General features: G+C 44.0%; 8 protein-coding genes and 2 long non-coding RNA genes across 30 annotated transcripts; 6 read left to right on the top strand and 4 right to left on the bottom strand.

Moving 5' to 3' along the window:
• The first annotated feature begins 31,438 nt into the window (after window positions 1-31,438).
• On the top strand, window positions 31,439-71,887 carry TPP2 (tripeptidyl peptidase 2). Of its 3 annotated transcripts, XM_081002916.1 has the most exons (30): window positions 31,444-31,744; window positions 36,035-36,163; window positions 38,754-38,849; window positions 39,800-39,904; window positions 40,479-40,603; window positions 41,863-42,026; window positions 42,693-42,847; window positions 43,746-43,822; window positions 45,498-45,625; window positions 45,767-45,866; window positions 47,197-47,345; window positions 47,506-47,621; window positions 48,367-48,535; window positions 48,731-48,888; window positions 52,089-52,165; window positions 53,337-53,443; window positions 53,752-53,906; window positions 54,588-54,704; window positions 55,476-55,576; window positions 56,462-56,558; window positions 56,718-56,855; window positions 57,150-57,394; window positions 57,876-57,954; window positions 60,262-60,300; window positions 64,441-64,592; window positions 64,733-64,829; window positions 66,951-67,081; window positions 69,123-69,330; window positions 70,566-70,685; window positions 70,935-71,887. In XM_081002916.1, exons 1-30 carry the CDS (start codon window positions 31,580-31,582, stop codon window positions 71,022-71,024), a joined length of 3,789 nt encoding a protein of 1,262 aa, XP_080859042.1. In that variant the 5' UTR covers window positions 31,444-31,579; the 3' UTR covers window positions 71,025-71,887. The 3 variants fall into 3 exon arrangements, with proteins under 3 accessions (XP_080859044.1, XP_080859042.1, XP_080859043.1); XM_081002917.1 differs by lacking the exon at window positions 60,262-60,300 and having other exon boundaries at window positions 31,445-31,744; XM_081002918.1 differs by lacking the exons at window positions 70,566-70,685; window positions 70,935-71,887 and having other exon boundaries at window positions 31,439-31,744; window positions 66,951-67,092; window positions 69,123-69,302.
• Window positions 71,484-79,551, bottom strand: METTL21C (methyltransferase 21C, AARS1 lysine). Of its 5 annotated transcripts, XM_081003263.1 has the most exons (7): window positions 79,461-79,551; window positions 77,402-77,520; window positions 75,781-75,923; window positions 73,773-73,890; window positions 73,173-73,247; window positions 72,976-73,073; window positions 71,484-71,699 (listed from the first exon to the last, which is right to left on the bottom strand). In XM_081003263.1, the coding sequence occupies exons 2-7, from the start codon at window positions 77,508-77,510 to the stop codon at window positions 71,649-71,651; spliced, it is 594 nt and encodes a 197-aa protein (XP_080859389.1). In that variant the 5' UTR covers window positions 77,511-77,520; window positions 79,461-79,551; the 3' UTR covers window positions 71,484-71,648. The 5 variants fall into 5 exon arrangements, with proteins under 5 accessions (XP_080859389.1, XP_080859386.1, XP_080859390.1 ...); XM_081003260.1 differs by having other exon boundaries at window positions 71,484-73,073; XM_081003264.1 differs by lacking the exon at window positions 73,173-73,247.
• Window positions 79,552-79,649: 98 nt separating this feature from the next.
• TEX30 (testis expressed 30) lies at window positions 79,650-118,744 on the top strand. Of its 8 annotated transcripts, XM_081003307.1 has the most exons (8): window positions 103,849-103,965; window positions 104,231-104,342; window positions 107,876-108,121; window positions 114,709-114,779; window positions 115,619-115,849; window positions 116,240-116,291; window positions 117,456-117,658; window positions 118,371-118,744. In XM_081003307.1, the coding sequence occupies exons 4-8, from the start codon at window positions 114,762-114,764 to the stop codon at window positions 118,530-118,532; spliced, it is 666 nt and encodes a 221-aa protein (XP_080859433.1). In that variant the 5' UTR covers window positions 103,849-103,965; window positions 104,231-104,342; window positions 107,876-108,121; window positions 114,709-114,761; the 3' UTR covers window positions 118,533-118,744. The 8 variants fall into 8 exon arrangements, with proteins under 8 accessions (XP_080859436.1, XP_080859433.1, XP_080859439.1 ...); XM_081003310.1 differs by lacking the exons at window positions 103,849-103,965; window positions 104,231-104,342; window positions 107,876-108,121 and adding an exon at window positions 79,650-79,710; XM_081003313.1 differs by lacking the exons at window positions 103,849-103,965; window positions 104,231-104,342; window positions 107,876-108,121 and adding an exon at window positions 105,770-105,804.
• On the bottom strand, window positions 88,604-92,334 carry LOC308476389. 2 transcript variants are annotated; one of them, XR_013985847.1, is made up of 3 exons: window positions 90,524-92,334; window positions 89,767-89,894; window positions 88,604-88,828 (listed from the first exon to the last, which is right to left on the bottom strand). It is a non-coding gene; the product is annotated as an uncharacterized lncRNA (long non-coding RNA). The 2 variants fall into 2 exon arrangements; XR_013985848.1 differs by having other exon boundaries at window positions 91,481-92,324.
• Window positions 118,745-120,166: 1,422 nt separating the features above from the next.
• POGLUT2 (protein O-glucosyltransferase 2) lies at window positions 120,167-141,013 on the bottom strand. Its single transcript, XM_081003132.1, has 10 exons — window positions 140,397-141,013; window positions 136,350-136,555; window positions 134,926-135,131; window positions 133,323-133,400; window positions 128,944-129,116; window positions 127,145-127,382; window positions 125,161-125,370; window positions 124,108-124,197; window positions 122,322-122,426; window positions 120,167-120,339 (listed from the first exon to the last, which is right to left on the bottom strand). The coding sequence occupies exons 1-10, from the start codon at window positions 140,579-140,581 to the stop codon at window positions 120,322-120,324; spliced, it is 1,509 nt and encodes a 502-aa protein (XP_080859258.1). The 5' UTR covers window positions 140,582-141,013; the 3' UTR covers window positions 120,167-120,321.
• LOC308475963 lies at window positions 123,275-133,299 on the top strand. The gene is made up of 3 exons (XR_013985588.1): window positions 123,275-123,607; window positions 132,772-132,892; window positions 133,220-133,299. It is a non-coding gene; the product is annotated as an uncharacterized lncRNA (long non-coding RNA).
• A 4,225-nt stretch (window positions 141,014-145,238) lies between the features above and the next one.
• BIVM (basic, immunoglobulin-like variable motif containing) lies at window positions 145,239-159,196 on the top strand. 2 transcript variants are annotated; one of them, XM_081003130.1, is made up of 10 exons: window positions 145,244-145,433; window positions 146,975-147,573; window positions 148,535-148,661; window positions 149,650-149,745; window positions 149,903-150,007; window positions 150,897-150,991; window positions 151,865-151,997; window positions 154,112-154,195; window positions 157,404-157,500; window positions 158,467-159,196. In XM_081003130.1, exons 2-10 carry the CDS (start codon window positions 147,093-147,095, stop codon window positions 158,758-158,760), a joined length of 1,512 nt encoding a protein of 503 aa, XP_080859256.1. In that variant the 5' UTR covers window positions 145,244-145,433; window positions 146,975-147,092; the 3' UTR covers window positions 158,761-159,196. The 2 variants fall into 2 exon arrangements, with proteins under 2 accessions (XP_080859257.1, XP_080859256.1); XM_081003131.1 differs by lacking the exon at window positions 149,650-149,745 and having other exon boundaries at window positions 145,239-145,433.
• A 2,134-nt stretch (window positions 159,197-161,330) lies between these two features.
• LOC308475715 (DNA excision repair protein ERCC-5-like) lies at window positions 161,331-181,580 on the top strand. 4 transcript variants are annotated; one of them, XM_081002969.1, is made up of 16 exons: window positions 161,331-161,391; window positions 161,779-161,897; window positions 162,543-162,718; window positions 163,290-163,405; window positions 163,500-163,592; window positions 163,738-163,798; window positions 164,270-164,413; window positions 168,794-169,001; window positions 170,218-171,171; window positions 171,520-171,764; window positions 172,331-172,450; window positions 174,265-174,478; window positions 175,968-176,112; window positions 177,136-177,338; window positions 178,351-178,433; window positions 180,732-181,580. In XM_081002969.1, exons 2-16 carry the CDS (start codon window positions 161,810-161,812, stop codon window positions 181,287-181,289), a joined length of 3,408 nt encoding a protein of 1,135 aa, XP_080859095.1. In that variant the 5' UTR covers window positions 161,331-161,391; window positions 161,779-161,809; the 3' UTR covers window positions 181,290-181,580. The 4 variants fall into 4 exon arrangements, with proteins under 4 accessions (XP_080859095.1, XP_080859098.1, XP_080859097.1 ...); XM_081002972.1 differs by having other exon boundaries at window positions 163,290-163,409; window positions 163,504-163,592; XM_081002971.1 differs by lacking the exon at window positions 161,331-161,391 and adding an exon at window positions 161,520-161,539.
• A 3,655-nt stretch (window positions 181,581-185,235) lies between these two features.
• Window positions 185,236-195,833, top strand: LOC308475835 (protein-lysine methyltransferase METTL21E-like). 3 transcript variants are annotated; one of them, XM_081003279.1, is made up of 6 exons: window positions 185,236-185,455; window positions 185,733-185,835; window positions 187,622-187,707; window positions 192,376-192,533; window positions 192,884-193,001; window positions 194,484-195,833. In XM_081003279.1, the coding sequence occupies exons 3-6, from the start codon at window positions 187,635-187,637 to the stop codon at window positions 194,918-194,920; spliced, it is 786 nt and encodes a 261-aa protein (XP_080859405.1). In that variant the 5' UTR covers window positions 185,236-185,455; window positions 185,733-185,835; window positions 187,622-187,634; the 3' UTR covers window positions 194,921-195,833. The 3 variants fall into 3 exon arrangements, with proteins under 3 accessions (XP_080859405.1, XP_080859406.1, XP_080859404.1); XM_081003280.1 differs by lacking the exon at window positions 185,236-185,455 and having other exon boundaries at window positions 185,477-185,775; XM_081003278.1 differs by lacking the exon at window positions 185,236-185,455 and having other exon boundaries at window positions 185,479-185,835.
• Window positions 195,834-228,487: 32,654 nt separating this feature from the next.
• SLC10A2 (solute carrier family 10 member 2) lies at window positions 228,488-247,796 on the bottom strand (the record flags this gene model as incomplete). Its single annotated transcript, XM_081003434.1, has 6 exons — window positions 228,488-229,044; window positions 230,924-231,081; window positions 233,915-234,090; window positions 234,174-234,262; window positions 238,888-239,006; window positions 247,357-247,796. The coding sequence occupies 6 exons, from the start codon at window positions 247,794-247,796 to the stop codon at window positions 228,875-228,877; spliced, it is 1,152 nt and encodes a 383-aa protein (XP_080859560.1). The 3' UTR covers window positions 228,488-228,874.
• Window positions 247,797-273,693: the final 25,897 nt, after the last annotated feature.

Raw genomic sequence — 273,693 nt, 5'->3', positions numbered from 1 at the left:
GACACTATCCAACCATCTCGTCCTCTGTCGTCCCCTTCTCCTTGTGCCCTCCATCTTTCCCAGCATCAGGGTCTTTTCCAGGGAGTCTTCTCTTCTCATGAGGTGGCCAAAGTATTGGAGCCTCAGCTTCACAATCTGTCCTTCCAGTGAGCACTCAGGGCTGATTTCCTTAAGAATGGATAGGTTTGATCTTCTTGCAGTCTCAAGAGTCTCCTCCAGCACCATAATTCAAAAGCATCAATTCTTCGGTGATCAGCCTTCTTTATGGTCCAGCTCTCACTTCCATACATCACTACTGGGAAAACCATAGCTTTTACTATACGGACCTTTGTTGGCAAGGTGATGTCTCTACTTTTTAAGATGCTGTCTAGGTTGGTCATTGCTTTCCTCCCAAGAAGCAGGCGTCTCTTAATTTCGTGGCTGCTGTCACCATCTGCAGTGATCATGGAGCCCAAGAAAGTAAAATCTCTCACTGCCTCCATTTCTTCCCCTTCTATTTGCCAGGAGGTGATGGGACCAGTGGCCATGATCTTCATTTTTTTGATGTTGAGCTTCAGACCATATTTTGCGCTCTCCTCTTTCACCCTCAATAAAAGGTTCTTTAATTCCTCCTCACTTTCTGCCATCAAGGTTGTGTCATCTGCATATCTGAGGTTGTTGATATTTCTTCCAGCAATCTTAATTCCGGCTAGGGATTCATCCAGCCCAGCCTTTCGCATGATGAATTCTGCATATAAGTTAAATAACCAGGGAGACAATATACAGCCTTGTCGTACTCCTTTCCCAATTTTGAACCAATCAGTTGTTCCATATCCAGTTCTAACTGTAGCTTCTTTTCCCACATAGAGATTTCTCAGGAGACAGATGAGGTGATCAGGCACTCCCATTTCTTTAAGAACTTGCCATAGTTTGCTGTGGTCGACACAGTCAAAGGCTTTTGCATAGTCAATGAAGCAGAAGTAGATGTCTTTCTGGAACTCTCTAGCTTTCTCCATAATCCAGCGCATGTTTGCAATTTGGTCTCTGGTTCCTCTGCCTCTTCTAAATCCAGCTTGCACTTCTGGGAGTTCTCGGTCCACATACTGCTTGAGCCTTCCTTGTAGAATTTTAAGCATAACCTTGCTAGCGTGTGAAATGAGTGCAATTGTGCAGTAGTTGGAGCATTCTTTAGCACTGCCCTTCTTTGGGATTGGGATGTAGACTGATCTTCTCCAATCCTCTGGCCACTGCTGAGTTTTCCAAATTTGCTGGCATATTGAGTGTAGCACCTTAACAGCATCATCTTTTAAAATTTTAAATAGTTCAGCTGGAATACCATCACTTCCACTGGCCTTGTTATTTGCAGTGCTTTCTAAGGCCCATTTGACTTCACTCTCCAGGATGTCTGGCTCAAGGTCAGCAACCCCACTACCTGGGGTGTACGAGACATCCACATCTTTCTGGTATAATTCCTCTGTGTATTCTTGCCACCTCTTCTTGATGTCTTCTGCTTCTGTTAGGTCCTTACCACTTTTGTCCTTTATTATGGCAATCTTTGAACGAAATGTTCCTTTCATATCTCCAATTTTCTTGAACAGATCTCTGGTTCTTCCCATTCTGTTGTTTTCCTCTTTTCTTTGCATTGCTTGTTTAAGAAGGCCTTCTTATCTCTCCTTGCTATTTTTTGGAAATCTGCATTCAATTTCCTGTATCTTTCTCTATCTCCCTCGCATTTTGCTTGCCTTCTCTCCCCCGCTATTTGTAAGGCCTCATTGGACACCCACTTTGCTTTCTTGCATTTCCTTTTCATTGGGATGGTTTTCGTTGCTGCCTCCTGTATAATGTTGCGAGCCTCCATCCATAGTTCTTCAGGCACTCTGTCAAGCAAATCTAAATCCTTAAACCTGTTCCTCACTTCCACTGTGTATTCATAAGGGATTTGATTTAGATTGTATCTTACCGGCCGAGTGGTTTTTCCTACTTTCTTCAGTTTAAGCTTGAATTTTGCTATAAGAAGCTGATGATCTGAGCCACAGTCAGCTCCAGGTCTTGTTTTTGCTGACTGTATTGAGCTTCTCCATCTTTGGCTGCAGAGAATATAATCAATCTGATTTCGATGCTGCCCATCTGGTGATGTCCACGTGTAGAGTCGTCTCTTGTGTTGTTGGAAAAGCGTGTTTGTGATGACCAGCTTGTTCTCTTGACAGAACTCTATTAGCCTTTGCCCTGCTTCATTTTGCTCTCCAAGGCCAAACTTGCCAGTTGTTCCTTTTAATCTCTTGATTCCCTACTTTAGCATTCCAATCCCCTATAATGAGAAGAACATCCTTCTTTGGTGTCACTTCTATAAGGTGTTGTAAGTCTTCATAGAACTGGTCAATTTCAGTTTCTTCAGCACCAGTAGTTGGTGCATAAACTTGGATTACTGTTATGTTAAAAGGTCTGCCTTGGATTCGTATCGAGATCATTCTATCATTTTTGAGATTGCATCCCAGTACTGCTTTCACCACTCTTTTGTTGACTATGAGGGCCACTCCATTTCTTTTGCGGGTTTCTTGCCCACAGTAGTAGATATGATGGTCATCCGAACTGAATTTGCCCATTCCCGTCCATTTTAGTTCACTGATGCCCAGGATGTCAATATTTATTCTTGCCATCTCATTTTTGACCACATCCAACTTACCCAGGTTCATGGTTCTTACATTCCAGGTTCCTATGCAATATTTTTCTTTACAGCATTGGACTTTCCTTTCGTTTCCAGGCATATCCGCAACTGAACGTCCTTTCGGCTTTAGCCCAGCCGCTTCATCAGCTCTGAATCTACTTGTACTTGTCCTCCGCTCTTCCCCAGTAGCATGTTGGACTTTTTGTTACTAAGGGACAAAAGGGAGGAGAAGACACTCGGTTGCTGCGTTCAAGGGGAGCCATTGTATCTACTTCTAGTCCAAAACCTGCTTCACATACTACATTTTTAGAAGACATGTTATTGAACCATGGCATATATGTATGTAAAACTACTAGTGTTTGTAGCTGCGCACCATTCTATTGTGCCTTCCTCAGAAACCATGCATTGGGATCCTCCATAATGATCCCATAATTGGCAAGGCAGCTATGGCAATGGCTCACCTCACCAAAAGGGTATGGGAGAATGTGATGCTAACGTTCAATACCAGGATGAAGGTCTACCTGGCTTGCGTGTTGAGCATGCTGCTTTATGGAAGTGGGTCATGGACAACTTACAACTGCCGGGGATGGAGAACCATTTCAATTCAAGGGCCGTATTCTCCCTGGAAGTCAGCCTTCCAGGGGCCACAAGCCAGAGCTGTTTGGGCCCAAAGACAAAAGGGAACAGAACAATAAACATGGATCTTAGCATTGCAAGGTAGGCTAGTTTCTACACCACCCCCTGTACTGAGGCAAGCAAGAAGGATTATCAGAGTTCAAGGACACATTCCAGGTAGGCAAGAACACCCAAGGAGGGTGCAAAGAAAGGTCGGTGAAGACTGTGTGGATAGGGAGGGTGTGTGACCTCAGGGCAAGTCTTAAAGAGAAGCCTGGAGAGCTGGTTTTGGGCCCCAGGTCTGAGGATCCATATCCCTGCTCTTGACTTCGGGAGGGAGATGATGCATCTTGCCATCATTTGAAACATGGCAGAGAAGATTCCAGGCTAGGAGGTACATACCAGTTCTCAATAGCTTCAAGTTAGTATTAAGGCAATCTGAGTCTCTGTTTCACAAGGTCTGAGTTTTTTATGGGGGAAATGACCTGGTTTATGAATGGAATATTTCCTTATTTGTTTTTCATACGAGATGCACGTTGATCTGCTATTCTTCAGAGCTTGTGGATAAACCGAAAGGAAAAAAGAACATTCAGCTCAAAGCTCTTGCAGAAGATCACTGACTTAGGGGAAATCCATAGGACTGCCTCTTCATGACAAGGCCTGTTGGAACATCATTTAGGGCCGTCTTCACCACACAGGTTTCCTGATCTGTGTTCCAGTGGAAGTATATTTTTCCCCTCTCTCTTTCCATGATCACACAGATGAGCAATGAGGGAAATGTTGCCATGCCAGCCTTTGCTCTAGCCACGGAAGGAGCACCATCTGTTATCAAACCAGAAAGTTTGGCAAAGTCCAAAGAGATTATTCATGCTCTGCTAGGCTCTGGAAGTGGGCTATAGCTTTGGGAAGGGCAATATCTGTAGCAGAGCAGATATGGTTTGTATACATTATATTTGTTTCTTGTTTATTATTTATTAAATTTGTACACTGCCCTTAGTCCAAAAATCACAGGGTGGTTTGCAACATAAAAATACAAAATGGAAACACAAAATATGCAATAAAACAAGACAAAACAATAACCCCCTCCCACAGACACATTTAAAAGGTATAGAATGGGCACCAGGCACCATAGGCTGCTTGTTTGTTTTATGCATGGCTGTGGGTATCTTCAATGGCAGATCGAGGTGCAATGGGGATCAAAAGAAACATCTTGAGTCACTAGGTGCCATATGTAGAGCTATTAAATACCTTTTCTGCAATGGGACCAGTGTTGCCTAATCTACAGAGATGAATTCCAGTTGACATAGGGTAGAGAAATGGGTGCAGCATTTTGCATCCAAGTTCAAACGAGCTCTCAATTTATTAGATTGCTTTCAATATAGATGGAGGAGCGGTGATAATGCTGGATTTAGAGTTGGTTAGGGATCTGAGGCCAGGTAATATGGTGGTTTTAACAGGCTCCTTGTCATAATTGTTGATTGTTCCAAATGGAGGCATGGAATGTAAATGAGATTTGGTGGATGTATTATGGTTCTTGAATTTGGAGCCATCATTAATGGCTCTTTGGGTCCAGTCTCACTGGATTTCAGCCCATGTGGGGATTGACAGTAACATGCTGATAGATTGGCCTGATAAGGATGTTTGGAACATTAAGCAATTGACATTATTTGCCTTATATCGAAGTTCAGTGCCGGACTAAACAGCAACAAAAGAGTGACCAGCAAGAGCCCAGAGAAACGGGTGCCACTGGCAGGAGTTTATTTATTCATTCTGCCCAAATATGGGGGATTTCCAGATTTTTAGTCAGCATGAGTGAATGAGACAAGGTGATCTATTTGGGGTTTCACAGGGCATTGGCCACTTCAGGGTGATTAGTTTAACGCTGGGAGTTCTGACTCTGGTTTCTATTAAGTAAATGAAGTCGAGTAGACGGCCGATCACGACTGAGATGCAGAGATGAGAGAGAGAGAGGCTTAGTTATTTTTAAAAAATATTATTACAAAAGTGCCTAAAATGTATGAGAAACTGGACTGAAATAAAATTAGCAGGTCCCTTCCCACAGTTTTGCAGTCTAAAAACAACAAGATGATACAACTGGGGGGGGGGGGGAGAGAGAAGAAAACTGCATTAGCCGAGTGAGACTTTTAAAAAAATACGTGAGCAGAAAATTGTTGAAGTAAAACCTGTATAATAATTGTCAGGGAACTGCCATCAGTGCCGGAGGGAGAGAGCAAAAGCCAGAGGGATTCCAGAGAGCGTCCAGGGATCGGGAGGAGCAGCCCATCTTCTGGGGAAGAGAATCAGCGTAGCACCAGTGGAGAAGGGGGGCAGATGGGGGAAGCGGCGAGGCGGTCCCATGATTCCTTGCCTGGGACCAGCGGGGAGAGTAGGGGTCCTCCGCTGCCCACGCCCTCCTTGCGCAGAAGGCTTTTGCGCAGAGGGAGTAGGAGGAGACTAGGCATCAAAGAGCTTCTTTGCTGGAAGAAGTTTAAGAAACGCCCACTGACGGATTCTGCCAGTAACTGAGTCAGCCACGGGTGAGTGGCTGTCCGGACAGAAAAGGTTCACTTAGGCAACCCAGCCAGGTGTTTGCACCCAGCCGGGGAGATAAGCACCGGCTTACGCACGAGCAACCCCTAGAACCATTACAATAATCAACCTATATGCAGGATGTGAATCAAAGGAGTCAAATAGGACATAAAGGAGGAAATGAAAAAGAGAACAGATGCATTTTAATAATTTAAATGCTAATGAATTTAAATGCAGTTAATTATGCAGATGGCTGATCTACTAAAATCCTTTAATTGGTTGATAGTTCTGGTTTTACCCTAATACCCCACAGAATGCCAGGACACCAGGACTGAGTTCTCACAAAAAGCAGATGCATTAGGAAACTTATGTCCAGACTGTTAGCATATCAGATTTTCAGGTGGGGGAGGGAGTCTTACAAAACTAAACGAAGCACATTTCTACATTTAGAAATCTAGCATGTTGGAAAGAGGGGCAGGCCAGAACCTTTTCCGATGTTTTCCTCCCAGACATTTTGCATGCATAAAATGGAATGTGGGTGGTGGTAGGGGACAGTGGCAGGTTCTGCCCTCATACTGTGTGAAGGAACCCCTCCTTTCCCACCCTCTGCCAAGGATGACTGTATGTATGGAGACCACTTCTGTGTGCATTCAAGAACTCTACCTCACTTGGCATCCCAAATGCATGCGGCCTCCAACTCTAAATTTGTCCATGCAGACAAACTGAAATGGATGGTTGAAAATAAGGCCATTATCAAGTTTTCTTCTTCTTTAATCCAACAGGTTGCGCCATAGTGTACCATATGGGGGGGTATGTGACAATACCATTTGGCCTCTTCACACATTGGAATAAATAAAACCATCCCAGTTACCCACAAAAATCCATCCTTATAATCTAGCCATCTCAGTGCTTGAGCTTGTTTGGCCAGCTTCGGAGCTTGTGCATTATTCTGGACAGTCATGCCATTCTTGTAATGTACTGTACATCCACCCTCATCCTTTCATATTGACTCATATTGAACTCTACTCTCTGCTTAGTACACAACCATTACAACCAGCACATAACAAATAAAATTAGATGATTAGTGGTGCTTCCCTTCACATTATACTGGGCCTGAGAAAATACTTTTTGTTTTGAGATTGCTGGATTGCCGCAGTTTGGGACTGGGTGGTATGACTAATTCTACTTACAAGCCTGTGCAAAAATTCGCTTAAACTGAACTAAATCTGCTCTCTTTCTTAACCATGCATTTGGTTCTTGAGTGGGGAACTTGTGGCCCAGTGTGTCTTGCTCCCATAGACTGAATCATTTCTGCTTGCCAGACAGAACAATCTCCCTTCTCCTCCCCCCCCCCCACTGTTCTGGGGTTTCTTTTAACCCTCCAGAGCCAATCTGGGAGAGGCATGGTGAGAGGAGAGTGGGGAAAGCCCCATTGTACTAGAGGAAGACCTTCTGCTAGTGTACCAGCTGAATTCAGTCTAGTTCCTGAGTCCAACATTGTGCAAAACAGACCTCACATGAAGAACCCAATGATCGACTGGGAATATAAAGAGGAAGATGATTTTTCAGATAGCCTGGTCTCAAGCTACATAGGGATTTATACACAAAAGACAACCCCTTGAACTTAGTCTGGTAACTAATTGGCAGCCAGCACAATTATTTCAACAGTAGGGTGATATCCTGCACCACCTTCAGGTTCCAGACCATCATCAAGGGCGGCCCCACATAGAGCATATTCCATTAATCCAGCCTGATGTTTACCAATGCATAAACAACAGTGGCTAGATGACCTCAGTCCAGAAATAGCTACTCTTACAGGAAATGAGTACTCACTCAGCACTGGTTTCTTTGTGTCTGCATCTGCGTAAAAGACAAGGGTGTCAACTTCATTAGTTTTTCATTGGCCTTGGATATTGCTTTTCACAGAGAAAATAGATCTGCAGTTTCCACAGGTGTCAAGGTTGACAGTCGGAGTGCTTTAACACTTCCACGAAGTAAGAATTACTTCAAATGCTTCTCCTCGAATCTCATTCTGGCAAATAGTTCCACGTTCTTTTGTGAAGAGAGCACTTTAGTAACAGCTGAGAACAATTTTGCTATTACTCAAACGTACTCTTCACCTAATGTAGTGTTGGCCTTTTGGTGACAATGTTTGACACCATTGTTTTCCAAACCATGCCCAATTAACCTGTGATGGCGTTGAAACACCCTTATATTCTGTATTCTGATGTGTCATCAGATGTGGTTGGCTTATACCAGGGATGGGGAACCTCCAGCCCACAGGTCTAACTAGGCATAGCATGGTCTCAGCCTGTGAGGCCATTTCCTCCAAACCATACCACTTGCTCCTCTCCTGATGTCATATGATCAGCAGACCAGTGCTGATAGCAAGGCCCATTGGGATCCACTGCAGTAATAAATTCCCCACCAGCAATCCAGTTTCCAAACCATCTTCAAAGGTAGCCCCATATGTAACACATTTCTCTAACCTAGAGGGTACCTGGGCACAACAATGAAAGTTGAGACTATCCCTGTTCAGATAGGGGTGCAGCTGAACTATCAACTCTCATTCCTGGGCCTCGAATGACAGTGGTGGAGTGCATTCAGAAGTACCTGTATACTATGCACTACTTCCTCCAGGGGGAATGTAACCCATCCAGAGCAGTCCACACCTCACCCATCTGCTCTAGGGAACCATCCACTAACAGTGTGTCAGTCTTACCTGGATGAAGCTTCAGTTGTTTGGCTCTCATCTAGTCCACCACCAAGGCCAGACACACCTGCCACACCTGCAGGTGTAAAGGAGAGGACTCCCAATTAGGCATTTAGCTATGTGATGTTGAATGTCGTCTCTTAACTCCATCCTGTTTTCCCTTTGTTTTTGTTTAAACCAATTTGTGAGCCAATAGCTTGCACGTTGACCACTAACAAGCAACCATACGTGGTAGATATTACTGCAAATTTCCTATGTTGTTTTTGTGATATATACAAATGACATGAGAAGGTTTGGTCTGTTCATTTGTATCATTTATTATTGCTATGATCCTTGTTTATTAAACCCAATAAAAAGTCATTTAAAAAAGAAAAAAGAAGGGAACATTCTTTTTGTTCTCCAGACTTTTTCATTTGAGCAGTCATTTGGATTCTTGCACCAAATTATTCCCATTCTGATTTTTGTTCTAATTATTATTAGCTGCTACGCCAACCTAGCAGTTCGAAAGCACGTCAAAATGCAAGTAGATAAATAGGTACCGCTCCGGCGGGAAGGTAAATGGCATTTCCGTGTGCTGCTCTGATTCACCAGAAACGGCTTAGTCATGCTGGCCACATGACCCGGAAACTGTACGCCGGCTCCCTCGGCCAATAAAGTGAGATGAGTGCCGCAACCCCAGAGTCGGTCACGACTGGACCTAATGGTCAGGGGTCCCTTTACCTTTACCTTTACACCATTGCTAGATGGTTTTTGCTGCTTGTATTTTTAAGATTTGTATTGCTTTAATTCTGGCCTGGTTTATACTGTTATAGCTGTGGGTAAAATTAATAAATTTTAGGATTTTGATCAATTGGGACAGGGATTAAAGTGTGGGTTTATAAACCACTTAGAGGGTTAATGCTGTATGGGTGGTTTTGTAAATCTAAAAAACATACAAGCAAATAATACTCTGAGCACTCTAAAGCATTTTACAATTACATGTATTATCTCAGTGACTTTCAGTAGAAATTCAGTATTATTTATCATCCTCATAGTACACATGCAGGCGGCATATTGAGTTCATGTCAAAATTTGAACAGCAGACTTATCAGATCAAAATTCAGTCTTTTGGTTCAATGCAAAAATTGAAATTTTAAATACAATATTCTTATGCCTTCTCTGGTGGAATGTTCACACTTTCATTTTTTCTTTCTTTCCTTTTCTCTATGCCTGTGGCTCTCCCTTCTGGTTTTATATTGATGTTGGGTCAGCGAGAGAGAGAAAAAAAGATATTTCATCATTTGTTTAGTGAATTGGAACTTTCTGAAAAGACAGTTAATAAATCATTTTGTCAGCTGGAAAAAAAATACAGCAAAGCAAACAGTGTGCACGTGCACCTGGTAAACTTAACACACACCAAAATATCCCATGCAAACTCTCATGTCATGATGAGACATTTTCACAGCGAAAATGTTTAATCACACTATTCACTCTAGCACTTGTCACAACACTCGAGTGAATAATTGGCAAATGTAGGAAGGTGCAAGAAGCTTTTGTTTACTTCTTACAGGACCACGAAAGCATCGTAATGGGATTTCTGTAAGGCCAGAGGGTTGATTCACAAAGCCCCATCGAGAGGAAGCCTGCATGTGAAAATGTCCAGAAATCTCATCACATAGGGATGGTAAGCAGGGAAGACCCAATACGTTTTGCTTCTTGAGGACAAGATGCCCTGCTCCCATTTCTTCTATAAAAGCAAACCAGATGGGCAGCTGAATGTTGCTTCAGCACTGGCAACAGAACAGCCTTCTCCCTACCACAGCTGAGGGCAGCACTTGTCTCACTTGCCTAAGTTTCTGCAGAGCTTGCTTTCTCATTTGCTTCTATGTCCTTTGAGTGCCAAGTAGGAGATCCAAGAGCCACCCAAGAACCTAATGGCTCCTTAGGGTTCCTAGTGGTGCGATGATCTATTGAAGGGCAGGTGCTCCCCTTCTCTGAGGAGAACCCAGGTTCCAGGTCATCCAGACATGGCTTAATGTTGACACCTAGTAAGCACCAGATGGTGGAGATTGTTTGCGCCTCTCCTGCCAGACACCAATGAAAAACTGCCTGGAAACGTGGAGTGAGACTATAATAATCATTTTGATGTTCAGACCAAGGTCCACCTAGCTCAGCCTTCTGTTTTCCATGGAAGCCAGACAGGTGCCCTGTAAAAAGTCACAAGCAAATCGGAAGGTGACCATCTCCTTTTATTGGTCCTCAGCATCCTGGAGAGTAACATGGTATTTGAGAAAGAGATGTTTTAATATTACACAGAGATTCTTCCTTTAAGATAAACACAAAAAGTCTTTGGAAGGGTTGAGTAGCTGGGGAATATTTTATTCTTTAATCAAGCTGTGCATGTATTGTAGAATTTGCTACCTGTTTAGATTGTAACTTTGCTGTCTGAAACAGCATATACAGTGGTACCTTGGGTTAAGAAGTTAATTCTTTCTGGAGGTCCGTTCTTAACCTGAAACTGTTCTTAACCTGAGGTACCACTTTAGCTAATGGGGCCTCCCGCTGCTGCCGCCGCACCTCCACTGTGCGATTTCTGTTCTCATCCCGAAGCAAAGTTCTTAACCCAAGGTACTATTTCTGGGTTAGCGGAGTCTGTAACCTGAAGCATCTGGAACCTGAAGCGTCTGGAACCCGAGGTACCACTGTATATATTCTGTCACTCCTGCTTCATATAATAAAGCAAGCTTTCTTTATTTCTCTGTGTGAGAGCTTCTTGTGGGCATAAGGTTAAGGGTTAACACATTATCAATAACAAGCACACACCACAACTTCAGCAAAAGATCCTAAACCTCTCAGCAGTGTGTATATAAACATGTGTTGGCTGCACACATGTGAACCCAGGTGCACACTTGTAACAGGGTGTTTGTGTGTGGGTTGGGGTGAGGGTTACAACAGGGAGGGGCAGACAGCTTTCCTAAATATTAAAAAGATTCATGAGGGAGGTCAAGCTGTACAGCATGAACTGTGACAAATGCCCCGCCCCTTGGTCAATCAGTGGGTGACTGGTCCAATCACAATGGCTGAACACACAGGGGTGTGGCCACTGCACATGGTGGGGGAATGGCTAGCTTGTACAACAGCACAGCCCTGCTCACACATTGTTTCAATGTGTGGGTAGATCATCCTATTCAATAGGTGAACCCAGTACTATTTTTCCAGAAGAAGAGGTGCCATAGCTCACCATGAACCAACTCCCTTGCTTTCTTAGAATGGCAATGGCACCCACCTGAGAGGTGCTGGAACTGAGCCCCAGTGAGCTCTGGCTGAAAACAAGCCCTGAGTGAATCCCCTACTGAAACCCCACAATCATAACGTTGTAGTCATGGTCATAAAACAGATGAACCAATAGTGCATTTCTTTGAATATCAGAAGAAATCCTCAATAGGAAATAATGCAATCTTATGTGCTTTCATGTATCTTTTATCACATCAGCCACTTGAAGAGGGCATTGGGATGACGCTGTTGTTAAACTATGAAGATGATACAGTATTTTGTTGACATGTTCATGGCTTGGAAACAAGGAAGAAACCCAATGCTTTTTCACTGGGTGCCTTATTTGTAACAAGAATATGGTGCTACAAATATCAATCGGGTTCAGATTGCTATGGCTGTGCACCACAGCCTAAATATAGCTGGTTTCTGCTTCAATGGAAATTAAGAGTTCCACTGAAGCTGAAAATGGAAGCAAATTTTATAACACTTTGCTATATTTTAAAGCCATTGCATGAATTATTGAACCTTTCCATATAAAATAGAACAGGTTCTAATGGATTTGCTTGCTCTTTAACACCAGTTAAAAGAAGATGCATAAAGAGTTCTTTTGAGACAGAAATGGGGAAAGGCATGTTTTTGCCAATGTCTGCGAAGAATGAGGCAGAAGGCCACCTTCATTTCATATTTAACATGGGTAAAATGGAACGTCAAATGTCAAGGCCAGTTTGCACTGGGCAACTGCAGTGAAGGCTCCCCAAATCCAGCCATGAAACATTCTCAATATTTGCCCCCCAAAATGACGAGCTGGGCACAATCTGAGGGCACATGATGCAATTCTTCTGCTGCAGCTAAATAGGTCTGGTCAGTACCTAGATAGGAAAATGCCTGGGGGTCTCATGTATGCTGCTTTTGAAACCACGGCAACCATATTTCTCTGGACAGTGTAGGGAGAAATGCTTATAAATATGAAATTAAACTTGGATTCACAAGAGATATTCCTCCAAATAGCACATTACAATTCAGTTCTGTGTTGAATGAAGAACTATTGGTCATGGCATTTCAGATTATTTTTTTTAAAAGAAACCTACCAAACATGAGAAATTCCATGGAGGTATACTTCTAGAACTCTTTCTGTATTTGCTAACCTACTTGCAATCAACACAACATGAAATATTCAGAATGCATCAACGCATATTTTTAAGTGTGCTGATTTCCCCACACTTCCAGCGTTGTAGAAACAAGCTTACACTCAGAAGCAATTTAGATCTTTTCTAAAGACCACTCTGCAGAAGATGATTATCTTACACAAATATAAGCACGTAAGACAGCTACACATGGGCCATGCCATTTAATAAATACAGGTGGGGGGAGGCAGTCGCACGAACATTCCCATGCATTGAATGCAGGAGGTAATGGGGATGTGCAACTTAGCCACACCCACTCCTGCAGCATGGGCTCACCAATACTGTTGTTGTTAAGTTGTGGGTGAACATATCATACGACACAGCGATTCTTCAAACAGCTCTTGTTTATTCACAGGCCAGAACAGAACTGAACTGAAGGGTTCAGCCAGCCTGCTTATATAGAGCTCCAGTACAACGTAACTGTAACAACTTTCTGTAAATATCCAATCACTGAACGTCACTTTCGATCCCTTATTTGCATATGTGGACCTGAGTGAAAACTATCTACAGTATCCCCCTGCTGGCCCAGGGTGAGAACTTCAGTACATAACAGTTGTGTGCCACTGTCACTGGATTTCTCCAGGGTCTGCACTTTTTACTGTCAGGGACTGGCTGGACACTGAGGAGTTCTGGCTGGATTATGGCTGGATACTAAGGAGTGGGGACTATGAGAAGGGAGGCTGGAGACTTGGAAGAAGATATCAGGGATCTGTAACAGCCAGGAGACGAGAGTCAGAGGCAGGAGAAGCTGAAGGATTGGACAGGGAAGAACAGGTACAGGAGGAGAGAGGTAGATGTCAGGTTGCTGTAGAATCAATGGCTTACACACCTCCTCCTCTTCCTGCCCCCACCTCTCCTGCTCCACTGTCTCCCAGGACCATGAGAGGAGAGTGAGGGTGTAAATGAAGTTCTCCAGGTAAACAGCCTAAGGCAGGCTAAAGGGGCTGGAATGCAGGCAGTGGAGATTGTGAGAGAGAACTCTCTTTATTAGCTCTCATTGTAAGTTAAAGATATTTCTAAGATGCTGAGCCTGTGATGGACAGCACAAGATATTGCAAGGATATTTTGCATGTATCTTTGATGCTTCGGTTTTGTTTTTGAAGAAGGTTTCTGCAAGTAAAGATTTGAATTAAACTTACGGGCCTTGACAATATTTTTATTCCAAAACGACTCAGTTTTCATGCATCCAATCACTTCAAACTGCACAGTATTCATGCCTGCAATATAAATGACCACAGTGAACATGCAGGTAGGGTGAGGTTTCAGATATGCTGGTCCTGAGGTTTTAAATGGGGCAAGTTAGCTATGCACTAAGGGAGCAAAGTGCAACTTATTCCAGATCCGGTCCCCTATACTTAGAAAAATACCATGCAAGGGAGAGGGCCAAACTGAGTAATACTTCATATTATGCTTGCTTTGTGTTTGCAGGGTTTATTCTCTCTGTGTGTCTCTGGGGAAACATTTAAACATGCAACTTGCAGTGTGAAATGAAATCATCAAGGAAACGCTTTACTGGCTGATTTTGCTGAGTGTACATTCTAGCACAGCACTCCTATGCATGTTTCCTTTGAAGTAAGTAAACTCCACTGCTTTTAATGGTGCTTATTCCCAGGAATAGGGGACGCGGGTGGCACTGTGGGTTAAACCACAGAGCCTAGGACTTGCCGATCAGAAGGTCGGCAGTTCGAATCCCCACAACGGTGTGATCTCCCGTTGCTCGGTCCCTGCTCCTGCCAACCTATCAGTTCGAAAGCATGTCAAAGTGCAAGTAGATAAATAGGTACCGCTCCGGCGGGAAGGTAAACGGCATTTCCGTGCGCTACTCTGGTTCACCAGAAGCGGCTGAGTCATGCTGGCCACATGACCCGGAAGCTGTACGCCGGCTCCCTCAGCCAATAAAGCGAGATGAGCACCTCAACCCCAGAGTCGGCCACGACTGGACCTAATGGTCAGGGGTCCCTTTACCTTTTACCTTTATTCCCAGGAATGTTTTGCAGCCTAAAAGACCTCAAGGCCCAATTTATTAATCAATGTAATTTGGGGAAAATATTACATCATCAGTAGGCACTGCAGAAATTGATGCAGTGATATAAGGGTGAGTCAGATGCACAATATGATCTCCGTTGCCTGGTAGGAAAGTCTCAGAGGAAGAACCATTTTAGCAACATCTTATGGAAGATTATACATGTAAGAACAATGAATAGTTGGTCATAAATGATCACACATGATTAACTATTTACAATCCAAAGTATATGTTTTATTGCCCTAGAAGTTATTTGGGTCCTTAAACAAGTAATTCAGAATTCACGTTGAACTGTGATGGAAGGAAGTTTTACTTAAGTAGTAAAATTCTTGGATCTAAAACACACTACCACTGTGATTTATACTAGTAATTCAATTTCTGCCTACATCTAGATCTTATTTGTCAATCTTGGTTTTCATAGAATGAAACAAATTTGTGTTTATGGTTTTCTTTGGCTATAATTTTCCTTGAGTGAGACTCTGTGAAAATCACTATGCAAGCCTGAGCTGGATCACAAGTTATTATTACCTATTTTCTGTTCGGAAGTAAGAAAGCTGGAGCAGCATAATTCAGTTTGAGGCTGCTTCCAAAAACAAATGCTTTTTGGTGTTTGTGTGTTTTTAAAGCTGATTTGTCATAGCTATTTAAGAAGGCATGCAGCATTTGTCGATTTTTAAGCCTAAGAAAAATGCATAGAGTGGATAATGTTGTATTTTTTCCACACAGTTCCTACAATTCCAAACTTCTTTGCATCAACCCAATCCTATAACTTGATTTATTGCTCTTAAACTGTATAATAATCAGAATTCAATAACAATTATTGGTGTGTTTTTTTAAATGCAACTATATTGACACTTGCTATATAATATGCCACACTCATGTTCTTGTACTGAGAAGTTATTTTTCAAAGAGCCAGCTTAGTTTTGTTTTCCATCATGTATACAAAGTTATATTGATATATTGCAGAAGCAAGTGAAAAGACAGAGCCACTCGGTCCATTTTGGTGAAGGATGTCAGTAGCCAGGAATTTGTGCAGCAAACAATCCATTTTTGAAGTGGGAGAAAAATGTTCTGCTGCAGTCTTTGTTTTAAAGACCCATGTGTTACAGACATCAAATGTCAGTCAACTGAAAGAAGCAAAGATAATCAGTGTCGAAGCAATGATTCTTCAACATCAACTTTGTTGGACTGGCCATGTTGTTCGAATGCCTGACTATTGTCTTCCAAAGCAACTACTCTATTCCCAATTTAAGAATGGAAAATGAAATACCGGTGGACGACAAAAGAGGTTTAAAGACTCTCTCAAGGCAAATCTTTAAAAATGTGGTATAAGCACTGATAACTGGGAAACACTGGCCTGTGAGTGTTCAATTGGAAAACAGCCTTTACCAAAGATTTCATAGACTTTAAAGAAGCATGAACTCAGGGTGAAAAAGAGAAACAAGCTAAGAGGAAGGCACATTTGGCAAACCCTCACCGTAAATGGGATCCTCCTTAATGAGGGTCCTGGTTGCGCGCGGGCCCCTAAGCCACCCCCACAGGGAGAGTTGTTGCCAGGTGTGGCCCAAACCTTAAGTGTTGGGCCCCGGGCTGTTTGGGCCAATTGGGGCAGTTGGCGCGATTCTTGGGGCCTAGCAGTGCGGTGTCACTGAGGGAACTTGCATCACGCTGCCGAACACCTGCCCTCCCTCCCTAATTTTAGGTGCTGCTGCTTTGGCCTTGCTTTGGATTGGGTCGGCTGCTTTGGAGCAGGGGCTGGGTAGGAATTTTTCCATTTGGCAGATTGGATGTAGCCACTTGGTTTTCGCCTACCCCCTTAGCAATCTTCACAACTTTGTAAGGTTTGGCGGTTAGGCATTGGCTTATTGAAGTGTGTGGGAGGGGAGGTGCGGCCATCACCTGCCCCTCCATGAAGAAGGGTATTCCGGTAAAGGAATCTGGGGGTCCTGGATCTCGTCCGAAGTCCGCTTGAGGGGCTAGGGCCATGCCAGGACCACAGGAACCCTGGGGTGAGCTTCGTTGGTCTTCATCGATGTTGCTCCCTCATTTGGTGTTTACCCTTCCAGACTTCCAAACAGAGAGGCAGGAGTCAGTTATAGTCTGCTGCCAATGCCTAAGCCAACACCGCTCACTTTGCTGTAATCAATAAAGTTGTGGCCTAAATTTTGCCCAATAACTTAAACTAAAATTACGTGTCAGTGTGAAGTTATTTCAGGGGAAGGGCTTGGGGGCCTCGGGGCGCAATCAACTCCCACCCAGAAACCTATGTCCCCACGGTGGAAGGACGTGTGGATCCAGAATTGGCCTCCACGGTCACTTAAGGACTCACTGTTAAGACCGTGTTCATGGAAGACAAACTTACTCAGCTATGAGTGATCACCAGAGAATTCCTGTTTTGTTATTTTGCAGATTTCTTGTAGGACGGATGTCCAAAAAGGTTGGATTTGGGGGCATTCCCACCACATGTGTAAGTATGTGCATGTAGAGGTACAACCTCTCCAGCATTTCCTGGGTGTATCACTGTCAGCTTCCATGGTGTTAGATACCATCTAAGTTTCAAAGTGAGTCCTCTTCTTTGGGCTAGATAGATTTAAAGGGTGGTTTTAGACCACTATTTAGACCATTGGGTAGGGTTTATTTCATAACCTATGCCATGCTCCCATTGGGCTCTGATTGCGGTGAGGGATTTGTAGGGTCTTGGAGTAGTATTTTGCATATTGTGGGTACCATCCCCTACATATATTGAGGTCAATAGACCCCAGTACGACTTTTTGTGGCCCTGTCAAGTGGCAGAAGACCCTCACCCACATCATGGAAGGAAGCAATGCCCTGCTTTCTCCTTCTCCACATGCTTCCCTTCAACATGCTTAGCCCAGGCCCAGGGACTAAAAAGCATTTTTATGGAACACTCACAAAATATATTGTTTTAGGAAGATTATCATTTGGATATGTTAATTTTTAAAAAATCAAATTCTGTCCCCTATATCATATCTGTGGAAGTGGACACTATCTTCCTCCAATAGATTGTGCCATTCTGGATTTCAAACCTCCCTCCCCAGCCCAATAATATGGATATGGTGGCCCTTTCATTATTCTTGATGGTCATAAATGATAGCAAAAATATGATACTTTAAAATCTCTTGGATCACATCTATCAGCCCCTCCTCAACTCCATGGTAGGATTCCTCTGCACTTTATCTTGTCTGGAGAGATGGATTCCTCAAAGGCTGGCATTTTTTTAAAGAAAAAACCCACTAATCGCATGTCACTCCGATATGGAATTTGATGCAGAGATGGATGTTTGAAGTCCGCTGTGCTCAGATCCATGCCATGCACAGTCCCAAATTCAAATTTATCTCTTTCACAAATTATCCTGAGCGTAGAAGCAAGCCTGTATTGTGGGTAGATAAGGAGACAAGACAGAGAGAACAGGAAAATTTAGACAAAGAGGTAGTGGGTAGGCTGTCTATATTCTATCCTTAAAAAATTAAAATTATTCACTAAGAAAAACTGGGTTGTTTAATCTCCAGAAATTGTGCAGCCCCATCCAACTCACAGGGAATTCTCTCTGGCTTTGGATCGTTGAGCAAACATTGATCATAGCAGCCCTATGGACTAGAAACATGAGGAGTGTTGTAGAAAAAGACAGCTCACCTTTTCGGAAAATTTATCTCTGAGCCCAGTTCCACACTCCCTTGGTTTTTTGCATGTCTGAAGAATCATGACAGACACATAATCCTACAGGAAAGCAAAACCCGACCTCATAACAGAATAGGAAATAATGCCTAATTTTTAAAACATAGGACTTGGCCAGAGGCAGAAGATGATGGACTCACTTTTAACAGCCATGTAAAAGACAGAAATTCACCAGGAGTTGCTTGCCATGCAAACTGTACAGTGGTACCTCGGGTTGCATACGCTTCAGGTTACAGACTCCGCTAACCCAGAAATAGTGCTTCAGGTTAAGAACTTTGCTTCAGGATGAGAACAGAAATTGTGCTCCGGCGGCACGGCGGCAGCAGGAGGCCTCATTAGCTAAAGTGGTGCTTCAGGTTAAGAACAGTTTCAGGTTAAGTACGGACCTCCGGAATGAATTAAGTACTTAACCTGAGGTACCACTGTACTTGCTGAACTTCTCTCTTTAATAGCAGGGTAGGAGCCTCCTCCTTTGGATCTATCAGGGCCAGCCCTGCCATTGGGCAAAGTGAGATGGCCGCTTTGGGCAGCAAGGTACTGGAGGACAGAGCTGTGGGCGCTATCCAGCCTGCCCCACTAAGCACACTAAGGTGGGACTAGAGCTTGTTTTTGCAATGGGTGGATTGCCCTACTCCATTGTGGAGTGCTCTCCCCAGAGAGGCTTGCCTGGCCCCATCATTACGTGTCTGCGGGCGCCAGGCAAAAACATTCCTCTATACTCAGGCCTGTGAAAGTGTGTAATTTTATTTGCTGGTCAAGACCCCAACTGTTCTTTAATTGGTACAGCTGTTGAAGGGTTTCTATCTACACAATATAAGCAGATACACACACACACACACACACACATATATATATATATATATGACAATGATGCTAAAATTGCATACAGATTGGGCAGGCTTTCTTTATTTTGCTTGCTTCTGTCCCTCCCCACCCACCTCTTTCACTATGTAACAGACACACACATCTGGATCTATATTGAATGCAAATTCTGGCCTCTCCTCTTTTGAAATAAGTTTTCTTTTGTGTTTCAAGCACCTGCACAGTCATGTGCTCAAATATTTATTCAGTTCTATCTCTGCCTTGTCTTACAATGGGGTTTGTGCACTTTATTTTTATTTTTTTAAAGCTACTCTGAAAAACAGGAAAGTGACTTCATGTCGGCCTCTTAGCAGCTTAGAAAGCTGAGAAAGATGGAACAAGTTTCAAAGCAGGCTGTAACCTTGTTTGGGAAGTTGAAAAGGAGGGGATGCTGAATTGTCTTTGGGGGAAAGTCTTAGGTGGAAAGGTATTCCTTTACTATCTCATATAATAACTCTTCACAAATTCAGACTCAGAATCTGAAGTGGTGGCAAACCCCTTCATAGCTTTAAGACGGGGTTTCCAGACAATTGTGTGAAAAGTTAAGCTGCCAATCATACTTTGGCAACACATGAGACATGTCAGAATCAGTTATAGTCAAATTGAGAATGACAAAATACTTGGTTTTATTTTAATCTGTTGGCATGCTTGTGAGATCTTGTTTCTGAAACCGTTTCTCCTGCATTATCATAGAATCATAGAGCTGTGGAATTGGAAGGCACCACAAGGATCATCTAGTACAACCGCCTTTTGCCCAATGTGGGACTCAAACCCACGACCCAGATATTTAGGGTCTCGTGCTGTACTGAATATATGAACTTTTACCAGATAATTTAGGGTGAAAGCACTGCACTGCACGCCACTGCAGGTGGATGATTTTTTTGCATTTGGGAGATTTAGGCATCACAGACTGAGCCCTGAGTTTGAGACTCTCATGCAAGCCAGTTATTGCACAGTTATTATAAGGACTGTGGCCAAAGGAACACCCCATCCAGAATATGTCAGCTTAGTATTCACTAAGTATACATGTTCCTGGAACTGAAGTTTCAGCTCAGTTAAAAGATGGAGCGCCCATTTCCTCAGAAGTGTTCAGGTCCGTAGAAATTTCTAAACTCCTATCTTCATGGCCAAGGCAACCATTTGTTCAACTGACAATTGGCTCTAAGGCAAAAGAAGCTAAACGGGTCTGTTTTTCAAGTCAGCTTGGCCTAGAATTAAAAAATTCTGCTATACACAAGTCTATGTAGAAGGCAGTTCCCCTGGCTATTGGGTCCTTTTGGGGGGCTCCCAAATTCCCACAAGGCAATTGACCTCATTTGAACAATGACCTGTGTCATGGGATTAATCTCCTTGCTGTACAAAATGTTCATAGATGTCTATTTTAGTTCCAGTGAAGACCAAAGGCTCTGATGGGAGTTTAACCAGAATGCCCTGTTGCAGCGCCATAGCTATGGGGCAGCTAGCCAGTAGTTAAATTCTTCCATCGCAGCAGGCTTTCTTTCTTCGTATGCTTTCCCTACACACTTCCCCATCTCACTAACGATGAACAACGATATGGATGAAATGCACAAAAAATAACAAAACACCGAGGCAGCAGTGTATATACTGCCAGTATATCACAGAAACTTTTGCACTTTTTTTCCGCCCTGTATAAGAAATTTGCTGAGGCTTAGAACCCATGAGTGCGCAGACATAAATTCAGGCGTTTGGAGAGGCGATTAAAGCACTGAAGCATATGAAGGTTGCAATCCTCAGTCGCTTTCTCTGGGATGGTCCCCATTTCAAATGAATGCGTTTTCTGAGGGTGTGTTATGGCTCGCTACTTCAGGCTGGAGGCTCAGGTGAGTTATGTAGCCAATTTGACCCGATGTAGTTATGTGGGGACTTTGTGGTTTTTTTGTTTTGTTTTTTGGGTAAGCTTGGTAATAAAAGTTTACTAAGAAGCAGACTGGGGCATCTATTTAAAGGATGCACATTTGAGGCCTGATGCGGCGTTTTCCCATCATTTCAATTATTCTGAAGGGAAAGAAGGGTATGGCTTTTACACAGAATTACATTCTTGCTGGGGACCAACTACACGGGATTAGCAAAAGGTTTAACCAACTGTTTGAAATCCTTATGAATTTTTCAACCCGCAAAAAAAAAAGTCCAACTAGTTTCATTACATCCAAGCAAGGCTTGCATAACCTTAGCAAGGCGATGAATATTTCATCTCGGATGAAGCATTCCGGTGTCGTGTTAGTGATGCACTGAACACAGCGCCAAGATGGAGGTTCCTTGGCTTCCCAGGGTACAGCTTCTTGACGTCAGCAGCTGAAACCCGGGCCATAAATGTCAGCTTAGTATTTATTAGGCAGAAATGAAATTCCTGGGGAAGCTGGTAGATTCACCCCTGCTGGAGCCAAAGCACAATGGACAAGCACATCTTTCTCTCTAGGCATTTCCCATCAAAATTTCCATGTTTCTGGGAAGCTGCCAGGATCTGGTCTACAGTTAATCAGAGTCTGTTTGTAAAGCACTTCCCAAGATTAAAGGGCTGAACATGTACCGGCTTATTAAGTATTATTTAAAGCAATAAAGAAATGTGCTTCCATAACACAATAAGAGGGGTGAGGGGTGGGCGAGTGAAGCTTAGAAGAAAGTGTTCTGGGAGTGAGCAACGTGGCTTTTAAATTTGTAACTATTGATCTGCTGCTACAGTGGGGTTTCTAATTTTTATTTTACTTTCTGCTTCACCAAAGGAAACAGGGAAGGCTATGACCACTGCGTGCCATCATTTATTCACGTATGCATAGTCCAAAGGCAGAATATCCACTAGGTAGAACCAAAGGAGATATTTCTTCTTGGCTAATTCCTTATTTACTTGGGAGATTTAAGCTGTTGCTTTTAAGCACAACTTCCTAACAAGATTTGCAACGAAGTGGACGAAAGCTGGGTGTGTGTGTGCCCATTCCTTACTTCCTGATATAGTAAGCCCTGGGATCCATCAGGCTATAAAATAACCAAAACTGTCTAGGCCACAATCCTGCCTCAGGGAGGTATTGTGGAACATTTGGTGCACTTTCATTTCTGTTCGTGGAACACGGTGCTGAGCGCTTTTTGTGGGGGGCGGGGATGTTTGCATTCGCCAGCGGACAATTAATGGTAACCTCTGTTCCAAATGGGTCTTTTCAGTGTTCAGTATATCATTATTCCCTTTCTGTCAAGGACCATGCTGAGGAGGACTGCACTGAGGAAGAATGGTGGGAGCCCCCCCCCCATCCTGAATCTTCCAAGGAACAGGAAAACAGTATAGATTTGGAGCAGTGGTTTGCACAGGGGCACAGTTCAGAAGGCAGAAGCTGGGAAATACTGGATGGGGAACAGCTAGGAGAAGAAACACTGGAAGAGAGAGGGTTAACAGATTCACAGTCATTGGACAGCATTCCTCCACCGCCCTCCCCAAGGTCAAGAAGAGCTCAGAAAGTCTCAGAACACGAAGCACAGAGGTTACAAGCTCAGATTACAAGGCATAGGAGTGACATTAATCCCTATTAATCTTAGGGACGGAGGGGGGAGTGAGCCTTAATTGGGAGCACCGCCATTTCTCAGGAGACGTGTTCTTGTGTCTCTCACTGTGATTATTAAAGAATCTAACTGGAATGACATTCCTTTTGTGTTTGATCTTCTTATTTACTGCCACAAGGGAGGAAGTCGATTCCCCGAAGCCTGACACTTTCGCTCTGTTGCATTGTGTAGAATGTAGATCACCTACCAGGTACCATGCTGCCCATGAGCTGGTGGAGCTTGTGTGTTTTTTGGATTTAGTTTTTAAAAGGCTTCTCTCTTACCTTAGTGGTGTTTCACATTGAGACTGATGATGGGACTTGTCTTTCGCGGTAAAACACAGTAGGCAGGGGCTTGTCTCCATTCTTAACACTGTGGTCCCACAGAGCTATGATTAGAGATAAGAGAATCCACAGATAAGAGAATCCCAATTTCAAGCTAGGGCTGCAAAGCCAAGGACTGAACTTTGAAGCACCTGGTGGCAGGTGATGGCAGGTGAGTGACAGGTGGGCAGCCCCACCCACTGTGGCCTGTGGAGGGTGGCATGATTTTGGATATGGTTCTTCAGCTGGATCCAGTTCTTAGTCCATAATATCTGGCAGGGCTTTTCCAGGGTTTCAGATTCTTCCATCTCCTTCCTGGAGGTGCCAGGGACTAAGCTTGGAGAACAGCCCTTTTCTGGTGCTGAGGTTGCACGAGTGACCCTGCTACTGGTGGGAAGGGTAAGGAGGATTGTACTCTAGATTTTTAGTGCTGTCTTGGCATTCTGCTGCAGTACATGAGGCCATCAGAGGAAGAGGAAGCAGTATCTATTCAATTGTGCTTAAATCTAGCTCCATAACCAGTTGAAGGACAACCTGCTCAACTCTGTAACTAATAACTATTAAAGAGTTTGCTTTCTTTTCCTCTCCTGCCTCCCTACCCATCTTCCTTTTGTGTTGTTTCCTTGTTAGATTGTCTCATTTCTGATCTTTGTAAGCTGCTCTGGGATTTCTTTTTCAGCTGAGGAGAACACCTTCATTTTCATTATATTATTTCAAACATTTCTTTCCTGCTTTTTGGTAAAAAACCTCTAGGGCAGCTTTAAATAATTAACACAACCATTCAAACCAGACTTCCTCCAACAGATACAGAGATATTAGATCTCCCAAAATAATATTATTTTGAAATATTAATCAGGAAGCGTGACTCTTCCCAGATTTCTAAACTGAATAATGATCAAAATGGTGTAGAATAGTTGATGCTAAAGTCTTTCTGAATGCAGTTTCGAGCACTATGGCCGCTTTTACATATTAGCCACACCATACACTTTCACACACAGGTGGCACTCTGGGTTAAACCACAGAGCCTAGGACTTGCTGATCAGAAGGTCGGTGTCCTCACAACGGGGTGAGCTCCCACTGCTCAGTTCCAGCTCCTGCCAACCTAGGAGTTTGAAAGCACATCAAAGTGCAAGTAGATAAATAGGTACCGCTCTGGCGGGAAGGTAAACGGCGTTTCCATGCGCTGCTCTGGTTCCCCAGAAGTGGCTTGGTCATGCTGGCCACATGACCTGGAAGCTGTATGCCGGCTCCCTCGGCCAGTAAAGCGAGATGAGCGCTGCAACCCCAGAGTCGGCCACGACTTGACCTAATGGTCAAGGGTCCCTTTATCTTTACACTTTCACAAGTTGAGCATATACACTTCAACCCAGATAACTGCAATGAATCAGAAAAGGTTAGCTACTCCTCAGCTTGTGTCTCAGTGTAAAACTATTGAAGAGAAACCACACTGAACATATGAATCTTGGGAAAGGGAGAAGGATCTGGTACGTGATCTCGGCTTGTTCGACTAAACATTGCCCATGTCTTGTGTTTCCCACATTCTAGCACGGTCTGGGCAAGCAGGCAGAGACATTTCTGCCCTTAAAGCAGAAGAAGAAGAAGAAGAGTTTGGATTTGATATCCCGCTTTATCACTACCCAAAGGAGTCTCAAAGTGGCTAACATTCTCCTTTCCCTTCCTCCCCCACAACAAACACTCTGTGAGGTGAGTGGGGCTGAGAGACTTCAGAGAAGTGTGACTAGCCCAAGGTCACCCAGCAGCTGCATGTGGAGGAGCACGGAATCGAACCCGGTTCCCCATATTACGAATCTACCGCTCTTAACCACTACACCACACTGGCTCTCATTCAGGCCTGTTTGAACCCATCAGGCCACCTCTTTTTGTGCATCCCAGTGTTCCCGGTGATCCCTTCACCATTTACGCAGATTTGCCCTCCAAACTGAGTCAGTAACCTCTGGCCTTTGATTCTGCATATATATGACTCGCCCTAGTCTTCTGAACGTAGATCGTTCTAACCAATTTTAATATTACATTTTTCTATTGTTGTAACCCGCCCTGGGACCTTATGGTCAAGGTCAGCGCATAAACCCAATAAATAATAATAAAGTTGCAGCATCTGGAGCTTCAGGGTAATAAGCGCCTCCTTTCAATGCTTAAAAGGTTTCCAGACGTACCTGAATAATTGATAAGGAATTTATTGCTTTTGCCACTCATAACAGAAGTTGTCCCTGGAGGGATGCAGGAAACCATAATTTTGGTATTATTAATTAAATGCAGAGGCACCAGGGACCAGTCTAAGCACTCTCCGTCCTTTTAACAGAATCGTTGGGAACTTTTATTCCTGTGCCAAAACCACCTTGTGGAGGATAAATGGATGCACCTTCACAGGCCAGTTTGCAGAGTGCTCTGCTAGCACAAGTTCTAGCAAGAGTGAAGGAAGCCTGTACAAGCCATGCCACTTTTAATAATAATAATAATAATAATAATAATAATTTATTATTTGTACCCCACCCACCTGGCTGGGTTTCCCTGGCCACACTGGGCGGCTTCCACAAAGACAAAAAATACACTAAGATGTCACACATTAAAAACTTCGCTGAACAGGGCTGCCTTAAGATGTCTTCTGAATGTCAGGTAGTTGTTTATCTCTTTGACATCTGATGGGAGAGCATTTCACAGGGCGGGCGCCACTACCGAGAAGGCCCTCTGCCTGGATCCCTGTAGCTTCGCTTCTCACAATGAGGGAACCGCCAGAAGGCCCTCGGCGCTGGACCTCAGTGTCCGGGCAGAACGATGGGGGTGGAGATGCTCCTTCAAGTATACTGGGCCGAGGCTGTTTAGGGCTTTAAAGGTCAACACCAACACTTTGAATTGTGCTCGGAAACGTACTGGGAACCAATGTAGGTCTTTCAAGACCGGTGTTATGTGGTCTTGGCGGCTGCCCCCAGTCACCAGTATAGCTGCCGCATTCTGGATTAGTTGTAGTTTCCGGGTCACCTTCAAAGGTAGCCCCACGTAGAGCGCATTGCGGTAGTCCAAGCGGGAGATAACTAGAGCATGCACCACTCTGGCGAGACAGTCTGCGGGCAGGTAGGGTCTCAGCCTGCGTACCAGGTGGAGCTGGTAGACAGCTGTCCTGGATACAGAACTGACCTGCACCTCCATAGACAGCTGCGAGTCCAAAATGACTCCCAGGCTGCGCACCTGGTCCTTCAGGGGCACAGTTACCCCATTCAGGACCAGGGAGTCCTCCACACCAGCCCGCCCCCTGGTATGAATATGATTCTAAGGTCATTTTCAGGGATCTGATTTTCTTGCTCAGAGAAGCTTGCAGTACTTGACTGGGAGGGCTGTGAAAACTAGTAGACACATGTGGGTGGGTGATCATCAAATGAAGATTTTAAAATGTGTGTTGGCAGAGGGGGGGGCAGAGATTGTCCTGACAATCTTTGTCTAGAAGCATTTACATAATACATTGATTGACTGGGTTCGTACAAACCCCCTCATCCTCAGATTGATGATGCGAAAGTGCTCGTGGCAATGTGTGGGAACAAAATAAATAAGATAAATTGTTCAGTTGCAGGGTGCCTTTTGGTTTTATTTTCGGTATGGTTTATTTTTCATGTCTACCACTTAGAAAGGCTGGCGATTAAGTGGTATGTAAACGCCACTTAAATAATAGAGAAAATTTAAATGATCCGTAATGGTTAACTAGCTGATGGAAAACAACAACAAAGAACTGAATAAACCCTTGCAAGCACCTACCTGGAGCATACTGGATAACTTTGCAAATGTATTATAGCCTACTTGGCCACCAAAACATGTAGCATTATCTAAATCGTAATTTAATAGATGCCATTAAAATGTCAAAGCAACCATCCAGGCTATGCTAGCCAGATGGAAAACATCTATGAAAGGTTTGAAAGACAGAATAATACAACTCTTTCAAAAAAGAAAAGAAAAGAATATTATACTCTTGATCCAAAACTCTATAGGTCTTGCCTGGAAATGGGGAAAAAAAAACCCTACTATGAAACTCTCTTCAACACATAGAACATGATAGTTCCTCAGTCTTCACATGGAAAGAAATGTTGAGAAAATGAAGACAATTCATATATTGAATCTGAGGGTGGGGTTTGTTAGGAAAACAGAGGAAGCTGGTTGAGCCGAGTTTGGAATGGAAATAGAAAAGGAATTGAATGCTGACAAGAAGCAAACAATGCAACTTATGGGCAATGCTATTGTTATCTATGAACACCAGAGGGAGCCATTGCTTTAGAGTTTAAGAATAGCAGAGAAGGGAGTTTGGAGGGAGAACTTCTGAAAGGGGTGTTAGCCGAGTTTGCCTATGCCTGGACTAGATGATTCTCAAGGTCCCTTCCAGCTCTATAATTCTAAAGCAAAAGTGCTTCCACTGTTTCTTGCATCAATCATGGGAGGGGGACCTCCTAGATGGTGTAGAATTATGGGTATAGTCAGCTGCTCCCCCTAAATCAGGAATAGGCAAATTCGGCCCTCCAGACGTTTTGGGACTACAACTCCCATCATCCCTAGCTAACAGGACCAGTGGTCAGGGATGATGGGAATTGTAGTCTCAAAACATCTGGAGTGCCGAGTTTGCCTATGCCTGCTCTAAATCATAAATAAAAATACTTAACTACAAGTAGAAATTTTTCAAAAGAGATTTCTGAGCACTTGGGGTCAAAGGAAAGTATGGCCATACCTTGGTTTTCCAAAGGAATCCGTTCCGGAAGTCCGTTCAACTTCCAAAAGCATTCAAAAACCAAGGCGCGTCTTCCAATTGGCTGCTGGAGCTTTCTGCACTCAATCGGAAGCTGCAGAAGCCATGCTGAACGTTTGGCTTCCAAAGAACATTCACAAACTGGAACACTCACTTCTGGGTTTGCAGCATTCAGGAGCCGAAACGTTCAAGTTGCAAGGTGTTCACGAACCAAGGTACGACTGTAATTTAAAAGAAAAGTTATCAGGACATTTTATTCTGAATCTGCTGGACAGAGCCAGACAGACAATGACAGTTGGGTGTCCTGCCCCCTCTTCCTATGCCCATGTGTACAATCCTCCCCCCCCCCCAAACATCAGGAATAACTTTCTGACAGCAAGAGCCGTTTCCCTGTGGAACGAACTCCCACAAGAGGTGGTGAGCTCTCCTTCCTTGGAGGTTTCAAAGCAGAGGTTGGATAGCCATCTGTCATGGATGCTTTAGTTTTAAGTGGCAAGTTCAGTCCCCATATAGGACAGCTGCATATTTCTGTATTGCAGGAGGTTGGACTAGATGATCCTCAGGGTCCTTTCCAATGCTACAATTTTATTATTCCATGTTGAGTGTTTGGAAGTACAGCACAAAGCGCTTTAGAAACCCTGAGCTTGGTGCTTCCCAAGCGTTATGTACTGAAGTTCTCACCCTGGGCCAGCAGGGGGATACTGTAGATAGTTTTCACTCAGGTCCACATATGCAAATAAGGGATCGAAAGTGATGTTCAGTGATTGGATAGTTTTAGAAAGTTGTTACAATTATGTTGTACTGTAGCTCTATATAAGCAGGCTGGCTGAACCCTTCAGTTCAGTTCTGTTCTGGCCTGTGAATAAACAAGAGCTGTTTGAAGAATCACTGTGTCGTCTGATATGTTCACCCACAACTTAACACCAAGGACCAAGCTTAGGGCTGGAAAAACTACTTTCTGTGCACTAGTTCTGTACAAATAATGCTGTCTCTATCTGCCCTGCACCTGATAAGGGATGGGCGTGGTTTGGGGAAAATGCAGAGCCAAATGTGGTCTGTGGGCCAGAGGTTTCCCACCCCTGAACTAGGGGAAACTTTGTAAACATCTTTGCTCCTCTGTGCCTCTCAAACCACAAGTCACGTTGATCAGCAACCTGAGTGAGGAACTCTTATCCTCATTATTGTATGCTGCTTCAGATATATTGTAAGCAGACAGGATTTCTGTTAGTAGACAAGGTAAATATGTAAACAAATGCATGCATTCAAATTTTTAAAATGCATCAAGCATGGAACAGGCTTAGCCATTATTACAAAGACCTGTAAAACTACTGGCTCATATGGATCCAAAGGTTTTGCTGCACAAGCAGAAAGCATTTCGCTCAAGTAACACAGGTTCACTCTACACTAATGCTCACTGCACCTCAAAAAGCTGCTTCTGAGGGTTTTGGGTGCTTCCATAACCACACCGGATGCAGTGCAGGTTATGTAGCAAATACAGGGAATTGTGAAAATAGGGAACTCACCTTGTAGGCGTAGAAGTGCTTTCTGCTCATGCAAGACTGCTTTAGATAAAAGCCCTTGTGTTTAATTTTGTCAAATCTACTTTAAAATTAATACGGCTTCCAAAATGCTTTAACTAGCAAACCAGCTTGAGCTTGCTTTCTGCCTAGGCATATTGCATTTAAAAGTGTTTAAGTTTGCATGCTGTTTAATAAATGCAAATAGATTATGCTAACAGGTATTTACGCTGGCAGTCATTAGCACAATGATACGTTGTAACATTCTCAGTTATACTACTACTGTAATTGTGGTTGTTTCCTCAAGAACTCCAGAATAAATAGAAAGCTTAGTATGAAGCCTGTTCTTTTCTTGTTTGTAAACTCAACAAAAGGTGTGAGCTTGCATTTGCCAGGTATCTCATCCATATTTGGTCTAATTTGAGACAAACATACTCTCATTTCATCAACGCAAAGAAGCCTTTCTCTTTTCCGATCCTTTGTCGTGGAGAACTGTAGAATAGCCAACACTCTTGAAGAGGGGCGTAGATACTGTTTCTGGATAGAGAGAACGCCTTATTTCAGCCACAACTTGCTGGAAGAGAGAGGCATGAAGAAGAAAATAGAAGATGCTGTCAGAAACCCTAAACACACAGCATTTTTTCAGCCTGAACTTGCCAGAACTCAGTTCTAGTATCTCTCAGGTGGGTGCCATTGCCATTATACAAGAACAAGGGGGGTGTTCATCGTGAGTTCTGGAATCTCTTTTTCTAGAGAAATAGCACTGTACAGTGGTACCTCGGGTTACAGACCTTCAGGTTACGGACTCCGCTAACCCAGAAACAGTACCTTGGGTTAAGAACTTTGCTTCAGGATGAGAACAGAAATCGTGCTCCGGCGGCGCGGCAGCAGCGGGTGTCCTCATTAGCTAAAGTGGTGCTTCAGGTTAAGAACAGTTTCAGGTTAAGAACAGACCTCCAGAACGAATTAAGTTCTTAACCCAAGGTACCACTGTATGTGTATAGGTTTGTATGTATATATATATATCTCAATATAATATTAAGAAGTAATAATTATAATAATTTATTAATTAAACCCCGGCCATCTGGCTGGGCTTCCCCATATGTGTGTGTGTGTATTCTATATATATAAATTTCTATGCTATGCTATGCTATACTTAGTACTACTATATACTGAATTGGTTAAATGTTTCTTTGATTGTTCTTGAATCTTCCTGCCACACCAGTGTGGCTCATTTTGAGATGCTTTGGAGCATCTGCAGATAACCATACGGTGGCAAAAGAAAAGTTTGGACGGGTAGCTCTTTCAGGGGGGGTAAAAAAAGGTCTAAAAAGGTCTAAAGCTTTAGCTGGAAAAAATAAATGCCAACGCCTTCAAAGAGGTAGCTGTAATAATCCCTTTATTGCATCTTCTCACTGGACAACTTCGGCGGAATGTTTTCCTGCGATGTTTATGCTTTTCCGGGAAGGGTGGGGCTTTAGGGCTGCATGTTTCCTGCGTTTAAAAACCAATTTCAACATAAAACGCCAGAGCCAATAAAAGGGCAAAAGGCGGGAAGGGCGGGCGCTGCTCGGCGCTTTTATCAAGCGCCGGGTTCTCCCTCTTCTATTGGCGCGGCGCGAGGACCAATCGGCTCCGCGAGTTCTCCTCGCGCTGCAACTTGAGTGGCTGCACGCCGGCTCGCAGCTGCCGCCCCGCCCCGGCTCGAAAATCTACATAAGCCTCTGCAGGGCGCATGTAGCACCTGATAGCCACGCTTTCATTGGCCGGAGTGGGGGGCATCGCGCATGCGCCTGACGCGAACAGAAGCCTCACGCCCGGCTCGCGTCGAGTCAGTGACGTCACCCGGTCCGGCGCCGGCGTCGCGTGCGTGACCGGTCACTCTCCTCTCGCCTTCTCCGTCTCTCGCTTTCTCTCTCGCTCTGCTCATCCAACATGGCGGCGGCGGCCGGTGAGGAGCAGTACCCTTTCCAAGGGCTTCTTCCCAAGAAAGAGACCGGCGCTGCCTCCTTCCTGTCCCGGTACCCGGAGTATGACGGGCGGGGAGTGCTCCTGGCCGTCCTAGACACGGGCGTGGACCCCGGAGCGCCAGGCATGCAGGTAAGGCAGCACGGGCGGGGTGGGTAGTGTTGCCTAGCGGTGAGAGAAGGGACCCCCATCTCTTCCTTGGGGGGGGGGGAGATTTGGGAAGAGGAGATTGAGCCACTCCTGTTGTGGGGATTTGGATAGCAGTGGAGGGAAAACAGAAAATATTGGGAAATAGGTATTATTATTTTTTAATCACCCATAATAATAATAATGAAATTTTATTTATATCCCGCCCTCTCCAGCAGAAGCCGGGCTCAGAGCAGCTAACAACAGTAAAATAATAAAATCATTTCATTATAAAATTAATGAGACTTAAGTGACAGAATGGTAGGTGTATTCATCTGGAGAAAGCCTTAAAGGGTATGAGAGGAGTCCTGCTGGGGCAGATGCTTTTTCCCACCCTGGCCAGCCAGATGGTTATGGGAAGCAGGTTGGTGGTGGGAAAATAGAGCCTTATCTTGCTGTATTCAGAGGCACGCTGTCTCCGCGAAGTGCACGTATAACCACTACGGCTTGCAGCTGCTCCTAGGCTCGTGGCAATTATTTTTAAAGCTTGGCAGACTTGTTGTGTTGCGAGTAGCTTGCAAATGTTCGCAGGGAATCCTTTTAAAGGGCAAAGATAAAGGGAGAGCGGTTCTTGTGCATAGAACGTGTTAGCTGAAGCGGGCGAGTGTGTTAAAAAAACGATGGCAAGGCGGTTATGGACCAGGCTTGACAAGAGAGCCTATGCGTGTGGTCTTATATTGTAGGAGAGCATCCTTGTTTTTGCGTTGTACAGAAGATGACAGTGAAACTTGTGGTGCATTGAAAATGTCCAAGCTGAAAGATGTTAGTTCTTTCCGGTGCTTTTGTCTCTGAGCCTTTGTTCCAAATTATGCATCGATTGATGCTTTCACATGTCTCTGCTTACTTACAGGTTTTGTTGTTTTTGGTTAAATAATACTACTATTCTTCAGAACACTCTGCAACTTATTCATACAGAATTGTGGTAGTTCATTATAGAAAGGAGAGATTTTATTAAGATAGAGTTGTACAAAATGTAATGAAGGAATAGCCCTCTTCAAGTTCTGACTGCAATTGGTCAAGGGAAGCCACCTAAGTATAGTTAAATTCAAGGTAGAACAGATTTATGAAAGGTCAGAGGAGTTACATTTCAGAAGCACTTGCCTCATGTGCAGTGTTTAAACTAGAGATGGTTTAAGCAACTTACGGTATGTGGTCCTTCAAACTCACATCATTACTGACGGTTGGTCACACTGACTAGACTGATGGGAATTGAGTCCAACAAGAACTGGAGAGCCACAGGTTTCTGATTTATGGTTTAAAGCAATTACCGGTACATGTTGGAATAATAAAAGTAACACTTATTATTTGTCCAAACGTGTTAATGATAGGTTGCTGGTAGGTTAATGGTAGGTTGCTGTGATAAATTGTTCGCGGTGGAAAAAAGCAAACCAGTTATGCCATACTAGGCATTTGGCTTAGATTTATTGACTTTGATTATATTTACCTAGCAAGTTTTTTGATAATCAGATTTGAATCACAAGGGAGTACCTTGATTTTTAATGGACAGGAGGAGGAAGGAGGCCATTAATTTTGTTTGAAGTGTGGGTGCATCACATGCTAAATGTTTATTACCCTTCTCAAATCAAATTAAAGCTAGTGGCACACTGCTGCCCCATTTTAAGCACAATTAAATCTTATTGATTTAAGTGTGGCTAACTGTGTGCATAATTATGGCTATTGTCTCTTACAGTAGTACTGCAAGTAGAAATGTAGCCTGTCTGCTTAAAAGTAAGCCTTCTAGCAAGCATATGAATTTACATCAACTTCTTTGGTTGGTCTTTCCCCCCCAAGATCCAGGTATATTTTCTTTTGAAGCAAATAGCACTGATAGGCATGTTTCTTGTCCAGCATATATTGAATGCATAACAGTCAACATTCTCCCTAAGGCTTTTGTTCTATAAGTAAGTGTAGGTACTTCACTTCACTAGAGATAATATCCCTTTCTCTAGTAAGTAGTAATTCTATCCTCCTTAAATGGTAAAACATTTTGACACTGTTTGTAAGGATGCACATTTTTTGACAAGAGTTGGACCTGTCATAAAGTTAATGGAACTAAAATGGCTTCTGATTAAATTGACTGGGTTGGCTTTTCTCACAAGACTGGAGAGATGAAAACAGGCTCTGGTAATCTTCTGGAGATGCTATGAAGCATGACATGAATGACTAGGGAGGTTGGGAGGGAATTAAGCTTAACATAATTGTATTGTTAAATTTTGCCTCTGGGAGAACTTGTTCTTCATCAGTTAACTAGTTATTCAAAGTATAGTTGCTGTGTTTGGGGTGTTATAATTGCTCACAGTTCATGAATAAGATCAAGCATCTGAGTTAATTGAGAAAGGTAGTCTTGCATGTTTGCATTCCTTAGTGTAGAAACACTCAGTAGAAACTTTGTTGAAAAACAGTTTCCTGGCGGATTGAAACATGAAGTACAAGCACAACAGTTGCCATCATCAGAACTAAAACTTAGGGGATTCCAGCTGCTTTCTGTTATTTATTTATTTGTCTATTTATTTATTTTGTATACTGCCCTTCCTTGATCTCAGAGCAGTTTACAAGATTAAAATGCAAGATAAAAGCACAAAACACATTATAAAAATGAACTAACACACGTTCACACACACACTAATGGCCCCCACTCTGCCCACCCTTTCCCACAAAGACATTTAAAAGGGTGTAGGATGTTAATCATCCAAAAGGCCTGATTGAAAAGAAACATTTTTGCCTGGCGTTTAAAGGTGTATAATGAAGGTGCCAGCCGAACCTCCCTGGGGAAATGATCACAGGGTCCAGGTAGTATCATATGGAGAGATGTGGCCCATCTTCCATCCAGGCTGGAACATTGCTAGAATTTTGATAGCTGGGTTCTTGATGTTTGGCTTCTTCTATATATTACGGGGGGGAGGGGGGAGATAGCTGCTGGCTGTTGTGTGAATTGTTGGTGCTGCTCCTGACTCTCCATTGTGAATGTAAGCATAGCCAGTCTCACCCTTGCTTCATGTGTACTTATTTCAGTATAGGTGCTGGAGGGTTTTCACATTGGGCTGATCAATTGCAGACTCCGAGAGGTTTGGCACGAAGGCTGAATTATTTCCTGTCCTTCTGAAATAGGGCAATTATATGTTTGCTCCTGCAATGTATTTTGCCTTGTGATCTTATCATTTCCTGTTAAGATCTGCCCCTGTCTTGTCACATCCACCCACATGTCCTTCCATACAGCTGTTGTTTGTGACAGTATCCTGTTTGTCTGCTTCTCCCTGTGTTGTATCACTTCCTATTGCATCCCACACTCCTTATCCTTATCTCTAACCATCTCTTTCTCTCTCTTTTGTTAAAAAAAGAAACACTTTTGAGATGGATGTGCGATTGGACAATCTTAGTGTTCCTAATTGGTATTCCAGGGATAAATACTTTATGGGTGCCATCTTTGAATATTTTTTGGCCAGACATTTATACTATTTTAATCTGTTATATGAACTTGTCTCCTTCCTGAGGTCATCACCGAAGGACATCTTAAGAGTTCCATCTATGACAATCATCCATTCATGTTACCTTCATTCGAATGGCCTCCTTTTTATATAAAAAGGGGCAGGCTTTCTGTTCGCCCGCAGAGCAGTTTCTGTGGCAGAGAAACAACCTCTTCCAAAGCCCTAGCTGACATAAGGTTGGTTGTGCAGGAGAGATTTTCCTTCTCTCTGCCCCTCTTTGAGCCACTGAAGACTTTCCCTCCTGTTGACAACAGTGGGAGGGAAAATAGCTGCACCATCTCCAGGGATGGCGTATTTTTTGTTTGGTTTTGTGGGGATACATTGGGGAAACAACAGGGTAGACACAGTGATCAGCATCCCCTCAGTTGCCCTCTTGGGAGCTTGGGATTGTTCCCTTTGCCTGTTTTTAATCTTCACGCTAATTAAGTTGAAGCTATTACTCTTATTTTGCTGCAGTTATCTGGAAAAACACATTATTGAATATGTGTTTATCATACTGTGTTTGTGCTCTTTTAAATCAAATTTGTACTGTTTGAACGTCGTTATTCTATCCTGCCACAGCTCACAATATAATATATTTTTAAAAAATTAATGCAGATAACTTTGCATTAGGAAACAGTTTGTTCCACACCAAGCAGAAGATGTCCTGCACTGCGTAGGACATACATTTTTTTCAAGAGTTCCTGTGTCTATGGAGCATTTATAGTGCAATTATTTGTATCTCCTAATTCTTTATTATTATTATTTTCAGATTACAACTGATGGGAAACCTAAGATAATTGACATAATAGATACAACAGGCAGTGGTGATGTAAACACTTCAACTGTTGTAGAACCAAAAGATGGAGAAATCATTGGTCTTTCAGGAAGAACTCTGAAGGTAAAGGTTATTTTGAATTAAAGTTGGTGGCCTCTTCTGGGTCATCCTTCGGTTGAAAATTCCAAGATACTCTGTTTAAATATGACAGGAGGTTACAGATTTGAACCACAGGCAAAGTACTCTCCAGCTATATATACAGCAGGACGATCTGTAATCTCAAAACACTTTGAAAGTCCTAGTGGCGCTCCTAACATTTAATTGTACTTAAGTACCGTATTTATAAAAATTGCATTGGGGGAATACAAGGCCTAGTTCTTGTCTGTCTGAAGGAATGCCTTCTATAGTGTACACTGAAATCATCCAGAGAATTTGCTTTACAGCTGCTCCTCTTAGTAGGTGGTCATAGGTCATCACGGTGACAGTCCACCAGTTGGGAAACAAGCCTGCCTAGGGTGCTTGTTTGTCTCCTTACTGGCTTTCAACTAGCAGCTGAAAGCTTTTCTTTTCAAATCGTTTCTTAATTGAATCTAGACTCAAGCCGGACTGTTTGTCTTGTAAATTTTGTTGTTTTTGTATGCTGCATATGTTTTTGTATTCTGTTGTAAACTGCCCATGGAACTTTTCTGTTTATAATAATTCCCGAAAATTAACAGCATACGTAGAGATTGGCTCACTCAGAATGTGGCACACGCAAGTTGATACTTGATATTTATACTGAGGCTTGTGAAAAGATTTCAGAGTCTACATGGGAGCCAGATTCTTAAGACATTGTAGCTGTTCTAAATCCCCACTTCAAGATTTTACAAACCCTGATAGCTTGGCCCTGGTGATTTACTTGTTTATTCAGTGCAGTCCTGTGGCTGCAGTCCAGAGAATGGACTGGCAGGAGTGAACCCTTGTACATTGAGATATTGCTTGCTGTTTTCACTGAACTGTTCCCACTGCCAGAGAAACAAGCTACTTTTTAAAAGAGCAGCTTCCCCCTTTGACACAAGAAACTGCAGTTCATCAAGAAAAGCTAAGACTTTGTGGATTGTTCTCTTTCTCATATTTATTTATTTATTTATTCATTGCATCCCATCTTTACTGTCTTCCATAGTAAAAGGTCAGCCTATTGGGTAATTTGCTGTTATGTTGAGGCCTAGAGTCTTCAAAGGCCTTGTTTGACTGACACCAGAGTAGTAAACTCTTAAGATGAAGAAAATATCCTCATGTTTGCCAGTAACACTCAAGGGTGCTCTGTAGTCATGCGCTTTAGATTTCTCTGGTGGCATTGTCAAGTTTTGCAACCTGATGCTATGCATGTTTACTTGGAAGGTCAATGGGTTGAAGCCAGTGGTGTCACTCAGCTGATGACAAGGCTTCCAACAGGAGAATAGGGTGGGGTTAATTTTAAGTGATTTCCCTTGCCTCCCAGTCTACTGGGGAAGGCTACTCATCCTGCAGCAGATTGGGAAGACTACAGAGGGGAAGGGGAAATAGTTGAAAATTGCTTCTCTCCCCATTTTGTGACGGAACCCTTGCTGTCGGCTGGGTGACACAATTAGATATCACCTTACGAATTAACAACCCGTATCAGTCCTACCCAGAGTAGACCCATTGAAAGTAGCGGACATGAGTAACTTACGTCCATTAATTTCAGTGGGTTTGAGTATAACTTAGTTTGATGCAACCCAAAATCTACAGCTTCAGTCATATTCCTAATGTATTTTTATAACATCATTATTTTTATTATTTATTAAAATTCTATACCACCCCTCATCTGAGGATCACCGAATGATTTACAATATAAAAACGGGAGAAATACCATGGTAACAAACAAAAACTAGCCCCCCCCCCAGTTTAAAAGGCCATAGGTTGTTTAATTAGCCAATGGCCTGCAAGAAAATGAATGTTTTTGCCTGATGCCTAAAGCTACATAATGAAGATGCCAGGCAGGCCTCACTGGGGAGAGCGTTCTCATGTTGCTTTCGTCCAAACCTCATCTGGAGGAGGCACCCAAATAAGGGCCTCAGATGATGATCACAGAGTCCAGGTAGGTTCATATTGAGAGAGGTCATCCTTGAGTTATTGAGCCATTTCGGGCTTTATAGAGCAAAACCAGCACTTTGAATTGGACCCAGAAACTGATTGGCAGCCAGTGCAGTGAGGGCAGGATTGGCATTATATGCTCAAACCGTCTTTCACCAGTGAGCAACCTGATCTCCTAATTCCGCACCAGCTGAAGTTTCCGAACTATCATCAGAGGCAGCCCCACGTACAACATGTTGTAGTAATCTGGCAATGGTCATACAAGGCGACCAAAGCAATGTACCTATAAAAGAGACAAGCATTCCTGTAGCTGTATAACAGAGAATAGAAATTTGATTGTGAAAGAACTGAGAATAGGCTGGGCGTTAATTAATATTCTTTGAATTTTGTTGCACAATACTAATCTTCTTATTTCTTAAGTCCTTTGCATGCATCCCAGGGGTAAGCCCAATTGAACGCATTAGACTTAGTTGGATGTACAGTATATAGGCATATGCATAGGATTTGGCTGTGAACAGGTTTAGCAGTTCACCATTCTTATTGTATATATTTTGTGCATGGTCACTGAGGTGGATAGAACGGACAAAATATGTAGATTCCTAAATTCTACCTTTTTCAGATCCCAACAGACTGGGTAAATCCTTCAGGAACATATCACATTGGCTTAAAAAATGGTTATGACTTCTACCCTAAAGCTCTCAAGGAAAGAATACAGGTAATTCTTTGCATCTTCATTTTTAAAGTCTTTAATTTGTATACAGGCTCTCTTTTTACACCAAATTATGCTGCAAAAGTAGCAACAGTGCATTAGATTTGTTTATTTGTATCTACACACCCAAACATTGTAGATCAAAAGTTTCATAGTACGAAAGTAGCGCATAATAGAAATTATGTTTAGCCTGAAACATAAACATAAAATGCTGAATTTCCCTGGCAGATCTCAACATGCCCATTTAAAAAGTGGGAAAAATTGTTGCTCTTTCAGCAAATATTCAAATAAAATGAAGTAGCTTGGAATAAAACAAATTTATTAAAGTTATGTAAAATTTAAAAATAGCATTAAAACAAATTTAAAAGCCTGAAAACAATGGAATAAGCCTTAGGTTACAATCCAAAGCCCCAGTTTGCTGGGTGATGGTTTCATAGGGCAACGGTCTCCCTCTAACTTGCCCAAAACAACTCTCCTGGCCTCTACCTGTTGATAGATTCCCACTGGAGGTAGCCTGCAGAAAGTCCCAAAACAGATCATTCTGGGGAAGTAGCTGAGCTGGCCTGGGATTCAGTGGATTTTTAGTTGACCTTATTGCCATCACTTTGCTCTGCTAGCCCAAACTAGGGAAGAGTGGTTTTGCTTCTCCCCTTTTTTCTCCAATAGGCATGAGTGGGGGGCATGTAGCACCAGTTGTACCGCTGTGTCATTCCCTGATATTTCCCACCCAGAGTTAGGATTGCTCTGTTAGACTCTCATGCTCCCTCCTGCCCTTCTGTGCTGTGATTTCCCCTATTCCTTCCTGGTTGGCCAATGTTTCAACCCGCAAAGTGCGTTTTATACTTGCCCTATGTGATTTAGCATGGCATGCAAGCCAGCCATTTTGGCACAAACCTTTTTCTCATTTGAGTGTGAAAAGATGTCATTGTTAAAATTCAGTATATCATCTCTTGCAGAAAGAACGCAAGGAAAAGCTTTGGGATCCTGTTCACAGATTGGTGCTCGCGGAAGCCTGCAGGAAGCAAGATGAGTTTGAAGCTGCTCACAGCTCTCCATCGCAGGTTACTATTTTAGAACGAACTCCCCTAAGAAATATTGTTCTGTGTGACAAGCAGATTTCCACTCACACAACAGAACGTCACACAAAGGGAGGGTCCCCCTCAAGCTTCTAGAACAGATTTTGGAGTTTGAGGGGGAGGAAGAAAGGGATGTCTTGTTTCATGGGTGGAAGTCCATTCTGTTTGTGTCCAGCCACCCTTGCATAAGACCTTGTGATCCATTTTGTAATAATATACACACAGGTACCTAACTTCCACCTTTCTCTGCAGGCTTCATCTGCACTGCGTCGTGCAGATGAGGTTTTGCCTTCTGTCTTGGGCTATGACGCTCCGTTGCGCATGGCATATGCTTATGTAGCTGTAATTCGGGTCTAGCTGTACGTAAGCAATCTGTTCAGATATAACTGGTTGCAGAAAAAGGGGAGGGGAGCAAAGATCTCATTCAGTATGAATAGGCTGCATCTTCATTTGTAATTTATGCCCTCAGCTCCCACTGAAGCGAGTGATACGCACATGGCACAGCTGAATCCGGGCATCATTGCGTTAGCATACTTTATGACAAATTCTCATCTTTCAGGAAAGCAAACTGATGAAGGAAGAGCTTCAGAGTCAAGTGGAGTTGCTGAATTCTTTTGAGAAAAAATACAGTGATCCTGGCCCTGTATATGACTGCTTGGTGTGGCATGATGGTGAAACTTGGAGGTAATTTTTTTTTTATGCCCTTAAAATACGTATTGTCCCTAACCTTATCTGATATTTTGAAGCCGAGGGAAACCAAAATGGTTAATGGGATGGAGACACCCTCCAATAAGGAAAGTTTACGGCGTTTGGACAGAGAAGTGTTTTCTTCCTTTCTCATGACACCAGAACTCAAAGCCATCCAGTGAAACTGAATGTTAGAAGATTTAGGGCAAACAAATGAAAGTAGCTTAGAAGCAGGGGTGAAGAACCTGTAGCCCTCAAGGTGTTGTTGGACTACAGTTACCATCAGTGCAGCCAGCTCAGTCAGTGGTTGGGGATGGTAAAGTCTTAATGACATCAGGAGGGCCACAAGTTAGTCACCCCTTCTTTGAAGCCTGACCACTAACTGGGCCAAATGTCACCCTGCCCAGGACTACTGCCACTTACTTGGGTGCCAGTTTTTAAGATTAATCAGCTGGAGTGAAAATAGTTCCATGTAGGAGGTGCCTGATGTTGCTGATCTTTTAGCAGAGGGGATGAAGTGAGCCACCCTCATCTCTTCCACTGAGGTACACAGCTGGAACGGCAGCTACCAAGTGACAGGGGGTATGTTGGATGTTTACTAGGGGCCTGTGCGTTACCAATGTTTATTTTCACAAATAAAGCAGTTTGGGAACTTGCTCTTCAGTCCTGCCTAGAGCTGCTGTACAACCGGTGAGGCACAAAAAACTAAATACCGTATTTTCCGACGTATAAGACGAATGGGTGTATAAGACGACCCCCAACTTTTCCAGTTAAAATATAGTTTGGGATATACTTGCCGTATAAGACTACACCTCTTCCAACACACACCAAATAAAAATTAAAAAACCAGTCTCCAGTCCCGCTCGGAAATCCACTCCACTTCCCAGTGGCCGGGGGGCTTCTGGGGCCAACTTTCAAGCATATTTTGCTGTCGTTTTATCCTTTGGTGGGGAGTTGCTGCAGGAGCTGCTGCTGTAGCTGGCGTATAAGACGACCCCCGACTTTTGATAAGATTTTCCTGGGTTAAAAAGTAGTCTTATACACCAGAAAATACAGTAGTGTGTTTTGGTGCAGGCAGCGTGGCTGATTGGGAAGCCCTAAACTGATGAACTCTTTCATTTGTGGAATCAGGTTCATAAACTTGGGAACCACTGCATGTATTGGAATGGCAGGATATTAATTACCCTTTTTGGATAGTTCAATACAAGAAAAGAAAACTGTTAACTTGCAAGGTGTGTATATGTTCTTTTCTCTAGAGCTTGTATAGATTCAAGTGAAACTGGTGACTTTTCTAACTGCACAGTTTTACGCAACTACAAGGAAGGTCAAGAATTTGGATCGTTTGGCACGTCGGAGATGTTGAATTACTCTGTCAATATCTATGATGAAGGGAACTTGCTCTCGATTGTCACCAGTGGAGGTAAGCTTAATCATCCAGAAACAATTCTTCAGTGTCCTTCATTTTCTTCCTTTTCTAAATGTATAGTTTGCTCTGTTTGGAAGGCTAATGTTTCAGATAAATTAGATAAGATAAAAGGGAGGAGCCGTTGTGTTAACATTCAGTTTCAAAGGTCATTCCATAAGTGGTAAGACGTGCTCACAGGCAGATCTACAAAAAGTCTGAGCCTATTTTAATCACTCCAATGCAATACCTGAGTGAAGAGCTCCACTGATGTGGTTGCAGTTTGTCACATTGCATGGACAACCTTCACAACACAATAACACATGGAACTACACATTCATGATTTTCTGTGCACTGCCGTTAGGCCTCTGGGTATAGGGCAGTATATAAATTCAAAATAAATAAATGAATGAATGAATAATCATGAGCATTTATATAGCTGCACACATGAACCAAAGCAGTCTATGAAAGATGAGCATTGCCACCTTTGGAGCCCGTTTGCAGAACAGCTATCCGGAATGCCTTTCCCAGTGCAATTGTCATGCTGAATGTTACATCAAAGATCACGTTGAAAGGGCTTTGTCAGCATTGCTTTGTAAGTGGTGGTAAGGAAAGCTGTATACCCAAACTTGTATGAAAAAAGTGGTTCTGCTCTTTTGATGTGCATTGTCTTTATTCTTTCAGGAGCACATGGGACACATGTTGCTAGCATAGCTGCTGGGTATTTTCCAGATGAACCAGATCGTAACGGGGTGGCCCCTGGTGCACAAATTCTCGCAATTAAGATTGGTGATACGAGATTAAGCACCATGGAAACTGGCACTGGCCTTATCAGAGCTGTAAGTATTGGCAGAGTTGTTACATGGAAGACTATAGAATCATAGGATTTGCAAGGATCATCTAGGCCAATTCCCTGCAATGCAGGAATCTTGCCCAGCATGGGACTCCAACCTCAGCTATCTCAGACAACGCTAGTACATGTCATGTGTCAATGTGTTTTTGGAGGGGAGTGCAGGTAGAATTTTGTTCATTAAATTTTGTTCCAGTTGTCCATGAAATTCCCCTTTACTTCAAGGGAACAGTAGTTCTTTGGAAATGAAGAAGTGCACACTTGCTTTCAGAGTACCACTGCCAAGTGATTAGCATGAGTGTACATAGCAAGCGGCTAAAAATAATTCTGAGCGGTCACTAGTGGCAAAGAGTGAAAGGTCACACACATTTTAATTTAAACAAGAGATAGCCAGCTGCTTCAATTAAATCCTCCTCAGACAAGCTGCCTGAGGATCACACGCACACACTATTTATATTAAGCATTTTCGCCCCATTCTTCGGTCGAAAGGCTGCTGGAGTAGCTTAGTGAAAAAATATGACCCTGCACATTGACCGAGAAGCAGTCGTTCATCTAATCAGGTCTCCTCTTCCCGCCATCTGCTGAAAGAGCTGTGTCATAACCACCTACCCAAAACTTTAAAGATGCTGTGTCAGACACACCTTTGTAAGAAGGCAGACCCGCCACCAAAAAGACCCTTGCTTGGGTCCCCACACCATGGGAGTAATACCAGCTGATGATGATGATGATTATTTATACCCTGCCCATTAAAAACTTCCCTAAACAGGGATCTGCTTCTTAAAAGTTGTATGTGATCCTAGTAAAAATGCCAGTTAGCAATATCGTGCAAGCACAGTGCCGCAGTATGCATTGTGGTTTAAGCATTGCAATTCTCTTAACTTCAACAGATGATAGAAATAATAAAATATAAGTGTGACCTTGTCAACTACAGCTATGGAGAGGCAACTCACTGGCCAAATGCTGGGTGAGTAGACTACGTTTTTATGACCTTTACTTTGTTCCGTTGTGGGTAGCCAGCTCCAGTATCCTAGTTTTCAGCTTTCATCTACCGGAGTGTCTCTTGATTTGCACGTGGTTCAAGGGAGTCTTGTTGTGCCCCAGATCACTGGCCAGTTAACTCCAACTTGCTAAGAGTGATTTACTGCTGGCTCACTCTTCTTATGGGACTACAACTCCCATCATGCCTAGCTAGCAGAACCAGTGGTCACGGATGATGGCGGTTGTAGTCCAACAACAGCTGGAGACTCAAGTTTGAGAAAGTGTGCTAGCTCATAATTTTTAAGGGAGGCACTACAGGAAGTTATCAGTTGAAGACAGTGTACTCGATTTTCCAGTCAGATATGTTGGCCACCTACGGATACCTGGGGGACGGAGAACTGAGGGCATTGGGTTATTGCGGTCATGCAGGTAAGTATGTGGAAGGGTTGTTGCTTGCAGCAGGGATGGGCAGAACGTAGATTGGGAATTACTGGTTGATTGCTCTCTGGCTGACGTGCAGTAAATTGGCAAATGCTTCTGGTTCCTCTTTTCTTTTTTAAGAATAGCAACCACCAGACAATTTTCCCACCTAAATTAGAAATTGCTGTGCTCAACAAGTGCTCAGAGACACCCTGTTCTTTAATTTGAAGTGCATGTATTTCAAGCTCTGGTTGATAGATTTTTGGGGTTCTAGCAGAAAAACAAAAGTAGGTCTGAAGAGTGCCCATAGGGCTGTTGAAGGAGGACACAGTTGCCCTGTGACTTGGAGGGTTTTAAAAATATTTTTTGCTTTTGCTTTTTTGCGCAGTGAAAAGCGCACACCCAGTGAAAAGCGCACACTAATGCAGAATTTGACATTATAACATTTTCTTGCCAAGTGATTCATAGCTTTAGTTTTGGGTCAACTCCCACACTCTAATCAAGGCATTTTGGGATGGGAGGCACCTTTGTGTGTTTTTTCCGGACAACCTGAGCAGCAGTCTGTTTGACTACATTCCCAAATGCTTCAGATTAAGAAGGCAGGGTGCTCATCCGTTACCGCTTTTCTTGAAACGGCCCTCTTTCTGTTGGAAGCCCTGGCCTTTCTGCATCCATACAGTGATGTCACAGAGCTGCGTAAGTGGCATCCGCTGCCAAGAAGTGGGCAGTATGTTGCAAATAGTAAATGGCTTTAGGCTGCAGCATGCAGAGATCTTTCGTTGACATTTTAAATGGTTTTACTGAAGGAGTTTCATAGATAACAAGGGTACATACAACATCTCTGTTCTCAGTTGATAGAGATCGTTCTAGAGGTCATTTACATTCATTCAGTGTGAGACGCTGCTGTCATAGACATGGGATGGAATGAATCGGGGAGAGATGGGGGGGAAGAAAAATGATTTTTCCATTCTTTGCTTCACATATGTGCAGAATTTTTGTGTCAGCATCATGAGGATAGGTTCTTTATTTGTTACTTTCTTTTGGCGCTGTGAGAAGTTGGAGAGTAAATCACTTAGCGGTTCCATTTATCATAAAGCAGTATAGGAATGTTTTTAAATAAATAGGAATCTGTTCAATGAAAACTGTCCAGCTCTGCCTATGAGCATTTTTCACAGGAGAAGAAGACAAGCAAAAAGGGCACCTGCTCAACCTTTTTCCTTTCTTTCTTGCAACTCTTCTAGGAGAATATGTGAAATTATAAATGAAGCTGTATGGAAACACAATGTAATCTATGTTTCAAGCGCTGGGAACAATGGTCCTTGCCTTTCAACAGTTGGTTGCCCAGGTGGAACTACATCTAGTGTGATTGGCAAGTATTTTTATTACTATATTTCTAATTACATAACAATTCTGAGAATGGAAAGAAACCAATATTTTATTGAGGCTGGGAATAGGTTTGGTGATAAGACCTTGTATTCTCAACCCCTTCATCTTCCAAATAACATTCCAGGTGTTGGTGCTTACGTATCACCTGATATGATGGTTGCTGAGTATTCCTTGCGAGAGAAACTTCCTGCAAATCAGTACACTTGGTCATCTCGAGGTCCTAGGTAAGTGATATATAGATTCATGAGCTCATATGAGGCGTTGCATTATTTGACAAAATCTGCCTGAAAGTAAAGGGAAAATGTGGTTTTAAAAAACCTCGCTGATCTCTGGGCCCTATACTGATGTAATAGGAATGACTCCTGAGATAGTTTTGAAGCTTCCTGCTTATTGTAGTGAAAAATAGATGCTGAGCTTTGAAATATCAAATGCTGCAAGGTGGTCATGAGCAGAATAAGCAACACAGCCCAAGAAACCTTGTGTAATTTATCTATCAGTTACAAGATCAGGCCTTTTTCTTTTTTTCAAATTTCCGATACTTTGCCAAGAGCCTAGTAAGTAAGAAAGAATCAAATCCTAATTGATTTTATTCAGAGAAGTGTTTGAGAAAAGACATTATTCCAGAAGAGACAGGAGTGGGATGAGGAAATAAAGGGTTTCAGTTAGTGAGTAGATGCAGGCAACCATTTAGCAAGTGGTAACTTAGTATAATAAATAATAATAATAAAATATATTTCTTGTATGCCACCCATCAGACTGGGTTGCCCTAGCCACTCTGGGCAGCTTCCAACAAAATACAAAGGGACAAAACAAAACATCAAACATTAAAAGCTTACAACTTGGCAAAGTAGTTGTTTCATCCTGTCAAGTAGTGAGCATCCGTAGCTGAGTAGTATAAGGTTCTGGCTTCAATCTCCAGATAAAGGTTCCCAATAAACAGTGGCTAGGAAAAATCTCAGCCTTGTATGCTAGAGAGCCTCTTGCCAGTCAGTGGACATTTGGACTATGTATGTAAACCAAAAGTAGCTCCATATGCTCAGATGAAGTGTGTGTTGCCAGGTGTACATATCCTTCTGTAAGTGGATTAAAAAACTGAATAAAAAAAATCAAGAGAGAGGAGATAGGTGACCATTTCCCCCCCATTGCTGGACAATATAGATGGTCAGTATCAAGTGATTGTATGCACACCACGGTAAGTCACTGCTTGGTAGGCTGTCATCTATATTAATGCAGCATGTTGATGGATTAGCATTCATGTATTTAGGATTCTCTTATAGGAGTCAGAAGGGGATTTTGCATGGTTTCGTCTGTGTATGACTCTAAAAGAGGAATAATTGAACAGCTTATGACAGGCTTCCTCAAACTCGGCCCTCCAGATGTTTTGAGACTACAGTTCCCATCATCCCTGACCACTGGTCCTGCTAGCTAGGTATCATGGGAGTTGTAGGCCAAAAACATCTGGAGGGCCGAGGCTGAGGAAGCCTGGCTTATGAAGTAACAGGTGGGTTGTTGGTGTATTAACTATATTTTTGCTCTATTTTCTATTAATTTCAGTACCGATGGAGCACTGGGAGTAAGCATCAGCGCACCTGGAGGCGCTATTGCCTCTGTCCCTAACTGGACATTACGAGGGACACAGCTCATGAATGGCACATCGATGTCTTCACCGAACGCATGTGGTGGCATTGCCTTGGTACTATCAGGTAATGTGGAACACCACTGTTTAAAGCAAGGTTCATTTTGGTTAAAGCAAAAGAGTGTTTCATAATGTGCAAGAAATTCATATGATAATGAAGATTCACTTGTGAGGAGCATTTCTCTTATTGCTGTCAATGAATTCCCCACCCCTTTTCTCTGTTACAGGACTTAAAGCTAATGATGTGCGCTACACTGTTCATTCGGTCAGGAGAGCGCTGGAAAATACTGCGGTGAAGGTGGAAAACATACAGGTGTTTGCCCAAGGACATGGTGTTATTCAGGTAATTACAAGCTGGAGCGCAAATAAACATATCCTGTTGTAGTCATCAATACTGTCTCATCAGTCTTTTAGGTCAGCTGAAGAACAAATCTATTTGTTGATCAACAAATGTATCCCTGGTCTTCCACTCCAGTATTTGAGGTTTAGCATAAAAATTTTCCTGTACTACTTCCTATATTTCTTCCTTGTTTTCAGTTGGCTCTCATTCAAACCTAATGGCTTACCAGACAATACTGAAGCTGCAAACTAAGTGCTAAAACAAATGCTTGAAAACAATGCTTGAGGCAAGAGGCGATGCCTGATATACATTTTTTATTTTATTTATTGAATTTAAACCCCCAGGTCTAAGAGCAGTTCACGGAATAAAATGAAGATCTAAAACCATCTTCATCCCTTTTCTGATAGGGTGAAATGAGCTGTCCAGGTGTTCTCGCTGCTGGGTCTCTCTTGGCAAGGGCTTCTCCCAGGGAAGTTGACTTACTGAAAACATTTCCCCTTGCCTTTGAACTGTTGGGCTCTTTTTCTTGTTTAGAAAGGCTGTGGCACATTTTGAAGATGTTTCGTGCTTTCCTGCCAGGCTGGAAAGAGCCTTGCCCCGTGGAAACGCTACGAAGGGCGCTGAATTACCACTTTTAAGCCGACATGGGCATGAAAGTCATAAATTTTTTAAAAATGATGATTTCCATGGGCTTCCACATTTTTAGTAAATTCCCTTTTGATTTCCCTCCCCGCCCCTCTCTCAATAGGTTGATAAAGCCTATGACTACCTCATCCAGAACTCAACATTTGCTGACAACATAGGCTTCACCATTACTGTTGGCAACAACCGTGGAATCTACCTCAGAGATCCTGCCCAGGTAGCGGTGCCTTCTGACCATGGTGTTGGCATAGAGCCCTTCTTCCCTGAAAACACAGGTAGGAAAGGTGCAGCGATATTAAATATTTTCACGGCTGAACAAAGGGGAAAGTACGGGCTTATGTTTAAGTTTGCCATAAAATCACAAGAAAACTTTTAAATTTAAAAATCCCTTGTGTTTATAATTTCTTCCTAATTAAAACAGCTTCAGATGGATGGAGGAGAATCCTTAACTTTGCACATTCTTCTTCCAGACAACGCTGACAGGATATCTCTCCAGCTTCATTTAGCTTTAACTTCAAACGCATCCTGGGTTCAGTGCCCTACTCATCTGGAGCTCATGAACCAATGTAGACATATTAACATTCGCGTGGATCCGCGTGGCCTGCGAGAAGGAGTTCACTATACAGAGGTATTGTCTCTCTTTTTTTGCAAATTATATTTTATTAGTTTTCAAAAAAATTAATGAATTTACATCCAATGAATACAGTTTAATACAAATGTAAAGTTGACTTCCTGCTCTGTTGGTTGGTGGTTTGTTTGTTTTTTACGGTATTTCCCTTTTCCCCACTTCTTACTGCAATTTAAGTAAATTCTTTTTACTTAAAATTGTTTAACATTTTATTTTTTATTATTTTCATTTATCCTTTTCCATCGGCCGTTCATATTTCAGTTAGTGCTCGTAACTATAACATATTTCTGATAAATCCCATATAATTACTCTTCACTGGCCTTTTTAGTCTTGGGATGTAAACTTTCCACCAGTTTGGGTTGGGCTCTTGACAATCATTTGATGGAGCAGGTGTCCTCCACAAACCACCCCCGTAGCACTGGCAAGAGGACAGTAACAAAGTTCAGCTTGAATTGCTCCAAGAGGCTGTTTGCAGAGGTATGGTTTCAGAGAGGCAGAGGGGAAAATTTTAGGAACACGTGTTCAGGAAGCATTGTGAATAAGTTTGAACTAACAAGCCCTAGGCCAGGGGTGATGTCACGGGACTGCCAGGGAATGCCTTTGAGGAGCGGGAACAGTCAGAGGGAGACAGAGGAGGAAGTGACGGATGGGGAAGAGGGAGAGAGCCAGGAGGCGGAAAGGCTCTCTGATGCTGAAGCAGAGCCCCAGCACCGCACAGGAAGTTCAGGAACAGGAGAGGAGAGGGTTAAAACGGAGGGAGGAGAGACATCCCATGAAACTTCCCCGTCTTTTCTGTTGGAGGAGAAGCCGGAGAAGGCCACTCCCCGAATCTGAACCGGACAATTCGGACGCATGATTGTAATGTGCTGCTTGTACATATGTAAATTAAAGAACTGTAAATATCTCATGAGTGAGCAGACGCCTTATTGTGAAGAGCATACACAAGCCATCACAGATAGGCAACCTAAGCCCACACATGCTCTGAGGGACGGTGGACCGGCCCACAGCTGCAAAAGGTTGCTGACCCCTGCCCTAGGCTGTCAAAAATTATGTGCATTTGTTCACAAGGTGAAAGGGAAACAGAATGGCGTGTGTTCATTACAGGACTATATTTACAGTGGTGCCTCGCAAGACGAAATTAATTCGTTCCACAAGTCTCTTCGTCTTGCGGGTTTTTCGTCTTGCGATGCACGGTTTCCCATAGGAATGCATTGAAAATCAATTAATGCGTTCCTAGGGAAACCGCCTTCAGACCCGGTCTGGGGACAGTCTGTCCCCGGACCTCTTCTGAAGGCTGGGGGGGGGGGATAAGGGCTTTTCTTCCCACCCCCAGCATTTTAAAAAACCCCGGGACAGCGGAGGACTTCTCCGCTGTCCGGGCAATCTTAAAATGCTGGCGGGCGGCATTTTAAAATCGCCCCGGGACAGCGGAGGACTTCTCCGCTATCCGGGGCGATTTAAAAGCCCCTGGGAAGGCAGGCAGGGGGGACAAAGACTTTTGCCCCCCGCCAGCCTTCAGAAGGTGTTCCCGCCCCCCGCCCCGCTTCGGAGCACCGGGAGAAGCGATCTCCCCGCAGCCCCTTGCTTCAAAAGAGGTCCGGGGGCAGCGGGGAAGAAGCGCTGCGCTTCGCGCTGTCCCCGGACCTCTTTTGAAGCAAGGGGCTGCGGGGACAGCCCCTTGCTTCAAAAGAGGTCCGGGGGCAGCGCGAAGCGCTTCCCGCTGTCCCCGGACCTCTTTTGAAGCAAGGGGCGATGGGGAGAAGCGATCTCCCCGCAGCCCCTTGCTTCAAAAGAGGTCGGGGACAGTGGGAAGCGCTTCCCGCTGTCCCCAGACCTGGGGCTGCGGGGAGAAGATCGCTTCTTCCCCGCTGTCCCCGGACCTCATTTGAAGCAAGGGGCTGCTGCCCCTTGCTTCAAAAGAGGTCCGGGGACAGCGGGGAAGAAGCGCTGCGCTTCCCACTGTCCCCGACCTCTTTTGAAGCAAGGGGCGGCGGGGAGAAGCGATCTCCCGCAGCCCCTTGCTTCAAAAGAGGTCCGGGAACAGCGGGAAGCGCTTCCCGCTGTCCCCGGACCTGGGGCTGCGGGGAGAAGATCGCTTCTCCCCGCCGCCCCTTGCTTCAAAAGAGGTCGGGGGCAGCGCGAAGCGCCCGCTGTCCCCGGACCTCTTTTGAAGCAAGGGGCGATGGGGAGAAGCGATCTCCCCGCAGCCCCTTGCTTCAAAAGAGGTCGGGGGCAGCGGGAAGCGCTTCCCGCTGTCCCCGGACCTGGGGCTGCGGGGAGAAGATCGCTTCTCCCCGCCGCCCCTTGCTTCAAAAGAGGTCGGGGGCAGCGGAAGCGCTTCCCGCTGCCCCCGGACCTGGGGCTGCGGGGAGAAGATCGCTTCTCCCTGCAGCCCCTTGCTTCAAAAGAGGTCCGGGGGCAGCGCGAAGCGCTTCCCGCTGTTCCCGGACCTGGGGCTGCGGGGAGAAGATCGCTTCTCCCCGCCGCCCCTTGCTTCAAAAGAGGTCCGGGAACAGCGGGAAGCGCTTCCCGCTGTCCCCGGACCTGGGGCTGCGGGGAGAAGATCGCTTCTCCCCGCCGCCCCTTGCTTCCAAAGAGGTCGGGGGCAGCGGGAAGCGCCCGCTGTCCCCGGACCTCTTTTGAAGCAAGGGGCAATGGGGAGAAGCGATCTCCCCACAGCCCCTTGCTTCAAAAGAGGTCGGGGGCAGCGGGAAGCGCTTCCCGCTGCCCCCGGACCTGGGGCTGCGGGGAGAAGATCGCTTCTCCCCGCCGCCCCTTGCTTCAAAAGAGAAGACCCGCAGTTCCCGGGGCAAGCTTCGTTTTGCGAAGCAAGCCCATAGGGAAATTCGTCTTGTGAGGCAACTCGAAAACGAAAAAACCTTTCGTTTTGCGAGTTTTTCGTCTCGCGAGGCGTTCGTCTTGCGGGGCACCACTGTAATGTGTTAGGGCAAAGGTGGCCAACACGATGTCTTCTAGAAGTTTGTGCAGCTCCCATTGACTCTTCTAGCTGGGGCTGAGTGGAGTTGTAGTCCTACAGAATGTGGAGGGCACCCTGTTGGCTATGCCTGCGGTACAGTTCCAGAGTTCCAGGAAGTATAATCGTAAAAGATTAATACATGGCAGCTTATCAGTATCTTCAAAGGACTGGGACTTGTTTTTAAAGGCAATTCCTAATTTTATTGCATTTTCAACTTTTTTAGGTGTGTGGTTATGAAATATCTATGCCTAACGCAGGCCCCCTCTTTAGAATTCCAGTGACTGTTGTTATACCAGCAAGGTAAGTGACTTTTTTTTTTTTACGCCTTGCAATGCTTTATTGAAAACAAACTTGCAACTAATCTTCATGGGAAGATCTGGCTTCTATCTCTACCTTTGTATCTTTCACCACTACCAGTAGGCAGAATGCAAACCTTCCCTTATATAATGCGATAGTTAAAATGGCAAGAGTGAGCACTAGCATAGATCACAGGCTAGAAAGCGGGACAACAAATTTCCAGGCTCTGACATGGACTCATTGTTAGAATTTTGAGAAGTCGCTTACCGTCCCATCTTTTCAATGGGAATCATTTACAACACAGTAAGGAACTCTCTTGGGGACGCGGGTGGCGCTGTGGGTTAAACCACAGAGCCTAGGACTTGCCGATCAGAAGGTTGGCGGTTTGAATCCCTGCAACGGGGTGAGCTCCCATTGCTCGGTCCCTGCTCCTGCCAACCTAGCAGTTCGAAAGCACGTCAAAGTACAAGTAGATAAATAGGCACCACTCCGGCGGGAAGGTAAACGGCATTTCTGTGTGCTGCTCTGGTTCTCCAGAAGTGGCTTAGTCATGCTGGCCACATAACCCGGAAGCTGTGCGCTGGCTCCCTTGGCCAATAAAGCAAGATGAGCGCCGCAACCCGAGTCGGCCACGACTGGACCTAGTGGTCAGGGGTCCCTTTACCCTTTACCTAAGGAACTCTCTATAAATTGGTAGTAGTGACAGTACATAAGAACTCTGCTAAATCAAACTCTCTAGCCCGGCATCCAATTTTCAAAGTAGCTTTTCCTTAGTGTATGTCTGCAGTATCTGATATTCAATAGTAGCAGCAGCAGTGATGTCTCCTGTTTGTGTTATACACATCTAATGCTCAGGAAATGTTTATGTAAACCATGACTTGACATAAGTATAATGATTTGCCACTTTAAAGGAGCCTGAATTAGTTATCATTGAGGGTCCAGTTTCCTGTCAGTGTGGATCTTGATTATTATGGAAGCATTAACAGGTATCTTAAACCAGTTACTCTGATCAGAGCCTCATTTTTCTGAGAGAGAGAGAGAGAGATGCTTTTCCTGCATTTGTGAGCTACGTGAATTGTTGACTCTAGACATCTTTAAAATACCTTGCATATTCCAACCTGTAACCCTCCCCATAAGATTTTTTGCACTTTCTAAACTTTTCCTCTCTTCACAGAACAGATGAAGCTTCACACTATGATCTCAAGTTCACTGACGTGCATTTTAAACCTGGTCAAATCCAAAGACACTTTGTTGAAGTCCCTTCTGGAGCAACGTGGGCTGGTAAGCCAAATTAGGTAGCAAATTGTCCCCCTGAATACTTAGGGAACTTAACCCAAATGTATGCTGCCGAAAAGTTATTGTACGGTTTAAAAACTGAGTGAATCTTTCGGTATTTGCATGTCACTTTGAGTCCAGATTTTAAGTTGTCACTGCTTAATTCTGCACCTGTTTGGAATTTGTGTTATACAGTACATTAAAAGATAATCAGTGTATCCTTTATCAAAGATTTAAGCACACACTCGGCCTGCTAGCTTCAGAGGAGTGAGTTAGAGCACTAGGACTAAAGCTGTGCCTTTTCTCTTGCCTAGAAGTAACAGTATGTTCCTCATCACCTGATGTAACTGCCAAGTTTGTTCTCCATGCGGTTCAACTAGTAAAGCAAAAGGCGTACCGAAGCCATGAGTTCTACAAGTTCTCTTCAATACCAGAAAAGGGATCAGTTACTGAAGCTTTTCCTGTCCTAGTAAGTGGCCTTGAATTCAGAACAGAGTTAAGTGCTGCTGTATAGAGTGCAGTAATAGGCAATGATGACTTGCTGAATATTGTGGTGGTGTGTTTTTTTTATTAAAAAAAATTCTAGCTACTCCTGTGGGCCCCCTGCTCCGATGTCAAAAGGGTTTTGTGACCTCCTGACTCCTCCAATTTTGTCATTAGAAAATAAGAGAATGGAACTTAATGAATAGTGAATGGTTAAATAAAAGATATAAAAAAACTGATCAGAAAGTTGTAAACTGCAATTTTGGCCATGCCGATTTTCATATGCAGCCCCCAAATGGTTGAAGATGGGTCAGTGCTGCTCTCGGCCCAGAAAATGTTCGCCTTTCTGCCCTAGATTAACATTATGGGTTCATTTTATGAATAAAGTGGCTAGCCATTTATAGTTTTCCTAATAGAATCTGTGTGGGCTAATCTGAAGTTGTCTGCCTATGGCAGCCTGTTGTTGCATGACTAAAGCATGCACATAGTAATTAGAGTTGGATAATAATGGATCCTTTAAGGTAGTTTTGCAGCCAAGGTATTGTTGTTTTTGTTTTTAAGTATTCTGAGCTGCACTGGAATTCTAGTTTTTTTTGGGGGGGGGGGGGTGCCTCGTAAAGAATGAAAGTCAGATATACATCTAAATCTTATTTTTCCCCCCATGAAGGGTGGAAGAACAATTGAATTTTGCATTGCCCGTTGGTGGGCAAGCCTCAATGATGTCAGCATTGATTACACCCTTTCCTTCCATGGCATAGTTTGCACTGCTTCTCAATTAAACGTTGTGAGTATCATTCCATGTTGTCTTTATTTTGCTTTATGGTTCATTTAAAGGGTGGGAGAAAATGCTTGGAGAGCTGTGACTTCTTGGTATGAAATTCTGTAGTCGAGGTTTTTTTTTAAAAAAATCATGGAGTGTTATTTTAAAATATGTATAGGTTGCCTTTCTGACTCATCCAAGCCTGGCTGACTCATCGTGGTTGACTTAATTATTTATATGCTCATTCTTTTATCTGAAATGTGTTCAGCATTTTATCGTAACATAAATTATTTGAAAGGTTCATATTCGGAGGCTTTGCCACCTCTCCTGCTTTATTTGGGGGTTTGGTGTTTTTTTGGGTGCTGCTCCCTTTTCTCCCCTTCCTTGCTCTCCTAATACCCCAACTTTCCTGCTGTCTCACTGGCTTCTGGCTTCCTGACTTCAGAATAACTGAATGTATTTTTCATAAATGTGGTGTGCTTGCATGACCGTCTCCTTGTAGAATTTTCAAGCTTACTAACCCTTTATTTTTGGGAAGGGTTGTAGGTCAGTGGTAGAGCAACTGCTTTGTTCAATCCCAGGCAATCTTGATGCCGGGCTAGGAATGTCTCCAGTCTGAAATGCTGGAGGGTCACCATAGAATATACTGAGCTAGATAGATCAATGGTCTGAGTTAGCTTCCTACGTTCCAGTTCATCAAATGCTTCTTCATGTAGACGTTCGCATGCATACCACCTAATTCATAATAACGTCCAGCAGAAAATAAGTCCTAACAAGCACTCCTTATTTTTTTAGCATGCTTCGGAAGGCATCGTGCGCTTTGATGTTCAGACAACATTGAGATATGAAGACATTGCACCTTCCATAAATCTGAAAAGCTGGGTTCAGACACTAAGGTACAGTAGTTTAAATCAAAAACCAGGGAGCTGTGTTGATCCGCAATATGTTTTGGCCTATGTGAAGTGAAGGCCAAACAAGTTTCAAACTAAGCAACTCTTCCAGAGGCTGAATAGGAAAGTACAGTCATACCTTGGATCCCAAACACCTTGGTACTTGGACGTTTTGTCTCCCGAATGCCGCAGACCTGGAAGTGAGTGTTCCGGTTTTTGAACTATTTTTGGAACCCGAACATCCGATGGGGCTTCTGGGGCTTCCAATTGGCTGCAGGAGCTTCCTGCAGCCAATCAGAAGCTGCACTTTGGTTTCTGAACATTTTGGAAGTCGAACAGACTTCCGGAACGGATTCCATTTGACTTCCAAGGTACGACTGTACAGGGATTTTTACAGGAGGGTATGATGTTGATTCCTATCTGCATTTTGTTTCTGTCTTAAAAGTGGCAATGGTAAAAGCTTCCTGCAGGTGTTGGTAGTGATTCTGCCTCAGGATACACAGCAGCAAAGTAGTTAAATTGGAAGTTCATGTGTCTAAAACAATGGGATTATTTCCATTGGTGATATAATGGAAAACCTAAAGCTAGAATCATGAATATTTAGCATGACTTGGGCTAATGAGAGTCACAGTCCTGAGAGCCACTAGCAGAACAGACTATACTGAACTCCATTGCTCTGCCCTCTTTAAAAGGCAAGGTTGGATACCACCCAGGTTTTTTATGATGATAATTTTAGGTTGTTGGAACTTTAATTTTATTGTTTAAATTTTGTACACCACTTTGCATGAGAATTCTTTCAGAAAAGTGGCATATGAAATTTGTGAAATGTCTTTTTAAAAATGCATCATGAACCTAGCTCCTAATGCTTATCATTGTATTGCTGAATTACAGGCCTCTGAGTGCTAAAATAAAGCCATTAGGATCACGGGATGTTTTGCCAAATAATCGGCAATTGTATGAGATGGTTTTGACATACAACTTTCATCAAGTAAGTTCGCATTGTTAAACAAAAAAAATACTGTTCTCATATGTAGGTTGCATTTAATGCATTTAACTGTATGTTAAATATAAGCTATGTCCTAAGCTATGTGTATAAAGATGTGGTTTTTATTATTGAATATCCTCAACATTCTCTGACTTTTTTCAGCCTAAGAGTGGAGAAGTTACTCCGAGTTGTCCTTTGCTCTGTGAGCTCTTGTACGAGTCAGAATATGATAGCCAGTTGTGGATCATCTTTGACCAGAATAAAAAACAGATGGGGTCAGGAGATGCTTATCCTCACCAGGTATGTTTTGTTTTGTTTTGTTTTGTTGTTGTAATGCATTTTGTGTCTTTATCTTTGTATGTTTTTGCTGTGGACCGCTCTGATTGAGGGCGGTATATAAATTCAATTCAATACATATTATTTTTTAGTTGTATTTATCAAAGAAGGGAAATTGATCAAAGGGACAAATGACAGATTGAACTGAAGTGTTAAGCTCTACTGTTTTGTTTTTTTTAATTCAGGGTTTATTGTTCACTTTGCGAAGTATTGATTGTTCTTTGTGCTAAAGAAAAGCTTTATTTCTCTCTTCCTTAGTATTCCATGAAATTGGAGAAAGGCGATTACACTGTTCGGCTACAGATCCGCCACGAGCAGAACAGCGAACTGGATCGTCTCAAAGACCTTCCGTTTATTATCTCTCATAGACTGTCTAGTGCCCTGAATTTAGATATTTACGAAAGCCACGCCCAGGCTCTCTTGGGGAAGAAGAAGGCAAACAGTATGTCTCTGCCACCAAAACATAGCCAGCCCTTCTTTGTTTCCACTTTGCCAGATGACAAGTAAGTAGCTTGCATCCTCTTACTGTGTTCAACACTTTATAAAGGTTGGGAACTGTTCAGACTCGGGTAACGAAAGCAGGTGGTCTGTGTTCCCTACGTATTGCCCTCCAGTGGTCCAGGAACCTCTGTCTCACCCTGTCCCTAGGAAGCAGTTCCTTCAGTGAAAGGCTTGACTAGAGACTGGGCTAGGGGGATACCCTCAGCTCCTCTTTCTCCAATCTCCACCGAGAATAGATGTGGATGTTTAGATCTCTTTTGCTACTCTCCCTACCTAACACAGCAAAGCAAAGAGAGCACATTAGGCTTGGCTTCACAACTTTTGACTCAGTGTGTGTCTTGCCCCAGTCCTTCGCAGCTTGGGGTATGCTTTGCCATATTTCCCAGTCCCCTGTTACACCAAATCTCTTCTGTGACCATTTTACGCGTTGGGCGTTTTATACTATGTACCATTCATTTTGTGCTATGGTTCCCTTTCTGTTAGAGTACCTAAAGGAGCAAGTCCAGGCTGTTACCTTGCAGGATCATTAACCCTTTCAAAGACTGATCTTGGAAAGAAAGCGGTGAGTTGTTTTTGTTTTTTTATAAAAACACCCAAGTTCATAAACTTGCATTTTTCAAAAAGAAAACTGCCGTTTACTGCCATTTTAAATGGCTGATAATTTTCCACGCAGCTCCAATGCCAAATACTAGGATTCTTCTGTTTAAAAATCAGTTTTTAATACTTTTAGCTTCATTTTGAGTGTGTACGTTTGCAATAACTTCCAGTACTTCATATTATCCAACACTTTATATTATGAGAGACACTGTCAAGACATACTTAACATAGTGCTTTTTATCCAGCTATTTTTCCCTTTGATAATGTACTTTTTTGCACCATAGAGCACAAAGTCCTATCTCACTTCCTCTAGATGTTGGAGGTTGTTAGTCTCCAATGCTCCCTCGTTTGATGCTCTATTGGTGTGAGGTTTCACCTGCCTTATATAATACAAAGCTGTAAAAAGTGATCTGGCATCCTTTGTATTTATGCAGAGATCTAGGAAAATAATATTCTCCCTCAAACAGATTTTCATTAAGGATACAAACCAGTAAGCTTTGCCCCTGAGCGAATATGTGTTCATTTCAGTGATTGCAGTAACAATAGTGTTTGCTGGATTGTGCCCGAGTCTGGTTGCAAAAGTTAAGTCATTTTCTTATTTGCTCACTTCACATTTTTAAGGATTACTTTTTAAAAAATCTACGCTGTGTTGAGCAGGCTAGAGGCCACTTTCTAATAGACATAAATTCCTTCATTCTAAAAGGTTAGGTAAGTGAGCTAAATGTAATAGGATTGTGAGAAGGTACGACAAAATCTAAGACATTTCTAGAGGTCAGCATCAATATAATTGTGATCCAGGAACTCTCTCAGCAGCCTTATACTTCATTTTTAAAATTAAATCGCCTTCCAAATAAGCTTCTTGGTCAGAGCTGGCCAATTATGGAAAAGGGTCATTCGTCAGTTTCATATTGGACTTGTAGATTTCTTATGCATCACTATGCCATGTTGGAGTGGGATCGGGGGGCGGGGGAGAATTAGGGAACCACTTGCCAATTGTACCTTCTGGCCACACCGTGGCAGAAAAGAGCGGAGCCATTAGCAGCAGTGGCCAAAAATAGTGGTGTTATTCTCCCTACACGTAGGGTTTTTTTGAGCTGGTTTTACCCATATAGAATATTTTTCTGCCATCCTGGCTCGCTTTTCTGCCTGCTTGCATCAGTACAGGTGGAAGGTGATATTAGCAATTAATTAGTGCTTACAGTGCCTCCAGCTGTTTTTGGACTACAACTTCCATCATCCTTAGCTAGCAGAACCAGAAGTCAGGGATGATGGGGAACACTGCAGTAGAGTATTAACAGTCGATTACTCTACTGCAGTAGATTAACAGTCGATTCTACCCCAGCTCATTTTCTTCTGGGCTGTAAATATTTTATCTACCAATGCTAAAGGATTACCGTTGTAGCACATTTTGGTGAAGTACAGCCAGAAGAAAAATGGGTCAGAACCTGACATATTTTTGAAGATGCTTTCAAGACCAGTGGTCACGATCCGCTTGCCAAAGAGCAGTCACTGAGAAGACAAGTTGGTCTCAAGGGAGCACCTTAGGCTAGGTCATATAGATATTTAAAGAAATTTAACACGGTGGCCATAGGCTTACTTAAGCAGGCCTAAGTGCTTTGCCCTATATCTTCCTGACCTTATTTTTTGTGTGTTTTGATGCTAAAGAAATAACTTTGTTAACGGCGGCAGTGTTGTGTGCAGGAAAAGCTGTTGACCAAGGAAGGCAAGGTATAATGTATGAGCATGTCAATGTGTGCTTAATGATTTCAAGAGAACCAAAGTCTCAAGCTGACTTGAACATTTGGTCAGAATTTCTCCACACAGTCCTGTTGCGGAGTGTTAAAAACAATAGCATCCATCATGTTGCGTTCCTGCTACAACCAGCGGCATATTCAGTGGGAGACAGAAATTGAGATGTTCAATTAGTTAGTGGGTTTTTTTAAAAACTTGGGACGGGGAGCAGCTCCCGTTAACTTGTTGCTAAATAATTGAGATTGCCACATTCACTTTATGGTGGCCATGTCAAAAGCTCAATTTGATTAGCTCTCTTAACATTCACTTGCTTTTTTAAAAACAACAACACCTAAAGTGTAACAGGATACATTAGTTTTATTCTAATATGCTCAAATATTATCTTATAAGCAATATTTAAAGGGAACAAGGCACTGACTTTTAGGTCCCTGAGTAGAGAACAAAAACATGACGGAGGAGGTGGCTCCATTCCACAGAGTTTTGTGCATGTGTTCTTACAGTGTGTTATTCTAACTCCCAGGGGCAGTCTGCAGCAAAGCGACAAGGAAAGTTTAAAAAGGTACTGATCGTCAGTTTTTGAAAGATGTGCTTAAGTCTTTTTGCATATGACTTAAAGTATTATACTGAGTTGACTTCTCTGTATTCGCAGTTGCCTTTAATACAAAATGAACCATGCTTCTTGAGCATTGCCTCTTTTTTGGAATAGTGACTCATTATAATATAGCAGTGGTAATGGGCGTACACGTAAAAATTGGACTTTGCCCTGCAGAATCCATTTGTTTCAAAGGGAATTTTCTCCTACCTAGCTACTCCAACCCGCGAGACTATCCACCAGCCACAAAGATGAGATGAACTATACATACAATGTTCATACAGTGTTGCCATTTGAAAGCCACCATTTGCAGGTCAGGACTATAAGGCCCGCCATGAGATTCTCATAAGGCCTGCCATGGGTTCCAGTTGGGCCTGCAAGGGCATTTTTCCCAAACCACACCCAAATGCCCACATACAACATCAGGCCCAGGACAGGTGGAGTTGCAGCTGCCAGTGCCTTAAAGTGCTTTCCCAATTGTGCATTGGCAAGGGAGGCTTGTGGTTGAGGGAGTTTATAGTCAGTTGCGGCAGAAAGTTAAACCCAAAATTGGTGCCTGTCATTGACTTCAATGCTCTGTGGAGCTCTCCGCTCTTTAAGCTCTATGGAATCAGCTGCGCTGAGTTTCTCTTATTGGAGGAGACTCTGCAGCCAGCCAGTCCTTGAAGGGAGTTGCAAAATGCTGATGGTCAACTCTTTGCAAGCTCTGCATGATGTCCCCATGATTGCAAGCATTTTAAAGCATCCATCACCTGATTAGCCCACCTGTCTAATTTGGCCTGCAAAGGGTATGAGAAATTGAGATTTGGCTCACCATTCATATCTGATTTGCCACCCCGATCTGGCCCAGTGTTGCCAGCTTTTAGAGACCACCTGCTTAGTGGGTCATGGAAGGAGGTCTTTCCCATCACCTGCTATGTGGGGTTGTCAGAGATTGAAGGTGCGACCTTCTCCGCGCAGAGAATTTACTCTGATCATGGAGCTGTGATGGCCCAGTGAGTTTTCTTAACACAGCTCTCCCCTTTACATTATCATTGTCTGGGTTAAATGATTGCAACGACCAGTGCAAATATTATGATAGAGCCATCGTGATCTAGGCAGAGGGAATGTTACTCCTGGTCCCCCTTGCTGAACAGACGCTTCCTGTTCTGCTAGCAACATTTTGTGGAATAGAATTTAAATCTGATTGCATCTGATCTAGATTATTATAACAGTGTGAGATTGTAAAAGAAGAGGGGCCCTGCGCATTCGTGGTCTCAGAATCTCTGTATGTGCTTGGCAAATGAAACTGAGCGAACCCTGTGCTTCCTATGCAGAGGTTTGAGGTTGCTGTGGAGTCTGAGAAATATTTCCAGAAGGTGCCTTCAGTCTTCTCTTGGAACGAACAATATTAGTAGCCTGCTCTGTTTTGTGTTCTTGTGGTGAGAGGGGATGTAGCAAACTGTTCAAGAGCAGTCTACCAGCAGATGGAGACAGCAGGTGAAGATTACAGGGTCATTACCAATGTTGTTTTAAGCATTTCTTCTCACTTGTTGTGGATTAGCACTGTCCTGCTTGATTTGTGCTACTTTTTAATGCCAGGAGATCATTGCTGTTTTTCAAGCTCTGTGTGGTCAGTTCATTTATTGTTCAGGAGACCTCGGTGACCTTTTTGCATTGATCCCATAAACCAGGGGCAGGAAACCTATCCCTTCAGTGAGGAGACACTTACCAGAAAACGCTAACATGTTTTCAACTCTACATACTAATTTAATTTGATCATACTGTGGCTTCTGAATTTGTACTGTGATGGTGGTGGTGCTGCTGCCGCTGCTGAGTTTATAGCCTTTAGAAGACATCGTTCATCTGTTGCTTGATAGCATAATTCCTAAAAGTGATTTCCATTTGCCTGGGTCTGTTGTACCTTGGGGAGACTTCTCATGGATTCTTGCATTTTGAGGGCATTCGTGTTATATAATGCTGCTGGAATTAATATTTTGAAAGAATAATCACATGTACATAACTATGCATTCACATAATTTCCTCTGAAGACGTGCATGCAACATAGCTTCGTGACTTTCCCTTTGAGCACCGCTAATCTCAGCTGATAAGTTTCCTCCTAGTTGCTGTTCCCATTCTTTTTTTTGTTTTGTTTATGAAAGTGTTTATATACAGCCGTCTCATGAAGTATAAGAGCAGGGAAGAAAAAAATATGTACAATAAAACACAATTGAAAGCAGAATCTTTGAGATGACTGGCTAAATTTTAAGCAGCTGCATGGGCGTCCTGGAACAGTTCTAGAGAACTGGGCAGAAAAGCAGTGGTCTGGCTCTGATCCTTGTCTTTTAGGAAAGGGAGAGCAGTTTCCCTTTTACATGAGTCTACTTCACACATTTCACTGATTCACACTGGAGGCTGTGTGTTGGTTGGGGAGAGCTCAGGGATGAAACCTACTCTCTGGGGAGTCAATAGACCCCAACTGAGATGTTCTAAAAAGAGATGGATTTGGCAGGGACTCTGATTTAGTGAAAGCAGGCTGCTGTACGAGAGTTCAACAAACCAAGGATGGTATTCTGTAGTCATACTTCGTGTGTTTTTCCTTCAGCGGAAAATGGTGGTGTGAATAGTTACCTTTTTTCAGAAGCCTAACATGTATCAAGATAAAAGGTTGTATTCAGTGTAGCATCAAGCAGTTTGCTGTGTCAGCATAAGAATTTATTGTTGTGCAGTGGAACAGTCTTCCCCCCATGTTGACCCTTAGCCTGTTCTAGGCTTTCCCCCCAAGCCTCTAGTGTAAATTTGGAGATGGTGCAGGGCATATGCAGGATGGGAAAATCCTGTTGCGCTATTGCTAATCCCTGCACTAGTGCAACTACTTAGTTAAATACTGCGCACAGGTAGTTATTGTTAAATTTGAGGTTTCACCATGTTGGGGTTTGACGCCAATGCCATTGTAATGATCTTTTTTAAAACAAAAAACAAAAAATTAAATACCTACTTGAACTATGTGATCATGAGAATTATGACAGTGCATAACAGGATGGGAAGATTATGATAAATTATTTTTTCCCACAGCTGGACTTTTCTGGTCAGGTTTTTCATCTGAACAAAATTCCACCGTGTTACTGCACCAGACATAATTTGTTTGCTCTGTTGGACAGCCGCATCTGATGCATTTTCCTTTATTGGGGGGAAAAAGTTAGAAAGGGAGTGTGAGGTTTTGGAATCAAATAAGGCACAACACATTTTAAGTCCGTCTGTTGGGGTCTCTGTGATGGAATGAATGTGTAAGTCTGCTGGCTGAAATTACTTTGGATCACAATTTTAAAGGCTTAGGTGAATATACTAAATCATTTGAGCTACTCCTTGATCATTGCATAAGCTTACCTTCTTGTGCGGCTTCAGACATAAGCAACCGCTCCCTTTTACTACTGCATTGCTCTTTCAGAAGTATAGTGTCAATAGATGTGTGAAACAGTCCCTGGATAGGGTTGTACTTCTCTTAGACCAAGTGAGCAGCATACAGGTGCATTCGGACATTGGGGCTGCCTCTGAAGACAGTTGGGCAGTTGCATCGTCTGCCTGGATGCTAGTGGGGGGCCAGAAAGTCACAAAACATAACTCCAGTTTTGTGCCGGTCACACCGGCTTACCAGTCTGTGCCCAGTTCAGAGTGCTTGTCTTTAACCTTTAAAGCCCTAAGGGCCTTGTGAGCAGCTTAACTGAAGGACCATCTTTGCCCATATAATCCTGCCCATATGCTAAGGTCTGCTTCAGGAGTGTTTCTGGGGTGCCTGCCATCACGTTCCATTAGGCTGGGGTGCGCGAGAAATGGGGCCAATTACTTACAGTCCTAGAACTGTGGAACTCCATGTTTTTGACTTGCGTATCTGTAACAGCGTGCAGGCAAACACTGGTGACCTTTCTCTTTAACTGAGATTACAATTCACTTGTGTGTTTACAGAGCAATTTTTTACAAGTACTCTGTATTCTTGCTGATGTGATTATCATTCTTGTATCTTGCTTTGCTCTTGTTTGCATAGCGTAGCCCTAAGAAAAAATACTTGGAAATAAATGCGAGAGAATATGGCTGTGCTTTGAGTACTATGCTTTCCCCCCACTTCTGCAGGATATAATTCCAGTTCACTATCATCTGATCCCATCACCAATAAAAAGTAAGAATGGCAACAAGGAGAAGGAGAAAGAGCCTGAAAAGGAAAAAGACGCAAAGGATGAATTTGCTGAAGCTTTAAGAGACCTGAAGATACAATGGATGACTAAGTAAGTTTCTGTTATTCTCCTAGTGTCAAATTGCATCCTTCAAAGAACGGATTTATTAATGGAGTTTATGTCCCTTTTCCATGGTCTGCTACCCAGGGACTGCTCCGTCAGCAGCTTCATTCATACTTTTTTCTCTTTAGGCTCGAGACCAGTGACATGTATAATGAATTGAAAGAGGCCTTCCCTAATCATCTGCCCTTGTATGTTGCAAGACTTCATCAGCTGGATTCTGAAAAGGTGAGAAGCATTTAAAAGAAACACCAAAATTGCACTTGGCAGTTTTAAGTCTGCTCTCGGCCACTTATTTGTACTTCACGTATCTTAAGCTTTGAATTCAGTTCTCTGGGCAGCCTGGAATAGCGAACCCTCATACCTACAGGACAGCCTCTCCTGGTATGCCCCGTGGAGGACCTTAAGGTCCATAAATAACAACACTTTGGAGGTCCTGAGCCTCGAGGAGGTTAGATTGGTCTCAACTAGGGTCAGGGCCTTTTCAGCACTGGCCCCGACTTGATGGAACGCTCTGTCACAAGAGACCAGGGCCCTGTGGGATTTGACATCTTTCTGCAGGGCCTACAAGATGGAGCTGTTCCACCTGGCCTTTGGCTTAGACTCACTTTGACCCCTTATATGGGATTTGGCATATAAATTTTCCCTTTGCTTTTTTGCTGGCCCATGTAGGACCAGCATGGATAACTGGCCCGGGTGAATATCTGATGTTTCCTCCCTTTATGGTCTTGATTTATGAGATACACTAAAATGAGGCTGCATTTTAAGCTGTATTTTAAAATGTAGTTTAATTAACTGTTTTTGTTTTTTTCTGTTACATTTTATTTCAATTTATATTTGGTGTTAGCTGCCCTGAGCCCAGCCCTGGCCGGAGAGGGCGGGCTATAAACAAAAATTTATTATTATTATAACTTAAATTTTGTTCAGGGGATTAGTACTTATACAGATCAGTGCTTTGGTGAGTTTGACGCATAAGAGCAGGAGTTGGAGATCAGAAATTGGCAGTACTGAGAAACAAGCAGCAGAACGTTTTAGTTTTCCGGAATATTCTGTGACTGGTTTTAAGGTGGTCACCCTTGAATAAAGGTACTCCAAATGAAAATTCCAGTGTGAAGCAACTAAAGCAAAATAGATTGGGCGTTTCAGTTCTGCCACATGTAGCTCAAGCCACAATCATACAATTTTATCATGCTCATGTGTTAAATTAGCTTCTCAATACCTGGATGTTTATAATCGCTAACAGTGCCCTGTTTGCTTCTTGGTAATTATCTGCTTGGTAATCCTCTTGCATTTTCCTCCCCTCAGACTTAGTTCCCCCTAAATTCACCACCATATATATGTACATAACATGGGGCGTAATGGTTGGGCAAGGACCTGGGAGAGCAGGGTTTGAATCTCCACTCGGCTATGAAGCTCCCTGGGTGACCTTGGGCCAGTCACCATCTCTTGGCCTAACCTACCTCACAGGATTGTTGTAAGGACTAAATGAGGAGGGGGAGAATCCTGTACATCACCTTGAGATCCTTGGAAGATAAAGGTTGTATATAAATGTAATAAAATAATAGGTTTCCCAATTTAGGATTGCCTTTCCTTCATTCGATGAAGTTGTCCAGAAAAGCCTATGCCATAGTAAGCCTGTTAGTCTTTAAAGTGCCACAAGATTCTTAAAGAGTGTTGATCTTTAATACAGTGTTACGTAAACCTCTTTGGCCTTTCCCTCCAATACTGCTGAAAACTAGTAACCACCAGCAATATTTTATTATCCCGGTATTACAGCAAGAGGGGGACGCGGGTGGCGCTGTGGGTTAAACCACAGAGCCTTGGGCTTGCCGATCAGAAGGTCGGCGGTTCGAAACCCCACGATGGGGTGAGCTCCTGTTGTTCGGTCCCTGCTCCTGCCAACCTAGCAGTTTGAAAGCACGTCAGAGTGCAAGTAGATAAATAGGTGGCGGGAAGGTAAATGGCGTTTCCGTGCACTCCTCTGGTTCACCAGAAGCGGCTTAGACGTGCTGGCCGCATGACCCAGAAGCTGTACGCTGGCTCCCTCGGCCAATAAAGCGAGATGAGCGCCGCAAACCCAGAATTGGTCACGACTGGACCTAATGGTCAGGGGTCCCTTCACCTATTGCAGCAAGAACTTAAACTGGTAAATGATAGAAACATATTCAAGTTGCTTCTTTTAGGGCTTTATGTTGAATATGTTTTCCCCCAATATTGTGCAGCATGATTCCTGATCTTGTGTTATTGGGTCCATGACAAAGGTATTGAATAGTTATGTTAGCCTATTATTGCATTAATGTCTCTTCATGCATGAGTAATAATGCAATGTGCTTTGTTTGTTTCCACTAGGAAAGAATGAAAAGGTTGAACGACATTATTGAGGCAGCTAATACGGTTATCTCACATATTGATCAAACAGCCCTCGCCATTTATCTCGCTATGAAGACAGATCCCAGACCTGATGCTGCTACTATAAAAAAGTACCTAACCAGTAAATACTTTTTCCTTGCATCTTATTTCTGCAACTTGGCCTAAGGCTGTCCCCACTTTGTAGCTTCAAAGATTAAGTCACTTTAAAGCTGAAATTATTTTAAAGATCAATTCCGTGATCCTGATAGGACAACTGTGACCACCAACCAACATAATGTCCATTTGTTGCAGTGAGCCTTAATGTGTTGAACTTTTTGTGTTGGATTGTGGCCAGTGACAATTAGAAGCAGCTTTGAATTGAAGCTTCTTCTGTCCTAAATTTTAGGATGAAATAGATGGTAGTGGCTGGGATTTTTATTATGGGTGTTGTAAGTGGTTAGAGACCATGATCTGCATGAGCAATCAGGCAAGAGTCTTAAGTTCAGAATTGAAATCCACAGGTTTTCTAAGCAGCAGCTTGTGAACTATTATTATTCAATACAGAACGCTGAAATATTCAAAATAATTACTGGACTGAGTTAAGACCAGAAATCTTGCATTGGGAATACATTATAACTCAGCCTCCCCTACCCCTCCAGATGTTTTAGATCACAACATTTGTTTTGCTAGTAAGAATATTGCATAATGCAACACATCCTTTTATTTAAAGCTTGCGATAGTCCTATATGATTTTATTGAAAACCTTTGACATCAGTTATATTTCACCATCTTTTTAAAACATGTCTTAAGTATCAATTTGTTAAATAACTATATGAATTACCTTTAAAGATTTCAATACCAAACATTTAAATGAATTATGTAAATGGGTAGAAATTCAGTTCCCTTAGAGCAGCAAGCAATCTGACCTTAAATCTGTTGTTCCATATATGAACGAGATTGTCAGGTTCCATTTATTCATTTACTCCCTTATTATTTTATATGTACAAGTCATCCCTGTCAACTGCCAAATTTCCAGCTGTCCCCATATCTTTCTAATTTTTTCCATTCTCAGAACTTGGCTAATTTTTGAAAAGCATGTGTACTTGAAAGCAAACTGCAAGCATTTTCACATGAGCTGTGTACCAAGCAGGCCTTGACCCTCCCCACAAGCAAGGCAGAGAGATTACCAGACTCTGAGATGCTCTCAAGGGACCTTGCGTGGCCATCTGAGTTTCCATGAGATCTCACGAAAGCGTCCCAGAGCCCAGTAAGCCAGTTGGAAAGCTTAAAAGTTCTTCCATGCATTTCATTTGCTCAATTTCAGCTTTGTAAAGCTGAAATCACGCATGCTAGATGCCAACCGGATAAGTAACAATACAACCTTTAGAAGTCATCCGAAGGCAGCCCTGTATAGTGAAGTTTTTTTTAATGTTTGAAGTTTTATTATGGTTTTTGTATATGCTGGAAGCCTCCCAAAGTTGCTGGGACAACCCAGTCAGATGGGCAAGGTACAAATAATAAAATTATTATTATTAGGCTAAATTTGCATAAGTTATGATTGTATTGTAGTAGATTAATTCTGTGCTCATCATGTATGCCCAAACATGGCTACCTACCTGAATCTTGAATAATAATAATAATAATTATTATTATTATTATTATTTAACTATACAGCCTTTAGAAGCCATGTGAAGGGTTTTTTTAATGTTTTATTTTGTTTTCATATATGTTGAAAGTGGCTGGGGCAACAGACGGGTGGGGCACACAAATAATAATAATAATAATAATAATGATAGTAAATAATTGAATTTATATACTGCCCTATACCTGCAGGTCTCAAGAAATAAAATCAAAATATAAAATCACAAAACGCATAATCAAAATAAAATCAACTATTATTTATTTATTTATTTATTTAGGGTGCTTGTGTCTTCCTTGCAACTTAGCAGTTTGTGTTCTTGTTGTCTAAATATAATAGATAGTTAAGTTTTGGCATGTATATAAAATAACCAGTTGTTGAAGTATTTGGGAGTAATGGGGATGGGACCCTGCATATACACCTATTATAAATGATTTATTATTCAGTTTGTGCACCTCAGGACTCTCTTTCTATATAAAAAAGGGCATGCTTCACTGCAAGTGCTGTCATCCTCTTGTGTGCTTCCCATTTAGTGAGATGGACAAGCAGAAATCTACGTTAGTGGATGCTCTCTGTCGGAAAGGAAGTGCGTTGTCCGACCAAATCCTGCAGTTTCAGGCCCAAGAAGGAGCTGTGTCAGGCGTTGCAGAATCTAAAGATGACCACCAGGAGGGTGGCTTGGATGCTCTGGCAGAAACTTTCTGGGAAATAACCAAATGGACTGACCTGTTCGACACCAAGGTATATGGAATTGGGGGAGCAAAATTAGATTCCTATAACTGGAGGAGGGAATCCTTCCAATGCTGCTTATACAGACTGGTTTTCTATGTAGTCTCAACTTTAGCCTTTGGTAAAGCATTGGGGTTTTTATTATTATTTTGGCCGCCTAAACTATGTATTCATACACAGCAGAGAATGCCAACAAAATAACTGAAATCTCTCATTATTGGTTTTTAATGCAAATTTGTAGGATTGCAGCCATTCGCCACAGCCAACTTCGTGGGGTTTGTTTTTTTTTTTTGACAAAAGCCTTACAATTTTTCATACTGTAGATATCAAAAGCATACAATCAAATCTGCAGAAAAATAGTCCAGTTTTTAAAATCGTGAATGTTTTCATAAGTGTAAGCATCGTCTTGCTACATCAGGCCAGAAATGGTTTTGTGCAGCCTTCCACTTGCAAGCCTCGCCATCCAGGCAATGACGATTCCCCTCTTGGCTCTTCCACCTCTGTGTTTGGATTTGATATCCCGCTTTATCATGCCCGAAGGAGTCTCAAAGGGGCTAACATTCTCCTTTCCCTTCCTCCCCCACAACAAGCACTCTGTGAGGTGAGTGGGGCTGAGAGACTTCAGAGAAGTGTGACTGGCCCAAGGTCACCCAGCAGCTGCATGCAGAGGAGTGGGGAATCGAACCCAGTTCACCAGATTACAGTATACCACGCTTAACCACTACACCACACTGGCTGGTCCCCTAGTTCTTTGGGCCTGTTGCAGCCTTCACCAACCCAGTGAATCATGCAGCTGCTGGGAGTTGTAGCCCAAAGTGTCGGGAGAACAAAGTGTTGGAAATGGCTGCTTTCCTGTAACTAAGCTTAAGTTAAGCACATGTAGCTTAAATAGTGTTGCCTTGTTTCCCTGGTGTTGAATTTGAAATGGTAAGCTCTTCAGGGCCTGGGACCTGTCCTCTTGCAAACTCCGCAAAGTGCCTGATGGTACAATGTAAAATAACTTCTGTTCTTACAAATATTTAATTTTGGAGGGATCCTACAGCCTCACAGCTTTTGCTTTAGCAGCTTTAAGGAATGGTTAATGTTAGGGCAGCTTCAGCCACCTAGGTGCGAAATAGTCTTGTGCTTCCCCAAACCTCTTGCACTGCTGGTGTCAAGTCTGAAATAGAACAGGGGCTGGTAAATTTTGGAGACCGAGATGTTTGCCTGGCTTACAAATCTCACCTTTTATTTTGCACCCCGTGTAGGTTTTACCATTTGCCTATAAGCACGCCCTGGTAAATAAAATGTACGGCCGAGGTCTCAAATTTGCAACAAAGCTTGCGGAAGAGAAACCTACCAAAGAAAACTTGAAGAATTGCATACTGGTAAGTAATCTCCAGTATTACCTAGGCTAACTCAGGGCTGCATGCAAGTTTTGTTGGCATTTTTGGAAGTTAATGAAAAGGTTACAGCTCCCCCCAAAAAGGTAGAGAATCAGGTGTGTGCATATGTAATCCCCCCCCCCCTTTTTGGTACTTCATAGAATGCAGTTTTTTAAAAAGTCAACATTTTTTAGTGGACTTTGTTTAATCGTGGAAGGTGTAAAAGTGTACTTTAATTTTTTTCTTCTTTAGCTAATGAAGTTACTTGGATGGACACACTGTGCATCTTTCACTGAAAACTGGCTTCCCGTGATGTATCCACCCGATTATTGTGTGTTTTGAAATTGCTGCCATTGTAAATCTGAGATGTTCTTACGTTGTTTGGATATAAAGATACATTATATTACTGGAATGCATGTTTTCATCCATTATTGAATGCTTATATCGTGTGTTATTAATCAGAGGACAAGGGGGTTGTGTGAGGGTTCGGCTCCTGACATCAAGGAGCCTATTTAGGCTTAGATATTTAATTTCTGGGTGTAACTCTTAGTTGCCCTAGAAATAAAAACGTACGAACAAAATGTTTTGCATACATCGCATTGCTGGCAATGGGTGTTCCGAAATAGCCAGCTCCAAGGATTAGGAAATGAAGATGGGAAGGTTTCTTGCATGTGTATGTGGTTCTTAACTGTTTGTAATTTTAACCACAAGCCTGTACAAGCAGTTCTTTTTACAATGAGCAGGGTTTTAACATTGAAGTTTTCAATTGTATGAAGGCCTTAAAAAAAAAAAAAAAGCTCCTTCGGAGTAGCTAAAACCTTATTTATTAGACTTAACAGTAATGGAACTTAATTACCAGTATCACTTGCAAGAGTTTACATTTTGAATTTTTTTAAAATTAGAAACTTTCACACTCACTGCAAATGTATTTTGAATTGCTGGTGCAAAAGGTGCTCTTGAATATCTTCAACTCGGAGATGCTCTCAAATATCCATGTGTTGCAGAGTATCGGATAAACTGATACATGTATAAACAGTCAGTTAACACTTAAATCAGGTATTGTAAAACTTATACATACAGATATGTTAATAATGTTTTGGGGGAGGGAAATGTAAAACTGCTAAATAAATGTGCAAATTTCAAGATCAAAAACGTGCGCACTCTCATACTTTTAATTTTGTTAATAATAAAAACAATTAAACAAAGCTGAGATCTGTCCTAATTTTTTCAAGAGTACCTAAAGGGAGGCGTTAGGAAATCAATGCTATTTGCAGAGCTGATGGAGGGAGGACACACAATCTAGTCTATATGACTTCATGGAGGCCGAGTAAAAAGTTACATTTCAGCATTGTAGCAAATATTGGTCACAGCGTATATGATATATGCCTGTTATTGAGACAACAATTTGGCACTGCTTATAGAACCAGAGGACTTTTAAAAGGACTCTATAAAGCTATAGCATAGTAGCCTCATTACCTGGAATTGGTTTATCCTTGTAGAAGCACAACCCTACATTTTAATCTGAAATGCTGTGGCTTCATTACACTACAGCTTAGTCATGTTACTGGAGTTGCTTTCTGTAATCACATGGGACTTACGGAGTAAAATGGTCCTCTCTCCTTTCTGTTTCTAGCAACAGGATGTGGGGTTAAGCTTTCAAGTCCAATTAAATCAGTTTTATGGAAAAGCCTAGGGCATAACATCGTGGGTAGCTCCAAAAGGATGCAGTTTGGTGGTGGTTGAACATGTTCTGTTAATCATATGGGGCAACAGCTGCATAAGGAGTAGGAGAGCATTTACTAAAATCCACTTATTTGACCCCCGTTGCATACGGTCCTGCTTTTTAGGATTACCCATTGTTGGGAAATAGAACCCCAAAGCCAACTTGAATGCACCAGGCTGTTGTGAAGAAGAGGCTAATTAACATCTTTTAAAAACTACTGCTTTGTAAACTTTTAGGCTGCATCTGTTCTAGATTCTGGCACTCTTTCGGATCTTAATTTTCCCTTACTGTGCCTTTGAACAACTTGACATTTGATTCTGGAAATTCTGCTAGCTGCGTGATATTGAGAATGTTGCCAACTCTGTCCAAAAAATCGTAATCTGTGCTGAATCTGAATTTGTTTGCCCATAACAAGATTGTCCCAGGCTGACAAAAGTAGCTTATGGTGACTAACAGAGCTTCAAGAGCTGTGTGGTGGTACACCAGATCAGTAGCCACAATAAAATCATAGCGATGGGTTGATTTGGGGAAGTCTGCGTGGAGATTCTCTCCCCAAACCAGCTTTCTCACTTCGGGCTTGTGAACGTTCAGGTTGCGCGTGTTTCTTGAAATATTGAACTCCATATTTTCAAGGACCTCGGGCAAGTCAGTAGCTGTCACAAAAGCACCTGAAAGAGAATAAAAATAGTCTTCCTTGATCATCTGAAGAGAGGCAAGACAGTTCTCTGTTTACATTTTTGCTGTTCAGTGATGTAATCATTACTGACTCGCTAGGCTTTCTGTCCTCTGCAGGAACAAGCAGCCATTGCAGTCTCTGGATAAAACTGCAGGACACCCTCTGGCTAGAACAAATCATAGAAATCCCAAGACTAGCACTGTAATCCATTTACTGCACTGACACATTTTCAAGGAGAATTTACTATAGATGAGGCGAGCTGGAAGTTTTGTGTCTGAAGAACATTTTTGAAAGGTTCTATTTCAGACTATCAAAGTCGTTTGGGCAACACCTACAGGTTAATAAATGGAGCAATTCTCTTTTGGGATATCAAAGCCTGTTTTGGAGTGTTTCCTACTGCACTTGGTTATATTCCTTGCCAGATAAATGAAGTAAGGCATAAAACAAATAGATTTCAGAATGCTTTTTGTAACTAGTTACTCACAAGTTAAGCTGTTAGCCCATTTTAGGCTTCGTATGGCATGCTGTGTCTATAAAGGTTGTGGGTAGACAGCATTGTCAAAATGCTATTCAAATGTTTGGGACTCAAGAGAGTACTGGGTAATGTGAATAGCTAGGAACTGTGTGTAAAATGTGCAGCAAGAAGTAAAAAACACACACACACACAAATACTCTTTAGCAAATTACCAACCTAGTATACTTGCCACAATGGACACCAGGCCTGTCCCAGCTCCCAGTTCAAGTAACTTCTTGTCTTGGAGACTGATTTCCTGTTGATTTGATTCCAAGTACTGACACAGAGCAAGAGCCTAAAAAAAATAAATTTGTCTTCAGAGTTTGGGAGGTGGCGAAAGGGACATGGGTGGCACTGTGGGTTAAACCACAGAGCCTAGGACTTGCCGATAAGAAGGTCGGCAGTTCGAATCCCCGCAACGGGGTGAGCTCCCATTGCTCGGCCCCTGCTCCTGCCAACCTAGCAGTTCGTAAGCATGTCAAAGTGCAAGTAGATAAATAGGTACCGCTCCGGCGCGAAGGTAAACGGCGTTTCCATGCGCTGCTCTGGTTCGCCAGAAGTGGCTTAGTCATGCTGGCCACATGACCCGGAAGCTGTCTGCGGCCAAACGCCAGCTCCCTCGGCCAATAAAGTAAAATGAGCGCCGCAACCCTAGAGTCGGTCATGACTGGACCTAATGGTCAGGGGTCCCTTTACCTTTTTAATGTTTAGAACCTAATCTAGCTGCAATAGTGTGTGTGTATGTGCATCCCATGATTTCAGCATGCGAAATCACCGACGATGCCCTCTGATGCCCTCAATCCAAGCTCAGTCCAAAAGCAAATGATGAAAGGGGGAAGGCTGGGCTGTGATGGATAAATCCCTTCAGCCTCCCCAGTGCTTTTTCCTCCTTACTGCGCTCAGTACTAAGGTTTCAGGCAATGTATCGATACATCACCCTGGCTATTTGAATTTAAAGTCACAAGAGCAGTTTTGGAATTTCCGATCACCCACCCTGGTTTCAGGAATACATGCCAGATCAGCCTCCTCCTCCATAATCAGATCATGGATGAGGGACATCTGCAGGTGAGGCAGTGGAAGTGCTGGACCAGTGTCTTGCCTCGGTAATGGACTGGATGAGAGCCAGCAAACTGAAACTCAATCCAGATAAGTCGGAAGCACTGTTGGTGGTTCCCTAGACCAGTGGGGTGGGAGATCGCCTGCTCTTGATGGGGTTACACATTTACCTGTCAGGGAGATACAAATAGTGGGGGGAAGGAAGTGGCACTTCCGGGAGCTGCATGGCGAGAGATCATCGGGGCAAGCCGTGGCTGGCAGTTCCAGGGAAGCTCTGCGGTGCCCTGCTATGCGGCGACCAGGCTAATGCACGCTGCCCTTCCAGGCCCGACAGAGAGGCAGAAGCTGTGCACAGTGAGACTAATTGTCTCCATGGCCCACAACAGACTTCTCCGCTTCCTTTCTGGCAAGGTAATATACCTCCATATCGCAAAGGTTTTTTAAAAAAGGTAAAGGACCCCTGACAGTTAAGTCCAGTTGCGAACAACTCTGGGGTTGCGGCGCTCATCTCGCTTTACTGGCCGAGGGAGCCAGCATACAGCTTCCAGGTCCTGTGGCCAGCATGACTAAGCCGCTTCTGGCGAACCAGAGCAGCGCACAGAAACGCCGTTTACCTTCCCACCGGAGCGGTACCTATTTATCTACTAGCACTTTGACGTGCTTTCGAACTGCTAGGTTGGCAGGGTTTAGCTGGCGGTATATTATGATTTTGGAAAGCAGATATCGCCCAGCCTTATTCAGTACTAATGTAGCATTGATTAACCATGCAGCGGTATCACAGCTGCAGACGTGTAAAGCCATAGATACAATGAATCCATTTAATCTATCCTGGAGGTTCAGAACACAGTGTTATCTTGCTCAGTGGGTTAACTACATATCCAGTATCGGGTGCACAATGAACTCTCTGCTCTTTATGGGCAGAGGGTTGACTTTTACCCCCATAAATGTGCTGAGACCTTAGGCCATAAGCAACACTAGCAATGGAAAAGCAGTGGCTTGGCTGACATAGCCTTCTGATGACCCTTTCCAGCTCTTAAGATCCTAAAACAAGTTATCAAGGAAAGCGAGACGCTTCATTATCTTACAGAAGCTTACTCGCGAGGTGTTATTTCCCCTGTGTGAAACTTACGCCAGGCCATACTACGGCTCCGAAGTTTTCAATGGACTCTTGAATGGTGATCTGGTGGCCAGCGTAGCAGTAATGTTCTTTGTCAAAATAGGGAGAGGCCTTAGGAACCCATTTCTGTAATATTTTGAACACGCGGGGCAGCCCTGTGGGGAGAGAGGTCAGCAATAGTCATCTGTGAACGTAAGAGGGTTCAGGAATTTAAACAAAATGGGCTGTGCTTTGTTGCGGGTGCTTAGAAAGCCAATCTTTGTAAAAAGTCTCACAAAGAGCTGCAAATCTTGGCGTGCCTATACAGTTCACTGCAATACGCTGACACAAAAATATGTTTATGTAGACTCATCTCAAAGCTGGTATCTTAACGGTAGCCACTTCTGCATTGCCAAATATAATGTCATGCAGGCTTCCCAAAAGAGGGCATGGATTTGCATATGCTAAGCTATATATATAGGTGCAAAATCAGAAAGATTTGCTGTAAATGCAACCTTCCATAAACATCTGAAGGCAGCCCTATATCGGGACATTTTTAATAATAATAATAATAATAATAATAATAACAACAACAAGGGTGGCTTCCAACAAAGTATTAAAATATAGTGGTCTGTTAAACATTAAAAGCTTTCCTAAACAGGGCTGCCTTTAGATGTCTTCTAAAAGTCTGGTAGTTGTTTTTCTCTTTGTCATCTGGTGGGAGGGTGTTCCACAGGGCGGGTGCCACTGCCAAGAAGGCCCTCTGCCTGGTTCCCTGTAACTTGGCTTCTCGCAGCGAGGGAACCGCCAGAAGGCCCTCAGCGCTGGACCTCAGTGTTCGGGCTGAACAATGGGGGTGGAGACGCTCCTTCAGGTATACTGGACCAAGGCCATTTAGGGCTTTAAAGGTAGGCACTAACACTTTGAATTGTGCTTGGTTCCGTTATGATGTTGTTGTGCTATTGTATATCATGTTGGAAGCTGCCCAGAGTAGCTGCGGCAACCCAGTCAGATGGGCAGGGTACAAAAAATTAACAACAACGACAAGTAATTTAAATACATCTGATCACAAATGGAAAGGTTTTGGCTGTAGACCCATCTGCCTATTCATTCTGCAACACAGGAGCTAACAGTTGACAAAGCCCTGCTCTTCCTTCTTGTCTTTTATTTATTTTAAAACTTGGTGTGGACAGTCCTTCAAAGAAAGAACTCCTCCTAGTAGACCACTGTCTGAGATAAACACAGTCATCCTGGCATCACTTGGCAAATTCAGCCCAAAATTTGAGTATCGGCATGCCTGGAAGGGTTCAAGGCAGGCTGCCCTCAAGCCCCCCTGATTTCCCTGAAAACCATTTAAATGATCTTAAATAAATTTGATTCAGCTGTTCCTTACTTTCTAGCAGCATAAAACACTTAATCAGCAATCCTACGCAGAATAACCACTGAATAAATGTGCGGAGGCTGGTGTCGTGAATTGCATTGTGCGTTACCACGTACTCGTTGAAAACATAAAGGACAAGTGTTCCCAAAGACTCATAAATGACAACAGCATTGCTTATTTAATACTTGGGAGCTAATGAGAGCAACTGATTTAGGGGGAAAAAACTTGCGTAGGGTTGAGTGGGCGGAAGCGATACTGTCTTTAAAGGAAAACCTGAGTCAGATGCAAGGGAGCAGCCATTGTCTCCTTCCTCCAGGTGTTCCTCGTCCTCCATTATTCCTTGGTCTGCTTTAAGGAAGAACTGGTGCTGTGTAGAAATCATAGCAGGAATGCTGCAGAAAGAACCACCAAACAAACAAACCATGAGGTTTCTGATGGGGGAGGATAGTTCCCAACTTTTTTTCATTTTACCCTCTGAGGAAAAGAAGACGTTGAGTACCAAAAACATGGCACATGCTACATTAAAACCAGAAACCAGAGTTAAGACCTTTCCGTCAGTGAAAATCTTCAGACACTTACCGTATTTTTTGCTCTATAAGACTCACTTTTTCCCTCCTAAAAAGTAAGGGGAAATGTGTGTGTGTCTTATGAAGCGAATGCAGGCTGTGCAGCTATCCCAGAAGCCAGAACAGCAAGAGGGATTGCTGCTTTCACTGCGCAGCGATGCCTCTTGCTGTTCTGGCTTCTGAGATTCAGAATATTTTTTTTCTTGTTTTCCTGCTCCAAAAACTAGGTGCGTCTTGTGGTCTGGTGCGTCTTATAGAGCGAAAAATATGGTGGTTAGTTTTTGTTTCTGACATTCGTATTTTGCTCCACCACCAAAGAGCTCAAAGAAGTTTGGGACTGCCTCTTACAGTGGAAGCCGTATAGGCAACAGGTGCTGTCCAAAATATTTCACCCGCTCCCTAATAATGGTCCTTGCCACCACTTCTCTTCCCAAAACTAGCTCTGGAGTTTCCAAGGCACATAATTCAGGCAATTATCTGGAATGCCTGGTTTGGGCGTCACCTCTCACAGGCTGTCTACTCAAACCAGCCACTTAACAGCTGAAAGAAGCTTAGCATGTAGTTCACCTGTAAAGCTGACAGAACACGGCCTTCTCTCTGCTCTTATTTATGACACCCAGTCCCCTGAACCTTAGTTTTTTATAGCGACCACTAGGTGTCCTCAAAAGCTTATGTGACAATAGAAACAGATTACGTTGGAATCCTAACAAGGTCTACAGAAAAGTCAGTCCCATTGAAGCCAATGGAGCTTACTCCCAAGTAAGTGAGGCTAGATTACTGCCTTTATTTTTAAGGTGCCACAGAAAACTCTGTGTGTGTGTGTGTGTGTGTGTGTGTGTGAGATAGAGAGAGAGAGAGAGAGAGAGAGAGAGAGAGAGAGAGAGAGAGAGAGTTTTGCTAGAAAAGACTGTAACAAGGCTACCCCTCTGGAATAATCATTCAAAGTTGTTTCCATGCCATCTTATGTTCCATAATTGTTTAATCTCTATCCAGACTCGAACAGGTTTTTTAATTTCATGTGGGAGATGTATTGCCATTTGCAAGTGCAGTTTGTGATCTGTGAGTGCGTGTGGCATTCTGCTCGAGAGAGAACCTCGTGAAGTCAAGTCACTATTTCAGTTAAGGTAGTAACTGAAAAACACTTTGTTAAGGGGGGGAAAAAACCTCCCTAAAGGATAAATGTGCCACTTGAGAAACCATCCTCTCAGGTTCCTGGGTTAGTAGCATGTCTGACAGAAAAGTGATGCTGAGCAAAGTTCACAGGGAGGATATTCTGCAGAAGCCCCGTTGAAATGAATGGGAAATTTCAATGAGATTGACACAGACCGGCTCCTGTTCCATGAACTGTGCCCATAACTCACAGGCTCATCACATAACCCGGTCCTGACTTCACCTCCTCCTTTTTACCTCTCACTTTCTCTCTTGTATGCCTCATGTGTTCATGCGAGCTCTGCTTGCTTTGGAAGCTGTGCTTTCATAGCCCTGGGCCTGCCACAGAGTCCTCCGTTCACCATAAATCTCCTGGTCCGTTCATTAGTCTTTCGGATTCTAAAATCTCCCTCTGAATTTAAGCTTGCCGCTATCGAGCGATATGTTCCTGGTCTCCCGCTACGTATCTTGCTTGATCTAACCACCACCTGTTGTGCCCCTTGTCGAAGATACATCGCACATATTAAAAATAAACATGAAGTTCAAAATGCCCATCCCTTTAAGTCTCAGCTCATTCACTGACCATCCCCACGAAAAGGCTAAGGTTACCATTTTACCTGGAAAGTTGTAATTAATCCGGACTCCGAGGATCCAATTCCTAAGCTGAGAGATTTTTCAGCCAGCTCAGTGCCTTTTATAGTGAAGGTGTGCCAAGTGGGGGGTGGGTACTGGGGAAGGAGGCGGGCCCTAGACCATTTAGGGATAAAAACCTTTGAATGAAGAGAGTCCCTGTCATGGTTTCCATTCTGCACACAGGCAAGTGGAAGTAAACTGAGCCATCTTCATTGTGTTCTCTATGCTGAAGTAGCAAGTGACGATTATGATATGAACTTAGCTGATATGATATGACTTGCTATGTGCATGTTATGGGTATATTAAAATCAGTAGCACGTCTCCCAATAAACATTCCGGCGGAGAAACTACACCTTAATATCTTATCGCAGAGCTGTATATTCCAGCATGCTATCGGCCGCTGATAGATACACCAGCTCCAATTCATAATTTTCAATGTATGGAGAGAAAACAGTTTCTCTCTTCCAAATAACATAAAAAATATCCGAGGACAAGGAAGCAGCTTTAAGTAGATTTGACATTCGCTCATTCTAATAATGCAAGGTCAAATTAAACAGGGCTCTATGTATCATAGATTTTTAGAGTCGGGAGGAACCTCAGATGTTATCTACTCCAACCCCCAGTGGCCTGTGCAGGGATTGGCATGGGATCAATCATTCTCACGTTTCCACTCATCACTTCCCAGCTAGAATACGTTAGCTGCAGAATTAAGTTTTTGACACAATTTGGAATTTTGTTGGGGACAAACCACGTGCTTTTAACCTACTCCCTTTCTCCTCATGTCCTGTTGTGCATCTCTTTTCCCAGCCAAGTCAGACATTTCAGAACCCTCTTGGGAAGTAACATTGAATGTGTCTTGTTGACTGTATCTTTAAACTAAGCTAGCATGCCATGAATTTCTGGCAATCTCTATTCTGGGCCAAAGAGACCGATTCTTCACCAAATTATTTACCAATTTGGGAATATTTTTAAAGGTGTTATCTGCATTAAGATGATTCCTTTTCTGGTTTAACCATTTGTTTCTTGTTGTAATCAGGCTTTTTGTTGTTGTTGAATTGCTTGTTCAGATTTTGGGTATTTGTTGCCAGTGCTTTAAAGAAAGAACATAGTACCTATCAATGGAAGTACGGTATGTAGCGTACTCATTATGTATTACGTTTGCAGTGTGCCATTCTTTTGCAGAATTCAAGGCATGCTGCAGATTGTTCTGAACAGCCTCCTACCTAGGCACAGAGTGGACCTAGACCTCACGCACAGCTCCAGCATTAGGGGTCTTCAGGGTTATCCCCTGATGCCACTGGAACAAGAAATATTTGTACACAGAGAGTGCGCCCTGTTTTCTAGTACAGAGAGTGGCATTCCTAATGGGCTCTGTGTAATTCATTTACCACATCTTTTGAACGCACAGATTTCAGGGTAACTCCACGGGTCTGTCTGCCCATGATGGATCTAGTCAAATTCTCCCAGAGGCAGTTGCCCACCACCAAGCAGTGCAAAGGCACACAGAGGACATGGCGCCACAGCCCAAAGCAGCTGTCCTGGGCACCCCGCAGACATGGACTAGCAAACAAAGGCAAAAGCAAAACTGCTTTGGACCTATGGGGAGGTGGCCGGAGAGCCCAGGCTCATTGTGGATTGGCTGGTGGGCTGAGACCATCAATGGTGCTTCGCCCCAGGCAAAATTCATCGCTAAACGCCTTTAGTTTTGGCACTGTCCCCCGGCAACTGACCTAAGCAAGTGAGCAAGAGGACTATTGATCCACCAACATTTTTGTTCCTTCTATAGTAGCCCAAATAATCTATCAGCATTTTGGACAGTGATGGAGAACTGCACTAAAAAATGTGACATGAACAAATTGTTGATGTGAAGACATATAAATGTTTTACAATGAATACTCGTGGCCATGTGACCACACCGCGAACAATCAGAGCAAACACTCAGCAAATGCTAGATATGGGTGTTGCCATTTTCAGGTGGGATTCAACTTCAGCCATGCAACAGCAAACTCTGGTGGTGTAATTGTGGTTAACTGAGAGGCCCTGTGCAACAAACCTGCTTCCCTAAAAGACCGGACTTTTCGCAATATGAAAAGTGATGAGAAAATGCACTGGAATGTGTGGGATAACATTTCTTTGCGCAATGTCATACAAACTTCCCACAAACAGATTGGCACAGATGCTCGTTAAATACTCCACATTACCTAATCTCCCTGCAAACAAATCGGGATGAATGCTCAATAAACAGGATGTCTGAAATTGCCCACAATTTAACATCTGAGAAGGCTTTGTGTGAAAAAGTAAGAACATCATCTGCTTAACAGGCAACACTTTTGCTGCTACTGCTGCTTCAGCTTCAGCTAAGTGACTCCTTCCTCGGCCCAGCAAGCAGAGACTACTGAATCCCACTTCCCTGCCACAGTGATTGCTCTTGAATTGATATCATAGCCATAGAGTGGGTTTGGTTGCTTTTGCTATCTCATTGGCCGGGTAGGAAAAGTCTGCCTACCATCTGAGTCTTGACTTGTCAATCTTCCTTCCACTTAATCCCCCCTTCTGGTGCTAGTTTCATGATTTTTCATGGCAGGCAGATTCCAAATAGTATCTCCTGTACATTTAAGAAGTAATTTCTGTAATAAATGTAAGCATTGGTTGAGGAAGGGGCAAGTAGGAAGATTTAGCAGGGCAGGTCTCCCAGCTCCTCTCTGCCCAACCTGTCTCTCATGTCCAAACCTGTTGAGTAGAGATTGCTCTTGAATTCATCCAAAAAGTGAAATTCTGAAGAGGCCTCTTCCTTCTGCTCTGAAGAATAGATTGTGTTTGTACCTGCAGCTAGGCAACAGCTCGCAGATCCCTTTTACATTCCATGCAATCAACGTGTATCCTTGAGCAACTCTGTAAGGGCGGTGTTAGTTTTTGGATTCTGCACCAAACTCACAGCTGGAATAATGTAACTCCATACAAAATTCTGCGTTGTCTAGTAGTCTAAGTCCATTGCCATGAGCCTTCCAAAGATCAACACATATAAACCAGATCTCAATGTGCCAAGAGATTAGATGTACCACTAAAAGGTAAATGAGTAGTTCCAGAAATTCATCTAAGGCAGGCATGGCCAAACTTGGCCCTCTAGCTGTTTTGGGACTACAATTCCCATCATACCTGACCACTGGTCCTGTTAGCTAAGATGATGGGAGTTGTAGTCCCAAAACAGCTGGAGGGCCGAGTTTGGCCATGCCTGATCTCAGGGGTGCAGGGCTTGCTTCCTCTGCAACCTAGAAAGGAAGCAAGGCTCCTATCCCACTACTAGCCTGGGGTAATCCATCCATCCCTTACCTAAAGGTAAAGGTAAAGGGACCCCTGACCATTAGGTCCAGTCGTGACTGACTCTGGGGTTGTGTCGCTCACCTCGCTTTACTGGCCGAGGGAGCCGGCGTACAGCTTCCGGGTCATGTGGCCAGCATGACTAAGCTGCTTCTGGCGAACCAGAGCAGCGCACGGAAACGCCGTTTACCTTCCTGCTGGAGCGGTACCTATTTATCTACTTGCACTTTGACATGCTTTCGAATTGCTAGGTTGGCAGGAGCAGGGACCGAGAAACGGGAGCTCACCATGTCACGGGGATTCAAACTGCCGACCTTCTGATCGGCAAGCCCTAGGCTCTGTGGTTTAACCCGCAGCGCCATCCACGTCCCATCCCTTACCTAGGGATGGGCAAATATGCTAATTTTGCTTTCAGGTTTTCTCTCTCTTTTTTATAATCTGAGTTATCTTCTCCACATTTTCACTTCCGTTTGCAATTTTTAGAAAAGCTGTGCAACTTCATCAGTATTTTTGGGAGAATTTCTCTTCCTGTACACATTTTGTATGTGACTTTTGTAATTGCAACGCAATTCCCTGAAACCTGGCGCATTTTTGTATGTTCTTTTCACTAATATATGCTCTTATTTGAACCTTTTAGTATATGCATTTTTATACCACATTTCTTGGTTGGGGAACTGCATTGCTGGATTCCAGGCCTTCCAAGTGTCCCTATTTTCCAGGGACAGTTCCAGATTTACAGAAGCCATCCTGGTTTTCTGATCTGATCTGAGAACGTCCCACTTTTCCTTAGGACTTCCCTATTTTCATCAGAGAAGTGTTGGAGGGTATGGAGTTATGCGACCGCTGAGCCAAAGAGCTGAGTAACTAAACAACCTTTAGATGTTTTCTGAAGGCAGCCCTTTATAGGGAAGCTTTTTAATGTTTAAGGTTTTTATATATGTTGGAAGCCACCCAGAGTGGCTAGGGCAACCCAGTCAGATGAGTGGGGTATTACTATCATTATGTTATTCTTATTCTTATTAAGATGCCCCTGTTTTCCATTGGAGAAATGTTGGAGGATATGAAATTCTAATAAGTGCAAATTCTGAAGGATGGCCGCATTTGCTCTGCATGTTGTTTGGGAAAGTACAAATTAAGTTTGTTTTTAAATGCAAATAGAAGGAGCGTCTCCACCCCCATCGTTCTATCCGGACACTGAGGTCCAGCGCCGAGGGCCTTCTGGCAGTTCCCTCACTGCGAGAAGCCAAGTTACAGGGAACCAGGCAGAGGGCCTTCTCGGTAGTGGCACCCGCCCTGTGGAACACCCTCCCACCAGATGTCAAAGAAATAAACAACTACCAGACTTTTAGAAGACATCTGAAGGCAGCCCTGTTTAGGGAAGCTTTTAATGTTTGATGCATTACTGCAGTGTTTCCCAACCTTGGGCCTCCAGCTGTTTTCGAACTACAATTCCCATCATCCCTGACCACTGGTCTTGCTAGCTGAGGATTATGGGAGTTGTAGTCCAAAAACAGCTGGAGGCCCAAGGTTGGGAAATGCTGCATTACTGTATTTTAATATTTTGTTGGAGGCTGCCCAGAGTGGCTGAGGGAACCCAGGCAGATGAGTGGGGTATAATTTTTTTTTTTTAATTATTCTCATTCATTCACACCTGTATCTAATCAAGGGAGTCACTCAAGCTACAGCGAACCCCACCCACCAAGCCTTCCTAGGGAAAGCACTGGATACGATGCCGTATTTTCCTCCGAGAGCATCTAAACCTAAACAATATGCTTCATTTCATTTCATTGCTGCCTGTAAAAACATTTGCTTTCTGTGAAACGTATTTTTCCAGAGGTGATGAAAGAGAGGGCCCAGCAGAGATGCTCTGGGGATTTAGCTCAGAATTTTGGCAAACCTCATGTCGTCAAGCTATTTGTGCATGATGGGAGTAACACAGCATGAGGATAATATGCTAGGAATGAAACGGGCAACAGTTACATGTTCTGGAAAACACGAGTAATCTTTATGGAGATTGAGGCTGCAACCCAATACTCACCTGGGAACTCGGTGGGACTTAGGAATATAAGGAGAGGCAGCGGGCGGTTTTGACATTCCTAATATTAAATTGATGCTTTTGAATTCTGGTGCTGGAGGAGACTCTTGAGAGTCCCATGGACTGCAAGAAGATCAAACCTCTCCATTCTGAAGGAAATCAGCCCTGAGTGCTCACTGGAAAGACAGATCCTGAACCTGAGGCTCCAATACCTCATGAGAAGAGAAGACTCCCTGGAAAAGACCCTGATGCTGGGAAAGATAGAGGGCACAAGGAGAAGGGGACGACAGAGGACGAGATGGTTGGACAGTGTTCTCGAAGCTACCAACATGAGTTTGACCAAACTGTGGGAGGCAGTGGAAGACAGAAGTGCCTGGCGTGCTCTGGTCCATGGGGTCACGAAGAGTTGGACATGACTAAATGACTAAACAACAACAACAATAATATTAAAGAAGAATGCTTGATATGGTTTCATTGTTAATTATTCTGAAGGTAGCCACTTTAACTGTAATGTTGCATGATCTCTGGAAAGTGAGAAAATGTGGGTACCAAAGATGACTCATCCTCCCAGCTGAGGGGAGGGGGTTGACAGAACTGGGTGTGAATGTCAAGGAATAGCAGAATCGCAGAAAGGGACCAGGAAAGAGCTGGGACTTAGCTCTGGAAGCCCCCAGTTGGAGCTGCTTCTCTGAATTTGTGTGAATTACAAATATCCCCGGTGAAAGGGTTCCTTTAAATCACTACCTTCACCAGTTCTTAATCGCTAAGCTGTTTGGCATCTACTCTTAAGGGTGCCGATTTTTACAAGGCCCGACTCTCATTAAAGCAGCAAAACAATAAAATGAACGAGTAGCACTTCCGTTAGCTGATCTAATACAACATCTACTGGAAAAGTGGTTTGCAAGCTTGGTTGGGAGAAGCCCTTTCCCTTGGGGTTCCCAAGAAGCTGGTTAGGGATTTTTCAGCGAGGTTAGTCATTGCAGACAAGCTTCCCTGAAAGGCAGCTTCCCTGCCACTGCTGATAATTGCCTTGCAAGGCCAGCCCTACCAGTAAGCAAAGTGAGGAAGTCGTATCAGCCATAGATGATGGGAGGTGTTGAGAGAGCAGCAAGATCAGCCCTCTGGTGTATCCTGCACATCTTAAACAAATCTGCTGGTCGCAGGGGTGGTAGAGGACACTGTCCCATTGTCGCTGGAAGTAAGATTCAACTTCAAAATAAATTGGGAGGGCTCTACAATAGGAAGCCACAGGAGAATCACATAATCATGGAATTGTAGAGTTGAAGAAGAAGAAGAAGAAGAAGAAGAAGGAGGAGGAGGAGGAGGAGGAGGAGGAGGAGGAGAGTTTGTATTTGATATCCCGCTTTATCACTACCCGAAGGAGTCTCAAAGTGGCTAACATTCTCCTTTCCCTTCCTCCCCCACAACAAACACTCTGTGAGGTGAGTGGGGCTGAGAGACCTCAGAGAAGTGTGATTAGCCCAAGGTCACCCAGCAGCTGCATGTGGAGGAGCGGGGAATTGAACCCGGTTCCCCAGATTACGAATCTACCGCTCTTAACCACTACACCACACTGGCTCTCAGGATCCTCTAGTCCACCCCCACCCCCCAGGATTGCAGGAATCATGGTGGATGGAGAATGGGTTAAATGTTATATTCCCTAAATTATAATGTTGTGGATTGGTGAGATCCTGACCTATCGGTTGTGCTAAGAAGCTCGCATTTGAACAGGCATTGTGAGAAAATGTGGCTAATTTGAAGGAATGGCATTTAAAACCATGGGTGGGGTTACTTATGAATATGTTTCAGCGGGAAGCCATTTCTGTAGATGGAAATTGCACTGCATATATTTATCCAACTCCTATAACATTACACGCAGTAGTTTTTAGATCTTTAGTCACCCGGATACCACAATGTCAAATTTATGCTGGGGATAAATCAATAAACAAGTCACACTACCAGAGCATTGCTCAAACTCCTATGACCAAAGCCTACATTTTTCCTGAACCAATGCCAGGGTTATGAACTGAGAGATGTGAATAGCCATCTCTTGCCCCTCAAGTGCAATTCCTTATTTAGGCATGTGGCTAGGAATCCAAGTGGATGGCCGAATCCCACATAATTGGCTGTTTGCAGACATCTCTCCGACAGGAAAATATAAAGCCAGTGCAGACTTTGGGTTAATGGCGCTGATACCCCTTTGGGAAACGTGCTGTATGAGTCTAACGTTAATGCAAGGATTTATGTGAGTTCAGCTGTGTGTGTCGCTGTGTTTAAGAAGGTGCGCCATCTTAGGAGTTCCTATGGAGGCAGTGCTAATTGAAAGCATGGAGATCACCGTTGGACAGCTCTTTAACTCTGTGATATATTGAGTGCTTTGACTCACTCTTGTCTTCACTGGTTCACAGAGATGGATGAGGGCTTCTCAGAAAACTTCCCGTGCATCTTGTTACGTGCTATGATGCTAAATTAGGTTCTTACCAGAAGCCAACATCTGGGGGGAAATGCAAATTAAACTTTGCAGAGCTGCCTTGGGAAGAGGAGGATTCATGTTTTCCGACCAACACTTCCCAATCCTCTGTCTTTGTTTCTTTCAAGATTAACTATGCATTAGCAAATAAATAGGTTGGATTCTAAAATAGACCCTTCCTATTTTTGACTTTTGGAAACATTTACATGTCACAGCAGCTTTATTCCGAATGTGTGGGAAATTGGGATGACCGATGTTTAGATAAAAATGGTTCTGCAAAATGTTCGGGGTTGCCAACTTTTGTTCTGGAAGGGCTCCTGCGCCTTTAATGGATGCATTAAAGGGAAGTTCTCTTTCTGCAGTTCTCTTACTGCACATAACTGTGGCATTGTGGGAAGTCTTACTATGAGAACTATTGCTTCTTTTCTCTTGCATGCTGGGAAGTTTTTGCCTCTGCACATGAGTCTGAGAATGTTCTGAACAGTTCCCATTGAGTTCATGAAACAGTGTACCCTGACCTGTTCTTAATGCTTTGCTGACCACATCTACGGAACGTGATTGTTGTATTCTTTCATGTTATGTTCTCTCAATATTAATCTTTAGTTATAATTTAATTAGGAGGATTCATGCCTGTCTAGTTCCAGCTCCGTTTCTCAGCCTTTGATCTATCAGTGATAAATAGTTATATGTAATTCCCGCCTTGTACCCATGTTAACCAATCAGCAACAAGTTGCTTTGTGTTTGTATCAACCAATCAGCCACAAGCACACCTGTGGCAATGTTTGTAATATTCAATAAAAGAGAGTTCCCGGGGCTCGCCCCGGCAGACGCCTCTCATATGACACCTGCCACTCGTCTGTCGTGATTTTCAACCCAACAATGCATGACATACCGTAATTCACTAGTTTGCACTTTTCCTGGCACATGGAGGGGGGGGGGAGAGCCCTGTGATGCCTGCAGCATGCTTTGGGGGCATGGAGGGGGAGGAGGGTTCCCCACATCGAGAAAAGCAGTGCCTGCTGAATTGTTCCCTGTTTTACAAGTATGCAACGCTTGGGAGCCCCAAAAGGAAAAAAAGTTGGCAGTATTTTTTTTTGAATTATTTTTTATTCATTTTACAATACAAAAATATAAAAACACATAACACAATTTTTCACAAATACATTTTTTGGAGTTCCCTCAGCTCTTCTGCAAATCCTCCGTTTTAGTCCTTCTTCCGCATTTCTTAATCTAGTATTGCCTTTTATTAAAAACCTCTTCCCTCTTATTCCCTTTTTTACAATATTTCTAATATTATTTTCACAGAGCCTCTTGCAAACCTACAAACGTTAATTGTTCATCGCAAATACTTTTCAAATAGTCTACAAATTTACTCCAGTCTTCAGTGAATCTGTGGTCTCGTGGGCCTTGGATCCTTCCAGTTAGTTTATCAAGTTCTACGTATTCCATTAACTTCATTCTCCATTCTTCCATTGACGGTAATTCTTCTTGTTTCCATTTTTGGGCTAGCAGTATTCTTGCCACTGTTACTGCGTATGAAAAAAGCTTATAATCTTTTCTGTTTATTTCATTTCCTACCATTCCTAACAAAAATGCCTCTGGTTTCTTAACAAATGTATATTTCAACATTTTTTTCAATTTGTTATATATCATTTCCCAGAAGCCTTTCACCTTCTTACATTCCCACCACATATGATAAAAAGTCCCTTCCTTTTCTTTACATTTCCAACATTCCAATATACATTCTTGCTAAGTTCACTGGTGTTATATACCATCTATATACCATTTTCATAACATTTTCTTTTAACGCAATACAGGCCAAAAGTTGGCAGTCTTACTCTTGATTTGGATGCTGAGTAAAAACGTATTTTACAAAGTCACCCGTTTTGTTGAAAATGCACAGAAAAAGCATCTGAAACGTTTATGTCTGGCAGACCTTGAGAGCTGTTGTTTAAATTGTCTATTAATAGCACTGAAGCGGCAGGTAGAAAGAATGGCTGGCTTTAGCAGAGAACTCTCCCCCTCTCCGATTCTCATGCGATGTCACTGGCCCCACGGGTGAAATATTACCAGCAGAGCTAACAATGAAAACCAACATGCATTTCAGATATGTTGTTCCTTTGATCTCATTATTTCCAATCTGGCAAAGAAGAGTAATATGGTATTTAAGGCTTATGGAAAGTGAGCTGGTTATCCTAACAGCTGTTTAGGCAGATAAAGTGGGGGAAAGCAGAAGTAATTTCATTACAGCATTAGCAGAGAAATCCATAAAGAGAAAGTGAAGAGCCCACCAAGTATCTTTCAAGGTGAAAGCTTTCTGAAGCAGGATGCCAAATATTTTCAGTATTTTTTGTAATGCATGCAGTGCAGATGCAAATTTAGCTGTTTGTGCACTATGAACAACTGGAGGGATGCTCCTAGGCAGGGTTTTGGTTTTTTAAGTTTCATGTGTGCATGTTTAACCTACCTGAACTGTATGCCAGGTCTCTCTCCAAGCCTCTACTTATCTGCCAAAAGATTGTTGGGCAAATCAGCAATATAGATCTTTACTTCTCCAGTTAAATGAAACGTCTGGTATAATAAAAATACAGAAGTCTACAAAAACAACAGAAAGGCTTAATGTGGTATGCAAGGAGGATTCAAATGCATTGCTTTCAGTGGTCCAAGACATATTAATAGAGCTCTCTTAGGGCAGTTTTAGCAAAAACAAGACAGAATTATTTCAGAAATGCATTTGTTTATTCTATGTAAAGTAAGTTAAGTCCAGGCATAGGCCCTCCAGATGTTTTGGGACTACAGTTCCCATCATCCCTGACCACTGGTCCTGTTAGCTAGGGATGATGGGAGTTGTAGTCCCAGAACATCTGGAGGGCCGAGTTTGCCTATGCCTGGTTAAGTCTATCAAACAGTAAGTTTGCTGGGGTGTGTATGGAGGGAATGAAACACATTTCCACATGGAGTGGGATTGCAGGGTAGCAAGTACATATTGTGATGACGTAATGGAAGAGGGTAAAAAAAATGATTCAAAACTATTATCAATATTGGGTGGAGAAAATAAAGATTGCAGGGCAAAGATAATGCCTTTTTTATTGGCAGCTGCTCATCTGGTGGTGGCAGAGACAGAGGAGCAGGTACCAATAGCACTGTGGAAAGAGCAGATCCGAGACACTGCTTAACTAGAAATAATAACCATGCAGATACAGAAGGCTAAAGGAGATACAGACCTTGAGAATACTTGGCATGATCTTACAGTCTTTGTGAACAGGGGAAACATCAGTTGAAGACCAGCAATGAATGACTTCCAGACATCCACTTTACTGAGTATTCATCTTGATTTCTTTAGGGGGGGCGGCGGAATTAGATGGTGCTGAGGAATTATGGAGCACTCGTTCCGATTTGCTGGACAGGAAGTTCGCACCAATAAATTCTATCCCACTCTTTCCAGTTCATTTAGCTAACACATTCAAAAGAAACTAAAAGAATCCCGAGAACTGTAGTTTAGCCCAGACAGATGTATAATCCCCAGTGCCCACAACAAATTACAGTTCCCAGGATTCCTTGGGGGAAGTCATGTGCTTCAGATGTATGGCATATATGCAGCCTGCCACTCTTCTTACCGCAATATGGGAGGGAAGTGGGTTTGTTAAAATAGTGACACTCTGGAAGTGCTGTGGGTAACTATGGAACAACCTTAGAGGATGAGATTTTACTAGTTCTATTTATTTCACGCGGCAAAAAGACAAATGGATATTGAACTTTGGGGAATGCTCTTATGCCATTAAAATCCCTTCTGTAAATCAATCAATTGAAGTAGCAGAAAAGAAAAAGAACTGGTCTGTCTAGTTCAGTATTGTGCAAACCGGAAGGCAATGGTTTCCCAAGGTTTCCAGTATTTCCCTGCCCTACCTGAAGATGCTTCAGACTAAAACTGGGACCTTTTGCATACAATGACCGCTCCCCACATAAAACGGGGGGCGACCTTTGTGTGATGCGCGCAGCCCCTGGATCTTGAGCGGCTCCATCAACACAGGCTTGGCTTTGCCTTCCCTCAGGTGGGATACCTGGAGGTCTCCGCCTACCTCAGTCAGTTGTCCAATCCCACCTGGGGGAAGCGTTGCCAAGGAGACCAGGCCAGGTAGGGGGAGGGATTACCTGCCCACACAATAGAGGGAGGATCTTACCTGGGAATCCTCACTTGGCTCCAGAGCTTCTCCCACCCTATCCACCCTCAGTTAAGTCTTATTTTGCAGGATAACTTTTCTTCACAGGTATGCGGGCGCTGCTACGTCAAGGTCGCTGTTAAAGGGCCGGAAAGGAATTCCCCTGCATTGGCAGGTTTTGCCTTTCCTGTAGCAAAACGTCACAACTTTGGCGGTATCAGGCCTTGGGCGGAATCCTTTAGTCCATCTTCCTCTTTGCGGCGGCAATACCAGGGTTCCCCGTTAAAGGGGTTTCTGAGGGGAGGCTTTGACCGTACGCTGAGAGGTCGTCATTGCTCTCCCCTGCAGCGGCGGCGTAACGGGGGCGGTTATCTCTGCTTGAACATATGTTCTCCAGAGCCGGCCCATCCCCTCCGCACTTGGATAACCCTGAAGCTCCCTAGGTCCCCGGCTGGGGACTGGGGAGGGAGAACGCCCAGTGCCTGAGCCAAGGTCTACCCACATCTGAAATATAATAAAGTTGTGGCCAATTTAATCCCATAGCACGTTGTCTTGAGTCGTTATTCCACATGACGGGGGGACCGCACGGGATCTGGGGACTCCGCCTGTCCACGCAATGCATGTTCTTTGCCCCTGAGCTACAGCCTGCAAGTACCTCCCACATCACACTGCAGAAAGCTTAATTTAAACTGTATGGTAAACATATGTGAACAGGTGCCGCATTTCTTCCTGTTTCTTTTCTGCCCAACTTGCATTCCAGCAGGTTTCTAAACCTATTTCTAAACCAGAAAGGGTATGTATGTATCATATCATCGTATTATATCCACTGTAATAAAAATCTGACCTTAGAGAAGGCTGCATATTCTAGGCCAAAACCTCTCCAGTCACTTACCGGCAACTTGTTGGCTCAACGGCAACAAATTTAAAGACCAGTCCCAAATTGCAATCCCTCCCCCCCTTGCACTTGGAACGTTACATGAATAATATCGAGCCACAAGTTTCCCAGGGCTGCGATCGTTTCCAGAGTATGAACCAGAAACACGAGACGGGTCGTTCTTGGAATGCAGCGTAAAATTTATGATGCTAATAAGGTGTTAGGTTGCCTCGCCCTCGTGTTTGTCAGCTCCCTAACTCCGGTGGAACAGTATTCCATCGTTTCGGCACATCGGCGCATGGCACCCCTGAGCTGCGTTTTGCCAGGGAACCGCTTTTTAAAAATAAGATACTGCTTTGTGGCACGTTGCATATGCAGCAAAATTCTGCAAGGCCAGAGTGCAAAGCCCTTCTCGAGGGAGCCGTAAAGATCTCTCAGGTTAGATCTGCTTCCTCACAGAAAGCAGGAGGCTTAGCGTATGAAAGTCCTGTGGATGCCACTGCAGCCACTATGGCAACGTATCAGGTTTGTCTCATAGTATATAACAAGGCTGCTGAAGTTTGCCTTCCTCCAGAGTTACAAATCATAGAACGGAGCTAACAGTTACGTTCTTGCACATATAAACCTCTGACATTTTATAAACATAGTGGAGTGAACAAAAGCAATCAGTAGTTAATATGGTGGGAAATACTAACCTCCAACATTTCTCTGACGAAAATAGAGACTTATTTTTTATATTTTTATATTTTTATATTTTTATATTTTTATATTTTTATATTTTTATATTTTTATATTTTTATATTTTTATATTTTTATATTTTTATATTTTTATATTTTTATATTTTTATTATTTTACTACCCCACCCATCAGGCTGGGTTGCCCTAAATGAATTAAATAAAATAAATTTAGCCATAAATCGATGGTTAAACTGGACTTTGCAGTTGTTCATTTAAATGCTCACCAATTTGATTAGCCTGTACAGTTTAAGACTGACATATATAATAAACCCAAACTCAGGAATGCAAGCTCGTTCACAACATCTCTCACAATTCCATAGGGCTGCCATATTTCAAAAAGTAAAAAACCAGGACATCCTGAGCTTTTCTTTTCTTTTTTTTATTAGGAAACCCTCCAAAATTGTCGAACTTTTATAAGGAAAACCAAAAAGATATTGAACTTGCCTAACATTGATTCAGTTGTTTAAGATCCAGGACAAAGCGCTGCCTTTCAGAAATCCCCCCTCCCCCCGGTAATGTCTGGACAAATGGCAGAACAGGCTTGTGTGGTTGCACTTCTAGCATGATGCCTGAGGTGATGTTGATACCATTCCCACTGCCCCCGCAGTGCATATACTGTATATGATAGCAACCTCCATTTCAAGTTGAATTGGCAGATTTCACAATCCTAACAGGATATGTTACCATTCTTACTAAAGCTACAAGAGTTAACCGGCAGATAAAAATATTAAAATCACAGGCAGATGGTGGCTGTACATCTAAACAAGTATAAATATACTTTTCCTCGTCCACTTATAAGATGCATCGTTTTCTTAGAAAGAAGTTGGTTGCCAGAGTTTATCAACGATTCTTCCTATTTGTCCTAAATATCCTTGACCACATAACAGACTGTAAGCTAATCTTCAGGTTCAGTGCAAGTGAATACCAGGAAAGAAGAACGGCTTAGACAGTTTATGATCAGCAACTCAAATTACAGTCTTGGGAGTCCTCTGCATCACTGCACCATTTCAAATAAACAGTGTGATAGCATATTTACAAAGTGAGGATTGGTTTTTCATTTCAGCGTAGAGGCCAACTCAGAAATTGCAAGGAAAACTTTGTGGCATCAAATGAGAGACAGCAGACTGAAGTCTGCCTTGCCCAGTAAGCTTCCCATTCTCTTCTACCTGACCAAAATGGAAAATAATTATGTATCTTCATGTGTTCCTACTTCTCAGCTGGATATTGCTTTGGAATACAAGTTCAACCAAATGTCACTTTTGTGTTGGTTGCCAAGTTTTGTTTTATGGGCACCCGTTCTTGTGCTGAAACCAGGAGCCTAACACATTCAACCAGTGTTGAGGTGACTCAAACTACAATTAATCCAGAACACAGCTGCCAGACTAGTGACTGGCAGTGTCCACCAGGACCATATAACACCAATCCTAAAAGATCTACATTGGCTCCCGATACATTTCCAAGGACAATTCAAAGTGTTGGTGCAGATCTTTATAAAGCCCTAAATGGCCTTGGCTCTGTATACCTGAAGGACTGTCTCCACTCCCGTTGTTTAGCTGGGACACTGAGATCTAGCTCCAAGGGCCTTCTGGTGGTTCCCTCACTGCCAGCAGTGAAGTCAGGTTACAGGGAACCAGACAGAGGGTCTTCTTCGCAGTGGGGCCCACCCTTTAAAGGTCAGAACCAACACTTTGAATAATGCTCAGAAATTTACTGGGAGCCAATGCAGATCCAGGTGGAATCTACACACATATGGAAAAACATTCTGAAAATGGTTTTTTTTAAGCATTTTTTTAAAATACGTTGAATTTTCCATAAGGCTCATCATTGATATCTAGTGTCACATTATAATGTTTCATTTGCAACTGTATAGCTGAGTCCCCAGTATTACATGGTCCCAGCAGCCACTCCCAGTCACTGCATTCTAGATTAGTTGTAGTTTCCGGGTCACCTTCAAACGTTGCCCCATGTAGAGCGCAGTGCAGTAGTCCAAACAGGAGATAACTAGAGCATGCACCACTCTGGCAAGACAGTCTGTGGGCTGGGTCTCAGCCAGCAAACCAGGTTGAGCTGGTAGACAGCCACCCTGGATACAGAATTGACCTGCGTCTCCATGGACAGTTGTGAGTCCAAAATGACCCCCAGGCTGCATAGCTGGTCCTTCACAGTTCAGGACCAAGGAGTACCCCACACCTGCCTGCAACCTGGTGTGGAGTTCAGCAACATCTGTGGCTTATTCCTGTTGAGCCAGTCTACAAAGCTGCAAAACGGAAAGTTTTAGTGAGCAAGTAAAAAGGTACGTTTGAAATGAATTCAGTGAGGATAGTTATCAATGGTGCTCTTCAGACCTGCTGATGCAGTGGTGGTTTTGGAATCCGCCGCCCCCTGCCCCCCAGTAGAAAAGTTTAGTATAAACATTTTTTTCTCTTGGAGCCGTGCTTTCCCCATCTGTTGCATTCATGGGAAGAGCAGTTTATTTATTTACCACATTTCTTTCTCACCCTTCCTGCAATGAGCTCATGATGGCAAACCCTGTGAGGCTGGTTAGTCTGAGAGAGAACAGTTTACCCAAGGCCACCCAGCAAAACTCAAGTCTGAAAGTTCAAGAAGCAAGAGTGAATTGCCCGAATTAGTTATCAAGATCTTCCCCTTCCACACCTCAGTCCTGGCATGCCTAGAGGGTCCATCTGACGCCACCTGCATGATGCTGGACACAACACTACAAGGAATTATGGGGCAGTGACTAGGAAAGATAGTAGGAGAAACTCCAAATGTTCTGTTCTGCAAATGCACACAGGCAGGAACTATCTTGTGTAGAAGTCAATAAGACCATCAGTTCAGGGTCAACCATATGTCTGCTATTAGCAGCCTCTCTAGCTCAGTCAACTTCCCATGCTTATTAGCATTTCTCAAAAGCATGTGTTTGAGTTGCAACGGGTCTGAAACACTGCAAATCTGTACTGTACAAGCAAAATATCACTACCAGAGAAGAAGCCAGGCCTACTCGTGGATATCCTCTCCTTTTCCCTGGCAAGGCCTTCATGCACTTCTTGGGGTTAGCAGAGATGACTAGCAGCTGTCTGGAAAATGAAACACCCACCCCTGCCCCTTCTCGGACTAAACAGCTTCTGCAAAAGAACCTGGCTGATCTCTCTCTCCTACTCTATGGCAGCAGCCGCAGAACTCTGGAGTGTTGTCTACCTGTTCTGCACCCCCAATATCATAAGGCTGACTACTCCTCCCTTCTCCCCAGTCGTCAATCACTGCATTGACCATCTACTTAAACCCGGGGAGGATTAGCAAGGTGGATCCCATTTACAGTGCAATATGTAAACCTTGCCCTGGTTCCAATGGAGTTATACTCTCAAGGATAGCAACCCAATGCAAGGCGTTAAAGCAGTCAGCATCCAGAATGGCTCAAACAATCCCTTTTGTTGGTCCTCAATCTGACAGCAATCATTTGGCTGTTGAATTTAAAACCTGAAAATGATCATATTTGCAGAGGGTTAGAGGCATAAGCTGTAGTTGACCTCACGAGTATATATGTGTGTGTGTCTTGGGATAACACTTCAAACATCTGATAGAGCGAACACTAGTTGATGAAAGCTTATAATAAATTTGTTAGTATTTAAGGTCCCCACAAGATTCTTTGTGGTTTTTGCATAAGAGGAAAAGTTCAGCAAAATGCAATACTTCCCATAACTGCAACACAATGTGATAGGATTCCATTAACAAAGACATTTCAGCCTACAACTTATAGAAAATGGTTCAACGGATTGATTTGAAACTTGGCAGTGTAAAAGTTTGAGGATAGTCCCTGTCGAATTTGGGGTAGAAAGAAGAGACCCTCCAAATGTCCCTATTTTCCTGGGCCGTCCCTGATTTAGAGAAGCCGTCCCGGTTTCTGATTTGATTCCAGAATGCCCAGTTTTTCCTTAGGATGCCTCTATTTTCATTGGATAAATGTTGGAAGGTAGGGAGTTATCAGACCCCTGAGCTGTCTGAAGGCAATCCTGTATAGGGAAGTTATGTTTTTATATATGTTGGAAGCTGCCCAGAGTGGCTGGGGCAACCCAGTCAGATGTGTGGGGTATAAATTATTGTTATAGAATGGGATATCCCTTTTTTTCATGGGCGAAACGTTGGAGGGTATGAAAGAAATGATTTTGAACAAGTTACATTTGATGAGTAACACAATGAAGTTAGCAGGAAGTGCACACTTTTCTTGCATCAACTTTGTTGGGGTGGGGTTTGTCATTTCTGCTAAGGGTTTTGGGAAAGGTGTTGTTGAGCTGGGCCTGACGAATCTTAGCTTTAGCAAGGATTTTGAGGTCAGCACCATTGGGCCAGGGAATCAAGTGACAAAGGACTGATCAATGCACATGACTGATTCTCCACACTGTCAGAAACAGGAAAACTCTTTGGCTTGCTGCTTCTGATGGAAACTGAAACCAGGAGCAGAGGTCTGGTTGCGATGCTGCTATGATCCACAATAAGAAATCAGGAGTGATGGTGCCAGAACTTGCATGTATCATAGCATCTATCGCAGCCTCTCAGTAGTTGTTAAAATAAATACTGCAGTCTAAGGAGCAAGTGATCTGGTGGTTGAGTATAATATTTCCCTCTAGTATCTTCTGGTAGCCCTGAGTATTTCAGTAAGGAAGTGGGGAAGTGCAGTTCTTTTCAGTAGTAACATATTTATAGCCCAGGAAAGCATTTACCATTTGTTTGGGGTCTACGGCCGTCTTTTAAACAGTATATATGTTGGTCAATATGTTGGTCATGGTGCTGGAGGAGACTCTTGAGAGTCCCATGGACTGCAAGAAGATCAAACCTCTCAATTCTGAAGGAAATCAGCCCTGAGTGCTCACTGGAAGGACAGATCCTGAAGCTGAGGCTCCAATACTTTGGCCACCTCATGCGAAGAGAAGAATCCCTGGAAAAGACCCTGATGCTGGGAAAGATGGAGGGCACAAGGAGAAGGGGACGGCAGAGGACGAGATGGCTGGACAGTGTTCTCTGGGGGCTGGGAAACCTATATCTTCCCCTAGTATGTTGAACAACAGTTGGGAAAATGGCACAGGCAACCCCCCCCCCCAACAACAACAACCATCAAACCATCCTTCTCAAGTTCTGATGTTCTAATCCAATTTGGAGCAGCTCTGCAACTGTTTTTTACTGAACGTAAATACTCTGTGAGATCTAATCACAGATCTCCATTCTAATGGGTGGCTTGGTCTTGTGTGGAAATGAGTGACAATGCAAAGAGATGTGGACAAAGAAGAAACGGATCATTTCCCCTTCCCCATTTGGTACGCTTAAGGTAAAGGGTAAAGGGACCCCTGACCATTAGGTCCAGTCGTGACCAACTCTGGGGTTGCAGCGCTCATCTCGCTTTATTGGCTGAGGGAGCCGGCATACAGCTTCCGGGTCATGTGGCCAGCATGACTAAGCTGCTTCTGGCGGACCAGAGCAGCACACGGAAACGCCGTTTACCTTCCCACTGGAGCGGTACCTATTTATCTACTTGCACTTTGACATGCTTTTGAACTGCTAGGTTGGCAGGAGCAGGGACCAAGCAACGGGAGCTCACCCCGTCGTGGGGATTCAAACCACCGACTTTCTGATTGGCAAGTCCTAGGCTCTGTGGTTTAACCCACAGCGCCACCCGCGTCCCTAAGCGTTGGTACGCTTAGGCAGTGCTATTTTTCTAGGGGGGAAAGGTGCCAGAACTTACCATGAACACCTCCCTTGTTCTCTTAGAATGGCAATGAGTTCCTGTGAGTTCCCCCTGAAAAAAAATCCCTATGATTAGGGTTTCTGACTGCATTTTCTGTTTTCTCCTCATGAGAGGAGTCACCTGTTTTGAATCTTTCTCCATCCGAGTTCTGCTTGCCTCACCTCAAAAAGCATATTGTAGAGTTGCAAAAGTTTTCAGAATAGGGCAACTGAAATGATCACATGGATAAAGCGAATGCCCTACAAAGAAAGGTTGCAGTGTTTGGGACCGTGTAGTTTAGTTAAAAAGTAAGTAGGAGGCAACATGATAGATGTTTATTAAAAGAAAAGGCTTATTCAAGGGAAAGAAAGGACTGCTTAGCGGGGGGGGGGGGTGTCAGGGAGACAGGTAATGGCTCTTGCAATTTTAAAACCAGCTTCTCAGCAGTAGCCTCAAGGAACGATAAACCGCTCTGTATCTTGGTGGCATTCTGTGCTTCTCCCCTGCTGTGCCAGTAAACTGATCTAGTCTTTGGAAACTTTGCTATGTCCTGCCAGAATTAAAGCAGACCCTCCAAATGTCCCTATTTTCCAGGGATGGTCCCAGATTTACAGAAGCTGTCACGGTTTCTGATCTGCTCCTGGAATGTCCTACTTTTCTTTAGGATGTCCCTATTTTCACTGGAGAAATGTTGGAAGGTAGGAAGTTATGCGATCCCCTGAGCCAAAGAGATACAACCTCTAGAAGATATCTGAAGGCAGCCTTGTATTGGGAAGTTTTCAAAAAAAAAAAGTTTAATGTTTTATTATGTTTTTACGTACGTTGGAAGCCGCCCAGAGTGGCTGGGGAAACCCAGTCAAATGGGTGGGGTAATAATAATAATAATAATAATAATAATAATGGAATAAGACATTTCTCTTTTCATTTGTTGGAGGGTATGTTAAAGAGGTTTCCTCAGTCCAGGATGTGTACAGCATAGGCATCAATCTCTTGGAAGGAAAAGGGACAATCAGCAACCATAGGTAACACTTGACATGTGGTAATACAAAGTTGCTTTCCATTTTAAACGGACAGAGGTCAAAACATGACATCGGGGTAGGAAATCTGTTGCTCTCCAGATTCTGTACTACAGCTCCTATCATCCTTGAACTTTGGCCATGCTGCCCAAGGCTGATGGGAGTTGTAGTCCAAAAACACCTGAAGGGCCACTGGCTCACCATCCCTACATTTCATGTTTGTTGTAGCCCAACAGTAAAGCATAGATGTAAAGCCCACGTGTCCCTGTGTCATTAAACTTCCTTGCACATGGGTCTGGGAAACCTAGCCCAATAGGAGTATTCCTGCGGCAATTGTAACGTATGGAGCTGTTCCGAAAATAATCCATGCACCAGCACTAAGTCTATAAAAGCCAGTGCTGTGCAAGAAGATATGGTCACTGTTGAGAGCATTGCAGGAGGATAGAAATGTGCTAAGTGAATTTAAATACAGTGTTAGGCTTGGGTCAAGGAGATCTAGGTTCAAAATCTCCTACTCAACCAGGAATTTTAGTAGGTGAGCATGGGTCAACCATAACCTCTAACCTTTCACATATTCTTGAGGATAGCACATATTAATGCAAACACACCCAACTACACTGTCCTGAAGCATCTGGAGGAAGAATAAGTTTAAAAGAAATAGAGAGAGATACCTGTTCAACACAGTAATTTGCAAACAAATAAAAAGATGCAAAAAATATTGTGTGATATTTGAAAATATGGTACTAAGAGTTAATCAATGAAAATGCCAAGTTTTTAGAAATATTATAGAGGTTCCCAAACTTGCACCATTTTGAGCCATCCACCAAGATAAAAATAAAAAAATCACTGTGAAAGATATTCCCTTTGAGCTTCATTAAAAGAAAAAAACCTTGTACAGCAAACGAGAGAACACAATAGTGATGAAATCATCCCTTTGCAAAGAACAACTTTTCCCAGAAGGCACCAGGGACCTCCCCAATACCGTTCCTGTTCATCATACATAAAGTACCAGCCAAAACCTTATTGCTTAAAGCCAAAGAAAGCCTGGGGGATGAGAAAGTTAGCCAAATATCTTTCTCGCTGACATTGAAACCAAGCTGAGGTCAGCTTTGCTAATATGTTTCTTGGTCAGAATTGCAGCTATGAAGGTTGACAGGGTGGACTTCCTCTGTTTTGTGGGTGAGAGTTAAGATGGAGATGGCTCGGCAAAGCAAAGTGTAGTTCTTGAGGCTTCGAGCCGAATTACTTCAGAGGTCAACGAAAGACATGTGAGCTACTCTCCGAAATCCCAAGAATGCCCCAGTGCTTTGCACATAAGATCAACCAGGTGATCTGGGAAAGACCACGGCTATTCAAGATAAGTCAGAGGTTAAAAATGGACATGTTTTATCCCCCATAAATAAAATGTGGTTTGATCGGGTGCCCTGTGGAGTTGCGTACCACTTTGGAGAAGGACCTGCTTCAACTTTCTTATGAACTTGTGCTTGTCATGAACTTCTGATTTATAATGACTAGAAATGGCGTGCCAAACACGTCGTGTGCTCCAGCTTGTCATGTGGATTCCAGAAATCTGCTGTGCACGCAGCATCTCGTAGCAAGCAGGTTGTCGACTTGGCACAAAACAAACCCTTGTAAATAGGGGAGAGATTTTGTGACACGCAGGCCCTAATTTAAGATGGAGGCCTTAGCCACCCGACACGGTTTGCCTCACATAGCAACCACGCTCAGTAACGAAACTTAGCAGGCAGCGTTCAGAACGAGCCAGAGTTATAGAAACAAGGGAGGCGCAGGGAAATGAGCTAAACCTGAAATGGTGTAAACAAAGTTGGAGAGACTAAAGGAGAGCAATGAAATTGTAACCATACATTTAAAGCACATAACTTGCCCCCAAAGAATCCTGGGTATTGTGGTTTGTTGAAGGTGCTTGAGACTGTAGCTCTGTGAGGGGCAAATTACAGTTCCCAGGGTTGTATAAATGTGCTTTAAATGTATGGTTTGTTTTAAGAAAGAAGTTAAGACAAATGGGGGGGGGGGACTTCCACTTATTCAGATACTGTGTAAGTTAAGTAGATATAAGGTCTGGGCTACGCCAAGACATTTTGCCCCCCAGGCATATGATGTCTTTGGTAACTGCCTCATTCTGCCACAAATAGCTACCAATATGGGGCTGTTGTTCTTGTAAGTGTTGGGATGCAACACAGCTTGCACTGAAGGCTGATGTGTCTGCATCAAGTAGATCAAGAACCTCCTTGTTTTTTTTGCCTGGCCTGCCTGGCTTAACCTTTGACCTTCCATCAGGCGCTAGACTGATACCTTTAGGGTTGCTGACGTAACTTCCTGCTTCCTTCTTCTCCACACCTCCCTCATGAGTGGAGACATCTACCGTATTTTGAACCTCATACCTTCCAACATTTCTCCAATTAAAATAGGGACATCCTATTCCATAACAACAACAACAACAATTTTATTATTTATACCCCAGCCTTCTGATTGGGTTGTCCAAGCCACTCTGGGAGGCTTTCAATATACGGTATATAAAAACAGGGGAAATAGGGGAAAAACTTCCCTATACAGGGCTGCCTTCAGAGGTGTCTTCTAAAGTTGTATAGTTACTTATCTCCTTGGCTTGGGAATCACATACCCTCCATACCCTCCAACATTTCTCTGATGAAAATAGGGGCATCATAAGGAAAAGCAGGATATTCTGGTATCAAATCTAAAACCGGGATGGCATCTGTAAATCTGGGACTGTCCCTGGAAAATAGGGACACTTGGAGGGTCTGGAATCTCCTTCCATTCCAAGCATAGCTTGTTACATGTCTTCTTTAGTTAGTTAGAACTAGGATTTTCCCTAGCAGATTTGTATTTCCTGCAACAAAACGCAGTGATTACATTCAGGGTAATGTGCGCTCTTGCAGCAGGAATTTGGTGTTCAGCTGAGCTTTCGTCAGCCAAAGGCCAACAGTGGCTTGGAGAAATTTTTAATAAAAGAGAGGGGAAGAGACAGAGCTACCAAGAATCAGTTGTTAGGTTGCAGGTGTGAAGAGGTCTTGTGCCAACAGGGAGTGTGCATGATACCTGTGTTGGGTGCAAATAATGTAAATGACAGTGTGAGACACAGACAAGATATGACAAACATATATTCAACAATATGAAGAGTGGATAGAACAAAAACAAATGCCATAGAGGCTCATGTGCCTGCAGTTTTATGCTCTATCTCTGGAAGAAAGACTCATTGAGCTGAATGGGACTTACGGTACTTTTGGGTAGAGATGTGTAGAATCACACTGCAAATATGTCTTTGTGTGTGTGTATATGTCCGAGGTGGGGTGTATCTTATTAAGTCCAAGGTGAAACTGACAGTGCTTTAAGTGAAGGATTCAAGCTTCTGAATTCATTACACTGAAAAGGCAAATCCATGGGAATTACGAGTAAAACTCGTCTGAGTAAAACTTAGTTGAATACCATCCCATGCCTTCTGCTGCATTATAGCCTGAAGACACAGTTAATTTGAACAAAGGCTAACCAAGGAATCACTACCCCTACGCATAACACACTCTTGAATTCTTAGCCTGGAAACTCTCTATTTCCTATTATAAATAGCAATAATCTCTTGCACCTACTATGAGTAGCTGCATAGCTATGGGGGACATCATGTTAAAGGTCCAACAGTTAAATGTTAAAGGTTTTGTATTTTGGGATCATGAGGTATTGAATTCAAGTAAGAACAATAATGGTAGCATCTCTGCAGCAGGCCAGCTTAGCATGCAGAGAGGAACAAATTTCCACAGTACATGGAGTGAGGCAACAAAGGGAAATGCTTATGGGATAGGCATTCTGTGTTGCAAGTGTGTGGAAGTGCCCGAGACATTGCTGCTTGCCTCGCAGAGGCAGAGGCTCAGAGAGGTTTGTTTACTGGCATTTACTCTGATTAGCTCAATGAGAGGACAAGAGGGAACAGCCATAAAATGTCACACGCTGCCAACCACTCCTGCGTCTTCCCCACTTCAAGGTATCAGCGAATTGTAGCAGCTGCTGCAGCAGACACACCAGTGACCGCATCATGTCACCTAATACCGTTGCAGGAATGAAGTGCCCTTAAATAGGGGGCTGACAAATTTATAGCCAAAGAAGAATCTCTCTCGCAGCACACAGCATAAAGGTACATCTATCATCCGGCCTAATGAAACAAAAATGCAATTCTGGCTCCCTTCTGCAGTGTAAAGGCAGTGAATAAGATCAAGTTTGCACTGCTCATTTTCCTTGGCGTGCCTCCTTATAACATGCTCACTGAGAAATTGTATCATGTCTTCTTCTCCTTCCCATGCTTGTGTTTCACAAGTACCTGCTCTTTTCCTCTTTTTTTAGCCAGAACCACCTCCACCTTTAGGCAGGTAATGCTTTATTTTATCCTTGCAAATATGTAGGTGAGGATCATGAATGCTGATCTGTTGAAAGAACATCTTGCTGAGAGTTACCAAATTCTGGAACGCAGAACAAAGATCTCCCTGGCCTAAATAAGAACAAAACAGCATGCATGTAAGTATGTATGTATGAAACAGAGGAAATCATTTGGGACAATAGAATAAGGCATCCTAGCTACAGCTCTAGATGTAGATCTAGATGCAGAACACTTTAGATATGAAATAGACCAGTTGGTTATTTTGTTCCAGGCAACATCCTCAGTAGTGTGAGAGTTCCAGTCCAAACAGTGGGGTCGAGACAACAGTTTGGGTTCCAGCAGAGCAAGGGGAGTAAAGAATTGATATTTCAGAGAGCACCCTGGACAGCTCCATGTGGAGTTCACAAGTTGCCCTCCATATATATGTTGCTTCAGCATCAAACAATCTCAGATTGAAACTTGCTTTAAAAGATTTATAAACCACTCACATTGTGATATATCAAAGGGGTATACAGAAAACCCCAAAAGCAACACAGTTAAAATAGCAGTACAATGCTGTGAGATGAGGAGTGGGCAATAGTTTTAAAATTCATTCAGAAATTTAGCTCAAATGGTAATGAATCCTATGCCACTTTGCCACTAATGGTGGACATAAGGCCAATAGCAGGAAGTCCTCAGACTTGGAATGTAATGGCCAGGCAGGGGTGTAAGGAGCCGTCTCGTAAGTGTCCTGGTCCTAATTTATGCAGAGCTTTGAAACAAGTAACAACACCTTGAACCTGTCCTGGTAACATACAGAAAGTCATTGCAACTGCTTCAACAGAGGTTTAATGTGTTGACAACAGTTAGCTACAGAACAACAGCCTTGCAGCAGCATGCTGCACAAGCTGCAGTTTCTGGATCACACTCAAGGGCAGCCCCACATAGTGGTTACCAACGTATGGATCACTGGGGCCAGATTATCCAGGAATGGCTATAGCGAGCATATCAACCGAAGGTCATTGAAGGCACTCATAGCCACTGAAGTGAGAAGGATGAATCAATTAAGGTCCCCAGATTACAAACCTGCTTCTTCAAAGGGAGTCCGACTCTGCCTGGAATAGGCAAATGGCCAGTTTCCCGGACTCAGAAACCACCCACCCACAGGGACACTGTCTTACCAGGCTCAGTTTCAGATCACTGGCCCTCATCCAGCCCACCACTGCATCCAGTTACCGTCTCATGACTTACACGTCCAGTCCTGATTCGGATGAGAAATAGAGCCAAGTTTCAACAGCATACTGAAGACCTCGTGCTCTAAATCTCTTAGGACTACTATTGGTGACTTCGTGAAATGTTAAGTAGTACAGGGGGGAAATAGTACCCTTTGACACCCCACGGCGTAAGTGCCAGGGGCTGGCACATAACTACGAAGTGGTTCTCTCTGGAATCGACCCTGCAGGTAAGAGCAGAACCACTGAGGAACCCCAATCCCAACAGAGAAGGTCTAGGAAGGTGCCATAGTCAATGGTATCAAATGCCATTGGTAGATCAAGCTAGAGTAAGAGATCCATGGGAAACTTCAGAAGCCAAGTTACGGACTGGTTACAATATCATCAGGTATATGACATGTTCAAATTAGACCATTTTTTGGGGGGGGGGGTTGACCAAAGCTCACAATTTGAAAATAAACTATTACAAAATAAGGATAAACTTTTGTCTAGAATGTATAACCTTTCATTAGAATGGGAAACAAAAGACGAGCTAGATAAAGCTTCAATGACACACAGGGCAATGGATACAGGACACAATAAAGACCTAAACCTCTGGGAGAAACTTTGAGGAAGTGATTTGAAATTTACTTCATGTTACTCGCTGAGAGAGAACTATTTGAAAATGATTCACAGATGGTATCTAACTCTGAGTAGGTTGGCTAAGAGGTGTAAAGTACAATCTGATACGTGTTGGAAATGTAAAGAAAGGGAGAGGACCTTTTTCTATATGTGGTGGACATGTAAAAAGGCAAAAGAATATTGGGAAATGATGTATAATGAGTTGAAAAAAAGGTTTAAAGACCAGAGTCCTTTTTGTTGGGAATAATCCAGACAGAAATTCCTAGGTGAGGACAACTTGTCAAATGCATTACTTCAAGGACCCTGTTCATGTTATTAGGCTGCAGTAACTGGAAATGATCCCCTAATCTTTATTCGGACAGTGCCTTGACAGATTCTGCAACAACAACAGAATGGATATCAGTACAGAGGCAAACTAGACCCCCAAAGTGTCTCATAAACAATTCATGATGGGATCCAGAAAGCTGTATAGCTCCACCCACAGGTGCAGATGCCAACAGCCCCTTGACCACTCTGAGAAGCTCTGCAGGACTTCTGCTTGAGGATGCAAGAGGCCTTTTTGTTTACCTCATTGCCACTCAGTAGGCCCAACGATGCACCCCAACTTGTGTTTGCTTTGGAAGGTACCTTGTGTTTTGAATTTAGTTGGCATCTGGATCATTTTATCATCCAGAGCTCTCAGAATACCATGTTCCCACTTTTAATGTTTAATAGGTTATTGTATTTTAGTGTTTTGTTGGAAGCCGCCCAGAGTGGCTGGGGAAACCCAGCCAGATGGGCGGGGTATAAATAAATTATTATTATTATTATTATTATTATTATTATTATTATTATTATTATACCAGAGAGGGGAGGGACGCAGGTGGCGCTGTGGGTTAAACCACAGAGCCTAGGACTTGCCGATCAGAAGGTCGGCAGTTCGAATCTGGCGGTTCGAATCCCCGCAACGGGGTGAGCTCCTGTTGCTCGGCCCCTGCTCCTGCCAACCTAGCAGTTCGAAAGCACATCAAAGTGCAAGTAGATCAATAGGTACCGCTCCGGCAGGAAGGTAAATGGTGTTTCCGTGTGCTTCACTGGTTCGCCAGAAGCGGCTTAGTCATGCTGGCCACATGACCTGGAAGCTGTACGCCGGCTCCCTTGGCCAATAAAGCAAGATGAGCGCCACAACCCCAGAGTCGGTCACGACTGGAGCTAATGGTCAGGTGTCCCTTTACCTTTACCTTCACCAGAGAGGGGAACTCAGGAGTGATGACATCATATATTGTATACAACACTAAAGTCTCACATCGAATGTAACTGATCTGTAGAAAAGACTATATGCCCCGTAAAAAAGAGACAATGCATGTACTTTTGTAATCAAAGAAAATCTATAATAAAAATTATTATTATTATTTTTTAATGAGTGAGTGCATCAATGGCCAAAGATTCTTCTTTCTTTCTTTTTAAATTGGCAGCAGTGCGTTTCCAAAAGATAACAGAAAACTTTACCAGGAGCTGTGCAATAGCTAGCACAAAGTTAATGTAGAACTCAGTGAATAATGTTATTATTTCCTAAAGAGGCACATGTTTTTCATGCAGGTAAATGAGGGCTCTTTCCCTTGGTGTGTTGTGATGGTTATAAAATCATACTATAATATCTTTCCCAGAGAGCAGCGGGCGGGGGAATGAAGAATCGGACACAACTCCTTCAGATCTCACCTTTAGTGTGCATGTCTTTGGGTGTGATTCTTTTTTCTCAACAAGACTAACTTTAGTCTTTATTTCACTTTACTCTTTAGAAAGAACCAGAAGAAGAAGAAGAAGAAGAAGAAGAAGAAGAAGAAGAGGAGGAGGAGGAGGAGGAGGAGGAGGAGGAGGAGGAGGAGGAGGAGGCCGGATGATTCTACTGCCTTCATCTCTGTTTTCCCCCTCTATTTGTATTCCTTAAGACGAGAATGCATATTATTCTATGACTACATCCTGGAACCTCTTTGGGAATTTTATAATGATCTGAACTAAATATAACTGGAGGCAGTCTACACACATCTGTGATCAAAATAGATGGTGTGCATTCTGCTTAAGGTTTCTAGGGGCTGCGCTGAAAGGTGATGCAATACAAGGAGGAGAAAGAGATTTGCTAACGTTTCTATTCCATCCTTCTACAAGAGGTCTAAAACTTACGACTGTCAGATTGCTGATGGGCAGATGCTCAGTAATAACTAAAGCTAAAGAAGATGCAAGATCACTGTTCCTTGCTTTCCCCCTCAGAGCTTTATATGTATAGTGCCATGCCGAGGCAAACGCAATATAGGACGTTTGTATACAAAGCTTGCACTGGATTGTACAGCGAATGTAAATTTCAGGCTACATGTGCCATAGTTTCTGATGGCGGAAACTGATGGGAACTGTAGGCACATCATCTGGAATCTATCAGTTTGGGTACCCAATGCAGGCTTTGAAAAATGCAAGGGCGCTCCCCTTCAGCATAGACGCTCACACATCCTAAAATGTGAAAAAGAAACAAACAGGATCTTCTTGCAGCAAGACTGCTCCCGCTGTTTCACGGTTCCTAGTTCCATCCATTAGACCAAGGTGTGTGTGTGTGTGTGTCTTTCAGTGTGCACGTGAGGGTTTCAGTAAGGATCAAGGTGTGTTGCTGCAGTGTGGGGAGGGGTTGCAGGGCAGGATGGGGTTGATAGTGGGGTTTTAGTGGAGTGTGCATGGGGTTTCAGTGTGGGTCAGTGTGCGTGAGTTTGGATCAGTAGAAGATGCAGTGTTGTGAAAGGGCTGTTTGTGTGGGTGTTTCACTTTGGGGTGTGGTTTCAGTTTTGGGCAGGGTGTGTGTGGAGGTTCGGTGTGGAGCAAGGTGTGGGTGGGTGTGTTTGTCACTGTGGGGTTAGTTGTGGGTGGGCTCTCGTAGACTTCAATGGGGCAAGAGAACCTTAATAACTTTTGAACCACTGCTCAGAGCTTTGGATAGGGTTAAGAATTCAACACACTTTGCATTTAAAGGAAAATATATCAAATGTGCATTTTCTGAAACAATACAGCCATCCTTCCCTATTTGAACTTATTCAATTTCTGCAAAGCAATCCTCCAAGCAAATCTTTTTAAATGTCTACGTTAGGGGGAGATGCATATAAAAATGAATAAGGTTAGTGAAAATAACGTACACAAATGCATTATATTAGGATAAATTGCTTGTAAAAATGTGTATGTTAATCCAAACTGCATACAAAAGTGTGTTCATTGGGATAAATCTGTGCTAAAATGCTCAATAATTTTCATTTTAAAAATAGCAAATTGCAGTAGAAACGTGGAGAGCTGAATTCAAGGTTGACAAGAAGAGGAGAAACTGAGATAATTGAGAAGTCCTTCCATCCCTTACTCAGAACATCATCAAAGCAATGAAAGATTGCCTTATAACAGCAGTAATTTTATTGGCTCCATCTTAACTAGATGGAGGCATTCCTTTGCCCTTTTGATTCCAAAACAACTTCTTTGCTGAATCTGAAGAAAGCAGTTCCTGACTAGGTTCAGGCCTTTTACCCTGTGTTATGTTTTCCTAATAATTATTTTTAACTTGGCAAGCGGTCTCTCTTTGATACTTCTCTGCCCTGGCTAATTTAGAAAGGAATGTCTAGAAGATACACATAGCAGCCAAGTCGATCTCTTGGATGAGCTTATCACAGGGCTTGTGGATTTTGACTTTTGGTCTTAACAAATTCCACTAGTATGAAGTCAGTTGACACGAAGATCTTTGGCACATTTATTTCCCAGCAGGCATTAAACCATGATGCAAGCAGATTTCCAACTGGTGAACACAGCCCAAAATAGCAGCCGGGTCAGCAGGCCTATTGACTTTTAAATGTTGACAAAGGAAACTTCCTGAAGTGTCTGCTTAGAAACTGTGCATTCAATAGTACCTGCACTGACTCCTTTGCATGTGCTGTTTGCAGGTCTTAGATATATAAATAGCAAACACAGAAATCTTTGCTATCACTGCAAATAATTGTTTCTCTCCTAAACCCATAAAATTATAAAGGTTGCTGGTGTGGAATTAGTTTTTTTTAAAAACCTAGATATTTTTTGGCACACCATTAGAAAGCAGTTCTTAGATGACAATAAAATCCACCCTTCACTTTGTGAATAATAAAGGTAAAGGGACCCCTGACCATTAGGTCCAGTCGTGACCGACTCTGGGGTTGCGGCGCTCATCTCGCTTTATTGGCCGAGGGAGCCAGTGTACAGCTTCCGGGTCATGAGGCCAGCATGACTAAGCCGCTTCTGGCGAACCAGAGCAGCGCACGGAAATGCCGTTTACCTTCCCGCCGGAGTGGTACCTATTTATCTACTTGCACTTTGACATGCTTTCAAACTGCTAGGTTGGCAGGAGCAGGGGCCGAGCAACAGGAGCTCACCCCGTTGCGTGGATTCGAACCGCCAGATTCAAACTGCCGACCTTCTGATTGGCAAGTCCTAGGCTCTGTGGTTTAACCCACAGCACCACCTGCGTCCCTTTGAGAGTAATATGCTCCCTTATAAGCACAGGGTGGTGAACAGGAAGCAAATTTAGGGATTATCCACACTTTTGTCTTGTCCTGTTTCCTGCCCTCCCAAACCTCCAGCAATTTGGGGTTTCCCCAATTCCCATTTGCTCTGATCTATCGCTAAATAGAACTACAGTTCCGGGTCTACTCTATGGAAGGGCAATGTGTTCTAAATGTCCAGCGTGCATGCAGCCTTAAATATTATTCCTGGTGGGAAGGGAGGGGAGAGGAGGGAGAATCTTAATTTTCACTCTCACAATCTGCACCCGATTTCTCAGCCCTCGGTGGTTGCTTCCAAAGCTTTCATTTATTGAACGGCTCTGGTGGTTCGCAATCCCAGCAGAGTGCATTCACAGATGTCTTCTTGCAAACAGTGCACTTTATTCCACTTTTTCCCATAAAGTCTCTCTCTCAACAGTTTTCTGCTCTGAAAACAGAAAGTGAAGCTAGTTACAAAGACAGCACACACAACGGTTTGTTCAAAGCCCTTCTCTGCCCAAGAATCCTGGGAACTGTAGTTTGATGTTTGACTATGTTTTTATACAGCGGTACCTCGGTTCACGAACTCAATCCGTTCCCGAAGTCCGTTCTTAAACCAAAACCGTTCTTAAACCAAGGCGCGCTTTCCCTAATGAGGCCTCCCGCTGCTGGTGCCCTTCCACTGTTCAGTTTCCATTCATAAGCTGAGGCAAAGTTCGCAAACCAGGACACTACTTCCGGTTTTTCGGAGTTCGCAAACCGAATACAGTCTTACTTCGGATTAAATGTGCTTCAGGTTGAGCGTTTTCAGGTTGCGCTCCGCGGCACCCCGGAAGTAATGGAGTGTGTTACTTCTGGGTTTCGCCACTTGCACATGCGCAGACGCTCAAAATGACGTCATGTGCATGTGCGGAAGCTGCAAATTGCAACTCGCGCAGACGCGGGTTGCATTCGCTTCAGGATGCGAAAGGGGCTCCGGAATGGATCCCGTTCGCATCCAGAGATACCACTGTAGTTCGTAAACAGGGCTGTTCTTAAAATGAGGTATCACTGTATATGCTGTAAGTGGCTGGGGAAACCCAGCCAGATGGACAGGAACAACAACAACAACAACAACAACAACAACAACAACAACAACATAGGAGCTTTTATTGGGGGTTTGTTGCTCTTACTGATGTTAATTCTTTGTTTTAGCTCTTGGTATAATTCAAAATATGGTTTGAAGCTCAACATCCAAAAAATGAAGATCATGGCCACTGGTCCCATCACCTCCTGGCAAATAGAAGGGGAAGAAAGGGAGGCAGTGAGAGATTTTACTTTCTTGGGCTCCATGATCACTGCAGATGGTGACAGCAGTCACGAAATTAAAAGACGCCTGCTTCTTGGGAGAAAAGCAATGACAAACCTAGACAGCATCTTAAAAAGCAGAGCCATCACCTTGCCGACAAAGTCCATATAGTTAAAGCCATGGTTTTCCCAGTAGTGATGTATGGAAGTGAGAGCTGGAGCATAAAGAAGGCTGATCGCCGAAGAATTGATGCTTTTGAATTCTGGTGCTGGAGGAGACTCTTGAGAGTTCCATGGACTGCAAGAAGATCAAACCTCTCCATTCTAAGGAAATCAGCCCTGAGTGCTCACTGGAAGGACAGATCGTGAAGCTGAGGCTCCAATACTTTGGCCACCTCATGAGAAGAGAAGATTCCCTGGAAAAGGCCCTGATGCTGGGAAAGATGGAGGGCACAAGGAGAAGGGGACGACAGAGGACGAGATGGTTGGATAGTGTTCTTGAAGCTACCAGCATGAGTTTGACCAAACTGCGGGAGGCAGTGGAAGACAGGAGTGCCTGGCGTGCTCTGGTCCATGGGGTCACGAAGAGTCGGACACGACTAAACGACTAAACAACAACAACATAATTCACGCAGCCACTGTTCTATTTGACTGCGTGTGCGCGCGACTTAAAGGCACCGGGTGTACGTCGGGTGGGGGGGGGGGAGGCAAGGCGTTATGTAGGCGTGTCCCTCTTTTTCTTCGACTTCCTCCCTCCGCATTAGGAGCCGCTGGCTGGGCTTTCGCTTCGGCGCGCGTACTACAACTCCCAGCATGCAATTGCGTAGCGCGCAATTGCTGGCACTCTTGCGGGAAGGGGAAAGAAGGAGCCGTGATCCCGGGCGCGCATGACTTCGGGAGCAAGTTTCTCCTCCTGCCGGATCCAGTGGGACTTACTCCCGAGTAAACGAGCCATAAGGGATGCTGCAGCTTCAGGAGCGCCGGGTTGGAGTTTCCTTAGAAGGAGGGGAAAGAAAGAATCGGGGTTTTCTTTTTTTGAAAGGGAAATCTCTCTTAGAATCCTAGAGTTGGAAGGGATCGCGAGGGCGATCTAGTCCAACCCCGTGCAATGCAGGAATCAAAACACGCAGTCCCGCCCATCCAGTGTGAAACCACGCCGGATCCTGCTTTGCTTTTGTGCTTGTTCCGGCACTTTTATTGCTGCGTCGTAGCCCCTCTTACGAATCTGCCAGCAGCGTTTCTGTGAGTGCGTAAGCTCGTAGGTGGGGTCCTTTGCAGCCCCCCCCCCCGAAAAAGAAATGTCTTGCTGCACCTTCAAAACTAACCATTTTATTGCAGCTTGCAGTTTTTGCCAGTTTGGACAAAATGCCTTATCCTCAGCAGAGATTCCTGCATTGCAGGGGGTTCGACTGGATGACCCTCGGGGTCCCTTCCAAGCCCCAAATCCTATGATTCTATACATTAATACAAAGGGGACATCTCGAAACGGGGAGCACAGAAAGGCAGGCAAAGAACTATGTGTGTATAGGGGCTACAATATGTGCAGCCAGAAGGCTGCTCTCCTTGTCTTTCACAGTCCCTGATACTTGAAGCAGAAAACCCCAATAGTGCCAAGTTCCTTCACCTTTCTTGTAGACCATGGAATGGCTTGGTCACTAAAGCATGATACTCTTAACCTCATATTTGTGGGTTCAAGCCCCACTTTGGGCAAAAGATTCCTGCATCATTGTGTGACCCTGTGGTCCCTTCCAGTTCTATGATTCTGTTGTGGGATAGCTATAGCAACAAGCTAAGTAAGTGTCAAGTTTGTTGCCCTTTAAAACTAACCCACCCCCCATTTCGGTCCTCGTGCCCCTTAGTCATTATTATGTATTTTGTTATTTTTAAAATTTATCTACCGCCCGCCATCCAATGATCACAAGTCAGTGTGCTTTCTCTTTGCTACTTACTGAGATATTTTTCTACTGAGAGGGTGAGCAGGTGTGCTTAGTTGCCCATGTCTGGTTGCACTAGTAATTTGGGTTGCCTGTTTTGAATTTTTTGGGCCTAGAAACTGATAAATCTTGATAAACGTATGGACAGATTTTTTTTGTTCCACAAAGAGAAACCCCTGGGGTAGGTGGGTGTGTCTATTAACATGGAGCAGGAGGAAGGCATTACAGTGGTACCTCGGGTTACATATGCTTCAGGTTACAGACGCTTCAGGTTACAGACTCCGCTAACCCAGAAATAGTACCTCGGATTAAGAACTTTGCTTCAGGATGAGAACAGAAATTGTGCTCCATTGGCTCAGCAGCAGCGGGAGGCCCCATTAGCTAAAGTGGTGCTTCAGGTTAAGAACAGTTTCAGGTTAAGAACGGACCTCCAGAATGAATTAAGTTCTTAACCTGAGGTACCACTGTAGTTTAACCTCCATGGACCTTGAGTAGTTTGTGAAGCTGTGTACAAAACTGGAAGGAAGTTCTGTAGGAGTCAAATATGTCTGGCAGTACAGTGGTACCTTGGGTTAAGTACTTAATTCATTTCGGGGGTCCGTTCTTAACCTGAAACTGTTCTTAACCCAAAGCACCACTTTAGCTAATGGGGCCTCCTGCTGCCACCGTGCCACCGGAGCCCGATTTCTGTTCTTATCCTGAAGCAAAGTTCTTAACCTGAAGCACTATTTTTGGGTTAGTGGAGTCTGTAACCTGAAGCGTATGTAACCTGAAGCATATTTAACCTGAGGTACCACTGTATATCTTTGAATACCAGAGGCTGTGGGATGTCCAGTAAGGGCGTTTTTACCTGCCCATAACAAGCAATAGACCATACTCCTATGGTTGTACGTGTTGAGCTGCTGGGTGGCAGCCTTTCATGTTTGTTTAATTTTATTACAGTGACTTGCAGTCAAGCGTTCTGAGACATGAACTTGTGAGATCGCAACAGGAAAATGGGTGGCTGTTCAGAGGTATGTCGCCGCAAATTTATCTTTGCTCTGTATACAGTTTTTATTTTAAAGATCCTATTCTAATCCTAAACAAGCTTAATAAATTCACAGAAGCCACTAGCACACACACACACACAAACCCCCACTCTTCATGTGTGCCCATGTAAGTCTATACCTTTTACCAAAAAGGGAAAAAAAACTTTTGTAAAAACGTTTTACTTGGTGTTTACACGTCCAGCTCTACATTGTTAATTATATGGATAGTTTAAACATTGTTTGAACACTTCCAAACAAACTAGCATTTTATTTTTCACACACAGGAAAATTAAAGCAACCGAATGATTAGTGTGACTTGGCTTTGGAGATGTTGAATTAGGTCGTTGACAAGAACAGAGAAAACTGTATCTTCCTATGTCTCTCAGGATGCCTCCAGATGACTTGTTTATTGACGATTTATCCTGATTTGTTTTACAGGGAGATTATCTGACATTGGCTATGTAATGAGCATTCATTTTGATTTTTTTAGATAGATGGCAGTGCCTCACAGCAAGTGTCATTCCACACTTTCCAGTGTGGTTCCCCACCACTTTCCTTACAGCAAAAAGTCTGAAATTTTTAGGAAGCGGGGTTATTGAGCAATCAGCTATAATTGTGCAACCCGAATTTGCCAGTATGCGACTGGATGAGACTTGAAAATTGTGAGAATCTGGAAATGTCCTTTGTCACAAGAACAATTTCCATTTCCTTTTGGAGTGTCCTGTGTCAAAGGGCAGGACCAACATGGCAGCTAGTCTGATACACCGTGTTTTATGCATGTGTGCTAAAGACATATTCGCTGATTTCAGTGTTTTTCTTTCTAGACCAGTGTGAAAATACCATTTGGAAGCAAATATCTAGACGCAGTTTTCTCCATCCCCGAGAAGAAGCTGCCATATGCTGTGATTCTCACGCATGGAGCATCTGGTGATATGAATTTCTCTCACCTTGTATCTTTGGCAAACTACCTGGCCTCTCATGGATTTCTGTGTCTGCGATTTACCTGCAAAAGCCTCAATATCATCTATAGAACTAAAGCATATAAAGCTGTTGTGGTATGAAAGACCAAGTTTGCTTTTTAGTTCAAGGGGAATGAAACATTGTGCTAATTCTTGTACCCTAAAATGTTGTAATCCTTTACTTCTTTATCCAGGATTAAGCCCCATTTAGCTCATTTGGGTTTCTGAATAAATGTGTATCGGATTGCAGTCTAAACTAGATCGCCCATATGTAGCTTACTCCAATCAACATGTAGACTTCATAATATAAAATTTATATGTATGTAGACGTGGGTCTTTTTCATGTGGTTTCTTTATTTTGCACTATGTAAGAAACTGAGTGTATTGAAAGCAATTCCTGTTCTCGGTGCATCTTTTAGCAAGTTACTTTTTAGATGTTTCTATTGATTATCCAAAAAATATTAATCTCTAACCGTTTTTTAAAAGGAATATTTAAGATCATCAGGCAACTACACACTTTCTGGCATTTTTCTTGGAGGTAAGAAAATTTGATGGCGTATATATGTAACACGGCTTCTTATTTCCCTCCTGCAAAACAGGGTGCTGACAAATATTTTTGAATGAGGCAGGCATTTCACATACCAGGTTTTTGTTGTTGTTGACAGCATATGTATATTTTAAAGATACGGATTTAAGCTACAGTGGTACCTCGGGTTACAGACGCTTCAGGTTACAGACATTTCAGGCTACAGACTCCGGTAACCCAGAAATAGTACCTCGGGTTAAGAACTTTACCTCAGGATGAGAACAGAAATTGTGCGGCGGCTGCGGGAGGCCCCATTAGCTAAAGTGGAACCTCAGGTTAAGAACGGTTTCACGTTAAGAACGGACCTCCGGAACGATTTAAGTTCTTAACCTGAGGTACCACTGTATTTCTGCGTAGCATTTCTGAACAGCACAGACCTTTGTCCTCACCGAAAGAGTCAAAGGCCAACATAAACAGTTGATTTTGCCTCCAAATGAGGCTAGGACCCAAACCAATGGATTCAAGTTACAAGAAAGGAGATTCTGACTAAACATCAGGAAGAACTGTGTGAGGTGGTGGCCTCTCCTTCCTTGGAGGTTTTGAAGCAGAGGTTGGAAGGCCATCTGTCATGTATAATCTAGTTGAGATTCCTGCTTTGCAGGGGGTTGGACTAGATGATCTTCAAGGTCCCTTCCAACTCTACTTCTATGATCCAAACCTTTAATTATGGAACTCCATGCATCGATTCACTAAATACCTATTTGATAAGGAATTCAGTGTTGCACTCGGATCTTTTCACCTGCACAAGTATTTCAGCTTGCCAGACAGAATGGTCTGTCCTCTCCCCCCCCCCACACACTTAAAGGCATCCAGTTGGTCAGAGCTGGACTTGATCTGATCCAACAGAACTTTTCCTAAAACTGTTATGGACCTTGACAGCTTCTTGGCTGTGATTTAAGCCTATTTCCTCCAGCAGCACTGAGGTAGCTGCAAAAGTTCATGTTATCTCCATGTAAATTGATCCCTAGATAATGTGCACCAACTGTAGCAGGTTCCCCAGTTTTGAGTGCTTTCAGCAGAGAAATACGGAGGATTAGAAAATGGTTGTTATACAGAATGCGTAGCTCGAATCACAAAAAAATGTATCCCCCCCCCCCGATTCTTGATGGGATGTAGGCCGTTCAATGGGCTCGCGTGCTGCCGCTTCTGTGATACGACAAGCGGACCAAGATAATGACAGCTTCATTCAAGGTCTGATATGCTTGTCTTACCCGCTGCATCGACCAAAGCTTCACTCTAAACTTCGGGATGAAGATTTATTGTCCATTAAGTCCCCTGTGCTATTCGTGTCTGGAGATACAGATGAGATGTGTGATAAAGTGAGTACCTAGATGCGCTGGAAAGTGGAGCAAATAACACTCTTGCTTAAAATGTGCAATACCGATGAGATAAGCCCATGTTTTCTAACAGGGTAATGAAAGGAGCTTTTGGAGGTTTGTCTTGCTGGGTTGCCACGTTCAAATTAATGGCAGGTGAGAAGCTTTGTTTCGTGAACAGAAACTTCACCTCCTCTCCCTTTCTCCACACTTAGTTATTTATTTCTTAGTCAGTACTAACAAATAAGTCAAACCCATAAAAAAACACATTTCCCCCTTTGGAATTGCCCAGTTTGTATCAAAAGCAAACAATACTTCATTTTAGAACTTTTGTTTACGTAGTATATGATTTTACATCTTTTCTACTGCTGCTTCTGTTAGCAATGAGCTTTGTATATTTTCCCAGAGCAAGGCAGATTTTCTGGAAAAAAATTCATCTATCTTACCCACTAAAGTGTGTGTGCATGAAGTTAAGGGCAGCACTCGTTAATAATCTTGCTAGCACTATTAAACACCACCATTTTTTTCTTGCATCCCACATGATGCTCTGCTTAGAGAACCATGCAAAGTCAACACAGACAAAATATATTCCTGTGCCATGCTGACAGTTATTGACTGCCGCACCCAAGTAATGCTGGCTTCTGTGGGAAATGAACTCTTTTAAGAGTTAGATACCTCTTTCTGATCTATTTTGTCCTTCCATTTGTTTCAATAGCAACTGCTGGATGGCGTTGCAGTCAAAATGCAAGCGCCCAAGAAAATCCATTGGGTTGAAAAAGCAAACCACAGCATGGCAGCTAGAGGACGAAATGCAGATGACATCTTGATGGAAATAAACAGGCAGGTTTTGTCTTGGATCAAAGAAATCATTGAGTAGCGACAGTAATCAGCTGTGTGCTAAAGCACTGGCAAAAACAACTGCGTGTTTTTGTAACTTCATCATAGTGTAAAATATGTTCTATTTGGTTTTGTGTATATATAGTTAATGTTCAGAGATAATGGAAATAAATAAATCTGTTTTTTACTTTCTAAAAAAAGCATTGTATCTCACACATCTACTTTTATACATGGTATTTTTTCCAAAGCAAATATGTTACCAGACAATTCTTTACTGGATTGCATGAAATGGGTAGCCTAGCCATACCATGCCAAGCGGAGCAGTTTGGAGACCAGTTTCCTCCAACGTACCAGATTATATCTGCATTGGGTAAACCTGAATTTACAGTGGGAAAACATTGAGATTGGTATTGTTTGGTGTCACATTATCTGGACTATGCAGACTAAAAGGGAATGCAAACAGTAAAGGCAAAGGGACCCCTGACCATTAAGTCCTGTCGCAGACAACTCTGGGGTTGCGGTGCTCATCTCGCTTTATTGGCCGAGGGCGCCCGCGTCCAGCTTCCGGGTCACGTGGCCAGCTGCTTCTGGCGAACCAGAACAGTGCACAGAAACGCCGTTTACCTTCCTGCTGGAGCGGTACCTATTTATCTACTTGCACTTTGATGTGCTTTTGAACTGGTAGGTTAGCAAGAGCAGGGACCGAGAACGGGAGCTCACCCCATCGCGGAGATTCGAACCACCGACCTGATCGGCAAGCCCTAGGCTCTGTGGTTTAGACCACAGCACCACCCGCAAACAGTAGTAAACAGTAAACTTTGCATCATAGAGTCTGCACCATCATATAGGCTCTTCAAGAAAATTCCAGAACACAAGGGAGGGTGTCTGGGTGGTTATATGGGGGACAAGTGAGGGATTAGACCCAATGAGCCATATTTTGAGAAAGAAGTTTGTTCAGTTCTTTGTGACTACAACATGCCTGTGGAAACCTGGTAGACAAGGGCAAAGGCTTTCCCCCAATGTGCTAACTTTCTGCATATCGGGAGGAAGCACCCAAACATGCGATTCTGCATCTTCAAAATGATTTTGTAGATAAGTTGGCATCCTGAGAGCCAATACGCTATCCCTGGAGGGGCAGCTTCGTACAGGGTAAACATGAATGATACACTATTAGTTTCAAAACAAGTCTGTGAAACAGCATGCTTTTGCCACAGGTCCCTTAAATGGCTTGGAATAATTTTTATTTAACCATCCTTCCTAGTTAGGGCTTCAGTGTAGTTTGGCAATGAGAAGCTCAACTCCTTGTCTGAAATCCGTATGAGAGGGGGTCTCTTTGGACAGCTGTTATAAACAAAAGTTTTTTAAAAGACCACTGAATTAAACAAGCTTATTATAAACCCTGCTAACGAAGCTTGAACACACCCTAGCCAGTTATTTTAACAATTATTTGAAAGGTTCCCAATTGTATTTTTTTTCTTGTTAGCTTCAGCTATGTAGATTTCTAGTCCACATTTTCCTCTCCTTCTCACACATATTATTTTGGTGTGTCGCGTGTAATCTGCTTAAGTGAGCGGCAGTAATCCACAGGCTGCAGCAAAAGCCCTCTGTAGTAGGGGTATATAATATAGTCCCAAAATCAAAGCTGTTTTTTAAAACAAAAAAAATGCTCTCAACTTTATGGAAATAGCATTTATTTTTAAAAATAATAAAAAATCATAAAAGCAAAGGTGTAGTAATACTGCATGCACAACAGAAGGCATTCGGACTCGTCTTTTTTGTTCTCATCTGAAGACACTGAAATCCAAATACTGTAAACACCAGTTTTCTTGTTAAAGTTCCTCTTTGACCTGTAAGTAAGAAGAAAATATTTCACGGTTGAAAGTCCTGAACAACTTTGCTTTACGTTATAGTATTTTGAGCAGACTCTTATGTTCCAGAAAAAGTTCCTTCTCTCTATAGATTATTTTTGCAGAGCTGTCCATAATAGTGAAAAATTAAGCCCCTGGTTAATGAGCTATGATGGTCTGTACTTAATTAGAAGTTCCTGGGCTGTATCATGCCCACTTCCCTAGATGGGTGTGGAGAGGATTTATTTACACATTATAATTTCATTGGAAAAAGCAAGTGAGAGCAATGTTCTAGATTTCAGGGGTCTCTGAAAGGAACCCTAGGGTTTATGTTGGTGTGCAAGACTGGTGGTATTTCAGAATTACCACTGCCTGCCTTCTACCTGCTCAGCTTTATATTTGTAAATTTAAATAACAACAACAGTCAGATTCACAATAAACCCATAAGCACTCTATGCTGCATCTTGACTTCTGTTTTCTGGTCATGTCAGAATGGGATGGAATGTTTGGAATACAACTCCCATTTTGAAACATTTTTTTCCACGAGTTCCAAAATACTCATCTTCCTACTACAAAATGGATTCAGAGGAAGTCACAGCAAACCCCTCTTTCTTCATTGATTTGACCCATGATGACTTGCAATATTGTTTCATTTTTTAAAAAATTGCAACTCTTTCTGGCTCACGTCGGCAACACAACTTCATTGACAGAACGGTAAGATGGCCTTTTGAAAGGAAGACATTTTCTCTGCGATAGAGAGGCCCTGCGTTTTTTGTGTGTGAGCGAGAACTGCATCGTGCATGTCTTATAGCATATAGAAAAAGCACAATGTCCTGGGTTCATTGTTCATTCAGCTTCCTTAAAATACCTTTTTTTTTTTTACTTTTATCTTTTTCGAAAAAGTTGCTGGTTCTTATGGTTGCGAACATATGCTAGAAAGCGTGTGGGTAATTCCTGCTGAAATCTCGAGAACCAAGAGAGGTGGCCGACTTAAGATTTCTACGTGTTTGGGCAAGGCTTTTGCGATTCAAATTTCTCCTTGCCACGACTGCCAAAACTTGAGTACAGTGGTACCTCTGAATGCGAACGGGATCCATTCCGGAGCCCCGTTTGCATCCTGAGCAGAACGCAACCCACGTCTGTGCATGCGCGGGTTGCGATTTGCAGCATCTGCGCATGGCATCATCTTGAGTCTCTGCGCATGTGCAAGTGGCGAAACCTGGAAATAACCCGTTCCGTTACTTCCGGGTCGCCGCGGAATGCAACCTGAAAACGCTCAACCTGAAGCTTCTTTAACCTGAGGTATGACTGTATGTTCTGTGAAACAGGAAAAAGCAAACTTGAGAACTGCACATTGTAAGATAAATTACGCAGATCTGCTGCATGATTTTTGCATCCAGAAAAACCCAAACTTCCTTGGCTAAACACATAATTTCCTTCGGAACAAAAAACTAGGTGAAATACTCACAGCTGGCTTCTGTGAACTTGCAACTCCTGCTCTCATGCTACCTCCATGACTTAGCAGGATTTAACCCACTCCAAAACATCCTCAGTGGTTTTCTGTTAAACCACTGGCATTAGTTGTGAAAATCTCTGCCTCCCTCAATACAGTCATACCTCGGGTTACAGACGCTTCAGGTTGTGTTTTTTTTGGGTTACGGACCGCTGAAATCCGAAAGTACCGGAACAGGTTACTTCCGGGTTTCGGCAGTCGCACATGCACAGAAGAGCTAAATCATGCTTTGTGCATGCGCAGAAGCGCCGAATCGCAATCTGCGTGTGTGCAGACGTGCCGCTGCGGGTTGCGAATGTGCACTGTATATGGAAAAGCAGCAAGGGATTCTGTTGGCACCCATAACAAATTCTGTTTTCCCCAACTTAGAATCCGAACATGTGAGGCATAAGATGTTCCCAGTTAAATAAGTGGTAGGTCAGGCCCCTGAACAAAGAGTTCCTAAAATGTTAACTTGTACATACTGTACCTTTTTCCGGTGGCAACTACAGGGGAAAAGGTCGTCATCTGGCTGTTCCACTTTCTCCATGCCATCTCTCACTTTTGGTTCAGTCACTTGTAGTTTGGCATATTCCTAATTGAAAAATGAAAAAAGGGGGGGCACCTCTTATACTTGCGCACTCAGTGTTGGGAAAGCTGTAACCAATCAATCGCCCATTGCTCCAGCAAACCTCGTGGGGAAGAACCCGAGATTCGGTATCACAGAAACTGTAAGCTGACACGGGCTGCACCTGGTGACTTGCTGAAATATCAGTACCTCCGTGTTAATGCACAGACATTTTCAGCTGTGTTTCGGGAGGGGCTTTCTAAAGCTGGGCTCTTTGATCTTTGCTGATTGCTGCTTTGAGGAACAGATCCCTCCACATTAGAATGGGATTTGTGGAAGTCGGGATGCTTCTTTAACAAAATGCCAGCTTAATTTTCAGGGCATACCTTTCACACGGTGCTTACTTGCAGATCTTGGTTATTAAACACCACGGGTAATGTTTTAAAAGGATGCCCATCAATTTGAATGGACGGCTTGAAGGGATGTTAAATCAGAGAACTATTGTGTTAGAAGGGACTACGAGGGTCTTCTTTTGGGCAGGAATCTTGCCCGACGTGGAGCTTGAAGCCACGACTAATGCACACATAACAGATTTGATATACCACAATAGCACCAGTGTGATTATATGTAACAAAGGCGGAATTAAAGATTGTGAAGGTGCTTCTATACAGTCATACCTCGGGTTACAGACGTTTTGGGTTGTGTGTTTTCAGGTTGTGCACCACGCCGAACCTGGAAGTACTGGAACAGGGTACTTCCGGGTATCAGTGCTTGTGCATGCGCAGAAGCACTAAACTGCACTTTGCACATGCGCAGAAGTGCCAAATCCCAACCCACACGTGCGCAGAGGTGGCGCTGTGGGTTGTGAACGCTGTGGGTTGCGAACATGCTTCCCGCACGGATCACATTCGCAACCCGAGCGTCCACTGTACTTTGGGACTGGGGTGGTGGTGAATTCACCCAGCTGCTTGCTACCTGATCAGCGAGTTTCGTTTTTGGATATATATGTAATACAGGCATACCTTGGTTCTCAAACGTTTTGGCTCCCGAACACCACAAACCCAGAAGTGACTGTTCCAGTTTGCGACCTATTTTTGGATGCCAAACATCCGACATGGCTTCAGACGCTTCCTGCAGCCAATCAGAAGCCACACTTAGGTTTGGGAAGTCGAACCGACTTCCGGACCGGATTCCGTTCGACTTCCAAGGTAAGACTGTATGTTTATTGTTCTTGGAAATGTAACTGTATTATATTAATGTAGCTGATAAAGAAATTAATAAAGCGTTTGTTTAAACAAACCTTAACATTTAACTCATGCTGCCAACCTAGCAGTCAAAAGCACACCAGTGCAAGTAGATAAATAGGTACCGCTGCAGTGGGAAGGTAAATGGCATTTCCATGCACTCTGGCTTCCATCACGGTGTCCCGTTTTAGAAGCGGTTTAGTCATGCTGGCTACATGACCTGGAAAGCTGTCTGTGGACAAACGCTGGCTCCCTCGGCCTGAAAGCGGAGATGAGCGTTGCACCCCATAGTAAAATTTGACTGGACTTAACCATTCAGGGGTCCTTTACCTTTACCTCATGTATGGCAATAAATATAGGAACAGTCATGTGTTTGTCCCTCCACAGAACTGGAAAGTCACTTTAGTTCTTTATATTTAAGGCATTCTTACATTTCCATTTCCGTAATTGAAGAGAGAACTGACCTGAAAAAGTTTGAAGTAATAACAAAATATATGGTCTCCCATGAGGTTGTTTCTTGCAAATTCTTGTCCCGCTTTTGCAATATTCTTTGCCTGTCAGGGATAACAGGTGGGGGAGAGGTAAGGTATCTTCATGTTAAAACTTTAATTTTCTTAGAATGCCCATTTCCCTTCTTCTTGCTCAGTCCCACCCAACCCAAATCAATTAAATTCCAGTTTTCACATGTGTCAAACTTTATCAGATTGAATGAGTCCATTATAGGCAAACTGCCCCACCCCAAGTCTCAAACAGACTAACATTCCATTAGCTGGGAGAAGTGATTCTTAAGGGCATAAATCCATCAGGGATTTTGTGCAATGAATCCAGACAGGGGCTGTGAATCTATACCTTTTATTAGCACCAACCAAAAGTCCCAATGTGGTGCCAGAACATTTGAGTTTAACAGGACTGATTCCAAAAGGGGGGAATTGGAGAGGGAGAAGGAAAAACAACTGCATTCCTAGTTGTGCACTAGCTTTTTCCTCGCCTCCCACTTTTTACCTGCAAATCTACCTTCTTTAAGATTTACTGCAAGCACTGTGGGTTAAACCACAGAGCCTAGGACTTGCCGATCAGAAGGTTGGCGGTTCGAATCCCCGCGATGGGGTGAGCTCCCGTCGCTCTGTCCCTGCTTCTGCCAACCTAGCAGTTCGAAAGCACATCAAAGTGCAAGTAGATAAATAGGTACCGCTCTGGCGGGAAGGTAAACGGCGTTTCCGTGCGCTGCTCTGGTTCGCCAGAAGCGGCTTAGTCATGCTGGCCACATGATCCGGATGCTGGCTCCCTCGGCCAATAAAGCGAGATGAGTGCCGCAACCCCAGAGCCGGTCACGACTGGACCTAATGGTCAGGGGTCCCTTTACCTTGACCTTCTTGCCAGTTTACTGCAAGCCAAAACTCCACACCCAGCTTTCCACTGCATGCTTAGATTCAGGAATCCCCCCCCCCCAACAAGAAACTGCTAAGAGCTGTGGGAACATAATTTTGCAACATCTGTGCGGGCCCATGTATTTTCACCTCTTCGTCGTGGTCTTTGGCCCACTGCAGCTTCTCCAGGAGATCGCTTAGGTCGCTTTTGAAAGGAAGATAATGTTTCCATGGTTGTAGCTCGTTGTAAAAATGTTCGTAGTAGATGGAGTCCTGCTTTAGCACTACGCTACTTCCTGCTAGCAGATAAGGCAGTCGGTACGCGGCCACTGTGCCGTCGATATTAATTTGGTATTTATACTGCAAAACACACAACACAAAATTCATAAGCAGGCGGCCTGTAGATTTGTTGTGGGGTTTTCTCCACTACAGGATTTCAGAGAACATTTAGGATATTTTTATACATTTACTTAGCAGCAAACCTGGGTTTGCCACCAGATATACCCTTAATAGTGAGCTCCAGCCAATACTGGATTTCTCACATAGAATCATAGAGTTGGAAGAGACCACAAGGGCCATCGAGTCCAACTCCCTGCCAAGCAGGAAACACCATCAGAGCACTCCTGACATATGGTTGTCAAGCCTCTGCTTAAAGACCTCCAAAGAAGGAGACTCCACCACACTCCTTGGCAGCAAATTCCACTGTCGAACAGCTCTTACTGTCAGGAAGTTCTTCCTAATGTTTAGGTGGAATCTTCTTTCTTGTAGTTTGGATCCATTGCTCCACGTCCGCTCACGAGTCTGTTGCTTTCACAACTATGCTATGCTTTTAACCCATAAACATAATGTGTGAGCTCTTAATCAGGTTTAGCTGGGTTCGTTTTCGTATTCTCCTGTTCCTTTGAAGTTCTATAATAATTTTTATTATTATTAAATTTTCTGTTTCACAATGTCAAATAAAACATTTTACGAACTTTAAAATATCCAATGTCTTCCCTTCATCTCTTTCCATGGTTCATTTTACATATCACACATCGCTGTATATCTTACTAACCATTCACAAAATTAATCAAAGCTTAATTATTACTAAGGCAGTCTCATTCTTTTAAGCTTTCCAAAAGTTGTAAAGCAATCTGAGGTTTTTATTTTGAAAATATATATACAGTGCTTTTTTTCTATTAAAAAATGTTTAGGGGTACTTTCATTTTGACTCAAGAATATCACCATTTTATAGTTCAAATCGGGAAAAATAAATAGAGTAAATGGACATTCACAAAATGTTATGGGGTGTACGTATGGGGTGTGTCTTCTGATGATTATGGTCTGTGCAGGCAGAGAAACATGTCTAGAGCAGTAATGTGCATCGCACAGCTTCGCTGAAGTCTGCTTGAGACATTTAAGCCCCACATGGAGACCATGAAAACTACTTTCGCCTTGCAATACTTCATGTTATAACATTACCGAGCTTACAACATGAGCCAAGTGAATAGCGTGAAATATCTGTGCATCGGCACCGGCAACCACTAGGAACTGGCAGAACTGGCATAGAAATACGACATTTAATTGGGCAAACGAAAACTGTAAGCCCAAGACCAATGTTACCTCTCATCTCAGAGGACCAACAAGTGGAAGTTGCTTGTTATATGATCTCCACATTAGAGGGATAATTTTAATAACGTTAAAACCAGCCCAAGCCTTTGAAAAATTCAGTTATAAAAGGCTCGGGGCGGTTTTGGATCATACCTCTGGTCACAGAAAAACCATCTTCCATTTACTGGCTTAAATTAGAATTTAAGGTCTCATTTTGCCTCACCAAAACATGCAGGGAAATAATGTGGGGGTGGGGGGTGGGGGAACCACCTGCACAGATTGTCTTAAGAGGCATCTAGAACCGCAGCAATTTGGACAAAGTGAACATGTTTATCCCAAGCAACAATGGCTATAGTAACACTTTAAGGTGTCTGAAAAATTATAATCAAGATACAGCCTCCATAGAACTGGGTGATAGCGCTACAAAAACTTATAAGATAAGCTTTTTAATCTCTGGGAGCTGGGCAGCTGTCAACATCTCAATATAATTTTAAAAAAAGGGGAAACCTCTCTAAAGGCTTTTCTAATCACCTTTGTATCGTACCTTGAAGAAATCGAAAAAGGAAATATGCTTCACAATGGGGCCATAGAGATTTTCATCATGCTTGAAAAAGAAGAAGTTCGTAAATGCTGCATCGATGATTTCTGGGTACTTTCTACTCATTTTCACAAGTTCAAGCCTTTCTTTGCGGCTGTCTCGGCCCCGCCATATCGCCGTGGCGTTCTTCTCTTCCCAAGGCGGCCCGGTGTTTGCTTGGACAGACATCATGTCCAGGCTGACTCTGTTGAGAGGAAATGGGATATTTGTCCACAGTTGTTGGAGCTTCCAGGCAGGAGCGTGTGGCACCTCCGTATTAATATGTCCCTGAGGAACCTCCACCGATTCTGGCTGAAAGGCAGGTGACATGGCCCAGCGAGAGACTCCGGAGGGCCAAGTCTTCTCTTCTTGTAAGGGATGTGGGGTTTGTACCTTTTGCCATTTCACCAGAAGTGAGAAGATAGCATGAAAACCAGTATGCTCAGAGAGACCTGTGAGGAAACTTTGTGTTTCTATTCCTGACTGGGATGGGTGGAGGCAAATGCACCCATAACCAGGCGCTCTCACTTTCCTGACTTTTCAACCATGCCCTACAAGATTTCTCTGATGAAACTAGGGACGCCTTATTCAATACAGTGGTGCCCCACAAGACGAATGCCTCGCAAGACGGAAAACCCGCTAGACGAAAGGGTTTTCCGTTTTGGAGGTGCTTCGCAAAACGAATTTCCTATGTGCTTGCTTCGCAAGACGAAAATGTCTTGCGAGTTCCTGCGGGGTTTTTTTCCTTTCCCCCCCCTTTTTCCCAAGCCGCTAAACCGCTTATCAGCTGATCCGCTAAGCCCGCTAAGCCGCTAATACTGTAGCACTAATCCGCTAAACCGCTAATGGGCTTGCTTCGCAAGACGAAAAAACCCGCAAGACGAAGAGACTCGCGGAACGGATTCTTTTCGTCTTGCGAGGCACCACTGTAATAATAAATAATAATAATAATAATAATAATAATAATAATACCCCACCCATCTGACTGGGTTGCCTATCTCCTTCTTTCCCCCTCTTGTCTGTATCCCATAGCTGTCAACTTACAGATTTGAAAATAAGGGACCAGCAGCCTTGAAAATAAGGGATCAGCAGCCAAAATAAGGGATTTTGCTTAGGTTATGCACGTCGGGGCTGCCGTCGTCCTGGTGCGAGGAGTTCCATCGGCCCTTCCCCGCCCGAGAGAGAGGGAGGAAGATAGACTCTCGCCCGCGAGCCCGGTATGAGGCGGTTGCGGTGCCGCAGTGGCCGCTGAAGTGCCGCCCTTCTGCGTTCCTCCCCATCCCCTCCTCTTCCTCCTCCCTCAGGCCACCTCCTCAGCTGCCTCTGGCTTCCTCTGGCAGCGCGGCGGAAGTCTCGCAAGAGAGGGGCTGCCTGCCTGCCCGCCGCCCACTGCCTCCTCACAACGCACCCCTGAGGGGTAAAAGGGAGAGACGGAGACGCGGCAGCTCATGCGCACGCTCTCTCTCGCAGCGGTGGACCCCGAGCAGCTGCTTCCCTCCCGAGCCGGGCGAGCATGAAACCCGGGAAATTTAAGGGACATCATCAATCCGGGACAGCAGTGGGACACGGTGCTGGGATAAGGGAGTTTTCCGCCAAATAAGGGACGGTTGACAGCTATGCTGTATCCCCCTTGCATCTGGCTTCCCATTTTCCATGCATAAGGTAATGGCTTGTACCCACTGCTAACTGCAGCACCAATGAACACCGTCAACAAGAAACATTGTAAGATGTGGGACAACTTCCAGAACCTTGGTAGGAACTCTTACCGGCCCATTGTTTCTAAAACAGAGTCTGTCAGGTCATAGGTTGGCATCACAATGTCTTTTGAATCGTTGGATCCGCACCAGGAAAATATGGGGTGGATGTCCTGAGAGGATTTCTTTTTCTCCAGAGGCCAGTCTCCCAAATTGACAAAAAACTCGACATCTGGCATTTTTACCTGAGAGACAGTAAAGCAAAACATTCACTATCTACGACTGCATCAGGCCACTCTTTGACCACCCCAAAATTGACATGTGTTTCTTATTTATAATTTTGTGATCCCTACAGTTCACTTGTAACGCACACAAAGCAAACATTCCTCCTGACTTGTATTTTTTTTTAATATAATATTTATTAATTTTCCAACAATTTAAACACAACACTACAAAAGAAAAAACATAAAAAAGAAGACAATGCAATACAATACAATACAAAAACACTACAAAACACTAACACATAAAACTAATAAAACAAAAACAAAACCCATTTAAAACACATCAAACCATTTCATTATCTTATCTTTCGTTCACTTGTTTCCACGACCTCCTCACACCTCCCTTTTTGTATTCCACTTCTGCTAGTTGTTTCAGCAATTCCTTTCCATCTTCCTCTGTTTTCTATCCTATAATTATCTTAACATTCCTCCCGACTTGTAGACTTGATTATTGAAATAGGGCCTAGGCCTTTATGAGTGACTGGAGAGTAACTGGGACAGCAAGTCCTAAAAGTATATATTACATCAGTACTCCAGGGTCTTCACTGACTTTCTATAGTCTTCTGGGTACAATTTAAGGTTATTTTGTCCTCGAAAACCGCCACAACACAAAACTATGAATTATGCTTTGTATTTATATGACATTTGCTTAAGTGCTGCACATATATTACACTTATCGTAACCCTGCAAGGTAGACCAGTTTTATTGTCATCTCCTCACATTTAAAAAAGGGAGCCTGAAATGGAGTGGTTTGTTCATAGCTCATTTTCTTGACCCACTACAACCAAGATAAGTGAGTTTCTCTGAGAAGCAACTCTGGACAGGCTTTTGGAAGGCAGGGATAAGCCAACATGTTGCATTTGTCTTCTGCCTTCTTAGGGTAAAAGGAAACATGTACACCGAAATCTTTAGGAGCGCAATGCCACCTGCTGGTTTATAATCCCAATGTGAATTGCAAGCCATTCTATTTCTTGAACTAAGTTCAGGCTACATCTATTCACATATTTTCCAACAGACTTCTTGAAGCACATTTTCCCTTAATGTTCGTGGCGACATCTTTCGAATGAAGGTGCAATCCATACTGGGTTCTAGGGAATCCCGTGTTTCCTTGCAAGTTTTGAAGGGGGACTTCAGTTAGAATATCAGTAATGGCAGATAGCTCAGAGAGCTTGCCCTCCGCTATCAATCTCCCCCTGCAATGCGCAGACAGATCTGGGTGTTGAGTTGTTGTTTACAGTCATGGTTTCAATTCACATGGTGAGGGCCAAAGGCCCTAACTGGCACCCAGTGCGAATTGAGTGGGCACCCTTACAATCCTCTTGAATACTCAGGAGTCCTGTGGCAGCCATGAGGCAGTTCAGGATAACAGTTCCCTCAAAGCAGAAAACGAGAGAAAATAGCTGATCTACGAAGTACAAAATAATGTACATTTAAGCATGGGACACAGAACAGATTGGACCAAGGTTTCGTTCCTTTTTTCCTAATGAAAAGGTTGAGCAGATTGTTCTTTAATTTTTGCCATTTAATTTAATTTTTTTTTATAAAAAAAAACCAGCTGTGTGGGGGAAGGAAGAGAAAACTAAGTCTCGTTTTGATCAGAAGCATGGTGCAGGGAGAAGGCAGGTTAACATGTTCAAAATTATACCCTCCCCTTTTCATCAACAACTGTAAATATTACCAGCGGGTGTAAATAGCAACTTGCAGGTGGTGGTAGTCAAGTGTTTGAAACTCCCGTTGTTCTAGGCACATTTTGCGACTGGGAATTTCAATCGTGTGAGCCGTTTCTGAGCTTTGGGCACTGTACTGCACCTAAGATTTCAGATTAAAACTGCAGAGTGGAAGGAAAGGAAGACCTTTTTCTGCCTCCCCTACTTCCAGCTACTCTCTGAAGACTGGAAAAGAGACTCTCTTAAGAGTATTAGGGGGTGGGCAGGGGACGGACTAAACCATGTGAAAAATCAACATAATATTTTAGCTGGCATTATATTTCAGCTTTGTATAAAAAAAGTGTGCCTAAACATTCTGTTGTTGCGCCCATAAGCTAGGTTTAAGGTGCTGTTTAGCTCCTAGCTTTCATAACTCAGTTTCTAACGCTGGTGGTAGTGGGCGATTTTCAGCAGGGGAAACAGCAGGGGGAAAGTCAATCCCACCACTCAGTTCTGACCCAGATTAGGTTCAGTGCAGTTAACTTTTGTTTATAGGATTTGATTGACATCCTATGCCCTTTTAAAATGTGGTTCTTTTGGGGGGGGGGTTATTGGGTTGCTGTTTTTGGTTTGATTATATATTTTGTGGTTTTATATTTTGATTTTGTTCTGTGAACCGCCCCGAGGCCTCCGAGTATAGGGCAGGATATAAATTCAATAAAGGAGGAGGAGGAGGAGGAGGAGGAGGAGGAGGAGGAGGAGGAGAAGGAGAAGGGGAGTTAATTTCATTCATTCATTCCATTGTTTCCTGCCTTTCTCCCAAGGAATTTGAGGTGAAGTAGCCAGGGGATACACTGCGAATGGGAATTTGAACACTGGTCTCTGTAGCAGTACAGTGGTCCCTCAGGTTACATACTCCGCTAACCCAGAAATAGTACCTCGGGTTAAGTACTTTGCTTCAGGATGAGAACAGAAATTGTGTGGCGGTGGCGTGGTGGCAGCGGGAGGCCCCATTAGCTAAAGTGGTGCCTCAGGTTAAGAACAGTTTCAGGTTAAGAAGGGACCTCCAGAACGAATTAAGTTCTTAACCCGAGGTACCACTGTAGTCCAAAACCCTAACCATTACACAATACTGTCTCCGACCACAGAGTTCTCATGTCACATCTAGTTCGGCACCGACTGTATGCCAGTTGAGCTGACTGTAAATTTTCTCATCAGTGCAGCGCTGCCGTCAGAGAAGCTGTCCCTGCAGCGATAGAAACTTCTCTTTTTGTTCTGGAGTAAGGAAAACTCATTAGGGACCCTGGAATATTTGCTCTGCCTAATAGCACGAACGGAACTAACTTGCCTAAGTCATCTGGTTTTGGTTTTTGCAATTCTTGCGGCACACCCTTCAGGCATCTACTACTTTCAAATAGGCTGCAATTCCAGTGATGAGACGACTCCAGGGACTCTTCGACAATAGATTTTCCAGAGCAGGATTTAAGACAGTGTGGTTTTCAGCATAAACGATGGTGACATAGGAAGAATAAGGTTAATCCCAGCGCCCAGTTCTGATCCAATTTAAGCCTTCCCTTCTAGGACTCTTAGAAAGGACCCTGTCTAGCACCAGCACCAGGAAGACCAGCATTTGAAACTGTATATTAAGAAAACTTTCCTGGGCTGCTGCAGACTGATGGGAATCGGAAAGTCTGCTTGACAATAATGTTACTCCTAGCTGAAAGCAGCATTTGGGAATGGCTAGTTTGCCACACGGGACACAAGCTACAGGGGACTGCAGGCTCCAATCTTGTCCCCAGTTGTCTGTTAGCTCAAATTCAGACAGTCACATCTTCGTTGGCCTTTCAGTATTTAGTTAAAATTATGCTTTTCTAAATAACCATTCCAGCTGGCTAGTGGCGGGTGACTCTGTTTCTTTTGCTCACAGCACCATTTTCCACCTGTGTCTTATGGAGGCTGTCATTTGTTTTCAGGGATGCGGGTGGTGCTGTGGTCTAAACCACTGAGCCTCTTGCTGATCAGAAGGTCAGCGGTTCGAATCCTCGTTGCTCTGTCCCAGCTCCTGCCACCCTAGCAGTTCGAAAGCATACCAGAGTGAGTAGATAAATAGGTACCGCTGCGGTGGGAAGGTAAACAGCGTTTCCATGCACTCTGGTTTCCGTCAGAGTGTTCCGTTGCACCAGAAGCAGTTTATTCATGCTGGCAACGTGACCCAGAAAGCTGTCTGTGGACAAACACTGGCTCACTTGGCCTGAAAGCAAGATGAGCGCTGCAGCCCCATAGTTGCTTTTCACTGGACTTAACTGTCCAGGGGTCCTTTACGTTTTATTTTAATGTTTATTTCAAGGTTGCCATTTTTTATTGTTAACTCGTTTTTACCTTTTATTGTGTTTATTTTATTTTTTTTACCATTTACTACAGCACTTCAGGTGCCATATTCATGGCAGAGGACACAGCACATAGACTTAAAAGCAAAACAGAATTAAAATCTGTAACGACAATGTTCTTTAAGACGTCTACTCACTTTCCGGGTCAAAGAAAGAAGGATGGCATCCATGAATATCCTGAAACCTACATGTTCCCCGTGGGTCTTTATGTAAACCTAAAAACAAACAAACCAGACTGAGCATATTTGAATTAGGTTCCCCTCTCAAAAGAATAGAAAAGAATAGGAAAGGAAAGGAAAGGAAAGGAAAGGAAAGGAAAGGAAAGGAAAGGAAAGGAAAGGAAAAGCTTAAACTCTTCAGATCATCCCCATTTTCTAATGTACCTTTAAGACTGCAGAACCAACAACACAGAATATATGACAGCAAACAACCTTGCTCTTACAGCTGCTATTGCTAATGTCCAACAAATTGGCCAGGCCAACAGTAACAGTTTTAGCAAGTCCTAATTAGGAGCACCCTGTAAGGACTTGCAACACAGCATTAGATGGAAGTCATGGAAAGAGCAACCCTTCCTAACAAGAGTGCCAGCCGTTTCACCAGAAAGGGACCCAGTCTTCAGGGAATAAATCCAGCCCCAAGATGCCTGCCTGCCAACGCCATCTACTTTGAAATATTATCATCGCCCTCCTTTGGAGAAAAATCTCTTGTGGGTATTTTCTTCACAATGCATTATCAACGTTTACTGCCACAAGATGTTGCAAGAACTGCTCCGTTAAGAATTTTTTAAAAACATTATATAAATTCATGGTCCATCAACAGCTAGTAACCACATTCAGAGGCAGTTTCTCTCTGAATATCAGATGCTGCAGACCATATAAGCAAGGATGGGAATTGCCCCCGCATAAACTACTACACACTTGCAACTGGTTTTCTCATGCCAGACTAGGTGGAACTTGGTCTGATTTAGCAAAATAATTCTTTTGGTTTTTCCTTGGCTCTTCCTGAGTTCTTGTGTTCTCTTTAGCCTCAGGTTACCTATTAGTAAAAGGGTGGCGCTGTGGGTTAAACCACAGAGCCTAGGACTTGCCGATCAGAAGGTCGGCGGTTTGAATCCCCGCAACGGAGTGAGCTCCCATTGCTCGGTCCCTGCTCCTGCCAACCTAGCAGTCTGAAAGCACATCAAAGTGTAAGTAGATAAATAGGTACCGCTCCAGGGGGAAGGTAATCGGCGTTTCCGTGCGCTGCTTTCTGTTCGCCAGAAGTAGCTTAGTCATGCTGGCCACATGACCCGGAAGCTGTACGCCGGCTCCCTTGGCCAATAAAGCGAGATGAGCACCGCAACCCCAGAGTCGGTCACGACTGGACCTAATGGTCAGGGGTCCCTTTACCTTTACCTATTAGTAGTATGGCCAGATAAATGGATTTATTTTATTTTTTTATTTATTGAATGAACATGCTGCCCTGTACCCAGAGGATGGTTTCACTGATGTATGCACTACGTGTAGGAATTTAGGAAGCTTGCCTTACAACAAGGCAGACCCTTGCTCCATCTACCTCAGTAGGGTTTACTGTGACTGGCAGGTACATGCATATGCCAGGTACTTGCATAAGGACATCAGCTGATTTCTGTCAGCTGAACAGCAGGCTCCAGAGGAGCAATGACTACCCTCCATTGATCTCCAGGGATTGTATCATACGTTTATTTGCAAAAACAGCCACTTCCGTGGCTGGAGTGCGTACCTTGTTGTCTTTTATGGTGTAATGGCACAAGCTCTGCCTCTGCCCAAACCGCTGTGGGATTTCTTTGGCAATTTTGTCAGGGTCGACGGTGGGGAAATGCGCCAGATCTCTTTGAATCTGCAAAATGGATGGAGGGCAGCTCATTTCTTCCAGCCACACATTTCCATCTTCCTGGGGGCAATCGCAGTTCTCATGATAGACGGGTCCTGTATGCAATAAATTTGTTTTAAGGTGTGTGTTTGCAGTCACATATTGTACACATTTGATGAGTTACAATTAATTTGAAGCACCTCGTTATATCTAGTAAGACACCTGGTTTTCTAGAGCACTGTCCAAAACACATATTTTTCAAGACTTTTGATGATGGAGGGCACAGGCTTTTTTTCTGGATCAAAATTTGACAGTGGTTTTATTCTTAACCCTCAGAACGATACGTCTATATTTTCTCCACCAATTCCCAGAACAATGGACAGGCATTCTTCTTGCAGCTGTGGGACAGCCTAGCTGATATCGCCTCCCGGAGTCGCACCAGGGCCTGTGCTCATTCTGTAAAACAGGGCTGAGGGAACTATGGCTCTTACAGGTGTCATATCCCTGCAGTAAATGCTCAGAGATGAGTCCATGCATCTCTGAATCTAGTTATCTCTCACTTGGACTACTGCAATGTGCTCTACGTGGGGCTACCTTTGAAGGTGACCCGGAAACTGCAATTAATCCAGAATGCGGCAGCTAGACTGGTGACTGGGAGTAGCCCTATAACACCGGTCCTGAGAGATCTGCATTGGCTCCCAGTACGTTTCCGAGCACAATTCAAAGTGTTGGTGCTGACCTTTAAAGCCCTAAATGGCCTCAGTCCTGTATACCTGAAGGAGCGTCTCCACCTCCATCGTTAAGCCCGGACACTGAGATCCAGCACTGAGGGCCTTCTGGCGGTTCCCTCATTGCGAGAAGTGAGGTTAGAGGGAACCAGACAGAGGGCCTTCTCGGAAGTGGCGCCCACCCTGTGGAACACCCTCCCTTCAGATGTGAAGGAAATAAGCAGCTATCCTATCTTTAAAAGACATCTGAAGGCAGCCCTGTTTAGGGAAGTTTTTAATATTTAATGCTGTATTGTTTTTAACACTTGATTGGGAGCCGCCCAGAGTGGCTGGGGAAACTCAGCCAGATGGGTGGGGTATAAATAATAACTTATTATTATTATTATTAGTCACACAATTCCGGTAAATCTTTTCTCCTTCCTTGCATTGAGATCATTGCCCATATTGTGGAAGACAAAAAGGGGGATTAATGGTCCACTGGGAGGAGTGGGTACATCCAATAAGTTGGTTTCACTTTTGCAAGGGAAACTTCAGTCCCAATTACAACGCATAAGAGTCTCTCAACAGTGTGGATTAATGCTACTACATGAGATGCCATTTTTGTACCTTTCAGGCTATATGGAGATTTGGCAACGTGCACGCCTTGGGCCTGAATCTCGATTCTCAGGTTTTTGTAGCTTGCATACATCCTGTACCTGACGATGAAGGAGCCATCTTTCCTGTCTAATATTTGCACTCCTACCCGCGTAAATTGCTCCTCGGGAGCCGTGATCTTTACTTGAAATGCATTTTCACCCGGAGAGACGGTAAACCTATGCAGGGAAACAAAGATGGTGACGATGAAATCAAACTTTTTTCCCCCCTTCGGCTTAGAATTCTAGACCCGAGTTGAAAATTTTAAGGATAAACTTTGGGGATTGTAAAGTTAAACCAACAAGGGAATGGGTCTCACCGACAGCTGAAATATTTCATATTATCTGATACTCTGCTTTTCAATTTATTTACAGTGGTACCTCGGGTTAAGTCCTTAATTCGTTCCAGAGGTCCGTTCTTAACTTGAAACTGTTCTTAACCTGAAGCACCACTTTAGCTAATGGGGCCTCCTGCTGCTGCTGCGCCACTGGAGCATGATTTCTGTTCGCATCCTGAAGCAAAGTTCTTAACCCGAGGTACTATTTCTGGGTTAGCGGAGTCTGTAACCTGAAGCATATGTAACCTGAAGCGTATGTAACCAAGGTACCACTGTACTTTTTATTTCTAGGGAAGTCTTTCCACAGCAGCTCATCTGCCAAGAAACCCCCTGTATACTGCAACGTATTCTGGGGTCGGTTGTGTCTATTCAGTTAATCTGAAGTGCTGACCCGGCCTGCTGAGCATCACTGTCACCCCACATTAGGTACATATTGCATGCATCAGTAATAGCGGATGAGCTGTCTCTCAGGAATTAAACTTCTGCTGAACACCAAGGTTTTCCAGAACTTTTCTACCAATACCCAGAGCTGGATAAGCTAACTTGCAAACATGCCTACTGAGCTAAATGTTTTCAGTAACATTTCCCCCCCAGATGTGAATGCAAGAAAAGGTAGTGTTTTAACACCCCTCCCTATCTAAAATACCTGCATGGTTCCTCCCCACACTAGCATAGCTCATGAAGATACTATAATGTCATATATTATACTGAAACTGAAATATGTGTTTAAGTGCTTTGTAGGTTCCTTGGCAGAAGGGACGCGGGTGGCGCTGTGGTCTAAACCACTGAGCCTCTTGGGCTTGCTGATCAGAAGGTCGGTGGTTCAAATCTGCGTGACAGGGTGAGCTCCAGTTGCTCTGTCCCAACTCCTGCCAACCTAGCAATTTGAAAGCATGGCAGCGCAAGCAGATAAATGGGTACTGCTGCAACGGGAAGGTAAATGGTGTTTCCATGCACTCTGGCACTCGTCACGATGTCCTGTTGCACCAGAAGCAGTTTAGTCTGTGGACAAATGCCGGCTCCCTTGACCCGAAAGCGAGATGAGCGTCACAAGCCCATAGTTGCCTTTGACTGGACTTAACCGTCCAGGGATCCTTTACCTTTAGGTTCCTTGGTTTCAGTCTCAGGCTGAATTTTTTCAGGCTCAGTTTCAGGCTGAATTTTCCCCCGTTTATAAAGAAGGAAAAAAAATAAGTTGTATCTTCGTGGATCAGCCCAAAGGTCAAATCTAGAATCCTTTTTCTCATAGGAGCAAACAAGAATGCCTCAGTTAAGTCCACAGTCGCCCTGTCCTCCGGTTGTTCCCCAGCTTACTGCCTCTGAAACTTGGAGGCTGCTTGTAGCCATTGTGACTAGTAGCCACTGATCAGACCTTTGACTAATCCTCTGACTAAGCCATCTAACCAACTGCCCATCCCCACATCTAGTGGCAGTGAATTCCACAAGTTCATTTTGCGCCATGTGAAAAAACACACTTCCTTTTGAAGGTCTGGAAGCTCCGAAAAGACCAGTGGAGTTAAACTCAACCACTGATGAACTGCTCAGTTTCTTTGCTTCCATTATAACACGTTTTCCCACCCAAACTCACGTAAATTCATGCCTCATTCTCTTTCTATTTCCAATCATTTCTATATAGTGGAAAAACATCAGGGATTCAAATTCAAGAACAAAGTTGGAATGAACTTGAAGTGCAGTAGACTTTGCAAGTTTTTTTTCTTTTTAATGCTACATTGGTTAAATTACAACCTTATTTAAATTATAGCAGGTCCAGCGCTGCAAACCATTAAGCAGCTGAAGTCAATTTAATCAGTCTGACTGTGTTTAGGACCATAGCCAAAAAGGGCGGGAATTGCAACTATTTTCCCCAAAGAAGGACCTCGGTTGTCCAAGACAATATGAAATCCAACACAGACCTATATGTAGGATCCAAAGGCATTTTAAAAGTCACAAAAATAAGTTGTTTTTTTTAAGAGAACAAAAAAGACACTGGAAGAAATTCTGTATTCCTGAAATTCTATGTAGAAATTTGCATTAAATGCATTAGCTTCGCATTACATGCCTGCAGATGTGGCCTAACTATGGCTCAGGGCAGCTGTGCAGGCTCCCAGGGACAAGATTGCACCATTGAAAGGGGACTTGATATTAAGCTCACTCCTCCGTAACCATCTATTGTCAGAGATTTTTCCTGGCTGCAGCTCATGATTAAGGAGGAAAGAGCTTAACCACAAGCCTGAGTACAGATAACACTCTTGGCTTGCTATAGTATGCAAACCAATGCACACACATGCAAAATTATGCCCATCCAAATCACACGTCTAGATGCATGTGTATTCAGCCTGAGGGACAGCAAGCTACAGGGCAGTGGTTCTCTAAATGTTTTCTCTGTGCCCCACTTTCCGATTAAAAATTTGCTTGCACTACATCAGGTTTTTTTTATTGATAAGAAATGCATTGGAGAACACAACTAGGATTCTCTTCAGTCTCCTTTGAGGCTCTCGTTTTGAAAAGATATCTTATCCGCATTCTGCAAAAAAATAATATTTCACTACTATACTACACTGAAACATTTAAATGTTTCTTTGATCGTCCTTGTAGCTCCCTGCCACACTTGCCATCCTCTCTTGCCACACCCTTTGAGAACCACTGATCTGGGGCATTCACAATTTGCCCCTTTCCTCCCAGCAACATTGCGGAGTTTGCTGGTGCCCGGCGCGTGGAGGGTGTACAGAACTCTGCCGCTGGGGACATGGAGGCAAGGCCAGGCCAGGCTCTGGGGCCCAGAGACCCCCTGATGGCAGGCAGGGTGGGAAAGGCATCTCTGCTTGGGGGCGCCCTTGAAAACTGTGCACCTGGGCCCCCCTGACCCCCCACCACACTACGCCTGTGTTTGCTCCCAAATGAGCGCACCTTTCTGGGCCAAACATCACACACTGCACTTTTAAGCAGCGTTCAAAACTCCCATTGTTCTAGGCGCATTTTGTGACCGGGAATTTCAATAGCATGAGCAGTTTCTGAGCTCTGGGTGCAGTACTGTGCCTAAGATTTCAGATTAAACTGCAGAGTGGAAGGAAAGGAGGACCTTTTTCTGCTTCCCCACTTCCAGTTACTCTCTGAAGACTGGAGAAGAGATATTAGGAGGGTGGGCAGGAGAAGGACTAGACCATGTGAAAAATGAACACAAGGCTTTAGCTGCTGTTTCTTCATTTTCAGCTTTGTATTCTTGTTATTGAAAAAAAGACATTCCGTTGTTGTGCCCATAACCTCGGTTTAAGGAGCCCTTGAGTTCCTAGCTTTCATATCTCAGTTTCTAACACTGTTTTGAAGCATACACATAAAGCGGATAAGTGTGAGTTTTCTAAGGACGTTTCCAAAAGCACAGATTTACTCGCAGCTCCTTACTGAAGAGTGCCCTGGGGCAACCAATCAAAGTTTGCTAAATCGCCTCTCTCCACAGAGCTGTATACCGAGGGCAGAGCGGATCACGCACACACATAAACACGCGCAAAAGTTGGTTTTCTTTCCAAAACGCAGCGCCTCTTCCGGATTCCTGCGACGGGCATGCAAATCCGTTTCCAGATCCGCCAAGCCAGGCTCTCGCATCGCTTCGCATCCACCTTAACTCCTCCCCAGCCCCATTCCCACCCGCTTAAAAACAAAACAAAAAAAGCGTTACACCGAATTACCTTTTCCCTTCCGTGTCCACAGCCTGGATGTAAAAATACCGGGCGGGGAGGACCACCTCTGCTCTCAGGCCGGGTCCCCATGCCCCAGTCTTCTCGGGGCTCAGCTGGCTCCCCGCAGCCGACTCGCAAAGGGCCAGGATCACCGTCCCCAAAGGCCAGTAGCAAGTCAGCCCCAGGCGGAACATTTACAGAGCTTCCCGTCGAAGGAGCAAAGGGCAAAGCGGGGGAGGGAGGCGAGCGTCTCTCTCGCGCTTAGAGACGGCACTTTTGCAGGACGGAAGGCAGCGCGGTGCGATCGGGTGTCTCCTCCGCTTCCTGCCCTCGTCCGAAAGCTGCAAGGGAGAGGCGGCCTTTGTCTGGGCGATGCATGAGCGGGGAGAGGCTCCGGGACGGCAGCCGCATGCCAGTTCCTTTGTCTTGCGACGGCAGCCCCTGCTAACAACGCCCGGAACCTTTGCGCTCCTCCGGCGCGGGGAAAAGAGAGGGGCGGAGTGGGGGGGGGGAGAGAGAAGGGGAGCGGGCGGGCTCGTCGGTCCCACGAAAACTTCTTCTTCCGAAGGGGAAAACCACACGGGAGCCGCTTCCCACGCTCAACAGTCATGCCGGGAAATGTAGTCCAGCAAGGAGATGTTGTGGGGCGACGAGGTGGCGAAACAGCGGTGGGCAGCCGGGGAGATCAGGGCGCGGATAAAGTTGGGAAGGGACCCCGAGGGTCATCCAGCCCATTCCCCCCCCCTCCGATGCAGGAATCGTAGCATCTTGAAGATTTCACAGATTTATTGCGGCGTAATTTATTGCGGCCTGGATAGCTCAGTTGGTTACACCTCGGTGCCGAGGTCCCTGTATGGGACAGCTGCGTGTTCCTGCATTGCAGGGGGGTGGACTAGACCTCAGGGTCCCTTCCAACTCTACGATTTTATGGGGCTTGAACCCACGACCCTAAGATTAAGAGTCTCACAGTCAACCAGCTGAGCTATCCCTCAAATATACATGACAGGCGGCCATCCAACCATCCAGGGTAGGAGAGCCGAACACCTCCAGAAAGAGACCTTTCCACTGTCTAACAACTCCTACTGACAGGGAGTCAGAATCTCCTTTCTTGTAACTTGAAGCCTTTGGTTTATATGTCCTACCCTCCAGAGCTGGAGAAAACAACCTTGCTCCATCTTCCATGTGACTGCCATTAAAATATCATACCTCCTCTCAATCTCCTCTTTTCCAGGCTAAACATCCCCAGCTCCTTCAACCATTCCTCATAAGGCTTGGTTTCTAGACCCTCGGTCGTCTTGGTCTCCCTGCTCTGCACACCTTCCAGCTTGACAATACAGTGGTACCTCGGGTTACATACGTTTCAGGTTACAGACTCCACTAACCCAGAAATAGTGCTTCAGGTTAAGAACTTTGCTTCAGGATGAGAACAGAAATCATGCTCCGGCAGCGCAGCAGCAGCAGGAGGCCCCATTAGCTAAAGTGGTGCTTCAGGTTAAGAACAGTTTGAGGTTAAGTACGGACCTCTGGAACGAATTAAGTACTTAACCCGAGGTACCACTGTAACCTTTTAAAACTGGACACAGAACTCCAGGTGTGGTCTGACCAAGGTATAATAAAGTGGGACTAGTGGGACTCTAGTGGAAAACTCTCCTTTTGCATAAAGGTAAATGGACCCCTGACCATTAGGTCCAGTCGTGTCCGACTCTGGGGTTGCGGCGCTCATCTCGCTTTATTGGCCGAGGGAGCCGGCGTACAGCTTCCAGGTCATGTGGCCAGCATGACTAAGCCGCTTCTGGTGAAGCATGGAAACGCCGTTTACCTTCTCGCTGGAGTGGTACCTATTTATCTACTTGCACTTTGACGTGCTTTCAAACTGCTAGGTGGGCAGGAGCTGGGACCGAGCAACGGGAGCTCACTCCGTCGCAGGGATTCGAACCGCCGACCTTCCAATTGGTGCAGCAAGAGGTCCCAACCCTGCACTCAGCCTTCACCTGTGGCTCCTAGAAGCTGTCAGGATGCAGCAGCAGCCACACCCTGGGAAATGGCCATGACTGGCCAACTAAGGGTAATTGAGGGTAGCAGGTGGATCTCAAACCTGGCAAGATAGGCAAACACAGTCTCTGGCAGATGGAGCGGATGAGACCAATAGTGGAACCAATGGACAAGAAGGCAGTTTCTGCACATACTGTAGAGGGAACTGAGGGGCCAATGAACTACCTGGGAAGGTAGCCCATCTACGAGAAGGAAAACTGATCCTTAACCTCTGCTGCCAGGGGTGCCAACTTGAATAAAATATTGGGGAGGCCCAGGCAAGCCCCACCATGCATAATGAATCACAAGACACAGTGCATGCACACCATTTGAATGAGGATGCCCATCAGCTTAGGAAGGGGCCCGCCAATATTTTATTGGGGGGCCCAAAGGAAACTCAGCCCTTAGGAGTTAGCTCCTATGTCTGTTGCCTTGTGGGACATCTTTCGGAGAAGAAACAGCTAAGGAGTATGCAAATCTGGAGTGGAGTCCCTAAAATGGTTGGGTGGTGCCTTGTACGCCTCCTGCTAACTCCTGCAGCCAAGCTGGTGCCAAGCGTGTTGCTGTGCTTTCCTTCAAGCCGCATCAGCAAGGCCAAGAGGGGGTCTTGTCTGGGCATCCCAGGCTTGTGCCCTGGGAGGTCACTTCAGTGCTGTGAACATGCTATTTGGCTTTGCCCCTGGAGGTGTACTCCATTGCCTCTCGAGACAAGATGGATGCCAAGAAACATGCGGAAAACCCCAGGTTGAATCCCTGGCGTCTCCAGGTAGGGCTGAGAGGGAACCCTGCTGGAAATCTTGCAGAGCCAACTGCAAGTCAAGTGAGCTAGATGGACCAATTCAGTATACGGCAGTTTCCTACGTTCCTGTCATGAGCGTAGGCAAGGGAGGCAGCTGCCCCTCCCAGAACAAGTAAAACAACAGAAATACTTAACTAACTGACCCATCATTTCGGTTGTGCCCCTCCTAACAAAAAACCCTGGCTACGCCCATGGTTCCTGGTGAGCTGTACCTGGGGGCTGGACTAGATGCCCCTTGGGGGTCCCTTCCAACTCTAGAATTCTACGCTTCCCTCGTTATTAACATTCAGGAGGATTTTTTCAAAAAACCATAACCTAATCACCTAGGCGTTTGATGGCTGAAATATGCCATTGCTGGCAACCATGAAATGATTAGCTGTGAGGATATTTGTTTGTTTAAATTAAAAAAGAAAAAGAATAATACAGTGGTACCTCAGGTTAAGTACTTTATTCGTTCCGGAGGTCCATTCTTAACCTGAAACTGTTCTTAACCTGAAGCACCACTTTAGCTAATGGGGCCTCCTGCTGCCGCCGCGCTGCCGGAGCACGATTTCTGTTCTCATCCTGAAGCAAAGTTCTTAACCTGAAGCACTATTTCTGGGTCTGTAACCTGAAGCGTATGTAAATTGAAGCATATGTAACCTGAGGTACCACTGTATTCTTTGTATTTTTTAAAAAAATTGTTAAAGATTTTCATCGTTTACAAAAGCACACGCATTGTCTCTTTCTTCAGGTTGGCGTTTTCTACAGATCAGTTACATTTGTCGTGAGACATTGGTGTTATATGCAGTGTAGGGTTGGGAAGAAAAGAGGGGACGGGAGAGGGGGGGTGCTATGGGAAAGCATATGTTCTTTTACTTAGTGTACGCTTGGGATTTTGTGTCAGCGTCACTTGGGCACTTGTTACATTTCCTTGGTGGTCGACACATTCGCAACACATTTGGGCCTACAAGTAAACTTTGCAAAATCTGAGGCTATGTGCTTCAACACCCCATATCCAAAAACAGGCTTCCTCAACCTTGGCCCTCCAGATGTTTTTGGCCTACAACTCCCATGATCCCTAGCTAGCAGGACCAGTGGTCAGGGATGATGGGAATTGTAGTCTCAAAACATCTGGAGGTTGAGGTTGAGGAAGCCTGTCCAAAAAGAATTCGCCAACATCACCGAGATAAAACTCTGCCTCACCAAGTTCGGATACCTAGGGGTGCAAATAAACAAAAAACTGCAACAAATTCTTCTTCTTCTTTTTTGGTGATCATTCATAGCCAAGTAAGATTGTCTTCCATAAACACGGTTTTAACAATGAGTCTGTAAGTGACTGTGGAGGCCAGTTCTGGATCCACATGTCCTTCCACAGTGGGGACATAGGTTTCTGGGCGGGAGCTGATCACAGTGTGGATTTGCCAAGGTTGCCTTCCTCTTAGCACGTTTCTCCCTTGCATCCTGAGTTCGAGTGTCTTCAAACCCCATGACACCTTCGATAAAGGCTCCAACTGGAGCGCTCGCAGGCCAGTGTTTCCCAGTTGTCAGTGTTTATACTACATTTTTCAAGATTTGCCTTGAGAGTCTCTTTAAACCTCTTTTGTTGACCACCAGCATTACGCTTTCCATTTTTAAGTACGGAATTGAGTACAGTGGTACCGCAGGTTACATACTCTGCTAACCCAGAAATACTGCTTCAGGTTAAGAACAGTTTCAGGTTAAGAACAAACCTCCGGAACAAATTAAGTTCTTAACCCGAGGTACCACTGTAGTTGCTTTGGAAGACGATCATCAGGCATCCGCACAACATGACCAGGGACGACAAATTAACAAAGACCTGGACAGAGTGGAGCAAAGCTATCTCGGATAAAATAGCCATGATCAAAATGATCAACTCCCCCCTCCCAAGTTAGCCTACCTATTCCAAACCCTTCCCAAGCTGTTTGTAGGCTGATGCTGTTGCTTTCCCGGGGCCTCTTTCCGGAGGAGGAGCGAGGCGGGGCTGCAAGGCAGCTTTCGCCTCTCCGGCTGCGCGCCCTCCTCCTCCTCCTCCTCGCGTGGGTCCCGTAGGATTGCAGGGCGGAGGCGGGGCTTGCGCGCGAGCTGGGTATATGTGTGCGTGCCCGCTGGCGCGCGCGCTCTCAGGTGAGCTCGGAGGGGGCGGCGCGAGAGTGAGAGAGCGCGCGCTGTTGGTGATGCTGGTGCTGATGCGAGTCATGGCCGCCGCCAAGCAGGTAAAGAGGAGAGGCAGCGGGGAGGAGAACACTCACCCCCCCCCGGAGGTTGGGGTTGGTGAGCGGGCAGTGAGGGTCTCTGCTCGAGAAAAGCGGGGAAAGTCCGGGGGGCGGGGCGTGTGCTGCGAGTGCTGGTTTAGTACAGGCTCTGTTGTTGCGCCTTATTCAGGGGTGGACTCACAATGGAGCCAGGAAAAAGGGGAAATTTTTTTTTGGGGGGGGAGAAGCAAACAAGGCAACCGACCCCCTATTCTTATTTTTTGCCACGTTGGGGAAAGCAGTTGGGTGGAGGACACTAGGCCTGCCAATGTCTTTCATTCATATATATATAAAATTTTAATATATATATAATTTTCCAATATTTACCCAATATTACCACAGTGTTGCCAATTACATACAGATTCCAATTGATATCAAAATAATTATCATTTCCAAAATTTATGCAATTTAATCAAAGTGGTTTCCTGTGCTCCTTGATCCATGTTTTCCGTCCAGTTCTTACAATTCATATTTTTTTTTATGAACATCTAATTGCGTTTTAGTTGGTATATGAACCATTAAGAGAACAGCGGCGTTCTTAGCGATTGCTGTTCGTGTCAATGCCTCACCTAACTTTCCGTAGGATTTCAAATGAGGTGCTCTAATTATTTTCCTTTTCCCTGCGTGTGTCAGCCTGAATATGCCCAGTTATGAAGTCATTTATGATTGCCAATGGCTTTCTCGTTAGCCATGGTAAGCGAGTTAGAGCCTCCATGTTCAGAGGCAGTTGAGCCTTGGACGTCTAGGTGCTGTGGGGGACTATGCACTCTGTTGCAAGCCTTTGCCTTTGGCCCCCTGGAAGTGAGCATCCTTTGGCTTCAGGGATTGTGTTCACTTACTGTCTGGGAACCTTTGTCTAGTTCTAATAATTTCACACGCATGCACAACACAAACCCTCCTGACACGCTCAGGGAGTGTAGGTGCGCAGCATTACGTGGATTTGTTGTAATAGTTTCCTAAATGTAGGTCTCCCCCTTCAAGTTGTGGTTTCTTGCCTCAAAGGAGGATATAATAAGGTGGCTTGGGCAGGTAAGGTAAAGGGACCCCTGACCATTAGGTCCAGTCGTGACCGACTCTGGGGTTGCAGCGCTCATCTCGCTTTATTGGCCGAGGGAGCCGGCATACAGCTTCCGGGTCATGTGGCCAGCATGACTAAGCTGCTTCTGGCGAACCAGAGCAGCGCACAGAAACGCCGTTTACCTTCCCGCCAGAGTGGTACCTATTTATCTACTTGGACTTTGACGTGCTTTCAAACTGCTAGGTTGGCAGGAGCAGGGACCGAGCAACAGGAGCTCACCCCGTCATGGGGATTCGAACTGCTGACCTTCTGATCGGCAAGTCCTAGGCACTGTGGTTTAACCCACAGCGCCACCCGCGTCCCATGCTTGGGCAGGTACATGGAGAAAATAAATTGTGTACCAGCCCCAAGTTTTGCTGCGAAGAATTCTGGCATACTTATTATTATTATCTGAAAACATAACATGCTCTCTTCTTTATTTCAGACAATTTGAAATTATCTCGTAAATCTGGAGGAAGCGATGTAGGCAGCGTCTGAGTTGGAAAGGAGCCCCCGGCTCACTGTCCGTTTATTACCTTGGAAAAGCTTTGTATATTCATTCAATGCCTAACATTGCAGACTCTCAGCTAGAGAGTGGTTCTGGAGAAAACGAGCATGGACCTGGAAGAACAGCTTCAGAAGTGAATCTTCATGGTACTGTAAAACCGTTCTGTGCTGCCGGTGCCTCTGTTGCCTCTCTTGGATCTAGTGGGGACAGGCATTATCCGTGGGGATGCCCCGTCACTCACACCCGAGAAAAGTTTTACACTATCTGTTCAGACTATGCTTTCTTAAACCAGGTAACATCCGCTCACAAAAGCCCAAGTGCTACAGTTAGTGCCTGCCTACAAGACAACACTGCCTTAAATGTTAGGAACAATTCACCTGGCTTCATTGGCATTCGGACTGGCGCATCAGACATAGTTTACAATGAAGATACTCACTTGGAAAGTTTGTCCAGTAGCCTTGGAAAGCTCCCATTGGCGTGGGAAATTGATAAGTCTGAATTCAGTGATACATCCCCAGAGCTGAAGAATCGAGCAGGTATATACAATTATTTTGATGGAACGTTCGGTGGTGGTGGTGTTTTTATCTTAATAAATGGAAAGCAACTCCTGAAAAATATACTTAGGTTGTAATATAAACTCCTGGCTGGCACTGGTTGGAGTGCTGTAGTCCCAGCTGTATTCACAGCCCTGGTACTCCCACTGGTGAGAATTGAAGATGGGGCAGGGGAAGATTCCCCTTCACTGCACCAGATTCCAGGCAATGCTAAAAATTAGCCAGGCACATTTTGTACCTGGCTATCGGCCCGCTTGCGACCAAGTGAAGATGCCTGGGCGCCAGGATAGCTCACCTGACACTTCCACCCTCTGGAGGTGCATGCCTGGGGATCATTGGATCGGGACTCTTTTCACACACTAATCCTGTAGAATTCCATCAGTTATATTTTATCTGCGTAATTGGAATGAATTTCAGGAACCAAAATGCTTTTCCTGAGCAGCCTGTCTTCCAATTCATGTTTTGCTTTCTGTGTATGTCTCCTATACCCTAAACCAGGCATCCCCAAACTTGGACCTCCAGCTGTTTTGGGACTACAATTCCCACCATCCCTGACCACTGGTCCTGTTAGCTAGGGATGATGGGAGTTGTAGTCCCAAAACAGCTGGAGGGCCAAGTTTGGCCATGCCTGCGCCAAAACCATATCTCTTTCCCTTGTCAAAATAGTCCAAATCTAACTTGTGCACAGTGTAAATTAAGCAAATGAAACCAAGCTATGTACACTTACACAGTCCACACTTCATATTTTGGTTTCAATTTGGAGTTCAGCATGACCACATAGAAAAATTTCCCAATTGTAGATTGCTTTTTTTCTTTTTGCAATTCTCTTGGAAAACTGACTTTTAAAGTTTATTATTAAATTTATATCCTTACCTGCCTTCTGAATAAGCTCATGTATAATGTTTTGTCTAACTGAAGAATAATGATTAAACTTATTTGACAGGCAACATAAAGAAGCAAGGAACCAAGAAGATGTCTGTAGAAAAGAAGAGTAAACAATACAGAGAATGTCCGCAACATTATGCTCTTGAAGAAATAAAACAACGGAAAGTGTTAGATCTCCGAAGATGGTAGTTTTCAAAAGCTGTTTTTTAATTTTTTAATTTTGAATGTGTAAAGATGAATATTTTAAAAATCCATGTTGGGTACAGCTCTGTTTATGGTGAGATTATTCAAATCACAGGAGTTTTTTGTTTCCGGAAGCATTAAACCAACATAACCCTCATGGTCCCTTCCCACCTTACATTTCTAGGAATCTATGATTATAAGGCTACTTTGTTGTGGCTCCATTACAAGTTTGTGTGTAGCTCTGCACTCTGTCATAGACAGGTGTCTTGCCTCCTCAAAGGAGCAAGAATAACAACAGCCCTGAATGTTTTAAGTGTGAAATGCTGGCTGAGAATATTTCAGATTACTTCTTTGGATCTGGAGCATATGTGTTGACAGTAAAAGCCCCAGGTTTTCCCCCAACCTCTAAAATGGATGAAGTTTCCATCAGTATTTCAACGTGATAGGTCTGTCTCCAGCAATAATAAAAATAAAAATACAGCAATACATCTGCCTTGAAATAATAAGTGGAATCCTGTTCGGGAACCTATATATCTGTTTCCTAAAGAGGTCTCTCTTTAGTCAAACTTTTTTGCTGTCCTGTTGGCTATTAAGCTCTAGTGAAGCACTTCTAGGTACATCTCTGCATTACTTAAGATAACTATAAGGGCGTTTTCCAACCAAACAGTTCTTCTGGTGCGATCACCTCTGGCTCCCAGTACATCCTCTACATAAATTTTGGGGGTTCCCCCATCCCTCCAGAACAGATTTAGGGGTGTGCGGGTAGAGGGAGGGGATTGTGTATGCTTGTGGAACTATTTAGGTGGATGCAACGCATGGAGTGAGAGAGTGCTGAGATAATGGTTTTCTTGAGCGGAGCCAGCTATTCAGTTGCGAAGCAAATTCTGTGACTGAATATATGTATCTATTAATTTGTCAAAAGTGAAATACATTGTTTTCCTTTACGTCTTGACATGGCTGCCTAAACTTAAGCAATGTGTTCTTTTAAAGGTATTGTATAAGTCGCCCTCAATATAAGACTTCATGTGGGATTTCCTCATTAGTCTCTTGCTGGAATTTCCTCTATAGCACAATGGGAGCTGGAAAGTAAGTCACTCGATGGAGCTATTTAACTATTTTCATTTCGGGGTAAGTCCTACTGGATTTAGTGGGACTTACATCCTAGTCAGTGTTCTAAAGAACTAGCCTAATCCTTGCTTTTTAAAGTGATAATTCCTTACATTTTCATCTTATTTTTAACCAGCTTACCTCCTATTACTCAAGAAGAGGCTTTGCATATATTGGGATTTCAACCTCCTTTCGAAGAAATTAGATTTGGGCCATTTACTGGAAATACAACATTAATGAGGTAAAGCTGTTCTTGCTATACCTTGCGCTATTCTACAGGGTTATACGTGCATCTTTTTTAAAAAAAGTATCTTAAATGGCATTCAGTTATTATTAATCTATAGAACTTCGCTAGGGCTGCAATCTACTCACTTCCCTTGGTGTAAACACCATTGAGTTCAGTGGGGCTTGCTTCCAAGGAGACCCGAACAGTGGATAAAGTCTTAATTGACAAATTGTGGTCCATAAATATGTACAAAGCTTTAAAAACGTGCAGGTAACATTTATGCAGAAATGCACTAACGTGCTTTGTTGTGTTAATGATGCTTCTGGCATGTGACTGACCAGCCCTTAGGTTCAGAGGAGAAGGGCATGTGAAGCAACTTAGCCTGTAAGACCTGCTTTTACAGTGCAGTGAAGTGAAATAAGCAGAAAGCACTGGGGAAGGAGAGGCTGCAATCCTGTGCACACTTATTTGACAATGCATAGAATCATTTTGCTACATGCTTAATCGGGGCATGTTGTGAACACATAGCCATTTCGTATGATGTTCATAGCATTTAAAGGAGAAATAAAGTGGGGCAGAGGGAATCGTGTTCTGGGGCTATGATGGACCAGAGGTGTTGTCTTTTAAGAGTACAGTGGTACCTCAGGTTACATACGCTTCAGGTTACATACGCTTCAGGTTACAGACTCTGCTAACCCAGAAATAGTGCTTCAGGTTAAGAACTTTGCTTCAGGATGAGAACAGAAATCGTGCTCCGGCGGCGCGGCAGCAGCAGGAGGCCCCATTAGCTAAAGTGGTGCTTCAGGTTAAGAACAGTTTCAGGTTAAGAACGGACCTCCGGAACGAATTAAGTACTTAACCCAAGGTACCACTGTACTATGTTTTTCCACTTTGTGCTCTTCAGGTGGTTCAGACAAATTAACGACCATTTCCATGTAAAAGGATGCTCATATTTTCTCTATAAACCTCACGGGAAGTATAAGACGGCTGGGGAGACTGGTAAGTAACTAATTTTATTAAGGTGAGTTGTCAAACAGACGGAACAATAGAAAATGACAGAAGGGAAAAGAGAACCAGAATATATAGCCACTATGTTTATTAAAACATTTCTTAGCAGTTGCATTATTTATTAAAACATTTCTGTATAACATCTACATTGAACTCAGTGCAGATTTTTGTTTAATTTTAAAAAAGAATGATGCTATTTTGTAACATGCATTCTTGAACTTTGCCAGAAAACTTCCTTGTGGAGTTGTCCTTGTGGAGGGGGCTTGGATAGCATGCCAGTTGAAAACAAAATAGAGCAGGAGAGAGCCTCAGTTGAATCTCCTTCTAGAATAATAATAATTATTTATATGCCACCTGCCCATCTGACTGGTAGTGCCCCATTTTGTTCATAACCCTGGGTTCCTACAGGAGAAAGGGTGGCTTAAAAATGAAATGAAATTGCAGTTGAAATAAAACTTCAGTTCACCTCAGCTGCTTCTGGAGGCAACACAGAACCTTTCTGGCAGGACACAAATTTAATACAACCTTCCAAATGTTGTTGGATTCCAGCTCTAGCTAGCATGACCAAAGGTCAGGAATGATTGGAGTTGTAGTCCAAAGTATGTGGAGACCACCATGTTAGGGGAGGCTGGTTTCATTTATTTATTTATGTAATAAAATTTATACACCACTCGATTGCAAAAACAAAACCCAAAGAAATGTTGAAGCGGGTTTATGTTTTTTAAAAAACGTATTTTGATACAGTTGCATTGCCTTTTTTTGACTAATGCATTTCAATATGTTTTAATAAACAGAGAGTATTTAGAAGCTCATTGCAGACTAAATCCAAATTACCAGTGACTTTTATCTTGTTTTAATTTGTAGCTTCGGGGGCTTTGACCAAACTAACAGAAGGACTGCGAGATGAATCTGTGGCCTACATTTATCATTGCCAAAATCATTATTTTTGCCCCATTGGATTTGAAGCTACCCCAATAAAACCTAGCAAGGCATACAAGTAAGACTTTGATGACCTACTGATGCTATGGGCATTCTTTGAATGATATGTTGTTAAATCCAGGCTACTCTATGTTTCTGTATCCTGGGTATATTAAAGCCTTTGGAGAATCAGAGACAGGGTTGTCAGAAGTAGGTGATAGGAAGAACACACGACAGGATGCTTGCTATATGAGAGTCAGTGAGTAGCATCCAACATGCTTGCTTTGTGAGCAGAAGGAACTTATGTTCATGCAAAAGGTTCTCCTCTTTGCAGAATAACATCAAATGCTGCCCAGTGACTTTTTGAATCAGTGAGTAGAATGAAACTTCCCATCCAGATGTTTATGGATGAAGGTTTTTTGAAATCTATACCCTATGCAAAACATCAGAAACAGAACTTGAACAGTTGCTGGTCACCCTTTGGAAAAAGCGAGCCCTAAGTCATTCATACTAATAAAGGTAAAGGGACCCCTGACCATTAGGTCCAGTTGTGGCCGACTCTGGGGTTGTGGCGCTCATCCCGCTTTATTGGCTGAGGGAGCTGGCATACAGCTTGCGGGTCATGTGGCCAGCATGACTAAGCCGCTTCTGGCGAACCAGAGCAGCGCACGGAAATGCCGTTTACCTTCCCGCCACAGCAGTACCTATTTATCTACTTGCACTTTGACGTGCTTTTGAACTGCTAGGTTGGCAGGAGCAGGGACCGAGCAATGGGAGCTCACCCCATTGTGGGGATTCGAACCACCAACCTTCTGATTGGCAAGTCCTAGGCTTTGTGGTTTAACCCACAGCGCCACCCGTGTTCATATTAATAGTGCACATATAAAGATACGTTAACACAGTGACACCTGATAAGTAAGTCCTAATGGAATAATGAAAGGGATGCATAGGTAGGTAAAAGATAAAGGACCCCTGGACGGTTAAGTCCAGTTAAAGGTGACTGGGGTTGTTGCACTCATCTCGCTTTCAGGCTGAGGGAGCCAGCGTTTGTCCACAGACAGTTTTCTGGGTCGTGTGGCCAGCATGATTAAACTTCTACTGGCGCACAGAGGACCGTGACAAGTGCCAGAGCGCACGGAAATGCTGTTTACCTTCCCGCCGCAGCGGTACCTATTTATCTACTTGCACTGCTATGCTTTCAAACTGCTAGGTTGGCAAGAGCTGGGACAGAGCAATGGGAGCTCACCCCGTCGCGGGGATTGAAGCGCCGACCTTCTGATTGGCAAGCCAAAGAGGCTCAGTGGTTTAGACCACAGAGCCACCTACATCCCTAAGGGGTGCACACCTACTTATAAAAAACGTTTATAGACTTGAATGGCCTTGAAAACTTCACACAGCATGAAGATGGCTTGCTTTCAATTTTTTCAAATATTTTGTAATTTTCTTATTTAAAAAACCAACAAAACGAAAACCACACACATCTTTACCAAGAGCAGCAATAGTGTGAGCTGATCTCAGTTTAGCCATCAACTCAACAGCTGTATTCACATTTCATGGTAAGTCATGGCTAATGGTTTGCCATGAACGTTCAGGCTGTCGCCGCCATGGACTCCTTGCTATGAAGAGGGAGTAACAAAACGCAAATGTTGGCTTGGTGTTGCATCTGAAAATAACTTAAGAATTCTAGAGCAAATTTATTTCTGCTTGTGCAAGTTGTTAAATATGCCGAAATCGGTACAGAGGTGATGCAGTGTAATTGTGGAGCCAGTATTTCAAGATTAATTGGTGCCTGTACTTTAATTAAGACTGGAGTACATATTTTATGTGTTTAAGTCTGAAGCAATGTCTCTGAACCACAGTCACGGAAAACATTTAAAGTTCTTTTAGTCATCCTTAACAGAAGTTATATTGTTACGTAGAAGCAAAACAGCTAAGTGGTAATATTGAGACACACATGCTGACTGTTCAGAATACCTTAGGAAGCGTAGCTCTTTCAGTGGAACATGAGACTCTTAATCTCAGGGTTGTGGGTTTGAGCCCCCATGTTGGGCAAAAAGATTCCTGCATTGCAGGGGGTTGGACTAGATGACCCTCGTGGTCCCTTCCAACTCTACAGTTCTATGATTCTAAGCTTTTTCATAAGCTGTATGTCTTATTGTGGTAAATGAGTGGATATGATTTTGTGTACACTAGAGGGCGCCTGTTGCAGCAAGATGTGGAACATTGGATACTCATCGGAGAGCCAAGCAGGAAACACCCAACTATTCACTGCAAAAAGTAAGTTAGCACACTCTAGTGGGATTAATCAGATATAGATTTAGGTTTTATGAACTTCACATGCTTGTAGAGCTGCTGTTAATGGCAAGTGCAAAAACTGGACAGGAGAGATGTTTCCAAGGGTATTTTGACTTTTCATTTACAACTTCCGTGAAGGCTTTTGTGGTACAGTACTGTGCTTCTTTACAAAATGTAGGTAGGTAGCTTGTATCTGATCGACATCCCGTTTCACATAGGTATCTGGTGTATTACTAGTGTAGAACCCATGGGGAGGGGGTGGGAATTTGTCTTGAAGAGACATAAATTTTAAAACAGCAGTTCCAAATAGGAAGTGGTAAGACTTTAGCTGAGAGCTTTCTCTGCAGAGGTACCATTTTGTTGAGAAACAAATTTCTAAGAGAAACATCATCTCTTGTGAGCTCACAATTTTTCCTTGGCATTGACTATACTAAGAGTGGTGTCAAGACTGTGGAAGGAGAAAATTGTGGTGTCTATAAAATACTACATCCCCTCCTTTCTGTCACTCCCTCCCCCTCTCTCTCTCTCTCTGCAAAACAGACTTTGCCATCTTAAAAGAAAATACCAAGGAAAGTAAATACTTTTTCCCCGACTTACTGATTAATGAAAATAGTTTTTCAGTTCATTTTGCCAAAGAGGAGCTGAGAAATTACCGTATTTTTCGCACCATAGGACGCACTTTTTCCCTCCTAAAAAGCAAGGGAAAATGTGTGTGCGTCCTATGGAGCGAATGCAGGGGGGAGGCAGGCGGTAAAAGCCCTCAAGAGCCGCACACAAGCTTCGTGCGCTCTTGCGGACTTTTCTCTAGGAGGGAGAAGGGACTGACTGGCTGCAGCAGTCCCTTCTCCCTCCTGGGGGAAAAGCCCCCAAGAGCGGCACCCTCTTTAAAGGCTGCGCGGCTCCTGCGGGCTTTTCTACGAGGTGGGGGAATCCCCCCACCTCCCAGAAAAGCCAGGAGAAGCCGCACAGCCCCTTTAAAGAGCGCGCGGCTTCTGCGGGAGTTGGGGGAAGCTGCAGCAGATTCCCTCCTCCCGGGCTCCCTTTGAAGCGGTAATGTGGGAGGGGAGCAGCTTACACTCGTGTAAGCAGCTCCTCTGCCACTTTCCTGCTTCAAAGCAACCACGGAGGAGGGAAAGAGGGGACCCATGGATCCTCTTCGCTGCTCGAGGCTGCAGCAGATTCCCTCCTCCCGGGCTCCTTTGAAGCAGCAAAGTGGGAGGGGAGCAGCTTACACTCGTGTAAGCAGCTCCTCTCCCACTTTCCTCCTTCAAAGCAACTACGGAGGAGGGAAGGAAGGGGACCATGGATCCTCCGCTGCTGGAGGCTTCAGCGGATTCCTCCTCCGTAATTGCTTTGAAGCAGGAAAGTGGGAGGGGGGCAGTTTACACTCGTGTAAGCAGCTCCTCTCCCACTTTCCTGCTTCAAAGCAACCACGGATGAGGGAAAGAGGGGACCCATGGATCCTCTTCGCTGCTCGAGGCTGCAGCAGATTCCCTCCTCCCGGGCTCCCTTTGAAGCAGCAAAGTGGGAGGGGAGCAGCTTACACTCGTGTAAGCAGCTCCTCTCCCACTTTCCTCCTTCAAAGCAACTACGGAGGAGGGAAGGAAGGGGACCATGGATCCTCCGCTGCTGGAGGCTTCAGCGGATTCCTCCTCCGTAATTGCTTTGAAGCAGGAAAGTGGGAGGGGGGCAGTTTACACTCGTGTAAGCAGCTCCTCTCCCACTTTCCTGCTTCAAAGCAACCACGGAGGAGGGAAAGAGGGGACCCATGGATCCTCTTCGCTGCTCGAGGCTGCAGCAGATTCCCTCCTCCCGGGCTCCCTTTGAAGCAGCAAAGTGGGAGGGGAGCAGCTTACACTCGTGTAAGCAGCTCCTCTCCCACTTTCCTCCTTCAAAGCAACTACGGAGGAGGGAAGGAAGGGGACCATGGATCCTCCGCTGCTGGAGGCTTCAGCGGATTCCTCCTCCGTAATTGCTTTGAAGCAGCAAAGTGGGAGGGGAGCAGCTTACACTCGTGTAAGCAGCTCCTCTCCCACTTTCCTGCTTCAAAGCAACCACGGAGGAGAGAAGGAAGGGGACCATGGATCCTCCGCTGCTCACGGCTGCAGCGGATTCCTCCTCCTTGATTGCTGGGAGTTTCTCTGGGCAGGAATTCCCTCAGCTTAAGTGGGGTGGGGGAAGTGTGGCAGGTAGGGGGGTACTGAGAGACACATGTCTCTCAGATGAAAATTGGGAGTGGGCATTGTGTGAAGTGGCTGTGGATCTCCTGCCGCAGAACTGTAGGACTGTATAGAGTTGGGAGGGCCACCCAAGCGTCATCTAGCCCAGCCCCCTCACAATGTAGGAATCACAGCTAAAGAACGCCAGGCAGATGGTCCCCCAACCGCTGCTTAAAAGCCTCCAGTGGTGGAGACCCAAACACCTTCCGAGGTCATAGAATTGCAGGGTTGGAAGGGAACCCCAGGAGTCATCTAGTCCAGCCCCGGTGGACAGCAGGCGCAATCCATCCCGTTGCGCAGGACTAAAGATGCTGTGCAAGGCTAAAGAAGAAGCCAAGGCAGTGAGCGGGATGGATCGCGCTTGCTGCCTTGTCTTCTTTAGCTGCACTGGAGAGGTTTAGCTCCTGGCTGGAGAGGTTGCGCGGCTATAGATCCCGCGCACTGTCTTGGCTTCTTTGCTCTTTGGGGCTGGGGGGGGGAACCCGGGCTTCCCCCGCAGCCCCGAGAAGCTCTGGGAGAAGTGGACAGGCTGCATGCAGCCTGTCCGTTGCTCTTTGGGGCTGGGGGGGGGATAATATTTTTTTCCTTGATTTCCCCCTCTAAAAACTAGGTGCGTCCTGTGGTCCGGTGCGTCCAATAGAGCGAAAAATACGGTAATGAGGGAAATACTTGGGTAATACAGAAGCACAGTGCAGGGATACAAAATACCCCATGTTCTCATGGGCTGTAGTCATTTCTGAGTGGTTAATTTTGTGTGTGTTCATTTTTAAAAGGTACATCAAGGAAAGCAAAGTTTCTGTCACGTGCTGTGCAGGATGCTCCTAATTAAGATTGTATTGTGATCTGAATCCCAAATAGTTTTAAAACCATAAAAACTGCTTGTGCAATTTTATTGCATGACATGTTCTACACTGAATTTGTGATCTCTCTGCCACCCTCCCACCACACCTTGATTTTTATTTTTTGCACAGGTGGGCAGATATTGTAACTGACTTGAACACACAAAATCCTGAGTATCTAGATATCCGGCACTTGGAAAGGGGCCTTCAGTATCGGAAGACAAAGAAGGTAAAATTGCTTCATCTTGATAACGAGATTATCTTGCTTCTTGAGCATTTGCGCCTCATTAGGTTGGCTTGCCTTTAAGACTCTAGCTGTGAGAGATGATTGCTGCGTGAGTGATGTAAAATTTACAACTGCTGAAGAAACATGGAAAAATTAATCCCTGAGTGAAAATGTTAGGAAAACATAAGGAAGGAGGTCAGGGAGATCTAGTAGTTCTGCATATCCATCTAGTGTGATTCCCGCTGCTCATGTGAACTAAGAAAAGCTGGTGAAATAAATGACTAAAACTTGTTCTCTGCAAAAAGTAACTTTCTCAGTACATGCTGCCAAATAAAAGATTGTTTGGCTAAGCATCAGAACTCTGTGGTAACTCCATGTTTTCTTTCACTGGCCCTCTGAGGAACCTGCCTCAGTATTCCAGTACAACAAAAAAATTAAAAGACTTTTGATAGCCCCTCTTAAGCAACCTCTTCCTGATCTGTTTGCTCTTTCTAGGGAAAAGGCTGACTGCAAAGTATCTGCTGCAGACCAGCTCTTTCCACCCAATAGTTTATATTCTTGCTCACGGCTCTTATTAGGTCACTGCCCTGTAAAAAATTAGCCAGATAGGAAGTAGCATGACGGCTAAAAATGCATTGCTGAAATGTGTTCATTCACATGTTTTCACCAGCTTTTTGGATACTTGTTCACCTGTTCACCAGCTTTTTAAATATTCTGTTGGGAGCCCTCAAGAGTGGTTGGGGAAACCCAGCCAGATTGGTGGTGTATAAATAATAAATTATTATTATTATTTTTATAAGCAGAGCCAGTGCTGTGAGGGGTTGGCAGAGATGAAGAGCAGCGTCTCTCCTGCGCAGGCTCAAAAAAGTTTAAATTCTTAAAATGGAGGGTGAGGAAAGCATGAAATCGTAGGAAAGGAACTTAGTACGAAATCTAGAATTTGGTTTTCTGTTTCTTCTTGATTTTTAGGTAGGAGGAAATCTGCATTGCATCATTTCTCTCCAGAGGCTTAGCTGGCAAAGGTTTGGCCCTTGGAACTTCCCATTTGGAAACGCTAGACAAGACTTGCAGCCCCCGTCACAGATGCCGGGTATCGCCAAGTCTGAGAGCGAAGACAATATTTCTAAGAAGCAGCATGGGCGCCTGGGAAGATCTTTCAGTGCTAGCTTCCACCAGGAATCTGTCTGGAAGAAGCTGTCTCATCTTCAAGAAAGGCGGAATAGCGGCTTTCAGAGTTACACAGATTATGACGGGAATGACTAAAAAGACCTGCTTGTGCAACTGATGTACTGTAAAGTATTCCTTAAAATAGGTTTAAAGTACATTATGCACAGAGTAGAGAGAGGGTTGAAATTTCAGTACAACATGCAACCTTAGCAATGTTTGCTGCTTTAAACCTGTGAATGTTGGGGATGCTGAGAAACACTAGCTCAAAGATAAGCACAGAATATTGTACACTTTACAATCCAGTATAATCAGCAATTGACCTGCGTTTCTGACCATGAAATCAGAAGGGGAAATAATCAAGATCAAAGCCATTGTGGGGAGGGTGGGGGCCTGGGGAATCTATTATTAGAAGAAATAGATAATACTCAAAAGCATGAGATTTGTTAACTTCCAAAATGATTTATTAAACACACATTGTATAATGGTTTACCTTTACCTGTATAATGGTATTAAATGTATACTGTGTATTTAGTTCTAAAAAAAGAAAATAAAAAATGCAATAAGGACACCACTGTCCAGTTCTAAATTTACCAAACACCAAACGTTAAATTTGTATTGTTATTGGGTGATCTCAGTTTGGTGACCATTGGGACATCATTCTGTATGGATTAAGCTCGTTGCATTAATTGACGACTTTAGTTGGCAGTCACAGGCGATGAGCCTGTGAAAAATCCAGGAAAGAGGAGGTCATTGCATGCTCCTTTTTGAGGAGGGGGTCAGAAAAATCTTTCACTGCCAGTTGTGCGCTCCTCCAACACCTTTTTGTGTGATTGCTTCACAATTTGATAGGCTGCTTGTAAACGCATCTCCCCCCCCCCATCTTAAATGGCTACCGAACTGAGCACCTGAGCTTGCAATATTGTGCTGTTCTTACCTTACCTTTTTTCTTGTGCTTTCTGTATCATTTTCACTCCACTCCTTTAATTGCTTTATTGTTAATATGGGAGGTGCTTTTAAGTGCCGAAACACACTAGCAGCCACAGTGATATACCTCTTTGGCCAGAACACTGTTTGTATCTTTTCAAATGATCATGTCAAGTAGCTTTATTTGGAAATATAATATTTTGTTCTCATTATGGAAAAAAAGTTTAATAAAAAATATCAGTGGGATCAAGGACCATCTTTGTTCTGGTTTTGTAATTTTGTAGGTTTGCAGCACTGGCAAACTTTAAAAAGACCTTTCCTTTTAATAAACATAATTTTCTAGTTTTGTCACTTGTTTATGTTCTACGTTTGGTGCTCAAAGATCAATCGGTTGCTCACAAACTTGCTCCAAGTGTATTTGATTCACAGAGGAAAATTACAGTACATCAACTGTACAGTTCTATGATTCTTTGAAATTTAGTCTCCATCAAACATTTCTCTACTCTGCTCAGACAAGGAAATCCCCAAGATGCTTCTGAAGTATGACAGGAAAGCCGTCCTGGCTAGGCCATGGCCCCATGGCTGGCTCCTGGTGTCCCTATTTTCCAGGGACCATCCTGAATTTATAAAAGCTGTTTCTGATTTGATCCCGGAACATCCTGCTTTTCCTTGACATCCTTATTTCCATCAGAGTAATGTTGAAGGATATGGTAAAATGTCGCTAATTCCATTGGATAAATGTTGGGGGGTATGGCGTTACATAAAACACACACACCCCTAGCCGTATGACGTTTAGGAGACATCTGACAGCAGCCATGTATGTTGGAAGTTTTAAAAGTGTTTAATATTTTATTTTTGTTTTTGTGTATGTTGGAAGCCAGCCAGAGAGGCTGCGACAGCCTGGTTGGATGTGCGGGATATAATAATAATAATAATGGAATAGGACATACCTATTCCAGTGTTGAAGGGCATGTGTATAGAATGCCACACAGCCACGTTCTATTATTTTTTCCAATAATATGTTGGGCTAGCAAACATCCACTGAAGTGGGATGGCTTGTGGGAAAGGCATCAAACCAAAGAACGGTGGCAGTGTGACATAAGCAGTGCCGGATTAAAGTATAAGCTAAACAAGCCCCACTCTTGGAGGCCCCCCCCCAAAAAAAAAATTAAAGAAAAAAAACCTCTGGATGTAAAATATAAGATAAAAAACAAATAGAATAAAACCTACATACAGCAACAGTGTTTTGTGTTGTGTAGGCTTCTATGATGTAAGTAATGGCCTCCACCTGCCAGCCTGCTCCCTAAAATATCACTGGTTTGCTCATTTCTATATATAGGGTGCCTACATTCTGCATGGACTGGTTGCATGGCAACACGTGCAAATAGCTTTAGATACCTATTAGGTCCATAAGTTACCATATAGCATATATTCAACACAAAAAACGGAGACAAATTGTTGTTGACAAAGGACAACTGCACATATAAAGGGCCCCATTACCTTCAGTAGCTTAGGGCCTCATCAAACCTAAATCCGGCCCTGGGCATAAGCCATGGTTTTCTTTATTAAAACAAACAAAAAAGACTATACCACAGTGATAGAGACCATTAAAAAAACATGAAGAGAAAACTGAGGATGTGCGGGAACTGGGCTGCGCGGGGAAGGGGTGATGGGCGCCCAATCACAAGTGGCGTTGCAGCTCCAGCCGAAACTACATCTCCCAGCAGGCTGTGCGCCTCAGTCATGCCGGCGACGAGCGGAGGACGCTAAGGAAGCGCGACGAGGCAAGATGGCGGAGTTTGGGTAAGAGGATGCATAGAAATAGCATCGCTGGACCCGTGTCCTCTCCCCTCCTCACGCTTATTCCTGCCCCGCGTCTTTTTAAGGGGTTGAAAATAATTTCTGCGCATTTCTTCAGGGAAAGGGGGAGGTCTTAAAAATACGTTTTGGAGTATGTGGAATGCAAACTCGCTATTGTATCTTTGTGTTTCACTTGGTAGGTCTGGATTAAAACATTCTAACCTTTTACATGCTGACTTGTTTACTAGGGAACCACTGCATATCTCTCGCACCATTCCCGGGGCAGTACCGAAGTAAAATAATAATTAAACCTCCATCAATAGTATGTGTATGTGTGTTTTATAAAAAAAGTTGTCTTTGACCCACCAATATTTTTATTGTTTCCAACAGATTCATCTTCCATTTAATTACCTAATAAAAGATGGGAGTTCAAGGACTTTGGAAGCTGCTGGAGTGCTCTGGAAGACCCATAAACCCAGAAACGTTGGAAGGAAAAATCCTTGCTGTTGGTATCCTTAAAAAAAGAAAAGGAAGAAGAAAAGGGGAGGGGGGATATTGTAGTGAAATCACACAAAATTTGACAAGAAGCAGACTGGGGATGTTGCAAAGCTCCCAAAACAACAAAGAGTTAAATACTATTTTAGCTTCAAAACTAGAGCAGCAGCTAAGTTAGAAAGCACAAGCCAAAACAGAGACAAAATGCATAGCTGTCAACTTTTCCCTTTTCTTGCGAGGAATCCTGTTCGGAATAAGGGAATTTCCCTTTAAAAAAGGGAAACGTTGACAGCTACGAAAATAGTACCAAGTCAGCACAAAAGGGAGGTGGTGATGAAGAAAGCTATACAGTTTATTACAAACCACAATTGCACAGCTTAAAATGATTTAAAATGCACGAACGAATAAGCTAATAAGGAATGTAAAAAAACCAGTTTCTTTCAAACCTCTTCTGATGTTTGACAGGATGTATGTGTCTCTCAGAGAGTCCTGTGGCATCCTAAACTCTTAAGAAAAATAATATGTTGCAGGCTTTTGTGGGCTAGAGCTCACTTTGTTGGCTGCAATGTCAGGATCTGACATAAGCAGCTTCTTGAGATGTTCTTGTTGTTTGTATGTATCTGCTTCCCCAGTTTTCTTCCTATGAATCCTCCTCTAAGATATCAGCATTTGGCTAAATCAAGCTGTGAAAGGGGCAAGGGACCGCCATGGAAATTCCACCCACAATGCCCACCTTCTCACTTTGTTTCACCGACTTTGCAAGCTGCTGTTCTTTCGAATTCGCCCTGTCTTTGTTTTTGATGGTGAAGCACCACTTCTGAAGAGGCAAACTTTGGTACGTGCTTTATGTGACCTTGTCCAGTACTGAAATTTTTGCCAGGTACAGTATAAATTTATTTTCAGGCAAATGAGAATAGAATTGCAACATTAGAGGTGCAGAATTGGAGCCTAGGAATTAGTTTGTTTCTCCCAGCTGCAACAAAATGGAGGCTCTGCTGTGTGCATCTCTAACCGAGGCAGGAATTTAATCCTTTCCCACAATGGTCAAATTTAATAAGGCATTCAGTAAATCTTTGGCTCACTTGTGGAAGTATGTGTCATGAATAGAGTATGCAGTAGCTGGTCATTAATGTAAGGACTTCTAAAAAGACCATTGGAAGGACTGTTATTGTAGCTGACTTTCTACTTCATTTAACTACAAACTGCAGTTTCATAGGAAATGCAGCACAGCACAGTGCAAAAAACATGATACCACCATAACAACATCAGTAAAGATGTTGCATGACGATAAACTAGTTGGTAAAAAAAAGTCAAGTGCTCAGCAGTTTAATCTGAAATGAGAATCAAATTAATGGAGAATCAATTAATCTTAACACAAAACATTATTTCACCGATGTTGTTGGCAGGCTAGGCGAAGACAACGGAAAGAAGTTGCAGCTGCTGACTCCAAGAAAACATCAGAGAAGCTTTTGAAAACTTTTCTGAAAAAACAAGCTATCAAATCTGTTCTGGCAGGCAAGAGGCAAGTACATAGCCCCCCCCCCCCGTCTCTCTGTGGTCCCCCTCCCAACTCTAAATATTAAGGTTTTGCTAATGTTACTATTTTTCCCCTCCAGTGAGGCTGCATTCCCTAGCCTTTCAGAAATACGAAGAGAAGAAATAGATGATATTTATGTATTACCTTCTTTACAAGAAGATGCAAAGAACAGGTGAGTTGAACATGCTTATATTATTTATATTTACAGTACAAATTTTATATGGGCATGCAACCATTAAATAACACTCTGCTCTCTTGCTTTTTATGGAAAATGTGTTGATACCTGACAGCTTACCACCTTTCCTTTTGTAACGTAGTTCTGATGAAGAAGATGAAAAGGAATGGGAGGAGCGAATGACCCAGAAAAAGATACTGCAAGTAACTCTCACTTTATTTAGAGTTCTTATTTATATTATTGTGTGCATTTCTAATGGATAAGGAACATCAGCATAAAATCTAAGTGCTGATGTGGTATCATGGCTGTGGTTAAGTAAACATCAATGCTAAAAACAGTGTCAAGGAAGCAACATCTGGGGAAAGACCTTTGCGTAAGACTTTTGAGAGCTCCATAGAAGGCAGTACTACGCTACCTAGATCAGTGGTATGACTCCACTTAAGGCTTTGCATAATCCTAAATGTTTAAATAAAAGGACCTATAGGGCAGATACTTTTTAAGTGCAGTCCCCAAAAGTAAACTATAGAAAACTAAAACTTTCAATATTTTTGTTAGGCTCAGTAGTATGTGCATGTTTGTTTTCCTTCCTGTACTTTTGCACGGTCAGCGTGTTCCTTTTGAACTACTATCTCACGGCTCTGCATTTTGCATTCTGCCTTTTCCAACCTGCACAGGAAGAATTGTGTGAAAACCCTCATTCTGTAGATGTTGACTCGGAAGATTTCTTGAGCTTGCCCCCTGAAGTAAAGCACGAGATCCTCACCGACATGAAGGAATTCACAAAACGAAGAAGGACGTTGTTTGAGGCCATGCCAGAGGTAATGCACAAGCCTTCCTTTTACCTTTTCAAGTGTGCGGAACAAAATCTTGCTGTGTTTAAAACAGATAAATCCCTGTTAGTAAACCCACTATGATCACGATAAGTACTTATGTAAAAAATGTCAGAGTAATAGTTCTTGGTGTAGAGCAGCTTATTTAAACCATTGCATAAAATGTCAAAAATAGCAACATCACAATTTAAGGTAGACGTAGGGCAGTCAAAATGAATGAATCCATAGCAGGAAGGGAATAGATTGAATGCTTCAAATACAAGATTTGCTCATTTTATTTTACTTAGTTTGCAAAATTTATATACTTCCTGATTGTAATAAACTTTCAAAGTGGTTTTGCTAACATTCAAAGGCCAGCTTATAGGCATGTGTCTTAAGTGCCCATTTATATATGGGAAGAGAAGGATGCTCTCCCAATTCTCTGGGAAACATCACCAAGATTAAACGGTAAGGAATCCGTCCTGTCTGTTAAATGAATTTTGAGGCTCCATACACACTTAACTGGCAGTGAGCCCAAGTGAACTCAGTAAGGCTTAGTTCCCAAGCAGACATGTAGTATACTGTAAATCATAGAAACTGAGCTAAAATCATACACTGTAGAGCAAGGGTGGGGAGCCCCAGGCCTGTTGGTGTCTTGTGGAAGTCAGTCAGTAGTTCACCACAACTCAACCAGTGTAATGTAGCAACAGTACTTAGAGCCCCAGCAGAGTCTTAAGAGAGTTCATGCTCCCAACAGACAGCTTCTTCTAGGGACTCTGGAAAACAGCCACACAGCTCAAAGTCACAAACTGTTTGTTGTCTCCAGACACAAGACAAAGCGAAACCCTAAAATCTACTATATACAGTTCTTCTGGTCTTTGAAGTAAAGATACATACAGTGGTACCTCGCAAGACGAATGCCTCGCAAGACAAAAAACTCGCTAGACGAAAGGGTTTTTTGTTTTTTGAGCTGCTTCGCAAGACGATTTTCGCTATGGGCTTGCTTCGCAAGACGGAAACGTCTTGCAAGTTTGTTTCCTTTTTCTTAACACCGTTAATACAGTTGCGACTTGACTTCGAGGAGCAACTCATAGAACGCGGTGTGGTAGCCTTTTTTGAGGTTTTTAAAGACTTTGGTGATTTTTGAAGCTTTTCCAAAACTTTCCCGACACCGTGCTTCGCAAGACGAAAAAAATCGCAAGACGGCAAAACTCGCGGAACGAATTAATTTTGTCTTGCGAGGCACCACTGTATGTACAGAAAGATCCACCAGCATCATGGATAGCTCAGTTGGTTAGAGTGTGGTGCTGATAACATCAAGGTTTCAGGTTTGATCCCCGTATGGGACAGCTGCATATTGCTGCATTGCAGGGGGCTGGACCAGATGATAGAGTTCTTTCCAGCTCTCAAAAAAGAATTCTATGATACTATCACCATGCTAGCTAACAGTGCTGTGTAAAACCCACAGCCTCTTCCCCTGACTTCTCACAGATCCAGACCCTGACCGCAAACGGGAAAGGGCACAGCAGCCCATAAGGAAAGCAATGCCCTAGAAACTGTTACATCCGTCTCTACACATAGATATATTTTCTGAGCTCCATATTTGGAGGTGAATGGCTCAGCAACACTCAACCTCGCTGGTGTCGCTATGGTAACCCAGTGCACCTTAGCTCAGAACATCCAGGTGTGGGAGGATGTGCTCTACAAGACATGAGACCAAGCACTGTGTAATTTGACTCATTGTTCGCCTGACACCAACGAGGTCTAGGGGCTGAATGCAGTTCTCCACACTTCTCTGTCTGGCCCTCAGAACTCTCTCCAGGCAACACATTCCTCTCCCCAGGCTACACCTTGTTGGGATACTGCCGGGAAGATGGGGGCATCAGGCAGGCCCCCTGCTGGCTCCAGCCACCAGCCGGCAGCCGGTCTCCCTTGGAAAAGCATCAAACAGCGACACGAGCCTCAGATACGTTTAGAGAGCCGTTCACGCTGTGTTAGCAGAATGTGTAAATCATCACACAGCAGATGAGGGAGACAGAGAAATGTGCAAGCATATTTACAGCATTTATTCAGCATAGTTGAGGAACAAAGGACAACATGTCTGCATCCCTTCGTGTCCAGCAAAAACAGCAGTAAGCAAAAGCAACATACAACGGATGTTCCCAGCAACTGTGCTGGACGTAAACAGGCATGTGATACACAACAGTCATGTCTGACCCTTTTAAGGTGGAATCGAACACACCTCTCCGCCCTGACCTCTGCTGCACGCTCTCATTTAGTGTTTGGTTTTTGGTTTTTTTTGCCGGGCTGGAATGTGTCCTTGAACTTTGGTAGTTCAACCTCTGGCTTGCTTGCATGGAGGATGCAGTGAGTGTCTTCACGAACCGGCCTATTGCGTAAAGGTGAAATATTACACAGTTGCACTGCCCACTTTTGCCCCTGACTCTACCTGTCGCAGACCTTTGGCCCCTGGAAGTGAATGTGGCCCTCAAACAGAGAAAAGTTCCTCACCTCTGATGTAGTGGGTAGCCTTACATTGTGTGCTCACAACCAGAAAACTGTAAGTGGAGCTGGCGCTGGTTTCTCATCTTATAAACAGCTGACCCGTAAATAGATGTGTTTAGATATCTTTCACACATGTAACATTGGCCGCAGGGCACCCTGCTGTTTTCAGGCAACTGTTTTAAATCCCCCCCTTGCATAACCCCTTTTTTATATTGCAACTGTTCTTGGCTATTTAAAGCACTGCCAGGCAACCATTTATTGTGTTTCCCTGTTTAGGGTCAATAATGCTGTGATGATAGAATGCTCAGTCCTAACTCTCAGAGACATGCCTGCCGTTAATTTGCCATTTTTATCTTGTTTCCATTGCACACAGTATTCAAAGTGCCCTTATCGGTAGTGGCACCCGCCCTGTGGAACGCCCTCCCACCAGATGTCAAAGAGAAAAATAACTACCAAACTTTTAGAAGACATCTGAAGGCAGCCCTGTTTAGGGAAGCTTTTAATGTTTAATAGGTTATTGTATTTTAGTGTTTTGTTGGAAGCCGCCCAGAGTGGCTGGTGAAACCCAGCCAGATGGGTGGGGTATAAATAATAAATTATTATTATTATTATTATTATTATTATTATTACTACTACTACTACTACTTATAGTTTGTTATTCATGCCCCACTTTTCTTCAAAACTGAACAATCAGAGCATGTTATGATAAAACCATAAAAGTACATCAAAACATGCATAAAATGTTATTTCAAACAACAAATTTTACTATAAGGCCGGTATGATCTAATAATGTTTTATTTTCCCAGCAAGCCTACATTTTGCATACTGGAAAGTAAGATTGCAGTCCTGTATGCACTTACCTGGTCATTGAACGGAATAGGGCTGGCTTCAGAGTAGACATGCATAGGCATGCTCAGTGCCACTTTGAGTTTTTATTACTAAGTGGGGATTTGAAACTAAATCCCCTGGGGCAAAGTCCCTGTGGTCTGCTCATAAGACCCCCTGTTTGAATCCCAGGCTCCATTCTCAGCTGCCAGCTGCCACTTGCACTTCCGGGACCCAAAGATGTAGTGTTTGGTTCTCTTGTCAGGGAAGCTAGTCAATGAGCCACAAATGTTTTTCTTGTTCCCCAAGACACCTTCCGCCAAATGTGCCATTTTTTGTGTGCCATTCTGTTCCTGTTCATCCTCCACTGTGATACCATGAAGACAAAAGATTTTTGCGTGGCCCCTGAAGGCGCTGCAAAGTTGCCCATTTCCTAAAACATATTGCATGTATATAAGCTTTTGATTTTTCCTCCTTTTGCACCCCATTGCGATACTGTGATGCTAAAATGTGTTTTGTGGACCTCCCCCCCATGAACCCTGCCCCTACCTCCTCCAGTTGTTTTTAACTGATCACTCCTGTGGGTCCACTGTTGTGATTCATGACATCGGAAAGTTTTTGTTTTGCAAGGGCCCAAGAATGTGTCTTTAGAAAACAGAAAAAGCAAAGGGCCATACTCGCTTTCACACTTCAGCCGCAACTGCTTTGATAGGTAGTTCCTGAAGGGTTTTCCATAGTTGATCATAGCTCAAAAGAAAGTTAGCCATTTCCTGTGTTATATGAGGAGGAAATTCTGCGTCTTCTATTATATAATTATTCCAAAGTCAGTGGATAATTTACAAAACTTTTTACATGTTAAATGGAACAAGCTATGTGATGGATATAATTGTTGACATTCTAAAAAGAAAAATGTCATTATTTTTTTACAAAACGTTGATGATAATGTCTCCTGATGGTTGAAATACCTCCTCTTCCTCTAACACAGTACATTTATTTGCCCTGGAAATACAGGAAGTTCAATTCAAGTTTATTGAAGTGTTGTTTTTGTTGTTGTTGAAGGAGTCCAGTGACTTCTCCCAGTATCAGCTCAAGGGATTGCTTAAGAAAAGCAGCTTGAATCGGCACATAGAAAAGGTGCAGAAGGAGATGAATGAACAGCACTCGGGCCAAATCCAGAGCCAGTACGAAGACGACGGGGGCTTCTTGAAAGAAGTGGAAACCAGGAGGGTTGTTTCGGAAGACACCTCTCACTATATCCTAATAAAAGGTAGTAGGGAAATAACGTTTCCTTCCATGAGAAAATTAAATGTACAGTGCTAGTAAAATTAAAGCAGTTTCATAACCACAACAAACTTAATTAATTAAACCAGTTTAATAACTGCAGAATAACTTCTGTTGTCTATACTCTGGTAACCATGTTTACACATAGGGATGCCTCTGAAGATGGTTCGGAAGCTTCAGCTGGTACAGAATTCAGTAACCAAGTTGCTGAGCGTATAAGGCTAATCTTGGCCCGACAGCACTGGCTGCCACTTAGCTTCCGGGCCCAATTCAGAGTGCTGTTTTTGACCTATAAAGCCTTAAATGGCTCAGGACCGCAATACCTGAAGGGCCGCCTCTCACCCACATAAACCGCCCCGGAATCTGCATTCACCATCTGAGGTCCTTCTTCCTGTGCTTCCTCCAGCTGAGGTCTGGAGGGTGGCAACACGAGAACGGACCTTTTCTGTGGTGGCTCTGCTTTTGTGGAATGCTCTCCCCAGGAAGCTTTGCCTGGCACCTTCATTATATATTTTTAGGCACCAGATGAAAATGTTCCTCTTCAGCCTTTGGCTGATTCATATTCTACAGCCTTTTAAATGTGTGTGTGAGAAGGGTGGGTGGGTATTGTTTTGCCGTTTTGTATTACTTATTTACTTGTTTTTATTGTGCATTTTATTCTGTGAACCGCCCGGAGATCTTATGATGACAGGTGGTATAAAAAGGTAAAGGGACCCCTGACCATTAGGTCCAGTCGTGGCAGACTCTGGGGTTGTGTCGCTCATCTCGCTTTATTGGCCAAGGGAGCCGGCGTACAGCTTCCGGGTCATGTGGCCAGCATGACTAAGCCGCTTCTGGTGAACCAGAGCAGCGCATGGAAACGCCATTTACCTTCCCGCCGGAGAGGTACCTATTTATCTACTTGCACTTTGACGTGCTTTTGAACTGCTAGGTTGGCAGGAGCAGGGACCGAGCAACGGGAGCTCACCCCGTTGCGGGGATTCGAACCGCCAACCTTCTGATCGGCACGTCCTAGGCTCTGTGGTTTAACCCACAGCGCCACCCGCATCCCATAACAGGTGGTATACAAATCCTATAAATAAAATAAAAGTCATCACTCAGCTTGTATGTGATTTTAATCCCGCAGCCTTTCTGTTAAACCCCTCCACCCCAAACCCTTGTATTAAGATATGAATAAACAGTGATGATCCCTTTTCTCTCAGGTGTCCAATCCAAAGGCGATGCCCCCAGAGATATGAAAACAAAATCAGCCAGCCATTCTTCTGCAGGGTTTCAAGATTCAGAGTCTAGAGGGAATATTAAGGAGTCTCAGTTTAACAGGAAGCCCCCTCTAGAGGATCTCATAAAGGATGAACCAACCAGCAGTTCTTCTCTAGCTCCTCCTTCCCCCAGAACCGTTCTTGCTATCCAAGCTGCCATGCTGGGAAGCAGTTCAGAGGAGGAGCTGGAAGGCGACAACAAAGATCGGCTTGATGCGGATGAAGGCAGGTCCAGCGCTCATTCTGATGCCAGCAACATGTCCCCAAGGACACTGTGGGCTATTCAGAATGCTTTATGTGAGGAGGAGGAGGATGTTGAAGGATCTTTTTGCATCCGCACTGGTGGCAGTCGAGTGGGGAGACCTGCGAAGGATATTCTTGCCAGTAGCTCGGATGAGGAGGGCCAAGTACCTGAAGATCGGCGTGAAAAAGAGCCTCCATTTTTATCTGTCGGGCATTCAGAAGGCAAACTCATTAGCCAAGACAGTGAATTGGGTCAAAGGAAGGATCTCTTGGAGAAGGATCAGAGCGTACCTGAAATCGTATGCACTCCTTTTATGGAAAAAGTACCTTCTGTGGCAGATAAGGAAAAAGGAGGAATGGGAGCCTTGACTTCCACAACAGGCACAACTTCTGGGAAAGATGAAGGTATGGATATTGGCACAGAGCGGCGAGAAAAGCCTTCGGCGCAGACTCCATCAGTTGTCCCAAGCCATTCAAACTTTGCAGAGGTAGCCGAAAACGGCAAAGCTGAACATTTAGTGGAATTGGTTCAGCCGTCAGGGAAACAAGCCTCTGAAGGTCAGCACCATGCACTCCCGTTTACTTCAGAAATGGAAAACCTCAACAGAGAAAGAAAGGAACTTCAATCACAGTCTGAAGAGAGTGATTCTGATGGTATGTAATTGTTAAAATATATGCATATGATAAAGGCAGAACATAGGAACATACATAAACATGACAGAATGTAAGAAGGGTTCTGTGGAATGCCCTGGGCAGGGAAGCTCAGATGCATTCATTTTTGGTGATCTTTCAAGGTCAAATTAAAAACGGTTTTGTTTTGGAAGGAAGGCAACTGTTGAATTCTGCTCTCCCACCCAGATTTTAATTAGACTAATTGATGCTTATGAAGTTGTTTTTAAATATTTTGAACCGCTTGGGTTTTACTTTAAGAAACTTGGCAGAAGAACAGAGGCAAAGAAGCCAATCGTTCTCACTTTTTATTTTCTTTTTAATGTTGATCAGGTAGCTTCATTGAAGTGGATGCCGAAGCGAGTGGTGAACCTCAGGACGAAACATCAGAGGTGTCCCTTGCTTCCGCTGAACAGGAGGAAGAAGCGTTGTCTGCAGAGGATGTGAAAGGGGCGGACGAACATCCCACGGGCAGCCTAACAGAAGACACTGGTGAGGATTCAGAGCTGTCTATGCAACAGGATGCTGAAATCGAAGGCAAGGAGGATGCCGTTAACGAATGGCAGGATATTAGTATGGTAATTATTTTGTTGTCAGTAATGAGGAAAGAGCTGTATTCCCAGGGAATACGACAATTCTGTTCAGTTGTTCCATAACATTTATTTATTTATTTAATGAGAAAGACAGTTATTTGACAGAGTACAAAAAGGATGAATTGGAAGTCAGTAGGAACAGAGACTATGACATCCATGAAACTCCCCTTCTTATGACTGGTTTGCTGCCTGTACTTTTTCAGATTCTGCCTATGACTGAAGATCAGAAATAGTCTATTTTTTGAAAAACCCCTTCTTAAAAACAATGTGTCAGAATTTCAGATTTGACGATGCATGCGTACAGAACTGAACCAACAATGTCTTCTGCTAAATTTCCTTTCTTTGGGTAGGGTTCCTCTGTTTTTGCTCTGCTAAATGCAGAATTTGGACTTGTTTGGTGCAGAATTTTATATTTCTGGGGATTGCTAACAATCCTGAGCATAGGTTTTTGGTGTAATTATGCCTACTACGAACTTAAGCGCAGACAGGTAACTAACATACATCGGTGCCTTGGGGCTTAACAGAACTTGGATCTTCCTTTATGTTTACAGGAGGAGTTGGAAGTCTTGGAAACAAACCTTTCTGCTGAGCAAAATGCTCTAAAGGCTCAGAAGCAACAGCAGGAGCGTATTGCTGCCACTGTGACAGGACAGATGTTCTTAGAAAGTCAGGTAATGTATTTATCATCCCTTCTTGTTCTCAGTAGCCTTTAAAGATTCCCATCTTCCCAAAGGGAAAACTGAGAAATGTTGGCAAGAGTATCCAGTCAAGTCCAAGTTCAGCTCCCTTTGCACTGGGTTACGCTGGCTTGGACTGTGACTGGGAAAGAGGCGAGGGAGGGAGAGTATGATCTTTTGTCTAAACTTGAGGTATTGATATTTTCCTTTCCTTATTGCATTTGAGCAATGCTCACATGATCAGTTTCATTGAATTATTTCACAGCTGCTGCAATATTCTATAGAGCGATAATTTATTGCAAAACCCCACCACCACCACCTACATCAAGAGACAAGCTTGCTTGACTCATTTCAGTGTTGTGTGCCTAATTTGTACAACTGGGATATAAGAAGGAAGAATAAACTGATATTTCTTAAAGTTGAGCACAGCAAAAGAATATCTTTGTCCTTTCCAATTCCACAGTTCTATGATTCTGTGAGATAAAACTGAGAAACATTTGTGAAAATAAATTCCCTCCCATTACATACCAGGCAGGTGCCATCTCTGTTGTCTCCTCATCGCCTTTTGAAGACCTCCCATAAATCTTTAAATTGAGTGTTTTACCCCAGTCTACACCTCTATTGGATTTTACTTTAAAAAATAAATAAATGCTCTTTTAAATACATTTTTACTGTTAAATCACTTTGAGATCTTTCACAATAACTGGATTAAAATAAATGGAACGAAATAAATAAAATAAGAGGAAAATGTCAACATGACATCATATGTTAGAGGCATCCCCCCTGCCCACTCCACAAGCATTCTCATGTTAGTAATTCCTTCACATGTTAACTTTGCATGACTTGGAAGAACAAACAGAAGAGAGAGATGTCAGTGATAAAAGCTACAAATTGCCTTTTCGTTTCTGTTTTCCACTGTGCAACTTAAATGTATCATATTGAGTTAGGCTGTTGGCAGAAAGGGTTAGCAACGGATGTGTACAAACAGATTGAATGTAGCTCTTATACTAACCCCCCTAGAAACTAAAGTAGAGCATTAGCAAAATAAGTGATTATTGATGTATTGCCAAGACACACATTAGGGAAGGAGGGGTGGAAATGGGAAAAGTCCTTATGTATTTTTCTTAGAAAGCTGGAAATAGTGTATCTGTTCCATCCCATGCAAATCCAGGCTTAACTGACATATCACATAGCTGCAGATGCAGCAGATCCAAGCTTGGAACATCTCCATGACAAACAGCTGTTCGCAGAAGATTTATTTGCCCTGCTCACATAGTCAATGGTCTTACCTATTTTTGACCTTTCCCTCCCCAGTAAAACTAACGCTGCACTCAAAACCAGTCACTTACTGTCTTCTAAGGGGAAAAAAAAACAACTACCAGAAAGCACAATCACTGGCATCATTTGTAAGTTGGGTGTGATAGCTTGTATGTGCGACTGACCCATTATACATCTAATAATGCACTTCCATGTTGCCTGATATTGCCTCTGATGCAGAGCTTTCTAGTGGAGCTGGTTCGCACATTCACCTGCCAGTAATTGAGTGATACCTGTGGGAGAGAAGTACAGTGGTACCTCTGGTTATGAACTTAATTCGTTCCGGAGGTCCGTTCTTAAGCTGAAATGGTTCTTATCCTGAGGCGTGCTATTGCTAATGGGGTTTCCTGCTTCGCACGCACCAAAAGCATGTGATTTCCATTTGCAACCTGGGGCAAAGTTCGCAACCTTCCAGGTCAGCGGAGCTCGTAACCTGAAGCGTTCGTAACCAGAGGTACGACTGTATTGAGTTTGTTTCTCCGTTCTCTCAGGAACTTCTGCGCCTCTTTGGCATTCCATACATCGAAGCCCCTATGGAGGCAGAGGCTCAGTGTGCCGTCTTAGACCTCACGGATCAAACCTCAGGGACAATCACGGATGACAGTGACATTTGGTTGTTTGGAGCACGACATGTGTACAAAAACTTTTTCTCTCAAAACAAGTATGTGGAATATTACCAGTACGTGGATTTCCAGAATCAGCTAGGTAAGACCAAAAAAACCCTGCTTATGCAGAAGATTTGAATTGCTTCTTTTTTTTAACCCTCTAATTGAAACTATGCAGTTTTATTATTATGATAGTGTATCAACAATTTCGCTATTATACAGCAGATAATTCAAATATATTTCCTTGTTCCTCTGTTCGTTCTTCTGCTTCGGAGGATTATAGAATTGGTGACAAGCGATTTGAATTCAGGGAGTAACCTGCATAACGCTGCTCTGTTAGTTCCACTGTCTGGAGTTCTGTAACTGGTTGATCCTTGTGGCTGCTGGTGTTGGTCCCTGGATTAACACTCTTCATCTTTCTGATGTTTGGCTTCCCAGATTAGGAATGAGTCATGTCTGCTCAGTAGTTAGAAACAATTAAGACACAGCATTTAGTTGGAGCAGCCTTAAAACTTGTCAGGTTTCTTGAACTAAAAGCAAGTTCTCTCATCAGCCTGCACTTGGAGCTTTTATAGAATTTATTTAAACTAGCTTTTGCTGCCTGTGGATAGGGTAGAATAATTATTACCTGGTCTGAGTGGGGCAGCCTCGGTAAAGTGTGGTACCAATGTTAGCATCCTTTGGGCACCAGGTTGACATACCTTTTCTTGCAGGCATTTGAAGGAATGATTAACATGACACTCTCTCTCTCTCTCTCTCTCTCTCTCTCTCAGTGTAGGAGTGTGTATTGCTATTTTATTGTTAAACTTGATAGCTGTTTTTAGTTGCAAGCCGCAAGACATTTGGTATTAGGAGATGTTGATAATAAATTGAATTAAATCAATTGTTAGCAATAGTTTGTGAATCTTTGCAACTCTCATACATGTTTTCAGTGCCTGCTCTTGCATGAAGATGATTCATGCTAATTCCAACCAGTAGTTTTTTGGGTGCTCTGTTGATTTTGCTGATACGTAGCAGATCTCAAAGGGACACGGCTGGCGCTGTGGGTTAAACCACAGAGCCTAGGACTTGCCGATCAGAAGGTCGGCGGTTCGAATCCCCATGACGGGGTGAGCTCCTGTTGCTTGGTCCCTGCTCCTGCCAACCTAGCAGTTTGAAAGCACGTCAAAGTGCAAGTAGATAAATAGGTACCGCTCCAGCGGGAAGGTAAACGGCATTTCCGTGCGCTGCTCTGGTTCGCCAGAAGCAGCTTAGTCATGCTGGCCACATTACCTGGAAGCTGTACGCCGGCTCCCTTGACCAATAAAGCTAGATGAGCGCCGCAACCCCAGAGTCGGTCACGACTGGACCTAATGGACAGGGGTCCCTTTACCTTTACCTAGCAGATCTCAAACCTGGTTGCCCAAGATTTCTGCTCTTTGTGTGTGGAAAAGGTTCAGGACTGAACTTCGTAGTACACACCATAAAAGCATGCACTGAGCTGTTGCACCCCCCCTTTTTTTTTAACAAAGTTAATGCATATTTTTTTAGTTGAAAGTGTGAACTTGTGAATTCTATCACACATAACTTGCTTATTTCCCTCCCTTCAGGCTTGGATCGAAACAAGTTAATTAATCTAGCCTATCTGCTTGGTAGTGATTACACAGAAGGAATTCCTACTGTTGGCTGTGTAACAGCAATGGAGATCTTGAACGAATTTCCTGGACGAGGAATGGAGCCTCTCTTAAAACTTGTGTAGGTATTTAATTTTTTTTGCAGGCTGTTCTCTCTCTCTCTCTCTCTCTCTCTCTCTCTGTGTGTGTGCGCGCGTGTGTGTTCTGGTCTGAAGCATTATGAGCTAGGATGCCTGGCAAAGGGAAATATTAGTGTAACACAGAAACAATCATGAATCTGTTTATATTTCTTGTAATTACAGTGGTACCTTGGGTTACAGACGCTTTAGGTTACAGACTCTGCTAACCCAGAAATAGCACCTCAGGTTAAGAACTTTGCTTCAGGATGAGAACAGAAGTCATGCTCCGGGGGCGCGGCAGCAGCGGGAGGCCCCATTAGCTAAAGTGGTGCTTCAGGTTAAGAACAGTTTCAGGTTAAGAACGGACCTCCAGAACGAACTAAGTTCTTAACCCAAGGTACCACTGTACTGTGATTCTCTGCATTTATGGCAGAACATGTTCGTTTGCCATGGCAAACCATGGTTTCTGGCTTTCGCATGCTGCCAGGTTGCTCCTGCTTTGCCTCTCTCCTGGTGCAAACAGGAGAAATAAAGCAGAAAGCTGCTGTTAAGCATAGAACCATGGTTTGTTGCTCCCTAACAAGCCATAATCTGAAAATCGACAGCAACCCATGGTTTAAGGCTGTCTATTGATTCATGTATAAATGGGCTTTTGATTTCTCTTTGATGTTCTTTATGCTTTTGTCTTCCACAAACGGAAAACGCATTCAGTGCTCTTCTGCAGATGTAATACCTTTCCCAAACTGATTTCAGCGCATGGTCATACCTGGTCACCACCCTGCTGTGCACTGTGGCAAACTGAGGACCTCCATTTTACATTGCACAGTGCAAGGAAAGGACTTATGTATGGGCTGTGTGCTCATAAAAGCTGTTTTGGTTGCTGTAGTCCCTATACCTGAAGAGGCTGTAGGTTCTTCAAAACTGAAGTTTCCCTTGTCACTTTGACAGGTGACAGTCCTGACCAAACCAACACATTCTCTTCTTGTGTGTGAGAGAGATTTAAACATCTATTTCTGTTATCTCAGGGAATGGTGGGCCGAGGCTCAGAAGTATAATAAAACGCGTCCCAATCCATATGACACCAAAGTGAAGAAAAAATTGCGGCAGTTGCAGCTTGCACCCGGTTTCCCAAATCCTGCAGTAGCAGAGGCTTATCTGCATCCCGTGGTGGATGAGTCGAAAGGATTATTCGTTTGGGGAAGACCTGACGTGGAACAGATAAGAGAATATCCTTTCCCCCCGCTGTTTTCTCTGTACTCTTGATAAGCGCTGCTTAGAAATGCTCCGGCAGAAATGTTTGTGAAACATGCAGCAAATGGGGTGCTGTGTTGCATGAAAGAGCTCACATGGTTTGCTAACATGGTTCTGTGGTGCGGAGGGGATAGAAATCTCTCTCTCAATGCAAGTGTCATCCAGAAGCAGCTAACTGATGTGTCGCCTCTTGTGTGCTTCCTAATGCACAGAGTGTCTTCAAGTACCATAGATTCCGGCGTATAAGACGACTTTTTAACCCCGGAAAAGTGGTTAAAAAGTTGGGGGTCATCTTATACGCCGGGTACTGCTTTCTCCCGGCGCGGAGCTGCTCAGAATATTAGGCTACTGTGCTTATAAGACGAACCCCCAAATTGGCAGCTGCCAATTTGGGGGGTCATCTAATACGCCCAGTTGCCTAATACGCCAGAATCTATGGTAGCTGTCACCAAATGCAGATGTGTGGTGCATGAAAGATACTACTTGAAAAACAGCAAGTCAAAGAACTGCAGTCTTTGCTTGTGAAAAGTGCTGCGATACATGTATAAAATTAACAGGAAAGGGCTTGAGAATATCCCAGATTTGCATCATAAAACGCAGTAATTGTTAGGGGGTTTTCTGCTTTTAAATGCTCATCGTGCTGCTACATAAAACTATTACTTACAGACTTCCAAAATACAAGGTTGTATCCAGGTCTGTGTGATTGGCATATCCCTGTTCACCCCCAAAAATCTGCTGCAAAGTATACCCCAATCCTCTGGATCAGATTTTGAAGGGTGTACAGGGGAGCAGCGGCTGCAAGAGATTGGCGTGGAGGAAGAAGGTCTCTTGCACAAGTTGCAGCTTGTTGTGGAAGCAGAATGGCAGCATTTGACACAATCCACACAATTGCAAATCCTGTTTTCCTGGATGTGTTTGCTGCTTTCAGGAACTTTCATTCATGCTTTCATTTCCTTTGAATTTCTATTGGCCCTTGACTTGAAACACATTTTGCCAAAGTCGTTTTGGCTGGACCAAGTTGAAAACAGACGAAGTCCTGTTGCCTGTCCTCAAGCAGCTGAATGCACAGCAGGTATCAGTAACACACACAAATGTGTGTCTGTGGGGGTGGTGAAACTTGTTTTGCTGCATCATCAAAAGGCTGTCTCCATATGCCCTGGTAAACCCTGGCAAGAACAGTTAGAATGGATGTCTATCCCCCACAAAGGTAGAAAATTAAATCATCACCTACAAATATGTCTATGAAATTCACTGAAAGTCGGATAAAGAAAGCAAATGATGAATTTAAATCCCAGGAATAAATTGCTCAGGGCAGACTCAAAATGCAGACAAGAGTGAGAGCTCAGCGTATTTTTAAGATATCAGAACTGGTGTATTGTAGGTGAAATGAATGGTTCACATTTTAGAACATGTTTATCCCATCTTTTCTCTGGATCAGAATTTGGGTAGGCTGTGTTTCAGGGATGTGGTCTTCCAGAGGTTGCTGAGCTGCAACTCCCTTCATCCCCAACCATTACTGTCTAGGGCTGATAGGAATTGGAGTCCAACAACATCCCTCTTCTATATTAGTGGCCAGTGTTTTTTGCCATTGTGTGTGCTGGTGCTTGCTGCATTACAGATGTGGCTCATTGTATCTTGGTGTAGCTTTGCCCCTACTGTGCCAGGGAACAAGCAGAAGACTTGAAGATATTTTTTCCAGCATCACGCCTATGAACCCTATTTTTCCATTTCATAACTCCCACTAACTTCTGCTGCCTTGTGCAATAGGTTGGCCACCCATGTTTCAGGTGGATGTTGCAAATTTAAGAATCTATGATGTCCTTGTTCTACTCCGGTTAGACTCATCATGGTTTTTTTTGTGGGTAGCCTTCTGAATTGGTTGCAGCACCATAGGTGCTGCTATCAAACAGCTTACTTTGATATTAAGGATTGTTTGGAAACTGAAGGACCAGCACTGACCTCGTATTCAGCTATAAAACACAGGCCATTTAATGGACCTGGCTGATGAATCTTTTAGCTGGCTCAACGAGTTTATTATCTTTGAAGAAGGGGTGCGGGTTTAGGTTTGCAGGTGAACGTTACATAGATCTCAAGCAGTTTAAGTGGTAAGATGCTTTGAGCTGAAAACAGAAGCCAGATAAGTACCAGAAGCCTGGAGACAGATATAAAGGGATTAGCATTTGGTTTGTGCTCAGACCTCTTGATTTCTAAGCCCAGGAGTTGGCAGGAACAGTCTTCCCACAGGTGGCTGGGAAATTTGCCAGGATCAGTGAGGCTCCTCTTCCTTTCCAACATGTATACAAGTTATTTTCAGACCATAACTGGCGACATAAATTTGTAAGCAAACATGTTGATAACAGATGATGAGTCCTAATGTTGAGCAGACAAGAGGGCTCACCCAGATGCTATCCTGTCACATTCTGTGCCACCTGGAATGTGACTAGTTACCTTTTTCTGAAACTCTCCTTTGTTCAGTGATGAAAACCAACCGTGTAGAATGGCAGGGCACTTCCCTAGCTGTGCAGAATCATAATATCTGCACTTAGAGCTGCCTATCTGGAGAGAGTAGTCAACATTCAGTATATCAGCCTGTGTAGAAATTGCATGAGATCCCACAGGCAGAGAACCTGGTTTTTATGCAAATGATATGCAAATATCATCTACACAGAAAATACGCAAATGAACAGCAGTCTTTATGTTTATTAGGAATTCTGGATTACTTAGACACTTTATCTCTTTCAAAACGAAACCATCCAGCCCCAAACCCCATAAAACGCAAAATGCAGTATTTTAAGGATAAACTGTGAACTATGTGAAGCTGTGAACTATATGAACTGATCCATTTACTCACCAAAGGTTAATCTGAATGAACAGATCTTCACCCTCCTACTATGAAAGATATCAGTGGCATGTTCTGGTGGAGACCTGTCAGGAAGGAAGTTTCACAACTGAGATTCCGCTAACTGAAAGGTCTTGAGTAGGAACTTGAATTCTTATCCTGAGCCGGATCATTGGTCCATCTAGTGCTGACTGCCAGCGGTGCTCCAGAATTTCAGACAGTTCTCTTCCACCTCTATGTGGAGATACCTGGGATTGAACCTGGGACCTTCTGCATGCAAAGCAAATGCTCTACCACTGAGCTATGGCCATTTCCTGAGTCTGGTGGATCTTATAGCTTGCTGGGTGGAATCTCAAGAGAGGACTTCCCCATAGATCTTCATTGGTACAGTGGGCCTCAATTGGCTTGATAGGCCCAGGCAATATAGAGGGTTGAACTTAGATGCCCTGTGTCTTTTCCCTATTGCAATTAGCCTATGCCATAATTCCTTAACATCAGTTGTGGGGATGCCCCCTTTTCTCTTCTTTGTAGACTCAGCTCCGTATCGACTCCTTCTTCAGATCAGCCCAACACGAGAAGCAAGCCATCAAGAGTCAGAGGCTTCGCCGGGCTGTGACTTGCATGAGGAGGAAAGAGAAGGAAGAAGAGCAAAACGAAGTCCTGCAAGCTACTGTGGTCATGGAGCAAGAACGTAAGCGGAGGAAAGGGAAGGATCCTCTTCGAGGTGCGAAGCAAGGACTGGCTGGAACACAGGGCCGGCGGGGCAAGAGGAGGAAAACCCCACAGCTGAAAGGGGAGGGTTGTGGAGGGGGAGGCTTCGTAGGGGAGGTTCAGCTCTCGGAGGCTGAATCGTCCAGTGAATCGTCGGCCGAAGAGTCGGAGAAGGAAGCCTCTGAAAGGTGCAAAAAAGGAGGAAATGCCCTGGTGCTTGAAGCGGACACAGCCAGCTTGGAGCTTGAAGCCAGGCTGGATGAAGTGGGGAACAGCAGCTCTAGTGCCGAGGAAGAAAAGCCTCTGGTCACAGCTAGGCCTGTATTTGAGGGCAAGAAGGCAAGGGGCAAGTCTTCCAGGGGAAGACGTAAGAAATAGTGCTAGCTAGCAACAGATAGGGAATTCTGAAAATGCTGTTTGGTATATAGCGCAATGAAATCTTCGCTAGCCAAGAATTGCTCTCCCACCTTCATTATCTTACTTTTGTATATATCGGCACGAACCTCCATGATCTTATTTTTGTATATATTAGCACTATTTATTAAATAAGGGCTTCTCTTTTTCTAACAGCGATTATGAGCTGGAATGTTTAAACCTCTTTTAAGAGGATAATATCAATGTCTGTTTTCTCAAGAATGCTTCCAGGAGAATAAAGAAATTTGCCTCCCTTGAAGGTTCTCAAGGTGATTTTGTGATGGTGTATGTGTTTTTCATCATGGAAATTGAGTCGTTTTATAATGCAGTCAACCTGTCAGTCAGCTTCATGCTTCATGAAATGTGAGCAGCAGCGTACCATACAGGGTTTCTGCATTCTGCCAGAAGAAAATACTTTGGGCAGCTTCGACTCCTCATACCGTGCTGTTCACCTATATTAAAAAATCATTTCAGGCATGTCATCCATTGCAGAGAAATATCTGATGGGACTGGTTATTCTTCAATAAAAGCTACAGATAGCTAGTTGTATCTTAAGAGCATAGCTAATAGAGAATTTAACAAATAAATTCAAAAGGAGAATTGGCTTTGCATAGTGGCTGAGGAACGAACGAGGAAGATCAATGCTACGACCTTGCTATGGACCATGTCAGCTGCTGTATTTGGGGACGGGCAGGAATTTTTCCACTTGGCAAACTGAACCTGGTCATTTGGTTTTGCCTACCTCATAGTAATCGTCACAACTTTGTGAGGTTAGGCATTGGGTAGGCCTTGACTTGGCTGGAGGGGAGGTTGTAGCTTCTCCTTGCCCCTCCTTGGTTAAGGGGATCTGGTTAAAGCGATCTGGGAGGAGTAGCTTCTGTCCGATGCCAAGACGGGGGCTAGAACCATAGCAGCATTCCAACAGGGACCCCTTGAGGGGTCATAGGTCATAGGGCCCCCTCAGTATGTGATTTACCCTTAGATGAGCTACCAGCAGACGGGCTGGAGTGGCATAATTTGACCTCACCCAATGCCAGACCATTTACATTTGTAACTAATAAAGTTCTGGCCTATTTGAACCCGTAAACCTATATTCTGTTGTCTTGTGTGCTTATTCACTCCCTAGGGAACTGCGGGGTCATGGAGTTGGGGCATGCAACTTGCCTCTGCCACGAACTCAAGTAGGCAAGCCACTGTGACTCAGTCTGCCCATAAATGGGATAGGGATGAAGGAGGGTGGAAAGACAACTTAGGGAAAGAAGGAGAGAAAAGCAGAGGCACCACCATTACCTGTTCCAAAGAGATCTAGCTAAGACTAGCTAAGACTGAAGTCTATTCCCACAGGAATCCACAAGATCAAGCAGGCTTGAAAAAGGTATAGAGCAGCTTCCTGGAAAAACTCAAAAAGCTGAACAACAGAGGAATACACAGTTAATGAGAAAGGCTTTGAAGGGAGTTGACCTCTCATAGGATGATTACATCGAGAATGAGGTTGGATAGGAGGGACCTTAAAAGAAAATGGTACTACAGTAAAAGGGTAAAGGTAAAGGACCACTGGACGGTTAAGTCTAGACAAAAGCGACTATGGGGTTGCAACATTCATCTCACTTTTCAGGCCGAGGAAGCTGGCGTTCGTCCACAGACAGCTTTCCGGGTCATGTGACCAGCATGATTCAACTGCTTCTGGTGCAGTGGGACACTGACAAGTGCCAGAGTGCACAGAAATGCTGTTTACCTTCCCGTCGCAGTGGTACCTATTTAATTTCAAGTGTGCTTTCAAACTGCTAGGTTGGCAGGAGCTGGGACAGAGCAATGGGAGCTCATCCCATCGCAGGAACTGCCGACCTTCTGATCAGCAAGCCCAAGAGGCTCAGTGGTTTGGACCACAGTCCCCTTACAGTACTAAGTCAACTGCACCAGAGTTGCAGGTTCATCATTAGGCGTTCTTAAGCCAATTGGCATATTTACAGGTTCATTATTAGGCGTTCTTAAGCCAATTGGCACATTAGCTAGATGGCCAAGGTGTTGTGTGCCAGAAAACAAAAAGGCCAAATCGCCCTTCCACACCAATGCCTGCTCCCATTGAGATAATTATCACTTCCCTTCCCCAGCTAGAGATATTTACATCCCCCCCAAGCAAATTAAATGCAAAGACAATGCCATTGTGTTTAGCTTGGACCTGAGAAGGGTAGATTTCTTTCCTTAGCAGGAACTTTTATTGTTGCCATCGGGCAGAAAGGCCTTTGCTGCATGATATTTTATCACTGGAAAGTTCAAACATGGCATAGATCAAGGTACCCAGAAATTGCATTACCCGTCTTGCAGAGATGAACCCTGAAGGTGACTTTCATAAGATCTGGCTCACCGTTCTGTTGAGTGTAGTGTTGCGTAACTGTAGCAAATTCTTCCTCTGAGGCGTAAGATTTTATAGAACGTGTCCCACCTCACCAGTGTGCCGGCCATTAATCTTTTGCTGCTCAGCACAGTCCCGTCTCACTGGTCGTCTCTCAAGTCCCTAGAAGATGTTATTATTACCGAGTTGAACAACAGTTGCGTCGGTAGCCTGTGCTTGAATTAATCCCAGCAAAATTGCAGAAAATGCCCTTGCTTCGAAGATGATACAGTCTTGACAGGGATGCTGCAAAGGGAGAAGTGCGTGAATAGTGGAACTATTAAAGAAGTACATCCCTACGCTTGTGCAAGAGAGAATATTTGAAGACACAGTAGAATCTGCTGGGGAAAGCTGCAGATAAAATGTGTTACTAGAGGCATTTTGAAATGTGTGTTACTTATATAAATACGATCATGTAAGTGTGTGTCTTAATTCCTCCTGTCAAAGTGAACCTTGTCATTGTGCAAATCTTCCGCTTCCATTTGTTGATAGCAGTGGCATGTTTGTGTTTATAAGTGCTTGTAGCCAGAGTTGCCGGCATGGTTTGAGTGGACAAACCAAAACCCTTTAGGGGAGCGAAGTGTAGCTCAGTGGAATAAATCATGTTGTTTGCATGTCCTGGATTCAGTTCCTGGCATTTCCAGGATCGAGGATCAGGGAGCACATTACGGAAAGGACATCCACTGACAGCAAGATAAGACAATTCTGAGTTAGGAAAACTGTCACACGTTGCACGAGGCAGCTTTTTTGTTGCTGCTGTGGGATGCCAAATTTGGGCCAAAGGTCTTCAGCCAGGGGTAGGCAACCTGAGGCCTGGGAGCTGATGCAGCCCAATCGCCTTCTCAGTCCGGCCCACGGACGGTCCAGGAATCAGCATGTTTTTAAATGAGTAGAAAGTGTCCTTTTATTTAAAATGCATCTCTGGGTTATTTGTGGGGCATAGGAATTCATTCATCCCCCCCCCTCCCAAAAAAATATAGTCTGGCCCACCACATGCTCTGAGGGACGGTGTACTTATTAAAAGAAGTACAGTACATAAAAATAAAACCAACCACTTGCCAAACTGCACAACCAGATTCCCCTACCCTGTTCAAACTGAGCAATCATCCAGATTTGTTTGCAGGGATGTTAGATGAAGTTGCACTAAGCTAGGGTTATACCACATAAAGGTGAAAAGGTAAAGGACCCCTAGATAGTTACGTCCATTCAAAGGCGACCATGGGGTTGTGGTGCTCATCTCTCTTTCAGGCCAAGGGAGCTGGCGTTTGTCCACAGACAGCTTTCCGGGTCATGTGGCCAGCATGACAAAACCGCTTCTGGTGCAATGGGACACTGTGACAAGTGCCAGAGTGCATGGAAACGCCGTTTACCTTCCCGCCGTAGCAATTTTTCTAATTGCAAGCATGCTTTCGAACTGCTAGGTTGGCAGGAGCTAGGACAGAGCAACAGGAGCTCACTCCGTCGTGAGGATTCGAACTGCCAATCTTCCAGTCGGCAAGCCTAAGAGGCTCAGTGGTTTAGACTACAGCGTCACCTGCGTCCCACATTTCCCGCCCCCCCCAGCGTGTTTTCCTGTGAGGTTTGTTGTGCAAGAGTGCCAGCCGTGTATGCTGGGATGTGATCGGATCCTGCTTGGAAACAGCAAGAGCCTAGAGCTGCCCTGAATCGTGCTCCAAAGTCGCAGAGCTAATTTTCCACAGGTCTCCTTGAGGGAAAGGCACATCAACAGTGCGAACAGGTTTGGAAAGAGGAAAGTCACTCTATTTTGGTTGTGTGTGTGAGCACATGCATTCACTCACTACTTTGCTGCTGGGCCAGTGATGAGTGCAGCTTGTATAACTTCTAGGAAATATCCCCCCCCCCTTCTTATGCAAGTGTTCTGAAGAGTTTTTCCCAATGAAATTCAAGGGGTGTGCCCACTTTGTTAATCGTTGCAGCTGTCAGGATTTATAAATTCTTCCCTGGGAAGTGCTGCTGGCAAGTTACGTTTCAGACTTTTCTGCTTTTCTCTATAGTGCTATTTACAGACTGACCAGTATTGGGGGAGAGATTCTGCAGGTGTGAAATTTTGCCTTCGCTTTCTGTGGAAACCTGGAACAATAAAATAAAATAACCTAGGTATGTTGCTTAGTGCATTGCAATAATTGTTGTTGTTTTTTAAAAAAATTAAAGGCACAGTTTTGATGTAGCTTGTGTTTAGATATCTAGTTGTTTTTCATCTGAAATATATCACTCACAGTCAAAAGATATCCATATCTAATCAGCAGGGTGCCAAGTTAACATTTCTGAGCCCTGTAAGGTTGTTCCAGATTACCGATAATAATGTCCTATGGGGGTGACCTTTAGAATAACATTTTGTGCAAAGGCTTTGAAAGGTAAAGCTTGATCAAGAGTGTCTGTCTAAACAATACTGTCAGTCAAAGCGTAGCGAGGTTTTTGGGTCATTTTTCTCGCTGCTTCTCTTCAAAACAAAGGTGCAGATCCTGTGCACTCTGACCTGGGAGTAAGCCCCACTGAACAGAGTGAAACTTACTTCTGAGTAACCATGCATACATAGGATTGCACCACACAAATCACAAACAGCTATGCTCATATTCTATATACAGGGCAATCCTATTCAAGACTCGTTGAATTCCGTGGGGTTTAGTCTCAGGTAAATGGATAGAGGCTTGTCACCGATTTTATTTCCTTCCGGTTGATTGCGTGAGAAACTCTCAAAACAATTATTTCCCCCATCCAGGGAAATTAAAGTGGGCTGGGAGAAAATAGGACTAGTATGTGTTAAAACCTGGGAGTGGGGAAGAGATTGTCCCTAACATTCCTTCACAAGGATGGTTGTGCAGCACAATCCTTAAAACACTGTGAAAATTTATTCTGTGCATTGTGTGTGTATTGTTTTATTTTTTTAAACTTTTCTTAGTTGTTTTTGTTATATTTTGCATATAACCTTGAGATAACTTGTCAGCCTGGATAGCTCAGTTGCTTAGAGCGTGGAGCTAATAACTCCAAGGTTGCAGATTCGATCCCCAGCTGCATTGCAGAGGGTTGGACCAGATGATCCTATGATCTATATCTATTTATATATCTATAATCTATGGAAGGCTATTATTATTATTAATCTACAGGTTCGCTTCGTTAATTCTGCTGTAGGGACTAAATGTCCTTGCTATGGCTTTGGTGCACACTTGAACCAGATCTTCCAAATACTTTACGCACGACCATTAGACCATTACTTGCATAGCCTAACACAGTGGCATAGCGTGGCTGGGGGGGGGGGAGGCACAGAGGCGGTTGCCCTGGGCACAAAATTGTTAGGGGCACAAAATCCCAACACCCAGTGCTGGCTCAATACAGCTGTACACTTCTGTTGCTGGGATCCTTTGAAAACAGTGTCTCCATATAAACCAGGAAGTGACCTCTCCAGACAATGGAACAAGTCTTCTTTTCTTATCTCTGTGGCTGCAATTTCCTGGGTGACGCAGATCCTGTTAGGCAGCTGAATGCACATGTGTACTCTGTACATTTCCCTCCCTCTCACCCACCCCCTCTGCACAGCCCCGGGCTCTGGCAACCCACGGTATGCCACTGGCCTAACAATAACCAGCATGGTTGATTTATTATTGGTTATACTGCCGTAGCATAAGGCCTCTTATTGTCGGGATAGCCAACACGGTGTCGTCCAGATATTGTTGGATGGCAACTCATTCCGGGTCCCTGGCTGTTCTAGCTGGGGCTGATGAAAATTGTAGACCAAAGCATCTGCAGGGTAACACATTGTCCACTCCTGACATGTATGCATTTGAAGCCAAATGCATGACAAATGAGAGAAAATGCCATGTGTTCCAATTTGTTACTAAAGCTGTGCTTGGCTTTTTTTTAAATAGTTCTTCCTTTGTATTGCTAGGCCATTGTATGAAATGGAATCCCATTCATTGCAACCCAAGCATCTTGGATCAGATGAAAAATCCAGAAAACCAGACAACAAAAAAGGTAAATATTTGCTGGCAGGTGATGCATGAGCCTCTGCTTTGTACCTTTGCTACACCTGAGGTCTGTCACGTTTCTAAGCTCATGTCCAATCAGTATTTCCAAGCTGTCTTCAAGGGAAGCCCCACATAAAGTTAAGAACAGTAATCTAGCTGGGAGGCTACCAGAACACGGGTTACTGTGGCAAGGCTCTGATCAAGTATACCTTAAGTGTATACTTAAAATACAAATAGCTGCACACCTAAAATGCTTAACAGGTATGCAGTCCTTGACATTTTCCATTTTTGGTGTGTGTGTGTTTGTGTGTAAGAGAGTTTATATAGGGTTATGATGATCCACGCATGGTTATTGTAAAGACTCATCAACTTCTGCCAGGGAGCCCTAAAATACTTGCTTATCACTTGTAATTACACAATGAACCCAATAATGCTAATGCAGCCTTCAGGTTCTTGTTGCTTCCCTTCAACTTCTCAGAGCCTCCTGTTGGGTCTCCAGTCATACACTCTCCTGAAGGAAGTGGGGACTTAAAAAATAATTCACAGACTTATTTTGAGTCTGGAATAAAGCTACAAAGAGGCAGAGGGAAGAATGTGCAATGGGGAACTACAGCAGGCTCCTGTACAAAAAATATCACGAATAATTTGTGCTGTGAGTTGTAAAAAAAAGAAAGATATACATGTAAGTCCACAGGAAAAATTCCAAAACCCACATTAGGGCAATATTTTTATTGGGCCATCTTACAAAAGAGTGTGGTAGCTTTTGAGCTCTCCAGAACTTGGATGAGGACATCAGGCTTGATGGTGAACATAAGTGGCAGTGGGGGAGAGAGCAGGAATTTTGGCTGTTTCTGAAGACATGATGGAGTTTGCATTGCCTTGTAGTCTTCAGATAGTAAGTAGGCAGCAGACATTAAAATGAAGCTCTAGTCCAGCAGTTCTCAACCTGTGGGTCCCCAGATGTTGTTGGACTACAAGTCCCATCATCCCTAGCTAGCAAGACCAGAGCTCAGGGATGATGGGAGTTGTAGTCCAACAACATCTGGGGACCCACAGGTTGAGAACCGCTGCTCTAGTCCATTAGGTGAGTTGCAGGTTTTTGGCTGTTGGGAAGAAGCAGCAGGCAATAATTGATCCCCATTTGAGAGGGGGGATATAAAATCCAGCTGTTACCCAGACCAGTTTCTACTTGAAAACTTGCACACTATTTTTGGAACATTTTGGTTTGCCCTAAGAAAGAAATTGCTCAGATGTGGATTTTGGAATTTGTACAATAGAGTTGTAGAGAACCGTCAAGCTGAAACATTGACAAGTATTTTTATGTGACCGTGAGAGAAAATCTCTTTGCAACCAGATCCCTGGCATTTTAGGGTCTTGGCAGGACATCGTTTCTCTTGATCCTTTTAAAAGAAATGTGATCTGGTAATCCAGTCTTTTGCCCTCAACTTCAAAGAGAAGCTCTTCCGTGTAGAAATTCTGGTCATTTTACATCTTCATTATGAAGCCATACAGGAACGCAGCTTTCCAGGTGCATTTGCAGAAGTGATTGTGGTGCTATCGCTGTTGATTAGGAAACCTTACATAGGCAAGGGGCAAGAGCCATCCTGAAGGATTATCGATTTAGTGTGAACTCAGCATTTCACGTGTTTTGATTTCCTTAAAATAGAAGCAAGAAAGAGTAGAAGGGGGACCTTTAGCATAGTCTCCAAATCTGCCTGAGTGAGCAGATTAACTAAGATAGCAAGTCAATTTATGGGGCCAATAGGCTGGAATAGAATAAGTGCAACTGTAAACACCCTGATCTGTTAGATGGTTTAGTGTTGCATATATATAATCATGTGTTCCTAGGCTGTATCTATGACTTGGCAAAGTCCTGAGTTGACCTCTTAGAAAGCAGAGGACTTGAACCCACTTGATCTTACACTACTCACAAACTGTAGTTTGTTAAGGATGCAATTCTCAGCACCCTTAATAAGCTACAGCTCCCAGAATTATTCGAGGGAAGCTGTGACAATCTAAAGTTGTATCATAGTGCCTTTGAGCTATTTCATTGCAAGGAACAATAATGGGGCTGCTTTGTTGAGGCTGTTGCTGTCTGCCCCCCTCCCTAGGTTTGGGCTACGTAATCACACACACGGCTAGACTCAAAACAGTATAAATACAGTATATAGATTATGATACTGATGCTGGACTTGGAAAAGAAAGCTATTGCCCCAAACAGGGCACATAGCAGCTCCAGGGGTTATTTTCATTTGGTATGGGGAAAGACTTAACTCTCTCCCTCCCTTACATAGTGCTACAGTCCAGATCTCTTTTTCGTGGGAAATTTCCTTTTTAACGTTGTGCAAATGTTTTTAGCATTAAAAAACCCCCACAACTGCACATGAAACCCTGTTCTGCGGGTCTTCCGTGTTACTTCTAGGTTTGGCCCTTGATGAACGTTTATGAAATCATTCTCCGCATGTGTCCATTCCTGCCTGCTTTCACCACTGCCTCCGTCAAGACAAGAGTTTCTGTCATTTTTCTGTGGCAGAAAGCATGCGCTGTCTGAGGGGCCGAACCCTCTCAGGGCATATGTTGCATCGCCATGCTGCCACAGTATAGGGTTTCCATAAAAGTGCCAGCTGGAGTTGCTTGGCAGCATTTCAGCAGGACACTTGAGGGCAGAGCAGATTCCTTGTCCCAAAGCCCTGCCCATCTTGACCTCCTCTGGCCCCTTACAGTTTGAGATAAACTCACCATGTTACCACTTTACTTTGAGAATGGACAGCATGATGTCAGGGCACTGAAGAGTGGTGGCTAGATATTGAGGATTAGGGACCAGGAGAAGGCGGGCTGGAGACTTGGAAGAAGGGATCCGTGAACTGGAGGAACCTGTAACATCCGGGAGATGAGAGTCAGAGGCAGGAGAAGCTTCAAGGCTGGAGAGTGGAGAACAAGTGCGGGAGGGAGAGAGAGAATTCTCTTGCTTCACTGCCTCCCAGGACCAGAGGAGGATTGAAGAGGGAGGAGAAGAGGGTTTCAGGCGGAGTCTTCAGCTGCTTGCATACAGTTCGGATAAGGGAGATACATAAGCCAAGATCAAGGCCTTTCTGTGTTGTCAACTGCCTCCTCATTGCAAGACCAAGCAGGAACCAAGGAACTGTGGCTTAGGCTGGAAGAGAACCTGTGAGCCTGTAGGAAGTGGCTTCCTTTAGCCTTCGGGCGATTTTAAATATGAACCTATGATGAGCCTCCGGCAGTGGAGGTAGAACTTAAGGAGTATGCCTTGTAGCCATTGATTGTCTAGTTCTGCATGAATTGGGCTAAGCCTCTTCTGAAGACATCCGAGCTAGAGGCAACCACTGCCTCCTTTGAGAGCGAGTTCCATAGTTTAGCTATGCAAATAAATTCCTTCCTGAATCTGTTGGAAAATTCCATTCCACCTTTAGTTGCAGACATGGAATTGTTGCATGTCACATGTCTGTTTACATGCCAACGCAGCTTGCTAGGAACTTCCATTGTGTGTATAGCTTTTGCTTTTCTCTGTCTCTTGGAGAAGACAAAGACAGAGACTACATGTTTCTTTGTCCTGATTTATGATTAATAAATACGTAGTTGTAGTATGCTTCCACAAGCCTCACGCCTATTCTGTGTGCGCAGTTTGCTCTGCTGACATAGTGTGCCCTGGCTTTGAAGCCTGGGTCGCTGATTTATGTTGGAGCAGAGGCTGATGGGTCTTCACAGTGGGACGGCTGGAAGGAGATGACCCAGCTGGGGCGAGTCAGCTGGCGTTGCGACCCTCTTCATCCTGACAGAATCTTCCATCATTCAGTCTTCTATTCAGGAGGTTTCAGCCCATGGCAAGAATGCTATAACTCTTCTTTTTCTTTTAAATACATTTTTATGAAAGATTTATTAGTTTACAAAAAAATAAAAAAATACATGCGTTGTCTCTTTTTTCAAGTTGTGTTTTCTACAGATCAACTTCATTTGTTGTGAGACATTAGTGTTACATACAGTGTTAGGTTAGGAAGAAAAGAGGGGGAAAGTACACACAGGAAATACAAGACAAACTAGGGGATACCCAGATGCCCTGGCTAACACACCACCAATTACATGCCCTCCTAAACAACCCAGGAGTAAAATCAGCAGCAACTAGGTCCTTGACAACCTTCGAAAAACCTCCACAATATACAAAATACTGCTCCAAAATCCCACAACCCCCCTTGACATAATCAAAAAAGAATGGGAGGACAAAAAAGGCTGTGAGATTAACCCCCCAATGGACTAGAATGTGGTCTAAACCTCCCTTTAAATCCATATCAGCAAAAAGGAAAGAACTCAGTCTGAAACTCACTTACAGATTGTACCTAACTCTATAACTTTTTTGACCGACTTCTATGTCTCATTGGTGCTGAGTAAAGGTGGGATTCCGTTCTATTATTATGGCTTTATAAATAGCAAGCGTGATGGATGGCAGCTCCCCGAGGCCACATATATCACACTAAACAATTATTGTTAGGGACTTTTTGTGGGCAGGGACATAACTCAGATGGCTTCATGCTCAGCAGGGCTGCCTGGCCATATAGAGGTTAGTGGATTTTGCGATTAGGTCACTGCACTATCGTTAGCTGAGCTGGGCTACCTCTCGCTGTTATTATGACACATGACCTTTCCATTGTTTTATTACTAGGACCAAACGGAGATGAACAGATAGTCGCAGAGATCATGGGAAGGTGTTTCTCCCCTTCGCTGATAACCACCCAAGCCTGGGAAGGGTTCCATTTTGTTGGTCACAAGATAAAGATCACGGAATCCACCGACTGCTATGGAGCTGTCGTCTGGCCTTCGGTATTGCAGGCAAACAAGACTGTTGGCTCTGATACATGAAGCAGAGCACCACACAGGGCTCAGTGTGAAACGTAAGGGGTGGTTGTTTAAAGCCTGGGGAAACTAAAGTTCTGTAAAGATGAGGCTCTAAATACAGACAGCTGGCGTATTTTGGAATCAGAGTTGCTACCCAAAAGGAGCAATTCACTGCAAGATCAACAAGCTCTATTATCCGTACAAGAAAAGCCATGCTGCTATTAATAATAATAATCAAGGCATATGCTTTTATTTGTTTGTTTGTTTGTTTGTTTGTAATGCTATTTCCCCTGTCAATCTGCTCTTGTCCTGTTTTTGTTTTCTTCAATCCACAGGCTCTCGTTATCTGCCACTTTTTGGAAACTAACATGAAATCTTATAACCTGGTTGACAAAAATGTCATTGAAATCGGAGCTGGGACAGGCCTGGTCTCGATAGTAGCCAGTTTCCTTGGTGAGTATGGGTAGTGTCCTCTAGATCAGAAAGTGGTATTCCAAGGTGTGTGTGGGATTTTAGTGCACCTGTGACCAAGGAGTAGCATGTCAGCTCAAAAACAAACGTAGCAACAGAGACAGGGGCTCATTATCTTTTAAACACAGGTCTCCCCCCGCCCCCCATATAAAAAATGTGGTTTTGCAGGAAGAGGGCATGGTAGATAGACCGTGTAAGGATGGATTTAGACACTAGGAGAGGAAATGTTGTTTACCGTATTTTTTGCACCATAACACTCACCTTTTTCCTCCTAGAAAGTAAGGGGAAATGTCTGTGCGTGTTATGGAGCGAATGCCTACGGATGACGGGGATCTGCTGCAGTCGTGAGCAGAGGATCCATGGTTACAGCCTGTACCAAAAAAATCACGCACCCACTGTTGCCTGGGGCCACAATGGTGCAAAAACATGGTTACAAACCATGGATCCACATGGATCCTCAGGATTTTTGCATTGGGCTACCCCAAACTCACCGTCAGATCACATGTCTGTGGCTGCAGCATGAACCACAAAAATCATACATCCACTGTTTCGTTTAGAATATTTCTTTTCTTGTTTTCCTCCTCTCAAAACTATGTGAGTGTTATGGTCGGGTGCGTGTTATAGAGCGAAAAATATGGTAGTTATTATCCTTCCTTGCCCATGTGAGTGAGATCAGCAGAGTACCATCCATTGTGGCCAGAACTTGGAAGACAAGGTTGATTTAACCTTCTAGAAACAATAATCCAGGATTCTTTAAGGCAGGCTGGATTTTTCTTGGTATTATCCCTTTTCCCCGCCTTGAAAACAGCAATCGCACACACATTGTTTTGTGAAGAAATAATAGTAGCATTTACTTACATATTCTAGATTTTGAATTAGCAAAACAAAGGCAGGTTTATAACTACTATCTAAGTTACAAAAGTACAAAATGTAAGTTCAGAAATGGTGTCTGAGCTGCACGTATGGTCAGCTTGGAGGCATGATGAAGAAAGAGAAATATGCCTTGGCAGGAAGGAAGCTTGTAGTATTACAGCTTCCTGCCAAGGCAGACAAAGGAAGTGATCTCACAGAGTTCTCTCTAGCAAAGTTTACAGGGAAGCTCTGTGAGCCTCAGCCCTTTCATGTGCCCATCTGGCAAAATATGAATTGTTGGTTTGGCGGTAGTAATGACCCACAGACCGAAGGGTTGTAACTCAGTGATAGAGTGTCTGCTTTCTGTGCCGAAGGTCTCGGATTCAATCCCTGGCATCTCCACACAAGGCTGGGAGAGACTTCCTGTCTGAAATTTGGGAGAACTTTTACCAGTCAGTGTAGATGGTACTGAGTTATCGAGGAACCAATGGTCTGACTTTGGTCTAAACAGCTGCCCATGTTCCTAACTGTCTTTAATGATGCCAGAGAGCATTCCTGCAAAACTGTCTTAGATTTGCTAAGCATTCATTCTGTGGCCCCTTCCTGCCACAGGTGCACGTGTGGTTGCCACCGATTTGCCTGAATTGCTGGGGAACCTTCGATACAACCTTGTCAAAAACACAAAGGCCAAATGCAAGCATGAACCCCAGGCAAAGGAACTGTTTTGGGGGGTCGACCTGGAGAAGAATTTCCCCAGGGCTTCGTGCCAGTTTGACTACATCCTGGCGGCCGACGTTGTGTACCACCACCCTTACCTGAACGAGCTGCTCCTTACCTTCGACCACTTGTGCAAGGACAACACCGTCATCATCTGGGCCATGAGGTTCCGACTGGAGAAGGAAAACCAGTTTGTGGACAGATTCAAGAAACTGTTTGACCTGGAGGTTATAACTGATCTCCCCAGCTTAAATATAACCCTGTTTAAGGCAAAGAGAAGGCATAAAGCAAAAAGGCCTTCCCTTTTCCCATCCAGACTGCTGATTAGGTGATTGTCAATGCATGGTCTCTTTTCTTAGCCAGGATTAGACCATTTCTCATTGGATTGCTAGGTTTGAATGTTTGATACTGGTAGAGCACTCAAATGTTTGGTCCTCGCTTGCAGTCCGAAATAATACAACACATCAACAGATTCACGATGGTCCATGCACACCTTTGTTTGCACTGATAATGAGCCACAATACATACCTTTACAGTGGTACCTTGGGTTACGTACTTAATTCGTTCCGGAGGTCCTTTCTTAACCTGAAACTGTTCTTAACCTGAAGCACCACTTTAGCTAATGGGGCCTCCTGCTGCCGCCGTGCCGCCAGAGCACGATTTCTGTTCTCATCCTGAAGCAAAGTTCTTAACCTGAGGTAGTATTTCTGGGTTAGCGGAGTCTGTAACCTGAAGCATCTGTAACCTGAAGCGTATGTAACCTGAAGCGTATGTAACCTGAAGTACCACTGTATAACTATATGCAGATACTAAAGTGGGAGGAGGCAGATTCCCCCGTAATTCCTTATTTAGTAAATGGTAGAATTTCGCTAACGTTTGGAGTATTAAGAGAAGATGTAAAAATACAGTGTAAAAAAACACAGGCTGAGCTAGTTCTCTTGTTCAAGAGATTGGCTGACAGAGGTGCCAACAAAGACAGGCGATGGCAGAGTTCATTACCCGGACAAACGGTGGCACGTTTAGCGTCAGACAAGAAATGGGGTGGCGTCCCTCCTGCAACTGGGTATTAGTAGCAAAAGACAATAGCAGAGGTGGAAGGGGGAAGTTTCCAGCTTGACTGGCTTCTGTTCTGGACCCAATCTTCCTGAAGCTATGAGGAGATCAACAAGAGACACTCTTGGCATGTAATGTTCTGCACTCCCTCCATGTAAACTCAGGTGTAAATAAATCGTATTTCTTAAAGATGCTACAGTCTCCAACATGTTTCATTCCGAAGGAACATAAACCCTGGTGAAGTATCAAGACCCCTTGCTACCTCTTGGCAGAGATTGGGAGCGCGCCCCTTTAAGCAAAACAAATTACTTTAGTGGTATAGGCATAGATTTGTGGAGGAGCACATCATTAGTACCAAAACAAACATTTGTACTAGAAAACTAACTTGTCAGATAGGAAGTGAGGGCCAGACCCCCCTCACATGCTAGTTTTCTATGTGCAGGGATTTTTAGTTTACTTTAGTTTTTGTATCAAGGTCCATTGAATCATATGAGTGCATTCAAGGGAAATTTGAGCTGAAAATTGCCAAACATAACCTCTTTTAAAATCACTCTGGAGAGCAGAGGGAAAAGGCAGCTGATTTTGGTGACTGTTGCCACAAACCGCTGACAATGTCCAATTCTGCCCTAAAAAGACTCTGTCTCCACCTTCCAAGGGAGACCATTCTCGCCGCCTGGTGTTTAGTCAGAACCTCCTTTCTCGTATTTTCCTCTGTTGCTTTTTATTACTCATTAACAACACACTTTCTGAAATGCTCCCAGTGCCATTTTCCATAAATGGGTCGGAAGGCATCTGGAATTCTGACTTAGTAGGAACTTGACATTATCCAAGAAAAAGCAATTGAATTTGGACACTAATATATTCCTTGCAGTGAAGGGACGCGGGTGGCGCTCTGGGTTAAACCACAGAGCCTAGGACTTGCTGATAAGAAGGTCTGCGGCTTGAATCCCCACGACGGGGTGAGCTCCCGTTGCTTGGTCCCTGCTCCTGCCAACCTAGCAGTTTGAAAGCACCTCAAAGTGCAAGTAGATAACTAGGTACCGCTCCGGCGGGAAGGTAAACAGCGTTTCTGTGCGCTGCTCTGGTTCGCCAGAAGTGGCTTAGTCATGCTGGCCACATGACCTGGAAGCTGTACGCCGGCTCCCTCAGCCAATAAAGCGAGCGCCGCAACCCCAGAGTCGGACACAACTGGACCTAATGGTCAGGGGTCCCTTTACCTTTACCTATGCCTTGCAGTGGACTGCAGCGCAGCAGGTGCCAAAGACAGAAAGTCTGTATTTGAGTAGCTTTGGCAAATCCATATGAAAATGAGAAATGTTTCACGTGGTCCAGTAATTTTCCCCACTGTTGTTCCTTTGAAAATATATCTTGCTGCACAGAATATGTGTTTCAACTCAGCAGTAGAGCATCTGCTTTGTATTCACAAGACCCCAGATTCAGTCCCTGCAAAGGGTTCCTGTCTGAAACCCTGGAGTTCACTACCAGTCAGTGTAGACAATACTGAGTTGGATGGACGAATGATTTGACTCCGCGTGACAGCAGCACCGCGTGTGAGGTTTCAGTGAGCAAATACAATGTTAGCACTCTGTGCTAGAAACATTTTGCTGTGCTGCCACCTAGTGGAAACCTGGGATCAACGTGAGCCCACATAAACCACATAAATACCCCGTGAAATAATTCAAAGCAGAATTAGGTGCGAAACCCCCAGCACCGTGACTTGGCAGTACTGTACATCAGATGCTCACCAATGTGCAATTTACTTGTGGGTCCTGTATCATGGAGCGTTGTTTTCACTTTGGAGGTGTACCAGGGCAACAATCCAATCTGCTGCCATGAATGGTGTACCAAATTTTTTTACACATCACTTGGGAAGACAGGTGAACTAATGCTAGTGTACTGGAAGAAGCAAAGATCACCAGTGTCAAAGTGATGATTCTTCAACATCAACTTCGATGGACTGGTCATGCTGTTCGGATGCCTGATTATCGTCTTCCAAAGTGACTATTCTGAACTTAAAAATGGAAAGCGTAATGCTGGTTAATTTTATTTGTATTTAGATATTTTTTAAAGTTTTATTTAAGCATACTTACAAACAAACAAAAGAAACAGACAGACAGATAGACAAAACAATAAAGTACACAAACGCTGAATACACACACCAGCGTAATGTTGGTTTAAAGAGGTTTAAAGACTCTCTCAAGGCAAATTTAAAAAAATGTAGTATAAACACCGGCAACTGGGAAACACTGGCTGCGAGCTCTTCAATTGGAGAACAGCCTTTACCAAAGGTGTCATGGACTTTGAAGACACTCGAAGTGAGGACGAAAGGAAGAAACATGCTAAGAGGAAGGCATGCTTGGCAAACCCTCACTGTGATCAACTCCCGCCCAGAAACTAATGTCTCCACTGTGGAAGGAGGTGTGGATCCAGAACTGGCCTCCACAGTCAATTAAGGACTCACTGTTAAGACCGTCTTCATGGAATCTTACAATCTTACTCGGCTACGAGTGGTCGCCAAAGAAGAAGAAAACCAAGCAATGCATGCATTTGGCTTTGTGTCATTCATTGCGCCATCACATCGCTGCATGCCTCATTTGCGAGTCTTCTCACTGTGCCCTGGAAGGACTATACCGAAATAGGCTGGATGGCTTCAAACATGCACTCTGAAGCGGTATAGCCCTTCAAGAGTTGCGCCACACGCTGCATCTCTTTGACTGAATTGGGCATTATAGGCAGCATTTATTTCAGTTGGGGAAGAGATTTATTAAGACAGTGATATGAGCGAGTAGAGAGGACAGGAAGAGTCTGCTCTTCATGCTGTTTCCTCCCAATTAGAGAAAGTCCTTCATCATCAGTGGAAAGGAAAAGATGGAAAAGTCAGAAGAGCTAAAACAGCTGCAGACAAGTTGTGCTCCTACCCAACATAGTTTAGGCATCTGTGCAGAGCTCATTTAATCAATGAGAATTTCATTGCTGATCAGTGCCAAAAGGACTGTAGCGTGGATTATTAGAAAAGATAGATGAAAGAAAAGAAGCCCTTCTTTCCCCAGTAGTATATGGCTTAATAGTTGCATGAAAGATCTTTCGCTCTAAAGTAGTTTTAAAGTAACCAGCTTCACGAAAAAAGGAAAGTTGAATTATGTAGCCTGCATAGAGAAGACAAAGACATAGGCGAAGCAACGGGAAGCAATGCTTCAGCTCCATTAACATCAAAAACAAAATGAAATCAAACTACCACACGCATACACAAGTTTCTAGAGACATTTTATTACCCCCAGCCAGCTTTCAATGGAGCTCAGGAGCATAAAATGTTCCCAAACAAAACCATGGGTCTGAAGAAGGGCAATTCATGCAGCTTCCCTGGATCAGACTCAAATGCTAACCTAATTCCACTGAATTCAGTGGGGCTTACTTCAGCATTAGGGACGTGGGTGGCGCTGTGGGTTAAACCACTGAGCCTAGGGCTTGCTGATCAGAAGGGCGGCAGTTCGAATCCCCGCGACGGGGTGAGCTCCCGTTGCTCAGTCCCTGCTCCTGCCAACCTAGCAGGTCGAAAGCACGTCACAGTGCAAGTAGATAAATAGGTACCACTCTGGCGGGAAGGTAAACGGTGTTTCTATGCGCTGCTCTGGTTCACCAGAAGCGGCTTAGTCATGCTGGCCACATGATCCAGAAGGAAAACTGGACTGGTTATAAGTGGCTGAAATTTGCAGACATTGTCAGCTGCGCTGTAGCGACCGTTGTCCCAAAGGACTATTTCTGTGCAAATTCTGCAAACTGTGCAAGGATTTCCCCCTTCCTGCTTGGAGGAGGCTTTAAATGAAGACTTTAGTCTGAGATACTCAAGTCAGGGTCCAGTTCCAATGTATTGGTTTTACCATTTGCAAGCACTAACTGCATGTCTGTTTCACTGTTTGTCATGCAAATTTTTGTTCAGCAGGCTTCCTGGTAGGGATGGCTTATATGTGTTGAACAGAAAGCACAGACAGTGTGAACGTTTCTTAACACAGTGGCTGAAATGAGATGTTACCCTATAGATCAGTTTCATGGAGAGCAGAGGAAAAGCTTCCAAAACATGGAAGGAAGCACTAGGACCCAGTATTTTTCCAAGCACAATTCAAAGCATTGGTGTTGACCTTTAAAGCCCTAAATCGCCTTGGCCCTATATACCAGAAGGAGCATCTCCACCCCCATCATTCAGCCCAGACACTGAGGTCCAGCTCCGAGGGTCTTCTGGCAGTTCCCTCATTGCAAGAAGTGAGGTTACAGGGAACCAGGCAGAGGGCCTTCTTGGCAGTGGCGCCTGCCCTGTGGAACGCCCTCCCAGCGGATGTCAAGGAGATAAATGAACTACACAAGTTTTAGAAGACATCTGAAGGCAGTACTATATTGGGAAGTTTTTAATGTTTGATGTTTTATTATGTTTTTATACATGCTGTAAGCCGGCCAGAGTAGCTGGGGCAACCCAGCCAGATGGGTGGGGTATAAATAATAATGTTGTTGTTGTTGTTGCTAATATCTGCAGATCAAGCTGTTCTCAAGAGTCACAGGAGCAGGTGCAGGAAGGGGGAGTTGTCGGGCAGGAGGCAATAATAATAATAATAATAATAATAATAATAATAATAATTTATTATTTATACCCTGCCCATCTGGCTGGGTTTCCCCAGCCACTCTGGGCGGCTTCCAAGTGAATATTAAAAACAATACAGCGTCAGACATTTAAAACTTCCCTAAAAAGGGTCGCCTTCAGTTGTCTTTTAAAAGTAAAATAGTTGTTTATTGCCTTGACATCTGCTGGGAGGGCGTTCCACAGGGCAGGCGCCACTACCGAGAATGCCCTCTGCCTGGTTCCCTGTAACCTCACTTCTCAGAGCGAGGGAACCGCCAGAAGGCCCTCGGCACTGGACCTCAGTGTCCGGGCTGGATGATGGGTGTGGAGACGCTCCTTCAGGTATACAGGACCGAGGCCGTTTAGGGCTTTAATGGTCAGCACCAAGCCTGTTTACAATGCAAGGGAGGCTGCAAGCACGTTTGCTACAGAGCAGTGACCAGTCTTTTCTTTGATCCTGCCATAGAACTTCAGACACACCTCTAATGGGATTCTCCAGTGCAGCCAGTAGGCATTGCAAAATATAATGGACCTGTCCAGGTAATTCAATTTTCTGGCAGCCAAAGCAGAGTGGGAAAGGCAGGTGAATAGAGGATGATTGTGTGTGTGTGTGTGTGTGTGTGTGTGTGGTGCAAACAGAGGGACCGGACATGTAAGGCTCAAAAGAACAAAGGATGAGATACACCAAACCTTAGAAAGGGGATGGGATGATAAAGGTTATTCTCCCAGGAGGATCAGCAGTCGCTAGACATGGAACAGTTAGCAGCTGGAATCTTGACCTCAACTCTTATCCCCTCTTCAATCCGTCCCTTTCTTATACCACTTGAAGTGTTTGCCTCCCCCACCCCCCCCCCCATAGTGGTTAAGCAAACTTTCTCAAACTATTAATATTTAACAGTTGGGTAAATTATTAACATGTACGTAAAATAAAACCAACAATCGGAAAAAAGAGAATGTTTTGCATTCTGGTGGCTGGGAACGCAAATGTTGAGACCCTTCCCCTCCCTCCGATGAATGGGTTTTATTAAGAAGATTTATAGACAGGTGCATTGTTAGCTGTATTTTAATTAAGACATAACTGCTAAAGGAGCTGTTCAATAACGAGCGCTTTAAAGTCAGGTTTCCCTAGTTCGGAGATAATGCAGCTAACATTTCAGCTTTGATGTAAATCCAAGATACCGTGGACGCATCTCCCGTCTCTGCTTCCCATCCAGTATGTCACACTTGAGATAATGATCGGGGTTCGGTTACCGCTCTAAAAAGAGCTTTTACGATCCATCAAGGAGCTGCCGTTACAAGGAGCCGCCACCGGGCGTCAGCATGGCTCTTTCCCCCCACAAAACTGGGCTATTTACTTCGTCAATTAAAAAAATGGATCGGGGTGAGAAGGGCGGGTACGAACACCAGTAAGCATAAATTGTGCAGAATTTAAAATAGCAAATCCAACAATGGGATCTGTATTGTCAGCTCAATGCAATGCATAAAAAAATATATTGTCAGGAGGGATTATTTCAAGGGGTGTTAGATTTCTCTCGAGTTACTGAATTTGTTGTGTATAAGAGGCCGAAGCAAAGAAATAGTCTGGTTTATTTTTGAATGGGATGAGTATGGATCGGAGGGGGTGGGGGCTCTAGATATTGTCAGAACAGCCCCAGCCAGCGATAGTTGGGTCTGATCAGTGCCCGATTTATGTATAAGCTAAACAAGCTATCGCTGAGGGTCCCCCTCTCTTGCCCCCCCAATATACTTCTTCTTAATTGTATTTCACTATTAATATAAAGGTAAAAGGTAAAGGGACCCCTGACCATTAGGTCCAGTCATGACTGACTCTGGGGTTGCGGCGCTCATCTTGCCTTATTGGCCGAGGGAGCTGGCGTACAGCTTCCGGGTCATGTGGCTAGCATGACTAAGCCACTTCTGGCAAACCAGAGCAGCGCACGGAAATGCCATTTACCTTCCCGCCAGAGCGGTACCTATTTATCTACTTGCACTTTGACATGCTTTCGAACTGCTAGGTTGGCAGGAGCAGGGACCGAGCAATGGGAGCTCACCCCGTTGCTGGGATTCGAACCGCCGACCTTCTGATCAGCAAGTGCTAGGCTCCGTGGTTTAACCCACAGCGCCACCCACGTCCCCACTATTAATATACTTCTTCTTAATTGTATTTCAGTTCAAAAATTGATAAAATACATATTTTGTTATGTGCAAATGGCTTTAGATACCTATTAGGTCCATAAATTACCATATAGCATATATAACAGTGACGATTCATTGTTGACAAAGGACAACTGGACATATAAAGGGCCCCCATTACTTTTAGTAGCTTAGGGCCTCATCAAACTTAAATCTGGCCCTGGGTCTGATGTGAGTTGTAAGGCTACATGCTTCCTACCCCTGTTTTAAGCATCCTGGAGGCCAGAGGACCAACATTTATCCACACTTCTTCTAGAGTAGCCTTTCCCAACCTGCTGCCCTCTAGATGTTTTGACTGCACCAGTGCTGGCTGGGTTTGATGGGGATGCGGTGCAAAGCATCTGGAGGGCAGCAGCTTGTGGAAGTCCGTTCCTGAGCCTGGAAATCCATTGCACAAACAACCGGCTTCCATTAACCCAGCAAGCTGAATGCCCCCGATGGTTACAACACTTGCCCTTCCCTTTGACAGGCGGTCAGTTGAGTCGCCTCTTGTTCACTCCTCCTTTTGGTGAACAGGAAAATGGCAGGGAGCACTAAGGAACTTTGGGGCTTGCTGCTCTTGAAGGAACATACAACACAGAGAGGCACACATCTCCCTGTCTCTAGAGCAAGAAGCCCTCTGCATGACATACAGTGCTGCTGTAGGAGTAACAGGAAATTGGGATGCCATGTTTGGAGTGGTAAAACTATACTATACATTTAAGTGGTATCAGACCGCTTTAAACAGTCATGGCTTCCCCCAAAGAGTTGTGGGAAGTGCATCATAGAATCATAGAATTATAAAGTTGGAATAGATCTGAAGGGTCTTTAGTTCAACCTCATGCAATGCAGGAATCTCAACTAAAGCATCCATGACAGCTGGCCATCCAACCTCTGCTTAAAAACATCCAAAGAAGGAGAGTCCATCACCTCTCATGGGAGTCTGTTCCACTGTTGAGCAGCTCTTACTGTCAGAAAGATCTTCCTGATGTTGAGTTTGAATATCCCTTCTTGTGACTTGAAAAAGCCTGCGTGATGTCTGTAGAGCACAATCTGCCGCTTCACAAGCGGGGATGTTCATCTTGAACTATTGATCACATGCTCCAGAGGCTAAGTATAGTAATTTAATTCGCTGAAATTGTAAATGCTTGTATGCATTAGTATGTGTTTAAATTAGATTTGGCCGGCAACTGAATTCTAGAGAGTTCTCTAGTAGTTCCCATGTGATTGGCTTACGTTGGTCACAAGGGCTATATCTAGTGAAGGAGAGACTCCATTTTATGTGAAGCAAGATGACTGTGTTTGGGAATCCACTGTGAACACTGCTAAGTTGAATAGAGCGTTGGAGCACTTCTTCGCTGCTTGAGAGAAAGAAAGCAAAGCTGCAGAAGAAGGTAAAAGTGAAAACCTCTCATAATAGTCGGCTGAGCTCTGGAAAGAGAGGAAAAGACAGTTGTTTCGAAGTTAGAAGAAGAGACTGTAAGCCCATGCTTGGATGAGCATGTGACTGTAATTAATATGTTTTAATTCATCTATAACTATAAGTTTCTGCAAGTAAAGGTTTTGAACGTTAAAGTCTGGACGTTGGTTTAAATTCCAAGGAAAGGTGTCAGTCATATATCTGATTTGAGCTTCTTAGCTTGTTTCTTCAGCCCTGAGTGCTCACTGGAAGGACAGATCCTGAAGCTGAGGCTCCAATACTTTGGCCACCTCATGAGAAGAGAAGACTCCCTGGAAAAGACCCTGATGTTGGGAAAGATTGGGGGCATAAGGAGAAGGGGATGACAGAGGACGAGATGGTTGGACAGTGTTCTTGAAGCTACCAGCATGAGTTTGACCAAACTGCGGGAGGCAGTGGAAGACAGAAGTGCCTGGCGTGCTCTGGTCCATGGGGTCACGAAGAGTCGGACACGACTAAACGACTAAACAACAACAACAAAAGCTTGTTTCTGCTACCCTTACTTCAACACTGGAGCCATTCTGTTTTGCTAGCACATCTTTTAAAAACTCTGTAGATTGCAGAATAATGCAATGCAGTCTCTAATAGGTGGAGAAAAAACCTTTGGAAAATATACAATAACAGAGTGGTGGCGTTAGACTAGGGCTGCCAGATGTACACAGATATGTCCCTGTTGCCGTGTCAGACTGTTGTTGGAGAGTGTTGTTGGAGACAGCCACAGGACAACAAGCAAGGGTTCAAAGGCCGTTGATGCCAGCAGCTGCAATTCAAAGCTACCTAAAGAGGTGAGAGCGGCTTCTGAAGGCAGCACGGCCCGCAACAACGAATTGAGACACTCTGGATGTCTGTCATAATGGTGAACTTCCATATTGTGGCTCAAACACATCACACACAGACACAGAGAGGGGAGAAGAGAGAGGGAGAGAGACCCCTCCTCTGCCTTTCCCATACTGATTTAAATGATTAGGAGAAGAGTCACTGACGTGATGCATTCAGTAAGGTTGAAAACTTGAGCCACATCAGTTTGGTTTTTTTTTTTGTTTAAACGTGATTGGGAGGATTAAGCAGCATCAGCGATGTCCAGGGGGCGGCAATCAGAGAAACAGAGCTCAGCAAACAAGTGCCATTTTGTGATCCATACATTATAATCAGCCTTCTGCTTGCTGATTATAATGCGGATAACTTTACTCTTTTAAAAGGCCTGACAGTAAGAGGTACCATTGCGACCTCTTTAAGCCTGGCCTGACCCAGTAGTTGATCTCTGCCTGTGGCATAAAGTGGACCGGACTCCATAGGTCAGGGGGTGCCAACTACTCTGGGGCCTATGGGCACATTTGCAAACTGGGGAAACTTTCATGGACACTGCATTTGCATCTTAACTGAGGGTGTCACAAAGCCTCTTCCACTGACTACAATATAATGCTTTTTCCAAGCCTAATTTCAGTGGAGGGGACCTTGGGGTACCAGCGATGGCCTTCTGAGGATGCCATGTTGGTGATACCTGACAAAGGCTACCTCACTGATGGATTGCCAGGGCAAGCTGTGATGGATAGATCCTCCCCACATAGCAGGGGGTTGGGCTAGGACTCAGCGTTTCTCAACCTGTGGGTCCCCAGATGTTGTTGGACTACAACTCCCATCTTCCCTGACCACTGGTCATGCTGGCTAGGAATGATGGGAGTTGTAGTCCAACAACATCTGGGGACCTACAGGTTGAGAAACACTGGGCTAGGTGATCTTTTAGTTATTTTTTCTGTGTCTGGTCTCCAATATTGAATCGCAGCAAGTCCAGAACAAGTTGTTTTCCACCTCCACCTTCTTAAAAAATAAACAAGCGCCAGGCTTCATGTGTACTATACTTTATAGCACATTTGGGAAAGGGATAGCCTGACTTCTGTGACCTACGCTCTGGTAACCTCGAGGTTATTCATGGGGGTGCCTCTGGTGACGGTTTGGAAACTTCAGCCGGTGCAAAAATGCAATGGCCAGATTGCTCACCAGAACTAGATTATTTGAGCATATAACTAGGGCTGCCATATTCCCCAAAGTGAACATCTGGACAAAGTTGCTGAGCTTTTTTATTGGGATTCTGGGAGATTTTTAAAGGGTTTTTTTTCAAAATTAAAAAAATCCCCCTACTTGCCAAACGTCCGGGTTTTCCTGGGCATTTTGCTGATTCAGCAAAAATCTGCCCGGCCGCCATTTTTGTGGCCCGATTCCCGGATGTGTCTAGGAAAACCCGGACGTATGGCAGCCCTAATATAACACCAATCCTGCCACAACTGCACTGGCTGCCGATTAGTTTGGGGGCCAATTCAAAGTGCTGGTGTTGATCTATAAAGCCTTTCACAGCTCAGGACCTCAATATCTTAAAGCAGGCACAGGCAAACTCCGCCCTCCAGATGTTTTGGGACTACAACTCCCATCATCCCTAGCTAACAGGACCAGTGGTCAGGGATGATGGGACTTGTAGTCCCAAAATATCTGGAGGGCTGAGTTTGCCTATGCCATGCCTCAAAGATTCCATCTCCCCGTATGAACCCTGCACTTGTCATCTGAGAGCTTCCCCATTGCTAACATAATAATTATATTAATTCTTTGCTATGCCAGACCTCTCAAGCGTCCAGAATTATTCGGGACATCCTGAATTAGTAGAAGACGCCCCTGCTTCTCCTCCTGATCCCAAATGCCCCAATTTTGCTCCCCTGTGCTGGTTGCACCAGAGCAAGGGAGCAAAAGACCGGTGTTTTTTAGTTCTGCTATGGCACAAGTCCAGAAACAGGACCGAAAAATGGAAGAAAAACTTATTGACCTCCTCGTCTGGAAGTTTGTCTGTGGTGATGGAGGAGATGGAGGCAGGTCCAATCTGCACTGCATCAGGAGGTGTGGTGCAGGCTGGTGCAACCTTCCCCAGGCTGCTCAGATCTATGCCACGTCAGGAGATGTAGTGCAGGCCGGGCTGGCCTTACAGCAAGCTGCACCAGGTGTATCCCGATGGGGCACCATTTTCCCCAACACTCCCAGGATGTTGCAGAGGCCGACGACTGGAGAACGGTGGGTGGTGGTGTTAAGTTGTGGGTGAACATATCAGACGACACAGCGATTCTTCGAACAGCTCTTGTTTATTCACAGGCCAGAACAGAACTGAACTGAAGGGTCCAGTCAGCCTGCTTATATAGAGCTCCAGTACAACGTAACTGTAACAATTTTCTAAAACTATCCAATCACTGAACGTCACTTTCGATCTCTTATTTGCATAACTATCTACAATATCCCCCTGCTGGCCCAGGGTGAGAACTTCAGTACATAACAGGTGGCGAGTGAGGAAGTGTCAGTGGAAGGGAGCCCGCGGGGGACGGTGTCAGCAGGGGCAGCTGGTGTCCCTGAATTGCCCCCCAAAAAACATAGGGCGGGGTACGGTGTGCTGTAAAACAAAGACATATCTCAGAAGCAAAATACAGCAATAGTGTAGTCCAGCTTGGCTACCGAGAAGATGCACAAATGAATTCTCATGGTCAGAAGCACGAGGAAATTATTTGATTGTTGTGGGGCTTCTCTTGAAGCAGCCTGCCAAAGGTTCGCTGGGCAGGGCCAGGGATTGTCACCGAAAGAATGCTTTATCTGTTTGCTTGCTGTATTCAATTAGATATTTTACACCTATTGCCTCCAGTGAATCAGCCAGGCAGGAAATCAGCCTGACCTTTCAAAAGTAACTGACAAGGTTTTGTGAAACACAATTAATTAAAGAGACAGGGCAAAAGTTTCCACTCAGATGATCTCTCTCTCTTCCCCCTTCCCAACATGCAATGCTTTCTGCTAGAGATCAGCCTAATGCATCACACCCGATTTGGTGCTGGTTCATTACGTATTCAGGAAGGAGCAACCCCTCTCTCCAAGTATGGCCTAAAAGCTATAAAATATTCTATTTGAGAAGGATCGGCTCAATTATACCTTTCTCTCCAACGACTCTACTCATTCCCTAGGTGATAATTGAAGCAATCAGTTTCTCATTATCCAACTGATCCAGCTACAGCATTTTAATTTTAGAAATTTCATAATTTCTGGTTTAATAGCTGATGACGTTAGCGTAAACATCTGTTTATAAAATACACAAGTGATTTCCTTACCTGGCTCGACACCCTGAGAGCGTAAGCTTCATCGTTAGCAGAGTCACGGGGCATAAAACTTAACATGGCTATCTTGGTTTCCGACATTCCCGGGTCAACAAGGGCATCATTGTGTACAGACTAGCAATGTTCACATCACTGTGGTTGGCCATGTTTGCTTTAACACATAGTAGTCAATGGGAACAATTAAGGTCTGTGGAAGAAAAGGGGCTATAATCAGGAACGTGGCTAAGCTGGACAAAATCAGGGCCGGCTCTGCCATTTGGAGACTGAGGCAGACAACTGCCTCAGGCAGCAGATCTTCAAGGGTGGCAGGGGTAGCTCTCAGCTATTCCCACCAAACCCACCAGTCACTCTCCTCTCTCGGTGTGTGTGCATGCCACACAACCTGCCCAACACCCACTAAACTTGCCTGGTTTGCTCAGGTGTGATAGCAGATAGCATGAACATAAGAACATGCTGGATCCATGGCCTGGGTGGCCTAGCATCATGTTCCCACAATGACCATCCAGATGCCTATTTAAGGCTGCTCACGTACCGTACATTTAAAGCACCCCTCCACAATCCTGGGGACTGTAGCTTGTTAAAAGCGCTGGGAATTATAGCTCTGTGGGTTATAGCTCCCGGGAGTCTTGAAAAGGTGCTTGAAATGCTGTCCCAGGAAGGTATCCCTTGCACCTCTGTAGGGAGCGAATTCCAGAATTTAGGGCTGTCACAGAGAATGTCCTCTCTGGGCCATGATTCCCACAAACCTCTGACGGTGGCAGAGCAGTCAAGAGGGCAGCCTTTGTTGCTCTTACCACCAGAGGGAGCCTATAATGTATATTCCTTTCCTGCATGGGCAGGTGGATGGAAGTTCATGTTTGGATCTGAGCCTTGGGGAATGAAGCAAAGATCTTGAGCAGTTTTATAGGTAAGAGTACCAGCCAATGATGAGTCCATGGAACACAGATTTGTCCTGTTGCCACATATCCAAAATGAAAATCCTCTCCCCGCTTCCAAGACATAGCAGAGTAATGCAGTAACATTCAACATCAATCAAGGGGCAGACACCCCCAGAAAAAAAGCTAATTTCATATATTATTCGGAAGTGGAGATGACTGAAACGATTAGGTTTGAGGGTACTCAAAACACAAAAATAAAAATAGCCATATTGCAAGGGGTGAAAGCAGACACTGTTCTGAAAAGTTAAGAAGGTGCGTCATTAAAGGGATTGCCTCTAAGTGCTTAGGCCTTGAGCAATTTGTAGGATGACCTTCTAAATTCCAATAAACAGTAGCACTTGGGAGTGGTTTATTGTATGCCGTGTTGCTCACAATCATCATTGATTCTCTTGAACTTTGGTCCCATTGGTGGTTTTAGTAGATAATAGGAGTTGATGAACTCAGAAGGATAGACACTCTCAGGAATATTGTGGCAACATGGTCATGAAGTCATTGCCTTCACATCATTTCCTTGAATTCAGCAGCGGAACACCCCCCACCACAACCCACCTTATGGATATTCCTGATTTCTGGGATCAGCAAAGAGAAGCAATTCCCCCTCCATCTGGTTTTAAAACATTAGGCAACAAAATCTTCTTAACCGATAATTGCTGTGGATATTTCAAGAGCTGGATAGGATTGCTTAAATTTTTGCATTTCGCTTTTGTACACTCATTATTCAAAGCAGGTTGGATCCGGGCCCCAAAACAAAATTGTCTGGCCTCCAGGTTTGGTACAACATTTTGTTCCCAACTTCACTTGCAAGGAAAAGAAGCCATTGCGTTTCATGTATTTAGTGCCTTTATCGTATTGAAGGACACGTAGTTAGTGACAGAATAAGGAAGAGAAACAGCTGGGAGATAGTTCATTGTTCATCTGTGTTAGAAATGGATGGTGAGTGGACATGCATGTCTCCTTGCTTTGAGCATGTTAAGGAAAGAGCCATGGGTACCTGTAATTGCTTCAGGTACAGATAATTGCTACAATATTCATGTAGATAAGAGTTGTTGTTCAAAATACAGTGGTACCTCTGGTTGCGAATGGGATTCATTCCGGAGGCCTGTTCGCAACATGAAAAGCCCGCAACCCGAAGCACCGTATCTGTGCAGGCGCATGGCACGATTTAGCGCTTCTGCGCATGCGCGAGCAGCTAAAACTGGACGTAACCCTTTCCGGTACTTCTGGGTCGCTGCGGACACAACCTGAAAAAACGTATCATGAAGCAAACGTAACATGAGGTATGACTGTAGAGTTTGGCCTGGTGGATGCAAGCTACTACACTCCTGGGTGTTTAAAAGATGCTTCCCTTGTTAAAATAGATTTTATTGCATTAGCCGTGTGGCCATAGCATGATATACATTGAAATAACAACATGAAATGGGGGTGGGGAGGTAAAGGTAGATATCTTCCTGGGCGAATACTTAAAGAAAGAGGGGGGGGGAAAGGGGGGGTTACTAAAGTGACAGGGGATTTAAAACATTGAGCGACAGATAGTACAGAAACAAACAAACAAACAAACAAAAACCTGCTGAAGCTGGAGGAGGACCGTTAAAGGGTCCTTCAGCTCCTCAGATTTATCCTAACTCCATTGTCCTTGTACAATAAGACTACTTGGAACTTCGTTCGATTGTGCGGCGTATCGACTGCAGCTGTGGTGTTAAGGAAGAAGTTAGTGCCGCTTTCCTCTTCATCACACTAAGCAGGAAGTTAGCTGTCATCTCGGTAATCCAACAATCAGAATCCTGCAAAAGGAGGGACACTATCCAAGGCTGGATTGGGAGATGAAGCTTATTCACGAGGGGAGTTAAAAACCGAGATCTTTCATCTGTCCAGTTAGGACAGAAGAGCATTACATGTTCCATAGTCTCCAGGGCCGTGTCGTTACAGGTGCATGTTCTATTTGCGATGGGAACTCTGGAATAACGACCCGACAGAACTGCTGTAGGAAAACAGTTGAGACGGGCACAGGTAAAGGCCCTTCGCTTAGCCTCCGAAGAAATTGTGAAGCAGTATAGAGGAATCCCTTCAGGGGGTGGAATAGCTAGGGCTAGGTCTGAACACGGCCCTCTTGCATAGGAAGCTGTGTTAGAGAAGTCAAGTTGCTGTAGTTTCTTTTTAATTGGAGGTAGGGCCGCCGGGCTGATACACTCTAAGTTAAGAACAGTTTTACAATTCAAATTGAGAAGAGAGCGGAATTTGAGGTTAATTGTAGTTTTCCAAGGGGAATTATGAATATCTCTTAGGATCAGATTGGAAAAACCACCTCTAATTCGAGCATCCGATGCTAATAGGTGGAAGCTGTAGGAAATGGCTCGACTCCATGCTCGTTTAACAATTGAGGGCTGGGCGAACTCGAGTCGTAGGGCTGCACCTGAGACACATCTCGGGACGCCGGAAAGAGATCTCAGAAACATATGAAGTGGGCGGTCCAAGTTACCTGATATTGCTGTAGTCCATACTTCACATCCATATAATAATTTAGGGACAACTTTGGCATTAAATATTTGAATTGCTGCTGGAAGGTGTTTGCCGCCCTTCTGGTGGTAAAATCGGACAATGGCGTTAGAGGTCGTGGTTGCAGCGAGAAAGGCAGATTGTAGATGGGTGGTCCAGGAGAGATTATAAGTGAAAATTAAGCCTAGATATTTAAAGGCTTTTACCTTTTCTAAGTAGCCACCTGTGATCTTAAGCGGCTCCAACTTGAGTTTGCGGGAACGAGTGAAGTGGAGGACTTTCGATTTTTTATAATTAATATTAAGAGCTTCCGCCTTACAATAGGCGATAAATGCATTAACTGCATTTGCTAGGTCCGCAGCTGTTCTGGATAAGATGACGGCATCATCAGCATAGAAAAGGGAAGCAACGGGGTGGCCTGCTAAGTGAGGAGGATACTTAGATGCTAGCTTGAAAGTGGAAATTGCATCATGAAGATAGAGATTAAACAGTAGAGGGGCCAAGAGACAACCTTGTCGGACGCCCTTGGCCGTTGGAAATGGAGTAGTGAGGGAGCCGTTGGGCCCACTTCGGACGCGAGCTGTGGTGTTTGAATAAAGGGAAATAATTAGGGAGAGGAGGTGCGGATCAATTCCCAGATGGGCAAGTTTGGACCATAATCTCTGCCTAGGAATGGAATCAAAGGCGGCCTCCAGGTCCATGAAAGCGGCAAATAGGTGGCCTTGCCTTGGTGCAGTGTATTTACTGGCAAGGTGATAGAGAGTTAGACAGTGGTCCATGGTTGATGCTGACTTTCGGAAACCAATCTGTTCTAGCGGTAGAATGTTCCTCTCCTGGACCCATGAGAGAAGTTCCTCCAGTAAAACAGCGGCAAATATTTTCCCCGGGATGGATAATAAACTGATGGGGCGATAGTTCCTAGGGATGTTTGGCTGGCCGCCTTTGAAGATCGGAACTATTATAGCTTCTCTCCAGGAGTCGGGGATGTCTAGGGCGGAGGAGATGGCGGTGAATACAGGAGTCAGGTGTTCGCTCCACCAAAGAGGATCAGACAGGAAAAGGTCCAACGGGACCATGTCTGGGCCAGGGGCCTTATTCCTTCGCATTGACATTATGATGTTGAAAATGCGAATTGAAGTAAAGTTTATTGATGAAGTGGGACTAAGAGAGCAGGAACAGAGGTCCGACGGGGGTTGAAGGAGATCTGTAAGATGATTTGGAGAAGCGAAACTGGTTGAATAGTAGGCAATCCATTCATCAGCGGAAATCTGGGTAGCTGGATTGAATGGTGCCGAAGGTCTAACTAAGCGCCAGAAGGAGCGGGAGTCATGCCTCTCTACAGCCGAACGAAGAGTGGACCAAGCCTCAAGGATGTGCTGCTGTTTCTTGCAATGAATCATGTTTCTGTATGTCCTTTTAATATCTATGAGCTTTGCACGGGTTTGGGGGTCGTTGGAAAATTTGATGATTCTGACCATTTTCCTAATTCGCCTTCTTAGGGCTTTACATTCCTTGTCAAACCAAGGCGATTCAGAGAAGAGGCGTTGGTGAGTAGGCGAGGCGGTGGTTATGTAAGTTGCTTCCCTTATATTTTTACATATTGAAACCATTGTGTTTAAAATGCTTCTAAGACTCTGGCACTGTTGTTGTTATCCATATCTGCCTTGCAGGCCAGTTTGTACCTTAGCATGCATTGCGGCATATCATCAATCATCTGTATTTGATGTCTTGTGGAAATAGGTTTCCTCCTGAATTGCTGCTATGCTTTAGGGGCAAAGAAGCTGTCTCCCAACCAATCTGTTAGACAATTAATCCCCTTGCCCCACAAAGCATATGTTTCAGTTGGAGGCTGAGGCGCCATGTTCTGCCCAACATGCATTCTGAAGCCCCGGAGAGCCAGTCAGTGTAGATAAAAGTGCAGTAGATGGTCTGACTCTGTATTGAGAAGCTTTAGATGCTGCTGCACAGTCATCCAACCTCTGAACTTGTAAGGGCAAAGTGTTGGTGGGCAAAGTATCCTTAGGATGTCCCAGCTGCAATTGCTGATCTTCCTACTGATACTTTTCCAGGGTCCCTTGGAGTGCAGTTTGAAAACCATCACTCTATAAAGTTTCACATAACCAGCATTGGCACGAGACTGAACATTGGGCTGCATCCAGACCAAGTCAGTTAAATGTAGTTTAATTTAACGAGATGTAATTTAAGTCACTGCTCATTTGTCACATTGATTTCAATAGGATCCAGCCCTTTAGAAAGAATTTAATGTCTCTGGTGTTTTATTGCAGGTGTCTCCCGCAACATGTTCCTGGCATTAGTGGTGCATTTACTCTTCTTCCTCTCAGTGCTACTACGTGTTGTGTAATAACAACAGCAACAAATGAAATAGGCTTAAATGCAGTGTGATTCAATAGAGAAAAGGCCAATTGGATGGGATGGTACCTTTGTGTAAAAAGCAATGCAGAACTTTGTAAACCTCAAACTTTTCATGATTCGGCCTATTTTATTTCCTGAAGGTCAGCTCGGAAAGGTAAATTTCACTTCCACGGCACCTTCTGAAACAAATTCCAAGGATCAAAAGATGGCAGGCAAACTCTGCTAATGCTGTCTCCCTGTACAATTCAAAATATCAAGTGCCACAACATATAAAATGCAACAGCAATTCGATTTTTAAAAGTAATACTAACAGAATTTTTGGGAAAGGCCTTGCAAGGTTTGAGCGCCATTTCTGGTGATGGTAATAATAATAATAAAACTAACAATTTGTTGTCACGTGAATGACAGTGCATTTAACAGTGTTCATAACGCCAGCATTTCTTAAGCTTTTAGTGCTGTGTAAATCTCCTGGAAATGTCAGGCGCTCCTGCCGTAGCCACCTTGTGGTGGGAAACTATTGCCACTTGCAGAACTGAGTGCAGAGATAATTCTGCATGTTTGGTTTGGACTGCTTTACATGTTTAGCTGTAGAGGGTTTTCCTGTTCTGTAGGGAGTGGCACAGGAAAATGTAGATCTCTGCCTGTAACATTGTGGTGGAGGAGCAGGTTCAGGAAGCTGTTGTCAATGGAATCCCGCCATTGTGACAAGATCCTGTAAATACAGGATTAAAGGTAAAGTAAAGGGATCCCTGACCATTAGGTCCAGTCATGACCGACTCTGGGGTTGCGGCGCTCATCTCGCTTTACTGGCCGAGGGAGCTGGCGTACAGCTTCCGGGTCATGTGGCCAGCATGACTAAGCCTCTTCTGGCGACCCAGAGCAGCGCACGGAAACACCGTTTACCTTCCTCCCAGAGCGGTACCTATTTATCTACTTGCACTTTGACGTGCTTTTGAACTGCTAGGTTGGCAGGAGCAGGGACCGAGCAACGGGAGCTCACCCCATTGAGGGGATTCAAACTGCCAACCTTCTGATCAGCAAGTCCTAGGCTCTGTGGTTTAACCCACAGTGCCACCAACTTTCAAATCAGAAGAGTGTGCAGTGTGCATTTAGCATCATGTGGAGAAATCGTGGAGTCACTCTCTCCTCTTCTGTCTTTGTCTCCCTCCATCAGTTGCAGGGCAACTCTCTGCAGACATTTTAGAATCTTGATGTTCCAGGGTTTGTGTGGAGAAATCCCAGGAAAGTAAAATTGGGGTGGGGTGAGGAGACAGAGGGAAAACAAGCCATTGCATCTGAAACAAGTGAGCCAAGGCCAACAAGTCTTCATCAGCGGCAGAACATTCAAGAAAGGAGGACTACATCTGACCATATTAAGCTTTTCTTGCTCACTTTACGCCGCTTGCTTTTATCAGCTTCATCGTGCATGGAAGTCAGAAAAGTGAAGTTTTGCCTGGCTGATAGGAAGCATCCTTTATTCAGAGTCAGCTTTCCCTATGTTCAGAACAAGATGGAAACCTAAATGTAGAAGAGATGCCCACTTCTGTAATATTTGCCTTAATATAAGCAGGCACTCCGTGTCTATATAAAGGACAAGATGAACTCACGTGCACCAGAAAAATGTTTCTTCTTATTTGGAGAAAAGTGCTTAGATTGGTAAACAAGATTATATTACTTCTGGGAAGAAAGAGTCAAATGAGTGTGTTTGTGCCTCTCAAATCAGCTTATGGAAAGAAGATTCAAGAATATTTATTTTCGGAGAAATTGACTTGCTAATAGATGTGCACAAATCATAGGAACTATAATCAGGCAGCTTCAGCAGCTGATATTACCATAATGCTGAAGACAGATGGAGCAAGATTATGACTTGATCAGTGATAGCAATGGGAGATCTTGCTAATTCTGAAAAGACACAATGTGCCTATTAATATTTAGGTAGCATGTCTCATGCCTCTCATACTACTGATTAAGGACTGTATGATTCATTTTGATATATATATATATTTAAACCCAGTAGATTCACAGTACACAATTTTATGGAACAGTTTTATAAAAGAAAATGTTCTTTTATAAGGTTTCAAAAAACAACAAGGGGGTTCTTCTTGGTCTGCTTTGACTGTTGATGGTTGATGATGATGATTGATGATGATGATGGCTTGTTACTCAGTGGTTACCCAAAGGTCTTCCAGTGATTTACAATGCATTTAAAACATAAACCTAAATACATTATGTGTTTGTTTTTACCCATATCCACCAGAATCTGTGTTTTCAGTATTGTGGGTCCAAATTTATGGTTTTCACTTCAGGTTGAGGCCAAACAGACCTTCCATGTTGAACTTCTGATGCTTACTGAATATTTTCCTTTTTTAAAAAAAAATTCAGTAGACATTTTAGCTAAATTCAGATTTTATAGATTTACCGTCTAACTTAAGATACTTGTGCATCGCTTAGGGACAATCGTTATCAAACAATACATACAATGCCAAAATAATAAATTTTAAAAGGACAAATTGGAAATAATTTGTGCTATAAATATTATATAGGCCAATCAGTATACAGTAAGGTGTGCTGTACTGGGAGCTGGCTTCAGACCCCAGGCCCATTGGCAGTCCAACTTCAGACCCTCCAAGTGTCTGGTTTCTGATCCCAGAATATCCTGCTTTTCCTTCGGACATCCCTATTTTAATCAGAGAAATGTTGGAGTGTATGAACTCTGTGTTACAAAGATGCCTGTAAATGTGACATGAAGGTTGTCAACATCAACCCCACCGTGTGGCCGATGACCAGGCTGATAACCTGGAGGCAGGCAGTCAGGCCATACATCCATAGTAGTGACCAGAAGAGGAATGACCACTGGGAGGAGTGCAGAGAGAAGAAACGCCATGGTGCAACTGCCCCAGCTGCAACAAAACATCGCTCTCCTATATCGGTCTCTACAGCCACAGCAGATGTAACCTTCCAACAATTTGACTCCCCTCTCCCAAAAGGGCACTTGTCCATTGTCTCTCGAGACAGACGGATGCCAACAAATGCAGTAAGTTTAAACAATGCACTAAATTCATGCCAAGCCCTATCAAAGTACAAAACCACACAGCATCGACAATGCTCCCAACACTCCCTTGTGCGGGAACTCCCCCCTGGTGCTAAATTTTGACTTGTTCCTTGTAGACGTTTGCCCATCTGGTGTTTAAAAACGATCACAACTTAATTCACGAATGCACTGACTAAAGTCAAAAAGAATGCAAACACCTCCTACTCTGGTCCAATTACTTTTTATGCCAACATATTATGTCCCTTTGGCAGTCTTCTTTACATCTTTACACTAATTGGCTCAATGGACATAAATTAATATCTGATTTGCTCCACCCTGCAAATAACTGCCACGCTAAAGAACTGGCAAAGCCGGGAGATGTTTCTTGGCCCCTGTTAGAGGTGTGATCTCTGCAACAAGAGCCAAGTTACTAAAGGGCAAAACATATGCATGTCCAAGTTAAACAAAGACACTATTGGTGCTAACTTGCTTCTAGGAACTCCCAAATGTAGACTTAAGTGTGCCTTGAGGAACGACAAGTTATCCTCAACGGCATCTTATTTGACTTGGACACTTAAACACCCAGCAATTTTCTCTCTTGGCTGCTGCTGTAGACATCACACCTTTATGTAGTTGAACGCAAGGCTTTGTCTTATTTTTTTGGACACGTGCAATGTTTTCAACCAGAGATTACCATGTCTGTGTTTGGGTGTATGCTGTCCATTCATGGCATAATTATGTGTGATGCAGTATCCTCATAACCATTTGTATCAATGGCGACAAATTAGTCCAGAGGACTAATTGGTAGATTAAAAAATTCACATACAATATATGTGTGAAGGATAGCTCAGTTGGTGGAGCATGAGACTCTTAATCTCAGGGTCATGTTCGGGCCCCATGTCGGGCAAAAAGATTCCTGCACTGCTCTGTGATATCTTTGATTTCATGTATCACAATAATTAAAATAATGGAGCAAAATGGAAGCAAATAACCCCATCAGGAAGAAATAAAGAGCAGAGGAGGCAGAGACGTAACATGGACCTGATGAAGTTTCAACAAAGACAGAAAAAAACAGAGACCAAGACCAATCTATGGAATTAAAAATGCTAGACAAGCAGATGACAGACTAAATTAAAATAGTGCTGCTAATGCCATATCCCTTGCAGTACACATCAAGAAGTATCTGCCAAGAGGTTGCTTACATGGCAACGAGGGCAGGGTAGGGAAAAAACCAACCTAAATTCCTACACCTTTAATAGAGCCAGTGTGGCATAGTGGTTAGAGTCTTGGACTAGGACCCGGGAGAACAGGGTTCAATCCCCACTCAGTCATGAAGCTCCCTGGGTGACCTTGGGCCAGTCACAGCCTCTCAGCCTAAGCCTCCTCACAGGGTTGTTGTGAGGATTAAATGGGTAAGGTAAGATTCACATACTCCACCTTGAGCTACTGGGAAGGGAGTTGAGATATAAATGCTATAAAATAATAATATCCTTAAAAATATATAGGTACAGATTGTTATAGTTTGGAAATTAAGGTAAAGGGACCCCTGACCATTAGGTCCAGTCGTGGCTGACTCTGGGGTTGCGACGCTCATCTCGCTTTACTGGCCGAGGCAGCTGGCGTACAGCTTCCGGGTCATGTGGCCAGCATGACTAAGCCTCTTCTGGCGACCCAGAGCAGCACACGAAAACGCCGTTTACCTTCCCGCCAGAGTGGTACCTATTTATCTACCTGCATTTTGACGTGCTTTCGAACTGATAGGGGGGCAGGAGCTGGGACCGAACAATGGAAGCTCACCCCATCATGGGGATTCTGACTGGCAAGTCCTAGGCTCTGTGGTTTAACCCACAGAGCCACCCGTGTCCCTGAGTTTGGAAATTAGTTACTTAGTTACGTCTAAAATGGACATTCAAGACGATATAAAGCGGGGAGATACCATAGCTAAAGTTTATTTCTCCTGGTTATCATCTAGTTTCAAGAATCCACCTTGTTGTGAAGATGAAACGAGTAGGAGAACCATGTAATAAACAAATAGTTGCACAGAAGAAGAATTTTCAGCAGATGTAGCTTGCCAGATGACTATTAAAGGTACAGGAGCCCTGTTCTTGTTTTTTCACCTGACCACCGTAATGGCAAGCAGATTAACACAACCTCATTGCACATTCCTTGATGTAACAATCTTAATGAATGGAAAACGAACTGAGTTGCAGGGCTGCAATTAACAGGAAGGTGGGAGGTTTTATTTTTTTTTATATAAATTTTTTATTGCGTTTCTTTCCATAATTTTATAGATTCCACACAACACAGAAACAGTAAATACAAGAAACAATTTATTTTTTTTAACAAAAAAGAAGAAAAGAGAAGTTATAGATCCACTTTCAATAAATCCCTGTTTGGACTTCCCCACACCTTCCGGCTCTGCGTTCTTTAAATTAACAATGTCAGCAATTTGTTACCTTATTTCATACCTTATTGTAACTTTCAGTTGTTATGTATCCAAATTCAGTGTATTATATCTCAATTTTAAAACCATTAAAATAAACATAACATGTTTGATTCAAATTGTCTCATTTTCTCTTTTATCACTTATTTTACCATTTACTTAACCATATTTGCTAAAGCATAACATTTCCTAATCGTGCACTATCTTAAGATTCATACAGCTTATAATATTTTTGCAAATAGTCAGGAAGGTGGGAGGTTTTAGAGTATTTCCCCCAGGATCGTTTCCATAACCTACTTCTCCCAGCATCTTTTACGAACTTAGGTCTTGCTCCAAATATGTATTAGAGCAATGTGTTAGCAAATCTGAACTGAAGGCGTCAATCCACAGAATTCTTTTAGAGTGCCTGAGGGCTTGCACATATCCAACTGACTTTTTTTTTTACTTGAATTCTTAGAATATGACCCCCTTCAGAACATCCTTGTCAGGATGGAAGCTAGTTTGAGAGAAAATGCACCAGACAGCAGCATTTCTCAAGAAACTACAAGATACATGTGGATTTAGGGTGACAACATGGCTTCAAACCCAAGTGGTGGGATTGCCCTGGAACTGGAATGAATAGCAATGGGTACACAGCCTCTGATATCACTTTTGTGAAAGATCTTTGTCAAATATCTTGGATAGCATTCAGAATATGCAGCCTTGGTTGATGAGGAGTAGCGGCCTCTTTATAAGGCAGCATTGTATAGTCATAAGATCACTATACCAAACTAGGGACTATGCCAACTTTCCAAATGAGTGAAATTGGCAAATATTCCTGGCACATGACTGTGAAATTTGAACTTGACATTTCCCTCCTCCGATTTCACCCATGTAAAGAGGAACTCTCCCTGTTTCCCAAGGCTTCTCAGAAACTTGTATAAGGAAGTACCTCAGATGTCTCTGACTCAGAAGAGTGTTATTTATTTGACACCTTATGCAACCAACCCACGCACACGGCTATTTTGCTGTTTATAACACTAATTCAGTTATACCTGATCTGCTGAATCACTAGATGGTACTACAAAGCTTTCTCTCTGAACATGAGGTCCCACTATCTTTATTCTCCTTCTCTGCTGTGCATTTGTAGCCTCATAAAAGACAATTTTTTTAAGGACACGCTTTAAAGATGAACGCTCACAAGGGTGCCCATCTTACTAAGTCTTTGTTACCTGGCATTTGCCTGGGGAAGATAGTCCTTTTATCCTGAACTAATTGTGTTTATTAAGCATCACTGCTCCTGTATGAGGGACCCTTCCAGACTGTTGTCATTTCCAGGTGAGATTCAATCGGATACTAGCAAATTCCAGCTGCACAATTAAAGTGGACATGGAGCTTTTCCACAACAAACCTGCTTCCCCACTCCCCTGCCTCCAAATAGGATTTTTGCAATAATAGTAATAATAATAATAATATGATGGGAAAATGCACTGGATAGTGGGGGATAACACTTGCTTGATGCTATGTTGTATGTCCTTCATGCAAGCAAATCAGAATGGAAGCTCAGTAAATCACCTACACTGTCTAACCTCCCGGCAAACATTGTGCAAACAAATCAGAATGAATGCACAATAAGCAGGTTGTCTGGAACTGACCTGTTCAAGTTGAGATCTGCACCAAAGGGCCTTCCCTGGGTGCTCATGCTGGCAGAAGTGAGACAGGTGGCTAATGGAGAGAGAAACTTTTCTGTGGTTGTAACAGATTAGCGGAGCTCTCTCCTGTGAGACATTTGCTTTAACAAAAATTTACACACCCATTCTCATACATACACTATAGGGAGTATTCATCTCAACCGAGGATGATTCACAGATGATAAAGAAGAGGATTTAGAATTTCATTTGTAAGGAATAGGGATTTTAAAGCAATGCAGAAACTTCTGAAACTGCCTTCTGAAATGGTAGCGTTTGGGTTAGGTTGATGAGATGGAAAAGAGGACTTCTGCACCTTTAATAGATGTGCAGAATTAGTTCTGGAATGGGAGACCAAAGGTAACATGGTAAAGGCGACAAGGACAAAATGGGCTATAGATATGGGTTACAACATAGCATTGTCTGTGGGGGGAAAACTATGGGGGGAAAGCATGAATTTCTCTGCCTATTATCTTATTAAGGAAAATCTATAAAAGGTGATGTACCAGCGGAACCTGACACCCAGCAAATTAGTGAAAATGTACAAAAAGGGGTCTAATTTATGCTGGAAGTGCCACGAGATAGAGGGATAATACGGGATGACATTCCAAAAAAGGCACGCAATATCTTTTTGTACTCAACCGCTGTGGCTAGAATAGTACATGTGAAGAAATGGAAAGAATAAGAGATATCCATGAAGGAATTTTGGCAGAACAAATTGATAGAATACATAGAATTAGTAACCATGACCGTGGAATTAAGGAATGAGGATGAGTTAAAGAGAAGAGTAGAGTGGAGGTGTTTGGGAGATTATCTTAGAGGGTACAATATACAATTTAACCTACAAGTAGGAGTTAACATATGAGCAGCAGATAACATCAAAAACATTTGAGATGATAATGGGTAAAATATCAGGATAAGCAGCTGATCAAGATTTTCCTAGAATGCCACAGAGAGATGGACTGGGAACTCTTTGGAGAAGATATAAGTGATGGGCACTGTATGATGTGTGTATAAAAGCTGTTAAAATTGCATAAACAAAAGTTTTTAAAAATAGATGTACTGAATTGGGCTTTTCTATGGGTTCCAGCTTCTCAAGAGATGAACAGAAAAGGCACAAGGGCACTTGTGTATCTGTTCACCCTAGTCTGGAAAAGGCTCTATCATGTGGCATTTCTGAATGTGCAGTTAAATTTGGAGGCCTTACATGTCCCCATTGAACAAAAGATACAGCCCCAGCATTCTGAGATATTGGTTCAATTACAATTTGTTCAGACAGAGTTGACTGGGCCATATTTCATTCAGCTACTTGGAGCTAAAAAGCAGCTAAGAAACAATGGATTTGGGTGGGCAATCAATGGTTGTATTTATTTATTTATTTATTGAGAAAACAAAACTTGAAGAAGCAGATTGCTTAAGTCAAATGCATGCATACAACAGCATAATTTTATGCATGACTACGCAAAAGCAGACTCCACTGGGGTCTGCTTCTCTGGATTTTAGCCTAATAAACATAATTGGAACAAATAATGCACTCCTCACCTTGTTTACTCAGAGGCCCCTTCGGGAGAAGGTGTGGGTTAGACGTTGAAATAATAATAATCATCATCATCCATATAAATAATAAAAAGTCCCACTGAATTCAATGCCATTTATTCCCCTGGAAATGTGTTTAGGATTGCCGTGTAAAGGGGGCAATCCTACAGCAAGATCAACAGGTTAGGATCCAGCTATGTTGAGATTTTCCCAGCATAACCAGGCTACACTGGTTTAAATCTCTCACCCTTGACTCAGCAAAGATGCACAGTGCATCTCTTGCATCCTGGGTCAACCAAGACCTAGTCAGCTGAGTCGAACCCAACAGACCTTAAGTCAGTGTAAGCCATCCTTTCTCAACCCTAGATGTTGATGGACCACAACTCCCATCTTCCCTGACCACTAGTCCTGTTAGATAGGGATAATGGGAGTTGTAGTCCAACAGCGTTTGGGGACCCAAGGGGTGTGCGGTAGCACCTGAAGTGGGTGGCAGAGGACTTAGGCTGGATCCCAGGCCCATTCGACTTGGTCATGTCACCTTGGCAAGCTGGCATAAGTTAAGCTGGCCAAAAAAGGTGGTGGAACTCAATTGCTGTTTTAAAGGCTTGTTTTCCCTCTGCCTGGCTGAGGACAACTCAGCCAACAGCAGCCCAAATGCTGAACGGAATTTGGCTCTGTTCGAACTTTATGCCTGCCTTGCTTTATGCCAACTCCTTGTTTATAGGATTGATCCCTAAGTCACTTCTGTTGATCTTGAAAATGTCTGCAAGGGCTACGTTGGCAGAGTTTCCAGCTTTCCGACTGGCCCCCGTATCTGTCTTTCTAACAGCAAGTCAATGTACATTAACAGATGATGAGGTTTCTCTCCCTGTTGTTGACAGCTTCAGTTGTGGAAGGCATCCAGGCACTGGGCGGAGGGGGCATAGGCTGGAAAAATTTCCTAGTTAGCTGGAATTTGGCTGGCCAAATGCAAAAGAGGACAGACTTCCCAGACCTGTAACAGTTGTGCAGAAAAGAGAACTTCAGCACGAAAAGTTGCATTGCTGAATTTTGCTCTTCTATGTAGCTATCAAAGGTCCGGCAGCTCTTTTGCAACTGGCCACCTCCGCAGGCACCAGTAAGTGTGACTTTAGTCCTGTTGTGAGACAAATCAGGCAATCCTCCCATAAATGTAATTGATTTGCAACACTAGCTTTCCAAGCGCATAATTTTATGTGATTTTTTTTTTTAAACGCAAAGTTTAAAAAAGAAGTTAATTGCCTGGGTGTTCTTAGAGGTTCAAAACCAATCTTACCTGTGCTGTAATTGAAAGATAAGATGTCTATATAGAAATCAAAGAGAACCTCATATGTAATTTAAAGGACACCTATCCTTACAACTTATCAGATAAGTTGAGTAGATAAGGAGATATGCACTTTGCATTATCAAAGGTACAGTAGGAACTTAATGCTCTGCCAAGACGTAGGAGGAATTCTCTTACTTTTAACCCTCAAGCCATCCACATGAGAGGACTTTTTCTGGTTGTCTTCCTATGCAGCCTTAATGGACCATACTGTATGTACCACTGAACTCTGAGACTTCTTTCTGAGTAACCATACTTTGCATCAGGTTACAATCTCTCTCTTTTTGAGATTTCTGCTAAGCAAAGATGTGGAGCTACAGCTGCCATCAGCCCCAGAACCATGGCCAATGCCCAGGGACGATGGTAGTTGCGCTTCAACAACATCTGAAGGACCAAAGGTTCTCCGCACCTGGACTGGAAAACACAAAATGGAGGCAAGAAACATTCGCCAGCTCTGGAAATTCTTCACTGTAGTTAATGGAAGTTACCATTGTACTCTTATGCAGGGAGTAAGCTCCACTGAAGATAGTAGAGCTTCTCAAGAGGCATGCCCCCCCCCCCCAGTGTGACGTAATGCACTCGACAGTGTGGGGAGCCAGGGGGCAGAGCCAAACACCCTCTGAAAAATGAGGAGGCTGGGCCCTTCATACTGGCCCAAGTGCATGACGGCCTCGGTTCAGTATACCTGAAGGAGCGTCTTCACCCCCATCGTTATGCCCAGACATTGAGGTCCAGCGCCGAGGGCCTCCTGGCGGTTCCCTTGCTGTGAGAAGCCAAGTTACAGGGAACCAGGCAGAGGGCCTTCTTGGCAGTGGCACCCACCCTGTGGAACTCCCTCCCACCAGATGTCAAAGAGAAAAACAGCTATCAGACTTTTATAAGACATCTGAAGGCAGCCCTGTTTAGGGAAGCTTTTAATGTTTAACAGACCATTGTATTTTAATATTTTGTTGGAAGCCGCCCAGAATGGCTGGGGAAATATAAATAAATTATATTATTATTATTATTATTATTATTATTATTACTTCAAAAAATAAATAAATAAATTGGGAGGCCGAATCTGCCTCAGCCCCTAGGAGTCAGCACCTATATTAGTGAGATTTCCACTTGAGCACAAATGCATTGAATTGCATTGGTACTTTTCTTTTAAAATGTTCTTAATGGGAGTATCTGGTGACACTCCTGCCTCATTAGCTCTGCCTACAGAGAAAATATTTACTTTCTCAGTGTGGCCTCATACCCTCTCCTTTTCCCAAGTATCCATGGTGTGAGAAAGCCTCTCCTCTTTCCAGAGGGGAGGGGTTGTGAGCGGGAATTGCTTCCCACGCTCGCAGGGGGCATGGCTAGGCCTCCTGCACCACTGGAGCCCTGGGCCCGCGACATGCCCCTCAGCCAGTCAATCCGGCTGGCTGGGTGTGTGTGGTTTAGCTGGATTTAAACGGCCGCGGGCCCACGAGCTCTCCCTTGCTTTTCTGGCTTCCACGGATTACCCACCCGCCCTCCCTCTAGGTTTTGCTTCAGCTCCTGACCTTGCTATGGACTTCGGTTGGTCGCCTTGGTTGTCCAAGGGGCCTGGTAGGAATTTTTTCCACTTGGCAGATTGGCACCAGCCACTACCTCATAGCAAATCGTCACAACTTTGTAAGGTTTGGTGGTTAGGCACTGGAAAATGTGTTGTGTGTTGGAGGGGAGGTTGTGGCCATCACCTACCCCTCCCCTTGAAGGGTATTTCGTTAAAGGAATCCGGCGGTCGCGGTTCCTGTCTGATGCGCATGGCTAGGGCCATGACAGGACCCTCTGGTAACTTTAGGGGAAAGTTTCCAGTTGATTTGCATCAACAAGCTCCCTCTACAGGTTGTTAACCCTTGTGTGACTCCCTGCAGAGCGGGCAGGAGTCAAGTATAGTCTGTTCGGATCCAATGTCTCAGCCAGAGGTCAGCAGCCTAAGGCCCATGGGCCAGTTTCATGGATCGGCGTGGGGATTCTGTGCTTTTCCCCCTGTGGCACCAATTTTTTTCTCGTTGCAGGGACCGACTTCCGGGTCGGAAGAGCATGTGTGCATGCACACGGGCACTCCTCTGTCCTGAAAGTGCACCGGAAATAGCGTATGCGCACGGGCACACACACTCCGGCCCACCGAGAGGTCTGCTGAGGAGTGGACCGGCCCGGCCTCAAAAAACGTTGTGGACCCCTGGCCTAAGCCAATACCACTCACATTCTGTAACCAATAAAGTTGTGGCCTTTTTAAGCCCATTAACCTAAATACTTTTGTCCATGTGTCTTATTTCATCACCAAGCGGAGAGCGGGGCTTCGACTCACGAAATCCAGACTGAGGGAGGAAAAAGTGTGGGATGGCAACAATTTGGAGGAAAACGCCATTAGGACAATGGAGAATTAATGGAGAATTAACACCATTTGGACAACAGAGAAGCACAGGAAGCTTGCTATTAACGTTAAATGACAGTATGGATGAGTAAAAGAAAAAAGGAGCAACTTCAGGCTGGACACGCATTGTAGCTTGGTTTATTTTTGCCCAAAGAGTTGAAAGTGACATTATGTGTGTATTTTAGGCAACAGTGCACATCTCCTTCAACTGTACTAGAATTGAACACCTGTTTGCAGCTTTTTCACATGGAACCTGTAGTGTGGACCTTTTCGTTTTGGTGATGGAGACTAGAATATGCAAGAACCAGTTACCACACCTGCTAAATTACTTTTGGAATGTTAGGTTTAGGGGGCAGGCACATCAATCCAGCAAAGGTTTGTTTTCACCAATCGGAAACCAGAGGGTCGCCATGAAGGTCACACACACACACACTAGGGCAAGGCATGGCATGGAGAACCTGTGCTTCTTCAAATGTTGATAGGCTACAGCTCCCATCATCACTGACTGTTGGTCAGGCTGGCAGAGGCTGATGGGAAATGGATCTGGCCGGCCACTGTTTCCCCATCTCTGTACAAGAGATTCAGATCATTGCTTTAAGTAGTCATGCTTAGGTTGGACTGTAAATCCAATTCCACTGTTTTCTGTGGGGCATGCCTCCCAGTTCTCCTCATGTTTATTTGGAAGTAAGAAGTCTGAATTTGTACATCACAAGGCATTTCCGAGCAAGTGTGCAAAGGATTGCAGTCTTAGTCACCATGTTTAATTTTTTCAGGGTTGTACACAGCAGGCATTGTCTTACTAGGACAGTTGCTCTGAGACATGCAATGCTATGGATGATTTAAGGGAGCAAATTCTGCAAAGTGCTGTGCACTCATGTGGCGAAAGAGTTTCTCCACACTTGGCATATGGTGCAGAATATGGCATTTCTTTTTCAACATCTGTCCCACAACGGCAACTCATTCTTTGCTCCGCTTTTGGCACATTCTTTTTCCCTGAATCGTGGAAAATAGCATGCTTGCTGCTTAGAATTCGTCATTTAAGCTGTGCTTGCCAAATGCATATTTTAAATAGAAAATGCAGAGCAATAACTTTGCCGCATTAAATCACAGCACCCAGAAGTGGGTTAATTGATCTTTTTCATGTGCTAGAGCTTTGGCTAAGAATCTTTGAAGCAAATAGTCCTCTGTCTATAGTATTTATTTATTTTTATTTATTTCTTTATTAAATTTGTAGACTGCCCTTTACAGAAAGATCTCGGAGAGATTTACAGCATAAAAATACAAAATAAAACCACAAAGTACATAATAAAAACAAGAACAAAACAAACCATTAACCCCCCCCCATAAACACATTTAAAAGGTCATAGACTGTTCATCAGCCAAAGGCTTGGTTGAAGAGGAACTCTTTTGCCTGATGCATATAACTGTACAATGAAGGCACCAGACAAACCTCCATGGGGAGAGCATTCCACAAACAGTAGACAATTTTTCTCCCTGGAAAAAGCAGCATTGGTTTTGAATCAGAGGTGTCAACTTGAATAAAATATTGAGGGAGCCAAGGTAATCACAAGATGCGGCGGTGTCTGCATATCCATTTGAATGGCAGTGCCTATCAACTTTGGGGAGACGAGCCCCCTCAAATAATTTATTGGGGGGGCAAGGGATCTTGGCTTCTAGGAGTTGGCTGCTATGATTTGGAAACAATGAATTTGGACTGGAGGGATTATCCACCATTCTTTGCTTAGAATGGACCACCTGTAACCAATCTGTGAAGTGGGTTAAAGCACACAAAGCTAAAGCAATGTGCCTCAACTTTAAAAGTTTAGGGAATTCAGGGCTTAATTTGAGAGAGGAGCATTGCTGAAGTTGTTAGTGACAGTTGTTTAGATAGTGATTCATAAACCCATGTTGTTGTTGTTGTTGATGATAACGGTTCAGAATATGAATTTGTTTGCCCTGTAATGATCAGCTGCATCAAGCATCATTTCCCAGTTCTTCTGTGTTCACGCTGGCCAGACTACTTTGTAGGTGCACGCATGAAAGGTCTTAATAACCTCTTACTCCCTATGAAACTCTCATTGATTGTGACTTCTGGGGAGGAGATGGTGGACTGAACATTTTCTGTTGACAGCTCTTTGACAGAGATCATTATGTGGTGATTAATGATAACCAAGCCATAAATTGGGGGACCCTGAGGATCAGCTAGTCATGTTCCCTACAGTGCAGCTGCCCCATAAGGGGATCAAACCTGCAACCTTGGCATTATCAGCATGATGCTGTAACCAACTGATTTTAGATTTAATGGTATTTATAATCTAAAGCCATAGGAGAGCATTAAATAGTTAGCTACTTATTTAATGTATGTATGTATGTATGTATTTCTAAATAGTGTTATCAGACACCCTAATCCCTGCCAAGCCATGCATGGAATTCCAGGTGTCTTGGTCCCCATTCAGGGTCTGTGCTCCTTTGGAGAATTGAAGATGGGGTGGAACTGTTGTAGCTTTAAGAAATATGGTCTATTCACATATTTACACTTTTACTCCGCATGGAGGGAGTACAGACCATACAGCATGGCCATCTCAAGAGGGGCTTGTCCACCACAGTCCAATGTATCTCTCCCAGCCTGCCTTCAGCCAGCCTGCACAAGGCTATACTCTTCCATTGGGAGTTGCTGACACATGCTTCTCTCCTCCTCCTCCCTCCTCCAAAGTAAATCCTCCATTCATCGTATTGTGTGTTGGCTCCTGCGTTGATTCAGGTTCGTTCTCCTCGCCGGTTGAGTCTGGATCAGCAAAATACCTTTTGTGCACCTGGTAGACTAACAACATTGGCACGACATGTCAAAGGTCATAATAGACAGGATTGAAAGCATTTCAGCACTTAACCGAACCTGGTGTATCAAGGAAGAGCTGGGCTGTGATCTGGTACCCGCTTACCCATGAGTAAGCCCCACTGAACTAAATGGGACTTTCTTCTGAGAAGATATAGCTAATAGTGCACTGTTGTTGTTAAGGCTGGTAAAGGTAAAGGGTAAAGGGACCCCTGACCATTAGGTCCACTCATGACCGACTCTGGGGTTGCGGCGCTCATCTCGCTTTATTGGCCGAGGGAGCCGGTGTACAGCTTCCGGGTCATGTGGCCAGCATGACTAAGCCGCTTCTGGTGAACCAGAGCAGCGCACGGAAACGCCGTTTACCTTCCCGCCGGAGCGGTACCTATTTATCTACTTGCACTTTTTTGGGGTGCTTTCGAACTGCTAGGTTGGCAGGAGCAGGGACCGAGCAATGGGAGCTCACCCCGTCGCGGGGATTCAAACTGCCGACCTTCTGATCGGCAAGTCCTAGGCTCTGTGGTGTAACCCACAGCGCCACCCGCGTCCTTAAGGCTGGTATTGCTTGCTAATGCTGAGGAGTGCTTAACAGCCAACCTCTCTTCCCAGAGATTGTAGCTCTGGGGTCTCCAAACAACTCTCAGCAGCTTAGCGAACTACAGTTCTCAGGATTCTTTGGGGAAAGCCATGGCTATTTAAAGTGGCAGGATACTGCTTTAAATGCATGGTGAAGATGAGTCATTAAGATGATACACTGCACACAACTTAAGGTCTCATTTGCACAACCCAGAGAGTTGTAGACTGGAAGGGAATTGAACAATACTGGGTATATGTGGCTGCTGTATGGCTCAATAGCCACCCCTGAGAGATGAACAATAAATCATGAACACTAGTCTTGAGATGAAATTACGGCCAAGGCAGGCGGTGGAAGGCCTTGTTGAAGTCAACGCGCAACACATTGTGAGTTTCCATGTAATGGTTTAGAGCAGTTTGTTAGCCTTTTATTTCTGTTTGCTCTCTCCCTAGGTGCAGTGGCCTTCGAAGCTGGAGCCACACCTGCAACAATGGTTTGCTAATCGTGGTTTCTGATTCCGATTTGCTGGCTGATTTGCCAATTCAGACACTGCACCAAACGGTTAAGCTTTACTATCCATGTTTTAGCATGATGTTTGAGCTGAGCCAGGTGGCATATTCTGCTTACGTTGTTGGACAACAGCAAAGGTTGCGATTGGATTGGCAGCCAAGTCCGCTCACCCCTTTTGGGGCGATCCTTTGTCTTGGATGGAGGGGAGGTTGTATTCTCTGCCTGCCCTTCCAAAGGCTGGGGTATCCCGTTAAAGGGATATGGGGAGAGTGGTCATGTCCACATGCACACGCAGGGCCAGGGCCAGACGGCGGCCCCTGTGGGGGTGACCCTGTTTGATGTAAATCTTACGAACCCCCACCTGGATTGACCTATGCGGGCAGGCCGGAAGTATTTCAATTGCCCCATGCCCAAGCCAAACATCTTTCATCTGTATTCAATAGAGTTGTGGCCTGTTTTGATCCAAACCGATTATACAGGCCTCTTATATATATGGGTTGGGGAATGGGGAGCACAAGGCAATTTACTTGTACAGTTTGCAACCTTAATGATTCTTGGATTTGTTAATTCATTTATGAGCAGTATTGACCAAGTCAGAGTTTCTTGTTCTGTTTGGTTATCGTGTGTGTGTGTGTGTGTGTGTGTGTGTGTGTGTATATATATATATATATATATATATATATATATATATATATGAAACAGAGTAAAAACCCTTGTTCTAATGCAAACTGATAAAAAGTGGGGAGAGAGAGACTAGAATGGGGTGTACATAGGGTGGCTTACCTCCCAAAAACATTGCTGCAAGTATTAGCTGGAAAATACTGTAGATGAGTGGGAAAGTAAACATCAGCTCCAATTGTTCTGGGCTGAATGAGAGCTGTACTATGGTGGAAGCGAGCTGAGTATTCTGCATCCCCGTTTCCAGAGCTACAGTACGACACCTAAAAGAAACGACATTATTAAAAAATCACACACACAATCACATAAAGAGACTTAGGGTGCTTTCACACCCCACACTAAGATTTTACTGTGAAATCACCACATCTCGTTCACTCTCTCTTTATGGTGAATCTGCACAACGCCATCATCCAAACATTCTCATCTAATAATAATAATAATAATAATAATAATAATAATAATAATAATTTTATCATTTCTATCCCGCCCATCTGGCTGGGTTTCCCCAGCCACTCTGGGCGGCTAACAGGATATATCGAAACATAATAAAACATCAAACGTTAAAAACTTCCTGATACACGGCTGCCTTCAGATGTCTTCTAAAAGTTATGTAGTTCTTTATCTCCTTGACATCTGCTGGGAGGGTGTTCCACAGGGAGGGTGCCACTACCAAGAAGGCCCTCTGCCTGCTTCCCTGTAACTTCGCTTCTTGTATATACAGTGGTACCTTGGGTTAAGTACTTAATTCGTTCTGGAGGTCTGTTCTTAACCTGAAACTGTTCTTAACCCGAAGCACCACTTTAGCTAATGTGGCCTCCTGCTGTGCTGCCGCCGTGCGATTTCTGTTCTCATCCTGAAGCAAAGTTCTTAACCCGAGGTACTATTTCTGGGTTAGTGGAGTCTGTAACCTGAAGCGTATGTAACCCAAGGTACCACTGTATACAAGAATCTCAACAGGTATAGATGCCTTTAGCACCACCTTTATAAGGTTATAAGGTTTTAACAGGTTGTGCCCTATTGAGATAGTAAACTTATCAAAGCTTAGCATATATTGATTACAGTCTCTGCGGTAAGCACTTCTTGATGGTCCCATTGATCTATTCCTTACATTAACATTTTAATGAGCACTAAAATAATTTCTCTTTAATGAAAGAGCGATTATATACTATAAAGTCATAAAGGTATAATATGTTTGGCTTATCCATTTTTTAAAAAGCTTTTTAAAACAACTTAGCCATGTCGCTACAACAACACCACCATGGTCTACTTGTGTTATAGAACCATAACTTTACAACATAATATTTTTTTCATGAAACTATATAGCTTGAAAAGCATTTCAAAGCTAATTAAAAGATCAATTAAGAAAAATAAGCGAGGTCATAAAAAGGTACCTTCCACAAGGGTTATAATGAATGTGACCTGACTATGTCGCACACATTAGTGCTGACAGAACATAATGTGATGTACACATTGAAAAAGCACTGTGTTCCTGATAGTGTGACAGCCAATAGCACCTCTGCTGAGAGGTTTTCTTCCCATTTAGCGGTATATAAAATTTGTAAAATAAATATGAGCAATGATTGGGTAGGCTGGGAGCAGCTCTGAACTGGCAGTATCATCATCATGTTGTTGTTGTTTTTAAATAAAATGCTTAAATTTACCTAGGGCTATACAATAAATTTTAAAAAGACATACACACTTAAGATATTGTCCTCATGTTATATGTTTAAACAATGGGCCTGGCTTGCCTGCATTGCTATTATGTTTATGGGCTACATTTTTTCATTAATCTGCACGTGGCCACACCAAACCAGAGATTTCACACAGTATACACTTGAAAAAGGTGGTGCAAAAGTAGGCCTACTCAGTTTGCAATACACTAGGTAGATTTCCACTGCTGGAAATCTCAGGATGACATGCTTTGGGTGCATATTGGGCAGTGAGACCCACTGAAATCAGTGGGGTTCGATCCCAAGTTAGCATGCATAGGATTGCGCTCCCATGCTCTTAACTCCGTACCCAAGGGCTCAACGATATGGCTGGAATAATAGGAAGGCTGGCAAAGTGAGCAAGGAAGGCACTGGATATTTCTCCAGTCATTTGACCAGGGACAGCCAATCTGTATGCCTTCCAGAGATTGTTGGACGACAACATGCAACATCCCAGGACCCAGATCATGGACAATGCTTGCTGGCAATTGTAATCTCACCAACACTTGGAGAGCGCCATGTTAGCTCTCCCTGCACTTGACCAAGGGCAAGATGGAAATAGTTTGAACGGCGGACAGTGGGTTCTTTAAGAATCGGTGTGAACTTCCCTGCTGAGCAACCTCACCTAAAATTGCTCACTTGCATTCTGAATGCACACCTTGAAATTGGCCCTGGGCGGCTTCACCTTGAGCTGATCCAGAGTCAATTACACGATGCATGAATGTGTGACTAGTATCCTACTGCATCAATGTATTTTGTGTCAGTGTACATTGCAAAACAGGGAGAAAGACCGAGACATTAAATTTGCAGATATAGCAGTAAGTGACCTTCCTGACTCTGCTGCGAAGTGCATCTTATATTGCCATTCCACTCAGGTACCTTGCGGCTGCTCGGACCTGTATGCATTTTGAGGCCTTTAAAACAGGGTGCTGTCTGTCCATGCATGTATTTCAGTCCCTGATGTGCCTTCTCAACTTGACTGGCCTTTGTAAATCTCTGTTCTACAGCACAAACTAATGGGACGTCCTTTGGGTAATCACTGAGGGACTTGCCGGTCACCTCTCTGTGTTGAAGCCATTAGTCAGCTCCCAGGAAATGAGAAGACAAATTTGCTTGTGCACAGCACCAGATAAGTGGATTGGGCACAGCTTGCAAAATGTTGCTGCAGTGGGGATGCTGAGGAACAACTTTACAAAAGTATTTCTTATAGCTTTGTAGCTGCAGAAGAGCTGTGTGTCGGAAAATGGCAAAAAACGAGATGTTCTGCAACATGTTTGGAGCGTTCCAAAACTGTTGTGGTGCATTTGCAAGCATTACTCCAACGTGTGTGTATACATCAAGGTGAAGGAAATAGAAGCTGTTCCTTTCTTGTATTCTGGAGCCTTACCTGTGCCAGGACTGGCCAGCTATGCGAGCCAGAAAAAATCCCACCGAATAGCCGGCAAATGGGAAGATGGTTCCGATAATCCAGAGTGCAGGAGTGATGGTCCAGGAGCCCTGGTACAATATCCCTCCAACCACAGCTATGAGCACTATGAGAACGGCACCACCAATGGAACCAATCTGAGGGAGGAAAGAGAAGGTCAGTACACCTTGACATTTCTGGGTAGCTTTTGGATATGCATTTGGGGAATGTCACACCTTACCTTGAGTACGATTTTAGCTTTTGCGGGCCAACGATGCTTAAAAAATATTCCGAGCGAAGCGGGAATGACAAGTGCTACCAGTGAAATGCCTGGAAGGAGAAGAGGACAGGTTGGGCACAGAACTCTTTGCTTGAGAAGGGTGAGGTCCAAACAATGCGATCTTTTGAAAATGCAAGTCTGGGGAAGGGGTCAATATATAATAATAATATAACAATTTATTACTTATACCTCGCCCATCTGGCTGGCTTTCCCCAGCCACTCTGGGTGGCTTCTAACAAGAGATTAAAAATACATTAAAATGTCAGTCATTAAAAACATCCCTAAACAGGGCTGCCTTCAGATGTCTTCTAAACGTCAGAAGGTCCCTGGCATCTTCATGTAGGACTGAGAAATACTCCTTGCCTTAAACCTGGGAGAGTCACTGCCAATCTGTGTAGACAATACTGAGCTGCGTGGAGAATAGGCTCCAACTCTGTGGGGCTGGGGACACCTCACCCCCAAAGTATGTGGCAATAGGGCTGAGCCCCATCAATCCTGAGGGGCTGGGCCTCCTCATGGTCTCTTCCCGACACGCATGATGTGTCACACATGTGATGTCATGCACATCCCCAATGTCAGGTGGAACTCTGGCATGGAACAATGGTCGGATTCTGCATAAGGCAGCTCCCTGTGCTCTTTATTTCAGTTCCCATGCTTTCTCACACATAGTTGTCTTTTCTACCTTGAAGGATCAAATATTAATCAATTATCTCATTCAGGAAGCTCATGGCTGTGTAGGTGGGGATTTTCCTGTGGATGACAGAGCGAGGGATTGCCTTAACAGGGTCACCCAGGGATTGCCATGCCTGAGACAGTGCCGCTGATCAAAGTCCTGACAACTGCCTGCTGCACCATGCTGGCTCTGTGTTTGATAACCTATAAAAAGGCACACGTTCACCCAGCTGTATAACAAGAATACAGCTTTATTTCTCCTGTGGTTAATCGTTGTCATTCTGTGGCATACCTTTTCTTTTTTTACAATGCTATGAAGCATTGATTTTTGCCTTTGGGGTTCTACTTCTATCGTCGGCACTAGTTTAAAGCTTCTCTCGTTGTGTGGCATTCGAGGGTTTTTTGTTTCTCAGAAGAAGAAGAAAAAAATAAACATATGGCTTCTTGGTTCTTGGAAGTGGAGGCCATCCCATTATTGTGCCATGCACACAGCATGCCTTAGTAGTAGAATGGTATAGATCTGAAGGCAATTTTGGATCCCAAGGCAACAAATGTTGATCAGAAAATGATACCCAAAGAATTGACTGGTTAGCTGTAGCCAGTATGTGAAATTGCTCCATTCTTATTGCCTCTTCAGAGTTGCTCAGTTGCAAAGGTCTGCTAAAAACAAAAGCCACAACTGCTGGAATTCCCTTACTACAACCTAGACTCTACACCGAGCAAACCTATAACCCATTGACACCCACAAAGTCCTTCCCACTTTCTTCCTAGACCCTTTGAGGTTTCTTCCAGTCTCCCTTTCTCCCTTCCCTTGTCTTCGTCACTCATTGTTTCTCACATTCTTGGTTGGTTTCCAGGCCACTGACTACATTGTTCCTCTTCCTTTCAACGCCCTATCACCTAACCAGCCATAAAATTCCTCTTCTCATTCTTATAATATACAGCCCATGCCTATCAAGTGCTGTGAAGTTTCTTCGGAGCTTTCTTAGCCCCTTGCCTCAGCTGTTTCTTTTCTCTCCTTATTTTCCCAAGTCTCATTCTCTACTTACCTTTTCTTCGTGCTCCCTCTTGGCTACTCCACATTCCTTGTGTCTAACCCCTTCCAATTCCAAAGCACCCCTACAGCCTAGAACCTGTTCCAAATATGCAACCTGAATCTGGGTGAGGTTTTAATTCCAGTCACACTAACATATTCCCCTCTCCTCACAGAAGCTGGACTGCAACCTGTTTAGTTTCCTTAGCAACTGAACATTCCATAACACACTGTCTTGGTTGATCAGTTTCACCAGAAGCTTTATCACCACATGTGCAGAACTATATAGATTGCTTGTTTTTTTCCAGAACTTCTGCTATGGCTGCATTATGATATCATGTTTGGTGCAGAACACATCCAAGTGAGCATCTGAATTTGTTGGTAGCAATCTTCAGCACTCCACATCTAATGCCTGTGTTACCAACCTGTTTGGACTTTCTGCTAGCAAAAACTGTGGACAGAACTTGCCCATTTATTCATTTTTTGTACATAGTAACTTGACAGTCTGGGCATGATCTTTTGGTTTTAAGTATGTGAATAATATCACTGGCCACAAGCTATGCTAATGGTCACATTGGCTACCAGCCTGTTCTTCAGATCTGTTAAGGGGCCCATAAGATAGTCTTTCCATCACAGTCTTATACAAAGGATTCTTGATATAAACATACCTGTCTATTTATAATAGTGTGCTTGTCACACAATTCTCCCTATCTTCCATGTTCTTTTGGAAACATAGTTTGTTTTGTGTTTTCTTGGCACAATGGCTATTCCACGTTCGTTTAGTTAAAACATAAATTTAACCTGTCTTTTCTTGCTGATTTTATCTCATCCCACATGAAACCTGGGAGCCCTTACAAATGCACCCCACATTTCACCACAGAATTGAAGTAATTTTTGTGGAGGTTTTTGCACCTGTTGGAAATGTCAGGGTGCAACTCTGCTTTCGATGTAGGCTGCTTTACCTGCATGAGAAATGGAAGGTAGAGAGGAGTCTCCAACCTTCCTAGACTGTCCTCCTTGCACTGTCCCTTTGACAGCTTTCTTCAGTATTAGACTGATACCCTTAGGGTTGCTGACCTGACCCCACTTTCTCCTTCTCCATACCTTCCTTGTGAGAAGAAGACATGTGTGGAGCTCTCTCCACCTAAGATGCCAGAGCAAGCATGGAGCAGTGCATCTCTGACTTAGTTAGACAGAACTAGGATCGTCCTATCAAACATTTGTTTTCTGCAATAAACATAGCTTTCTTATTTTCTTAAACTCCACATCTCATTGTGATTATATCCATTCCCCCAGTAGAGATGCCGTATTCAGTCCAGCTTCTACTGAGCATTTAAACTTCAAATGTTATCGGCACCATCATTCCATTTCCACAAAGGATGTTGATTGATAGATAATGTAGAGACATAGATACACATCCCCTCAAAAAACAATGTAAATGATAGATAATGACCAAGGGGATTTGAGGAAGTCACTTAATAATGTTACCAAGATTTAAACAGGATGTATGTATGCTTGTTTGTCTGTTTGTTTGTTTTGAATTTTTGGAACATCAATAAAGTTTTTTGAAAAAACAACAACAATGTAAATTGTGATCACAATAATTTCACACACCTTTAATGAAAAACAGAAGCATGTATTGATGCTGTCTTAACTGAACTTATAAGGGCACCACTGGAAATGTAAGACACATCTTGGGCGAAAACCTGGGCCACTCTGGTCCTTATTGTGAGGGACCATCCTACATTGTGCCAACACAGACTGTGTAGCCTAGGAGGAAGCTACCCTGGAAGCTCAAATAAGTGGAGTGAGGGAATGGGAAATGATGAAGCAGCACACTCACCAACCCCAAATTCAGCACTACAGAGGTGCTCTACACCTCTGAGTGTAGAGGTCAATGGTGCATTGGCATTGTAGACTTATGGTGGAATTCAATGTCATGCTACAGCTAGTGTTCCACCAGCCAAAGCATTTATGCTTGTTGGGTGTCCCATCTTGCCCTGTGTGCTGCTCTGGGGGTTCTCCTGACCAGGTTCGGGGGAGAGGGGGCAAAAGTCCCCTTGCACGAATGGGACTCACTGTGCCGGCTTCCGCTAGATCCGCTCCACTTCCCAGTGGGGAGGAGTTGCGGTGGACCGCCTGGGCACCCATTCCCCACTGGGGGGGGACTTTGTCCCCCGTTGCCTGGGGGATCCCGGCCATGTCAGAGCCCGGCCAGCCAATCCGCTGGCCGTAGGGGCGTGGCCGGGGCCGTTTAAACGGAGGAGCGAGCCAGAGGACTTCCTCTTTGGCTCGCTTCCTCAATCATCTGCCCTCCTACCTATTTTCCAGGTTAGGCAATGGCCTTGCTATGGTCTTCAGTTGGTCGCCTTGGTTGTCCAAGGGGCCTGGTAGGAATTTTTCCGCTTGGCAAATTGGCACTGGCCACTTGGTTTTCGCCTACCTCGTAGCAATCGTCACAACTTTGTTAGGGTTGCAGTTAGGCATTGTTTGACCTTGTGTGGGGGAGGGGAGGTGTGGCCATCACTTGCCCCTCCATGCTTAAGGGTATTCTGTTAAAGGAATCCGGGGGTGTTGATGTAGTCTGAAGCCCAGCTGGGGAGCTAAGGCCTTGGCACAACCCCGACAGGAACACCAGGGGGAGCTTGAGTTGGTTTGCATCGACAGGGCTCCCCCTACCCTTACTGGGCTTACCCTTACTGGACTTCCTGCACAATGGGCAGGAGTCAGATATAGTCAGGTCCAATCAATGCCTAAGCCAATACTGCTCACATTCTGTAATTCAATGAAGTTGTGGCCAAAATTTGCCCAGTAACATAAACCTAATATCTGTGTCCTTGTGTGAGTTATTTCCAACGAGAGGGTGGCTGCGGGGTCTCGACATGCAACGCAAGAACTCAGTTGCATGGAGTCCTGAAGCTGTATGATAAGAGAATGTTTGCTGTGGGAGAAGGTACAAATGTGACTTACCGATACTGTCGTAGGGGATTAAAAGGGAGCTGTAGTCTGTCCAAATTTTGGTATAAAGGAAGAGGCAAAGTGGCATCATTCCCATGGCCAGCAAAGTCGAACATGTTGTCATACTGATGCTGCAAGAGAGTTGGTTGCGATTACTGTTTGTACCATGCAAGCTACAAATACTTTTTGCGTTGGTGAGTCCATGGCTCAGCACAGACTTAGGCTGGTTCTTATGGCTCTGGAATGGGCGTTTTGGACTACAACGCCAACCAATTGTGTTCTGGCTGAGGCTCATGGGAGTTGTAGTCCAAAACACCTGGAGGCTGGTTTAAGGAGGTTGCTGGTTGAAAGCAGTTGGAGGTGGTCTTATTCTCTCCTCTTCCTCATAAGGCCCTTGGAAGAATCTCTATGCTTCTAGGGTCATCTGAAAAGCACAGGAACCTTGAGAGCTGCTTCTGGGTTGTTTGCACTATATTTGCTCCGTGGGGTTTTATGTCCCCTCAGTCTTGAGAGCACTGAGGAAGGAATGCTGTTTGATAGGATTAGGTGGGTAGTCACAAAATGATGCCAAGTTAGAATGTGAAGCCTTTGGTCCTGAGAAAATTAAATTCTTGGCTACAAAGAAAAGTCAAAACTGGTAAATGCCAGAATTGAAGTTTAAAGATGGTGGCCAAAAGTCTTTAAGCACACCTACCTGGGAATAAGACCCACTGAAAACAATAGAATTTACTTCTGTGCAGAGATTATAGTATCACAGAAAGTGTTTAAATATGGCATTTAAAAACAGGCCAATTTAGTCTTTTGCCAGACTGGAGAAAAAAAGAAGGAATTTATTTCTGTTCTCCATTGATGTTGGAAGTGGGTACAGATTTTTATTACAAAAGTATTCCAGGGAAACTCCTTTGCCCTGGTGCAGAAAACACAAGGGATGTGTGGGAGACAAAAGACAAGCTCTAGCAACATGTTATTGCAGGCATAAGTTTGTATGTTTCTCCATATGCATTCCATATGGAAGACCTTTCTCCCTGGCAAGCCATCCAGCACTGTGGATCACCTGTGAAACAACCCTTGTGGGTCTGAGGATCTCTGGAGTGGGATGAATATTTGCACCGTATAGTGTTTTGCTTTGCTTTTAAATGTCCTGTCTGAGCACCGGAGTTTCAAAGGCAACTTGGTAGTCCAGCAGGTTTGAGACAAATGTGTGTATTAGGATGGGCCCTGATGCAGAATGGAAGAGTTGTGCCACATGAGATTAAAAACAACAACACCCTCATATATTCCGGCTGTCTTCAAATATTGAAAGGGCTGCCATGCAGAAAAGATGGAGCAGGATTGCTATCTGTTGCCACAGAGGGCAGGACTAGAATGCATGGGTGGAAATGGCCAGGAAGCAGATCTCAACTAAACATTCGGAGAAATGTCCCAAGGATAGGAACTGTTCAGCAGTGGAACAGAAGCTTTCCTTCACTGCAGCCTCTGTCACTCAGGGATGCTAGCACTGCATCTCTGATAGTGGCTGATCAGCCTCTGCTGAAAGAGACCTGCATCACTGATGTGAAATTGAGCCGGGATGTGTGTGTGTGTTACTACAAGACTTTCAAGGTCTCTTCCTAATCTAAAGTTATTTGATTCAAAGCAGCCAGTCAGATGCTGCTGGAAGCTCTCAAGCAAGGTGTGGAGGTGATAGCCTTGATGGGATGGTTCGTCTCATGAAGGATATGCCTAGCATTTTAGGGTAGTGGAACAGTTCTTTCAGAGCCAAGTTACTCAAGACACTGGGAGGCATGCCATGTGATCTGCTGCACCCCTCCCCCCAATAAAAAACTCCAAACAGTCTCAGGGGGTGCTGAATCAGATCAAGGCAGCAGTACTGGGGGAAAGAGTGACTTAACCATTCTCACCCCCCTGCCATTTTCCTAATGGACATTGCCCCTTATATGGCTTTTTGCCCCATCAGATAAACACCAGGACAAATACTAATTTGGAAAAAAAACTTTAGATGGGGAAATGTGTGCTCCAAATGGCGGTTGGATCTATTGTTAATTGCTGCTGCTACTACTACTACTACTGTAGTGGGTTCTCCTGTTATTTCAAAGTCAGGCTGAGGTCAAATGGAATAGCCATGAAGCATACTTCTCTATCTGCCCTTGCTGCTCTAACTGTGGCGTCAATAACTTTGCAGATGAGCCTGGAATAGCAGCCTGAGTAGATAATACCAACCCAAAATATGTTTACCGATGGACTAGCATGCAATCATTCATCACCAACAGACACAATCCAGATAACCTTATTAGTAGCTCTATACATCCAGCAGCTTTGTATGGGTTTCTCCCTTCTGGGATGTTCAGCGTAAGTTTGCTGTGTGGCATCAAGGTTTGTTGTTCTATGGAGCCATGATGCAGGCAAGTTCCAAGCAGCTTTCTGGATTGTGTGGCTTCATGCCGCAATAATTTTTCAGTAATTAATGTATACAGAGTTGGCACTATAATTCAGGGAAGGATTTGAGTGAGATACCTGTCAGGGAACTGCCATCGGAAGGAAGGGAAGTGAAAGGGCTCACACAGGTTGGGAGAGACTCAGCAGCTGAAGAGGGAACCAGTAGGGGGAGAGGAGCTGAGCTGAGGGAAAGGGAGCTGGAGGGATGGCTCAGAGACACTTCCAGCGAAAACAGTGGGGAGGTTTCAGGACCTCCTGTAGGGACACCCACTCCTCGCCGGAAACTGTCACGCAGAGAGTCCAGAAGACGTGTTTCCGTTAAGGAGCTTTTATGTTGGAAGCGATTCCGAAAGCAACCACTATCGGAATCTGCCAGCGACTGACGGAGCCATGTTTAAGGGGCTCCGTTACAGACAGAGGTTTGCAAACTTGACCAAACTCTGAGGGACTTGGATTTTACACACAAGCAGCTCATCGTCCCATCACAGCATTCCGACAGTCTCCGTGAGCAGCTTGTGCAGGAGAAGGCATCATGAGCAACCCAGCCGGAACCGGAGAAGCAGGAGCTGGAGCGGGTCCAAGCCTGGAAGAAAGGTACCGGGTGTTGGAGGTCCAGCTAGCGCTGCAGACGGCGAGGCTTGAGGAGAGGAGGGCTCAGGATGCAGACAAAAAGGGGAAAGACACCCAGCTCGCCAGAAAGGTACCAGGATTGGTGCAGAAGTTTGGGGGGGAGCCCAAAGACTATCATGGCTTTCGGACAGAGATGCAATATGCCCTCAATCTGCAGTTTGATGAATTCCCTGACGAGGAATCACGAGTGGCTTTCGTGATTGGGCATCTTGAAAAGGGGGCGAGAGACTGGGTTAGACCCCTGATGGCAGCGAATAGTGACGTCCTAAAGGACACGATGAAGTTCTTTCGCGCCATGGATCTGATGTTTTCCAGCGATATTGAACAGGCAGTGGTGCGCAGACAGTTAATGGCTTGCAAACAGGGGAGCCGATCTGTCCGTGAGTACTGGACTGAGTTCACCATGTTGATCCATAAATTGGGGTGGGATCTATCGGCGGAACCCATTCAAATGCTCTTTGAAGAAGGGCTTTCTTCGGCTGTGAAAGACGAACTTTCCCGGGCGCCCAGGGCGGAGTCTATGGACCAGCTGACCAAATCAGCGCTGACCATAGGAGCGCGCCAGGAGGTGAGAGCATTGGAGAGGCGGGAAGGGAAGGGGGAACGTTGGAAGGAGTTCCGCATTCCAGACATTCCAGAGCCAACTTTCCCGCCGGCAGAGCCGATGGAAATCGGAACAGCGCACGCGCGCGCAGTTTCAAAGCCCAGTGAGGGGGGAAAGAAGGAGGGAAAAGGCGCCCGGAAATGCTATCTCTGCCAACAGCCAGGTCACTTTGCCAGAGTCTGCCCCCAGAGGAAGGAATGGCAAGGGATGGTAGGAGCTGTGGAGGGAAGAGAGGAAGAAATACCGGAGCAAGTAAAAGCCAACGCCTGGCTGCCACCGTCGGGGCACAGCAGCCAGGCCAAAGAGCAGTGAAAGTGCCCACGCCAGAACCTCCTAAACCCGCCCTAGTGATAGAAGTGGCGCTAGAGCTGCCAAACGGATACCCTCTAAAGATAAAGGCGCTGTTGGACTCAGGCAGCTCCTGCAATTTCATGAGCAAAGAGTTTGCAGCTGAACACCAGATACAGACGATCCCTTTAAGCAACCCCCTGCAGGTGACCACGATCGATGGCAGGGAGCTGTTGGGAGGAGAAGTCAGCTTGCAGACCGTCCCAATGATAATGAAGGTGGCAAGGCACACCGAACTGATAGCGTTTAATGTGGCCACCTTGGGAGGAGCTCCCATTATATTGGGGATGAGCTGGCTAGCGTTACATGATCCGCTGGTGGGCTGGCATCAGAGAGTGGTTTCTTTTGGTTCAGCACATTGCTTAGAACACTGCAAAGAGGGAAAGGGTTTGGCAGGGGCCCAAGCCACCCTAGCAGGGACTGAAGTAACGGAGAACGTGAAGGTACCACGACAATACGCAGATCTCCGCGACGTCTTCAGCGAAAGGGAAGCTGACCAACTACCTCCGCATAGACCCTTTGACTGTCAAATCAATTTACTCCCTGGGGCACAGCTCCCTGTAGGCAAGCTGTACGCCATGTCAGACAGAGAGATGCAGGAGCTAAGAGAGTTCATTGACAAGAACCTGAAGAGAGGGTTCATCAGAGAGTCCAGGGCGGTGGGGGGCAGCCCAGTGTTTTTTGTGGATAAAAAAAACACGAACAAGCCGAGGCTGGTGTGTGACTTCAGGGCCTTAAATGCAGTGTCAGAACCAGTGGCTTTCCCTATGCCCAGGATTGACGACATTTTGAAAAGGGTGCGGAAGGGAAAGATTTTCACAAAGCTGGACCTAAGGGGGGCGTACAACCTGATACGAATAAGGAAGGGGGATGAATGGAAAACCACCATGTTCACCCCTTTAGGGGCATTTGAATATTTAGTTATGCCCTTCGGCCTACAAGCAGGCTCCGCATGCTTTCAATCGTTTATGAACCACGTCCTGGGGCCTTTGCTTTACAAGAATTGTGTGGCCTTCTTAGACGACGTGTTGGTGTATTCTGAGAATGAGGAGCAGCATGTGAGAGACGTCAGAGAAGTGTTGAGCAGGCTGCAAGCCAACCAGCTGTGGGTGAAACTGGAGAAGTGTCAGTTTCATACCAAGGAGGTGGAATTCCTGGGGTATCGCCTGTCAGACAAGGGATTGGCCATGGATCCCGGCAAGGTCCAGGCGGTGCTGGAATGGAAAACACCCAAAACAAGGAAGGATGTGCAGAGGTTCCTAGGATTTGGGAACTTCTATCGTAAGTTCATCCGAAACTTTGCCCACCTGACGGCGCCCATTACGGACTGTCTCAGCAGTAAGAAGAAGTTCGTTTGGACTGAGGAGGCGGAGCGAGCATTTGAGGAACTAAAAAGGGCCTTCGCCTCGGAACAACAACTCCTGCATGTGGATTTACAAAAACCGATGAGAGTGGAAACTGACGCATCAGACAGAGCGATTGGGGCGGTGCTTCTGCAGCCAGGGAAGGAGGAGTCAGAGTGGAGACCGTGTGCCTTTTTTTCGCGAAAGCTGAACAAATCCGAGAGGAACTACACGGTGTATGACCGAGAACTACTAGCCATTCATGAGGCGTTCCGGAGATGGAGGCACCTGCTAATTGGCGCACAACATAAGGTGCAAGTGTGCACTGACCACAAGAACCTAGAGTATTGGAGGACGGCACGAGTGCTCAACCAACGGCAAGTGAGATGGGCCCAGGAGTTCTCCAAATTTAACTTTGAGATTTGTTACGTGCCAGGCCCAGAGAACATTAGGGCGGACGCTCTCTCACGCAAACCTGAATATTTGGAGGGGGAGGGAGCACCCGAAGAGAGACATGTCATCCCAGAGGACCGCTGGGTGTGTGGGGCCGCATTGGTGGGACAAAGAGAACTGGTAGAGGAAACAGAGAATGATGAATACGCCCAGAATAAGCTCAGAGGTCTTAGGGGTGAGGGAGAGGAACCAGGGGGTTTCGAGGAAAGAAATGGAGCTTTGTATTACAAAGGGGCACTGTATATCCCTGAAGGAGACTTAAGGGGGAGGGTACTCAAGCAGTTGCACGACAGCCCCACGGCGGGGCATTTTGGACAACACAAAACCATGTGGTTGGTCACCAGGGAATTTTGGTGGCCTAAGGTGAGGGAAGATGTACGGGAGTATGTAAGAGGGTGTGAGCAATGCCAGCGAGCCAAAGGGGAGAGGCGGGCACCGGCGGGGCTATTAGAACCCTTACCAACCCCAGAACGACCTTGGGAGGCAGTGTCGATAGATTTTATGACTGATCTGCCGAAGTCCAAGGGGAAAACAGTCATCATGGTGGTGGTAGACCTACTAACAAAGATGTGCCACTTTGTAGCCTGCTCGCATGCAGTCACGGCAGAAGAGACAGCGAAGTTATTTGTAGAACACATTTTTAGGTTGCACAGGGTGCCATTGAGGGTGGTCTCAGACCGAGGAAAACAATTTACTTCCAGGTTCTGGAGGAAGCTCATGAGCTTACTGCAGGTGGAGGTCAACTTTTCGACTGCCCGGCACCCTGAAACCAACGGGCAGGCGGAAAGAGCAAACGGGGTCCTCCAGCAATACCTGAGGTGTTATGTCAATGACAGAGAGAATGACTGGGTAGAAAAGTTGGCGCTGGCGGAATTTGCCTACAACAATGCCGAGAATGTGTCCACAGGGATGAGCCCCTTCTTGGCTAATTATGGGTGTCATCCCAGGGCTTTCCCAGGGGGAGAAGGGGAGAGATGGGGCGTCCCGGCAGCCGAGCATTTTGTAGAAGAAATGGAAGCAATCCATCGTCAGCTCCAACTCAACTTAGAAAGGGCGAAGGAAGAATACAAGAGGCAGGCAGACAAGAACCGAAGGGAAGGTGAAACCATAAGGGTGGGAGATAGGGTGTGGCTGTCAACCCAAGGGTTGCCGTTCAAAGGAGGTTGTAAGAAATTAAGACCCAGGAGATTGGGTCCCTTTGAGGTCATTCAACAGGTCAACCCAGTGGCTTTCAGGCTCCGGTTACCCAACCACATGAAACTGCACCCAGTATTTCACAGGTCGTTACTGTCACCGTATGAGGGGGGACGAGAAGGGATGGCCACTCGGGGACCGGTCATAGAAGAAAGGGAATGCAGCAGCCATGTGGCAGAAATCCTCGACGCCAGGTGGAAGGGGGATCAGGTGGAGTATTTGGTAGCGTGGGAAGGAGAACCGGAGTCAGAAAACACTTGGGTAATGGCAGAAGATATCAATGACGAGGTATTGATAGAAACGTTCCATCAAAGGTTCCCAAGGAAACCTCAGCCTGTGGAGAGGTTCCGGAGGGAATACTTTGGGACCACCGATGAGGAGGAGGAGTTGGAAGGATTCTCGGAATCGGAAGGGGAAGGGGAGATGGACTCTGAGGAGGAGGAGTACTTCGAGACCAGGAACCGCAACAGGTGGAGAGAAGTGTTCGGGACATCGGAAGATGAAGGAAGTTCATTCCGGGGTTTTGCCTCCTCACCGCCCGTAGAGGAGGGGGCGAGAGGGGATGAAGGGGGCCCTGGAGGGGAGGTGGATGTCAGGGAACTGCCATCGGAAGGAAGGGAAGTGAAAGGGCTCACACAGGTTGGGAGAGACTCAGCAGCTGAAGAGGGAACCAGTAGGGGGAGAGGAGCTGAGCTGAGGGAAAGGGAGCTGGAGGGATGGCTCAGAGACACTTCCAGCGAAAACAGTGGGGAGGTTTCAGGACCTCCTGTAGGGACACCCACTCCTCGCCGGAAACTGTCACGCAGAGAGTCCAGAAGACGTGTTTCCGTTAAGGAGCTTTTATGTTGGAAGCGATTCCGAAAGCAACCACTGTCGGAATCTGCCAGCGACTGACGGAGCCATGTTTAAGGGGCTCCGTTACAGACAGAGGTTTGCAAACTTGACCAAACTCTGAGGGACTTGGATTTTACACACAAGCAGCTCATCGTCCCATCACAATACCCTAGGGGCTATTCCTGTTCCAGGTATCTGCACATCATCATCATCATCATCATCTTTATTAAATTTATTCCATTACCTGTCCTTCACCCTAACATCCCAGCATGGGTTAGAACAATGAAAACACAACATTAGCATTGAAACACATTACTATACAATATGAAAATCAGCTTAAAAGAACTTAAGCTTAACAAAATAAGGTGGATCCTAAACATATACATCTCAAGAGTAAAAATCCAAGGGGAACAGATGTGTCTTCAGCATTCACCGAAAGTTATATAATGAAGGTGCCGGCTGCACCTCTGGGAAGTTACACAACTTAGGGGCGGCCACAGAGAATACCAACTCCTGGACTGCAACCTATTTAGCCTCTGAGGGCAGTGGAATGACCAAAAGGACACTCTCCACCAACATTAGCACCTGAGAGGGTCTGTAGGGAAGGAGGCAATTCCGTTGAAAGCCAATATCTCTTACCTTAGGTCCATGTCACCGTCTACCCAGTAGGCTAAAATATTGGAAGATGTTCCACCAGGACAGCAGCCCATGATGATCACCACAACAGCTTGTATAGGAAGTATGTTGAAGGCATACGACAGCACAAAACCAGTCAGAGGCATAATTCCAAACTGGCAGAGGAAGCCTACGGCTATGCCCCATGGCCTTCTAATGTGTCCTAGAAATTTCTTCAGCTCCACGTTGCAGCCCATGGAGAACATCACCATTGCCAACAAGATTGTTAGGACGGTGCTTAAAATGGTGCTCAAAACTCTGTTGTAATCTTCAGTAGACAGCACACAGGATGTGCCATTGCAAATCGTGGCATTGGCAGAGCAATATGAAAAATTCGGAGTTGGCTGAGTTGTCAAAAAGTGAGAGGTCAAGATGCCCGCTGTGCTTGAAATGTGGTCCTGCATTGTTACAGCAACGAAACACTCTGCTAACCTCTTAAACTCTGTATGGATGCTAGTAACTCAAAGCAGTTCATTTTTAAATGACAAGGGGCAATAAAGTGCTAAATAAACACTTGAACTTGGCCGCTGTCAAGGTTTAGAGCTGAGAACAACTGCTGAGTCACAACATTCCAGTTGTACAAATGAATATACAGACACTTTGAATCAATCATTTATCCCCAAATTTGACTTGGGGCCAATTTTTAATTTTAATATTTAAACACAAGGGCCATCAGGAAGGAATAGCGACTATAGTGAAATGAGGATCACGAGGACCTCTTAAGGGCTTACTTTCTCATATTTATTTCTTTGCCTTGCTTTGTTTTTCATTTAACTTAATGTGATATGCCACACTTTAAAGCAGCTTTCCCCAACCTAGCCCCTTCCTGTTGTTGCAAGACTACTATTCCAATCATTTCCAGGCAGCATGGATTGGTGGGGCTTGTCACTCAACATCCAAAGGGCAACAGTGTCCTCATGCCCAACCCTAATATTTCCAGCTGAAAAATACAATGATAGGTGGTCTGTGTCTCCTTGTCTTATTCTGAAATGTTGAGGTGAAACGCGTCCTTCGTTCTCCCGTGGTCTTCTTCACGTGTGCATGTTTGTGTCTCTTTGTACACAAGGTTTATTATTGAAATTATCTTTCCTGGAAGATTGCCTGTTTTGACTACATTGCATAAAGGTAAGGGCAGCGTGTTGGCATTCATGATAATCTTCTTGACTACCTGAGAAAATTGGTGATATCGTATGACTGTTGTCCTTGGCTGCAGTTGGAATTCAGGGGTCTCCAAGGAAAGGCAGGGCCAGTGTGCAGTGGAGCTCCTCACTCACAGATCTGCCCTGTATCCCCTTAGATCAACATCAGAGGTCCTTCTTTGTGGCTTCCTCCTTGAGAGGTCTGGAGGGTGGAACATGAGAATGGGCCTTGTCTGCAGTGGCTCTCTGTCTATGGAATGCTCTCCCCAGGGAAGTTTACCTGGCGCCTTCATTATATACCTTTAGGCACCAGCCAAAAACATTTCTTTTTAACCAGGCCTTTGGTTGATTTGATTGACATCCTATGTCCTTGGTGGGGGGGGGGGTGTTATCAGGTTGTTGTTTTTATTTTGATTATGTATTTTGTGGTTTTAGTTTTTGATTTTATTCTGTGAAACGCCATGAGACCTCCTGGTATAAGGCGGTATATTATTATTATTATTATTATTATTATTATTATTATTATTAATACAGTGGTACCTCGGGTTACAAACATCTCAGGTTACAAACACCGGAAGTAGTACCACGGGTTAAGAACTTTGCCCCAGGATGAGAACAGAAATTGTGCGGCGGCAACAGGAGGCCCTATTAGCTAAAGTGGTACCTCAGGTTAAGAATGGTTTCAGGCTAAGAACGGACCTCTGGAAAGAATTAAGTTCATAACCAGAGGTACCACTGTAATACTTGAATTTTGTCAGCTCTGGCCTGTTCTCAACTTAGACCTGTTGGTGACAGGACTGGCATAATCCAGATGGCAGCAGTGGTGAATATTGGGCATTGAGTGTGGCCTGGGAGCTCTGCTCAGCACCACTGCCAATTAAAGGTAGGCAAGAAGTCTGCCCACAAGCGATAGAGTGGCAGGGAGAGGCACTGGCTAGAGTCTAGAGATGGCAGAGAAATTCAATTCAGTTTTCCTTTAAAGATGAACTTACCTCATTCCCACTCTCTGAAACAGAAGCACAGCCAACCCCAAATTCTCACTGCTCTGAATTTTGCAACACACTTCTTCAGCCAAGTAATGTGCACAAAAATTCATATCTTAGGGTAAAGTGTGCAAAAAAATGGACATATTAGTGAAAATGCATTATAGCAAGGAAAACTGCTTTGCAAAAATGCACATGTTAAGCAAAATTGCATACAAAAATGTAGGAGGAATTTGCACTAAAATCCTGATGGATTTGCATGAGGACTTTTCAAAATCACCAACTGAAATATAGAGGACTGAACTTAAGAATGAGGAGCACAAGGAACTGAGAGAAACTGAAATTGACAGATTCTCCTATCCCTGCTGAGGATTCCCCCAAACCTAGAGCCAGGCCTAAAAACCACTATGGTGAAGGGAATTCAGGAAACAACCATCCGCTTCTATTGGGAGATGATGATTTTTTAAAAAAAAGAATTACAGATTTGCCAAACCCAGTAGCCTCCCATGTTTCAGGCAGGATCTCTCTGGAAAAGCAATTTGGGAGGAGTACAGACAGCTTTGTAGAACTGTGGAACATTTTTCTGTTTGCTGTTACAACCAGGTGTTCCATTGCACAGTTCATATACCTACGAATAATTAGTATTAATAAAGCAGTGTTTTGTGCTTGTCCAAAGTGTGCAAGGCCTTCCTTGATCGTTGTAAAAATGCACAGTGGACCTTTCCCTATCTTTTATTTAGAGGATAAGATGCTTGTTAGGCTAAAAAATGGTTGCAGTGAAGTTTTTGGGGGAGGGTGGGGAAAAGGTCAGAATTGCTTTGCAAGAATAGACTGAGTGCTGAATTGATGAAAACATTTTCTCTTGGCATCCAAGCAAAAGAGTTATCAAGTTAGCATGCTGTAAGGATGGGTGTTTTATGAAATAAAGCAATTTCTTAAAGGTGGAGGTGCTGTTATGGAGACATCTTTGTCAGATGGCAGGTGTAAAAATTAAATAATTTTATAAGAACAAGTGAATTGCAAAGAGGAACAGCAAGTCTCTACGGAATTGATAGTGGACATATTGCAGAAGATTAGCAGACAAAAGAATGCAAGGGAAATGTTTTCTGACTTCAAGGCTGTTCGTGATCTTGAACATTGGATGCTGTGAGTTGAAATGCGGTTATTTTGAATAATATATCTGTTGCCTAAGTTTGCAAAGCTGACTTTTTCACTTAACAAAAATGAGAGTCTTATTAGAAGATAATTAAATAAAATATATAGTTATGTAATTACAGTCTTTTCTGTAACGAATATACTGCTGCCCTCAGATAACCTTGCTGGCAAAGACGACGGGTATCTGTAGGGCAGTGGTTAACACAGAGGTTGCTGCAACACATACCATAATTCAAACCTAAAGGTGGGTCTGCAAGTGAAATTGCTCAACAGCTAGGCAAAAGCAAAGAGAGGGGCCTGGGGATAACAACACCTTCATAAGCAAAAGAATAAGCTTGTAGTGTCCACCCAGCTGTTGAACAAGCTCATTAATATGTGTAACATGGAACCATAGGAACAGTTAATGAAAATTCTAGTTAAGTAACTTCTTCTTCTTCTTCTTCTTCTTCTTCTTCTTCTTCTTCTTCTTCTTCTTCTTCTTCTTCTTCTTCTTTTTCCTCTTCCTCTTCCTCTTCCTCTTCCTCTTCCTCTTCTTCATTTATATTTATTTATACCCTGTCTTTTTCCCTGACGGGACTCAAGGCAAATAAAAGAACTGCTAAAAACAGAAAAATCAAACACGGATAGAATTAAAACTATAAAAGGTACAGGGACCCCTGACCATTAGGTCCAGTCGTGACTGACTCTGGGGTTGCACGCTCATCTCGCTCTATAGGCCAAGGGAGCCGGCGTTTGTCCGCAGACAGCTTCCAGGTCATGTGGCCAGCATGACTAAGCCGCTTCTGGCAAACCAGAGCAGCACACGGAAATGCTGTTTACCTTCCCGCTGGAGTGGTACCTATTTATCTACTTGCACTTTGACGTGCTTTCGAACTGCTAGATTGGCAGGAGCAGGGACCGAGCAACGGGAGCTCACCCCATCACGGGTTCTCACCGCCAACCTTCTGATCAGCAAGTGCCACATTAACCCACAGCGCCACCCGTGTCCAATTAAAACTATATACACGCATAAATTCTTTTAAAAACATAACATTACAATAAACACAGCATGGCACCAGCTTTTTCATTAAAACCGGTCAATTCCCAAATGCCTGTTGGAACAAGGAAGTCTTCACCTGCCAGTGGAAGGACCAACAAGGAGGGAGCCATTCTAGCTTTTGCAGAATGGGATTTCCAGAATCTGGGAGCAGCCACTGCGAAGGCCCTCTTAAGAGTAAGCAGCCTTTAAATTTACCTGGAGTTGTTAAGGTTTCTATTCTCAACTAGTTAAAAGGCGTGACATCTGATGCAACGGGGTTTATTCTTCCTCTGCTTTCCCTACAGCCCCCTCCTACCCCACAATATTCTCCAGAGGGTTGGGAGATCTTCTGAAGCTATTTTTTTTTTTTGGGGGGGGGGGAAATGGGACCTTGAAAAGGGTGGAAGAGAAACCAGGAGTATCGTGGTGCAAACTGGCCTCTCTGTAGACTTCTGCAAGCGAACTGAAAACACAGGCAGGAACTAAGAATGCTGGGACCAGAAGTGGCTTGTCAGTTGTGTGTGTGTGTTTGGGGAGCTGCTACAACTAGCTTTCCAGCAGATGGGGCACTGTTGCTACCAGGAAGGAGAGAGGTGAAAAGGCAGGGAGGTCAGCACAGTGAAAATGCACTGGTGGAGCCAATCTCGAGCTCCTGCCGTGTGTTTGCACCACACCAACCTGCCTGCTGCCTCATCCTCCCAGTAAGCAACAGTTTCCCACTTGCTAGGAAGTTTGTGTAGTGGCTCCAGCCCACTTGGCTTAAGAGATCATATGTCATAAGAAGCTGCACTGTTCTCTGTCTCTGCCTAGAGTTTCAACAAAGAAATATTGTCATTCCGTGCAGAGTCCCAGAGAGTGGGAAAACTCTGGGACAACTCGAGTTCCATCTTGGCTTTGTGTGCTAGAAGAAAAGCAACCATAGTTTCATTTTGCCATGATGGTAATCACAATTTGTGTGATAAGCGGATTTGCTGTATGCTGCCATCTAACTGTCTTTGAGCACATTTCAAGGTTTTTAACAGACGACCACATCATCTTGGTGGAATGAAAAAAGTGTTCCGAAACCCAGATTTACCGCATCTACGCCCATCAATGATTACGAGGCCGATACTAAATGATTACCAAGAATGTAATTTTTGGCCTTTTGGCAACTGAACTGTCAAAGTGACCTCAAAGCTTATTGGTTAAATAGCTGTAAGGTACATCACTCCATATTTCTGAAGTCAAAGAAATATGACTCATGTCATAACTGTAGACGTTAATGTTTTCAAATCATTTTATTGGATTGGAATACTTTAATAAAAGCCGGCATTTTCATTTTCCCTAGTAAGTATCAACCTTGGACTTTGTCATGTAATAGACTATGCAAATTAACCCAGCCTTTACTTGAAAAGTTACAGTTTTACTTGATAGGGAAGATTCACCTAGGCCTATCGAGCCAAATTTCAGAACTTTTCATGCGATACCAGGGGAATGAGTATATGCATGACTGCTTGTTTTTAAAATTCTGTTTCTTTCAGGAAAGTATCTTAATTTTTACAGTTAATTTTGAGCAAAACAATATAATGTGGTTTCATTAGAATGCATAGGAACTTATGGCCATTGCTCTCTAGCAAACACTTCGGTTTGTAACTGTTTTCCTTGCAAAGTTTGGTAGGAGTAAAACTAACATGCCAGTTGACACATACCTCTGTAATTTGCCATTTTGAGGTATTGGGTTACATGGGGCTTACTTGATGTCTTGCCACAAAGTCATTAAACATGTAGGCTACACTCCATCTCCACCTTATGTTGCGCTTTGGATAGAGATGTTGGAGGGACAAAAAAAAAAAAGAGAATTGAAGGTGGATCAGTTGGGGGAGTTGGAAGTGCCCCTATTTTCGTCAGAGAAATGTTGGAGGGTATGCAGAGGTTCCTCTTTATGTTTCCATTGTCTGGCCTTCATAGTGTATCGTGTGCCAATACTTAAGGCTGGAAGAAGATAGAAAGCTAAAGAATAAGAATAAGAGCTATGCATGCGGACACACACACACACACACACACACACACAGAATAGCTTAAGCTGCATCCGTAATTAAAATAAATCCATCACGCTAGCTTCAAGATACCGCAGCCAATTAATCTGAGTCACGAGCGCCAATTAGATCTTATTGATGCACTGTATTTTACCAGACAAATTGGCTTGTATAGTGGCTTTTTGTGTACTCCAAACACGCTGTAATTTGATGTTAAGACCTTGATTCTGTTATTTCGCAAGGTAGCCTGAAACTAATGGTGTGTAATCTCTCCAGAATTCAATTAAAGCACCTTCTCCTTCATTCAAATCTTTAACTGCAAAGGCAGCAATTAATTCTGGAAAGCTGGGTGGGGGATAAACAAGAAAGGAAAAGAGAAGCAAACAGACTACTGGAAAGGGAAGTTTTGCATGTGAGAGAGATAAAAGCAGCATGAGGACACTCTTTAATATGCCCCTTTTTGACCACCAGTCAGTAAGATGCTTAATTCTGGTGTTTGGGAGGGTTCCAGGGGATCCGTTGCTCTCAGTCAGTCCCAACATTTGTGCCCTGAGGCCCCCAAGTAAATAACTTCACACTGAAACGTAATTTTGGTTTAAGTTAATGGGCAAAATTTAGGCCACAACTTTATTGACACAACTGGGGTTCCTGTGGTCCTGGCATGGCCCTCTAGTCCCTCAAGCGGTCTTCGGATGACATTCAGGTCCCCCAATTCCTTTACCGTAATACCCTTATTCATGGAGGGGCAGGTGATGGCCGCACCTCCCCTCCCACCCACTTCAATAAGCCAATGCCTAACCGCCGAACCTTACAAAGTTGTGACAATTGCTAAGGGGGTAGGTGAAAACCAAGTGGCCACTGCCAATTTGCCAAATGGAAAAATTCCTACCCAGCCCCTGTTCCAAAACAGGTGACCAACCAATATCCAAAGCAAGGCCAAAGCAGCGCAAAGCAAGTGCCTCAGCCACGTCACGCTGCTGCTGTTATAGGCCCCCACCAATCACACCACCTGCACTGATTGACTCAAACGGCCTGGTGTGATTGTGGGGCCATACAGACAAGGCCTGGGCCATGCCCTGCAGGGGTTGTCTCAGGGGCCCGTGCACAACCAGGACCCTTGTTAAAGAGGATCCCATTCAGTTTGCTCTGGTCCCTATTTGATCTGCATGGTAGACAGGTATAAAAGTAAGACTGGCTTTTAGGAAACGATTGATTTTAATGTGACAAAGTGTTGGATTCATGCTTGTTTCACCCTCCCTCTGCCCCATCCCCAAATATAATAATTGGCATCCGTCTGTCTAGGGAGACAATGGAGGGGTGACATCAAACCATTGGAAAGTTACAGCGCCTAATATTGCTGCAGATAATTGCTGCCTCCCATGTTGTTTTTGCTTCATTTGCAGCACTGAAGTTACCTCTCTGGGGTGCAAGCCTGGGCATGGAGGCCTGGGTATGGAGGTCCTGGGCTGCCCAGATGACAAGACCTCGCTGATGTGGTCCAAAGGAAAGCAAAGCAATACATTTGGGGTTGGCAATGAAGTTATGCTGGGAATAAAGAGAAGTTCTTAAACAGTGTCAACAGGATCAGAAAAGGCTAACACTATTCTAGGCTGCATCAACAGAAGTATAGTGTCCAGATCAAGGGAAGTAATAGTACTCTATTGTGCCTTGGTCTGACCAAAGCTGGAGCACTTGAAATTCTGGGCACCACAATCTAAAAAGGTTGTTGGCAAGCTGGAACATGTGCAGAGGAGGGAGACCAAGATGACCGTGGGTCTGGAAACTAAGCCTTATGAGGAACGCTTGAAAGAGCTGGGTATGTTTAGCCTGGAGAAGAGGAGACTGAGAGGAGTTATGATAGCCATCTTCAGATATCTTAAGGGCTGTCACACGGAAGAGGGAGCAGGCTTGTTTTCTCCTGCTCTGGAGGGTAGGACCAATGGCTTCAAGTTACAAGAAATGAGGTTCCAAATAAACATTCAGAAAAACGTTCTGACAGTCAGAGTTGTTCAGCTGTGGAACAGACCCCTACAAGAGGTGGTGGACTCTCCTTCTTTGGAGGTTTTCAAGCAAAGGTTAGATGGCCATTTGTCATGGATGCTTTAGCTGAGATTCCTGCATTGCTGGGGGTTGGACTAGATGACCCTTGGGTCCCTTCCAACTCCAAGATTCTGTGATTCTATGACTCTTGGGAATGTCTGCATGCATGAACAGCATCTATCCCACACTAAACATTGGTTGGGAAGCAGCCTGAGAAGTCTCAGTATAGACTTCCAACACACAGCAGAAGAACAATTGGGTGCTGCTAATTGTGTCTGGATGGACTCTATGTACACTTTTTCAATATAACAACAACAACAACAACAACAACAACAACAACAACAACAATAATTTATACCCTGCCCATCTGGCTGGGTTTTCCCAGCCACTCTGGCCAGCTCCCAATAGAACATTAAAAACACGTTAAAGATCAAACATAAAAAACTTCCCTAAACAGGGAACTGCCAGAGGGCCCTCGGAGCTGGACCTCAGTGTCTGGGCTGAATGATGGGGGTGGAGATGCTCCTTCAAGTATACTGGGCCGAGGCCGCTTAGGGCTTTAAAGGTCAGCACCAACACTTACTCCAAAGTTGTAAAGCAACACAGACTTGCACATATCATTGCATTCCCTTTTTGGCTGGCAAGTTTTATTAAGACTTTTCATACCATGTTACAATGAAAAAAGAAACTGATCCAAACAAAAATAGAAACAGAAGAAAGAGAAGGGAAAATGCAAAGTCCTCTCTCACAGATCTTAACTCTTGCCCCACACAGTCATATTCCTGAGAGGCTGTTGTGAAGTATTGTGATGCTGACTGTGAAACAAACTGTGGTGCAATTGCACTTAGAGTTGTGCCAGCCCAGAGCAGACCCTCTCAGTTCAAAAGCGACAGTTTGTTAACATTGTCAAATATTTTTGGAATGGTCTGTAGAAAACACGGTCCCTGTCTTTATGAAAATTCGGAAGGAGATTCCAAAGCCACTTTAAGTTTAAGATAAACGCTGAAGTTTTTGAAAGACTGTCACATTCTGGAATAGGAAGTTGTCATGTTTTCAAAATCCAACCTAGAAATGTCCTTGTGCCACAATCAATTTTTTTCCTATTAAAAATAAACATGCTTTAATAGAAAACTGTGGCATGCTGCCATACTGCAGAAGATTATACTAAAGAATAGAGAGTGTATAATCTTATGGTCTCCTAGACTCTAGGGAGATGATTTCAGAAACAGAAGATCTTTTAAGCTTTAATTCAGAAACGTCTGCTGTTTCTGACTTCTGTTTAGTAAGATTTCTGTATATGGATGAGCAGTTTGGCCAGGTGGCCAGTTTGTTAATCACACAAGTGCATTCATTTGTGATTCTCCCCCATCCAGCATATGTTCTGAATCACTCATATGTAAAATAGTCTCTATGAATTCCAGATTGCAGTTGAGCTGTGGAATGAGTTGCAGCACTTTAAACTGGAAAGCTGTATTAATAAACACCATGCAAAAGGTCTATGTGTTTCGAAAGGAATAGTAAATACAGCTTTCGTTGATTGTCCTGTGATTTTTACACAGTGAGTAGCAATGAAATTATTAATTTGTTCCCTCTCATCCCCTTTCTGCGGCTTGCTTTTGAGAACCGTGGGTCTACATGTGGGTGCTCGTAAAATTCTTGTGACATTTGTTATTAAACAGATGTCAAAGCCCAGTTAATGTACATCAAATCCATATTTGTTAGATCCCCCTGGCCTCAAATTGAGATGCTCTGGTTTGTAAGATTAGAGTCCTCAGCAATCAATCTTCTTTCCATGGCTGCCTTAAAACGACCTTTCACCTTTGCCTGTCATGGAATTTCTGCTTCTTCCGTCCCACAATTGTTAGTTCTGTGGACTCCATCCTTTGCGTTGCCTTTGGTTGGCTAGTCTGCAGCTGTATCTGCAGCTGTCTGTGCACCTTTTGTTTGCCACTGATCACAGATTCATAACCAAAAAGAACACATTGAACATGGTGTGTGATCTGTTGCATAAAATTGCAATGGGCTGATTCTCATACACGGTTGGCCATCATCACTTGTTTACCTAAAAGCTGGTGGTCATCAGCCCTACATGGCAACTGTGTCAGGGTGCTGTAGTGTTTAGAGTGTTGGACTAGGACTGGGGAGATCCAGGTTTGAATCCCTACTCATCCATGGAAGATGCTGAATGGCCTTCAGCTAGTCATTATCTGTCAGTCTAACATACCCCATACTTTATCCCAAGGATAAAATGTGGGGAGGGCAGTGTGAGATGCCTGCATGCATGTCACCTTGATTTCAATGGAGGAAAGGTGAGATATAAATGATATGAATATTTTTCCATTGGGAAAATATTGCATTGATGACCGGTGTACTTGTCTTGCTCGAAAGGAGTTGTTGTTGTTTAGTCGTTTAGTCATGTCCGACTCTTCATGACCCCATGGACCAGAGCATGCCAGGCACTCCTGTCTTCCACTGCCTCCCGCAGTTTGGTCAAACTCATGCTGGTAGCTTCGGGAACACTATCCAACCATCTTGTCCTCTGTCGTCCCCTTCTCCTTGTGCCCTCCATCTTTCCCAACACCAGGGTCTTTTCCAGGGAGTCTTCTCTTCTCATGAGGTGGCCAAAGTATTGGAGCCTCAGCTTCACGATCTGTCCTATGCATACTACTGGGGAGCCTTAAAACAACAATGCTGGCATAGAATAGTTGAATTTCTGCAGACTTATTAAGCTGTGTAAATAATAGAAAGTGTGTGATAAAAATCTACTGAAATGTTTCTGTTGAAATTAAGTTAGCACGTGGTGATGGTTGGTAGGGGATAATGACTCTGGGAATTTTTAAGCAGATATTTGCAATAAAAATGCAGTGATATAAATGCCGAAGAAGCCATACTTGCAGTTCAGATTTCAGAGGATGTACAAACGTTCTGCCTAAGTGTCTTCTTTAGGAAAAGTAAGGACAAGTAGCAAGTGGGTAGAAATATAATGTAACAAATAAATGACGAGCCTGTGTCAAAAACCTGTGCTGGAATTGCTTAGCTGCTTTCCTGTTCTTATCAATGTAGGTCTGGGACCTCAAATCCATGTGAAATTTCAGAACTATCAATCATTGTAGCAGTAACTGATTGTAGAAAACGTGATTTCAGAATCGATTTGTCATACTCCAGTATGGATTTACCGCTTGATTTGTTTTGGCATTTCTCATTTGCTAAGTGCAGGTATGCCACAGTAATCTCTCTCTCTCTCTGCTTTTCATTTATGAAACAAGACACTGGTATGCAGATGGGTTTTTGAGTTTGCAATGGAGATGGAATTTCCTGCCAATGGTTTTGCCCCCATCATTTATCTGGTCCTAGCAGTGAAATGCATGTGCTGTCTTACTGTTGTGTTGAGACCTTTTAAAATGTTCCCTTCTCACAAAGTAAGATTCCGGGAGATAGCTCTGAGTGCATAGGTGTGTGTGTGTGTGTGTGTGTGTGTGTGTGTGTGTGTGTGTGTATATATATATATATATATATATATATATATATATATAAGCTCGCTAGGGAAGCCAGGAATATATTGCTGTACTTTTAGGGGCCTTGGGGACCTTCAGGGGACCCTCTCTAAGTTGACCCATCTCCTCTTTGCTAGGGTCACTAATTCCTATTCACTTCCCTTGTCTCTCTGGACTCAGTCGCCACAACCATACAGAAGTGCAAAACAAGTGATGCTCCATTGCATTGCTTCCTGCTGTTTGGGGAGAGGTCAGGTGACAGTAAGGAGGGGCAGGAGCAGGAGCAGCAGGTACAGGAGCTTCCACGACAGACATCTGAGAGGTTCCCCTCAATGCTGACCGTGCAGATCGATTTGGGGGAGCACAACTGGTCCGGTTGCAGTGGAGCCTCAGGGGCGTCACCGGAGACGCTGCAACCGGTGCTATTTTTCTGGAAAAATAGGTGCTGGAGCTCACCACGAACTTCTCCCTTGTTCTCTTAGAATGGCAATGACACCCACCTTGGAGGTGCCATAACTCAGCTCTGGTGAGCTGTGGCTGAAAAAGCAAACCCTGGCTGCAACTATTATTTAGATTGGAGCGCAAGAGCCTGGGGGCACCAAATTTTGGCATTGCATGGGGGGTGGGCACTGAAATTTGAGATCCCAAGGTCTGCAATCACTGACTGCTGCTCATGCCACAGATTCCCTGAGCAACAGGCCTAAGGCTGGAAGGTTGGACATACCTGGGTGTAAGGCAGGAGAAGAGGAGTCTTTCAGTTTGAGGGCCACATTTCCTACTGGACAGTCTTCTGGGGGGCACAGAAGGGCCAGAAGTAAAAATGGGTAGAGCAACACATGTAGATTTTACTTTTTATACATTAATCTAGTTTCTGAACACATATACCCTCTCCATCCTCTATCCATACATGCAAGAAGCATATCAAGGATCCTTCCTCACTGGGCAAAAATGTTTGAGGAAGGCGAGAAGCTGGGGTGTGGCCTGGGCAAAGGGGTTTCTGTTTAGGGGGAGTTTGCAGGGCTGGATAGAGAGACAAGGAGGGTTGCATTTCATCACCGCTCTCCCCCCCCCCGGCCAATTCTGGGCTAAGATTCCCTGCCACCGGTGTAAGGGATTAAATGCGCAAGTATATATCTTTTAAATTGGACTGAACTTTTCATTCTGTCCGATGAAAATAGATGGATACATTTGTGAGAGACTATTGCATGAGTGTGAATGGTTCGGTAATAGTTGACTGGAAGGAAGCCAGGCATTCTCCACTCATCTCATGACAGAGAGTGGCATCTTTTGAACCATAGCGCTGAAGCTCTTATTCCCACCCTAAAAAGAGATTGAGTTTGATGGAAGATCTATGCTAGGCATATGGAATCTGGAGGGCCCCAGATATTGTTGGCCATCAACTCCCATGGTCAGGGATGTTGAGAATCATAGTCCCCTCCCTCATAAATCAGTAGTCTTCAACCTTTTCAGACGTGGGAGCCTCCTTGAACCCAAACAAACTTTTGGGGATTCACTTCTTAATTTCTCATCTGAGGTTTGCATGCTGTTGCTGCTGCTGTCGCTACCCATCTTGGATCAGGTCATGAACTGTTAGTGCAGGGTTGAACCTCCTTTCTCAGTTCAAAGGGCCATGCTGTCTTCTCACCAACATTCAGGAGACCACTGTGCATTTGTGGGCAGGCTCAGAAACAAAAGTGAGCAGAGCAATGGATGTGAATTTTACCTTTGTAACGTAGGCTCGTTTCTACACGTGCCCCTCCCTGTCCTCCATGCAGGCAAGCAAGAGCCATTATCAGAGTTGAAGGACAAGCTCCATGCAGGCAAAAGCACACAAGGGAGAGAGGTACTGGAGAGCTGGTGAGGGGTGTGGCGACATGCTCCTATTGCCAGTACTGAAGGCCTCTTCTTCATGATGCATTTAAAGCAGTTTCATGCCACTTCTCCTGGCATGATTCCCAAAGAATGCTGGGAAATGAGGTTTCTTTAGGGCACTGAACATTGCTGGGAGACCCCTTTTCTCCTCACAGAGCTGCAATTCCCATTGTTCCCTGGGAAGAGGGATAGACCATTAAGAATTGTAATTTAATAGTAATAATAATAATAATAATAATAATAATAATAATAATAATAATATATTTTATATCCCACCTATCTGGTTGGGTTTCCTAACAACTTTTAGCATCCTTAATGAACTACAGTTCCCAGGAATCTTGGGGTAAAGCCATGACTGTTTAAGATGGTATGATACTGCTTTAAATACCGTATTTTTCACTCTATAAGACGCACCAGACCACAAGACGCACCTAGTTTTTGGAGGAGGAAAACAAGAAAAAAAATATTCTGAATCTCAGAAGCCAGAACAGCAAGAGGGATCACTGCGCAGTGAAAGCAGCAATCCCTCTTGCTGTTCTGGCTTCTGTGATAGCTGCGCAGCCTGCATTCGCTCCATAAGACGCACACACATTCCCCCTTACTTTTTAGGAGGGAAAAAGTGAGTCTTATAGAGCAAAAAATACGGTATATGGTGCAGAGGCCGCCGATGACTCAACTGCCATCCCAGTCAGCTGTGGGCGTGTGAGGATCTTGCCCTTTGTCTCAGGCAACAAAAGATATTGGGCCGAGGAAAACTGAAAAAAACAGTCACAATGCACCAAACATTGCCTTGTGTTGTATTCTTGCAAAACAGATGTCTCCAAGGCGTATACTGAGCACACTGCCAGAATCGCAGTCTCCTTGACAAGTGGAGAGGCAAGTGAAATAAGTGGCACCCTAGCCAAAGTGTTCTTTAACACGTTTGAAGGACTGGCAAGGCCACATATTGCAGGCAGAAGAGAATCTCATTCTTGTTGTGCTGAACTGACGCTTGCTCTCAAACCAGAGTCAAGAGCATCAAGTGTAATCGGAGCAAGCTTATCCTTTTCTTCTCCACTGTTACAAAACAGTAACACGTTCGCTGTGAATAATAAGCTATAATTCATCAGGGCATAGAGGAGATAGCAGTTACTCAGAAATAAAAGACAATGTCTCTGCTTGGCTCAAGTACTCTCTCTTTCCAAAGCAAATTAAGATGCAGGAGAAAGCAACAGTAAGCTGGGAAATGGGAGACATTGGTTCCTATCTTATGTTGGCTGTGTATATTCACTGGTTGGCTATAACCCACCCCAAGTTTTTCCTCCCACTTCTGTTCCTTTCCTTTTGTTTATAAATGGTGCAATACTAATAATAATCAGATGCTTCTGTAGTAGGTATTTATTCTGTAGTATCTGGTATTCTCTGGGAAGACAAAGGGATTCTTAAACAAATTTTCATCCAGTGGGTCAGGAACTATTACTACAGGGGTGCAGAACCTCCGGCCTGGGAACTGAATGTGGCCCTCCAAGGCTCTCAATCTGGCCCCTGGAACTCTCCCCAGGCCACACCCTGTTGCCAGCTCTGCTGTCCCTTGTGTGCTTTTGCCTGCATGGAACAAGTTTGGGAAACTCTGGGCTAGAACAGTAAACTTATGAACTGAACGGAACTTATGAATTACCACTCTCTGCCACCTAGCATCTGCCACCTGAAGTGGCCAGGTGACTCTGCCTAATGTCCTGTTTATGACTATTCTGACTTTTAGCTTCTACTGGGCGGGTGATGGTGTGAGACAAGGCCTTCTCAGAGGTGCATTCCCCCCATCCCTGATTATGTATCTCCCTCAAACGCTAAAATGACATCCGGTTGTTGGCTGGGTTGATCTCACGTGAGTGCAAGGTGAAAGCCTTTCTGTTTACTCAAGTCTCTGGAATGCATTCAGCCTTCTTGTGGGCACTCCTGTGTGGTTAAGGTGTGTTCCCATTAGGAGGAAGAGCAGGCTATAAGTACAAGGGAATAAGGAAATAACTGGGGTGACGTACATGGTCATGCAGATATGAGCCTGTTTGATCCTATCTTATATGGAACAACCATTCCCTAAAGCAGAGACAGCATGTATTTATTGGTACAGCCTCTCTTGTACTGATTTGCACAGCATTTTGCTTCCTCCTAGCACTATGCTCTCAGATGACTTGAGTTCTTAAAGTGCTGTTGGTAAGCAAAGTATTTGACTTGGGGGCCAAGCTGCATGAGACAGAGACAGCCACTTTTACTTGCTCATGTATCTGTCCCCTTTATGCAGCAGGTAGGGTTGCCCAGTGTGTTTGTATGTGGCATTTAACATTTTATAGCATTAAATATCAGAATTAAGAGCTCTCAGCTGGTATATTGTTAAGAAAGCCACAGTTCCCTACTGTAACAGGTAATGAAGTAAAGTGAAGGTTATAATCCACCATAAATGCACTGTCATTATAATAAGGAAGACTGATGCAGGAACCCCCACACCTGAATAATAATAATAATAATAATAATAATAATAATAATAATATATTATTTGTACCCCGCCCATCTGGCTGGGTTTCCCCAGCCACTCTGGGCGGCTTCCATAGAAACAAAAAATACTGAACGCACAGAGAATCACCTAGGCTATGAGGTTGTTTTTTTTGAACAAAAAAACAACCACAAATTGACATGATTTCTGTTGAGTAAATCTCAAGCCAGTTCAGTTTTTGAATTCAGAAGTGGACAGTGAAACATGGTGGACAGTGAAACAGCCTGCAGTGGGGACAAGCGACCTCTGAAATAATCAGGGAAACAATTGGAATAAAAAGTGGTTGGGTAGAAATAAGAGAAGGACCAGAAGAAGCAGGAAACTGGAAGGGGCAAAAACAGGAAGGAAAGAGGGAAAGAAGGAAAGAAAGAAAGAAGGAAGGAAGGAAGGAAGGAAGGAAGGAAGGAAGGAATATTTTGGGTAAATGGTGGTCCAGGCAGTTGTCTTTAGTGGGCCACTAGTTGCTGATTACAGTCATGCCGATGCTATACAACAAAGAACTTGTTCTTGTCCCAAATAGTGCATTTAAGAAGCAAAAAGGTGGGGGCAGATAGAGAGTGACAAAACATGCTTGGGTGGCAGAGAGGGTAATGATCTCTGGTTATCAGCTGTCGACTTTGACAGGCAACTTGTTGAATTTGACTGTGCGGTTGCTAATTATCTGCCTTATAGAGATGAGAAATGTGCAACATTCACTTTGTCAAGCACAGTTGTTTTTTTTTTTTTTAATATATTTAAAAATCCATTCACACTGCTTCAAGGCCATCATGTTTCATCTGTTAAGCAGTCAACTCCTGAGCAGAGAGTTGATGCGCTACAAGATAACATCACTGTGGTGATAGGTGCGTTGCCTCTGAAAATGAATACATCTTCTCCATCCTTCTTTGTGTACAAATTAATTTAGTCACTGTTCTTCGCCGTGTCATATTGAAATTCATTTTCGCTGCTTACTAAAAATACCTTTCATGTGAAATCCTTGTGTATGGTTGCCTAGATGTTAATGCCACATGGCAGGAGTGGACGTCCTGAGTTATAAAGCCACAAAAGAAATCTAGCTTGAGCAGAACCACTTATTTGCAAGGTCTTCTAATGCAATATTAACAGCAGCTTGCACATCTATAATGGGCAGCAACTGCCAGCAAGTCATAGCTGATGGAAGTCTTCTTTTGTGGGATCACTTCCAGCCTGAGATTAGATGTGGCATGTATTAGAGATTATCAGTGTTAATTGAGATTCGATTTACATTCTCAAAAGCTCTGGAAACAAACTTTGCAAAGGTGGTTGCCATCAGACGAGTCAGGCGCACCAACCTTGACAATTGTCTACGACAGCAGTTTGCAAGGGGCTGCTTTTGGATTAATGGTGAGTTTGAAGCCACTGCAGGATGGGACTCAGTTGAGAATGAGGAGGAAATAGGATTCAGGGTTCTCTGCTGGGGAAGAAGAGTAGCAAATAAATAAATAAATGGTAGGTACTGTACCATGAGTCTGACAACAAGTTATGGTGTTGATGTCTTGTGGGATCTGCTTTAATATTTTGCCTTGGGCACCAAATGCTAAATACCAAAAATTGGATATGATTTATGAATGTTATGGGTCATTGGTTAATTGCTCCCAGTTCATTTCTGGGCACAAACACCTATCTGAAACCAGGAGACTTGAAAGGACCATTTTTTCAAATATGAATAAGCTTGGAAGCGGAGATCCTCACTGGGCACCTTTCTCTAAGTGCCCACATATTCAGATATTAAATGGGTGGCTACCACCTAAGGGCCATTCCCCATGTTTGCAGTTGTGGAACTCCTTCAAAGAGAGACCCACCCACTTAACTATTTTTTGAGGTACTTGTCAAAGGGTGTCCTGTATACTTGAGCTTTGGGAAATCACAGAGTTGTTTTGTATTCATAAGTTTTATACTGGAGTTAGTGTGGTTTTTATATAGCCGGCAACAAAGTGTTGAAGTGTGCAGTCTCCCTGTTCAGGGTGCCAGCCTCCTATGCCCATTTCTGGGATACTCCATTCTGTTTCATTACTCCCTGGTTTTCAGCCTTCCCCCTGCCCCCAGCCACATTAGGAGTGGAGCAGGTGGGTGTGGGGTGAATCATCCCACAGACCAAATCGAAACCCATGCCAGGCCATTCTAATGTTTCACTGGCTATGCTCATCTATGGGTAAGGACTTAGTGCAATTAAAATTTATTAACTGTTTGTCTCCAGAACCATGAGGTCTAGGAACTTTACAACTTTGTATTTTACAAGTGAACAGCTTGCGAGCTGCAGAGAAGCATCTTGGAGGTGGTCTGGTTACAGGCGTACCACAGACGTAAATGGGAGTTGCATGTAGTGTGACAGAAGAATACATTCATTAGTGTTTAATGCACTTCCCAAGGTTATAAAGTTTAATGAGAAATTAATGAGAATGCTAGTACCACTGATTAAGTATATTCATCATGCCGTGGACATGAGTAGCAATGCTCAGTGCTGTTTAAGTCGAAAGGAAGTGAAGTCCTAATATGTCATTGTCTCAAGCCATTAATCATACACATGAGGGGGTACTATGATGACAACATCTCTTACCCCTAACTTGGTACCTACTCATATTGATCTGTTGAACTAAATAGTCATCCATCAAGTTAACTAGTATGGCAGTTTCAGCAACTGATTGATATTGCTGGTCAACAGATCAAGCCAACCACCATTCTCAGAGTGGTTTAACAGTCAGTCCCTCTTGCAGGCCCTAATGGACAATAAACACCCAGACATGAGTATTTTGGTTTATGGGTTCAAACAGGTTACAGATATGAGCAGTTTGCCTTAGGCATTGGGTGAAGCCAGGCTATGTCTTGACTTCTGCCTATCTGAGGAAGTCCATCTAAAGGTAAACTACCAATAGAGGGAGCCTTATGACGTACATCAAATAGGGGCACCCTCAGAGGTCCCCATTGGGGTTGTGACATGGCCCTAAGCCATGTCTGGGCATCAGACAGAAACCACACACCCCAGATCCCTTTAAAAGGAGGGGCAGGCGGAGGCTACAACCTCCCTTCCATCCAATCAAAGGCTTACTCAATGCCTAACTGCCACTCAAGCCCAAACGGCTCACCGCCAATACCCTCACACCTGCAACCAATCCCTGGTGCCCTCTGAAATGTATCCAACCAGATATCATTGCCAACATCAGAAAGGTGTACCCCATAATTGTGAAACAAGGCCTCTTGGTCGAAGGCAGTGGCAGGGTGATGTATCACACGGCCTTTCAAGTGCTGCACTTTTTGCTCAACTGTGCAGCTTGCTTTCTTCCTAGGCAGCTATCATAAATAAGGGCAACTAAGGGTGCATTACATTCAGGAGTTGAGTAAGCACCCCACTGACACTGAGGCAAACAGAGGCATTACAGTTGGTAGCCCCATGAAGTATGACATGGAAATGGACTTCTTTGTTAGGGATCTTCGTTGCAGATCTGCACAGAGAAGAGTTTGCGGGATGGGAACTGATAGCAAGTGGATGGAGAAGGAAGCCAAGTGCTCTTCCGATGTGTATGTATCAATGAATGCGATATTTGCAGCAGAAATGGTGAAGCCACCTGAGTCTTTATTGCAAGCATATAATCACCAGCTGTCTCATGAATATAAAACAAGAGTTTATTCTCATCATTGGGCTAATTCATCCTCAGACTTGGGAATTTTGACCACCATTGGGACTTCAGTTGGGATCACATCTTAAGTTTTTGCACATTTATGCTTATTAATCCTCCAAGGTACATCCCACCTACCCCCTCAGCACTGATGAGTCGATTGTAGGTTCCAGTGCTTTTCTTCTAGAAAAAAAAAGGTGTCGGTACTATGTACTCTTGAGTACCTCTAGGAGAAAAGTACTGGTAGGTTTCTATATGGAGTTGCATGAGAGTTGTGTGTATGTGTTAGCATTTTTTAATTGCTCAGATGTTAGTATTTTCATTGAAGTTTGTGCTTATTATAATCTTGAAAAGTTTGCCTTTTAATTTATTTGTGATATAGGCCAACATAAAATCAGTGGGTTTAATCACACCCAACTATAGGCCAGATTCAATCTGCTTTAATAAGTGCAAAAGATTCGGCTAAATTTATACACTGCAGTCCTATGTGCTTAACTTTCCCACTGAAATCAATAGAACTAGCAGCCCAGTCATAACATGTTTACTCAGAACTAATCCCAGCTGAGTCCAATGAGATTTGCTCTCAACAAATTATGTAAAGGAACACAGCATACAAAAGTTTCATTTTGGTTTCATTTGCCCCTAACTATTCTTTTTTATATTGGTTTTAAAATTGACCCTTGCAAGTAGACAACATGGAAATATAATGTGAATTTCTTTCTGGAATTAACTTAGACACATCCCAATTGCAGGTCTGAATTGGGTAATGAAAAAAAGGGGGGTGGGGGGGAGAATCCATTGAAAACTGGATGAAGTTGCCATATAATAGCAATTTTCATTGTTCGTGTAATAGGCACTTGCAAATAATTACTCTTTAACTGAGAAGAATTCATCAGCTGGATACACCAAAATAATTATAAAGTATATTATCATGGTGACTGTCTAAATTAAGCTAAAGTATGAAGAAACACAGTTAACTAAATCTTATAGATAAACCAATCTGTTCTATAATCTGTAAGAACTGAGGGTGTGCATTAGGACTTGGTTCAAAGATAACTAGATTGCTTCTATAATAATAATAATAATAATAATTTATTATTTATACCCCGCCCATCTGGCTGGGTTTCCCCAGCCACTCTGGGCGGCTTCCAAAAGAATATTAAAATACTATGATACATCAAACATTAAAAGCTTCCCTAAACAGGGCTGCCTTCAGATGTCTTCTAAAAGTCTGGTAGTTGTTGTTCTCTTTGACATCTGGTGGGAGGGCGTTCCACAGGGAGGGCGCCACTACCGAGAAGGCCCTCTGCCTGGTTCCCTGTAACTTGGCTTCTCGCAGTGAGGGAACCGCCAGAAGGCCCTCGGTGCTGGACCTCAGTGTCCGGGCAGAACGATGGGGGTGGAGACGCTCCTTCAGGTATACTGGACCGAGGCCGTTTAGGGCTTTAAAGGTCAGCACCAACACTTTGAATTGTGCTCGGAAACGTACTAATAAACAGCAGCTGTGTTGTTCACAGAGAAATGATAGAATAATTCTAAGTCTATGAAGTCCTCCATCTATCTTTATTAGAGACAAAAATAAAAGATTTCTGACTCCTAAATCTTTGTGTATCATGTTCATTATATGCTTATAAAACTGGTCTGGTTAATAGCAGAACCAAGAAGGATACTCATCTTTAATAATGTATCAAATTTAAGTAGTTGGGGGGTGTTTGACATCATATGATGCCTCCACCACAAGTGTACATTGGAAGAACACATACCAATGTATGCATGTAGTACATTATGGGGTGGGGGGGTCTAATTGGACAAGGTGGTACCAAGATGAATATTGTAGACTTGAGTTTGCAAGAGTTTTCCACTGGATCTGCAATTCAGTTCCTCCAAATGTGGAGACTTAAATATAGCATCCTGTTGAAGCCAGTGCTTAGTTTGACAACGGAAACAGAATCCTGAGAGGGCAGGATATGCAGGGAAGATTTTGCAAGGTCCACAACTAAAGAGAACTCCTTGATCTTCAGAGTTCAGAGGCATTGAGGGAGATTGGCTTTTTCATGTTGCTGCTAGGGACTAAAACTACATATCACATGTATAACACAACCCCAGTGGTTGTTGCTGGAAGAGGGGATTAGAATTCCAGAAGGGGTGCATGGGTGAATTGCTAGGATTTGTCTGGAGCAGGTAAGTGATAATCAGAGAAAGGATTAACATCTTGTCCCCCACTGTTTCACCATCCCAAATTGTCCCTCTCAGAAATACCCATAGCCGTCAGCATTTTGTTATGTGTGTTTGCATATAACGTATAATTAGGCCCTTAATCTATTCTGAGAGTAATCTCCTTTACTCAGTTGAGTCTACATATATAAAAAGCTTTTTGCAATTAATAATGATAAGCCATTTAAATTATATGCATGATGCTTTTCCCAAGTTCAGTTTTGTAGGTGCACAAAATGGGACTCTTTCGATATATATAGTCTAAGTGGTAAAACTATGTTGTGTGCAATTTGCATTCGTAACAAATTGTGAAAGTATCTGGTGGTCTACAAAGCAATGCCACTACCACTACCTCCTGTGCAAATGTCATGTAAGAACATGTGCTCTGACTCATTTTCTTGCCTTGCTGTTTGAAATAGAATAATTTACAGATTTATGGGGAGAGGGTGGATAGGCCACATAGCTAACTGTGGTCTACATTCAATGAATGACCTTCACTTTCCACATTTCTGTACCTAACCATGATATGTTTCAGCCACGTAGGCAGCTGAGCTATCAGACTCTCATCTGACTCTGCCAAACAGCTGATTTCTAGAAGCACCATGTTAGTAGGGTTTGGTCAGAGGACAGGGGAGGAAAAGGAATATAACATTTCTTTTCTCATGGATGAGTATAACCACAAGGGAGCAAAGGTTTAGGATCAGAGTCTTCTCCTAAAGAGGCTACCTTCCCAGGTTGATGAGCCCCACCTGCCCCTCATTTCTCTCTAGAGCATGTGCAGAAACCACCTTCTTGACTGTTGGCCCCACTATTGGACTCACCCGCTCAATCCGCCAGAGTCAGTCTTCACACACAGCGGAAGTTCCTAACTCCCTGAGAGTTTGAGACCCATTGGCTACCCTCACCTAGTTTAGCCGGCCAATTGAAGCTGTTTCCTGGGGTGTGTCTGCTATTGCATGCTGTTAACTTCTAGGAACCACAGGTGAGAGCTGAGTGGACTACATAGAACAAACTGATGCAAGAATAAACTGTTGTGTGTACACAGGTCCCAGGTGCAGATATGGAGGAGTAGGATGGAGGAGAATACCACAACAATTGAAGCATATCTTTACATTTGGAGTTAGTTTGTCCTTTTCAGCCACTCTCGCCATATTTGCTGGGTGGTTTTAGGGGGCAAAGAGGAGAACAGTTAATCATGCTGATGGAGGAGGCCTCTAGCAGCTGGAATAAGAAAACAGAGGGGAGCTGGAACGAGAAACCAGAGAATCTAAGGATGAAACATCATGTTCTGCAGTGAGAATGCTTATTAAATTTACCCATGCTGGTGCTCTACAATTGACCATCTGGCTTAGTAAAGAACAAAATTAATTTACATGTTGACCAACAGTACGTATCGGCAATTTGCATTACAATAAACACCTGTTATCACTTTTTAAAGCCCTCTTCCTGGAAAAAATGAAACAGGGTACATCACTGATTCTCGGAGCCCAGGAGGATGCATGCTAATGTCACCCACTTACATGGTTCAAATGGTGAGTAAACAAACCTACTGCGCTGACTGCAGAGCTCAGGACTGAAAGAACAGTGTTTATAATGCCTGCTGAACATTCTTAATTATATCTGTGTAAATATTCATGATGAGGACACTTGAAAACACAATGTCCCATAAGCTACCAAAGTAAAAAGCCTGTGTCTGAAATAATGGGTTTTGCCCTAGAGATTTCCACCCCATCGCAATGTAATGGATCGCTTCCTCAGGACTTCAGTAGCTGAGTACCACTATGTTGGACAGGTTTATTGAAGTGTCTCTTAAAGAGAAAGAGGGTATAATGGTAGCTTTGCTTTGGTGTGCAGGAATCTGAGCCTCTGTGACATTTTGGGCCTTGGGCTGCAATCCTAACCATGTGTATATACAAGTAAGCAGTAGCCGCTGGTGAAGTGTTGAAGGTGAGGCAGCGTCTTCCCAACACAGCAGGTCACTGGTTGTTGCCAAGAGAAAGAAGTGAGGTGCAAGGTGTGGTGCGCTTGGTGCAATGTGGCCACAGGGCCCTTCCAATCCTGCCACCACCATGTGCCAACCTTCCCCCTCCCTTCTCTGCCAAGGCTGCCAACCTGAATAAAATGTTGAGGGTAAGCCCCACGCTACATAATTGATAACAATATCAATTAGGATCTGTTGTTTGTGAAGGGTGCTGTGAATTGCAAGGACACCCCAGTTCCCTGCGATTTCCAGAGTGGTTCAACAATTCACCCCTCTTTTTTTGCAGGGGATTCTGCAAAGAGTACAATGTTTTACATGACATGAATCAATAACAAATGAAAAAATTGGGCTGCAAAATGCCAAACTGCTGCCACGGGCTCCTTAGTTCCTGAATTTAACTTTGCAGTCTCCCCACAATGTTTGTGCCAGAACTTGTTTTGGTCTGCAACCCCAGCTCCCTTGCCCTTCACAATTTTGCTCTTTGCCCTCTGACTGTCCCTCACAGCAGAATTCCAGCCTTCAAAGGGGGAAAAATGGGTCAGTTGCCCAGCCTCCAATGCTCTGAAATCCGTGACCTGAATTTCTGGCTGGCCCTTGTCATGGCTTTCTTTGGCCTCACATTGTTTTGCTCTTGACCATGCTGTTTCTCCCCCTCTGGCTTTTTCGCTCAGGCAGGTTGCCACCTGCCTTGGCTTGCAGCGTGCGCTTGCAGAAGGTCAGTGTGTACCGTGCATGATGATAGATTAGGAAAAAAACACTGTGACTGAAGTAAGGTCAGAAGGAAAGGCTTGAAACAACTATGGGCCGTGTATGTCCTGCAGTCGCTCCATCTTCATCCCATGAAAGCATCCCAGTGAACATTATTCCTCTATGTGTCTTCTGTAAAAAGCACGAAAAGCATACCATTTGCTGTCATTGCTAATGGTAAGGCAGTGTGTTCATCTTGTGGGTGTATGAGGACCAAGGTGTTTTATTAATGTTAGGGAAGGACAGTTGTTGTTGTTGTGGGGGTCACCTGATATCCCCGAATAGGTAAATGCTAATGGTAAATCACTTTAGGATTTTAGGATTTCTTCCCAAGTTAGGAATTTAGGATTTCTTCCCAAGTTAGGAATTGCCTTTGTAGAACTCAATGGGGAGAGGATGTGTCGAGAACATGCACAGGTCCAACATATCTTCAACAGTCAAGAACCACGACAACAGCTTCTCTGAAGCCATGCAACATTTAAACAAGGTTAAGACTTCAAATATAGAATTTTGGTTTGTTAGAAGGCTTGATGGGCTCCAGCTTCAAGGTGACAGAAAGGCAAGATGTGTTTCACAGATGCAGTCTACTGGAAATCCACCAATACTGAGCATTTAAGAGTCCCAGGTTAATAAGGAATCCCATGTTCCTCCCTTACACTGTTTTCTGTTGTCCTTTCTTTCCAATGAGAGAATGAGTAGACTCCGCCTGGCAATGGCTCTGGCACTGCCTGTCATTGGCTCTGGATCCTGTTAGTTTCTGTTTGCCACTGAGCAGTGCTCTTGGAGTCACAGGACTCTTTTTACATTCCTGGGATTCCATACTGTTGGAAGTCTCATGGGAGACAGGAGACGGATGTGACGTTACTGATTTTCCTGTTCCTTTGTTTTTCAGTTGCTCTCTGCTTTCATAGAGAGAGGATGTATTTTTCTTTGCTGTCTGCGTAGCGAGAAATAAAACTTTTTAGCCATGTAGCCATAAATCTCATCACTTCCGCATGCTGCTGGATTCTCTGCTGGATGGGAATGTGCCTGAGGCCTCATCAAAGGCTCAGGTCATTAATTATCGTCTGAGGCGATTCCGAAGGCTTGACCGGAGGAAAATGAGCTTTATCAGCTTGGCCGAGTGGAGATCCCGACAGATCCATCTACTGTTGGGGATCCCTGCCTTCCTCTCTACCAGTCCCAAGGGGCAACAGCCACCACGGGATCTTGATCTGCTTGCTTCCCACCCAAATTTAAGGCATGCCTGAATGGTGACTGGCCTGGCTCCTGCTACAGAAAACATTCCTGGTAAAGTCGGTATCTTATAGCCAAGGACAGAGTTGGAGAACCTCAGGCTTGTCAATGTAACCCTCCAGACCCCTCTATCTTACCTTCAGGTCTCTTTCCAGGCCAAGCCCCCTATTTCCAGGCCATTATCCCATCACCAGTCTGGCTATATGCACTCCACGAGTGTTGGCCCACCCAAAATGTGTCCACAGTAG

Source organism: Podarcis pityusensis (assembly GCF_964106645.2).
Source record: "Podarcis pityusensis genome assembly, chromosome: 4".
Lineage (NCBI taxonomy): Eukaryota > Metazoa > Chordata > Lepidosauria > Squamata > Lacertidae > Podarcis > Podarcis pityusensis.
Note: the sequence above shows the minus strand (reverse complement) of the source record. Positions and strands in the feature narration are given on the sequence as shown.

Coding starts and splice junctions, on each gene's coding strand:
- TPP2 (XM_081002916.1), top strand. CDS start 31,580: ATGGCGGCGGCGGCCGGTGAGGAGCAGTACCCTTTCCAAGGGCTTCTT. Junction 47,622..48,366: donor AAGGACATGGTGTTATTCAG/GTAATTACAAGC, acceptor CTCTCTCAATAG/GTTGATAAAGCCTATGACTA. Junction 53,907..54,587: donor CTGAAGCTTTTCCTGTCCTA/GTAAGTGGCCTT, acceptor CCCCCCATGAAG/GGTGGAAGAACAATTGAATT.
- METTL21C (XM_081003260.1), bottom strand. CDS start 77,510: ATGATTTCTACACAGCACCAGTTCTTCCTTAAAGCAGACCAAGGAATA. Junction 75,924..77,401: donor CTCCCTTGCATCTGACTCAG/GTTTTCCTTTAA, acceptor CTCTCCCCACAG/GGCTGCCCCGCGTGTTCAAA. Junction 73,891..75,780: donor GAGCCGTAGTATGGCCTGGC/GTAAGTTTCACA, acceptor TATTTTTTTTAG/GCTCTTGCTCTGTGTCAGTA.
- TEX30 (XM_081003310.1), top strand. Junction 115,850..116,239: donor AAGCATATAAAGCTGTTGTG/GTATGAAAGACC, acceptor GTTTTTTAAAAG/GAATATTTAAGATCATCAGG. Junction 116,292..117,455: donor TTCTGGCATTTTTCTTGGAG/GTAAGAAAATTT, acceptor GATGGGATGTAG/GCCGTTCAATGGGCTCGCGT.
- POGLUT2 (XM_081003132.1), bottom strand. CDS start 140,581: ATGTTCCGCCTGGGGCTGACTTGCTACTGGCCTTTGGGGACGGTGATC. Junction 135,132..136,349: donor ATCTCCATATAGCCTGAAAG/GTACAAAAATGG, acceptor TATTGCATACAG/GACCCGTCTATCATGAGAAC. Junction 122,427..124,107: donor ATTACTTCAAACTTTTTCAG/GTCAGTTCTCTC, acceptor TTTTTCAATTAG/GAATATGCCAAACTACAAGT.
- BIVM (XM_081003130.1), top strand. CDS start 147,093: ATGCCTAACATTGCAGACTCTCAGCTAGAGAGTGGTTCTGGAGAAAAC. Junction 151,998..154,111: donor AAACCTAGCAAGGCATACAA/GTAAGACTTTGA, acceptor TGTGTACACTAG/AGGGCGCCTGTTGCAGCAAG. Junction 154,196..157,403: donor CCAACTATTCACTGCAAAAA/GTAAGTTAGCAC, acceptor TTTTTTGCACAG/GTGGGCAGATATTGTAACTG.
- LOC308475715 (XM_081002969.1), top strand. CDS start 161,810: ATGGGAGTTCAAGGACTTTGGAAGCTGCTGGAGTGCTCTGGAAGACCC. Junction 172,451..174,264: donor AGATGTTCTTAGAAAGTCAG/GTAATGTATTTA, acceptor CCGTTCTCTCAG/GAACTTCTGCGCCTCTTTGG. Junction 177,339..178,350: donor CGTGGAACAGATAAGAGAAT/ATCCTTTCCCCC, acceptor CTTGAAACACAT/TTTGCCAAAGTCGTTTTGGC.
- LOC308475835 (XM_081003279.1), top strand. CDS start 187,635: ATGGAATCCCATTCATTGCAACCCAAGCATCTTGGATCAGATGAAAAA. Junction 192,534..192,883: donor GAGCTGTCGTCTGGCCTTCG/GTATTGCAGGCA, acceptor TTCAATCCACAG/GCTCTCGTTATCTGCCACTT. Junction 193,002..194,483: donor GATAGTAGCCAGTTTCCTTG/GTGAGTATGGGT, acceptor TTCCTGCCACAG/GTGCACGTGTGGTTGCCACC.